The sequence below is a fragment of the Manduca sexta genome, chromosome 7 (genome assembly GCF_014839805.1).
Source record: "Manduca sexta isolate Smith_Timp_Sample1 chromosome 7, JHU_Msex_v1.0, whole genome shotgun sequence".
Taxonomy (NCBI): domain Eukaryota; kingdom Metazoa; phylum Arthropoda; class Insecta; order Lepidoptera; family Sphingidae; genus Manduca; species Manduca sexta.
In genome coordinates this window covers 2,963,951-3,178,801 of record NC_051121.1, presented here as the reverse complement: position 1 = coordinate 3,178,801, position 214,851 = coordinate 2,963,951, and the positions used below count along the sequence as shown (strand labels likewise).

The 214,851-nt window shown below is 39.8% G+C and overlaps 11 protein-coding genes across 16 annotated transcripts in view; 6 read left to right on the top strand and 5 right to left on the bottom strand.

Moving 5' to 3' along the window:
- Nucleotides 1-4,820: 4,820 nt before the first annotated feature.
- LOC115450576 (follicle-stimulating hormone receptor) lies at nt 4,821-54,972 on the top strand. Of its 2 annotated transcripts, none has more exons than XM_037447734.1 (17): nt 4,821-5,391; nt 13,405-13,476; nt 13,873-14,013; nt 20,690-20,833; nt 22,412-22,483; nt 32,110-32,181; nt 34,582-34,647; nt 34,722-34,865; nt 36,751-36,891; nt 40,164-40,229; nt 40,630-40,773; nt 46,728-46,799; nt 49,388-49,514; nt 51,206-51,404; nt 51,701-51,859; nt 51,996-52,190; nt 52,265-54,972. In XM_037447734.1, exons 1-17 carry the CDS (start codon nt 5,219-5,221, stop codon nt 53,677-53,679), a joined length of 3,402 nt encoding a protein of 1,133 aa, XP_037303631.1. In that variant the 5' UTR covers nt 4,821-5,218; the 3' UTR covers nt 53,680-54,972. The 2 variants fall into 2 exon arrangements, with proteins under 2 accessions (XP_037303631.1, XP_030034491.2); XM_030178631.2 differs by having other exon boundaries at nt 4,822-5,391; nt 34,579-34,647; nt 52,265-54,971.
- LOC115450577 (translation initiation factor IF-2) lies at nt 54,969-58,932 on the bottom strand. 3 transcript variants are annotated; one of them, XM_030178632.2, is made up of 3 exons: nt 58,522-58,932; nt 56,518-56,646; nt 54,969-55,814 (listed from the first exon to the last, which is right to left on the bottom strand). In XM_030178632.2, the coding sequence occupies exons 2-3, from the start codon at nt 56,629-56,631 to the stop codon at nt 55,524-55,526; spliced, it is 405 nt and encodes a 134-aa protein (XP_030034492.2). In that variant the 5' UTR covers nt 56,632-56,646; nt 58,522-58,932; the 3' UTR covers nt 54,969-55,523. The 3 variants fall into 3 exon arrangements, with proteins under 3 accessions (XP_030034492.2, XP_037303632.1, XP_037303633.1); XM_037447735.1 differs by lacking the exon at nt 58,522-58,932 and adding an exon at nt 57,464-58,510; XM_037447736.1 differs by lacking the exon at nt 58,522-58,932 and adding an exon at nt 57,474-58,510.
- A 552-nt stretch (nt 58,933-59,484) lies between these two features.
- LOC115450586 (thioredoxin-like protein 4A) lies at nt 59,485-62,458 on the top strand. Its single transcript, XM_030178642.2, has 3 exons — nt 59,485-59,699; nt 61,065-61,201; nt 61,862-62,458. The coding sequence occupies exons 1-3, from the start codon at nt 59,622-59,624 to the stop codon at nt 62,073-62,075; spliced, it is 429 nt and encodes a 142-aa protein (XP_030034502.1). The 5' UTR covers nt 59,485-59,621; the 3' UTR covers nt 62,076-62,458.
- Nucleotides 62,459-62,815: 357 nt separating this feature from the next.
- Nucleotides 62,816-84,930, bottom strand: LOC115450578 (transmembrane protein 131 homolog). Its single transcript, XM_037436308.1, has 21 exons — nt 84,703-84,930; nt 84,021-84,064; nt 82,555-82,800; nt 71,649-71,762; nt 71,082-71,380; nt 70,760-70,901; nt 69,752-69,829; nt 69,664-69,721; nt 69,391-69,483; nt 69,087-69,309; nt 68,671-68,806; nt 68,397-68,576; nt 68,116-68,319; nt 67,849-68,034; nt 67,642-67,745; nt 67,354-67,469; nt 66,276-66,612; nt 65,780-66,043; nt 65,596-65,704; nt 64,047-65,511; nt 62,816-63,910 (listed from the first exon to the last, which is right to left on the bottom strand). The coding sequence occupies exons 1-21, from the start codon at nt 84,794-84,796 to the stop codon at nt 63,519-63,521; spliced, it is 4,884 nt and encodes a 1,627-aa protein (XP_037292205.1). The 5' UTR covers nt 84,797-84,930; the 3' UTR covers nt 62,816-63,518.
- Nucleotides 84,931-85,209: 279 nt separating this feature from the next.
- LOC115450581 (protein cereblon) lies at nt 85,210-92,180 on the top strand. Of its 2 annotated transcripts, none has more exons than XM_030178637.2 (10): nt 85,210-85,386; nt 85,587-85,720; nt 86,173-86,372; nt 87,717-87,929; nt 88,154-88,258; nt 89,366-89,490; nt 89,667-89,806; nt 89,932-90,034; nt 90,245-90,389; nt 90,619-92,180. In XM_030178637.2, exons 1-10 carry the CDS (start codon nt 85,374-85,376, stop codon nt 90,722-90,724), a joined length of 1,284 nt encoding a protein of 427 aa, XP_030034497.1. In that variant the 5' UTR covers nt 85,210-85,373; the 3' UTR covers nt 90,725-92,180. The 2 variants fall into 2 exon arrangements, with proteins under 2 accessions (XP_030034497.1, XP_030034498.1); XM_030178638.2 differs by having other exon boundaries at nt 85,211-85,386; nt 85,605-85,720.
- Nucleotides 92,149-95,462, bottom strand: LOC115450579. The gene is made up of 4 exons (XM_030178635.2): nt 95,004-95,462; nt 94,184-94,314; nt 92,838-93,004; nt 92,149-92,506 (listed from the first exon to the last, which is right to left on the bottom strand). Exons 1-4 carry the CDS (start codon nt 95,328-95,330, stop codon nt 92,319-92,321), a joined length of 813 nt encoding a protein of 270 aa, XP_030034495.2. The 5' UTR covers nt 95,331-95,462; the 3' UTR covers nt 92,149-92,318.
- A 1,283-nt stretch (nt 95,463-96,745) lies between these two features.
- LOC115450587 (vacuolar protein sorting-associated protein 26C) lies at nt 96,746-98,938 on the bottom strand. The gene is made up of 7 exons (XM_030178643.2): nt 98,762-98,938; nt 98,535-98,678; nt 98,091-98,339; nt 97,677-97,835; nt 97,403-97,499; nt 97,199-97,324; nt 96,746-96,857 (listed from the first exon to the last, which is right to left on the bottom strand). The coding sequence occupies exons 1-7, from the start codon at nt 98,816-98,818 to the stop codon at nt 96,772-96,774; spliced, it is 918 nt and encodes a 305-aa protein (XP_030034503.1). The 5' UTR covers nt 98,819-98,938; the 3' UTR covers nt 96,746-96,771.
- A 479-nt stretch (nt 98,939-99,417) lies between these two features.
- Nucleotides 99,418-166,461, top strand: LOC115450580 (kinesin-like protein Klp68D). Of its 2 annotated transcripts, XM_037447583.1 has the most exons (10): nt 99,418-99,797; nt 117,399-117,488; nt 121,360-121,485; nt 130,992-131,264; nt 139,363-139,556; nt 161,643-161,807; nt 162,087-162,223; nt 162,538-162,711; nt 162,998-163,773; nt 163,859-166,461. In XM_037447583.1, exons 1-10 carry the CDS (start codon nt 99,693-99,695, stop codon nt 163,973-163,975), a joined length of 2,157 nt encoding a protein of 718 aa, XP_037303480.1. In that variant the 5' UTR covers nt 99,418-99,692; the 3' UTR covers nt 163,976-166,461. The 2 variants fall into 2 exon arrangements, with proteins under 2 accessions (XP_037303480.1, XP_037303481.1); XM_037447584.1 differs by lacking the exon at nt 117,399-117,488.
- Nucleotides 166,462-172,832: 6,371 nt separating this feature from the next.
- LOC115450584 lies at nt 172,833-176,681 on the top strand. The gene has a single exon (XM_030178639.2). The coding sequence runs from the start codon at nt 172,941-172,943 to the stop codon at nt 174,888-174,890; it is 1,950 nt and encodes a 649-aa protein (XP_030034499.1). The 5' UTR covers nt 172,833-172,940; the 3' UTR covers nt 174,891-176,681.
- On the bottom strand, nt 176,665-184,367 carry LOC115450585 (eukaryotic translation initiation factor 2D). The gene is made up of 12 exons (XM_030178641.1): nt 184,191-184,367; nt 183,853-184,111; nt 183,346-183,518; nt 182,869-183,013; nt 181,897-182,059; nt 181,287-181,413; nt 180,810-180,906; nt 180,197-180,423; nt 179,686-179,827; nt 179,212-179,364; nt 178,121-178,264; nt 176,665-176,955 (listed from the first exon to the last, which is right to left on the bottom strand). The coding sequence occupies exons 1-12, from the start codon at nt 184,244-184,246 to the stop codon at nt 176,863-176,865; spliced, it is 1,779 nt and encodes a 592-aa protein (XP_030034501.1). The 5' UTR covers nt 184,247-184,367; the 3' UTR covers nt 176,665-176,862.
- An 18,421-nt stretch (nt 184,368-202,788) lies between these two features.
- The window catches only part of LOC115455553 (GAS2-like protein 3), a 121,254-nt gene continuing 109,191 nt past the window's right edge, over nt 202,789-214,851 (top strand). Inside the window, exon 1 of the mRNA XM_037447564.1 lies at nt 202,789-203,080. The gene's annotated coding sequence lies outside the window, so the exon portion shown is untranslated. The remainder of the gene's footprint in view (nt 203,081-214,851) is intronic.

Below are 214,851 nucleotides of genomic sequence, written 5' to 3'. Positions count from 1 at the left end.
GCTAAGCGGTGTACTCCTAGCCGGATCCTTTGAATGCGCTGCAACTTCACGGGATCGAAACTCCTCAAATTCTATCTACTCCCACTACCCTGGCTGCAACCCAGCGCCTCCTCGACCACGGATAATTCCACGCGCCGGCTCATGTGCAAGGCCGAGGACGGGTGACTCGCCGGATAAGGAAGTGCACATTTTAGAGTGCTTTGAGCGGGATCCTCGGCAAAGCACGAAAATGGCGGCACGGGAATTTAATGTTAGTATTTGTGTGGAAAACATTAAATACCTACGGATTACACCCGTATCATTTCCGTCGCACGCACGCAATTGACGACAACGATGCACTGGTAATTAACATTACCGGATTATGGATTGGCCGCGGCGGCCCCGTGTCTTGAGCGGCGAGAAGCCCGGACCTAACACCCCTGGATTTTTTCTTGTGGTCGGAAATAAAAGGACTCGTTTATAGCCGGGAAGACAAAACATGTGACGAGTTACGTAGTGCGATAGTGGACGCCTTTAACCGAGGGAAAAGTGACTGAGACACATTGCGAAAGCTTAAATACTTACAATAACTTAAAACGTGCACGTTTGTGTATCGAACGCGGCGGACTCCCTTTCGGGCAGTTGCTTCGTTACAGGGAAGTGTAAATAGGTAATTTGTAAATAAATTGTTTAGGTATGTAAATTGATTATTTTGTAAATAGCTCCAATTTTTTAAATACGCCAGAAATACTCATAGTTCGTTCGCGCTGTTATTTTTTATTACTTAGACAATAAATGAAGTAGGTATTTTATCGGAAAGTAATGCTTAAATACTTAAACAATTGCGTTTGTTCCTCGTATCAGCTGATTCACGATGTGAAGTAGGTAGGTAGGTACATAACCTAAGTTGTGATCTGATATTATCCCAAATACAATCAATACCATCACCATCATTTAATTTAAAGGTGGTAGTGTACCAGTTTTTAAATTAAGGGACTCTAGAACCGCGCGCGCGTCTTATCGCTATTGGTAGGTATCAGCTGACACGCGTTGGTATTGTGCGTCGTTTCGAATGAATTGTCCTTTACGCCGCTACAGGCATATTTTTTCATATGTTTACATGGGTTAGGGCTAGGTTCCACAAGGACTCAAAATAAAAATTAAACTGCATTTTTCAAAATAAAGTTATTTAAATTATGTACTTATAATGAGTTTTTGGTATATGTGTGTAACTTTAATAAAAAAAAACTCCTTTTTTGAAGTCGGTTAAAAATATTGCGCGTCGACAATCATTGTATTTTTACTTTTTATGAGATTGGTTGATGATTGATATAGGTTATTTGTTATTTAGTAATATAAGAACATTCTTTCAGAGGTCATACATCGGGTCAAACATTTTACACCTTTCACTGTATATGTTTGTTAGTAGTAAACACAAACCTACTCTTTTTAATCGATTTGAAAGAAATTTAGCTCATAGATGGACTATGCAACAAGTATAGTTTAAATAGCAATTTTAATTTTGTTTTTAAATAACGTGACAAACCTACTGTACCTACTTAATTGCCGAAATAACGAAGTTACATTTCGCTATTTACCGAAATAATGAAATTTAATTGTTGCGTACATGTGTTTATGAATTAGAACATCACTAACAGCGCTTATTGGGATCAATGTACCATATTACGGTACATTAAAGCATATTTTACTTTGAAAGTCATCCACTTTAAAAAAAGTAGGAAGGTGATTGGAACGAATTACAAGGTAGATTTAGGATATTATTTTGCATCGTAGCCTTTAATTTACAGAAATAGTTGTTATTTTACAGCACGCACTTCGAAGTTGTCTCTAATTCTGTGCAAAAATTTTGCTCCTAACATAATTCTGGAATACGTTGCACGTAATGCCGTGTTACGTTGAAACATACGTTTTCTATATAAAAGCAAAAATAATTAAGTGTCTTCAAGTATATACTTAAATAGACTAAAACAAATTATAATTAATGACATAAAAATACAAATATATTAAGTATGTAGTTCCATCATTAATCAAATCAAATAAGAAAAATGTTTGTAATAAAAAGAAAACTGAAACTAGTGAACCGATTTTAATAATTATTTAACCACTAGAAAACTATGTTATTCGTAAGTAGCGATTGCCACTATTTTAATTCGAGCCACCGCAGTCATATTTTTGTACGGTTCCCGTAATAAATAACAGAAAAAATATATTATCTTGTATGTTTAACTCTCAAAAACTACAGCTCTGTAAATGATGCGGAAAAATTAACCGACCCCCCACCCCTCTTTTCATTATTTGTGAAATAAAAAAAACAGTAGAAACAAATGTTTATCCCTCTTTCTAAATTATACTCTGGGTATACCAGAATAAAAGACATGAGTGAAAAACTCGTGCACCTTATTACGGGAGTCAAAAAAACGAATTAAATTATTTTTTTTGTTTAAAAATTCTAAATAGTATTGAAAGTCATATAACCGTTATATGCATACCATCGACATAAATATGTATTTTTATGATTTTATAATATAAAATAACATTAATTTAATGGTGATTTCTAACAGAGTTTCGCCCACAGCGGCCAATCTCAACGGAGATCAGCCAAGTACGCAAGAGATATTATAGTGCACAAGTGTGTGCGCAATACACAGTCGCACTCTCTATTCCTTCACTCTTATAGTCCGGTGAGACGGCAATTCGATATGACCAGATTCAGACCAGAGATTCGGGGCAGGACCAATTGCTTTACGTGCTTTCCGAGGCACGGGCGTGTCATACCGCCAACTTCCTGACTCCGAGCTGCGACTGAGTAATTTTTAAGATGAAAAAACCCACTCACAATTATTTTAGCCCGACCCGGGATTCGAACCCAGGACCTCAGCGCAATAGTAGTGCTCGTACCGTGTTCAATTACAACCACGCCACCGAGGCAGTTAACAAATACATATTATGCCGTATTTACGTCACAATAATCCGCCTTCATTATTAAATGTATTGGTGTTCAATTTATAAATAAACTTAACACCAGTTAATAATAAATAAAAACATTTCGGACCGATTTGACAATACTACGCTATACGGTTCATCGCTTCAATTCTGTACACATTATGACGGTAATTATAAAAAATGTCAGTTTCTTTAAAAATATTCTTTGTAACAACTCGAATAAGCTATAAAACATTCTGTTGATAATTTCTGATCAATTATTTCACAAATTTATATTAAATGAACTTACCCATATCATATGAAATCCTTATGAAAATTGTACTGTCCCTTACGCTCACCGACAACCGAACCGTACAGAACCAGTGTAGTTGCGACTGACGCATTCCGAGGCTCCACACGGCGTTTAGAATTATTTATATTTGAAAATCGTGTTGTTTAGGTTATATTTAAACTATAGTTGATGTGGTATTATAAAAATCATGATTTTACTGGCGGTTTTCTTATTTTGCGATATAAATTAAAATGACATCTTTTTAAAATTTAAATGTTTAAAATAACTCAAAAACACTTAATAAACACAAATACTTTAAAAAAATGTATCACCGGCTCAATCAAAACAAACAACTGGTGTTGTAACCGGACTAATCGCAAATTATACTCAAAATTTGTACTGAAAATATACGAAAGTTTTCAAATAAAATACATATAATACATAAAAATAATTATTTTTATGTAAAGAGAATTATGTTAATTCTACAATCATCAAATATATATCAAAAATAAAAGATTATTAATTCGAATAAATAAAAATTTGTAGAATAAATGTTAAACTTTAGAACTCTAGACAATTTGAACACACTCGAAAGACTTGGCAACACTGTTTTTAAATGTTGGCTTTATTTCTAGTACCCATTGCTAAAGATATACTGAGGCGTAAAGCCTCGTTAAAGCCCACGAGAGTGATGGAACATATTTTGTGCGCGTTTTGTATTAAAAACGAAATGTGTGCATACTGATATGGTTTAGGTGGTGTATTAGTGTGTGTGTAGGTGCGCTCGAGGCGAACCGGCGCGGCGCGGTGCAGCCACACATAGCGCGGGAATTTTTATCTTTACCGTACTGACCGAGAAATTATAATTCTCGTTCCATAATCGAATGATTTAATGTAAATAATTTTAGGGCAAGCCAGGCTTTTGGGTTTCTATCGAAGAACCGCCACGGCTGTCACGGTGTATCGAATAACAAGAAATGTGACATCCATCAAAAATAAAAATAATATATGGTAAAATTTACATGAATGCAATAAAAAAAAACCAATAATATATAATGTGTTATTCGGAATTTATTGAATAATTTAACGTGGCACGAATTTGCTATCTATCTCTTTTCCGACTAGTCCCTTATTTAATGAATTTATATCGTAAGAAAGTTAGAAGTAAACGTATAATATTAATTACGGATCATACTATAAATAAGAAAAAACTGCCTTTTAATCTGAATTTAATTTTTATCCTATAAAGGCCGTAATTATATTTTACTTTACTTGCACACTATATTTGCACACAATCCCTCATTAAACTAATTTCCCCTTTTTACTTTACGTTCATCTAAATTTGGCCATGGATCTATAATACCTATGATACTTGCAGTTTAATTAAAGCATATAATGAGAAAAGTTCAGTAAAAAAAAAAACTTCAGTATCCGCTCACTGCTAGTGTCCGTAACCAAATGATCTGTGCAGTAACTGATTTATGGATAACAGAGGCGGACAGTTTACGGTGGCGGAGGGGCAGTCAAAGCTTGCAATAATTCCGCCAACAAGAATCGAGTGCATGCAATGTGCCGGCAGTGGTGTGGCGCGGTGCAGCGCGGCGGCTGTGGTGGCGGCGCGAGACAGGGAGGCGCCGCGAGAAGGGTCGTGGAGCGCGGCACGGCGCCACTCGCGTCACGCGGCCCACGGCGCGGCGCGAGCGGAGCGGCGGCGGCAGTCACTCGCGAGCTCCGCACCGAGTCGCACGTCTGTCGTTCGCCGCGACCGAGTGTGCGCCGACGATCGTCCGCCGCCGTCGGCATCTGTCGCTTGTTGTCGTCCAGTGTGGCGAGAGTGCGTCACCTCGCATCAGCCGGTGTCGGCGAGTGTGTGTATACTGTGGAAGTGCATTGTTTGGTTGGTGGTGTGAAGCCGGTGGTGCGGGACGGTGCTGTGTGATGGTCCGCGTTGCGATGCGGCCGCCGCTGTGGCGCAGCGTTCGCGGCAGGTGAAGTCGGGCGCGGATGGGGCGCGCGGCGCTGGCGCTGCTGGCGGCCGCGGCATTGGCGGTGGCAGCGGCGGCTGGCTGTGGCGGCGGCGTACCGGGCTGCACGTGCAGCGATGGTGGAGCGCAGCTCGAGTGCCGCGCCGCCGGTCTGCGCCGCCTGCCGCCGCTGCACGACCATCTGCTCTACCTGTAAGTACACACAGCTTGTGGCTTGGCAATGATGCTTTACTGGTAATAGAAGGACGCATCTTGTATGTCATAGTTTCTAGCCTTCAGCATTGAAGCATCAAACAATACAGCAGGCGTATGAGCATATCAATTAAGATCGCGTTGAAGTCTTTTGTATGCGCTCGCGCATCTTGTTGAACACACGCATGGAAAGTGATGCAAGCAACGCGGCGGGCTTGCTCGTACCCGAGTTACATCGTGGAATACACCCAGACATTGTTCGTATCATATCACATTTCGTATCACGTATTAATATCGCACAACGGATGCATCTGCAGAAGGAACGTTCGCTCGACTTACTGTGGTGACTCGTAACACAAACAAGCACGAAGATGCAGGGCGTATAACATAATTCTTGATACAGTCAAAATATATGTAAATCATTTTAATAAAATTATTTTACGGATATTATCGCGGTTATTTATATTATTATTTTCTCCCGACGTTTCGAAGACTTCGCAGCCTTCGTGGTCACGAGGCGGACAATCGCCAATTAAATCAAAAAAACAATGGAAAAATAATGAATTGAATGAAAATCTGCAATCAGTTTATTTAATATGATATTATGGTTATTTAGGCAATGAGACGGACGACTCCCGTGTACTCTGATCGTAGACATTACCGACTTTTTTGTTTGGTTAGAGCATCGAGTCTATAACTCCACCGTCTCTAGACGGATACGACGTCAGTAGGCTGTGGTGTAATGTGGTGTTAGTGTGACGTATGAAACATTTAGGAACAGTAATGTATGAATTTTGAAGGCACTACCTACTCTTTCTGTGCAGTAAGTGTTGTTTATATTCCTAATTTAATATAGTGTTTATGATTAGTTCATTGGTCGTTTTCAGCAGTGCTCACGGAGTCTATCCCACGACCACATTCTAAAAGCGCGGTGACAGATTACTGATCGCTGGGCACCGAAGCCTAGAAATATAAACGGAATACTAAATTTATCTTATTTCTAATTCATAATTATTATTATAAATGTCAAAGTTTGTGAAACTATCCGGAGGAGGCGAGCAACGCCTAGTGATAAATATTACTAAACTAGTTTTTTTGCAATTTGGCTATTTGTCCATAGTATTGTATTAACAACCTATAATAATAACTTTTTTTAGTTTGTTTTCCAACCTTGTGTAGCAGCAAAGTTTTTTGCAATTGAAACACACCCCAAGCCGGACGTGCTTCGGCGCCGAGTATTTTGCCTGCTTGTAGGTACTGCACATCAGTAGCGAAGGCTGAAAATTTTCAAAATGTAACACGAAGCAAAAAGCAAATGCCTCGGTTAACATATCGCGGCTATTTAACAGAAAACAAAAACGAAGACAAACATAAATAAACCTAAAAGGGAAGTCGGTAGTTATCGGGTAGTACGGATCCCCCTACATCTTCGTACACCAAAGTCCTATAGCAATTAACACTAACTACCAGACACACTGCGATATTTTTAGTTTTTTTTTTATAAATAAATATGTTACAATTTTATCAGATTTTAATGTATTATTAAAGATTTTAAAATAAATTGACCCTCTTAAATGACTCCGTCTTATTACAGTTTTGAACTGAATATTAAAAATCCACACAAAATCTGCTTAGTTTATAAAATTAAATGCCAAATTAGTTTGTTTACATTGTTTGGAACTTTAGAAAACGAATTTGCCTACAAACATAATAATATGAATTATTTACTTGCGACACAATTTGATAAAAAAAAACGATTTAGGTCAACTATCTTCTGCAGCTCCTATTTTAAGATAACATTATATAATATACAGTTCACGATAGTTATTGTTGTTGTGCGATTAACGCTGTGGATGGTATACGTAATGATTACATTGTTTAACTGTTTGCATAATATAATATGTATACGTATTAATGTTATGTATATAACGCCACACGGAAGCGTTTTGTCCGACTCACTGCAGCCGCACGACGCGGCGTGCCTGCTGCCGTGGTGATTCCGGCGCAGCGGGCGCGGTGCGGGTGCGGGCCGGTTCCCGATTTATCAGCAGGTATCGATCGCGCTGATAACGCGCCCCCGCGGAGACACCCACCACTCGGTCGGCCACTAGCTGTTGCCGCCAAGCAGCAGTGAACATTGTGCACTGTGCAGCCGCTGAGTGAACACGCGCACGTACGAGGAACTCTATACACCGTTACGATTCGGTTGCAACAAATTTGAACCGAACATAATTAATAATCATCATGCTTGTACGCATATCATGTTTTGCCGAGCGTAGTAAAATACATTAATTACTTTGTGTATATTTATACATTGCTATTTTTATAGCTAGTGTATACGCTTGCTACTAAGGGAGCGACCTGATCGTCTTGTCGTTTAAACAAAACTGTACATATTGGGTACGTCACAGTGCGCTCGGAGACACACACTGATATCAGAGTCGAAGGCTTCAATAACCCAGGGCAAGTGAGGTGCTGTGATTCTGAGGATTCAATACAATATTAATAAAGCGGCGCTCACTGAGTAAATATTCGGCAAGTGGCGATACGAATATACGTACGTACTTATTCTGATAGATTACACCGGTTTTACAGCACCTTTTGTATAAAACGCGACATGACGTAATATTATGACAATTGAGGATACTCGACGATTGCAGTTGGGTTCTCGTATTATTTCTCGGTGGGTGGTACCGGTGGGTCGCGGTGTAATGTGGCGTGCAGACTGGATCGTGATAAAACACAGCGCGTGCGTATGGTGTAGTGTGTCGCTGGCGCCGGCGCCGCGTGTGTGGCGCGAGTGTGTGTGCACCATTCACCGCGCCGCGAGTGCCGTGACGCGCACTCGCTGTGGGTCGAGGTCGCTCGCTGACACACCGCACCGTGCCGTGCAGCACGACCAACGCACACGGGAGGGGGAGTAGAGATGTTCTAAGTGTGGTGTGTGCATTACAACCGAGATGTTAATGTACTTGGAGTGCATTCACTGCATTCAACACGCGTTTGGCCGCTCGCCAACAAGCAAAGCTTGCCGGTGCACTCCAGGAGAGTTGATCCGAATCGCTTTGCGACATCTATTGATGCGATGGTGAATTTCAAAGACGTGCAAGTATCACATGCTTGTACGACTGCGTGACACAAGCTCGCTTCACCCAAAACAGCAGCAGCTTCATACGCACTTGACGGTCGGTTGGATAGTGACGCACCGATGAATGTGTCTTTTTATCGCATTGACTAATAAGTTAAACTTCTTTTTACAGCCGAAAGAGCCGCAGCTCCAAAATATATCAAGTACTGAGGGTTACGGTCTATTTCTAATAAGTAAATAAATGAACCAACCATCAACATGATACCTCTATTCGTTCCTGAGAAAAAAGGGTCTTGGCAGACACACAAATTAACAAACAGTATTTACGCTACAATATCCTTAAAACCGGAACACCGCTGCCTAATGACGCATAGATACCTAACCAGACGGCTCCGCCTGCGGGTTGCCAGCGTTCAGTCCGCTGGCACCCTCAGTGATAGCGGTAGGGCGCACCAAACCTTCATTGGGACTGCCGTGGTTGCTAAGGCGGGGAATCGCTTGTACACCGTTCGCAGGGTATCCCCGATGACAAACACGGCGGCTCCCAAAAAAAAAACAGCAGTCAGGTCCCCCCGAGGCACTTCTTGTGCGCTCGGTCTCCACACCGAATGCACGCCCACCGGGGTGACTTTCGTCACGGCTCCACCGGAACACAGTTAAGTGTGTATACTTCATGGTTGCCAATTCACATTAAGGCCTATAAAGGCTCGCAAACATTTCCTGCCTTTCCTCATCCTTCCCCCACATTTCCTTCCCAGCTAACCCCTCCCAACTTTCCTCCAGGTCTCTGCAGTCGTTAAGCCGGGGCATTCCAGTATCTCAGTTCCAGGTTTCCCCCGGAGTTGGCTGCCAGGTTCGATATCCAAAAATAAAAACAACAGTCGGGTATTTATATACCTTGTAGTGTAGTGTAGTAGTAGTGTTATCACTACTTAGTACAAAATAAAGTGTCGGTAAAGTTGTTACATAATGAACGATGAACACTGCAATGGTAATATTGTAATGTGCACTTTATGAAACACACCATAAAGGTCATGTTTCTTACCGGCCTCAGTCCACGGTTTCTGTACTGAAACAAATTATATTTTTACACGAGGGTACTCGCAAAGTACAGAGCACGCGAGCGCGCCGCGATATGTGTCGCGCCTGTCATCACCAGACACCAGTCCCGCAACACGTTGTACTTAAAGAGTTAAGACAAGTTGAATGCAGCGGCTGCGGAGCGACTGCCACAAACCTGTATACGGCTTACTAGGTAGGTATATCGTGAAATCCAAAAATTCTCCTAATGAAGCGGGTTTATTTATTACGGGGCAACGGCAAGCGCGTCTAGGTGTCGGCGCTAGTGAATTAATAAATGTAGCGGATGCGCCGTCACTATACAAATTTATGATATTAATTAAACAGCTGTTAATCTCAATATTCAGCAACATTAAGCGGCAAGACGTAGTAGTATGAATTAATTAACAGGTAGGCCCGCGTGGCTACCGCCGCCGCGCCGCTCCACACCGCCGCGACGCGCTGCACCCAGACCGCCACCCGTGTCCTCCCCTTTAACAAACTCCAAACAGCGTACTGCTCAACAGTGCAAACTGCACGTTCTATCGCCGGCGTTCCAAGTCTCAATTACATAATTCATAATTATTTTAGTATGTGGTTAGTCGAGACACCTCCTTGGTGTCTCGAATAACCACAATCAACACAGGACGACACGGACGCTCGTGTTGATTAGGCTATTTTTCTCCATTTAAACTACCTCAAACGGCGGCAGATCACCATTTAGGGGCACTATATCGCAATAGCGAATGACAAACAATCGCCATTTAGGCTCTCTCGAAAGAAAATGTGTTTTATATTACACTTCAAATCGAATAATCGAATCCAATGGCCTTTATATAAACTAGGTACTATTAGTACTCTCATTTACCCAACTTGGTATACAAAAACCGGCTGTCATGCATTTTCTTTCACTATACGTCGAAATAATCGCCGGCAGTTTATCGTCAAAAATACGAGAAAATTTAAGCGTGCTTGAATGGACCGAGAACGGGCGGCAAACCCTGTGGGGAGGGTGTGTGGGTCGAGGGGCGGCGGCGGCGGGGTGAGTCGGCGGCCACGTGTCAGCGACCGCGCCGATGATGGATGGCGCCAATAACGAGCCGCGCCGCACTCGTTACCGCCGCTACAGCGCAGCCACGCACAGAGGGCTCGCCGCGACACACGCTGACGCGCTGCCAACGCGCGGTCGCTCGCACTCCTTCGCGGGGTACCGCTAGGCACACTTCACTTGAAGGAAAATCTTCGACGTCCAACAATCATACGGTCAGTTGCGATTCAGAATACATATTTAAGATGAGACTTCGTGGTAGATGAGGCCTCCTGGAGCGTATTTTGATGTATGGCCTTTTAACACGTCTGTGTATGGCGCCGTGATCACCGCCTTAAGATTCGGGATTCCAATTCTGGCTCAGGTACTGATGTTGGGATTTTGCTCGGTATCAGCCCGGAGTCTGAAATTTGTGCCTGCTATGGCGATAATATTCGCCATCTAACTCATCATAGGCCGGAACACGCATGGTAAAAAGTTGGTACCCAGTTTGCACCTCTACCTTCCTTCGGGATTAAAGTCGTGATGTGTATATGTATGTATCTAAATATTATATCCTCGCAGTTCCTAATAAAATAACTTGCGATTGTCGAAGACGTATCGCTTCTGCAGTGCGAGGTGGCGGTGCGGTCACGTGCGCCGGCCGCAGGCCATTTACTACAGCAGTGAACACTCTCTCGCACTCGATTCATCACTGTTGAACTCGGAATTGCAAGGTAAACGGTTGTGATGCCGGGAGACGCATCGCCGCACCGCGTCTCGCCGAACACAAGCGACATCCGTAAACGTGCACACTAGGATCCCGTGTACTGTGAATAAGTCCTCAAAAGACGACACCATTACAGTACTACTTGTGACTCGGGACTAGTACAAGGTCCCATTCTTCGATTGGGCAACACTTTGTGTGCGTTCCGTGAGAAAATTGCCTGAAATTGAATCTCCCTTACTATCGTATTATGGTTGATGTCGGATTGGTGGTGCACAAAAAATGAGGGTGTGTAACAATTAGCACTTAAAGGAGCTCCTGCAAAAGTTTGTACGCTGTCTAGAGTCAGCAATGGCTTGGCTCCCGATTGCTGCTCAGTTTACACTTTACATCAAAACCACCTATTCTTACTGTAACCAATCTAAAGTCGCATTAGTCAGAGCCAAGCTACAATTCTACAGTACAGTTCCTCGAGCAGCTCCCAGCCGCCCTAACCCCCACTCCCCCGCTCCTCACCCCCACTGCTCGAGTGGAACATCCGAAATTGTGGAAATCACCAAGATGATGTTTGTGTATAATGAATAGTGAGCGTTTTAACCGACTTCAAAAAAAAGAGGAGGTTCTCAATTCGACTGTATTTTATCTATTTTTTTTTATGTTCTGTACCTCAGGACTTTTGACTCGGTGAACCGATTTAGATTTTTTTTTTATTTGTAGGCTGGTGCTTCCCGTGTGGTCCCATAAAAATTTTATCGTTAAATATCATCGTCCCATAAAAATGATGTCGTCAACGTGTACTGATTTTTAACTAACACAAAAAAATTTAAAAAAATAACTTAAAATTATACCGCCTTTAAAAACCTAATGTACCTACGGAAACAATGTTTAATTTGTATTAGGCACCGACTCCAAAATTGATAACCAGTATATAATAATGGTATGGTAATGTTCAATATTTTTTTGGTTTTAGTGGTGTTTTAGACACGAGCACACAAAACCACTAGCGGACAGAAGGCTCGACAGTAAAGACTGTGAAAGGGAATGTGTGTGTTTTGATAAATAAATATCTTTTTTGTTATAGATCAAGTGTTGATCGCGGCTTCGTCCGCGTGAGAACACTTTTCCGTTACAAAAGTCCCGGACACACTGTACGACGCCAGCACCACCAATAGGGGACCGGCCTAAGCTTGATTTTGTACATTATTCTATATGTAATGGTTAATAATACGAAAATGAAGCACTCCTGCGAAAACTGCATAAAAATTGGTTAAAAAATGAGCGAGTAATTCATATTTAAAATATTGTAATGTGCAGAAGAGGGCGCGATGTGGGGATATCGCTTCATCTCTTTTTTTCGCACGCGTCGTAATTCCCGATGACGTCACATGTGGGTATTTCGTCTCTTTTCTGTTTCTTGTTAATTACCCCTTCCGCCGAAATTCAAAGACTTGTAACTTGTTGATTTTTTACCGGATTTTAATAATTCCTTCTGTGTTATAATTTATATTATGTGTATATTTGATAAGAGTAAAAAACAAAAATGAGTCCGGTACCCTATTAAAAAATCATACTAAACACTTAAATTTTTTCCCACGGAAGCTAATTACCGGAATCAAAAGTATGTGTATATGTTATTCCAAGGCATGGTCTATGCGTAGGGTAAATTTCATCTAAATCCGTTCAGCTATTCCAGACTTTACTTCGAGCATACAAACATTTTTAAAAACTTTTTCATTTACAATATTATATTAGTAAGATCAATGTATGTAAAAAGTAATAGTAGTAATACTATATTGTTATATATTCATATACATTTCATGAAGCACTACAACATTTAAAAAGTGTTCAACACCACTGAGCCGTGACAGGCGGCGTGTAGCGCGCAGTGAAGCAAAACCCGCAGCTTGGATACGTTCAATGCACCGACACAAATGTTTGGGTGTTGTGCCAATTTTTACTTTTTATATAAGATAAGTTCGGAGATCGAAAGTTTAATGACATTCATAACAAACTCAAAACTCTTTTGTCTGAGTATACAGTTAAACATATACGTGTTAAAGACGTATCCGCTTAGGTTAGTTTTTAGTAAGTACATATTAATGATTGTTGCAGAGACGTGTCCAACAACAACATCAGCTCGTTGCCGCGCGACGCGCTGCGCCCCGCCGCCGCCCTGCGCGACCTGTGAGTACACCACCCTCCACTACCGCGCCACTGACACGCCACAGCCGCGCCACAGACGCGCTGTGAGCCGAGGGTGGAGTGTCGTCGTGGTGATTTACGAGCCCGCGCCCGGGGGAGGGCCGACGCCAGTGCTTTGCGGAAAACCCCCACAATTTGTTGAGCTCGCAACTTTAACAGCGTGCGGTTTATTTTGTCGCAAATAAAGAAATGTTACAAATAATATTCTGCTATTAGAAGGGTGATGTGACGTTGCACAAGCACTACACACAGACATTTTACTAATTACTAAGTAGGTACCGATAACACGATGCGCAAAGCGGATCCGGAAGATATCGTATGTATTGATTCAGGACTCTGAAACATATAAGTGATGTAGCGAGGGCCTATAATGTGCAGGAACCTGTCCTCGAATCGGCTGGAGTGGGTGCCGCGCGGTGCGCTGAGCGGCGCGGCGCTGGCGCGGCTGTGGCTGGACCGCTGCGCGCTGCGCCGCCTGCCCGCGCATGCGCTCGCCGACCTGCGACATCTCCACTACTTGTTAGTATATTTATGCAACATTACTACCCACAAAACTCAATAGAACCTTATCCTTTTAGTTAAGACGCATTTACTAGCTCCGCCTGTAACTATCTAAGTTAACATTATAAAGTGAAGATTTTACGAGCGTCCGCTGAAAGTTACCAACTTTTATGGCGTAACGCAAACAAATAACAAGTCGATCGGTTCCAGTCGTAGATAAAACTAACTGCAGCATGGGATAATAATTAGTAACCAAAATATACATAGTAACATGAGATTATAATTAACTAATAATTTGAGGACAAAAACAGGCTCGCAATATTGTTCAAACAAGGATATTCGATATAGGAAATAGAAGAGTTACAAACCCGTAACATGTTTTCGTAAAATATGTTTTATTTTATTAAACGAGTAGTTCTACTAATTAGTTCCAGGGACGAGTGTGTGTTGATCAGGAAGCATTGGTTGAGGACACGCGTTAACATGTTTCATTAGAATTGTTAATTTATAGGGCCGCGGACGGTGGCCGCGAGTCTTCCGGTAATTAACTGTCGAATCATCAGCAATAAAATGGACCACGAGCGCGGCGCGTGCGCACTGCGACAAACGCAAAATTCCACCGCGTGACACGTGAATATCCCCTCAGTCGTCGCCCAAAACAATTGTTACAAATACAACGTGTGCATATCACTATCGCAGTTCCATAAGAAATATGCGGTTTGCACATTGTGTCAGGTAGGATTATGCATGGTTTCACGTCGGTGACTTGGCAACTTGAACTTAGTATTCGGATATTCCCTGTAGCCGCCGCGACAACATCGCCTGTCGGCTGCCATCGACATTACAAGTATAATGTGTCCTGAGATCTGTAGCCCCAACGGGCCAACACTGTCGGGTCCGGCGGTATTGATACGGTAATGTGTATACCTAGTCTTGCCATAAATATTGTAATAAAGAAAAAAGAAAATTGTTAACTGCAAATAACATTTATTACTTTTACAGTGTGTCAGTTTAATACATAAATATAAAACAATTAAAAATATAAAAAGCTTATTCGAAGTGGTCTCCATTGGCTGCAATACAGTCCTTTAAACGATGAGGCCAGTTATCAATAGAAGCACGCACTCTTTCCATGGGAAAATTCTTCACTGCCAATCGTATAGATTGTTTTAGGGACTCCAAATTATCATGGCGTTTAGAGCAAGCTGTACTCTCTAAAACTGACCACAAATCATAATCCAGCGGATTAAGATCGGGACTAGACGACGGCCAGTCTTCAGCTCTGATGAAGTCCGAAACGTTCGATTCCAACCAAGACTGCGTGGACCGAGCTTTATGACCCGGCGCCGAGTCTTGCTGGAAGGACCATACTTGGTTATTGAACATGGTGATGTTAAGGGGCTTAACTACCTTCTCAAGAATGGTATCTTGATACACTTGTGCCGATGTTTTGATACCTTTTTCACAAAAATATGGCTCAGTCACTCCTTCATAGCTAACACCCCACCAAACCATCACTGAAGTCGGATAATGTCCACGTTGCACTCTGTCGACTAATTGGGAAGCTTCCTTAGAGCTTTGAGCATAAATACGGTCATTTTGTTTGTTAAAATGTTGCTCAATTGTAAAAATTTTCTCATCCGTAAACAAAATTTTTCTGTGACCTCCCTTTGCGTACCGCTTCAGTAGTTGTTTCGATTTTACCACCCTATTCTTCTTTAAATTATCAGTTAAGAAATGGCCAGTGCGTCTCTTATAGGCTGCAAGTCCTAAGTCATCTTTTAAAATACGCGACATGGTTCTAGGTGCTATCTTCATTTCCCGAGATAAAATCTTTTGCTTTCGGACAGGATTTCTTCGAATTCTTTCCCTTACTGCTTTGACCACCTTTTTCGTACGAACACTACGTGGACGGCCAGATCTTTTTCTGTCACAAACAGAGGAGGTCTCATTGTACCTATTAATAGCCCGGTACACAAACATTTTACTAATACCAAGTGTATGGAGAGTTTTAAAAATTGCATTTGGCTCCATACCTACTTTGTGTAATGCTATCACAGCGATTCGGTTCTCTTTATCACCCCACACCATTTTAATATCGCAAAATATTTTACAATGTATTGGCGCCAAAATGAGAAAACACAATGAACAATCGTATAAAAATGACAGATTCGAAATTCAAATGTAATATTTTTTTATAATTAAGTGTAACAGTATTTATGGCCAGACTAAGTATACTATATCTAAAGAGTTCCTCGTCGGCCACACTCACTACGGACCTAACGGACATCTGTATTAAATATCCGTGCAGTCAACAACCCGAGGCAAGGCGAGGAGCCGAAGCCCGTGACGTCACGCGCCGGACCCCGCACAAGGCGGGCCAGACAATTGTCTGGACACTATAAATTATAAGCAAATCTCCGCGGCCGACGCTAATGCCGCGCTCACATCGTGCGAGCTATCCTGCAAGTCCGCCTTATGAATGACTACTGTGCAATCACTCGCACTGTGTAACCAACACCAGGCATAGTGTGTGAGTTGACATGTAGATTATAACCGGGTATCATTATTTGCTCGCCTTTCGCTTTCTTTCCGTTATCAAGTTCGTTTCACAGTTTTTTCAAAGCATACATTTATGAACTCCGTGTGATTACCGAGAAGTAGCTGAACTTCTGGCGATATTCCATTGGCTCAACTCGTATAGCACTCTAACTAATTATTAATCCCCGTGCAATGTGGACGGGTCTCTCACTGCTACAACATTCTCCTCTCGCTGCGCCACTGTGCTGTGTGCACATTGGGCACAACATTATTTTATATATATTAGGATCGGTATTAGGATTGCTACATGGCATGGGGAAAACCCCAGTCGAGTCCGCTGAGGCAAACGTACGACCTCCTTCCTCCATTGGAGTCTGCAGACTGCGTATATGCAGTCCGTTTGTTGCTAGCAGCTGCCGTAACTCGGCGGCGGAGCGACCAAGGTCGGAGTCGTGAATTAGTTCAATCCATTAAAGTGGGTGCGTACTATGAACGTAATTATTTATCTTTATTAAATGTTGCGTAGAAATAGCTACATCTGCGACGATGCAGGTGTGCGCGGGTGTGCGACTGTATTGCAGGGAGTGGGGGGTGGCGGGGTGCGGGCGGCCTTCGCGCCCGCAGCCCGCGGCACTGCTCGCCAATGCAGACTACACGCTGCACGTTGCAGCGGCCGGCGAGCACAGCCACGTGCCATCTACATTAGTGCACTGTCCACACTACACGCGCATACATCTAACATTATGATAAATTGGTCTAAGATTGACAGAATAAACCCAAACATAGATCAAACTGAGCCTTTTAATGTTTGTACAGCAATAGACTGCTTCTGATCATATTTTTTTTTTTCAAATTCACCTCTGGGAATCGCGTTTAAACAGAGCCTCATATATTGCAGAAAGAAGCTAAAATAAATACTCACTCACCTAGTTTAAAAAATAACATTACGGCTGCTTTCTTTCCTGTACTATTAACTAGCATAAAGAAACTCGCGAATCCATGGGACGTCACCATCCGTATACTGGCCCCGTGTGAAACAGCTAGCTATAAATAATGTATATAAAAATCAAAATAACAGGAACTCGATGTTGGTGAGAGCGATTATAGCCCGACAAGGATGTCGTTTTTAAAACCTGAACAAGCATACATCGTCACACGCGCGCTTTATCAATGTGGCTCGCTGATCGCCGCTAGCAGAGTGTGACGCAACGCCGCCTGTGCACGCTGCGTGCGGTGGGCACTTAGTGTGACACCGAACACTCTCAGGAGGAAAACAAATATCTTTTATGTAGTACCCATGTGGCCACATTATCAAAATAAGGATAGGTTATAAAGACCTAGGAATTTGAACAGTGAAGACATGTTAAAGCATTGTTCACGAATACTTATTATACCGCGATAACATAGGTGCGTTGTCTTTAACTTTTGAGGTATGTACCTGTATAAGTTTGCGGGAGGGCGTCTCGGGTTCTTGCGATCCCACCGACGCGACAGCACGAAATGAAACGCAAATTCGCAATAATGGGCTCGGCTCTATGCTCGGTTTCAACCATTGCGGCACGGCGTAATCGTATGTAGACAATACCTGCAACGAAATCCAGCAATGAAATACTGTGAGCGAACGAACGTGTCCGCGAGCGTTTGAGTGCCTGTGAGCGGGAGGGGGCTGGTAAGGGGGGGGGGGGGGGGTCGTGCGACTGACGGGACGAGCACTTTCGCACGCCTCATTATTTTCGCATGTGCCGGTATAGGTGTGTGCGTGTGCGCACTGATGGACATTAGGCGATCGGCGGGGTCATCGACATAAACCATGGCTAATAGATTTTTTATCCATTTTTTATATTCAAGTATCTTTGAATAAAACGTTCAGTATAATACTATATGTATATTCGTGTTATAATTCTACTTGTCACTTAAATAACTTATGTTTCAATATATTGAAATATAGTATATAACAGTTCAACCAAACGGTTCCAATTTCCTAGGACGGAATGATGAGATTTTGAATGCTTACGTTAAATGACTTCAAACAACTTACATTAGACAGGCTCCCGGCGTCCTGGGCGTCGGTTTGAGATCCGCCACTTCTCCTTCGGAAGTGGGAACTATGCGAAGTATGCATTTTATCTCACTGGCTCATTATAGTCTATACACGTTGTACGCGCTGTAACTAAACTGAATTATTGCAGAATTTGCGTCTTTTTACATTATGCTGTACGTCAATTGTTAATCAACAATCTTCGACAGCACGATGATCTTATGTGCATTTGTTTTGTAGCAAAACAAATAAAGGCATAATATGACTACCACCGCCCACAGCCGCCTCCATCGACTGCCTCGATGGCGTAGTAGTAATTGTACGGTATGAGTACGACTACTGCACTGAGGTCTTGGGTTCGGATCCCGGGTCGGGCCAAAATAATTATGACTGGGTTTTTTTCATCTTAAAAAACATTACTAGGTCACAGCTCGGAGTCAGTAAGTTAGCGGTGTGATACCCCCGTGCCTCGAAAAGCACGTAAAGCTGCTGGTACTGCGAAGGATCCCTCTTCGGTCATGTCGGTTTGCCGTCTCACCGGACTATAAGAGTAAAGGAACAGAGAGCAGTGGCGAAGGGTGAAATTTTTCAAAAGGTAACCCGGTGTAAAAAAAATTGGCGTCAGTTAAGATATCGGGGCAATTTATCGGCAAACAAAAACTAAGACAACGGATTAGTCTTGATTCGAAATCAACAAACGTTGACATACAAACTAAATTACCTATTATGCGTAAATAATTAAAACATTCATAAAATCGAACAATAAACGAAGATAATTCTCGAACCATTAATCAAAATATAAGTACTTACCTATTAATTGGTTATAACAGCAACAAAAGTAAGTATTAAAATTATAACCTCACTACACTAAAAGTATCTGTTTATTTTCAAAATAAAACTATAAATGTAATAGAAATAGGTATCACGATCGCCAAACAGACCAACAGTTTAAGTCTACCTACATGATAAACTTATATAATTATCAATTTAAATTATAATCAAGAAAGGTTATTCGTTAACTTTTGATTGTATCGTGGTGCTACTTTTAATTCAGTATAATATCATATTTTATTATTTTCTTCCAACAAACATTTTGTGTATAAAATCAAAAACTTTCAGATCTTCTTCAAATATTTTACCATCTAAATACTAATATGTGAAATCACCGACTAATAATATACTTACGTAAAGGTAGACATTAAACTGATCACAGGTAGTTATTTCCATTATAATACACTTTTATTTTTAGTTTCTAAATAAACAAAGCGCTGGTAACTAAATATCACATAACTATCAAAAAATAAAATGAATATTATGACAATTTACAAACACCGCAACTTGGTAGCATAATAAATTATGACGTTTGAAGGACGTAAAAAGCGACAACTATACAAAGTCGGTTAACGTGAAGCCGAACTAGCTCGGGTTACCTTTTCCCATATCTTCCGCGCGATTTCGACAAACACTGGCATAGAAAGTCATAGAAAGTGCTGCCATCTATATTAAAAAACATACTACGACATAAAGCCGCTTGACAGCGGGTTACCTTTGCCTGTGGCGTCACAATTTCACTTAGGTAACGGAATTTCTGGGGAACTAAATACAAGGTGCGCCATCTAACGTCATTTAAAATAAGTAATTGATATCGATTAAATTAACAAACAACGGGCTAATGGCCGATAGATGTCATTATTAAGTTATCAATTATAATTAATAAGTTAAGCTATTATAATTATTGTCCATTGTCTGATATGTTGTAAATTTATATTTGTCTATTAAATATATTGTTTAGTATCACCTAAAACCTAAAAGGGAAGCCGGTGGGAATCGGCTTGTATGGACGCTTCGCCACTGACAGAGAGTGTACCTCTGTATTGCGTAAACCCTTGTGCTCTATAATATCTCCTGCGAACCTGGCTGATCTCCGTTGAGATCGGCCGCCGTGGCCGAAAATTCGACTAAGAAGATTTAATTTCATTCAACCGCCCACAGTACAAAGCGGATGTTCGTGGCGTAGCCCTCAGATTTTGAGAAGGATTAAGCATTTTGAAAATAGTAAGTATTGTTTGTGATGCAGGAAAGTGTCCAAGCTGTAAACTGGTTATGTTTCGACAGGTCGGCCGAGGACAATCTGATCGCAGAGGTGGAGGGCGAGGAGCTGGCGGGCGCGCGGGCGCTGCGCACGCTGCGGCTCGCACGCAATCTGCTGCGCGCCGTACCTGCGCGCGCGCTCGCACCGCTCGACCATCTGCAGACACTGTGAGTGCTGCCGCCACCTACCCCAGTACACTACACACACTCAGTGCGGTGGGCGCACCATGCATTCCATGAAGGAAGCGTCACACCTGCATCCTGTGAACTTTCCATCTCCCGCTTTGTTCCCTACTCAAAGATTTTTTTTGTGAATAAGTAGTCATATTACTAAAGTCGGAAATATTCTCATACGGCGCGGTAAAACACTGTATGTATATATCTTCTGCAACAAATGGTTCGTACCATATTATAAGAATTAGCATACAAGTCCTTTGATGCACCTACATTTTTTATCTAAAAACTAAATCTATCATCTAAACTCTTTTTGCAATATTAGATTGACTAGCTGCTTTAACTTATATTACTGTATAAGCACAGCTTATAGTTGTAATAGTAACATTTATGCTAAAATGGAGTGCGGTATCATGAATATATTGTTCGATGATCAGCGAACGTCGACTATAAATGAGCTATTAGCATTAAAGTGATGCAACCGCGCGCAGAGGACGCTCCCTTCTCCAGAAATTATATTGAGATAGGGTTTTTATAGCGTGCGACATACTTACCTGTCGCCGCTCTATTAATACGCGCCGCGTTGCGATGTGTGTGTTCGGCGGCATCGGTCGTGCGATCCGCTCCGTTTATATCACGAGATACTTCCGCGTGTCGCGCCTACGCGACGCCACGCGCATCTCTCGCTGAACCATACGTTGTGGTGCATTATCAGCTAACTCACTGCTGGACACCGTCTATAATAAGATAATTAAAACATAGACAGTACGCGCTGCACCGCACTAGATAAAATTTAAATTGTAAAGGCGCCAGTTGTGAGGGACTCCTAATAGCGAGTACTGTTCACATGATGGAACACCCGCTATAATAATTGGCTTCCGTTTGACGGATTCTTGTGTCATGCAGTATATGTCCAGTAAGACATTAGTATGTAATAATATTGTAGAGAGCATCGATCGACGCAGATCACTCCTTGGTCCTATGTAATACCTTTGCTATGTCAGAATAAAAACACAAGAGGTACCCCGCACTCCGGCAATATCCGACACATACATTTCAATCCCCCGAAATGCCTCATAATAGGACTGTATGAGTGTGCAGCTCTTATGATCTGACAACTGACTTCAGAAATTAGACGATATAAGTTTAATGTATGCATGTGATAAGTATCCGCTTGATGTCATCGCCAACATCGCCGCAATCCGCAGTCCGTACAGAAAAATTGTAAGATGTCATGTGTTCAAAATATCTACTTATTAAAAATACCTAATTTATATTCATGCTAATTTACCTTGTTTAAAATTATATAATTGATATTATTTCTACAAATAATAATTTTGCATAACAATTATTTGTGCTCATATCACCGATGACACTCGATAATATTTTTTATAAAAATTAAAATACAACCGGCAACACGAGAATGGTCGATGTTACGAGCGTTAGTCGAGGAACACAGTCAGTTCGGAAGGAATTGTAAAAGTATAACCTCTAATGACTAATATATTGAAATAAATTTGTATTTGGAACATGTCAGTGAGTCTTCTTTAAAGTTTTAACACGTGTGTGCAGGAACCTGGCGGGCAACCTGATCACGGAGCTGACGGAGTGGTCGCTGCCGCCGCTGCCCGCGCTGCACACGCTGTGAGTACCGCCGCTCTAATCTAACAGGGTGAATATTCATTCACATGCGTGTTTGCAATCGAATCGCTGCTGGCTACCTTACTATTCAAAATCGTTATCAGTGATATATCACGATATCTTGTAATCTCAAAAAGAATCTTGTAGGCAGAGATAAAAATTCCAAAAAGTCGGTTCCATTGCTCTGTGGGCCTACTGTGAAAACCTATTCCAATCTCAAGCTGTCGCGAATTACACAGCGGTTGTGCATTGCGCGGTGCACTCCGCCGTTTAGTAGGTACATTTAATTAAAACTTTAAAGTAGTACTCGCGTGAGTTGGCCGGGGGAGTGTGTAGCGGGAGGGCGAGCACTACACCGGGCGTCTCCCGGCACAGCTCTCTACACACACTAACCGTCACCAGACAGCTTCCACTGCGCGACGAGTGATCTGCATTAAACACGTGCTTTACTCGTTATAGCACCAACTCGCGTCTGTGAACTTTTTGTTTTCCTCTCTCAAACTAATAACAAATGTAGGTAGTGGATGTTACAAACAGCCGCACTAATACTGTTAAGGTCGGCACACACTACACTTGTAATTTAAAATATATTACCAACATAATTTTGAATAAAGATATCTTAAACGTACTACTTTTTTACCCGAATAGTTTTAATACCTCACAGTTTGCAGCCTTCATGGTCACGGGGGAGGGGTGGGGGGGCTGAAGTGTTGGTCGTCCGAACAGTCAAAGTTACAATATCTACCTACATTTTACAATTATACAAATATTCCATAAAAATATTTCTATAATTTTTTTTGATAGCTGTGCGGTGATAGGAACTAGGATATCTTTCGACACACTAACTTACATTTATACATTATAATATTCGTGTGAGATCAGGCACGAGAGGGGAGCATTGTTGAAGAGGTGTAGTGGAGCTCGATACACGTGTGTTACTGTAGCGTCAAGCATGCGGTGTGTATGTGTGCTGCTAGTCGGTCGGTATCTCTCGATCTCGGAATTACAACACGCTGCGCCGCGTGTGGAAAGTCTGGCGTTTAGTATGCGCTGGATGTAACAGCATTGTTTCACACTCCACAACGCAAATGTAAGTAAAGTTTGCGTATATTACTTACATTCAACGTTACCGCAAGTCTTAAATACCAGAGCTACAATATGCCTTACGTGACGGGTAGCATCACTGACAGTTCAGTCGGTACTCGGTACACCCAGTTGCAAGTACTCAACCATCTTCTTGACAGTGGCAGTAGCGACCGGTAGAACACAACTCTACCTGTTAGAAACAAAATGATATAAAAATACCTAGCGATATCACGTCGATCATATTAACCACAGAGGTGACATCGTCTAAGTACAAGAGAGCGAGTAGGTGCAGTAAGTGCTCGCCCGGAGAACAATATCGCTAATCAAATTGCCTGTGTCTCACTGAATTGTAGGTTTTAGGACACTTTACACTTTTGTTTAGTAGTAAAGCATATTTCTATGTATGTATAAGCCACCGACGCAATCTGATGTGATACCAGACACGCACACACGCGCTCGCGCGGCTCGGGGTCGGCGCGGCGACGCGGCGACGCGGCTCCGGAGCGCGTGCCAGCACTTCCTTCCGCACGCACCTTTGTACCTACTACCTACACATTTACATATTGTGTGCATAATAATATGTAATTATAATTATACGGACGTACATAAATAGATTTTCATAAATACACATATAATTGAATTTTTATAAAGCAACGGAGAAACGATTACTTTACTGTTTGTAAATGATTAGATGCTATGCCGGTTTTAAATGTTGTTTCAAATTATCTTACTAAACAAAAGTTTACAGTAAAACTGATAAGTATCGTTTTGTTGAGACAAAAGCCTGCCGAGACGACACTTTCCTGTTGTATATTTACTTGTCTGCAGATTGCGTATCTGTTCTATTGACAGATATTTCTGCCTCGGTATTCAGTACTCTCTGAACAGTACGCAGAGGGCCGCGAGGCGCGGACGCTGCACAGGAGCTGATGCAACGGCAATAAAATGTTACCTATATTGTACATCTTGTGACTTCCATAAGGGGCGGTAGCTTAAATAATTAGCTTCATGTTGCTGTTATCTTCTGTGTGTCGCAAGTGGCATGCGTGGGTTTCTGAGCAACAAATAGACACTCAAGTAATATCTAGGCATCCCTCTCCCAAGATACGCAAAGCCGTCCTTAATCCTAGAAGACCTAGAAGAGCCACCGCGGGACTGCTTGATACAGTGTAGGTTGTTTCATATCACTTCGTAGAACTCGGCGTTAGTTCGCAAAAACGGCGACTTCAGTATAGTCGACCAGTCACTACGAAAGCTAGTAAGGAAAGCAAGGGCGTCTCTAGTGCATACAGCTCACTGTGTTACATCTTTTCGTAACGTGTCATATGTTCTGAGTTTGTAAGCTAAAGCTCTCTAATAACTTTAGTTATGAACTTTAGTTATGAGAACTTCATTGTAGACCAATAGTTAATCCATGTTGTTTTAAATAGGAATAGTAAAAATTGGTAACCAGTATATTGGTAAAGTAAAATTATTTTTTGCTTTTTTGTGTTAGTATAAATCACTAAGTATACGTTGAGGACATCATAGTTGACAACATCATTTTAAGAGGTTTCTAATTAAGAACCTCCTCCTTTTTTTGAAGTCGGTCAAATAAAGCTAACCGGATGTTGAGCTGGACCGCAGTGTCACCCACTCACTGAAATGTTATTAATAACATTTCAGTGGTGTCAGCGTCATTAGTCATTACTAATGGAACTTTCGCAAGGTCCTTTGAAAAGATTCGATTTTTCAATTCTTAGTTACTTTAAAATTATAATTATTATGCCCCACATTGATCGTCAACCAAAGGCAGCTGCAAGTTAACAACGTGTGTCAAGAGTCAATGTCACCCACTTCAGCGTGGCGCCGCCCTGAGAGCCAAACATCATGGTTATTTTTATTATTGTCGGTGGTTATGAGCCGCGGGGATCGCTAAACATAAACTGAATCACATGCGCGTGCCCACCGATGCAATAATAAACATCAGCGTACCGAAGGATTTGAAAATTATTAAGTTACGAGTATTTTTTATCTTATATTCCGATACACAGGTAACTCAAGCGCAGTCAGCAGCCGAGACTGTAGAGTCTCCACTGCACCACTGGTCTGAGAGATGCCGATTCCTACACCCAACCCATTCCTGCACCGGTCACTAGCGGTCCTTTTAAACAGGCTTATATAAATGTTAAAACGGCACGGTAAAAGAAAATAATACATATTATATCAATATGAAATATCTGTATCTCCGATAATTTATTAGTGAGTATGAGTGAGTAGTAGCTGCTCCCGCGAGAGCTGTGCGCGCGTGTGTGTATGTGTGTGTGTGTGCGTGTGCGGGGGCCGCGCGGGTGTTATCATATCTTCCACGAATAGCACGCGATGTCAATAACTGCAGTTACATGTATGTATGCGCAATATAATGGACCCACGTACGTTCAGCGCCAGTTTATCAGATGAATCGCTGACTTCATGACGGTTTACTATCAGTACTTGGAGTGACAAGTTTCACAATTGAACTAGTGAAACTTTTATCATTAGCGTTCGCATTCAACTTGTTGGAACTGATAAAAATACTTATCATTTATTTTACTAACTGTAATTTTATTAGTCTCTCCGAGCTTTAGCTTATATTTTAAATTAATTATATCGAATACTATAATTAATTCTCAAAGCTCGAAATAAGTTTTAATTCAGGTTAGAATTATGGCCAGACGACGATTTGTAATTAGTAGTCGTCATCGTGCGCAGCGTCGGCATCACACGACACGACTGCCTCACGTTCCTGCTGGCAGTCGATCGCAGATCTACAGCTTGCAGCAACAGTCTGCAGGTTGAGTTTAAAGTAAAGCCATAAAGTCACTGGTCGTGGACGCGAATGCCGTGAGCTGTATTATCAGCTCTGCCGCGGGCCGCAGTTGTTGTTTCATTGTGACTCCATCCGACATGACTCAACTTTCTCATCGTATCAATGAGGTAGCGATTACATTGTCTATAAGGGGATATAATGTTAATACCGAATATTAGGGCGTTATTATTCAACATCCTGTTTGCTAAACGGTGCTAAATGTCATTTTTTTTATTATTTAAGAACAACATAATAATGTATCCTGCTAATATTATAAATGCGAAAATTTCTGAAGATGGATGTATGTATGTTTGTTTCCCTTTCACGAAAAAACTACTAAACGAATTTGGATGAAACTTGACAGTTATGTTGGTTATACATCAGAATAACAAATAGCCTAAAATTTATAATGATTTTGTGTAATTTGGTCATAGTATAACGATACAAATCAAGTAAGTCGGAAAAAAAAATCCCGGAAAACTCCTTCACGCGGGCGAAGCCGCGAGAAAAAGTTAGTAGTAATATTAAATCTTTACAATTCTGTTCATATTTCTAGTACACATTTTTTGTACCTACATGAGAGGTTTTAATGTGTTATGCCATGTTTAATAAATATACCATCTGGGCGGCAAGTCGGCAACATGAAAATGTCATTCATAAAATTTAGATATGTTTATATCCATTATTAATTACCCAATGTATTTGGATTTATCACTTTAAATAAACTCTATAGGCACGTAACTATATTAGGATCTTCTCTTCCATAACTAGGTAACGCAAGAGATATTTTATAACTTAATAAAAATATTGAAATAAACAGTTTTGCACACGAAATGATTATATTATGCACACAATGTGACCGAAGTGCAAAAAATCCAAGAACACACCGAGACCAATGCCGGCCCAGTTAATCACCGGTCGTCGACCCCGCCGCGCCGCCGCCCCGCGTCGCACGCCACCCCCGGGGCTCCCCACCGCTGCCGGCTCGCGAATGCCTGTGATCTCTCCGAGAGACAACCGAGCGCCAGGCGGCTCCCGACGACTTGTTTAGGTGTCGCGGACGCCCTCCGACCGCCGCCGGTCTATTTAAAACGACTACATGCTCCATACTGAGTGCCTGGTGCAGTACATTGGTGAGATTCCTGGTGTATCATCGAAGACGCTCCGGCGAGACGAGGCCGATGAAGAGTGGATGCGATACGCGCCACACCGCGGACAGATCGCAGAATCGCATAGCAACAAACATGTCATTCGGACGACCCCGTTCCACTTCCACTGCATGTCTGCTGTGTCATCAATATCAAATGCATTTAATTATACAACGAGGATGGGGGATGTATAACCTGTGGAGTGTCAAATGATGTCAGAATAGAAGTACTCGTACAATGGTGCAAAACATCTTGTGTTCGTCACTGAATTCTTTGACTCTTATTAATATACATTATAAAGCTTATTAAGTTCATGGTGTTATTATTATTCATAACATAATACACAAAATGCAAGTAGAGAGGCCACCGCCTACAACCCAGGACGCGGCATCGAATTTATAACACTCCCTTCAGGGTGACTGGGAATTTACAAATACTACGACATGCTATCTCAACTTAGTCATTGAAAAAAGTATAATCTACTTTGCACGTAGGGCCTGCTAAAGCGTTACCTTTAAAATAATAATTATTATGGTTTAATTGTACTAAAATTTATCCTAGTATGAGAGAGACTTATACCTAGCAAAGACTCTAGTTGTTGTAACTGATGACAATTAACTTTAAAATGTAATTCTATAAAAGGTAGGTACTACATAAATATTAAATTTATACGTTCATTTGTACCTACATATTATATAAACCAATACAGGAACAAACATCAGAACATCAACATTACTGTATCATAAGTACTAATAATATTTAAAAATTAAGTTCAGTAAAAGCTCACCATGGCTCCATAAGAGCCATGGTGACCGTGGAGACTGAAACAATGACGTCACTAATTATATATAACCGCGTTTGCGTCAGACTTCTCCTCGCGCACTCATTCGCGATACAATAGGATTGGGCTACAATTGGACAAACGGGCACACACTACCTTATATTTTAAAAAAATGCCACAAAAGTGCACACAGGCCAAGCACTAGCACTTCCTATGACATAAAATGTTTGTATGTCGTCAATTTACTGGGTAATGACTTCTAGGAACAATCTGATGCGTGCAGTTGTAAAGGTCATGTTCTGAGGTGAACAGCCAAAACCCATTAGCGATATAAGGCAAAACGCGCGATGCGCTGCGACTCCCATACGACGCCGCGGCCTACATTCGCATTGCAAAACCGCACGCGAGCCGACACTCCTTCAATAGAATTAATAAGCGTTACCAGTTGTAATGAGGCGCTGCGACCGGCTTTAAATGTTACTCTGGTGTACTTTCACACCAATGTTTAGAGGACAGCTCTCAGTGCCGGCGTCAACCATTTGCCTTGCCTCGCGCGTGTAGTCTTTCCAATACACTTGTAACCCGAACTACCGCGGGATTAGGTGTACTTATAACGGTAAGGTTTTTTTGGCGTCTGCTGCTGCACGGTGCATCTCAGGGTCACGTTCGTTCCCCATCACTACTGACAGGATATTCTATGGTAAAATTACGCTTTTATGAGTTACCTACACTCTCCCGTCAGTCAAGTGTCGTGCAATCGAGATTACTCTCTAACGAAAGCGACATCACCACTAATGTCAATGTAATTTATTATGACTGAAGGTCGAATAAACAGAGGTCGCTTGGTGCATGCTTCAGAAAATTTATATTCGTATAATGATTGTTAATTGCATAATAATTTATTCAACGTAATGGAGTCGCGTTCCACCCTCTACTCCACACGTTAGTCTTTTAAAGTAAATAATTTTGAAAGAAACAATGAATGCCCTCTGTTAAGCACGAGGAACGGACCGTACTTAACATGTTACACTGCGTTAGTCGAGCAGTCTAAATGCAAATGAGAGTACAGCGAGTGCAAATGAAAGTTGTCGACGCCTCGCACGGATCGCGGTGGCGCCTCGGGCTCGAGCCCCGGGGTTCGGGCATCGCTGGGCGTGATATCTCATTTAGCCTCCAACGGCCTTAACAGCACATATTTTATTGAAATAAACTTTTAAGCTGTCGCCTCGGGAGCCCTGCACCCCCCATCCAATCCCGCGGCCTCTCCTTCGCCATGTGCCCCCTCCCAGCCCGGCACGTGCCGCCGGACTCTGCAAGTTGCCAAATTGGCCGCACTCATTTATTCTGCACGAGACTATCGCTTATGTACTCGATGTCGCTATTTGAGCATTTCGTTTATTGCTCCAGATTACCATAACGCGGCGTCTCTCTCCATAATGGCCCTCGCCGGTGGGTTTACGAGCGCGGCTCGGCTGTCGAGTGCCGCGCAGTTATCGTTCACGAGGAGCGCGCCGCGGGCCACGGTACACACTACTCACTAGGCAACACTTGACACACAACATGTCGTACAACCGAAGCTGATATACCCGTGTAGAGTATTTAAATAGCGCGCGTTGTTCTACGACATTGATCGACATCAGTCGTTTGGCTAGTTATTGAATACGCCGTTTATAATCGCATGGAAATTAAATCTACGAATCCTTGGAATGCTCACACTCACACACAGCACCACTAGGTTTCTCTATTATTCTACATCGGTTTCCTGATAGCATATAAAAATTCCAAAGCGTTCATATTACCCGCCGCGTAAATTATGTAAGTGGAACAATTCGTTGAAAGATGCATCATCTGATTAACAACACATAACATTAATATTGTGTTACTTGAATTTCTGGGGATCGTTGTTTTTATATATGTATTTTTTATTCATGGGGATTCGTTTATAATTATCACGTCACATGCGTGTTGCATGTTGCGCGCTTTCGATAAATTAAATAAAGCACAATTTTGCAAATTAACATAATATCTTAATATTGAGAGGATAGTCTAAGCAAAGAAAAAGGTCACGCCATCTCCATCACAGTGCAAATTATAATATTACAGGCCTTTGCGTAAAGGTCACTTCATCTATTCACACCATTTTAATTATAAATAAGAAATTTTACAAATAAAATTACTACAGAAGTGAGGTTATAATCATTAATGCTAATAGATTTTATGACAAATTGTGCGCTAAGACAAATTGACAATCACACAAATTATACAATCCCACTCCAATAAAAGCCATCGCCGCGAGCTGGAGCGCCCGCTCGCGCCGTGTGATCGAGCCATTAGTTCAACTGGAGCATACTTGCCACAGGCTCGGGTGCGCCACATTTCGCCCGCGCTATATCAAACTTATAAGAGGCGATACCCTAGTTGAGAGTGGATCGGACGGCCGAGACTAATGTCGGAAGCTTCAGAACCCAAGTGTCCGACGATCTCCGACTTTTCTAAACCTCTCAACCTTTATTCTTTATAAATTATCACTTTCCTTAACAGTGAAGGAAAACATCGAGAGGAAACCTGTATTTTATATGCAAGAGAAGTTCTTTATAAGAATTTTGAGTGAATGTAAAGTCAGCCAATCCGCACTAGACCAGCGTGGCGGACTAATGCCCGGCAGTGGGGCAGAATATAATACAGGGCTGATATTATTATTATATCAAAATTTACTTAACCGAGTGCTTCTGGATGTTGTAACACTACCGAATTGTCGTACGCGGGTGCCGAGTGGGGGGGCGTTAGGGGAGTAACACCCGGAGCTTCCACAGAGCACTTAGCAATGTAACACATGAACTACGCAAGTATCTGTATGTTTTAGTTATTTGCCATCATAGTTGTTTAACTCGTAAGCTAAACTTTGAGGCGGGCGACCGAAACAGGGACATCCACTTTGTATAAAACTCTATCATATTTTGTATTTCGGATACGTATCCGCGACATCTGATCTGTATCGGTTCAGCATCTTTAATTTTCTACTTATATTGGACTTTTTTTACACATAGCGATTCTCGGGCTTGCTTTGGAACCACAGCTTTAGAATAATATACAATAGATATTGAAATCGTAGTTAGGGTCGCCAGCATGCCTTCCACAACGTAATCTGTTAGAGCAAGGTCGAAATAAACTTAGAAGAAATATTTAAAAAAAATCCACCACAATGTTAAATACGAGAAAATGGAATTTCATGTAAATTTTTTTTATGATAAATAAAAAAGTATCCCCAGACAATTTTATAAATGCAGGCAATTTTTAGAGCAAAGGCAGGTGCTTTAACACGTGAACCATAACAAATATTTGAAAAAAAGTCAGCCATTTGACAAACATTATATTTTTTTTTCGTGAAAGCCCAAACTTATAACTTTTCTTGGTTCTACAATATTAAGAAGGTGGTCTCTTTTTCATTTTGGATGTTTTTTAATCAATGTGAATTTAGTAAAAAAACAAAATTTTACAATTTTAACATATAGCTTTTTGTTCCTCTAAATTTGGCCGTGAGTGTATTTTCAATCGATAAACATTAAACATACGTTATTTACTTAAAAGTAAAAGCTAATGCTGTGTACACTTGAGCAGAAAGACGTTACGATTTTACATGACTATCAACTTAAATTTGAGAATATTATTCCATAAGCGCACACTATTCAGTTCCTGCTAATAAGCGAATATCCGAGTCCGCTGGTACTGCAACGGTGGTGGGTGATGGCGATTGGAGAGTGCAGTGACGTGGTGTTGTTGTTGACAGGGTGCTGAAGCGGAACCGGATCGCGCACGTCGAGGACCGCGCCTTCGTCAACACGCCCAACCTGCGAGTGCTGTGAGTACATACAAAGACAAGTGCAAATAAACGATACCTGAACACCAATAAAATCTGACATCTTTAAACACCGGTTTTAATACTAATTTGAAATAGTACTATTTATCAGAGATCATCCTGTTTTTTGGTCATCCGCAAAGTAAGCGACATAATCATTCGAAAATATTGCAAAATTACAAAGCTAGTCAATGACGATCCAATGTACGCAAATAATTTCGCGACACAGTGTTTTTAGAGTTTTTTTGGTCATTCTCTCCGAGCAACGCATCATAATATATAATAGTTAAGTGTAATATAACCAAAGATCCTAGGCAGTGGCGTAGCTAGGCGTGGGCGAAGTGGGCCCTTGATCATGGCCTCGCACTTAATGGGACCTGGCGAGGCCTCTTGCACACAGATTTCAAATCCCCATTTATTTATAAATTTAACAAAAAATCTTTCGATCGAAACAGATTTAGCTGCAAAAATAAATTAAAAACCAATATTAAAGGCGTTCTATGAAGCAAAAATCCGAAGAACATTACTTTTGTAAAAAAAGAGACTCAGCTTACGAAATAAAACCTTTTTCAAATCTATATGCTTTTCAATATTCACCCACCACAGATTTATATTTTTTTACTATCATAAATAGGTATGTCGTATCAAAGCACGTTCAGTAAGATAAATTTTAAATTTGGGTAGATCTTGGGAATTAAAGAAAAGGGGCCTCGCTAATACGACTTCGGCCACGTCTATATTACTCCACGCTACGCCACTGATTCTAGGCTTGTGAAGACTTCCAAACATCTTCTACATTGATATTAGAATGATTTTTATAAATAATTTCATGTCATAATTTCGCGATATTAAAGCTCCCACGAGATTTATTTTTAGCAGCGTTCATATACTAGTAGATTTCGTACAAATTCATATAATAATAATATGATATTATAATATTCAATGTAATAATAATATATTCGATCGCGGTATTCTTATATTGCACCAGGCCTTTTCAACTTAATCATTAGCAGTTCTGATTTCTTATGTTTACGCGAATGTTAGACATTGAAAATTAAACTAATTTTCGGATTCTATCGCGATCTTTTGTATTTTATGTGATATTGTAACTTTGATTACGACTTTACGGATGAACAACACCTCAGTTCCCCCCGTGACCATGAAGGCTGCAAAGTCTTCGAAACGTCGGGAGAAAAATAAAATACAAAAAACCGCGATAGAATCCGAAAATTAGTTTAATTTTCAACATTAGCAGTTCGTTATTGTCGCTTACATGACTCGTCCAGTTAATTACTGCGCTAGGTAGTGAACCGGTTACATGATGCGTCGCCGCGGACATGGGTTATGGTTTAAAAAAAATATTCTCAAAAAAGACAAGCAAAGTAAATTCCATGAAAATAATATTACAAAAATATAAACGCGTGTTCATACACAGTGGTCGACGTGCAATCGATAAAAAAAACCTTTGTATTTGTTTATTGTATGAACGAGCAGCTTTTTTTATTAACAAATAAAACTTGACCTCTCTGAAAAAAAAATCAATGATATAGCTTGATACCTGAGATTTAAAAATGTTAAGTGAGCTTAAACTTATTATGTTTGGTGGTATTTTATTGTAGAAGATCACGTCGGAACTCATGAATGCCTCTCGAGTCCCGATGCTCAACGAAATGTAGTTGAGGCGCGTCCGGTCTCGCTGTTTACGTACAGAAAAAGGTTAAGTGTGTTTTTACACGCCAATAAACCGGACAGTTTGTGTGCCTATCTAACGATATCTAAGGGCTGAGGACGTGCCACCCTCACCGTCGCCCGCTACCCTCCACCCTCCGCCCTCCGAGCCGATAAGGTCACAACAATTACACATAAAACTACAGTTATTTGCGTGTTTGCGTGGATCCACATCTCTATGGCGCGTATCTTTTGTATTTATTGTACGACGGCTGGATCTACTTCGAGGGTGGAGCGGCGTGGCTGCGGCGATACGGCGGTAGGTCCGCGATAGCCGAGGCACATAAACTAACCACTTTAATTAGTCGCGAGCTTTAACGGTGCCAAATTTATTATATTATCTACACCTCCCTCGGATTTTTATCCATATTCTCTGATATTTCTATCAATGATTTTATTGGACTTTGAAACATGTATCTGCACCTGGCATTCATGGCTCGCCCGTAACGATATGATGCAGGGGGGTTTTGAATTTCAAGCAGAGTCTGTACTACACAGACAAAATGGTAGACGGTACTAGCCTACCTTCAGTATGCACTACACTACACTTCCTTCAGCGTCTCGGCAACACGGCATAAATGATCAAAAACTGCGTGACGATCTGCACACTATACTCAATACAGCGCACACGCGCTGTGCCTCAGTGACTCAAGTCGGCGGTGTGTGTTGCAGTAGACTGGAGGAGAACCTGCTGACGCAGCTGCCGCCTGCCGTGCAGCTGCTGCCTTCGCTCGAGGATCTGTAAGTGTCGGGGATGAGGAAAAGGATCTGTTGAGTGAGAAATCTGGATTAAAGTGTGTGATGCGTGTGCCCAGGTCGGTGGCGAGCAACCGGGTGGAACAGGTGGAGTCAGGCGTGCTGCAGCCGTGCCGGCGTCTCACGCGGCTGGAGTTGCGCGCTAACCCGCTCACGAACGTGCACCCGCGTGCGCTTACACACCTGCCGCATCTCAGCACGCTGTGAGTGTACATTACATTATTACATACGACTCCCTAAACTTCAATCAAATTCAATTATTTAGAGTCCATTCACGTAGACGTTGTGCACAATGCTTTGGCATTATTGCGAGTTTTATGAGCCAACGCGCATCAAACTCTAGCCATAAATATGAGCCAGCGAGCGTAGATAGCGCAGCCTACCTACTGTTCAATAAAAATAAAAGTAAGTAGATAGGTTTAAGTATGATATGCTGGACAGCTCTAATATTACGTTGCTAGCAGTATTTTAGTATATTGTATGCGCGTATACGCCTTGCGCGGACGCCTGCGCTTCGTTCGTGCCCCGGCGATGCGTCACTTGTCAATGGATGATTGTCATCACTTCGTCATCAGCCTAAAGCTGTCCCTTGAAAAGCAAAAAAACAATTTCGTTTAATCTACAAAATACGAACAAAGAATATTTACTGGGCCAAAAGCAGAAATGGATTTATTTCTATGCTCCGGCGGCGAGAATCTATTACGGGGCCTTGAGCCGACTGATTTAGTTTACGATACACTTAATATAGCTGTACCTTTTCCGTTAGTAATTAGTTTTGCGTCACTCCATACGCATAAAAGAGAAATCTGTTTATCTGCAAAATTACTGTCTAATTTTGCAAACTGGCTTTCTTAACATGTTAACACACGTACTCACCTACGTAGTATAACTGTATTTATATATATGACATATATTTGTCGTTTGAGTTGTTATTACTATTTACAGTGCGATAGTACAATTAGTTTTTTTTCTGTTAGGAGCCAATCTAGTTCCGTAAAACGGGATCACCTGATGTTTAGTGAAACCACCGCCCTTGTTCAACTAACATATTAGGTACCGGAATTGTAGCTACGCGGAATAACAGACAATGATCTTCACAAATTTCTGTCATAATTTTCTCGGGCGGCTTGACGATGAAGGTCGCCGAAAGTTCGAAGGCTAGAGGAAAACAACGCGTCAAACGAAATATGCGAGTTCGATACGAAAGAGTGAGCGGCACGTCAGGTAAAAGTAGCTTGTCACATAAACTCCGCCACTCCGTCTGTTCTATATCTTAATGAGAGAATCCTGTCGGGAATAGAGCGCAGCCGCAAGCTGGTATTAATTGTTTTTGTCGGATGTACTCTCGTTCGGCAAGAGGACAGCCGGCGGCGTTGACGTCACGACGCGACCCGTGATATTCTGCCATAACCCCGCACCCTCCCCTGCTCTCTTACTGTTTGGGAGGGAGGCGGGGGCCGGAAATGAGCCGCGCGTCGGAAGCGGAGGCGAGTGGGGCGACGGATACACGGCCGCCGCCGGACGGACGCGCAGATCTGTGTCAACAGACAACAACACGCCGCGCGGTGACGCGACGCCTCTCGTATTATGTCTGGTCAGCCCTGTATTCAGTGGCCTCACGGATAAACCCGGGCCTCCTGACAAATGACAAAGCTTAAGCCTTAGCCAGATGTGGGTAGGTCAACCTCACATTACGCATAACCTCAAAATCATTCCCATGGGACGCTCAGGTATTTAGGTTGTCTTGTTATGTTTTCCATCACCTTAATAATATAGTCTGTTATAAATAACAATTAATTCTGACGTAACTTCAAATAGTCAGTAGTACGTGCATGGGGTCAACCTTAGGTCTTACATCTCAACAGTTTTTTTCAAGTTCAGGTTTAAGCTGTCAAATCATAGGATGAAACACACTTGCCAAAAAGTGGCTGCATTGGTTGCAACCAAGAGATTTGCAAGAGATTTGCAGATGAGGTAGGCAGAGGTGCACCTCTGCCTACCTCATCAGCGACAATACTGTGACGCGTAATTGTGTTTTTACTTATACTTAATAGTAATTAATATTGTTATATTGTATTGTGTGCGCAGAATATTGTCGGAGGCGCGGGGGCTGCGCTCGCTGCCGTCGCTGAACGGGTCAGTGCGCGTGCGCACACTTCGCGTGGATCGCGCGCGCCTCGCGCGGCTTCCGCCTGACTTGTGTCTGCACACGCCGCAACTACGATCACTGTCAGTACATTTCATAATATATTCCTATACATTTTTTTTTTTTAACGAAAGCACTCATGCTTGTTTTCAGGCAAAACAATATAGTAATCCAATTGTTGCCTCTTTTGTGTAGGTGCAAAGAACGGGCAATGTTAGTGACATCAGGATTCCCAAGTCCCTAATCATCTTTGCATACTTAATTGTTGATAACGCTATAGGATATGACCTTATTCATAAATAGTTTGATGTAAGGTCATTTGATTTTAGAATGACCGACACATAGCACGGAATAGATTGATAGATATTTATTGTTGCATTTATGAATAAGATGGTTAGTACAGTATGAACTGTTGACCGTGGTATGGACTATGGACATTGCCAGATGATAACGAGGTTATAGTGATCGGCAGTGAGCGAGTGTAGGCGCGCAGTCGCGTCCATCACGCCCAATACAAATGGAACATAGCGAGCCGCGGCTCTCGTCAAGAGCCGACTCAAGGCAATTCTACACTACACACGCACACACAAGTCGTGTATGTTTGCGGCGCACGCTAACACATGCGCGACTCGTGAGCTGCACTCGTAATGTTCATAATATTATATTTGCACTCGGTACAGGCTATAGAGTATAGTTGTACCGAAGCAGCTAATAAATAGTTATAATATTGACAATCTGTACGGTGCAGTGTGCACCCATATCAATGAGGACCCGATGTTATTTTATCTTACTAATATTATATATTCTGAAGTTCGTAAAAATGTTTGGATGTTTGTTAGAAGTAAACTCAGAGACGTTGAACGGATATAGATGAATTTTTGCACATACATTGACCATGTACTGCCTTAACACATAGACTATGTTTTATCACGGTAACATGCTCCTGCGGGATTTTGTTTCTCTGATTTTTTAAATAGATAGTCTGTACATATTGCGCTATGGATAGTTACAGGGATTTCGGAAGTTTTACATCATTAACTAATTATCAGGGTCTGGATTGGCAAAATATTACGATTAAATGTAAAAAATAAAAAATATTTATTCAATTTAAAATTAACAAGATTTTTATTAATTTAATGAAAAAAGTCATTCAGTCACTTATACAAAAATCATTAATTAGTAAATAACCTAAACATTAGTAATGTTTTGTCACGTTTTCTAATGTCGAATGTGTCCTAATCTATTTTGTACACAAACTTGAAGCTGTGATGTGAAGATGCTCTCAATCAGACGCTGAAGTGTTTCTTCGAGTATCGATTCCCAGCTTGCTTTTAGCACATTTATGAGCTGTTTTTCGTTGTGCACGGGTCGGTTTGTCTCTCGAACTTTTCTTTTCATTAGCTTCCATATGTGTTCTATTGGATTTAGGTCGGGACTATTTTCAGGCCATGGCAGCACTTCTATACCGGCTTCTTATTAACTTCGCTGGTAGCTCGGTATGAGCTCGAGCATTGTCGTGCATCGGCTTATATTCTGCACCAACTTGCTGTGCAAATGTCTCCACTCGGGGTCTTATGACCTACTCGATGATGATGTTGAGCTGTTATCGCACCTTCGCTCAAAATTACAAACTCGGTTATGCCTAAAAGGATAATGCCTCCCAACGCCATTACATTAGGTACCCCAAATCGCTCACTTTGTCATCTCCACACTGTTTAGCGACGATCGATGATTAAAAAAGTTTACTTTCCACTCATCTGAAAAAAGCAGTAGTCCTCAATCACTCTTGCTCCAGCCCAGATGCTGGCGTGCAAAAGTTAATTGGTTTGCACGATGAGCAGTTGTGAGTGGATTACATACTAATCATCTTCTGGAGAATTGTTGGTCTTCATGCACAAGACTTCTTATAGTTTGATCACTAGCACGAGTTCCAATTGTCTGGCGCAAACGGGTTTGCAAAGAGCGGGCGGTGACCTTACGCTCTCTACGTGCACTCAAACGTATGTATGTACCGGTCCTCGTGGGCATTGGTAATTCTATTCCTGTCTTCTAGTGACTCTACCAATCTCTTGAAATCAATTCCACGTATTTTGAATCGCTCTTCTTGAGAAACCCAGGTGTAGAGCAATCAAATCTTGTGGATGGCCTTATTTAAATAAATAAATTCACACTGTAAAATATCAAAAATAGACTGTCCATTGTGGAGTTCAAATGTTAAATGAATTTGATGTACCCAATAAAACAAGGAGAATTCAAGTGGTTACAAAAAACTAAAAATTATACCCACATAAAAATAAGTGCTAGTGGGATTGCTAGAAATATATTTATAACCGCTTGAGAGAACACAAACCTATAGATTTTAATATATTGTTATTCTATTGTCATAAATTATTAATATTATAAATCAGTCAACATATTGAAAAAAAAATATATATTTGGCAAAATTGGGGATTACCAAAACCTAAATTTTAGCTCACTCTCCGACATCATGAAACGTAGGTACCGCGCACCTGCGACTTCACGCACAATTTACATACAAAACCCACCCGAAGCCTCTCCTGACACGAGCCAGCGACCTTACGAGTTCTGCTTACTTTCATTAGGTGCCTAACGTTATCGTGACATGTGATTGATTTCTAAACCGATCGATACATTACACCTGGTTTATACCATTTTATGGAATGGAGGGTAACGCTCGGTAAAGTAAATAATCGATAAAGATAATTTGAGTGCGGATTCCGAAGTAGTTTACCGCATGACGTGTACTGCAATGACAAGCAGTGATCTGTTTTCCACAATTTACGCTCCAAATTGAACGAAGTTTTCATCGGCTCATTTATTTACACAATGGTTCAGTTATACCGTCGGAATGCGTAACCCCCCGTCCTCCTGCGCTCCAGCGCCTTGTATTTATGTATGTGCGCTAAATATCTTCCTCCCAATTCATCGTCATATTTCGCTGGGAACTCGCACCGCCCGTTACACTACCCGTCAGCAACACGCTGCAACACAAGCTGTTCTGTCATTCCATGCCGCGCCGACATACCGTCTCGCTGGCCGTAGCGCGATCAAGACAAAATAGAGTTTAAAAGCGGATGTATCCCGCGTGGCATACAGAATATTTCTATACCTATAAAGCGTGATAGTAGTCCACCACGTATAACCACGTAGTCGTATATCTAGAGTTTTGTCAGATCCTAGTCACCTTACCGCTGTTGATGTTAGATAATATTCATAGTAAGAAAAATAATATTCCACTCTTCCAGTCCCACTGGCGACGGTCACGATGTCCGCGAGGTTTGTGTGATTTGCGCTGGTCTGGTAATTTTGTTAATTAACGTGGCGCTTGTTGCAGGGAAGTGAAGTGGAACCATCTGGACCGCGTGCCTGACCTGCACGCCTGCTCCGAGCTGCGGCTGCTGTGAGTACCTCCCCAGCATACCTCGCGTTTGCTCGTCAAGGCGGTCCCTTTTGATTAAGTTTCGCAATAATACAATTTACTGTATTATTTGCTATAATAAGATTAAGAAAAGTAGTGTACCTATTTCCTCATTACCGCGTGCCGAAGTGACGCGTGCTGACAGACAACAGAAACAGAGAATAAAGCTGCGTATCCACTAATTGTAACTAAGACGTCACGTATTTTCACAAAAGCCGGCTGTACTATACACTTAGAGTCAATTTCTAAACACTCCGAACCATGACTAATTGTGTGAGGACGAGCCCATGTTCTAAAATTGTTAATCCCTCGAAAGAACCACACCTAATAACACTAGGAATGCATCGATGAAGCTTCCTCAGCTAAATGTGTGTGTCGACAGTGACCTATCCGGCAACGAAATTACGTCGTTGAGCGGCGCAGCGCTGCGCGGACTGGACCGACTGCGCGACTTGCTTCTGGCGCGAAACCGCCTGCGCCGCCTTACAGCCGACGCGTTCCTGCATACCCCCGACTTGCAGATGTTGTAAGTTAATGTTATACATAAATACTAACAAGATGGTATCTATCTACAATAATACAATTCCATATCATACAATCATTTACATTTTGATCGATCCTTTCATATAAACCCATTTGATCGGCGATCAGCTGACACGTTTTTCCTTATGGCTTGGAATTGTAAATGTGAGGGATCAGAGGCGTGTGGCAGAGGGTGGCGAGGGGTCGCGTGCGCTGTGCCGACGCCAGGATCAATGCATCGTCCCGGCCATACATATTAACGATGTAAGGCCTCATGAATATCGAAAGGAGCGCGCTCCAGGCTCGTCGAGCAGCACAGCACAGCGCCGCGCGCGACCTCCTTGCGGGGATAAAATGCTTTATTTGGGCTATACAATAACAATATCTGTTACTTTATTTAATGTCAGTTATCAATGTTTTTCAACAGAAGCATTATGTCCATCTACGAGCATGGTGTCGTGTACATTTAAATGTTCTACATTACGTTATCCCACAATACAAAAGATGTGCAGAAGACATTTCAATTGTTAGGTTTTTACTTCTTGCATTATAATAAATATGTATTTTTAAATATCGGTGCTATACCTACTACCAATCTAGCTGTTATTTAGGTTATTCCCCTGAGTTAAATTTTATCCGATAAGACTATTTTTTGTTAACCTTTCTGGTTCCGAGAAGCTCGCGCCGCGCCTGCCCCAGAACACACTCATCTGATCCCCTTCGAAGATCATCCATACATAATACCTTACAATACCTACTTTAGAACATGACGCAATATGCAATACCCTCAACTACTTGTAGCTACGTCAAAGTTCAAACTTATAAGTACCTACCTACATATCTACCTTCTATCCATCGATACTATTATAAAAAACTGAAGAGTTTGTTTGTTTGTTTGAACACAATAATCTTAGAAACTGACTCGAATTAATAAAATATTTTAGGTTTGGATAGCCCGTTCATCGAGAAAGGTTATATAACATCACGCTATGACCAATAGGAACGCAGCACTAATGAAAAATGTTGCTAAACTGGAAAAATGTATTGCTTTTCAGAGATTCCATTGGTTGCTCTGCATAAACGGTTGAAGTTACGTAACAATCATTTATGACGGAATTATTCATTTTAAAAAATTCTAACGATATATTATAAATCAAAGTCCAAGGCCGCATCTGTCTGCCTGTCTGAACGCGATAAACTCAAAACTATCCAACGCGTTTCGATGAAATTTGGTATGGAGATATTAGTAGTAGATTGTATGAAACCATGGGAAGAACACATGTATACTTTCTATCTTTATTGTTTATTTTATTTTAAAAATAGGTGTTAATATAAAGTTAAAGTAAATGACATCTAACTCATAAAAATATACATTATTAACACAAATCATATGTTTCCAGAAGTATGCAAATATACCTATACAGCTTACCATTTATAGGAATAATATATCTCTTTTTCTTGGCCGTATTCTTCCTTATTGAAGTTCGTGTCCCTGAAAGGCCCTCGTGGTTTTATGTATAAAATCTTTCCGTTTTGTTCTGTTTTCGGCTTCTTTTAAAGCAGCCCCAACAGACAATCCAGTGAGAGCAGTCACTTGATGTAACCAAAGGCTAGGTGTTCGAGGTTTTTTTCCTTCTTCTTTGCCCACAACAAATAACTTAACAAGGTTATCTGTCTGTCGGCGGGTCAGTATGTCCAAAATAACCAAGAATCATTTGGCAACAGATCTTTGATAGTCTAGCCCTTACGCGCAGTAAAGGATATTACAAAACAAAACATAAAACACAGTTGACCACAAGATAAGGCATATCCTGGGAAGCAAAAGCTAATAATAATGATTTCTTATGTTTACGCAAATGTAAGACATTTAAATTAAACTATTCTTCGGATTTTATCGCGGTTTTAATATTTTACTTTTCTCCCGACGTTTCGAAGACTTTGCAGCCTTCGTGGTCCCCTCCGTGACCATGACTTCAATAATTATTTGACCATGCTTTGTTTATTACACGAACATAAAACGACATTATTGATTTTCTCCCTTATATTTGACATACATTTACGTCCTCTTTTTTGTGTGGTCCAAAACTTTTACCTAGTTCGATAGAAATAGTGAATGCAGGCTTGGTACGATACCTTAATGGCAATATATGATTTTTTTTTTGCCATATTTTGGTCTTAGGGTTGTCTCTTTATCCCAACTGTGCAAAAACATATTATGATTTTTTTGTTGATGCTTTTATTTTTAAACATGTTTCAATTTACTCAAGGATTTTCGAATAGATAGATTTTAAAATTATATGGGCCATCAGTGGTCCGTTACCTGATCTCAACATAATTTTTTTGAAAGTTTTTGAAAAGTTGTCAAAAATTGCGAATTTGATAAGTTTTACAGCATATACTTGAGGACTCCAATTATGATACAGGGAATAGAAATAGGAAGCACATTAGCCACCACGCGTCAACCCCACTACAAACAAAGACTTTATGTCGCGGAGAGGGTATGTATAGTAACGCCACGCAATTTGTATTAATTATACGTTACATAGCCACACACATCGTGTGATAGCTATCGCTGTAGCGCAACGTTGCCAAACATATTGCGCGCCAAACATAATGTTATGAAAAGTAGGCTGAACAGCGAGCGCTCGTCAGCTGATTGCGAAGCGGGCGACAGCGCGTGGGCAGCGCCGCAGCGATCATTAGGGGCTATAACAAATGACTGCGGAACGAAAGAGGCTGCGGCGCTTTTGATCCCGATCCAGCCCCGACCGCGGCGGAACATTAATCATTCGTTTAATATTATTATGAGGACAGCAATAGTGGTGTTACGAGGTCGCACGCTGCGGTGCCTCGGTTTCGCACGGTTACTTACATGACGAGCGTTTCGCCGCGAGTCGCGACACTGAGCTGTCGCTGACTGCACTCGCGTCAACTGACTATTTATCTCAGGCTTTGGTCAAAGTACACTCATCCTAGCAGCGGCCATACTATTGACACTCAATTGAAATTATAGGATTGGAATCGAAAACTTCATAATCCTTCACGATTTAACTAGATCGCAGTAAAAATTAAAGAATATAATTGAAATTGCGTATTTACGATTTAAAGTAAATTTAAGCGATACTAAAATAGCTATTTAATCTATATATATAAAAATCAATTGCTGTTCGTTAGTCTCGCTAAAACTCGAGAACGGCTGAACCGATTTGGCTAATTTTGGTTTTGAATTATTTGTGGAAGTCCAGGGATGGATTAAACGGTGACGAACATAAATAATAAATAACGGAAAATACTAAAAACGACAATATAAGTTTTCAATACAAAATGTTCCTACCTGTCAAACATTTCATGTCTTTTTCTCTTTTTAGAAATAAAGAACTGTAACATATATATAGATGTATTCAGAAATAAGTCTGTTTCATAGTTGTATTATGAGGTCCGATTTCTTTGGTTTATTTTGTTCAAATACAAAACATTTCAGAAATAAATAAAGTGTAAAAGTGTCAGTGGGTTCTTAAAAATAGAAAATAAATAAATAAATTTCAAGACTATTATTAAAATCTATCATCAATTTGTCAGTGCGTGAGAACTTTATTTATCGTTATTGTCGCAAAATGCCACGGAGAAGATGACTTAGATAGTCGAAGTTAATCAAATGTACGACGAGCTACTTCACGTGCAAACCGTACTCTCGACTAGCGAGAGACAGATAATGATAACATACGTATTGTATGGCAAAATTGTGTTTCACAATAAATAACAATAATAAATGTATGTAGGTGATACGAAGTTCACCGGGTCATCTAGTCTATATATATAAAAATCAATTGCTGTTCGTTAGTCTCGCTAAAACTCGAGAACGGCTGAACCGATTTGGCTAATTTTGGTTTTGAATTATTTGTGGAAGTCCAGGGATGGATTAAACGGTGACGAACATAAATAATAAATAACGGAAAATACTAAAAACGACAATATAAGTTTTCAATACAAAATGTTCCTACCTGTGAAACATTTCATGTCTTTTCTCTTTTTAGAAATAAAGAACTGTAACATATATATAGGTGTATTCAGAAATAAGTCTGTTTCATAGTTGTAATATGAGGTCCGATTTCTTTGGTTTATTTTGTTCAAATACAAAACATTTCAGAAATAAATAAAGTGTAAAAGTGTTAGTTGGTTCTCAAAAATAGAAAATAAATAAAGAAATTTCAAGACTATAATTAAAATCTATCATCAATTGTTTAGTGCGCGAGAACTTTATTTATTGTTATTGTCGCAAAATGCCACGGAGATGACTTAGATCGTCGAAGTCAATCAAATGTGCGACGAGCTACCTCACGTGCAAGCCGTACTGGGGCCTTATTCTCTATCCCGCACGTTATTTTAACAGTGCGTAACAAGCACGTAACACAACGCATCATGTTAAGGACTATAGAAATTTGGCTTACAGAATACCATTCCACGCACATTTCTCGAAGATAACATGACACGGCCGCGTTACGCATTTATATCATACAGAATAAGGGCCCTGTTGACTAGCGAGAGACAGATAATGATAACGTACGTATTGGTATGGCAAAATTGCGTTCCACGATGAATAATAATAATAAATGTATGTAGGTGATACGAAGTTCACCGGGTCATCTAGTACGTAATAAATATTGATACTATTTTGTTTTATGGTTTTGATAAGGTGTAAGATGTGATTCATACTCGTGCAACGTTTTTGCCTTATTTCACGATTCGATACCCTCGTTCGATCCCTAGCCTCGTTTTTAACATTTCTATTACATTATATTATACTAGCTTTTTCTCGCGTCTTCGCCCGCGTGTAGAAGTTTTCCGGAAAAAAACATCCCGCTATATATTTTCCCGGGATAGAAAGTAGCCTATAACCTTCCCAGGGTCAACTATCTCCATACCTAACTGCATAAAAATCCGTTCAGTAAATTTAGGGAAAATCGATAACATACAGACAGACAGAAAAGGGGACTATGTTTTACAATATGTATAAGTTACAAAAAAAGACAAAGTTTATCTACTTAAAGCAATAAATGTATTTATTTTGATAAGAGTTTGATAAATATTTTAAAATGTGCATTATAAAAAAAGTATTCGATTTAATTCTAAGTATTTATGTCTCACTATTTTGGTAATAGTGACTTCCACATAAAAGGTAGATATATGCTGTTGCAGACTTACATTTAGAACTATTTAAGACAAACAATCCATCACACACACAGACAAAACAAATGGTACATCATCTTTATGTAACTTCAACGGTTTATGCCGCGTACGCCAAGAGAGCAATTATTTTTCCGAATTACTTGATATTTATTGTTATAGTGTGCAAAATCATTATAAATTGTAGCCTATGTGTTATTCTGGTGTATAACCAATATTACTGTCAAGTTTCATCCAAATCCGTTCAGTAGTTTTTTCGTAAAATTGGAATAAACATACATACATTCATACATCCATCCCCACAAACTTTCGCATTTATAATATTAGTAAGATATATGGAAATTAGCAACCTAAAAAATTTTTGGCGATATGATGTTTCCAAAAACTTCATAGTATTAACTATTAAGTGCGCTCCTAATATAGACGAGAATTTTTATTTAGACGCATAATTTTAACCAATGTGTCCAAATTGACACTTAGAGAGGAGTCGCGAGCAAAAGCTATATACATATAATATCCCACCATGTTTTCTTTCTTTTGTTTAATAAATGTCATCAACTAAGATCAATAACTAAATATTAACTTTAATAATTATTCTGGGGTTGTCAAGAAGAAATATATGATTATCTTCATATATACAAGATAATTAATGCCAATTAGTTGTGACGACTTGCGCGTCCGTCCACATTAATACTCTTATATTAGCGCAGGAACCTTGGCGGCTGGGTGCCATCAGAACTCCGGAGAGTGTCTCTAAAGTGTACCATGTTACAGGAACCTGGAGGAGAACCAGATCGAGCACATCGACATGGAGACGTTCGTGCCCATCTCCAAGCTCGAGGATCTGTGAGTCGCGCCACTCTTACTGCTAACACTATTAAACAAAGGCTGGTGGTTAGCGACACGCCTGTCCAATATTCACGACCACTATCTAGCTGTACTCACTAGAACTTCGCTATGAAAGACTGCATGGTATTGCACTACTATAAACTCCTAATGTCTAATATTTTTTTGGCTACAACAGCGACAATCGAACCCTGACCACTATGATTAGGTAATGTAAGTGTATCGCTTCGATCTATCAATGACGAGCACTTGGCAAAGTGTCAGCGACCACCTCATGTAATGTATTGTTATGTAATATTTATATGATATTTTATTATTGGTCTAACACAGCCGTGGTAATTTTAGGCAGTGATAAGAGCACGTATTTGTTATGTCCAGCTTAGTAGTGATCAATCACTGTCCACATAATATTACAAAAAGCGCGGTCCCACCGTGACCCCAGCCTCACGGGCGTAAATTAATAGCTCACAAGTGTACCAACTGTATAAATAAGTAATATCCTTTGTATCCATGAGTTAGTATAATGAGTAAAAGGAATTAGTTGTCGCCGTCTGCAGCGGATTTTCGTAGATTTCCAAATCCGACAAGGTCAAGGGCGTCGGGGACGGCCCTCGGGTCGCCCCCCCCCCCCCGCCACCCCGCGCACCACACCCCGCCCTAGCGCCGGATTAGATTAATTGTATTAAGGGATTCACACGCCACTTGGTAGGATTTTGACTCAAATATATATTTCCTAGTTTCTACTTACTTTATATTAAAAATAGTATTGTGCGAAATCTGACTTCAAAATAAATTGCTGCTTGTGAGGTAAAATCACCGATATTATTTAATTAACATAAACTGTGAAAATTGAGACAAGTTTAACTGTAACTTAGCTCTCATAGAGAAGCGTTTAAAAATGTTACGACTAGCCAAGATTCTATATAATTCAATTTTAAGTGTGCTCATGAAAATATAACTTTTAATTCTCTTGAAATATTCGTGTCATTAAGTACTAGGCTTATAATGATATACGAAGGTCACGTCACGAGCTTGGTAATCCAACGCCAATTACATCTTATAACAAATAGCCGGCCCCAATGTTGCTCAAATAAATAGCAGTAAGGAGAAACGTCCTCACCTAAAACTATTTATTATAAAGTAATGCGTGTCGCCCACGCCTCGCCCGCGCCGCCCGCGCCGCCCGCAACGACCGCACTTGCGCCGATGGTTAACCTTGCCTAGAGTAGAGAGTACGAGATTCAATCAGTCTTCCGTACCAATGCGACTATTTGAATCGGAGAGGGCGAAATCTTTCGGTATGTTTTGCTTCACTGGGCCTGCATGGCGCGAGTATAGATTCCACCACACGTAACATGCCTTCTCAACCGTACATCTACGGCTTCTATGTGAAACACATAGATAAATAACGAATAACTTACGACATAATCTATCTATAGTAATATTATAAAGAGGATAAGTTTGTTTATTTGTTTAATGGTTTGTTGGAGCTAATCTCTTGGAACTACTGAATCAAATTTGAAAATTATTTCATTATTAGGAAGCTACATTACTTCTAAGTACTAAATATTTATCTCAGAAGAGCTTTTTCACGCGAGCTGAGTCGCAGGCAAAGGTTAATGAACAATAAAAAAATGAACGTTTTAGCAAAGTTTTAAGTAATTTTAATATTTTAAATGATTTGAGAGGATACACGATACGTCCATACATACAAATAGATTACAATTTATCACTGTACTGCTTCAAGCATACTGGTTTTCAAGGTTGTTGAATAATGTCACTAGGTGTTTAGAGCCCTTGAGTGCGAGAGATTTCTCGGTAGGTATCGTAAATTAATTCTACAACCATTGTTTAAACACCATAATTACTTTCATCTTTTAAATATACCGGAGGCTCCGATAATTAGCTCTCTCGCCAGCAGTGCCGGGTAATACATTTACTACAACATTAACACTACGTTTCGAAAACACTTTTACTGTTTATGGCTTTTACTATTACTGATTATCCGAACGATTTGCAGGTCTATGTCATTCAAATGTATAAAAATAGTAGTAGTCGATCGAAACATCACTTAAAATAGTATTTATTTTATAATAACTTCAAACCTCAGATTTGATGAACAAAATATTGGCACCGGTAGGGCATCCGTGACTCACGGCTGGGGTCAGCGTTGCCCTAGTTAAAAACAACTCCAAATGCGTGAGCAGTTTAGATAATGTTGTGCCGCGCTCCCATAACATAGGAGCGATACGTGATGATTGCTGTAGAGTTTCGTGTGGAAAACCCGTAAGCTTAAAAAATATAACCATTATAAATTTGATTTAAGTGGTAAAACCACGTTGTTGTCAGTTTTGATTATTGGATATATTAGCCGACTTGACCGACGCGTCACAAATTATAATAACAGTAAATTACAATAGATTAGCGAAGATCCACATCCCCAACCTGCCCCAGTATCTATTGCCTAGGATTTTTTTCGGATTAAGAATATTCATAGATGGATCGGGTAACTGAATGTTTAACCACTTTATTGATTACTATAAAAGTGGTAATAAGGTAATTAAATTAAATGAAGATGACGTGTGCAGGAACTTGGGCAACAACGTGTTCCCGTGGTTGCCGGCGAGCGGGCTGCAGCGCCTGCTGCATCTCAAGGCGCACAACAACCTCCACCTGCGACACTTCCACCCGCCGGAGCTCTTCCCGCGGATACAGGTCAGCCGTCAAACACAACAACAACTTCAATATAATTCAAACTTAATTCATTTTTAACCTAATTCAATACATTCAATAGTTTCAATTATCCTAAAGATAATAAAAGGGGTATGTAATGGCAGCAAAACATTATACATGTGCAGTCAGAAAGTTTAGACGTAAATAACAAAGTATAAAGCTAGATTAGGTAACAAATACTATGTAGATCTCGAAGAAATACTATGTAGATCGAATTGTTGTTCAACAATTAATACTAAATTTATTTAGAAGACGATAATTTAATAAATTACAATATATATATATATATATATATATATATATATATATATATATATATATATATATATATATATAATAATAATAATAATAATAATAGTAAAATGATTAGACATTATTTTATGACATAAGTAGTATTATCATTTTTAGTCAAATGTGTTTTCAGTAACGGCAGCAGATAAGGCTATTTTTAATGCTGTTCTTTTGTTGTTAAACAAATCACAAAAATAAATAAACTACGACGGATCTGCTTGAACTTCATAAATTATAACTCAATGAAAGTGTGTGGAGGCGGATTCTATGTTAGCAGCAACTTAATGCATGATGACTATCTCCAGAGTGTATTATGGTTTATGCAAAGAAGAATAAATTTTTTAGTGATTATAGCGCCAGACTAGATACTGAATTAAAGAGGGGTCCGCCATCCGCGTTAGATTGTAGTAAAATGAAGAAAACCTATTCTCATATCGTTCAGACGGAGTTGCGGCGGCTTTGAACTGATCTTTAACCATTTTTATGTACGTATAAGGTAATGTAAGTAAAATGATACGCTTATAAAGTAAACAGGCGATCAGTCACCGTCACTCATTCACCGAACTTACGCGATCAATCAAATGTCAACAACGGTGTCTGGCGGCCCGGGGGGCGCTATAACTTTAACTTACAACTTATGTTTTATATTTATAGAGGTTTCCAACAGATTGAACATTTAAAACCTGTTTTGTTTTATAGAGAATTGCCTTCATACAAGTTACAACCGACATCTAATTCTCTTATCATTTTGATATATTTCCACGAAATGGCTAACGCCCGAATACTGATACTAAAATTTAATATGACGAAATTTTAAAGGCCGAAATATCCATGATTATTAATTATTTTTACGTTTTTCTTTCAACTGCGAGAACTAATCACTAACTAGACGTGAATTTAAATTCTTTACTTGCCAATACTTGTTTAGTTACCCAGATTAAAGCCGAAACAAAATGTATGAAAATGGACCTTGAGGTATCGCCTTAAGCAGGGTTTGTGAATACCGTTTGAATCAATAAGCGGACCTTAAACCTTCGTCGCCTTAAATTTAAGGTTAGGAAATAAGTGACGTTTCAGTATACCAATTTCAAAGATAACGAATGCTTAAATCCGTTAGGCCATCTTAAATATTTAAGTATCGTTTGTGTATTCGGGCGTAAGAAGGGTTAAATACCTGTTCCCAAAAGACTTCATTGTACGTTCATTGTACATAGCATGCTCAAACGGCGATCCTATGCGACGGCGTGAAGTTAGTCGCAGCGTAACAGGCCACCAGAGGAGATAAAAGAACGCAAATTCCTGAATACAGAAGTGTCCTCGCAGGTTATGTTATGCACATTCCTCACGCACAATGATATTTATTGTTATTTACCAATCTGCAGACGCTGGTGTTGTCGTATGCGTACCACTGCTGCGAGTTCCTGCCGCTAATGGAGGGCGTGAGCGGCGGCGGGGGCGGCGGGGGCGGCGGCGCGGAGGCGGAGAGCGCGGACGACGAGGGGCCCACCGACCTGGTCATAGTGCCGCCGCAGCACGTGGACGCCGCCGCCTGGGCCAACGCCACCGACGTCTGGGCGCACCGTCAGTATCTCTCACCGTTACATTACAGTTCAAACATTTACTCAATCTATTATCGCATGGTAACAGATGGTTATCAGGCGATGGCCGCATGCCGCATCTGTCTGCCTGTCTGAATGAAATAAACTCAAAAACTACTAAACAACTTTCGATGAAATATGGTAAGGAGATATTTTAAGAGACTGGGAAGTACGTAGACTACTTTCTATCCCGGGAAAATATATAGCGAGGACTTTTATTGCGAAAAAATCTTACAAGTCGCTAGCAAAAACTACAATGTCGTATTGCATTGTCGTCAGTGAACGTGTCAGCGCTGGGCGGCAGCCGCTGGCAGGCGATGTTGGAGAGCTGGGGTGCTGGAGGCACGGGGGGCACCTCCGCCGCCGACGACGAGCTGTGGCACGCCACCGACCTGCGCGTCGAGCCTCCGCGGCGCGTGCAGTGTCTGCCGCTGCCAGGTACGTGTCCGCCACCACTCACAAGTCGACAGGTAACCATTGTTTAACGAAATGGTTATTTAGCCAAATAGTTCCGCTAATGTTGCGCTATGCATAGACAAATATCGTAAGTCGTCGATAAGTATCGATGATTCAGGTCCGTTCCTTCCGTGCGTGGACCTGTTCGACTGGTGGACGCTGCGGTGCGGCGTGTGGGCTGTGTTCCTGCTGGCGCTGCTTGGCAACGGCACCGTCGTGTTCGTACTGGTGTGCAGCCGCAGCCGCATTGACGTTCCGCGCTTCCTCGTCACCAACCTCGCCGCTGCTGACTTCTTCATGGGCATCTATCTGGGTGAGTTGGTGCAGCGAGTGGTGGAACCCCGACTGCGAGATGCGACCGAGTTGATAATATGGTTTTGTTGGCAGGGTTCCTGGCAGTGGTAGACGCGGGCACGCTGGGCGAGTTTCGCGCACACGCAATCGCGTGGCAGATGTCGGGTGGCTGCCGGCTGGCGGGCTTCCTGGGCGTGCTCTCGTCGGAGCTGTCCGTGTACACGCTCGCCGTCATCACACTGGAGCGCAACTACGCGATCACGCACGCCATGCACCTCAACAAGCGGCTGTCGCTGCGGCACGCCGCGTTCGTCATGGCGGCCGGCTGGGCGTTCTCGCTGACAGCGGCCGCGCTGCCGCTCCTCGGCGTGTCCGACTACCGCAAGTTCGCAGTGTGTCTGCCCTTCGAGACAAGCACGCCGGTCGCGCTTGGCTACGTGGTGACGCTGCTCGCCATCAACGGCGTCGCATTCCTCGTGCTGCTCGGCTGCTACCTCAAGATGTACTGCGCCATCCGTGGCTCGCAAGCCTGGAATTCTAACGACTCGCGTATCGCGAAACGCATGGCGCTGCTCGTCTTTACTGACTTCCTCTGCTGGTCGCCGATAGCTTTCTTCGCTTTAACGGCCGCCTTCGGCGCGCAGCTGGTTTCCCTCGAAGAGGCGAAGGTGTTCACCGTGTTCGTGTTGCCGCTCAACTCGTGCTGCAATCCATTTCTTTACGCTATACTCACGAAGCAATTCAAAAAGGACTGCGCGCTCGTATGCAAGGCTATAGAGGAGTCGCGAGTCACGCGAGGCATCGGCCGCTGTCGGCACTCATCCAATTTTAGTAACAGACAAACGCCCGCGAACACGAACAGTCTCGCGGAGCGGTCCTCCCGCGGTCAGCACGGCGCTGCTTGCGCGTGCCGCCGCCTACTGCCGGCCGGGGGCGGCGGCGGCACCGTCGGCACGGGCGCGGCCGACGGACCCGCGCGGGAGCCCGCCAGTGGGGAGCGACTACTGCGTTGGTTGCGCGCATGCGGCCGCCGCTCGACGCCGGCCCCCGCGCCCGCGCCTCGCCAGCCCGCGGCGGCGCCGGCGCGCGCCGGTTCCGTATCATCGTCGGTGGAGTTCTCGTCGTCGCGGTCGGACTCATGGCGCACTTACGGCCGGCCCCCGCCACCGCCTCGCCGCGCTGCCTCGTGGCTAGTCGCGCGCAAAACATCGCAGGACTCGAATCTGTCGTCATCGCGCAACGACTCGTCCGGGTCGAACGCGACCGCGTCGACGGGCACGTGGCGCACGTCGCGGTCCGGCGGCAGCGCGTCGGCGGCGCCGGGCGCGGGGGTGGCGGGCGCGGGGCCGGGGGCGGGCGCGGGCCGGCCTCGCCTCACGCGCCAGCCGGCCGTGTCCGCGGACGAGCCGCCGCTGTCGCCGCCGGCGCTACCGGCGCCGCGCCACCTGCACACGATCCCCTCGGCGGCGGAGGCAGAGCTGCAGCAGGAGGAGCCGGAGTCGCGCTGAGGGAGGTGCCCGCCCCCCACGCAATCCATTCCTCGCGCCACCCGATCTAGCCCCCGCCGACGTCGCAATCCGAAGGAGTGTCTTATAGAGCCGTCCATTAGAATGCATTCGCCGTCAGTACACGACGATTCTGTTTCTCTCTCCGCATGGTTTAGGTGGCCGGCGACTACATTCGTCCGCAATTGCCCGCTCACTGCTGCCGTTCGTTACGTTTGAGCGTCAAATGTTGCGAGTACTTCGGGTACCTTTATTGACAAATAAATTAACAACTAAGTAATATAATATTGTACAGTATTAACACGTCCATGACGTCGGCACGCGTCGGTCACGTGGGTCATGTAAATGAAGTATTATGAAAAATAATTATTTATTTAGGAAAAATTTATAACGTTAATCTATAATTAAAAACATAATATAACAAACGACATGATGTATACTAGCGCGGCTCAGCCGACTGCGCGGATGTAGTGTACAATGACACCGACACTAGGTGAGCTAGCGAACTAGCTAATTGTAAGTGTAGTACTAGGTCGTTTCGTAGTATACGTTGGTAGGTTTTGTATGTGGACAAAGGTCCTAGACTCGTAGTGGAAGCCAGAGACGGCTTCAGAGTGCCAATTATAATGCGTATAAGTTAGTAAAATAATGTTCTCGCGAGCATTTCTAGTTCTGACGCGACGCCCGAGTGACCAGCTCCAAGCTTAGAGCAGTGACAATACACGATGCAGGACATATTATTATGCCGTCAAATACATGTGATGGCATCACGTGCAGTAAATGACTCTGCTAAATACAATTGCAAGCCTTCTCGGCTAGCATCGTGTAGGTATCCGGCGCATGTAGAGTCAACCAAAACAATTACGCCTGGCCTTAGTCTTTGTGTAGGGCACACGCCACACACGGGTATCAAGATCAACAAGACAGTGTGCAACGTCGGACGAACCGGGATAGTTTTGCAACAAACACGTTACAATTGTCAGGGGTGTATGTGGCGGGCGACATAAAATGAATACTATTATACGTCTGTGGATAATACTTATAAACAGTATAATATATACCTATAAAGAGCTCGTGCGTGCGCGCCACTCGCCGCGACGAATCAAACAATGCTCACGGGGCGCACCGGCGTCTTTGTTTGTTAAATATTTGTAATAATTTTATATTCTATTTGTACCTTAGTCTTAAGTGTACATACACATGTCTATTTATTGAAGTGCCCGAGTGTAGAGTGGATGAGAGTGCTATTTATTTTATATTACTGTATCCTTAATTAAACGAAACAATTCAACGATCGTGTGGACTCATTTAATTCAACATTATCCCAAACAATAAAATATAAATACAATAACATTAACCTGGTGAAAGCTTTGTGTAACGACAATTATACAAAACAGTAAAACTTCACCTGATCCTAATACTAGGCCCAAAACGCACACGGTACTTAGAGCATCCGTGATCCTTTGACCTTAATGGACACGAGTATTCTGTACACGACAATCACAATATAAATATGATAGTGGCTACAATAGAGCAATTAAGTAATTCGTAGTTGACTAGAGTGACGCGCGCCAAGTAAGTAATAGTATGATTATCTGTCACATCTAACTGTACACTCTGGGAGGGTTGCTCGACATAATATATTGACTGACGCTATTAAAGGGCATCAGTCAACATACAAGTCCCGCGCTTTAGCGTATCAAATGTTATCCGCTAGCACTACGTCGTATTGTCTACAACACTGATCGTCGGCGACTCCGAACGGAAAACAAATACTAAAGTTGACGTCAAAATGCAGTACTGCTGACTTGTGACTCGATTCCGTGCTTCCGTTTAGTACACCCGAGTCAGGTGTCGACGGGGCGGGCGCGACAGTCGGCGGGCTCGCTGCCGGCGCGCGCGAGCTCCGCGGGCGCGGCGGGGGGCGCGGGGGCGGCGGGCGGCGGCGAGTCCGGCTCGCGCTCGCGCAGTGCGTCGGGTCTCGCGCGCCGTCGTCGGAACTCGGCGAACTGACGGCCGAGCCGCTCCTCGAGCAGGTCGGGCCGGCGACGGCGCGCCTCGCCCGCCTCACCCCGCACCTCGCCCCGCGCCGCCGCGTGCTCCTCCAGCCGCACCTCCTCGTTCTCCTCGTCCACCTCCTGCCAGAACCAGATTTAGATGTCAATCAAATCTTCCATAGCGCCCATTAGCAACCACTGTATAGTATACAGACTCCAGTATTAGTACAAAAATAATCATTTTATATACTCGTACGTCTATTCAAAGTAGCGTTAAGGCGATACCTCAAGGTCCATTTTCATACATTTTGTTTCACCTTTAATCTGGGTAACTAAACAAGTATTGGCAAGTAAAGAATTTAAATTCACGTCTAGTTAGTGATTAGTTCTCGCAGTTGAAAGAAAAACGTAAAAATAATTAATAATCATGGATATTTCGGCCTTTAAAATTTCGTCATATTAAATAACCTTAATATAAATTACATATTGCGCATCGATGCTAACGCCGTTGTTTTTTTTTTTCTTCTAAGGACTAAACGTCGCGTCGTCAACACTATTGTAATATTTGTGAAAATATTATGATCCTACTAGATAGTTCCAAACTTCCTGCTATTATTATTATTGCTATATTCATTTGATATTACGTAGTAAAGACGCATTGCAATTTTTATAACCTTGACCTCGGTCTTCACGGATAGCTCGTCGTTGCCGAGGACTTGGGTGTCATGAGAGTGCTATCCTCATGTACACTGAGGATCTCTACTTATGTATTTCATGGGGTCTCATTTAGACGGTGAAAAAGGATGATATGAAAATAAGAGTAAGTATTGGGAAAAGTGGGTACCTTTATCTCAGCAAAGGTGACGGGTGTGGTGTGGTGCCTCTGGCGAGGATCGGCGCGGCGAAGGCGGCGACCGCGCGCCAGCGCCGACGCGGACGAAGGGTATACTGCGTCCATAGCCGTCACTGGAAACTAACGATACGATATAAGACTATCTGTGCACACATTTCCGTACAGAGATGTTGCGGAAATCTGCAATATCTACAATAATTCTGTCATCCGCATCTGCAATAATTAATGCGGAAATATGTCTGGTTTTTGGAGTTGCATATAATCCGATTTCTACTGACGCCTTAGGTAGATACTAACTGCACACTGTATTATGACGAACACTCACCAAGGTAACTCCCTCACTCACACACTTTACACAGCTCTACATACATTATAGGTACAAGCGTCTGGAAGCTACAGACTGACGTCACACACCTCACACCAGTACAGGGCAGCGAGCCATGACCCTCCTGTAGTAACACTAACGGGTAAACCGCCACTGACTAAAACAACGAGCGGAACAATGCACGGCGGTGGAAACTCGATCCGCACGTGATGTGGGTCGTCACCGGACTCACCGGCGCGAGTCCCGGCCGCAGGGCCGCTCTCCATATGCCTTACAGCAACTTTAAAAATTCTCAACTTGGTCACAGGATTATCTATAATTTACGCGACAGGGGGGTTCTTATTAAAATTAATATGAATATTATCAAGTAAGATTGACTCTACTGGAGCGTCAACACTAGACAGATCCCTCTGTTTCAGCTTACCTAATGTAATTAACTCGCACTCTTCACAACACTCACATACATCAATATGCCAGTTAACGTAATCTGCTTACTTCCCTCTAAGTGATCACAATGTAACTCATCTTCTCCTTGTACAATTTGTTTCAAAGAATACGGTAACATTTGGTGGATAATTCAGTTAATATTTTTTGCAGCCAATAACAATTTACCTTCACGTACTTGTGTTAGGATGTCAGTTCACTAGCTCTCGGGCATTGCGGTGAACCTGAGATGGGTAAGTTTCTAAGGTACTGCAGACGTCCTGTGTGTGCGAGTGCGCGGACGCACACCAGCGCCAGCGCCCCATATGCTGGATCACCGATAGATTCTCACACGAATAGATTCTCACAAAATGAATTATGCACGACCTAATTTAATTACACCGATGTGAAAATTCACACAGAACACAACGGCCGACCGGCGCTGCGGCCGCGTGACCGAAACTCTCACTCACTCACTCACTTCAAAAAATCTGAAACCAGTGAACAGAACGCGCCGCGCCGGTGCGGGCTCGAACCCGCGGCCACGTGTGGAGCCGGCGCGTCGTCGAGATCCGACTATCAACACGTTATTTTTTCACAAGAAATCTGTGTGTTTTGGTGTATGACCGCGTTCCAATGGCTATGTGCCAGCGAGAGCACTGCACCGCTCCTCCTCGGCCCCTTGTCTGCCCGCCGCCTGGCCTAGTGCGGCGCGGGGCGGCGTGTTTTTGTGGTGGTGCCCGCGCCGCCCACGTTGCCGACGAGACGCTACATTTTGCAGACTATACTACTGTCCATCGCAACTACACCAGCCGCTTGTAAACAAACTTATCCCCTGAACATTAGGTAAGAGCCTAAAATGCTTTCAGGCGTTTTGTATTTGTTCAAGACACATAATTAATACAAGGTGTAATACCTAAAAAAGTGTTGATCACGGTGGCGGATTGTGTAATGCGGTGCGCAGTAAATGTGCACGATACAGGATATTGTACAGCACGTACATGTATTAAGTATATAAATAGCTGGTGGGAGTGTTTAGATGAGCGAATACAAATGAGTTCAAGAACACAATAGTTTTGGCTTAAATTAGAATTTGACCTTAAAAAATGGATCGATCTTTACGCAGGAACCACTATGCTTACATTGAATTTCTGCAAACAATGATATTAATCTTGGCTAAGTACACGATGCGACTTGTCGAAATAAAGTATTAAACATTAAAACGATCGCGTTTATTGCATACCTACCAGCTGGTGGTTAAAAGATCATCATCGCCTGTAATAATTAGTTTGTCGACTTTTTATTATGAAAAAGATTCAACTGAATTTTTGAGTTAATATTAGTGTTGATGCTACCAAAGCTACAAGCACTGCACTGTGTGCTTCGGACCACAACAAAATATTACTTCGTGTCAACGCGCATTCGCCTCGCTTCGAGCACACAGTAATATCCACGGACAAAATCTACACGAAGCGAGTTGTGCGGGAACACTGTGTCACACCGTGCCTCCTAAATAACAGCGACGTGTGCCTTCGTTAACTCTGTGCATCAATTAACTGACTTGTTACTATTACTAAGTACGCCGCTCTGTATTACCGTATTTTTGAACTTTGAAAATTCATATCTACTCGGTGCCATTCTTAAAGTTTAATTTCATGCTAGAGTTCAAACTCTCATATAAAAACATCAAGTCTACACTATGTTTTAAAAATAATCTGTATCGATGCCGTAGGTACACGGTTTGTTTTTTTTTGCATTAATATGAAGAATAATTTAAAGTGAGTATAATAAAGTGTCAACAATATCCTAGATGGGAATAAACCGTATTGACAAGACAAAAAATATTCTTAACATCTGTACAAGTACATAGCTGATAATAATATCAATGATCATGGAATAGGTATAATAATAATATAATTATGTTTTGGTTTCAATACAATTGTACGGTTAGTGAATTACTGCAGGTAGCAAACGAAAATATTCATGTTCTTATATGTCGAGCAAATTTATGGCCCACGACAAGGGCGCAAACTTTTAAGTACATTTATCCGTATGAGTGATTATATTATTATTAAGTATAAAGTACATAAAAAAAATCAAAATAAAATGCCTACCTACCAAAGAGAATTATAATACTTAGATGCTCACAAAAATTAAATAAAAATGAATATCCGAAGAAGGGACATTTGACAGTGACGTTTTGCCATTTTAATGAGCAAACTTCACGTTTACTATTTGACAGTTGATGTCAGTTTACGTTTTGGCATGTTCCAAGTGAAAACATTGAGCTAGATTTTAAAGAAAATTATATTTTCCTCTATCTATTAAGACACACACGGTAGTCACCATGAGTTATATGCTGGGGCATCTTCACAATGGCTGGCAGGTAGACCAGGCCATACTCTCCGAGGAAGATCGCGTTGTGGTAAGTGTCACATTAAGAAATTTGTGGATCGTGGATGCGACATTCAAATATTTGTTTTCTTTATAATTTTGTAATTAATAAATATTTTTTTATGAATAAAAAACACAATAAATACGTTTAGCATTAAATTAAGTTTAGCCAATTTTTGCATTCCAAAGTTCTATACATTGGGGACATTTTGGGTATTACAATAAAAATGTTGAATTTGAAATTTTGTAACAATGACTCTTCAAATTTGAGTTGAAATATAGTGAATCTGCTGAAAACTCTTTAATTATTCACATGGACATCAAGTGGTTGAGTCGGGAAAATTCCTAGAGAGATTTCAAGAATTATTGCCCAAAATAATAGCTTTTATTGACACAAGATATGATGACACTGAGATGCCGAAAATGGGAAAATCTCTGATTTTGCATTTTTGGCAGACATTACAATTGCATAAAAATACTATTAACTTGGAGCTCGAAGGTAAAAAAAAACTATTATTAAGAAGATCCACTGAAAAGGAAGAATCTGAAACATTTTCCATCTTTGAAAGCAAGGATAATTAAGTAAAAATATTGGGAGTGTGAAGTCTACCAATCCGCACTGTGGCAGCATGGTGTACTAACGCCTAATCCCTCTCAGTAGTAGAGGAGGCCCGTGCCCAACAGTGGGATAGTGTATAATACAGGGCTGATATTATTATTATATTATTATCGCAATTGACTAACTATTAAAAACTGATTTCTAAATTTTATTTGCATTCATTGCCATTAGATTCTCCAACATCCCTACATACATATACTTATACCTGCATTACGAAACACACTTACTGCCTAGATGACAATCTCATGTCACATATAATCATAAAATTTTCCAGTTGCCCAGGAGTGGCACTAAGGTTATATCTGATCCTGGATGTGGACTCTACAATTATTGTCCTGATTGTCATTTCTGTCCAATTATGGATTAATGCCAAAAATACACACATTGGATAGAAACAAGTACTGCTGAACAGTAGCAGTGATTTATTGTTTATGCATTGATGTTTTTAGATATACATAAAATTTTCTAAAATAACTTTCAAAATAAAGATTATTAATAATAGTGAAATTAAATAATTTAACCCTTTTTGCATTAGTATGACTGGAGTGTGCGTCTTACGTCCTGCAATTATTATTTAGTACAACTTGGTATAATATTTAATTTCTTAATCTTAAATCTTATAAGTATTAAATATCTGAATGTTTGTGAAAGTGTTTGGATGTTAGAAGTAAAATTGTTGCAAGTCTAGTGATCAATTTTCATGAGCTCAGCGGGCTATGGGCATAGTTGCTTTAAAGTATTAATAATTAAGTTGAACTATTCCATTATTTATTGCAGGTGATTAGATTCGGACACGACTGGGACCCAACATGTATGAAAATGGATGAGGTGCTGTATAGCATTGCAGAGAAAGTCAAGAATTTTGCTGTTATCTACCTAGTGGACATCACTGAAGTTCCTGATTTCAACAAAATGTAATCATATACTATATTTTTTATACATAATAGATTTTAAAACAGGCCATTAAGAATAGTCGCCTTGTCAGCTGCAGCTACAATAAAACTCTTAGAAGATTATACATTACTTTTTAAAGATATTAAAATGTGTATTCACAGATTTCCAAACATGTTACAATCGTACCACTAGGTTTTTTAAGAAATTATGGAAAGTTTCCTAAGAAAGTTTTCTTATAGCTACAGCAACTAAGGTAGGTGCCATTGCTGCCCCATCTCAAAAATTCACGTGTATATGCCACAGAATGCAGATAAATATTAGTGAAATCATGTAACAGTAGAAATCACCATTGCCCCCGACCCCAGCTGGTCCATTGCCGAGCTTTAGTAAAAGTAATATTTAGAACAAATGAGTACGAGTTATCCTATTAGCGTTACCACTGATCATGCGAAATCTTAACCCTGCCACTTATTCTATGAGGCAGTGTGCAAACTCTGATGAAGATAGCCCATTCTTAATCAGTTGTTATAATGTGCTATATGGTTATAGGAAATCCAAAATAACGAAATCGTATAAAGAGCCAGCCATTGAAATGGTAATCCATTACCCATAGCTGGATATTGTTAAAAAACAAAAATATTATATTTATAGCAACCAATGAAAAATCACAATGTTTTCAGGTATGAGTTGTACGATCCATGCACTGTGATGTTCTTCTTCCGCAACAAGCACATAATGATCGACTTGGGCACCGGTAACAACAATAAGATCAACTGGCCGCTCGAGGACAAGCAGGAGATGATCGACATCATCGAGACCGTTTACCGCGGCGCCAGGAAGGGCCGCGGTCTCGTCGTCTCGCCCAAAGACTACTCCACAAAATACAGATATTAGTTTACTATTCGTTTGTTTGTGACTCATTTGAACTTTGAGATGTAAAGTGCTGTGGATAGGTCAAATTAATAAATAAGTTCGCTCAAGAATCGCTCACTACTCCATACTGACCCTGAGACCTCACCCCCGAGTCAAGGGTTTCTGTAATCTACCACAATTCAAACCAATATCTACGGAATGTACAATCCCCTGCCTTGAAGTGTTTATCTAACCGCGACGTCTATTGTTACTGCTGCACCTAATGCGCTTGTGAATACCATTTCAGAATATTTAACTTACTACACAATGAAAACATTGCTATTATTTAACAAATTGTTTACAAGAGCATTGTTTTAAATGTTCTCTGTAGTGATATTGTAATTATAGAATAAATATAATAATGAGATAGAATATATTTTTTTCTGTTTTGAATTGAAACCTTCATACCAATCCTTTACCTCATTTTTCAACACCCGAAAATCCTAGCATTCTTAATTATGTAATACTTATAATAAATATAACTTTATTTCGTGAAATGTCATGTTAGGCTTTATAAAATAAATCCTAACACATTTGATGATTTGTGTACAATGTCATGCGAATATTTGGAAACACAATACAGTGTATCACCTGATATTAGATCAAGAATGTCTTACTGTCCACACTTCATATTTATGACGAGAAAAGGAATGTTGGGAAAGGGGATAAGGTTTTCATCGTCTCTATTTTTTCAAGTTTTTAAACAAAATAAAACAGTTTGCCATCGTTTGAGAAAATTGTAATTCAGTCTTCGAAAGACAATCAAGTGGGGAACACCATGAGACGTGCTCGAGGCGACACAGTCGCGACTAGACGGCGCGCCGCAGCGCACTACAACCGACGCGTGACGCGTGACACGAGACGCGTGCACGCAGTGGGCGAACACGTTTACAACACATTCGCGTATTCCGTACGCGCTTCACAGATACTAATAATAAATAAAATCTGTGTCACAAATAATCAATGACAACGTACGGAGCGGGAAGTCATTTGTTCGCAGTACATTGTTCTATAGCGGAGGACGCGCAGGTCATGTCGCGGAGATACATCATGTCTAAACACACTTTAAATAATACAATGGCTACAAATATGTAGGAATCCATGTTAAAATCGAACGCAACCGATCTTCAAAAATAAAGTATTGAATTTCTCATATTCAGTTAATTTACCTTGTGTCAGGTATGTCGTAACAGATAAACGCAGCCGTTATTAATTCACTTATTATAATCTGTGAATTAGCCCCACGCTTCTGTTAAGCCCCATTGAGACAGGCGGTACTCCGCGACTTGACATCAGAACGACATTCACAATATTAACATAACATATCGGTTCAACATATTCGATAACAAATGTAAAACAATAACAGTATTCATCGAAAAGAAAGGGCCGGTCGTCAGTGATCAGTCATGAGACGTCCAATGTGGCTCAGTTGTTCCCGTGCGGGAGCTCCAGGTCCAAGTCGTCGTCGTCAAGCGCCAGTGAGGTCGGGGCGGTCGCAGGGGTCGGCGTGACTGCAGGGGCTGACGCCGGGGCCTGCGGCTGGGGCGGGCGCCAGTCCAACCCCGCCGGGCCCCAGATAGCCGCCAGCGAACAAAACGGATCGTACGCACGCGTGGGCTGCGGCGGCGCCGGCGGGAACCCGGGCGGCGGCCGCAGCGGCGCCTCGCGCGGGGAGCCCCACGGCCACGCCGCCGGCTCCAGCGCACCCCACACCGACCCCAGCGGACGGAACACGCCCGCGCCCACTGCACCCACGGCACCAACAGCACCCACCGCCTCCTCGCATCCTGCAACACGCGCGCCGGGACATCGAGACACTGTGTTAACAAACATTAACCAATAATGACATTGCAAAACAAAAATAAATAACATTATATTTCTTAAATAATATAGCGATTTTATGAGGACGACATCCAGGTTTTTAAAAACAAAACGGTCGACAGTGATACTCACCGAGGAATGCAGGAGGCACGCGGTCGGCGGACGGCGCCGGAGGCCACGCGTACTCGGGCTCGGGGCGCGGCAGGTGCGAAGGGTTCGGCTCGCCATTGAAGAAGAACAAAGAGTTGTCAGTGGCGGGCGCCGGGCGCGGCTCCGGGTCCGTGCGCCGCCGCACGTCCGAGCCGATGGGCGCCAGCGCGGGCGGAGTTGGCGCGGTCACCGGCGCGCCCGCCGCCACCACCGAACTCCACGTGGCGCCCCAGCGCACCGCCCCGCCGCGAGGCTCGGCGCCGCGCGGCGGGGAGCCCCGCGCGGGAGAGCAGGCGCTGCGCTCGGCGCGACGCTTGTTGCACTTGTCGCGGCGCGCGTGCGACTTGCCGGGCGGGCCGCGCGCACGCGTGCCCGAGTCGGTGTCGGCGCGCGTGCGCTCGGCGCGGCGCGGCGCGTCGCTCGGCTCGCGGCGTGCGCGCACTGCACGGGGCTGGTGTGGCGGGTGACGACCGCTAAGTTCTATCTTCGGACTCGAGTCCGGAGGCGGTTCGACGTCTATGGGTGTGCGTGCACGGTCATCGATCTCTTCCACATCGCGGTCTTCCGCGGGAGTGGACGAGGCGGAAGCGGAGGTGGAGCCGGTCGAATCAGCGTCCTCGTCGCCACTGCCCGGCGCGCGCTCCTCGGTCTCCGGGTCCGCTTCGTACCCGTCGGTGGCGCCGTGCGCGTCGGTCTCGACCGGCTCCGGTGGTTGTTCATGCGGTACGGGACCGTCGTTGTTTGCATCGATTCGACCGCCGTCCGCATCGGCGTCTTCACTAGAACGTGAATCTTCATCGTCCGCGGTGCGCAGCATTTCACTTCTCCACCGCTCGAATGCGCGTCGTTCGGCGTGCTGGTCGGTCGGAGGTGGTGGACGACGAGGCGTGCGCCGACGACGAGGCGGCGGGGGGCGGACTCGAGGCGGCGGGGGGGCGGGCGCGGGAGGCTCGTCGGCGAGCGCACGCAGGTCGAGTGGCGCGCGGGCGGCGGGCGCGGGTCGCGGAGGGCGCGCCCGTCGCAGCTCCCGCTCGGCGTCGACGGCGGCGGCGGCCAGCACCAGTGCCAGCGCGGCCAACGCCAGCAGCGTGCCGGCGGCTCGGAGCGCGGGCTCGAAGGGCGGGCGCGGCACGGCGGAGTGGCAGCGCGGCAGCAGCGCGGCCGGCGCCACCGCCACCAGCGAGAACTCTGCGAGCGCGGCGTCGGCGCGCAGGCTGAGCCGGCACGGCACGCGCGCCAGCGTGTAGTCGGCGCTGAAAGCGAGGTGCAGCGCGCGGGACTCGTTGGGCGCGAGCGCGAGCGGTGCGCAGGGCTGCAGTCGGAAGCCGCGCGCCTGGCAAGGCTGGCCCGCCAGCCGCCAGTCGCGCAGCCACACGGGCACGACGCCGGTGTTGCGCGCCATGACCGTGCGCACCACGGTGCCGCTCGTAGAGCCGCACTCCTTCACCTGCACAAAAATACGTTCCTTCTTCATTACAGAATCACATCAAGACGTGTCTTCCACAGTTCTGATGTGTGTTTCGATATATACCTCAAAAAGTAGCGGCGCATTGGTGCCCGGCCGACGGCCGCCGATTTCGAAGCTCGGGTAGGCTCCGCGCCCGAGTAACTGCACTCCCTCTAGTATAGTCAAATTGTTTCTGCACATAAAAACATCGGTAAGGCAATGTCCGGAAGTGACAATCAGCATATTGAATGAATAAGGCACTAATCACCTCAAGTATAAGTTTGTAGTCAACGCAGAAGGTTCCTTGGGTGAAAAAGTTATCTTGATTTCGATTTCCGCTTCAGGTTCCAGGATGAGCATCGGCATGACGTGATCGCTGACGTTGTGAGCCGCCTCCGCGTCGGCGACCTCCGGCACGCCCTCCCAGCGACGTGCCTCGCCACGTGTCACTCGCCATTCGGTCAATTTGAATGCATCACGTGACCACACGCATTTTTCATTTTTGCAGAATGAAGACTCCACAATACCGGTGCTGTAAAATAATAAAATTTTAAAGTTTCAAGACACAGAAACAATAATACGAGGTAGGGTTGTGATCGATAACGATTCGTGTATTCTTATGCGGTAAAATAATAAGAATAATCCCATGCCTTTAAACGTTTACAATACACATTTATTTCGTTCAGTTTTATTTTTTTTGTGTATTGTAAGATTCAGACATGACAATGGCAGTGCGGTGTGGGTGGTGAGTATTGTGTACTGACAGGTCGTTGTGTTTGTCGTGCAGCACGGGCTGCAGCAGCAGGCGGTGCGCGGAGGGGTTGCGCGTGCGCAGCGTGAGCGTCGCCGCCGCGCCCACCGCCGCCAGCGCCGCGCCGCCGCCCGGCTCCGCCAGCCGCGGCCAGCGCCACTGCGCGCTGCCCGTGACGGGGATCTGCACGACGTGCTCGGTGTGCACGTGCAGCGACACGTTGCGCGGCGCCAGCGGCACGAACAGCGCGCGCCGCGCCCGCGCCAGCGCCGCGTCGGCGCGCAGCGCGCCCGCCGCCGCCGCGCCCGCCGCCCCGCTCGCCGCGCCCCGCGACAGCCAGCGCGCGCCCTCTGCGGGAACCCGCGTCAGTTACCCTCCGCTATAAACTATCCCACAGCCACCACGAAAGTGTCAATATCCCCAGAGAATTGTATGACTACCGCCGCCCGCCCGTGAGGCTTTTTTTCCGGCATGAGTCTCGCTTTATAATATCCCGGGATAAATAGTAGCCTACAGCACTCAGGGCTAGTGTTAGCTATCTATTAGTTTAAAAATATCAGAATCTATTTAGTACTTCCTGAGAATAGCGCGTTCAAACAAACAAACCCTTCAGCTTTATTAGTATAGATATAGATATTCCAAGTGAAAATTTAATGAACTATTTTTACTTGCACTATGACCATATTTCGACGATATTTCTAATTAGACATAACCACTATATTAATATATCCTCCATTCCTATATGAAATTAATATTACTATTTTGACCGTCAATATGAGTTACAAATGTCTCAACCCAGGCTTTACTAAATTGCGACGTATTAAAAATCTAATATCTGATTCCAAGTACTAAAATATATTCATTATCGTGCAGCAAGAAACAATGGTTAATGAAACGTTGTTTATTACAGCAAAACACATAAAACATGACATATAAAGAAGATTAAACCTTAAAACAGTATAAAAATGTTTTTGCTGATCACAATGTATCTTTGAACTATTTCCTTTGATTTCTTCACTAGACAAGCCTGTACGGAATGTAATGTAATGTGTTCACTATTTGATATAATATCGTCTCGACCGTGTCCTCACCGGCGGTAGTGACGTCGAGCCCGGTGTAACAGTGCGGTTCACACAGCTTCTCCGGCATGAACAGTATCTCACCGACGGAGTGCCGGCCCGTCGTCACCTCCACGTTCGCCGCCGGTCTAACGCCCAGAAACAATATTATTAATGCATGCGATCTGCTCCTATAGTAAATAAATCAAGTCTGTGGTATGTTTTTGATACTAAATGGAAAACTGTTTTGAAGCTATATTCTCATGTTACATTAGTCAATGAACGTTTACTATAGATATAAAGAAAAAGCGGCACACTCACACGAATTTGATAGCCGGGTCGGGCGTCGGCTGCGTCACGTTAAGCACGCGCATACGCAGCGCCATAGTGCTCTCCAGCACCAGCGGCGCCGACGTCCACGCGTACTGTCAAACCAATCGACCACGTTAACGCACGTCGACATTAGTAGTACGAAGACAATGTTCAACTGTTGAGGTGGTGTGTGTATATATATAGCAGTGTACGCACCGGTGCGGCGGCGGGCAGGTGCAGCGGGTGCGCGCGCAGGCGGCCGGCGTGCGCGTGCAGGGTCAGCGCGTGCGTGCTGGCGGCGTGCGGCGAGCGCACCGTGGCGGCGCCGCGCACCGCGCCCGCGCGCGCCGGCGCCACCACCGTCAGCACCGCGCGCGCGCTCGCGCCGCCCTCCACGCACCGCTGCGGACACATCCACGACTGGTTACCGGACGCACTTCACAGCTCACGTACTGCGCTGATCGACCGCCTCGCGGGACTCACACAGGGATGGTCGGCCGGCACGGGTCGCAGGTGAGCGCACGCGGCGAGCGCTAGCTGCGCGCCGGGAAGCTCCACGCTGAGCTCGGTGACGCACAGCGGGGCGGGTCCGGGGTTGCGCACGCGCACGCCCACCCGCCGCGTCGACGACGTGCCCACCGCGCCGAGTCGCAGCTCGCCGTCCGACGAGTTTGGCCACTCCCACTCCTATAGATCATCGCACGCATGCTCACGGTTAAAATCATTTAAAATGTATTGTGTATGTTTGTGAAGCATGCACTTACCAGATGCAATCGTCCGCTGTAGAGCAGCAGCGGCACGGCGCAGTCGGTGAGGTTGGTGTGCACCGCGAGCCGCGCGTGCAGCTCGTGCGGCGCGAGCGCGGACCGCGGCGCGCGCGACTGCAGCCGCAGCACCGTCGCCGCCGCGCCCGCCGCCAGCGACAGCGGCGCCGATGAGATACACTGCCCGCACAAACAACGCATACAACATGCCACCGCTCACTTCAACGTGACACTAACAAATACTCTTGCGGAATAATCTGTGGGCGGTACTCACGTGGAAGTGTTCCAGCACTTCAGGCGGGCACAACGCGGCGGTGACATGCACCGGCACCGGAAACTCATTGCGCAGGCGCACTTCGCGCTCTATCAACGCATCCTCGCCCTCCTCCGCCTCCGACGCCGTCACCAAACTACAGGTATACATTTTTATGTGAGACATATGTCACAGTCTGGCCAAATTTAATCGATACCATTAAATAGCATAACATAACGCAGACCTTGACATAATATAGAAATTAAGCATATATTTTACTTGATATTGATATCAATAGTTAAAAATTGCAAATTATTATGCACCATAAAATTTTCAGAAGTGATGTATGTTAAAGTAAAGAAATAATTGGTGGTATCGCTTAAAAGTATTTGACCATGATGCGAGTGCGTAACGTTGGTGTGTGGGTGTGTACTGACTGCAGCGCGGGCGGGTCGGCGCGCAGCGTGCCGGGCAGCAGCCGCACCGCGTACCGCAGCGCCGCGCGCCCCACGCGCGCCCACCCCGCGCACCACGCCTCGCCGCCCGCCTCCGCCCCCGCCTCGCCGCTCGCCTCCGCACCCGCCTCGCCGCCCACCTCCGCACCCGCCTCCTCCGCCGACCCGCCTTGCTCTTGCAAGTACGCCGACCACATCTGCGCATCTGGAACCACACGCGAACAGTTCATATCCACACTCGGGATACACACAAACACTCTATTGTAGAGATAATATAGTCACGTACAGTCTAGAGTGAGCTCGGCCGCCTTGGTGAGGCGCTGGTGTGGCTCGAGCTGAGAACGGAGCAGCGTCAGGTACACGCCGTCTGACTTTACTCCTGCGCACAACACAACATTTTATATGCCACCTACATTTACAAACAACTTTTTAAAATACATTATGTTTTTAAGTAATTTATAAACCATAAATTCGTTATTCGATGGTCGATATATTTTTCGATGCTCAGTTAATTATTAGATGTTCAATATATAACTAGTCAGAGTGGATGTGTAGAGACCGTTGTGTGCGGGCGCGTCGGCGTGTCCGTTGGCGGCGCGGTCGGGCGCGTGCGCGGGCGCGTCGGGCGCGGGCGGCGGCGGCGGCGCCCAGCGCGCGCCCGCGCCGCAGCGCGCGCCCCACACGGCCGCGTCCACGCGCAGCGGCGCCGGCAGGCTGCTGCCCAACTGCAACACATCGTACATTCATTACGCAACACTTTAGGGGCGAGCCCGGCGACGCGTCGGTGTGTGACCGCTTAAATTTATTTGTCCCGCGATATTTAATTTTGCGATACACAACTACTAAGATATTAATTATTATTGCATGCTGAAAGGGGGCAATTATAATGTGCATGAAATGTTTAACTTCATTAACGTATTTCATTTGATAAGGATTAACATGCTATCCGTATAAGTAGCATACCAACTAGCGTATTATATGTGGCCGTGTTTTTTAACAGTAAAATGAGTACAGAAAGCTTTCCATATGAAATAGATATTTGCCAGCGGGGACTTTTCTGTAGATGTATAAAAAAGGAACAATTCCACTATACATTATTTTGTTTTTGGTATTACAAAGGACTTAGGCAACGTTTCCAATTAAAGTCCCAGTTAGTTTGAATTTTCCTGTCATCTTCAACAATCATAGTCATATTTCAATCAATTTACACAAATCATTAGTGAATTACGTATACACACAAACCATCCTCTTGAATCACTCCATCTATTGTTAAAAACCGTATCAAAATCCGTTCGGTACATTTTAAGTAGAGATGAAATACCAGATATCTAGCGTCTATTCGTGTTAGCGCCACTATCATGAATGGGTAAATGAATTTTAAGTGCTTAGATATCCGGCTAATCTGTCATCCTTTGCATCTCTAATTTTAAGTATATGGCTCTCAAATAGACAGACGCGGTGGGGATCTTTGTTTTATAATCTGTAGTGAGATCACCATGAAGGTTCATATGCTCAGTCACTTGGCATCAAAACTATCCGCGCGACGATACCCAGTATTAAATGGTACGTTTGTGACATCGGCTAGTCAATGATGCGGTGGCCTACAACGGGTATTAATGGTACTCCCAGAGTGATGAATGAAAATAATAGCTTACCTCTAGAGGGAAGGTATCGGGTGGGTCCTGCGAGCCGCGCACGCGCAGTGCGAGCTGCAGCGGCGCGAGGTACTCGCCCGCCGCCGCCGCGCGCGCCTCCACGCCCACCACCAGCCCGCCGCCCGTCATGTTCGCCTTGATCCTGCGGGCACACCCATCAATCACATACCCACGCCTTACCTTATTCCAGTACAGTATATTGTTCATTCAAATCGTAATAACAGGACTTTGGAGAAAAAAACATAAATAAATTAAAGATACTTATATAGATCTGGAGAAGGCAGGTGCAAATAATATCGTTATGCGAGTACGGTGTTGTCACCTGACGTAAGCGGTGAGCGGGTGGTGGTGATGGTGGTGGTGGTTGGGCTGCAGCCGCAGACGCACGATGGCGCGGCTGGAGTGCGGCGGCAGCGTCCAGCGGTCGCGCGGTGCCCACTCGCCGCCGTCGGGCAGCGCCAGGCCGAGCCACGCGCCCGACGAGTACACCTCGCTCACTTGCACCGTGTGCGCCGTGGGGTTGTGCATGCTGAGCAGCGGCTCCACGCTCGCGTTCAGCGGCACGCGCACGTCCACCAGCGGCCACACGCGCCACTCGCTCGCCACGCCTATCGCCGACACCTAGCGACACACACACACATAACACGCGAACCCACGTCCGACAACGGCTATGGGTGAGCCAATGTAGAGGAAATTTAGAGAACTGGGCCGCCGAGCACTTTAATAAGTCAAACGGAACGTTGGAAACCCTGTGAAGTTCCTTACGCCTCCCGGGGCTGGGCAACAATTAGTGTTTTTCCGAGAAATATCTGAGTTGCATGTTCCCAGTAGAAGATACATGAACGCGTGGCTCGTAATGCAGCAGCAGCTAGACTTCCAGAGTACTCACGGGGTACTTGTAGACGCCGAGCGAGGTGTGTATGTAGAGGTGCGCGGAGACGGGCCCCTCGCGCCGCCCCAGGTACACCACGCTGAAGGTCGTGTTAGCTTGCGGCGCCAGCGTCTGCACAACAACAAAACTCACTGATTATAGACTCTTTCTGTAAAAACCCTATGGATATGGGCATACAAACGCGTATCATATTGGGAAATTGCTCAGCTTAAATTATTCACAACATGCCCAATATACAGTTGTCCGTCCTTATCGTCGGGAACGGTATTCAACGCATGTATTTTCTCTCTACTGAATTAGTTAAACAACGCAATCTCCTACTGCCACATGGTCCACTCCTTCTCGTCTATTATGAGTATACACGTTACATACTATTGACATCACAAATCTCAAGAACAGAAGGGATCCTTTTATGATAAGTGATAGTTGTGTCATTGTGTTGTGCGACACGCGACTACACTCGCCCTCAGCTGACAGAAGACTCTCGCTACATGACTTCAGGTATACCGTACATGCATAACCTCGGCTTGAAAATAATAAACAATCGATGTATATAATTTCCTAAAGTAAACAGTAATGTAACAGTAATTATAGAGTGAAACAGTGTATGCAGCGGCCGAGCGGTCGCCTGATAACGACAAAGTATCGGCGACCTATTATTAGCAGCGCAGGAACAACGCTTCCACACAACATAATGGGCTTATAAATAATTTCTTACTTTAGAAGATTTTATTTTTATAGCAAAACGCTGGCAACCAAACAAGACGTGAGATACCGAATCGTATATGATCATTGCCACCCATAGAAAATACCCTTTAGTTTGTGGATCACATCGTACCTAGAACAAAGTTAGTAACCTGTATAAATTCCTGCGGAAGTGAAGCATAACCGTTAGGGACAGGGACAGTATTTTCAAGTGGCCAACAACCTTACTGCCCGTACGAAACACAGCCACAATTTGAAATATTATTACTTTGTCTTCGGATTGCCGCTTCAATGACTTCGGTGGAAAAGCCCTCGTCTACACAGCACTGCACCACCCCGGCGGTGACGGACTAGAGACTTTTACTGGCGGATATAGTTCGATTATTACGGAAGTTACTATTTGGCCTGATATACGAAGACAACGTAAAATTATGATGAACATGCACTGTACTTAGCAATCAAGTACTAAATTTATGACGAGTGATGCAGTCCCACGAAATATGTCAAAGACACATTACAAGTAAAAAAAAATCCTCAATGTAACAAAATATACTGATTACAATTATATAGTTATTGATCATGTTAGGACTTCCTTAAGGCAAGGAAGCGAAGCAGAAACCCCGCCCAGAGGAATGCCGAAAAGGAATGTCTACAACGTCAATTCAACGCATGTCATCAATACAGTGGCATTGTTATGTATTACCATCGTATTTTCAGTCGTTACTAAATATAGTTGCATACTATACTAAATATAGTCAAACATAATGTCACTATGTGTGTGACGTGTGGTGCGCGTCACGTGCCCGCTCGCGCTGTGACGCGGCGCGCGGTGCGGAGTGACCGCTGTCCGCGCCACACGGCTGGCACATCTTACACGGTATTCGGTAATAAAAGCAGCTTGGTGGAAGTACAGCGTTCATCACATATTAAGCATGTCCACTACGTAATTATCGTATATTATTGGTTAAATGGGCATCTCTACCCTGGAATAATGTAATAAATTCTGTCTTGTGAAAGTCCATCAAGCGGTCACCGATTTTATTTGTCTATTATAATTTATATAATTTATCATTTGAAATGCCATATTAAGATGATGAACCGGAACATGTCCTATTAAAAAGTTACAATGTCTCAGGAGTGCGCATAAATCCCACGCCGCGCCGCGCCATGGTGTCCGAGGTCAAGGTCGACAACGGACAATACATATAAGTCAGTAAGTCAGTAACGAGTAACAGCATAGCGTCGGGTGCGTGGACATGTCGCGTGACGTCACTGATGCGGCGCGCTCCGGCAGGCCAGAGCCGTGAGTGGTGATCGATTGCCGCCGCTGATAACTCTTAACTGATGACAATTATATAAACATGGTTTTCATTCTAATCATTATCAGCGAAAAGTTATTAACGATAATATTATGTTGATTATATTGAGATAAATACTACAGAAAAAAAATTAAGATAGTGTAGACGTAAATGATCAAACGAATTTCACAATTTCTTTTTATTAAACCAAAATACTAGCAAATGCGCGCTCAGTGATCACGGTGGAATAGAAACCGTGGGAATAATACAGAATTGTAGATTAATTCTAGTGTAGTTAATGTTTATGGAAAAGATTCCGATTCAACAGGCGAGCAAGATGCTAGTGTCGACAATTAGTTGCAATGTCAAAGACCCTTGGAAAGAGCAGGTCTTAGCGGTGCAGTAGTAAAGGCACTGATCGCGCGAAACTCAACAGCCGTGCGATTACTTCACATCGTTATGCAGCGCGTGCAGTTATTACATCACTCTGTACGACTCTGTGCTGCCGCCTGCCGCTTGCGGAGCCGGCGCTGGAGCGTCGCTGCGAGTGCGGGCCGTGACCGACATCTGCAACTGCGCCCGCGCCGCTCCGCACGCCCGTTAGTGTTAATGCCAGGGATTCGCGAGATCAGCCGGCTCGGTGGCGCGTTGACAGTTGACACGTCGCCGCGCAGCTTTCACGCACCGCAGCTCCGATCGGCGAGGTTCTTATCACGCTTACTCGACCATTAGCTATTTTTGCTTATAAAATTTCATTTTAAACCTCTTACTTATATTTATGTTCCTTTCTAAACATAAAACTTTTAACGGCAGACATTGATCAATGATGGCAATAGGGTATTTTTTATGTATTATTTTGTACATTATCCTATATGGAACAGCAATTAGTACGAAAATTGAGCACTTTTGTTTAAATTGCTTGAAAATTGGTGTAGAAATGAAGCTGTAATGCATATTTCAAATATTGCAATGTACAAAAGTAGGCGCGTAGTGAGGATATCACTCCGTTTCATTATTTCGCACGCATCATAATTCCGGATGACGTCACATGCGCGTATTGCGGCTCCTTTCTAGTTTCTTAACACTTACCTCTCCTACCGAAATGCAAAGGCTATAACTTGTTTTTTTTTATTAATCTTCCTGTGTTAGAATTTATATAAGATAAATCTATACATATTATAAAACAAACTCCTATTTTCTATCTGTATGTTATCGATTTTCGATAACATACAGATAGAAAATGGGAGTTTGTTTTGTGTTCGATTAACGGATTTTTGAAATTTGGTATGGCGATAGCTTAAGACCCTAGGAATTTTAAAGAAAAATATATAGCAGAACTTTTATCCCGGAAAACTGATACACGCGAGTGAAGCCGCGAGCAAAAGTTAGTATTTGATAAACGCAAACAAAAAACATGGGAGAACTATTGCTGTATTCAGATCGATTCCAAACATAACAAAATAGGTAATGCTATTCGTAGACAACTTTAAGCGATCCATCTACAAATTGCGATGAAGCTCTTTATATTAAATTTTGTTCAAATTTCGTTTCTATGTACTTATACACAAATTACAAATATGTATAAAATAAATTTTCCAGTCGAACGCCGATTATTGTGTTAAAAAATAGCATATTGTTTCTGAACCTCCCGGCTTGGGCCCACAGCCCGCACCGCCGCAGAGTAATGAGACGACTACACCGTTGTCTAATGACCTTGCATACAATACTAGCTACTTCTACGGACAAACTGCTTTAGTTCCAATCACTTACCACATTCCCAATAATGCAGATAGCGCCGGAGCCAGTTTTGAAACAAGGATTGCGACTCTATGAATATTAATAAAATAACCATACCCGAGGCCACTCATACAACTAGCCGAATCATTCAATAATACCTACTTTTATCGCGTTAACATAATATAAAGCATTTCTCAGCTTCAACTGAACGGCAATGTAAATGGGACACCGCAGATAATAACTAAAATTCCATTCAGTTTAAAACGTACTATATGTATATGTTAAATGTTTATTTTTTTGTTGTGTGTTGTTTTACAGTACAGGTGAGTGCGCGACGAACAGCTACCTCGCCTCATTGCGCCTGTAGTAGGCGCTACGCTTGTCGATAACCAGCATTAACACCACACTTTAAAATACAAAGTACTCGCCACCTCGTGGCTATAATTTAGATTTATAAGTCACAAAATGACCCTTGGCTCGGAATCCTTCAAATTGAAAAGCAGCAGTGCTCACTACGCGTTCATTTGCCTACCCCAAAAATACTTCCTATATTAAAATCAAACTAATATAAACTTTGTTTAGATTAAACGTATTAGAAAGGAAAGGGAATTCAACATTCTAATCTAGACAGATGCAGCGTGGCCAGGTGCGGCGTCAGATAAACACCAGATAAGCTCACAGCACCGGTGATGCAGTAAGTAATAAAACATGTCGAGAAGCGGCGTCAGTAACCCAGTTCCACAAATAGCGCGCGTTCGGAAGCGCAACATTTCCGCGTCGCAACACGGCCGCGACTCCCGCCGCCACCACATCACACCGCGCCACCGCGCCGACACATCGACACCACGGCGCGAGGACACGCCACCACAAAAATACTTTCCATTTCAATCAACCGCAAACAGTTTAATACCTACTTATTTATTAGATACATTTTTAATAGCAAAAGGTAGAAAAACAAGCTACGTCTTCAGATGACAGGTGATTTCCATTGCCCGAGAACCAGCTGTAGCCGTGGAATAGTAAATCGCTGACTCAATAGCATACCAGCAATTTATCATCGGATTTTAGTGCAACATTTGTGGAATATCTGGTTGAGTCGGGCCTCCGCGCTGGGCCACGATAATTCCGACTACACCAAATCGAAACTTAAAATCGTGGGAATGTGTGTAAACAATAATACTGTAGATTGATTTTGAAGCGATAGTTCAGCAAATTTTCCTTGCCTTCCCTTTCAACTGAGGCACGGTCTTCAGTGTCGTGTAAAGTAGCTGGCCATGACCGCGCCCTTTGCCGGCTGTGAACTCTATGGCTCGACCGATCAAAATTGTACACATCATTGTCTGTACTCTATATTGTACACGTGGGGATAGGAACTGTGCTCTGACTAGCCATTTTTAGGATAATAATATGACACAAATAAAATATGTAACTTTGAGGCGTCGCTGGCGAGGAGCTGTCCGCGGAACCATGCAGTGGTGTTTACTGGAGACTGGGATATAATGAGATATAGAGATACCCAATATACAATACTTTTATCCAATGCGTGCGGTTAAAACTATGTGTAAATTAATTCTGTTTATTCATTTATATGTATAATCCAACACGAACACCTGCCAAGGGACCGCCGTGATGTGTGCAATGTGTAAATGCCTGACATGTACGACGTATTGTATCAACACTGCAGACTGCAGAGTCCAATAGCGTTGTGTAACAATAGTGATGGTGAGAGGCGCGCGTAGGTTCCAGTTCATACAAGATGTTCGCGCGCGTATCGAGAGGCGCCGGCGCCACCGCAGCACCACGACGACTCACGCGCACGCCACTAATGGTAGAACCCTACTACAGTCCACATTAAGATACAGAACGAGGACAATGAATGTAAATTTATAATAAATCATGAAAAACTTTTTTACATTTTATAGGTCAAATTGATACTTCCTCATATATCATACCCATTGGAAAGAAATACCTTTACAGCAAAATCTACGACTATGTAATCTTTTGTACTTTAAATCAAATAATGTCACAAAACGGAGAGAGAGACGTTAGTCATGCAGTTCAGGATTAAAGGTTGTTTTGCGGTAGAGGAGCGGAGAGGGCTTATCGATGTTAGGTCTGTTACAGGTGTATTGTATTTGAAAATATTGTAAATGTGTCGGCTGCCAGGCTGCGGGCGGCGGGCACCCGGAACAGTAGTCTCTTGTCGCGGCGCGAAGTGAATGCGGCGCGACGACATTGAACTTATTGCCTATTGCCGATAACATTGTACACCTAACGCGACGCCAGTTACGTTATCTACACTATTTACACAAATATGTTTTTTATCACCTCATTGGGTTAGCGGCAGCGTACTTGAGCCGTGCACTATGAGTCATGTGATTCGCAATATTGTGAAACTTATTAAGCTTTATCAAGTAATGGATTGTTTCGTATACAGGACATCAACTAACAGATACTTATAGAGTAGCGAGTGCAGCTCTTATAACATCGCAACTATAATGCAGAAACAATTTAACCAAAGACTATAGACAATGATTGACGCAAACAGACAATTACAGCCTATTAACATTTTTATAAGGGCAATTATATGAATCTCTTTATTTAAACAAGGACTACACTGGTTTGTAATATCCAGTTGTTGAGGTTAAATAACGTAAATGCACTAATCAAAACAAGTCAGGACTCTAATGAAAACAAGTATGATTTGTAAACATCAGATGGCCAGTAACCAACTGATCGTGAGGGTGATGCGGTTTTTTGGTATAGTATAAGAACTGGGATATACCTCCAACTACAATCGCAGCGTCGGCGAGAATTGTAACTTCACCTCGATTTCTGATAACACAGGCCTAACATCCAGGTAGACGTGGACTAAATACATTACAGGCTATAATTTACAGCCCATATTGGCTATAGAAACAGAATTACTAAAAAACAAATATAGAAGGATTTTATGTATTAAAGTAACGGTTGTTCATAATATCCGTATGTGGGCTGTGGGTACTGCGTACGAACTGCAACATGACCGCATGCCAGATACCCCTCGCCAGGAGCACTGTGCGAGCTACCGGCCGACTCAACTGCAGCGCCGCCCGGCACCCGTCAGCTGCGAGATAAGTGACGCAAGCTCACACACATGCTAAGTCGCACGTCACCGCGGAACTTTACCATACGAACTATATTCGGACTGATAGCGCTAATTAAGCTTACAACGTATCACTGTTTACATGACTATTTATCTAAATTTTATAATTCTTGAAATCCTTTACATTATTGTACATAAATTACGGCGGAACACATTTGCAGCCTGTTCATGCGGATGGACCGGCTATACAAATTATAACAGCTTTGTTCGTGTTACAATTTCACGAGGCCTTAAATGAACTCCACGACATATCAAGATGTGGAAATTGTGGGTGATCAATAATGTACATTAATAATATTTTCGTTTTCTACTAAAAAGTGAGTGTAGTGTGTACGTAACTCGTTATCATACATCATCCGTTTGAATTACGCAAATCACACGCCTGTATTATGTATTTGTTTGAGTTCGTATATTGATAAATGTTATAATCATTCAAACCCAGCTAGTTGCGCGAAATACCGCCTTCTTGTGGAATATTTGCCGACAGCTAAAATGTTTACATCTCTGTTCGACAACGCACTTGACGTTAATTTCAGTGTATTCCGATCTGCAAATTGAACGTCGAGTGACCAGAGACGTTTCGCAAATTGATGACGGTCGCCGACTATGGAAGACGTTGTGAGGACATACTTATATTATTTATTGTGTAAATTTAGATTATGTGTACTGCATCCATGAGTGCTACTGTTTGTTTTATTTTAACATAATTATTCCTGGCAACCTCAGTGGTATACTCGAGCTTACCTCGAAACAAGCTACGATATTCGACTCTCTGGCCCCCATAATGCCAGTTGAATGACAGGTTTGTTACATACTTCAAAGAACTTTACTATCTTACAATTAGGAAATGATGTTTGTAAAATGGTGACCTGCACTCTCCGCAGGCAGCTTTGTCGAATTAATGAACGGAAAGAATCCAACCGATTGATACTAAATACCAATGAAATAAATAAAACTGACAATCAACGAGATAGACGGGGGCATCCTAATAATATTACTACTTCCCACTTCTTATTCCCATTCGCACACTCTCACTTTATCTGCAAGTGAACAGGCAAATGAGGTTCTCGCATAGCGTGCCGATCACAATAGCAGCCTGCCCATTACCTTACCTTTTGCTACAAAAATAAAATCAGCGACATCATTTTATTAAGAGCCTAAACTCGTAAAGAAAGCATGCAGTGTCGAGACGAAGGAGATAACATGTTGCAGTATGAATTACGAACTGCCAACCTGACAACGGGCTCTCAGAAACAACACAACAAGCATACAAGAAAAAAAATAATCAGCATACCAAATAGATCATTTATGCAGCAATTGCAAATTAGGTTGCGGGATCGGTTTCTTACAATAATATGTTGAGTTTAGTCACGCAGTCTAATTTTTTTTTTGGATTCCTTATTCGAAACAAGTAATTTTTCCGAGCTCAAAATATTAATCGCTATATGGCAATAAACCCGCTTCCGACAAAACGTGGAGGCACGAGTTGCTTCTCGGGAAATTTTTGTTTTAGGTAACAATATATGATTGGTGATTATGTTCACGTATAGCAGAATCAAAAATAGAAGTCTATTAATAATAATACATTTGCGTTGTACCACGCTTCGGTCATGGCCGCGGCAAATACGTCAACCAGTTGTTGGGACGAGTTTTGGGGCAAATAATATTTTTCAACAGCTTTAACAAATACACACCGAAAAAAATATGAGACTTGGTAATAGCCGTGTAATTTAAACAATACTGCATTTGTCAGTTGCCAGGTAACGACGACGATTCGCGAAGGCCGTGATGCTGTTCGTTGAAGCAGTTTCAGTACGGGTCGCGTAACACTTTGACATGGCCTAAAGAGTGGCGGCTATAGGTACAATATACCAAGTTGTACGCAAGGGAGCTCGTATTTAATAAGGCTCAGGTGCATAAGCCTATTAAAATGTGTTACTATTTAGTTTGTTATTAATACAATAAGTCGTGGTACATCGGTAGATAACATCCGCGACCCGTTCCACTGTGTTGCGCGGTGTGCGAGGGTGTTAGTGTTCAACGCCGTGACGTCACTGCTTGTTTACTTCGCATTATCTTTATTTATTACCTAATTATACACACTATGTGATACGCGAGATAACGTTTGCATGACAAACATGTTCGTAAGACATGAATTATAAATCTATTTGTGTTCAATGCTCGATTCTCAATCCTTTAATCGTGGGGTGTCCGGCACAGCAGAATATCACTTTCTCTATGGTGAATATGCTGTAGTAGAAGACAACTAAGGTATTTCAATGTCGACGTCCTATACTTGCACCAATTAACCATCAAGTCACGGTTCTTACGTTCAGGGTTGGAATTTGAAAAACCTCTATGTCGGATCTACGCAAGAACTGTGTTCTAGGACCGGTCGTGTACTGCCGTATAAACTGACTCGTCAATGCTGCTCACCATGCCGGTTGAGATTGAGATGACGCTAAAAGTTTCCAACACGAAGCCATCTGAAGTCTATACCAAAACCCGGAAGATACAGATTTTGTGGAAGTAACCAAGTAATGCCGGTTCAAAGCGGTGGGTCAATGAGTAACAAACCACTCGTACTGCAAGCTACATGTAAGGAAAATATACTTGAATGTGTTAAAATAAATGATGAGTAATAACGCGAGCGGCGGATTTGTCGGAAATAGCTCGTAAGAGCAGCAATCACTGCTCGGTGTCCTGTGGCTTTAACCGCACTTACAGATTGGGTGTATTTGTGGAGCTTCAAAACTTTGTAAATGCAAGTATTTTCTTACTAAATAAAGCAATATTCTCAATTTTAGGATAGACGCCTCGATTGAAATTGACAAGCACAGGACGTTCAGGGATCTTCAAACACAATCTTAAGGGAGCTTCCAACATGCTAGTTAATGGGAAAACTGAATGGAAACACGGGGTAAAAAAATTGCTACAACATATTATCGTCTCACATGAGATTATTTGTGCATCCTTCGGTCTGGTCTGGTCTTCGAGATGCCAGAACAGCAGCTATCGGACGTATATAAATTGAGAATATAGTGTAATATTAGACGCGATCCCTCGTGGTGGAGTTCCGAAGCTCGCAATGTAGTACCTAATGTCAATGAGCTGTAGGAATAATACCGCCATTTTGCTTCATTGACGAATCATAGAAGGCAACACAGTAAGGGAGTTTTCGTTAAAATCACAGCGCCTGGTTTAATAGCAATCTTTATAACTTAAATGCGCCACTCAATATCAATTGAAATGTCAAAAACCGCAACGTTATCACCTGTGTACTTATTGCTCTCGTCTTTATCGCGGTGAGTATAAACAAAGATAAAAAACGCAGCAGTCGCGCTCACAGTCCTGACCCACGCCAGAGCACCAGTCCTGCCACTTCGGTGTCAACTAAGTCGATCACAACACCCAGATTACAGACACAAAAAAAATATTTGCAGGGCTTTGGCCTGCGACCTCTCGCTTCTAGATACCTATCGAAGCCGCAGTACGGAGACTGTCAATAATAAGTATAAAAAAGTAAACAAAAATATGTATATTATGGTGACCCCAAAGCATATTTGCCTCTATACTGAAAAGTCACAGTGTTATCTCGGTGTATCTGTTATCAACGCGCGCGTCACCGTGTCTGTAATTATTGCTACAAGGGCCGTGGATAATATAATCGGATAATGCCGTGCCCGAATATCAACAGTTATATTTAAAGAGAGTGTCTGCTTGTTAGTCGAGTGGTACGGTCCCCGCACCGAGATCAATTCTGTGCTCTGAAAGGTCTGAAAGTTGCAAGTCTGATGACACAACACTTATATCTTACGCCATGTGCGGAACATATTACATCAACGCCTTGGAAATAAAAGGCTATGTATATAAATGTGATAAAAGATGTTGCTTCCTTCCTGTTACCAGTGAACTGCTTTCTGCCAACTATAGAATATCACGCATCAAACGTCCCCACTTGGTACCGCAGGCATTGGGGTCATAAATCACAATGCATACATATTAAGGTGATGCCAACCTTGGACTCGAAGAAGGAGGCGTGGAAGTCGGGCGTTGTGCCGGCGACGGAAGCGAGGTGCAGCGTGGCATTGGCGACATTGGTGAGCGTGACGGAGCGCGCGTGCGGCGCGGCGAGGGGCGCGCGCCCGAAGTGCAGCGCGGCCGGCGCCAGCGACACCCCCTCCGCCGCCGCGCGCCCGCGCCCGCCCCCCGCGCCGCTCGCGCCGCCACCCGCGCCCGCGCCACCACTCGACGAGCCCCACTCCTGCACGAAACCACCAACAAATATCCCCAATCAACATACAAGCAATGCACAAAAGTTTAACTGAATTTTGTCGACAACATGGGTATATAGGTAACAGAACCAATAAAATTCCTATACTTTAACTTAAGGGTAGCCACACTCACAATTCTTTTGACTTAAAGATATTCATGGATGTGTCAATCACTTATTTCTGTAAAAAAAGGAAATTTGTCAGCTCTAGTACTATGCTACACAATCAGGTGCAAGGCAGTTATTTGCTGAACTCATTAACCTACATCTAAAGTGATGTAAATTCTCAAAATTGAGCTGCCACCACCCACGGCACAATCTGTACAATCAACAGTATTATTATATCAATGCAGGTCACCTTCACCCAATCTGACAACCTTCATTACACTTAAAAACTTTACAATTAAATGATAATGTATTTGTGTTAACTTAGTGTTGTGTATCAGCTGACATTATCAGCAGTGTGGGTGTGTGAGGTGAGTGACCAGTAACCACACAACCACAAGTCTACAATGCTTACAACATGAGGAAATATATTACAATGAGTAATATTACTACTATGCCCCTGTTAGTGTGCAGTTATAAACTAATATGAATTCAATGTACCTAAATACTAGAGAGGCCATCATCATAATTAAGTTAGTTTACATGCTCTCAAATAGCCAATGTTAGACATATCCATTAAAAAATAAAATCCTAATGAGTTTGAAAGCTTTCTCCACTAATATGCTATATAACTATTGTAGCAGCAACATTTGTTTTTAGATTTTCAAAATAATCAGTAATTAAGTTTCTCAAGACCTAAAAATCTGTTGTGAATTGGCACTCTTGGCCAAATAAATACATATCATTGAGAGTTAGTAGTTAAAATCATAGTCTCCTAGAATGTGATTGTTCATTAGACATAGTAGGTGGACAAATAATAAATGAGTGAACTCTAGTTATATGTCAGGAGCTAGGGGTGCACTGAGGGAAGCCAATCCCCATTGCTCCAGTAACAATGTTTTTGGCTGCGAAATTGGTGACATTCTGAGATAAGATTTGTGGTAGATCAATATTTAGGTAAACTTATATAGATATGCACTTAGTTTATCTTTTGTAGCCACTCTTTTATTATTTTTAGCCAAATCAACTTTATCTTTCCTAAAGGAAGGCAATGATACCAATTTAAGCTTCTAGGTCACTAGTAAAGAATGCATAAAACAAATTACCTGGAATGTGATCCCCTCTATAAGAGAATCATGCACGGTCACACCTGCAAACAAACCATACCATTATGTTTGTTGGAGGAACCTCCATTGTGGGTTTTATAGATTTATCAGAATGACTACAGTTTGACAGATTTGTGTCTCACTACCCTTCACAACCTCACCTCTACTAAAAGTGACTATAATCTTTCATTTTCAACTGATATAAGAGAAGTAATATTAAATTGTGTCATCTACAAGCTATTTGTTATAAGAGATACATAACAAAAAGCTCAAGCTTATTGTATTTATAAGTCTGCTTGCAAACGGCGTGCACGTTGGACTCAATGTTTTGTTAGCAGGCGGGGGGTCAATTGTCAAAAAAAACGGCCGCCTGCGTACATCTGGTGCAGCTCGATGCGTGCGTGCGCGTTGTCCCCGCGCCGGCCCCGGCTGTGCTGCCTTTTCGCGACTTAAAACTAGATACACAGTGAAAGAAAAACGACAAACAAATCCGCCTCGTCCCCGATCTAAAATAACACCGCGCGGCGCACTGCCGCCTCGGGATCTACTTGCCAAGATATTGCTGCTATTCCACATTCCACCGCTTTTTTGTCGAAACATGACTTCTATTGCCAAAACATACCGGAATAACATGGTAATAATTACTAAGCAAGCCTGGTTATAGTTTTAAAATCGATTTTACCATGGCTCTTTCCCTGGGCTGACAGTTTTGTGTTCAGCGATATATCCAATAAAGTCAACACGAAAACGTAACACCACACAATTTTGTGATACATTTTGATATAAGTATTCGTAATCAGACACTGTTTATTCACATTTCTCAAGCACAATTCGATATTTCTATCATTTCAACTCACGAGACGTGCGTTCACGAAGTAATATATGACACAGATAAAAAAAAAAAATGTTAATACTTTGACATTTTTGTTGCGTTCGGATATTTGTCAGTTTTACAGTTTGATCAAAAATTGTTTGAATGCGGAAGCGTTTACGACTATCGTTTCAAAAGAAATTCAACGTTGCGATTAATATTTTTTTATATGTAATAAGCTATAAAATCTCAAATTTGTCCACTAATTTATAATTAATATAATTCAATCAATCAAATAATTAATATTATCATTGTTTAAAATTGATATAATTACTTTTAAAAAACGAATGTCAACATATATATCTGCTCTCAAGAAAGTTCTCTGTAACTAGCCGTGTAAACCTATCTAAACAAGGATCGCTAGAGAAGGGGTAATTTAATTTACCAAATATTTTTATTTTCCTAGTCTACATAAAACATATTGTGAAAAAGTGATAGAAAGGCACAAGATTTTGTTTCTGAGGTAGCTCCTGCGGAGAATCATGGATGACAACTGTGAGTAGAGCACAAAAATATTGCGAAGACCATATCGACTCTTGATATTCCATTTTGGCACACAAAAGATTGCGCATGTTACATTAACTATAACTTGCGTATATACAATAATTCAAATGAGCTTTTTTTTTAAATGTTGTTATAAATAACTGGATTGAATTGATTTCCTTTTACAAGAATTATAATTGAACGTTTGTTAGTTTTGTACGTAATTGCAGCCGAAAGCGACGGAGAACAGTATGAGGCAGCGGGTGGCGGTGACGTTCCCCTGGAAGACAACGACACCGACGAAGAAGAGCAACAGTTTGATATAGCGCTAGCCGCCTCTCATTCTGTAAGTATACAATACTCCCAATTATTGTACTGACTTATTCATTGTACAAATTATATGCAAAAAATCTTGTTAAAATTGCATACAGCCTTTTGGCTAAAAGAATTCTACACAAAATAACATTTATTTATGTAATAATTATAATGAATTCCCTATCACATCATGAGATGGAATATGCAAAACAAAAAGTGGGTATCTTGGTAGCACTTCTGCCTCAGGGGTGGAGATGTAATCTGTGTTTATATTTAATTTCATAAAATTCACTATTTTAAGATTTGTTGAAAGATTGTGCATCTTTATTATTCATAACATATTAACATATTAGACTATATAAACATATAAGTTTTTTTGTAATGGGCAATGTATGAGCAGTATTATAGTATGAGCAGATTGTAATGTTATTAATTAAAGTAAATATGTTGGCCATAGTGTTACATTAGAACTATTGTACACAGTACATGGGCCCAGGACTGGTGGCTGTGAGTGGCAGATCTGTGCTGGAGGCAGGATGGGAAGGCCGAGTGCCTGTGGTGGCACATCATGGGGCAGTGTTCCCGGGAGAGACGGTGCCCATGCTACTGCCCAATGCACATGACGCTGCGGTGCTCAGTAGAGCTATAAAGCAAGACAAGTTGTTTGGATTGTTGTGTCCTGAGTGAGTATCTATGTCTGTATATAGTATTATTATTGATATTATAATTCAACAGTTTTGAAGTGTAAATGGAAGACTTATGTAGAATACTATTTAGACTGCTTTTGTTAAGATGTTGTATTGCTTATGCACTACGAATTCGACTATCGTACTGAAGTCCTGGATTTGAATTTCGGGTCGCAAAAATAATTGTGACTGGGTTTTCCCTTGTTAGCCTTAGAAAGTATGTAGAGCTGGTCCTTTGCCTAATCTGTCTTCAGTCAAATTGGACTGCCGTCTCACTGAGTACTGATCAATGAGAGTTCAGGAACAGAAGATGTACCTGTGTACTGCACATGCACTTATGCACTAGAATCTCCAGCATACCTGGTTGAAGTCAGTTGAGATTACTCACTGTGGCGGAAATTCCGCTAGAAGGCATTTATCTTTTTCACCAAGAAATTATACTTTTTGTAGATCATTTTGTCCACAAAGACGTTCTTCACCATTTTTTATATGGAGGTATAGCGGGATTTGGGGGCTAATCCAAGCCTCAGTCGCGAGCCGCCAGCAGAATCCTTTGCGTTTTTCTTTTCTGTAACTTACGCAGTACCGCAATTTCTCCGACGCTATTGATCGTAGTGTGCGTATGCACTTATAGTGCTCTCCCATAGTGGGGCACGTCTTCGTGTATGAAATTGTATATCAAACTGTAAAAAATAATACAAAGTACATAATATGAAGAATAATAAATAATTAGCTACTAATGCGGCGCGACGTTAAAAGAGATAAAAGGTCACTCACTACACATATACTTTTATATTCTGACCCTTTTTTATTTTAATGAATGGTGATAATGCCCCACTCGCCCTACTGTAAATTACGACAACATCAGTCTCATTCCACTCCAGACCAGGGCCGTAGCAATGCCCTACCTTAAAATACTAATGCCCTACCTTAAAATAGTAATGCCCGACCTTAATAATTAACAAAATTGTACAGTACTACTGAATGAAAATATATAGAGCAGCGGTTTTTTTATTTTACGATTTGGAAGTTGGTCCCATAGTAAGAGTTATCTGTATTGATGGGTGAAATAACTCTCCTTCGAGATTTATGGGACTTTTGTCCCAATCTGAATATATTACGTTAACAATTACCTAAGAGTAAAAATTTTTTTTTTTTTTTGTTCACGTTAACGAGTGAAGGAAACCAAAAATCGATTGAGCAGATCAGATTTAGTAACATTTTTATTTCCGCCCTGCTTGTAATAACAGCTGCCCTACCTTAACTTCAAGTTTAGCTACGACCCTGCTCCAGGCGACATCTGGATGAGCATTAATGATTTTATTTCGACTGGTCGTCCAGTGAGAGCGGCACGCTGGTGTCGGGGTACGGCGTGCTGTGCGAGGTGTTCGAGGCGGGGCTGGGCTCGGGGTTGTCTGCGGGGCTCGGCGCGGCGCGCGGCGCGGAGCCGGAGCGCGAGCCGCCCGCCGCGCTCAGCTTCAAGGCGCGCGCCACGCACCGCTTTCGCTTCCTCAACATGCCCAAACACTCGGTGCCCATACATCTCTATGCTAGGTGAGTTAATCCACAGTTGACGCCACACTCGGCCACTGCTTTCGTTTGAACCTTTGAAACTGACAGTGGAAAACATTTTAGGACCTGAAATTCGTTTATATTCTGCACATCGGTTACATGCTACCTCCGTGGCGTGGCTTTTATTTTTCATAGTTTCTTAAGTACTGTAGGAAAACAATGACGAAACCTGTAAAGTGAACAATATGACACATGTGTGCGTGCAGGATGCGGTGCGTGGAGGTGGTGGTGTTGCCGGAGGTGTCGCCGGCGGCGCCGCTGGCGCGCGTGCGCCTCGCCGCGCTGGACTCACTGCGACACTCCAGCCCCGCGTCAGTACACACACTCACACACACGCGCGCATCACTTTTACTAATACATGTTCATCTAAAATTCATACTAAATCATACTGACATGATTTTGAGTAAAACAAAAAGTTATAACTCGACATCATACACAGACTTAAAAGATTTAAATCTTACTAGGAATATAACCTTCCACCTGACGGTTATTCTTGTTACACTCAATGTGATGTTCGTGCATCACACTTTTGCACATTCTGGAGAAAGAATTTGGATAAATTTTTATGACCACCTTCTACTTGACACCTAGCATCAGCTCCTCAAGAGTCCAATACCAGCCATATTGTGTTAGAACATCAACACTAAGGGCTGTATTAATAGATGCAACTTAATTGCGGTTTGGTATGATATCAGCTGAGACACTGTAAAATTAAAGTCAGCATAATATTAAGGCGATACCTCAAGGTCCATTTTCATACATTTTGTTTCGGCTTTAATCTGGGTAACTAAACAAGTATTGGCAAGTAAAGAATTTAAATTCACGTCTAGTTAGTGATTAGTTCTCGCAGTTGAAAGAAAAATGTAAAAATAATTAATAATCATGGATATTTCGGCCTTTAAAATTTAATATGACGAAATTTTAAAGGCTTTGCTGAGTTTTGTTTATTTAACACCGGCGTCTTGGCTATGCACAATCTCTTAAGGCGATACCTCAAGGTCCATTTTCATACATTTTGTTTCGGCTTTAATCTGGGTAACTAAACAAGTATTGGCAAGTAAAGAATTTAATATGACGAAATTTTAAAGGCAGAAATATCCATGATTATTAATTATTTTTACATTTTTCTTTCAACTGCGAGAACTAATCACTAACTAGACGTGAATTTAAATTCTTTACTTGCCAATACTTGTTTAGTTACCCAGATTAAAGGCGAAACAAAATGTATGAAAATGGACCTTGAGGTATCGCCTTAAATTAAATCTTCTTGTCTCTTAAATTCTCAAGTATACATTAAATATTTACTTGAGAGCCTACTCAAACATTAGTTTCATTTATTAATATGGCCCAAAGTGTTGTCCAACTTAGGGTTGAAACCACAAGGTCAAGTGAGAATGTCGACAAGGTGTCGTCCGCAGGCTGGACCGCCGACTGCGCGGGATGGACGCGGCGGTGACTCCGTGGCCGCTGTTCGTATACGAGATATTTGACTACGCGCGCATGCGACAGGTCATCAAAGACTACTTCAAGACCATCATGCTTGGTGAGTGTCACACACATATTGTACAAATTTAAATGTGTATTTTATTACACACTTGTACCACTGGAAAATGTAAACACTTCATTAAGTAACCCCTCTTATTAAATGACTAGGCATACAAATAATATTGGCCTTTTATACGATGTGATATATAACGTGTGGCCGTGTGCACCGCGCAGACAAGTTGCCGGAGGACCCGGTGTCGCTGTCGTTCTGGGTGGCGTCCAACCTGGCGCTGTCGGCGCGGGACCGGCTCGCGCTGTTCGTGGTGGACAACGCGCTGCTGCGCCTGCACATGGAGGTGCGCTTCATCAGCCGCGTGAGTACTGCGCATACTACTGCATTGGGCATATAGTCCATTAGTAACGGCCACTGTCTAGTTAATTGGAGCTGGCCAATTTTGAATGATTTTAGTTGGAATGTTTATTTTTGAAATATTTTCAGAAAAGCGTGTTGTGTTGTTCTTCGTGCATGGGCGAGATAGCGCGGAGGGAACACATCTTTGCCATGTCCAGTGAGGGCGTGCACTCCAATTATACCAATCTAGGTGAGAAATTAAACTCTATTGCTTTCATAATAAAGTAGTATATAATATAAAATCTACAATATGTAATTTGTTTCATTTATAGTGCTTGTTTATATTATAAAGTCAGAATTGTCATTAGGAATAAGTGTAACAATTTTACTATTTTGTACAACAATGAAAAATAAATCTTGAGAGACTGGACCCCAGAGTCATGTGATGTGTTGTCGCCAGGCGGCTACATGCACGACATCGTGACGGTGTCGCGCGCCGTCAACACGGAGCTGAACGGCTCGCCGTCCGCCGAGTACTCGTGGTTCCCCGGCTACACCTGGACCATCGCGCTGTGCCAGAGCTGCATGGCGCACGTCGGCTGGAGGTACACCACACACACTTCTACATACCCGACGTCCATTCACCAGAAACTATTACTTATTAAAACGCTCACTGTATGGGTTTTATCTTCATAGTGTTTTCAATAAATAATATTATACACCAATTTTATTAAGGAGTATTTATATTTTGCGTTTAGTTTGTTCATCATCCTCTGATTCTCAAATGAGCATATTACAAAATGAGTTTGTACTGAAGGGTGCGTTGTTGCGCAGGTTCGACGCGCTGAAGCGCAACCTGCGGCCGCAGCAGTTCTACGGCCTGTGTCGCAACTACGTGCAGCCGCGCACCGACCCCGACCCGCCCGACCGACACACGTGAACATGCGCACACACGCCGGTATACGGACTGACATCGGAACGGGGACACTATCTAGGCGGGTCATATATCTAGTAGAATTTTCCTATGTTTTAAATATTTATATTATATTTATAAGTCAGTTTTGCTCGAGTAATGGGAATGTAATCGGAGACTGACGCCTCTAAGGTGCACTCGTCATCCCGTACCCGCGCCTCTCATCATAATTTTAATTAATGTTTCCCCTATATCTTTATAGAGATCTCTCCAGTGCGTCTTCACGCGCTGTGAACTTTACAGTTGTGTTCCCGTAAATGAGCCAAGCATTTCACATCATGGTATATTTTTTCTCTATATTATAAATGTTGTACGTAATTCCCTTTGTGGTGAAGCGGTTGAGTAATATAAGTGTTGAGCGGGCAGGCCTTGGGATTTGTGACAAGTTATTTATAAGAACGGATGAACAGGGACTCTCAGACTGGTAGACGTGGAAGTGAGCGACACATTGGAAACCCGTAGTTTTAATCTTCAGTGTAGTGATCAATGGACGATGCGCCAATAGTGCTCATTGTCTTTTTCAAATTATTCTTGTACCTTGCTTCGTAATTTAAACAGAATAGTATTGTGTACTCTTAAAGAGGCCAAATACAGGCCAAAAATAATTTTTGGTGTTCATATTAGAGTTTTTTTTTACTCATCAGTAATTGTATTTACTTAAATATATTTTTAAACAGTGACTGTTTAGTGTAAAGTTTTATTTTATGCTCAAAAATTTATTAAATCACAATATAATTATTGTTTGAAGTTGACATATTTATATAGCATTCTAATGTTTTATGGTATATGCTTGCTGTTGTATTAATGTTTAGTGTGGCAACTTCATTAAAACATATACAGGTAAGATAACGCGGACACCGCCAAGGAATAAGCAAAGGCCCTACAGATCTCAAATTGTATCCATATATCATACAAACTCATTTGTTGTAGTTAAAATAATATAAAACAAATTAATTACAACTGTGTTCTATTCTACCCGCAAACATTTTGTGCACCTAAGATACCTCTCTCTCTTTCTCTCCCTCCAAATCCCCATTCCTTCAACTCATCATCAAGCTCTAGGTATCGTTGCCTTATTTATCCAGTGTCTGTGCCCACGAATCAGTTTACTAGTGTAGTAAAACATATTTAACTGTATCCCTAAATTAGATCGCCTATGTCTTGAGTATGTCAATCATGTTTCTATTACAAAGTATTGAATGCTAGTAGTCGATATGTCCGTGCAGTTAGAAACAACTCGTGGAGTCGCCACACTAGCTATTTGTTTTTAACAAATACTAAAATTACTTCTTTGTGTATAAAGCTAGTCGTCTGCAAGTTTGTTTTCTTGTCGGTGAATGTAAATAGATGTATGTACTATCATACCACTATCTGTTACCTAAAACTATAAATAAGTCAATAAAGTATATTGTTAAATACAAAACCGAATGTTTATTTTAATCTTTCCAAATCTTTGCCTCATAATTATAAAGCGCATGCTTTGTGACACTGTATTCTACATCAGGTGAGTTCGACTAATTGGTTGTTAGTAAATACAAATGCCAATGTCTCTTCAAGATATTCAAGTGTAGTCGTGCGCGGGCAGAGCAGGCGGAGCGCATGCGTGCGGCGCGGCGGGGGCGGGGGCGGGGGCGGGGGGAGCGGCGGGGGCGCGGCACGCGGGGGGGGCGCGGCACGCGGGGGGCGCCTGCTCCGCTTGAGGTGGCTTCGTCATTTGCTTCTTAGCCTTTTGCTTGCTTTGTTGCTTACCTATAAAGGAATATATTTATTAAAATTGACTGGAAGTTGGTCGCTAGCATTACTCCTAGTCACTCCTTGTTTATTATGAATTGCAGAGAATAGTTAGCATAGGAGTGAGAGATTGTCATGAGGCCATCTCCCGCAACTAGAACTAGTGTATATAACACTACAGCTAATTATTTTAAATTTTGTTGTATGCATTTTAATACCTGCCCTTATGTTTAAACGGCAAAGGTGTTAGTTAATATAGCTTTGTTAAGTAAATTCAATAACAAGATACTAAAAATGCTTAAAAACAAATTTATCGATACAATAGTTTTGGTATATTTTTTCTACTTACCAAAATTTTTACTTGGTACAACTTTATTCCTGAGTGTCTGTGGCAAGTCTTTATGTAGGATGGCGCGTAGAGTCGTTCGCGGCAGACGCAGCGCCAGAGCTCTGGCCCGCAGCGACAATGCCGGCGCGTTCCTCATGGACGCCGCCACTTCATCCATGCGGGATCTCCTGCAGTATTGAATAATTCGTAGATATTTAGAGATAAAAATAGTCTATGTCCTTTGTAGAGTCTCAAGCTATCTCCATTCCAAATTTTATCGAAATCCGTTGGGTAGTTTATGGGTTATCACAATCACAGGCAGACAGATGCGGCGGATAATATATATTCTTAGATCTTTTTAAGGGAAACAATTCCGTGATACATTTTTGTTACGTAAATTTAGGCGTATGCGCGACAGTACAAGAATGTTTCAATTCGAACCGGTAGTTCCTGAGATTAGTGCATACAAATGAACAAACTCTTCAGCTGTATTATTATAAATTTGTTAGATAACATTACTGAAGACTCAAATCAGTCAACATTTCCTTCAGTTCAGAGCAGTAGTAATTTCATGCTGTTACCAAAGACCCAAAAGGCTAATCTATACTCCATACTATGTTATAAGACTTGTGTTATTTTATGTTTGGGTCTCTGCATAAAGCAGTGCATAAGTGTGATGAAATATAGAATTTAAGTGACACTTGATGTTACCCATATTAATTTTAAATAATGATGTAACTGCCTGAATGGCTCAGTTAAATTTCATGGGCGGTACAGCACCACTGTGATGTCCTGGGTTTAAATCACATAACATTAGGCTTTTCTGCTCAGTTTCTGCCCAGAGTCTAGAACTTGTCTCCAATATGGCGATAAGCGCTTCTCCCCATTTCATGAGTCAGAATACATTTAGCAAGTGGGTGCCCTAATCGCACCTCTTCCTAGTCCATTGGGAAAAGTGTCATGTGTGTGCAGTTCCGGAATCAAAAGGTTGCGTGTTCATATCACGTCGGGGTCACCACTTTAGCGGTGTAAAGGTAGACACCGCTGTAGAGGAACAGATGGTTGCGTTCCTCTATAGAGGTGAAGATTTCCAGTCAGGCAGATGTTGCGCCTGACCGGCCGCGGCCCCTCCGACAGATCCTATTCGGAGGTGGTATATATGCTGCACGTCGCGCAAATTGTGCAAGCGCGATTCAGGATCGACGTCGCCATCTATTGTGTTTGCTGTGTGATATCACTGTAGTTGCGTCACTGCATCGATCCTCTTGCAGTTCCGGCGATGTTGACAAGATGGCGGTGTATGCATCGATTGTACCGCCACATGTGTTTGTTTTGTTTTGATGTTTGATACATTTGTAAGTTCATACCTGTTCACAGGACGACCAGGTCTCGGCGCGTCACAAACGCTGCCCGTAGAGAATAGCTTTCGCTCCCATACCAAGAGTGTGTTCTTAGCCGGTGGCTCTCGACCGAAACGTTGCTGGAACTCATGTCTGATCTGCACTAACAGAATTAATTTTGAAGACTAATCTTATAGTGTGATTATCATTATTACATTGACTGTGGTACCAAAATAATGAACTATGCACCAATGTATTAGCTAGATTTATCACAGTATGGTACCGCAAATAAAATTATTTAAAAACATTGTAATGTATACTATTATATAAAGCTGAAGAGTTTGTTTGAACCTGCTAATCTCAGCAATAACTGGTTTGAATTGAAAAAATGTTTTAGTGTTGAATAATTCGTTTATTGAGGACGACTATAGGCCATATAATATTACACTATGACCAGTAGGAGAAGAGCATCAATAAAAAATGTCTCAAAAACTGAGACAATTTATTATTTTTCAGGACTACAGTTGCATGTGCTGCATAAAAACCTAATATTACACAACAATCATGTATGACAGAATTGTTCTTAAATCTGTTATAGTGAGCCATCCTTAAAAGATAGTCACATATCTTTATAGGTTGGCTCACAATTACCTTTTTAATGTTAATCTAATATATTATAATAAAATTATAACAGGCCTGTATTAAAAAGCTATGAAATAATAAAATATTAGATACAAATTAATATGAATTAAATTATTACATTATTTTATTTCTAAGGCCATTCACCATTGTATTGAAGCATGTCAGTAGTTAGCAAATATTTATCATACCCGACGTAATATCTCACCTGACTGATACTGGTTTTTGTTCGTTTCCTTTCATGAATCCATACTGCCGCTACTAATCTTTCTTCAATGCTAAAACTAGATGTGTCAACATTTGTCTTCCTTGTTAGTTTCTTTTCACTGTTATTAGTTATTGTATTTTGACTCTGCTCTTCGGATCTTTTACAATTACTATCGTTGGGTAAGAGATTTATTAAATTTTGAGATATTGGTTCAAATTGATTATGAATAAGTGAATCTTTTGTTTGATCAACTAGTAATGCACAATGTTGATAATGCTGGCTTGGATGCTGATACATTGGCTCGCTTGAATAATGATAAATGTTCATTTTAACGGTAAGTTTCCATTCATAAAATGAACCTAAATACTACAAAATCATAACAAACAACTATCAAAGTTGAAAGATCAAACCAAACTGTCAAAGAAAGACAATTTTTAATTCCTTTTATAGGCGACCGGCTAAGGTCAAAGACCATGCTGCAAGTCATAAGTAAACAAAATACAAGTAATTGAAAAAATAATTTGAATACCTACATACAGCCCATTTACTTTTTAATGTACAGTGAAGGCAGGCCATACACGCTGCGACATCCTTACAGACCTTTTAATATTACTCCGTAAGACCGTGTTTAACAAGCTAAATTATTAAAAATTTGCATTATAATTATTAGTCAGTATGAGCATTCATGAAATGAATGAAGATACAAACAGTTTTAATTCTTAAATTAAATTTTCTTTTTTAAAACTATCTCTTTTTAGATTTCCGTACCTCAAAAGGAACCTTTATAGGATAATTTTTTTGTCCGCCTGACTATCTATCAAGACCCTTTTACTCAGAAACATAGATATTCAGTTGAAATTAATATCAAACAAAAAAAAACAAACTTGTAAGCCAACGTGATCTAAAGATATGAGCATTCATATTTTCAGATTTCACACAGGGGCCTTATTCTCTATCCCGCACGTTATTTTAACAGTGCGTAACAAGCACGTAACACAACGCATCATGTTTAGGACTATAGAAATTTGGCTTACAGAATACCATTCCACGCACATTTCTCGAAGATAACATGACACGGCCGCGTTACGCGTTTACACTATCATACAGAATAAGGGCCCAGGAATCAAAACAGTTACTACTACGGGTACTTTCCCGTTATATAGAATAAAAAAAATCTGAAAGTAACTATATTTTTGATAATATTTAAACGAAAAAATCTGAAAACCGTAAACATGTAGTTAAATACTTAGATACTTACGTACTACTTTGTACTCAACCCTTTGGAGCTCATGTCCAAATCGCACTTGCTGGTTTATTTGTGAAAATATATATTATATGAATTTAGAATTATGAAGAAACAGAATTATTGTTATGTAACATCATAAATAAATTATAAGTTATTATTATTTTGCTACCTTTTTACCTTATTATGTTTTAAAGAAGTTCTTATCTCACTCAATTTTGTTATTTATTTAATTACTGTTTTTTATTTAATTAATTTAATATTTACTGTTAGTGCTCACCTATCAAACAAATTATAGAAAACCTAATTATGTTTTATCTTTAAATTGTTTCTGGTATCCCAAGGTACAGGCCTAGCCTAGTTTGGGTACCCCTGGCAAATATGTTAATTTTTGTTTTTATAATAAGTTTATAATTTGTAACCATTGCAATTGTAAACAAATTCGGTTATTTACAATAAAATTATTATTATTTTATTTTTTATTATAAGAATACAAGGGTAGATTTAAATTATAATTTATTATAACTATCGGGTTCTTAAGAGTAATATAGGAAAGTTTTCAGTCACCAAGTAGTCGTCTTCGAAAATAACTGCAATATTTAACTCGAACTCTGTAAAGAACAATTCCATATTTAGTATAAAATATGAAAATAAAAAATCTGCAAGTCAATCTCTAAAATCACTGTGTACTGTACCAGAGTCCAGACTAAGTAGGATAATACCATATTACTTTAATGTTAGTGTATTTTACACTACATAATATACTATGTGGTCCGCTTCTATGGTCCATCCAGGAATATCAATTGATTATGATTTTCAGCCATTAGCAGTTTATTCATTTACTTTTATATAATTTATACTTTAAAGAATATAATAGTTCACAATTACTGACATTTATAATATTTGTAAATGTGAGTAATTGTGAACTAAACTAATAGTTTGAGATTTATACCAATTTTAAAATTGACTGTAGTGGTGGTAGGGCAAGTGAAGAGCCTTGGCAGCACCATGTACAGAGGGATGTGTCGCCCGCGGCAAACATCACCGTCGCCTATCTGGATGTTCTGGATTTCAGTGGCTGCAAAATGAAGATGTCCAGTATAAATAATAATAGAGTAATGGGCTTTCCATTAATGTTAGATTACAATATATTTACCATCTTTAGAGTAACCCTCAGCACAGCCACAGGTCTCCACCCGCACCAGCTGCAGCTCTATAGATTTGATGGGCACTGAACACTCATCCACTCGGATCTGTTGAGATTTTCAGTACCAAAATATAATATCGAATTTATGTATACTGACAGTGGACTTAACCTGAGAAACCTGTGTAATTCCTTATGTTAATATGTTGGAGTAATATATTTTGTGATGTTATTCAGTTTTTTAAATAAATTAAGTATCTTTATACTACATTATACTTCTACTTACTTTTCCTGTGATAGGTTTATCAAGCGGGCACACTGTAGTGTGGATTTCAGCATATATCTGGAACTGCGGCATTACCCCACGTGACAAACTCCCTCCACATGCCCGGATGGATGCAGGGGTGATCTCACATCTGACTGGCTTCAGAGGGGCAGGATCTTGCTAAAGAATATGTTACAATTTACCCAATTTATGAATTGTCCACATTATCAGTGAATATTTGAAATAAAGAGTATATGCAATTTTATAATAATAGTTTAGTGCTTATAGAGGAGAGTGACATTTGGCATTATTAAAATTCATTTAGAGGAGTCATAAATAACATTTATGTGTAATATATGTTACAAATATATTAAATTTAATTCTTGGAAATCAACCACACAACAATTGCTAGTTATTACTAAATTTGTTACTTACTTGCCTGTATTGTACAAAAAATTGGCAGCTTGTATACAGTGGCTTATTGAGAAAGGATCTCTTCATGCTGCACTTCAATGTGTACATGATGTTCACAAACACTCCATGATAGGTCTCTAGCAAGCCTGGATATCCTGGAGATATTGCCTGACGAGCCCGCAGTGGGATCTCAAATGGTATTTCCGTGATGCCCACTGGGATTTTGCCAGGAGGAGCTAGTTCTATCACTGTGTTGATTAAGTTCATTGGCTGTTCATACAAAGATGGAGTAATAATTAATTCAATTGTCTAGTAATTTTATATATATTCACATTGTCCATTCCACAATGACAATATACATAAAATGTTTCAAAAATGCCACATCGCGAGTGGGTTAAGGGCTGGTGAAAGAGGATATCTACTTATTCCTGTCGTATGCAATAATATTCCATTTTCATTGTATACCTTGATACTGTTGGAGAATGCTTCAAATATGCCCACATTTTTGGTGCTGAGTTGCAGATTGACGCAGCCCTCCATGTTTAGCGAGAGCCCCTCATGCTTTACATCGCTGTTAGTCTCCACCACCACCACCCCAGCTATTACTTCCTAGTATCAAAGAAACTTTTATGTTACTACCTGTTTATGCCCCGTACCTAATTTACGCAAAGATACACCGTTTTTACTCTTACCCCTTCATGGTATATTTTACTTGTTCTTTTAAGATTAATATTCAGCATTACAGACATCGTTTCATGTATTTACTAAACAATCAATGTAGTTTTATAAAACAGAAAACGTAAACAAATACTAATCTCGCTTTTCGTACACCGATTTCAATTGTCAAACTGATCTGTCAGTTGTCACGGTATGTCCTGGGTACTACCTCAGGGTACTACCTACTGATAAGAAATTTAATGCGTTTAATTGCATACTTTGTACCTAGATACAGTTTTATATCAATAAAAAATATTTGGATAAGTATAAGGTAAAAAGTACGCGATAGTTATTTATAGCAGAAATTAAATTAAAATTAAACAGTTACTAAAGAAAGAATTAAATAAAACTGGTGTCTTTTATATTTTATTATTGCAACTTCATATATTTTTGTGTCTAGATTAGTTTTCCCACTATGCATAATTTGACAGACTTGTGTTTAAGTTCTCTTTAAAATGCTATTAGTGTGTCACATTGAGTCATATAATTCTAAATTCTATTTCAATGCAATAGAGTCGACAATAAAAAATCTTCAAAATCTTTGTGTGTTACAACTGCGATGGGAGTGTGCACCGTCGAACGCACAAGCTGACCAATAAAAACACTCAGCGGGAAAATGAAGTTGAATCAAAGTCAGTTGAAAAGAAATGTCCGTTCGTGGCGGTTGGATACGATTTGTCTAATATTGACAATTTGCGATTTTTATTTATTTTGTTACGTTTGTTTATGTTTAAATCGTGTGATACAATTTTTAATAAATACCGGTGTTTATTGAAGTATTGTTGAATAAATATTTGTGTGAGTTCAAACGAAACAGGTGATGCCGACAAGGGCTCCCCGAATGGATCGATATCGGTGACTTTGAGTTCGGAGGAGGAATAAACGTCGAGCTGGGGGTGTCGGAACATGGAGAAGTCGGCTCGGCCGCGGACCGCGCTCAATGAGTGCGTCAAGGTGGTGGTGCGCTGCAGACCGCTCTCCCAGAAGGAGAAGAACGAGGGTTACGATGAGGTGAGGCGTCGCTGGCGCGGTGCGTTGTTTACGTTGGGCGGCGAGAGTTCGGGACCGTTGCGTCGCTATCTGACCTGATGGAATTTTCGGTGATCAGAATTCTGAATAGCATCGCTACTATTATTTAGGATCGTGATCGACCGTAGGAGAGCGTGATACTGTGTAGTGTGTTTTGTTTCGTAAAACTACTATATTATATGTACTTGGTTCCGTACCGTGAAGAAATGCGACAGTCGTGATTCACACGCGTGGGTAACGCATAACTTGCTAATGATGGGCGAGTGCACGCACTCCATTGATCGCGGTACCCGGCGGCACTCGGCGAGCCCGACCGCGGCTGTGCTGTAGTTGCACAATAGGCCCTCATTAGCAAATTAGGCGACTGAAGTGCACAATAGCTGTTGTTTCCAGACACCTGCCAATACAAAACATGGAACAACTACCTCCGTTACATAAATATTATCATATGTTCCTGACAGCCTTGACACTGTTAAAATATGTGATTTGTTCTACCAGAATGCAAATTAATTAATTTGCAAGGGTTTCATTTTTGTTTGTGTGTTTATAATTATTCATTATCAGATATGAAAAGAGAAGAATTGAATCAAAATATGTTAACAGGTCAGAGCTTAGGATTACATTTAGAAATCTTCTCAAATACTTAGTCTGGCCATAAATACTGTTACACTTAATTATAAAAAAATATTACATTTGAATTTCGAATCTGTCATTTTTATACGATTGTTCATTGTGTTTTCTCATTTTGGCGCCAATACATTGTAAAATATTTTGCGATATTAAAATGGTGTGGGGTGATAAAGAGAACCGAATCGCTGTGATAGCATTACACAAAGTAGGTATGGAGCCAAATGCAATTTTTAAAACTCTCCATACACTTGGTATTAGTAAAATGTTTGTGTACCGGGCTATTAATAGGTACAATGAGACCTCCTCTGTTTGTGACAGAAAAAGATCTGGCCGTCCACGTAGTGTTCGTACGAAAAAGGTGGTCAAAGCAGTAAGGGAAAGAATTCGAAGAAATCCTGTCCGAAAGCAAAAGATTTTATCTCGGGAAATGAAGATAGCACCTAGAACCATGTCGCGTATTTTAAAAGATGACTTAGGACTTGCAGCCTATAAGAGACGCACTGGCCATTTCTTAACTGATAATTTAAAGAAGAATAGGGTGGTAAAATCGAAACAACTACTGAAGCGGTACGCAAAGGGAGGTCACAGAAAAATTTTGTTTACGGATGAGAAAATTTTTACAATTGAGCAACATTTTAACAAACAAAATGACCGTATTTATGCTCAAAGCTCTAAGGAAGCTTCCCAATTAGTCGACAGAGTGCAACGTGGACATTATCCGACTTCAGTGATGGTTTGGTGGGGTGTTAGCTATGAAGGAGTGACTGAGCCATATTTTTGTGAAAAAGGTATCAAAACATCGGCACAAGTGTATCAAGATACCATTCTTGAGAAGGTAGTTAAGCCCCTTAACATCACCATGTTCAATAACCAAGTATGGTCCTTCCAGCAAGACTCGGCGCCGGGTCATAAAGCTCGGTCCACGCAGTCTTGGTTGGAATCGAACGTTTCGGACTTCATCAGAGCTGAAGACTGGCCGTCGTCTAGTCCCGATCTTAATCCGCTGGATTATGATTTGTGGTCAGTTTTAGAGAGTACAGCTTGCTCTAAACGCCATGATAATTTGGAGTCCCTAAAACAATCTATACGATTGGCAGTGAAGAATTTTCCCATGGAAAGAGTGCGTGCTTCTATTGATAACTGGCCTCATCGTTTAAAGGACTGTATTGCAGCCAATGGAGACCACTTCGAATAAGCTTTTTATATTTTTAATTGTTTTATATTTATGTATTAAACTGACACACTGTAAAAGTAATAAATGTTATTTGCAGTTAACAATTTTCTTTTTTCTTTATTACAATATTTATGGCAAGACTAGGTATTTTATATACTCTGTACTGTTTACAAGTCCATTACTAAAAATCAAATAAATTAGCCACTATTAAATAGTCACAGTGCAATATCCCTAAAAGCTTTAGACAATACACAAATAGTAAGTCTTCAATTGACTGTTAAAAAATACTGATTGTAAAGAATTTATTATAATTTTCTTCACATGTATATTGACATAAATTTATAAAACATATGCTACTTAATTTAATGCACAAAATATTTTTTAAAGAGGGTAGTGTAATGTTTTTTGTTCCTTGTGCATGTACTGTGTGTTAGTGTGAGTGTGGGGTGAGTGACCAGTCTAAATTTGAGATAATCTAGGCATTGTCTGGGTGTTATCAGTGTGCAACAAACAAATTAAATGATTGTGCTGATATCTAGGTTGATTCAATATTGTTTCATTACATGAAAACTACCATAATTTCATTATCAAGTTTGTATTGTGGCTTGTCAGCAGTAGCAGATATACATAGATTTAACACAGTTGGGTCGAAAAAGACTGAAATTCTGTTATATGATGTAACATTATATGAAATAAGCTAAGGAAAATATTGTTTTCTATATAATTTATTTTTATAGTTTAATTTTACAAATTAGGTTTTCTTAATATTTTCAAATGCCCAAGATCTTTATTTTTTTTCTGTCTGTTGTAAAATATTTTCTGCAGATGGAAACACAACCTTGTATTAGTATTTTATAGACTTGCATGATAAAATAATTACCCTTCCTTTTCAATTGATCAAAATATAAATATTATTAATGTAATATATAAAATCGTAAATACAACAGAGATCTCTTATTTAAACATGTTTTTAATATTTGGTACACTGGAAAATAGCGTTATTTGTAATATTTTTTTTCAACAATATAAATAAATGTATATAGGAGCATATTGAGGTCCCGCAAACAATTATGTTCATGCCTCGTGTTTGTGCCTTCCAAAACTTAATGTTCGTAATTCGCAGCAACCCAGTGTTAGTTAAGGTATAGTGCGCGGTTTCCATGGCAACGCGAGGGGAGCCCACGCTCGCCAACGTAGATATTGTATCTATATCTAGGTACACGTAAATTACATCAAACCTGTATTCAGTGTATTGTGACATAGTACAATGAACAGTGGACATAAACTTAGTTAAAAAATTTGTTACGGATTTTTGCAACGTGCCCCGCACAGCTGCAGGTGGGATAGCACGCGGAACCATATTTTTCTGTCTTTATACGTAATTTCTGTTGTGTAGTTTGTTACTTTGTTTATTGAAATTTCTACACGCGAGCGTTTTTATTAACTTTAATTTATACTTTGAATTACAATGTAAGGACATGTTAAAATACATAACTACTTGACAAATGATTGTATCTATGTCTACCGAAGGATAGAAAAAAAGATCATAGCCCTCAGCACTATTTTATTATTATCTGCAAGATGTTACAAGTACGTGGGTTCTTATATTAAATAAATCTATCGCATAAAACGAAAATTTGCTTTTAAAACCTGGGTTACATAAATCACTGCGCATGTAATTTTCGGCGTCATATAATGTTAGTTATGTCGCCGCACTTTTCGTTAATAAAGTTTTTACATATAAAAATATTGGAATTAGTGGCGTAAACTATACCGCAGTTAAGGTTCAACGCCAGATATTGTTGATGTGGACGGGGCTTTATGAGTGCAGGAGTACAATAAACTCAATGTCAATGCCAAAATGGTTATCCGCCGACTCTTGCGACCTTTGAATAGAGACGATTGCAGATCATAACTGCACTGTAGTCTTAGCTAAGACATGCATTCTAAAATTTTTGTTTCCGGAATTTCGGTGCAAATTTATTCATACTACAAATCTGGAGTTGATATAGTCAGCGGGGCCTATTCTGTCTACGAAGGCATATCCGTCCTTTGTCTGTCCTTTGATGAGAATGCTCGTAGGTATGCTCGCTCCTAATTGCAAAAAAAAGGACTTACCAACGTAGACGGAAGAGGGCCCCTTGTCTATACAATATAATATTGTAATAACCAATTAAAAGTACAGCAAGGGAAGGGGGTACGAAAAATTATGGACTTACAGCTTTCGAAAATTACGTACCCCCAAAAAAGAAATGTCAAAAAAGCCTATTTTTTATCTACGCACCGTTAGTATGTAACGTGGATATCTTAGAGTATAAAATTGTAAGTTTTCAATTATATATTAAGTTATACGAGCCTCTAGAGTGTATTGTTCTTTATGTTATTTGATTTATAATTTATAAATATAATACTAATATGCAGAGCGAAACAAAATGTTATTCCATCCTACATTTTATGGATTTGAAATGTTAATCGAACCACACATGTTTTCGACGATAGGATTTCCCATCATCCACGTCTCAGTCTCCTTCCTTAGGACTCTGGAGATCATGTGCAAAAATCCACACCACTAGAGCCTAGAACTACAGGTTTAGGTTTATCGGTAAATGCTGAGGTCCTTCCTAATAAACGCTGTATAATACGTCTGTCATAGAAACAAAAAGCTATGTCTGTTGCCCTCTGAATGAGTGTCATTTAACAACGCAAAACACTGAATAACTATCACAACGTGAGTGCGTAAGAGTTTTATTAAGTAGAAGATATTTCAGTGTCACCAAGGGGTAATGAACAGGGAGAATATTGTAGCGTGCGTGCGATGCTGAAAATATTAACTTAGTCATAACGAGCGGGTTTCATTGTATCCAGCCCTGGCGTCCACTCTGTACCGACCGTTACTCAACGCACTCAAATATAATTGTACAGTAATACGCCTGGATTTGCATGTCAATACAATTGAGTGGCAACGCTGGTGGAATAGGGAGTTACTGTACGCCAGGACTTTCAATGGAATCAATATTATTGAAAGAACTAACTGTATTTATTGTGTATTCATCTATCTATTCTTCTATCCTTCTATACAATTATATAAAGCTGAAGCCTTTGTTTGTTTGAACGCACTAATCTCAGGAATAACTGGTACGAATTCAAAAATTACTTTAGTATCGGATATCCCATTAATCGAGAAAGGTACGGCTATTAACATCACACTCTGATTAAGAGGATCCAAGCATCAATAAAAAATGTTGTAAAAACGGGCAAAATTTATTCTTTTTGCGAGCTTTTATTGCATACGCTGTGTAAACAGTTAAAGTTACGCAACAATCATGTATAGCGGAATTTTTCCACATAAAAAGTAAAAAAATATATATTATAAAATAAAGTCCCGCGCCACATCTCTGCCTAATTGAACGCGATAAATTTAAAACTTTGGATTCGGATACGGATAACGGATTTCGATGAAATTTAGATATATGGAGATACTTTAAGCCCCTGGGAAGGACATAGGTTATTTTTTATCCCAGGGAAAAATAAAGCGAGACTTTTATCTCGGAAAACTTTCACGCGGGCGAAGCCGCTAGCTAAAACTAGTCAAATAATAAGATATGCGCCCGGGAAGCTAAAGGGTTCCCTTTAGTTCTACATTCGCACAAATATTTGCAGATGCGTAGTTCTTGCTAAGGAATTAAATCCTTAAATCTCAGTTGCAGCTGCTTCCTCACACGCTCAATATCGGGAACTTTCAATGTGTCGATATTTCTAATGTACAAATAGTTTAAGTACCTTTGTTGCACCCCTAGACATCGCTACTGTAGGTAATTATTTTAATGTGTGAACTGTCGCCTGAATCAGCTATTCAGACTTCATTGTTAGCATTGTGAGTTGGTGTCGCCAGTCGATGGTCGACAGGCGTCAGATAAAAGCTGTTTCTTCTATGAATAATCAGAACGTCGCCGCCCGCCGCCGTGTCGTGCTTGACTCACCAATACAAACAATAATGTTGTTTGATAACAATCTAATCGACACATGCTATCCACTTTTGTTTCTGATAGAATTGTAGTTTTTCTAATTGCATTGTTAATTGTGTGTTGCTGTTTTTGTTGCGTTCGATTTGGACACGCTTAAACGAAATTAATCACGTATTTACCTTACTCGTTAAATAAATGGAAATGCTTATTAGCAACAGCCAGTTTATATTACAAAAAGACTTTATAAACCAGATAAAGATTTAATATGTATAGTGTATACACTCGAGCCCCTGTATTCTCTCCCCAGACTTGTCAATAATTTTTTTCTATGTCAGTGCTTCGAAGGGTTATTTTTCTTATAATTTAGCAATAAAGGGTCTATTATATCGACGTAAATCAGCCCCTTTAGTAATATAAAACGCATGAGTTTTTCATAAATTCGACCGTATAAACAATGCACATTGTAGTAAATGGTCACTCGCACACGCGGAAGCTGCGGTATCTCAATTTGCTTGTAAGTGTCGACTGACTCACGATATATTCTAAAGATAATAATGATAATGCAGGAACTGAAAATAGATGTCGAAAATATAACAATTGTTTGTTGTTGCCGCGGCAGTTAGGCCCGAATTCGTGATAGTTCGAGTGCCGAGCAGATCTTAGCGGGATAACAGATCTAGAGGTTTATGAGATCATATAAAAAGATAAACATTGCACTAAGATAACCACAATTGTGTGTACAAGAGTCCAGTTGTGGCGGACGTGTAGAGTAGCTACGCAGGTTGTCAATTACGTAGTTTTCTGTATGCTTCATAGCAGTCCAGCTGCTATCAGAGGCATGTTATTCGTTGTTTTATCAAAATTGATTTTTAATGATTAATTCGTAAGTCGAAACGGTATAGTGTTGTCGCATTTTCCTAAAACGTCTTATTTAAACGGTGCGTCATCAAAAATAAACGGAATGGCAATGAATTTTCGTAGGTCATATCACTTGTCAATACGAAACTCTAATATCTATCGTGATTTAATGAACCAATATTTCTTGCGGACACTAACTTTTACTATTAATGATGTGAAACAATCGCCCATCGTAAAAGTCTGTGTTAATAGGTGACGGTGGCCCTAAAGTTTAATTTCTCAAGCAGATCAATAGCTGAGCTTTGTTGCTCAACCGGTCCAGTTAATAAAGGCAATGTGTTTGGCTTTAATACCTAAGCCGTGTCGCGGGGCCAGTTGCTGCGACATTGCGCAGGAACAATGAGTCGATTGACTCGGCGCCTGCGTGCTGACCGCGGCCCGACAGGTTCCAAGACGTCGCGCCTGATGGTGACGCAAGCGGGAGCCTGTAAGCTGGCCGGCTCGGGTGACAAGGAGAAATGACGCGGGCGACATGCATCACACGACACGCGTCATCCAACCAGTTATCGAATAACATAGATAAAGACGTTCAATCGAGATGTGTTATGGATCATTTCACACGCGATACAAGACACATCTCATTGGGTATTCGGTACAACAAAAACCTGGTACATGGATATCCATCACCGGCGCGATGAGTCGAACAATGCTTGTAGGATGCGGGAGCGAGCGTGCGATTACGGCCATACCGTCGTTCTCTTAACACCATGTTGAGACATAGATCATCTGGCGCGCGCGGCACGCGGCCTTCTGTGTTGGCCTAGACACGCGAAAACTGCCCTGCGCCCACACGCGACTCCGTTTCACGATATTATTAAATTAACTTCTACAGTTTATACATATTACCGTACAATATTATTTAATATTATTGGAGACCATATCCAATTCTTTGATTGTGCATATATTAAAGGATAGAATGTATCTTTAAATTATAGTTAATCAATGGTCTTCGTTTCATTTAACGATAAAAGGTCATTCTACGAAGATCCGGATTGGGATGTGTGTCGCAATATTATTTGCCTTGCCTAAAAAAAAAAACATTATTATAAATACCCAACCAGATGTCGCGTCGTTTTGTTTGAACTCTTGGAAACTTAGCTTATCTTCTATTTAAGGCTGTGGTATATTCATCCACATAATATCGCTGTATTGGACTCTGATTTCTTTTCGGTTTTTGTTTCTGAAAGTACATTTGAGGAGATCTTGAATATTCATGATTGATCAGCTCGCTGTGCTTCAGGTTTGCCCCGACCCAACGCTATCAAGTAGATAAACACCCATAATTCTTTCATAATTAAAATTGATTAATAGCATGGAAAATAAAGATTATTATTGACATAATACCCTTTGTTTCTGTATCGTCGTTGGACTCTGTTATGATTAATGCGATGCTGTTAATAGCATTAACAGTTTAGTGGGTACTGACTCACTCGGGTTGATTGCTTGCCTCGTCTCGCGGTTGCAATGAGTCGTATATTTTGACTCGAAATAGAAACATTTTTTAAAATTCTGATACCTCTCATGCAGCTTGTTTATTTTCAAATAATTTTATTATCTACTCATGTGGTGCTTGCGAGTTTCACGCCTCGTCGTCTCGTCATTCTTATGAAGACTTGATTGAGAAAAGTCATTTGAAACCTCTTAGCCCCCTAATCGAAAACAATCAAGTCGATTAGCTTATTATTGTAACATTAAAACTATCTAAGAATAGGGCACCAATCAATATCTCTGACAGAACTCATCTTCCTCTTCTTGGCACACGCGCTAAATGGTGCTAGTGAAAACTTACTTATTCCAAATGAATCATTGTTGTGTACGATGATGGTCCAATTCCCTCTACGTTATACAGTGGATGCATAAAAAGAAGTCTCTTGCCCAGCAGTAAAATAGACAAGAATAAAGGCTAGGATGATTAGTAGACAATGAAATTCAGCGCAAAAATGTTGAAACTAATTAAAGAAATATTTTGTTAACAGACTGCGGTTGAAGTAATGTCTTTAATTTCGTAACGCTCACGGTTTGATTGCACCACGTGTTCTCGTACATCGTAAGAATGAGGACGGTACAAATATATTTGCACTGGAATCTTCACGAGTTTATATACCTGGCCTTGATATTGGGAAATAAAGCCTAATTCATTTGGAAAATTTAAGTAAACAATATATGTGTCACCTGAAAATTAACGTTCAATTTGCACGTGTCATTATGAAATAATAGTAGCAAAGTTTTACTGTGAGATTGGTTACTATGGCTCGAGCCGTTCCATTCGTGCGGTAGACGAAACTGTGCACAGTTTATCTTTAATACTTACAATTAAAGTCATTATAACTGAAACGAAATTTCAAACAAAATTAGTTCGTGTACATTTCAGTGAAACATTCATTACAAGTGAGTAATGTATTACATTGCGGACATGTCGAGTTAATAAAAACTCAGACACGGAAAATTTAATAGGCTCTGAAAAAACTGACATCGCGTCGGCCGCCCGTGTCTACGACGAATCTGCTCATTATTGATTTTTAGATACCTGTTTTTTTTTATCAAATACAAATTTGGTTGTCAAGTACGATCCTGTTTTTTGCGGAGCTGCGGTGAAACTTAGTTTCGTCAGTGCAATGTTTTGGATGCAATTCGGAAGCAAGAATGAAATCGACCTTGGTCTGCATGAGATTAGCGATGCTGTGCGTTGCGCAAGCAGCCCGGTGTTGTGTGATCATCCTACAGGCGTCCCTCCTAGTTTTTCCAGATTTTACCTAATTTGTAAATTGTAAGGCGTTCGGGGTAAGTCACGTCCGGGTAAAACTAGATATTTCTGAATCCTGGTAAACTTGATATTCTATTAATTTCCAAAAAAATTAAGAGAAATTTGTTTTTTTTATATGCATTACAAACTTTGTTCCTAGGCAAAATATTATTAATTTTTTCCAGTCTGTGTTGTTAGTGTCTACTTCTTTGTTCAGCATCGGTAATTAACGCGTGAAGGTAGGTCTATGCATCACGTTCTGCTCCGTTGCGACACGCAGTGTGTGGTGTGGATGCGGTCGCCAGTCGCTACTCTCCTGCAGGGTGCGGGATAGATATTTCGTGGTTGTTGAGTATCATTCAACACTTTCTGCGGTCAGTTTGTTTTTGTGTGTGGAACGCCTCGCCTAATCCCTTCAGTAACACCTAATTTAGGCTGCTGGCCGCTTCTCCTCGGTAAATAAACAATTGCACGATATCGAAAAATACCTTTTTTGATATCACTAAGTACCAATTCCATCCGTTCGTTCCGTCCATCGAGTGGCCAATTTGGTTGGCCAGTCTTTAATATGGTAAAATGATACTCATATTATGCTATGATAAAATGGAAACCACTACCATAAAATAAAATATTGTGCGGAATCAACACAAATAACATGGATATCTCGTACATCCATCCGATTATTTCCATAATGGACCAAACAACAATAAAAATTTACTTTGTACAAACAGACGCAGCTACGATATTTACCTATTCGCGATGATCGCAGTTATCAATACCCCTTATGGATATTGAATTATACAGATAATTGCGCGTGCGCATTGTGCCGTATCAGACACCACTCGTATCCTCTTATATGGGATATTGCCATATACGATACCCCGTTCATCAGTTACCTTGACTGATCACTCGCTGTACCTACTCCGCTAACACTCTGAAGTCAACAAATACTTGCCAATGCTTGTAATGTTTTTTCCTTATGATGTTAGGTAATTTTTGTCACCAACACAGATGCAAATTTATTATGAGTATCAGATTTGCGAGGGTCTTATAATCGAAATAAATTTTAATATGCAAACAATGTGGCACCTTCTTTTCCTTTTTCTGTAAAAAAGTGATACCCCTTCGGTCAGTCGAACTTTCGGTCCGTCGGCGGACTACACTTTGATAATTCTATCATTTATTTTTTATAGCGCCCAATCGGTGCTTGTTTACTGCATACGATGGGACATTAAAGGATTTATAATTGCACGGCCAGCGACCGGTTTCTCCGATTACGCATATAAGTAACAAGACACTTGTTTTAAATTGCATCACTTATAAATATAACAAACAAACAAGAATATTAACGTGGATCTTTCGTATGTAAATGTTCACGTAATTACATATTCAAGATGATAATAAAAATAGTAAGTAATAACAGTTTTCAATGTTAACACGCATAATTATAGTACACACTGTCGTAAAAAAAATATTTTATGCATCTGCCAGATCTAGTGTCGTTATAAATTTGCGTGACGTAGTGAACTGAAATAGTGTTAAAAATAATGACCCTGTATTTCCATATTTCGCTGGGCTTCCTCTGAGGAATTTCATTGATTGATTGACGAGTTAGTCTTTTTGTCCACCGTGCACTATGCAGGCCTAGTGCGGGTTGGTAAACATCACTTAGAAATTCTCATGGAGAACTCTCGCGACTGCAAGCTCTTGTTCCGATATTTTTTCTAAATGTACTATGTTGAAGATGGATTCTGTGAACTGCTATCGAACTTCGACCTTCACCCGTCCGACCTACTCCAACCAGGTCAAAGCTGTTGCTTTAATACTTGGAAGTCTTTGAATTCAAATGGTGCCTTCTGTTATGTGTGTTGCAGACGAGTTGATCATAAATTTCGTTGTCGTCTACCAGACAGATCGTATTTAAATCACCTTCAGAACTATTATGCTTACCTGTACATCAAACCTAGTTAGTATCTGACGGTTTACAGCTGACTCAAAGGAGTATATTCTTGCTTTAAGATGTTTCTAACGAGGTTGTTGGTTGTTGCGCAAGGCTAATTCCCTAAAATACTGTTGATAGTGCCGCCAGAAAAATAACTATTTAAAAATTTCCCGTGGGATTAAATTTCTTTACTTCCTTTACTTCCCGTCCGATTAAATTACCGCAATAAAAGTAGCCTACCTGTTAATCCGCGACATGTTCTACCCGTATGCCAAATATCATTCAGATTCTTTCAGCTGTTTCTGCTACTTCTAACAAACATCTAAACATTTTCACAAACTTTCCCATTTATAATATTAGTGAGGTTATAATTCAACCCCTATGTTTTCTGGCTAATGTTACAACACGTGTATTGACTAGGGGTCGCAATACCGGACCATTTTTCAAAACCGGTATTTTCGGTATTGACCTAAAATAAATTCCGGTATTCCGGTATTTTCGGTATTTCCGGTATTTGAAGAAATATTATAAAAATAGGAAATATACTTACATTTAAGTTAGTAATTAAATGTCAAATTTTAATGACAGCTTAGTAATTAGTTAAAGGCTGAATGAAAAGAGATTATTTTCGTAAGCCAACGTTCACGCCGTTCTGATTTCTGAGAGCTGGCTCAAATCTCACCTTCCTTCTACCCTTTACCCCCTCCCTGGTTTCATTTTGATTAGAAATGATCGAGTTGACAGGAGAGGGGGCGAAGTCGCTATATATTTACGTAGCGACCTGAAATATAAAACTGTAATATCTTCCTCTGCTTCTTATTCTGCTTATGCGAAATTTCTGTTTCTTGAGGTTTGGCTCAAGAGAGTGAAAACCTTACTAGGTGTTATTTACTGTCCCCCATCTCTTGATTACTTCTCCAGTCTGGAAACAGTTCTGGAATCTATAAGATCAGAATATGCTCATCACATCATCATGGGTGATTTAAATACTGATCTACTTGCCAGCCACTCTTCCCGATCTCGTAAACTCCTTACTGTCCTTGATTCTGATAAACTGCATGTCCTACCACTGCAAGCCACCCACCATAATATGGATGGTCACGACACTTGGCTTGACATTATCCTCACCTCTGCTCCTTCCCCTGTTTTCTCCCACGGTAAATTTTCCGCTCCTGGCTTCTCTCACCATGATCTCATCTACATGTCTTACGCCCTAAAACCTCCCAAATTCCTCTCTAAGATATTGCACTTGCGTAGTTTTGGTCTCATTGATGCGGATAAGCTGAAAGGAGACGCTGCTAACTTTAACTGGGATCACCTATTGGCAGCCACCTCTGTTGACGATAAAGTCGCAATTTTTATCCGCGCTGTCACTTCACTCTTTGATACCCATGCCCCTTTAAAGTAAATTAAATTAAAACGTCCTCCTGCACCATGGATTACACATGGGGTTAGGATGGCGATGAGACGAAGGGATCGGGCTTTTCGCCAATACAGAAGTTACCGTTCGGAGGAGAACTGGTGCCTTTTAAGGCTGCAAGGAATCAGATGGTACGTAATGCTAAACGCCGACACATTCTCAGTAATATTTCTTCTTCCTCGTCAGCCAGTATCTGGAGATTCCTCGGAACTCTGGGTATTGGCAAAGTTAAAAACATAGATCTCCACGGTGCGACTATTGGTTTGGATGACATTAATAAACATTTCACATCTGTTACCATGATTGATCCCCAAACTAGGCGTCGTACCATGGATTTCTTAGCGGGTCTATCCAGGCCTAACATTAATACTTTTCATTTTTCTTCTGTGCAATTGGGTGAAATTAGAAAAGTCATCCTGTCCATTAAATCCAGTGCCACTGGCTGTGACAACATCAGTCGTCGCATGATATTCCCATCCTGGACCAACTTCTACCAATCATGTCCCATATCATTAACGCCTCCCAGCACTGGTATCTTTCCGTCTTTGTGGCGGAAAACTATTGCTATCCCTCTTCCTAAAATCCCTAACCCATCACTTGCTAAGCATTTCCGTCCCATATCCATTCTTCCTTTTCTCTCGAAAGTGCTCGAGGCCTGTGCTCACAAGCAACTATCTGAGCATGTGCACCGAAACAACCTACTGTGCCAACTCCAATCTGGCTTCAGGCCTGGCCATAGCACTATTACTGCACTCCTCGAAGTGACTGGCGATATTAGAGCGGGCATGGAGGATTCCAAAGTCGTTGTTTTGGCTTTGGTTGATTTCTTCAACGCCTTCAATATAGTCAGTAACGACATTCTTCTTGCAAACCTCTCCCACCTTATGATCTCGCCCACGGCACTGAATTGGTTCTCGTCATATCTTCAGGGACGCCAACTGTTGGTGCGCCTAGACGATTCTTCGTCTAGCTGGCGCGATATAGACCGTGGCGTCCCTCAAGGCGGCATACTCTCCCCATTATTGTTCTCTATCTTCATAAACCTCTTAACACAAAATCTTCAATGTGCGTACCACCTGTATGCTGATGATTTGCAAATTTATTCTCAAGAGCAAGTCGATTGTGTGTCCGCAGCTAGCAGTAGATAGGATAAATACAGACAATTTCGGCCTTTCGGTAAACCTCGCGAAATTGCCATGAAATACCAGGCCTTTATTGTAGGCAGCTCAAGGCTTTTAAACAGGTTGTATTTTACATCTATTCCCCCTGTTATGTTTCTCAGCTTTGTTTATCTGACAGCTTGCTGTTTGTTTAGCTTTGTTAATCTGACAGCCAACTAGATTCAAGTTGTATCACAATATTAGCCAATCACAACGGCCCTACGTCTACGCACTGCGAAGGCTGCCATGCCGTCAGCACTGAGAAACAGACTTGTTATCACAGCAATGCTCCGTCCTTAGATAAATAACGTCTTTGAATAATGAGGATAGACTTTAAAGAACAAAAAATATTTCTAATAAGTTCTAATAAAAATAACAATTAACAGTTAACACCGCTATGACTAGAACAAAACAAAAGTAGCAATATAGCCATAAGCCATGTATTTTGCTCGCTCTTTATAGAATATACGCCTATACGAATGAATGAAATTGCAAGCAGCTTAAATTTTTGCGATTTAAAACTCGAGAAATTAATAATTATACACATATTTTGTACTAAATTTTATTTTTATAAAATACCGAAAATCCCGGTTTTTGTAAAATCAATACCGGTATTTTGAAGTTCTTAATTTGGTCCGGTATTCCGGTATTTTCGAAATCCGGGATACCGGTATGCGACCCCTAGTATTGACTGAAAGTGTGTGCGGGCGTGAGTGCGCGCGCGCAGCGGTGCATGAATCGCGCCGTTCCGTCCGATTGGCCCGTACGACTGCGCGAGTACTACGTCTACACGCGCTACGCACTCCTCGCGCAGACACCACGCGCGTCGCACGTCCAAGGTCCCGCGCTTTTGTAATGTTTTGTAATTACTTTTCATGGATGCACAGCGTTCTAGGCCACGCAGTTAGTTACCTGCTGAAATCACCAACTACTCAAAACAAATTATTAACAATTGTGTTAAACGAACAAAAGCAAAGGAAGTGATCGTGATTGTTGTTTATTGACATTTCAGACCTGCCTCAATTAACTTTTATGGATTTTAAGACCAATTTATAGTATAAATGGTCGATAAAAATCTGTTAATTGAAATTTGTTTTAAACAATCATTTTCTTTGTAGGTAGGGTACTTACCAAGAATTACCTACTTAGAATAAATATCTATTCGTTTCCTTCGGTTCGTTAATTTTATCCAATCATGCAATAGAAGTGTCATGCACTTAAAAGTATTTAGTTATCTTTGACCTTGTTTTATTTATATCTGATAATAAACTTAATGCAATTTTGCTTTTATTCTTAAGTGTAAGGCTTCTAATTCTAAATCTATCTCTTTGTTTGCTCGCTGTGTCTTAGTTTAGTTTTGATTTAAAATTTGTTTAATTGGGTCCCAGTTTCCACACAAACTGTTTAGCTTACTGAGTAAACAATGTTTACATCTGGTTTTTACCAATTTATTTATGACCATACATCCATCGCCTCAGACATTTATAGGTGTGTATTTTATAAAATTAGGACTACGCAATAATTTGAATTAAGAAATAAGTAGATGTCCATACAGCGCATCCACTATTAGTAGTTATATTCATGGAAGCAAAATTTATTATTTTCAAGAGTTCGATAACATTATGAATTGTAAGATAAATAATATTGTATTATCACAATAAATTAAAGTAAATTAATTGTTAGGCGAAATATATCGAAATCTAAAAAATATACTCTTTAGCCTATCACTTCTAAAAAAGGTTTAATGTTTAGAAACATCTGATAATATAATATGTATAATACTGCATGTAAAACTCCATTGATCCACCGATCAACTGGTCGGCTAGTATGTGACCTGTCGCTTATAAAACAATGGTTTTGAACTTGAATGCTATGCGTCCGCCGCCAGTTTACAAGTTTCGACTAATTTCGTGAGACCCGCGACAATGACCTCACGCGCGCAGTTTGGACACTGTGATGTCAGGTCGTAATTCTGACTTATAATTTAATCGCTTAATTGTTCCGTTTTGGTGTGAGAATTTTTTGCATTCAACCCGTGGGCAACATCCGCCACAAGAAATGTGTTTTAGTATACATTGTTTTAAAATAATTAACTTAATTGTTTTAACAATTTGTGATTTTTATAATAAATATATTATCATCTATTGTAATTGCAATGATAATAGTATTTGATTGACTATACTTAATTTGAAGCAGATTATATAATAGATAGATAATTATAATTTACAAAGAATATATTATATTAATCACAGAAAGATACAAACAAAAGTTTATAGAATTTGTAAGAAGGGGAAAGGAAACTGATTATTCGATCAATTCTTCTGTAATTTATGTGTTGTTTGTTCAAAGCGTATGAAATTCATAAATCAGTGTGCGACAGTAAAAGTTTCTAAACAAATAAAATCGCAATGAGAATAGTTGGCGAGTTGTCAAGGCTCAGGCAGGCACTATAAAAGTGGACTGGGGTGGACCAATATACGGAACACCATTATAAATTTATTTTGAGACAAGTACTTTTAGGAATAAAAAGGGGGAATCTTGGATGATATTTTAAATGTCAGGAGACCGGAACGACAAAGGTTAACGTGGCTCTACCAAAAACCCTAAGGTTACGAGTACATTCGTTCAGGAAAATTCTCATAATTTAGAAACTGAAGGGATAAATAGTGTAAAGCGATTGCATTTGACTTGTTTAGTAATAGTTGGTATTCTCTAGCTCTGGTGTGCGTTTGCTGTTACTTGCAGCGTGCGGTACGGCACGCGGTACTCACACTGGCTCATTACGCAATAGTACAAAAATGCGCAAATTTGTAACACACCACATTACTGCTTTTGTAATGTGCTCGCGGCAGATATTTGCGGAAGGCACAAACGTTATGTCAGTTACTCTACTAGACTCTACACTCTAGAAGGCTCATTTCTGTATTTGAGTCGAGCTACATGTTTGCGAAGCATAATTATTCTGGTATTTTACTCTCAATAGTCTGTAATTGTTAATTGATAACAATGTTTAATTATAGTTTAAGATGCAGAAGATGTAATCCACAAATTCGATTAAAATCATTGACTGTAGTATTTATTTTAACTTTATCTTAAAATAACTCCGAAAACTGTTGCAGGTATTTAATCTCACTTATCATAGTAAAATTAAATTATGGTTAAAGTTATAAGAGATTAGACAACTAAAAATTTAATATAAAATGCAGTCAAAATGACATTACATTTTATAACGTATAGTCCATTGCAGTACAAGTACGTAAAATTTAAATACGACTGTGGTCGACCTGACCCGATTGCAGTTCCTTTTCATGTTTTTTTAACCCTCTCGTTCCTACTGAAAGGGTTGTTTGATATCTTTACAACTTGGGTCCCAAAGGTCCAGCGCGGCGTGCAGCTCATTGCCGCGCCTTTGTTTTGCGGAAGAAGATAAGCGAAGTAAATTACACTGAGGAGAGAACTTACGGAAACCTGGACAATAAATATCAACATGTTTTTTTTTTGTTGTTTTGAAATGTTTGTTTTGTATTGTCCGGTGGTGTCTTTACGCTTCATATATTGTACGTTTATGATGTTTGTTTATATGTTAAGACCTTTATTGGCTGTGATGTACATGTGTGTCATTGTTTCATAGGTTAAGAAAGCTCGCCCTGAACAGAAATGGTACGAGCGCCTTTCGTCGAAAAACCCTGTGGACAATAAGAAGTTCGAGGGACCCCTACAGGTGTGACGCCTGCGGGCGAGGGGCAGGGGCCAGAGGGGGGGGGGAGGGATACTAACGAGGCTTATGCATTACAAACCATTCACACGGTGATGTTAGGGTTGCCATTCCTAAACCAATAGCTTGTACATTTGCGTCAAAGTAAAGTATTTGTTTTATATTGGAATCAGATTATTCGTGTTGCATTTTTTTTTACATTTCGTAGTATTTTTGTGTTAAGGAATTCCAAAATAAAGCTCTATACTTTATCTAACAGGTGGCGACCCTGTGTAATGTGCAAATAATGCCACGTACTACAAGAAATAACGTATGACGGAATTATATACAGAGATTAGGAATATTCGTCGAAGGTTATATTAGTATTTAAAGTTATAACTTTTAGCCTAAGTATCTGTCAAGTTCACAATAAGTCTGAAACAGTTGACTATATTCGCCATATTGCAAGTTTTTTAATCTTACCATCTACTGGCACGTTAGAAGTAGTCCTTATATTAATATTACAGAGCACCTATTTTCGTGCACGTTTATCTCTGTTTTCTATATTATTATTTTTTTTCTGTATACTTAACTGACGACTGGCATGTGATTTGCACAATACATTTCCTATTCACAATACTATTAAGGTAGCGAACGCTTCCGAAAAGCAATAATGTGGTGATGGTGGTTCTGGTAGCGGTGGTGGTCAAATAACTTATTGATTCGAGGAAACTGACGATAAATCAATACTAACGACATTACACACGCACACAACGATTCAGTAATGTTCTATTAATTACCAATACACATCGATGGCTCTGTGTGGCGCCGAAAGTGATCAACGGCCACGCTCGTGCTTTTGTTTCAAGCGTGAAGTTCGGGAAGGAGGAGGTAGGGGTCAGTTGGAACTTTGCCCTTCAACCCGTGCAGCATAAAGTTTGTTGTAGAATCTAATCTGACAGCAAGTGTCATGACAAAGGTCTTAAATTTGGAAATGTAAAGAAGCTTTAATTGCACGCAGTAACTAAACTAAAAAGCTGAGATGAAATCTCTTGTCTTGTGTGCGAAAAAATAAATGGCGTAGGTAAAAACAATATTATATAAAGACACTAAAACATGGCATAAATTCAAATGCAACACGATGCGGACGGACGCTGAATCTTGTTTATTTTGGCTGATTTTTATGTCGATGATGTAATATTATGTCATTGATGTAGAACCACTAGACAATAAAAAAATAATACAAATGTATTTTACGAACACATCAAATCGATTAGCTTTTTGTTATCAAAGTATTAAAGATAGTTTTTGTTTGTTGTAACGTCTAGTTGAATATTGCTCTCGTATACGTATCATTATTTGGACAGATGTGCCAATTAAAGTCCAATATATAAATTCAAGATTATATAATATGTATAAAGTCTAAAAATATAAACATATTTAGGATGAAATGTAAATATAACCAATAAAGTACGATCATTAATATTCAGATCAAATGTTATGCTTCTGCGGAATTTAGTTTTATGTAAGTCGGAGGCAGTAAACCTCCCTGGTGGGGGTGTGTTCCCCCCAGTGTGGACGGCGGGTCTGGTCTATAGACCCGCCAATACAGATTACGATCAACCCCTGACACAAAAGGGGAATTCCGCGACATAGATTAAAAGGTACAAAATATTTTCTGCGGTCTATGTAGATATGATGAGGATTCTCTTACATACAGTGGGTTTAAATTATTGATTGGGTACAAATTTGCTGATTACAATTAATATTACAGAGTCCTGTAAACAATAAAAACGTTCAACTATTTTGTAAGTTATGAAGATATCTCTTTAATCAATTTCATACACATAGTGATTCATTTTTTATGCAATAAGTAAAAGTAAGTAGTGAAATGTTAAGTTTATGAATAAATTTCAAGTAAGTAGTTATACTATCTTTTTTCTAGTATGACATTGTTTACGGAAGATGACAATGGTATCACACTTTGCTAATACACTTATAAATAAAACTTGTAAGTATTTGTAATGTGTTTTGTTAGTTTCCGCAAAAAGTGTGTAAACAGGTTATTAACACGATGCTAATGTGTTACAGCCATTCATACGCGCCATGCGCTCACTCACTGAGCAAAAAATATCCGTAACAAAACATTCAACAAATATTTAGATAACAATGTTAACAATAAACATTCATTAACATTAATTGTAGTTTACACAAAAATGCAGAATAAAATATTGTTAATGGTATCGTTTGGGATGCAAGATACTGTATTAGATTTAGTTTTAATTTTTTTTAATGACTCGTACTTAATAATTGTCGCAATATATGATGCTTAACATGTTGGGCAACATTGAAGAGGCGTGCGTGACACTACCAGTCAATAAATACTAGTCTACAAATAGGTACGCTTGATGTGAACCTGTGCGGTGCAGTGGACATGACACCGCGCTGTGCTCCAAATTTGCTCAACATGTTTGCGGTATTATGGCTTCACTAAGCCATTACAATACGAGGTTTAAGAAATCTAAGTAATAGTGACGCAATACAACCTCTACTAAATGTCTTGAAACCCTGTGTTTTTGTATAATTTACAGACCACATAATTAAAACACTCGACTAATAACAAAAAAACTATTTCTAATTTTTATTGTGTCCCTATTATTTACTTTTATAATAGACCTTTTCGAGATTAAATTTCGCCCTTCTTTTAAACAAGGTCTTTATAATAAACCACGTGATATGTGGGAGCTATTGCATCGTTTATCGGTGGGCAGGGTGCATTGCGGACTGCGCATTATTTGCTTAAACTACGAAACGTGTTCCATACTTTCACCCCGGCATTTATAAACAAATGTTCAAAGTCATGGACGTGACCTTGACAGCCACCTTGGACAGTCTCGAAGAGCCTTTGACTGAGTATGTGAACTGTAGAACAATGCCGTGAATAGAGATCAACATTACACCACCAATAGAATGATGTAACGCTCGTGAATGCTATTCATGTTTGTAAAAAAATCGCAAAGGTTTAAATACCTTATTGTCTCACTGGCTTGGAGTATTTTTCTATGAGGGTTTTATGCAGTGTAAATCAATTAACCCTTAAATTTATGTGTGTTTACAATGTCCACAAATAATATATAAAAATACTATAAGTAAACAAAATCAATAAGTATAGAATAGTTATACAGAATGGATTTTGACCCTTACTATTTGGCAAGCTCTTTAACGGGATAATAAAAGTGTTTAATGCAACTAGGTCAGGGATGATAGAAAATTCAGAACCCAGTTTAGAATGACTACAAACCTGCTGTTTTCGTTTGTAAGTTGTAAGTGCAACGTGATCTTAGTTAAACATCCACCAGCGTAAGACGTATTTCTTATCAGTCATAGCGGTTTTCTTCTCCATACTCCATTTAAAGGACTCAATATTACAGGCGACATGGAACACGTCTGTATAAATAATTCTTTAATAAAAATAATAAACATGTACAAAATGTGGTGATGTAATGTTGGTACCTATCCGTTTCCACGGTAGATCTGGTGACAAAGTATACATGTTATTGCAGGAAGAGATTTCAATATTCCTGCGCAAATAGAGTAAATGATCGGAAACTTTCAGTTAAATGGAAATATAATATTTAAATTACATAAGTATTATGTCATTTTTTTTAAAGACGACAACAATTATAATGTTTTTTCTATTTTACTAATAACTTAAAAACGGTTTTATTTAGGGTAGAACTTTTGAACCTTTCTGTAACACAGTAAAGTTTCTGTAACCTTTCTGTAGACACTAGAAATACTTGGTGGTGGATTTTATAAACACAGATGTAGGGCCACGTCCTGTGGTCTCCAGGCCCGCCTGCTGTCGAGTGGAGTGGTAATGGTGTTGTGTGCGCAGGTGGTGAAGGTGTGGCCGGAGCGCGGCGCGGTGCAGGTGTACAACCCCAAGGGGCAGGACAAGCTGTTCACGTACGACGCCGCATACGACTGCACCGCCGACACACAGACCATATACGATGAAATGGTGAGTACCCACTACTTGCTACTCTATTCTACTTTTCGTACCGCGTATGTATTCTTTTCCAATTTAATTTTGTTTCACATAGGTGCATAGACCGCAAGTCCTTGCGTACTTCCTCTTAAGACTAAATTAAAATACAAATGAATGGAGCATTTACATTGATTGTATTTAAAGTTTCCTGAATGGTTTTACTGGATTTCCTACTGTTTTACATTGTGTTGTGTTTTCCTACTGTTTTCGATTGTCCATCTCATTGTGAATCAAATACAATGAGATGGACAATCGAATTACATTGTATTAGATTACTATTCAGGGACTGCGCAAAGAATATGTAATGGACGCTGTACATTGCCGAGAATAAGTTTAATGTGTAGCGTCTTTATTAATAAATTACAGTATTTTATTGAAATATCTAACCAATTAGTACATTGCGTAACTTTGAAATGCATTATTTTATAATGACATTGTTACATCTGCATTCCAATTAACGGTGCCCGCAAATAGTTCAATACTACAGACACCTGTCCTCTATATTAATACACAAGTCGTGTTGCGGCCCTTTCAACTTAAATACTTTTGGGCCCTCAACCCCTAAATCCCAAACTACTATTTTGTAGATCATTCAAAGAAGTATATAGTTACAAGCATCCAAATAGAACCCATGACGTTACATATTCGAGTTTATTTCGACATCATCCGCTGTACCTCGAGACCTGTTAAAATTATAAATTAAACAATTATAAAGCGTTTAATTATCTACCCGCGTAGATATCTAATTGCCAAATCGTCATAAAGGATCATAGTTGTTTTAATTGGACTTGAATATCTCTTCTATGTGATCACACGTCCAACGAGATGTAAAAAGTTCTATCTCCGGTCGGCTCGACACGACGTGAGGAAAAAACAGATTAGCGGATATGCGCCGGTTTCAGTCGAGCAAGCCACTTGCGCAGAGTTACGCGGACATTACACGAGGTGAAATCTTTCGTCTCGCTGCGGGACCGCATTCCCAATCCCCCACCACCCCCTCTCTGCGCTGGTGGTATTATTGCCAAAAATATGCGAGCGAGTCACACGGCGACACGTGCGTCAGTTAGTATGAAAAACTCGAGGACGTCATCCGCGGATCCAGATGTACCGAGAAATGTTTGTTGATTATTTCCACAATGTTACCGATTTCTAAGTGTGTCGTTCTTCTGTGTCGCGATAATTGTGATTTATTTTTCTTAAGAAATCTCAACGTTACAAGATCTCAAGTTTCTCAAATGTTCAAGCTACAACATTTATTTAATTATATTATGATGTTTATTTGATTTCAATTTGATTATAAGAATTGGTGGTTTGTTTAATAGTCATTATTAACTTTTAATATGGTAGCAATAGCAAAATTATTTGTCTTAGTGGAAAATTCTTCCGCTGCTACCTCAAACTGTACATTTGCGAAACTTTTGTTATAAAGATGTGCATTTAATTCTTAGAAGTCTTTTTTCGGTCAAATCGCGAAACCAATTTAAAAATGTTTTGCCAAAGTGACATAATGACATACAGTTAATTTTCGTAACATCTGCATTGCGTTCCAGATCGCAAAGTATCCGAACCGCGGACATGTTTATTTGTATGACATGCGCACGAGCAGAACTTCCTATAGCCGGTGAATTTTTATGGCGAGCATAAAGTTTGTCGTTAATGTTCCGTCCACTTGGTGAACCAGTGGCAAAGTTTTTAAGTTTCGATATTGGTAACGGATAAAGACTAAGATTTAGTTTCGGTCCTACGATTTATTTTAAATTAGTGAAAGGTGTTATAATATTTTGTCAAAACTACGCCAAATCATAATACCATAAGTAGGAATTTGAGCATGTTACGCGTCCTTTAATATCTTAGAGTATAGGTCAAATATGGCAGTCCTCGTAATGTTTCTGCCTACCACTCCTTGGCGAAAGGTGAAATATCCCGAAAGGGAACCCGACACGACATATAGGTACTAATATGCAAATCATATCTAATGATAATCAAATTCTACATTTATTCTACATAAAGGAAAGCCGACAGGAATCAAGTTATATGGACCCTTCGCCACTGCTACCAGCCCTTACTTATTGATATCCAGAGACAGCCTCCATAATTCTTTGTTGACTGATGTCTCATTACGTAACTCTGTCATATTTAACTTCACTCCAATAAGTACTAATTGTCTGGTTGAAAACATGAGTGATGACATCCGTATGTCGTTGGAGCGGATACTAATTGCTAATGTGGTGCATAGTCTGCCGTGTTCAACAGGAACTGCTTTTATGACATGCGTTTATTACTAGTTGAAAAGGTACCGACGGCATTAAAATGATCGTCATTACGGTCAAAATTTGTCGAACGAAACCCTTTTTTACTACTGCACATAACCTAATTGTACCTAAAATTGTGTTAAAATGTACTTTAAAGATAACCTGGTTTATCGTACCCTCATTCCTTTTGTTAATTTAGAAGTGAATGCGCAAATTCTTCTGACTTTGTGGATGCTCGTAGTTAGATTAGATCACTCTATACTAGGACCCTAAAATTATTGTAAATTGGCATTTGAAAAAAAAAATTGTGTTTAAAAAATCTAGGTAGGTACTTACATAAGCGCAGCGCATTTACCTACTAATCGCCGTAAAAGGCAAATTCTCTTCCACAGTAAATCATACAATCGCCAGTCCAATTTGGGTGTCTGTTGACTCATAGCAGTAAAAACAACAGCGGTGGAAACCTTCAGCCGGCTCCAAGGTGAAGCGTTGAAAGTTAGTCGAGGACGTCGCGAGCACACGCCAGCGTAGCATAGCGTAGGATGTACAGGCCCGCTTCTTCCGCCTGTCTGTTTGTTTTTTAGTCGATGCAGGGTTATTTTTTATTGCTGACACATCAGCATACGCCTAAAATGGACGTTATTGCATAATTCATTTGTTTGATGAAGATTTTATAGTTGTGAGTAAGTCAATAGGAGTGGTAACTAAGAGTTAGCGTCCAGTGCGAGATGTTTATAGTCATTTAAGTTTTCTTGCATTCGAGTTGATGCGATTATGATGTAGATAAATAATCACTAATGATGTCCAATACTTACGAAAGTTGAGTAAATTATCCAAAGTCCCAAAGGAAGCATACAAAAGCAATATGCTTCTAACAAGACAGAAATTATAACTTATCCATTACGAAGTGTTTATCGTCCGTAGAGTACAAGGGCGTATCAATATTGGATTGAGTTTCATATCGCCGAGTGTATGGGTTCACTATATTTTACGCAGCCTTGGTCTATTTTAATAATAAATCTTCATAGCGATGTATGAGATATTGGCGAGAGTACAGGAAGAAATCATTACTAAAAATATCATTTGCGCACTACTCAGACGACAGAAATCTTTAGGCATCACACTTCTGCTAGGCAGAGGTTTTTTCTACTATTCATAGGGTTTAAGTCGTAGTCCACCACTCTGGCTTAGCGGCGGTGGATCGTCGCCGCACGCCAGATTTAAACATCGAAGCAGAGGGTAGAATTTACGGACCTTCAACACATAATATGCAAAGATTTGATAAATTATTTTACATCAATGGGAAGAATTATTACAACAATAATATTACAGAAAAGACCTAGAAGATATTATAATGACTGCGCCAACTAATTTATGAGTTAGAAAATGCACAGTTTTTAACGAAGTCACTTCACGATAAGTTTTTACTTATCGTTGTTTAGCCTTGATTAATGGCTTACCATTGTTTTACCATCGATCGAAACATCAGTAGCTAATGTGGGCTGACTATCATTGGCCCTGGTGCCATCATTAATATGGCATTGTGCTTACAATGACGCCTAATATCTGGAAGTTGGTTGGACTGATGAACATCAGTCGGTCGCAGTTTGCCGTACGCCCACACTCATGAGGGCTGCCATCAATTATGTGTCATCGGCGCGGTAATGACATGCTTTTGAACCTCCATGATTGCTGGAAAGGTCGTTATGATTGATAAAATTAACGATAAAATGCAAATAAAATAACACGAGACGTTGGTAGGTGTAGGTGTAAGACCTCGAGAAATTCGTGTTGACGTAAAATAGAGGGCAAAATATTATGAGATTTCAATTCGAGTCTTGGTCCTGTCTGGTCTTTCTAAATGACACTGACCATATTTTGTGTTACTGGTAGTAGAGACTTGGTAAGATAAATAAGAAAATAGACAAGAGAAATCTCGACTGATTGTTATGTGACATCAAGAAATAAAAGTGACTGTAGTTTAAGTTATGCATTACAAGGTAGCTGCTACAATTGACATACGACATAATAATAAATAATTCGTACACTATCAGGAATTACAGGCCATCGGTTGAGGTTATAAAATTAAGAATCTATTTCATACATCCAAACAAAATCAATAAAAAATGGCTTCAATAAGTCTGAACTGTGGCAACATCTATGTGATTAGGTCATTTTGAAGTCTTTTCTGCTTTGAAAGCGACACCGCTGATGTGACGTTATTATTCTATAGTATGCTCTTACGTCAGTAACTTTTGGCTAAATTATAGACGTGAATATATTGAATTTGTCGGAGTTCAAATTGGAAACCGTCCAAAATCTTCTAAGAGATTGAGGAAATTATTCAGCTTTATGAGACTTTCCACGTAAACACCAATATTAGCGTGTAATTAATTGGATTTAATTTATTGCCAGCACATATTGGAGGCACTTAGAAGTAACGATATTCTACCGAGAGTGAAACTGTATACGTCGACCAGAATTGAATTCAATTGCAGGTTCACTTTGACTTTTTGAGGTTACTTGCGTTTTATTGTATTTATTGATAACTATTATGTGTCGTTTTAATGTTTAACACTGTAAAACAACTGGCAAATTCGTACCTAAGAGTCCTTCATATTAAGTTTTAAAGCTGCGATGTTTAACAATTCGCTTTAGATTAGTTTAATAGATGCAAGACCTGAAGGCGTTTATTCGTAAAGTATAAAGATATAGCTAGAACCGATATTATTATTCTGTACTTATAATCTTGTAAGGAAACCAGTAAGTGCATGTAACGACGAACAAATTAATAGTGCGATGAAAATGTTGAAATGCTCAGATGAGGTGGGAGTTGCATAATTTAACCACATTTGACGAGTCTGAGTAATCCAATACGGAATGAAACAACCAAATATTTATAGGCTGAACTTCGTAGCTTTAGTGAAGAATATCTTTCTTATACTGTATGTGAACACTAGAGACTTTACGACTTCCATCCGGATAGAAAAGGCAATAAGCAAAGGGCCGTATTCAAATCTTGTAACAGAAAAAAGCAATTGCTGCAACGCGACGGCCTCATACGCTCTAAGGAATTGTTCGGTTTGTGCTCTACGTTTAGTACATAATACATATTATGTCGCAAAATTGATCAGTTTAGTAATGTTTTATTGCTTTTTCATCGAGCGAAGGAAATTGAAGTAACATGGATGTTTTTATTTATAGTTATTTTTCGCTACAGTGTAAATTTATCTAACCGCAGAGATTTTTTGAAGCACGGGTGTCGTGCGTAATATTGACTCAGGCAACGAGGAGGGTCCATGCCAGTAGGCCATCACACTGCTCTGTTTATTTGCGCTATTCCTGTTCAGATAAAACGACTGCGATGTAAAAGTGCTGCAATATGACGTCCACATGGCCTCCACGGGTTTATAGCTAATGTAGCTTTAATGCCGTAACGTCACCTCTCTACCGGACGCTCATTTGTTTATGTTTATCGGCTGTAACGTTTGAACACAATCATCAATCATTCATACAATAACGTTTACAATGTAGACAGATTGACGCAGACTTATACATACGGTCAAGCCCTTGCCACGAACTGGTGCTTAGATGTGCAGATAACTATCATACAGCTCGGTGAATTTGCATCTTCAACGATAGGTGCAACGAACAGATTTTTCCAATTATATGAAAAAGATATTCACCGATTACACGAGAGTTACAGCCTACAATTTAGTAGTGTGGTCTTCATTTCATTTGCAAATAACAAACCCAGTGGTCCGTGCGGAACGTGAGGTTTAGATGATAAACTAATTTGTGAAGCTGGTGTTTAATCCAATTACAAGATGCTCAGGTTAGCGGCTAAACCACATATATTTATGCCTGGAGAATTCTAGGTAATATTGCAGTGCGTTTTTTATAATCATTGATTGATATCCTGACAGTACAAAATGCGCTAATATAATATTTGCGGCTATAAAAATATGAACAAATCTTTTTATTACCTTCACTCATTTATTTAACGCATGCGCAAATAAAATCGTCTATTTGACCTCAGCATCATTTATAAAGTACATAGCAATTGTTCTTTCTAAATATAATTGTAGATATTTTACGCAACCCAATTAAAGTGAAGCAGTAGGGGGACGCCACCAGTGTTGTTCCCATTGCACTGCTTTTACTTTGCCAATATTATCTTGTAAGTATATGGCATCACTGATCCCGGGTTCAATATTCAATGTTTTTATTAACGTGATCTGCGATGTGTCGGCGACGAACTTTAGGTCTAGGCTTTGTATGACTGAAAACCTTGTCACTATAATTATTACTGGTATCTTAATATAATATAGTTCAATTATTTTTTTTATCTGTGAGAACGTTAGTTTCACTACGTCAAGATTGCTTTACCAAAGTTAATTTCGTTTGCGAGCCGTGTACGCGTGATTCCGACGTGATTGTTCAAGGAAAATATAACATTGTGTGCGCCTTCATTACGTTTTGTTCACATGTTTTATTGTATTTCACGAATTATTGCAGTCTTATAGGGTTGCTCATTGTTTCTTTTTACAATGATATAGTTTTCCTTTGTTATAATGATTATAAAAAAACGGCTATAGACCAGTTGGGTGTTGAACCGACTGCTGACACGAATGTCCGCAGGTTCAAGTCCCAAGTTTCAAGTCAAAAAAATATGTGCATATTCTTTGTTTTTTTTTGCTAGTTTTAACGATGAAGGAAAACATCATGAGGAAACCTGCATACCTGAGAAATTCTCTAAAGAAATTTTGGGGGTGTATGAAGTCTACCTATCCGCATTAGGCCAGTGTGGTGGACTAAGGCCTAAAACCTCTCAGTAGTAGAGTAGGCCTGTGCCGAGCAGTGGGACAGTATATTATAATACAGGGCTTATATTATTATATTATTATTATGATTGTAGTGCAGTACATACAACTTGATCAGAAAAAAACAATTACATTTTTTGATAGTTTTGTTGCGTTTCCGTTTCCATTCCAAATATATATCGTTATGTATAGTGTAAGTGTTATAGTCACTTACCATTACGTACTCTATAGACAGTGTGCCGGTGCTCTGTATTTAAACTAGCTCCGAGCAACATTTCAAGTTCGATGTTTTAATTACATGCTGAATTATGTAAAGATTTTTTGCGCACACTATTATCGTGTATATCTCCGCCGTGTTGCGCGCGTGGTGAATCGATTTGTTCAACAATATTTCGGGAATGTATGCTCAATGCCAGAAGCCGACAAAATTATTTTAATTGCGGTGTAGTAACACTATCATTATTTAGTTATGTTTTTTTTTTCAATATAAAAATTGTTAACCCTAACATTTGGCGTGTATGTATGTGTGCGCTGCGCATGTGTAGGACTACAATGCGCACGCGCAATGCAGTACCTACGTAACGTAGTAAGTCAAGGCTACGAGATGTGAAGCTTCACATGACGTCACGCGTATCACACTTCGACGCTTTCTATCATATTTATGATTCATAGCACATGTCTCGATATTGATCTAATTAATAGTTTGATTGATTGATATGCAAGTAATAAGAGTTAAGAAATATTTAGCCTTTATGACTGTTGGTTTTAGACTGCACAAATGTTACCGTTAGACTGTTTTTATTGCAAGTGGCCATTTGAGGGAGTCACCATATCGTAATTCGTAGCTGATCACCGTCATTCGTGCACATTAAACATCCACAAAGTCGGCACAACTGACCTGTAATTGAGAAATGGAATGACAATAAAGATAAACTGGGCCGAAGAAGAAGTAATTTATAATTTCTATTTACTAATCGGTACTTATAACGGCCACCTTATTCCTAATCAATCAAAATCTGTGAAGAGGCAAAGAAAGCTGAGACTTACTTACGTATTTATGAAAAACAAGATTATGGAGATTCTAAATTGCTTTGATTTGCATCGCACATCAAATATGCATTAGAAAAAGTTGATTTCATTATTTTTTGCAAGAGCAGTCCGAAGTTCAGTTGATTATCGAATAGTAGATTTAGAGGCACTCGGTCCAAGGTAGCCGGATATTGCATTTGGGGATGATATACTAGTGTCGATGTAAGCTCGATAGGTCGCGGTGATCTCATGTGCAGGCGAGTCTTCCGTGTAGCTCGTCGGGCGCCTGTAAGGTCTCTGTGCACACGCTTCAACCATCTCTAATATGATGTTAATGCATTTTTGCCCGATACCTCACGCTATATTCATTACTGAATGATTAAAGTGGTAGTTCAAGGTTTGCATTTTGTTTTATATCCGACAAATAATTATCAGTAGTAAAGTTTATAAATAAAGGCAATGAGTACATTATATGTCATCATCAGCTATTGCTGACTTAAAACATTTTTGTAAAAAATCGATTATTGATTTACTTAAACAAAATTCTTATTATTATTTTACTTGATATAGCTACATTTACTAAAGAACACATGCAATTGATGGCGGTTAATTAAAATCTTTATATTACTTTGCTTCAATATGGATTAAATTTAACCTATTTTTTCTTACAAAAACAAAGTTTTACAAAGATTCGAAACCAACCGAAGTCAGTTGGATCGCGAGGGTATTTACATTCGTGTGTAATAAAATATCATAATCTACGGTAAAATAGTTGTATATTGAACTGTAGTGACAGCATTAATCCAATCAGCACGGTTATTGTTCGTTTATCCACGGTGTTGTTCCGAGCTCGATACGCCTCGCGACCGCCGCGCATTGGCCACGGACCTGCGCCACTACGCGTCTACAGCCCGCGCGAGAAACGCGACACCATTCACAGCAATGATATATGAAACCTAATTGATGCAGTTAATATCAATAATTCTTATTTTCAAAAGAATGGAGAATACATGAATTATTTCGTGTATTCATCAATGGTCTCCGACTCACTATTCTTTGTACAGATTAGTAAAAAATATCCATTTTCGAAAAGGTTCACCAGCAATGTAAATAATAAAAAAATGGTATTATAATGATTGCTTATGTTTACACGCATGTTAGATATTAAAATTAAACTATTTTGTTTTCTATTTTATTCGTGGTCACGGGTTTACATCCCGTGACCATGAAGGCTGCAAAGTCTTCGAAACGTTGGGAGAAAATAAAAAAAAAACCGCGATAAAATCCGAAAATGGTATTCATTAAAGATGGCCATTCCCCTCATAGTTTTTTCCTATACCAACAAACAGTTTATAATAAATTTGTTGTGCTCCAGGTCCGGCCGCTGGTGGCGTCCGTGCTGGACGGGTTCAACGGATGCGTGTTCGCGTACGGACAGACGGGCACGGGCAAGACGCACACGATGGAGGGCACCGCCGACCACGAGGGCATCATCCCGCGCGCCTTCCGCCACATCTGGGCACACATCGAGAACGGCGCCTCGCCTGACGTCACGCATCTTGTCTCCTGTTCTTACGTCGAACTGTATCTGGAAGACGTCAGAGATCTGCTCTCCAAGGAGTGCAAGAAGCTCACTATTAGAGGACAGGTAAGATTTTATAATATGTATGTTTGTGTAATTTGAGATGTGGTACGGAAGAGAAGTTAGTTGAGAAGTTGTATTTGTCTAATCTGCTAATCATCTCAAGGGTATCTATGTACTGTAAAACCCTAAAGTCCGTATATGACATCCACAACTCGACAGTCTTTTTTGTGTCAAGTCAGGATTACGATTATAACGGACATATGAATAGAACGAACCAGAATAGATAGAACTGCCACTGATATGACTTTATTCATGTTTACAATACGCAATTATTTCTCGATACCTAATCTTGGGTTTTGTTGAGCTTGACCTTGGGAATTTATTTTAAGACTAAAGATTAGCTTGATGTTATATATTTTTAATTTATAGCATAAGCATAAGGCTAGTAAACGAGGAAATAGATAAGGTGGATATGATTGCTGTTCACCAATAATTACAACCTTTTTCTATTATATGCTACATGTGTTAAAAAGTAATGTTATATATGCTGTATAGTGTACTATAATTACAAAGCCTTATTTATGGAAATACGCACACGTTTAATCCCTTTCTTTAATTATCTTCGCTAGAAGATGTCATATCTTCTATTTCTTAAAGTTTTTTTATCATGGTGGTTTTTCGTTGAAATTGATCAAATTTCATTGCTTTGTTTATCTTAAAGCCAATACTCTGAGTGATAATCCACCTCGTAATAAGCCACTTGAGTAAACACATTTATGATGCGTTATTTCGATAACAGTTCCAAATCTTCCGCTTCCATCGATACTGCATTGCGCATGTATTACGACATCTTTGCAAATTCGATCAAGATAAATATGTAAATCAGATCAAAATATCTTTATTTAAATTGTCATAATATTAAATGTTTGAATTATAAACTAGCTATCATCGTTTCGGAGCGTTTTATCGCTGGAAAAAAGTGGTGGCCCACGAAACTCTATTGGCATCATGTTTTCCTATGGTAAAAAATATTCCTGTCTGTGTTCAATTCACACTGATGAATTATTATTTCAAACTCCAATAAAAGGAAAAAAAAGGCGTTTATCATAACGTGGAACATAACTGATAATAATCAAAAAGAATAATATACTAGTTCTTGTCTTCTTCCCGTCTCTGTAATCGTTGTTTAGTTTCCAAAGTCACGTAAACCTACGTCCGGTGTGACCTCAAGCATATGGTAAACAAGTGATAGCTGGTGAAGCTCCCACGAGCCCGTGACAGATGGTGCGACGGTCAACACTGATGCAAACCGCCGGTGTTTGCTTCCAACAGCCGTGTTTGCGACGTGACCTCGCACACGGTGTGTATTAACTCAATGACAATCGATTCACAATTACCTGATAATTAACACGTGTTTTCATACTTAAGGCCTTATATAGACGATCAGCGTATAAGATTTCAGCACTTCATATGCAGAGTGAGTTGAAAATGTTTGACTGATTAGTTATGCTTCTTTATTAGATGGTCAGGAAGGAAGGGACAGGCAATTTATTGGACTTCTGGCAATGTCACTGATTATACGAAACGCAACAGTAAAGCTACGAAATTAACTGGTATTCTGTGAAAAACTGCCACCAACATTCCAAACTAAAACACGTATTGATAGAAATGATAGGAACAAACTCAGTACCTGTACCGCGTAGTTCTATAAGTTTCTAATTGACGTCTTAATGAGGCATTATGTTACGTAACACAAATTGTGTATAATATAAATATTGTATGTTAAAAGTTAAATACATACCGTATATTAGGGTAATCATTATTAATGTTTTGTTCTAATAGTAACTTTGTTTCTCCTTCATATACATAAACAACGTCTCAGTAATCAAATAATCAATAATCGTACCGCTATGTGTCGTTGCTATTATCACCATTAACTCCACTATGTTAGTGAAGTTAGTAACAACCGATAAAACTCATATAGTTATTGCCTTCTAATGCGAATTTTGATTAGCCTTAGGATGTTTCACCTTTCTCTGTGTGAACATAATTTGATACATTGAAGGAAATCTAGTCAATCTCCGCGCATCAAAAGTGCTAGATTCGCGAAGATATCAATTCTTGCCACATGTTACGGACAATTTCGTGAAAAAGATTTCGTGAATACTAGGGATCAATGTAGCTTACTGTGATGTGTCGAGTCTCAGTCCTCTGATTTTGCCTTAACATTGTCCGTCGTAAAAGAAAATCCGAATATTTGATTAAATTTGCCAGTTTTATCGGTTCCTTTGTAATTTCTTTACCTTCGATCCGCTTCTTCTACCAGGAAATCGATGAGTTCAGTTGATTTACACGCAGATTCGTGTTGATAAGTTGTGTTATCGATAGTACGACGTGTCCTTCGGTTATCATAATTATTATTGCTCGCATGGCTTGAGATATGCGTCGAGCAGGCATCGCGTCGCTGCGTTGGTTGGTGTTGCTATATTAGGTTCATTAAACAGCGATACTGGGAAAAGTAGGAGTTCTCCTTAGTTTTCCACCTCTTCAGGTCGCCTATCATTTTTTTCGCCGTGTGTCGTATGCACCGCTTCTTATTCGTTAATACATATTTTTAATTTCCTTATATCATGGCTTATTTCATTGTTGATATGCTATGAACAGTGTTAATGAATAAAGTTGCTTCTATCACTATGCTCATTATCAGGTACAATATTGCAACAGGAAAGCCACGCTTAGAATCGAAATTATCTTTATATACCGACAGACTTTTTGAATGATTGCACTAACGTTACATAGCAAGTAGAAATAGCTATTTTGAGGTTCCCACTAAGATGCGGCCGGGAAACGCAGTGAAAAATAGGTTTTTCTGGCAAAGCGACATCTCTGGAAACATTTGTAGTGTTGTTCCTTCGAGTGCCGTTGGCGCTATCTGCTCATTACCTGCTGATAAACACTCGATAGCAGCTATCTAACGATAATTTGTATTAAATCACATGTCATCGTCAGAAATGACGAGTTGTAAAGTAGTCGAAAATGTTTTACGATAGTTGAACCCTAATGGATTCAATAATTTATACGTTGTTTGATATTTATATTGGATTGTTGAGAGCTAATTCCCAAAAAATTCATAGCTTTCGTAGCCACTAGTATATGTAGTCACTAGTAAGGGAAATATAATAAACTAAATATATGATACACTTTGTACTTAGCAGACCGGTGCACAGCAAGGCCTTGATTAAACTACAAGTGAAAATTCTGTATTGATTTTTACACAATGTTCATTCAGAAGCATGACCTGTCAAACGTTATAGCACCAACCCTGTCCCCGTTGGTTCACCAGTACAACGGTAAAATTACAGAGATTAAAACAATTTTAAAAACATGACGAGCACCTATCAATCTTGGAGTCTATATAGCTATACTACCTAGTAGTTAAACGGTTTGATTGAATGTGACGTTGTTCAGATCAAGAATTGCCCCGGAGCCAGTCCGTCTGCTTCTAAAGTTTGATCCTAAACACGAGTCGCGGAATCTGCTTATTGTTATCGGGTAAAGAGTAGAGCGGCGCTAGTTGGCGCTCCGCCAGCCTCATCGGATTTTTATTGTACATTAGAATGGACCAAATTACGTAAAACAGATAGCATTGTGCTTATTTTAGATACATCTAAACACTAAAACAAAGAATTTATTGAAAATATTTATCTAGTAATTTATTAGAAAACGAAAAGTTGGCTTTGTAACGTTAACATTGTGTAAAAGTATCTTACTTTAGTATGGAAGAACGGTTAATTTTTTATCAGCATAACGAGTGATAAAGCTTTTCAATGATCTGGATGAATCAATTGCAAGACGTCATTGACCTCGGACAGTGTTATGCCGTTTAACACACGGAGATTTTATCTTAGCCTGATCAATGATATAGCTCATAATAATGATAATGATGCCTAAGAATAGATATAGCTTAGGCTTTGATGTAAACTTTGAGCTCTAAAAGATATAAGTCTTCGATAGGTCGTTAGTGAAATCAGATTTTCTTACCGGACACTTAAACTGTTACTATGAAGGAATTCTTAAAACACTCTTTCATGTTTACGATCACTCGTTAGTAAAGTAAGGCCTTGGACAGTATTAGGATAGTACGATAATACCGGCCTAGTATTATTATTATAATATTATAATGTTGATTTTCATAGTCAACCGTGAGCACTTATCAGTTGGCATAGTTGCTAGTAAGCTTCTTCGTCTTTAAAAAAAATGCCCATCAATTGCATTGTTAAAAACATTTCTGCATAATAAAATTATTAAAATACAAATAATCTCATTAGGTATGACATTGACATACATAAACGTCTCCAACAGAACATAAAATAAAATGGCTAACACAATATATTTTATGATCTCATCGTCCTTATGGCTTTAACTCTTTAAATCGCTTGGTGAATTAGATTCGAGATGACACACGTGCTAATCTCACAACGGGACGGTAATTCTCTGACATGTTGCGTGAACTCTTTGAGTTTTAAGGACAAGGAATCATTTATTCGCCAAAATATAAAGGTTTGGACCCTAATTCATTGGGTCCTGCCATTTCAATCTCTTAGCTTTATTGTTTCACTGATCTTATTTGAATCAAGATACGCGTAAGCCGTCTGCCTGATGGTAAGGCTCCAGCTCATAAACAGTGGAAGTGGCAGTAGGAGTGTTGTTCACAAGTATAAATTACATGAACTACCGAAGTCTTCTGCCGCGACGAGAATTCTGAGTAGTGCGCTCATCAGCCTGAGACATTTCACGTTCAATTGTCAACTCTAATGCACAGACCCAAGACACATAGAGTTCTTTATGATAATTTAGATATTTCGTCTTTTTTGTACCACACAAACATCAATACAATGTAAATTATAAACTATCATATTGCCTAAATCTTCGTGTAATGTAATCATTACTCACTTACCGATTCTTTATTTCAAATACTCGTGGAATCCACATAGTTCATCATACAACATACAGGTCAATTTTCTAATTGTGTGCATTACTCGGAGCCTCGGAGGTGGTGAGTCGGGAGCTGAATCCTTGACCGGTATGTGGACGGCGCGGGCCGATCGCGGACATTGGGTCAAGGTTCCGTTCTAATAAAGGAGTTATTCAAATAGTAATAGAGATCGCTTTTGTTTGAAATTGATTTGATAGCGATATAAAATATAAAAGACACGCTGTAGACATATTTGTTCAGTACATTTGAGATAGTATTACCGTTTCAGAAAACCAACGATAAGTAATAGTTTGCTGTTAACGTTTATAATGTGATATTAGCAATGTACCAAATACTACGTCACGTCCCTAGACTAGATCACCGTAACATTTACTGGTGATAAATCTCGCATATGAGAGAGGTCGTCTGGGTAGGCACCACCATTATGTCTATTTCTATCGGCAAGCAATATTGCACAATGCACATGGACTCTTGTATTCCTATTTGAAGCGTAATTACTGGGCATTATGAAGCTTGACATCCTTCTAAGGGTGACGAACATGGCATGAAGTGCCACGTAGTACTACGTAATTTTAAGATCTGAATGATGCTACTATTGTAAACTGTTTATGGGCGGTCGTACCGCCTACCATCAGGCGAGCGGAATGCTTGTCCCGTTGTTCAATTGCAATCATATTTTTTTAAATAATTAAGTGACTCCACTCTTCTTAAGACTCCATAAAAATGTGTATCCTGTTGTGAGGATGGTAGATTGGATGAATAAAACTATCCCGATGATGAGTATAAACTTCTTTATTTATTGTAACTCAAATGATTAAATATAAAATAACATATGGTTCATACAATATTAATAATATGTAGATGGGGATAGACACTATACTATGTATTAAATGTTTCCCGGGCCGCGCCAGTTAATTCATTTCGTATACGAGCTTCTGGGCGGGAATTGCATATGGTAATTTTATCGTATCTGCATAAAAAAAGAAATACAAAATTGACTACACCATGGCTTTGCTATTTATAACTCTTTAATGAGATTTACTATGTGCTATAATGTTTATGCTATTATCAAGAGGTCGATAAGCTGTTGACGATCAAAAAGCTTGTCAGTGAAGACGTGGATTGATAGTCGCTTTCATTAGCGTAACACTAGGTACAGAACAGTCTAGAATGTCTAGAGTGTAGATAACATTTTTAACTAATGGAATGAGGACACGCCGCGCCGGGTTGCCAAAAATGCGTCACTCTAATTGCTAATGCGCACTAACCACACCTTTTCACATTGCTCCGTGGTAATAACTGTAGATTGTACTCCACTGTAATTAGCCTATTCAGGTAATAGGAGTAATGTGTAGGAATATGTTAACATTATGTAATAATGTTGTTTCTTTTGTTTATAATAGGTAAAAACAATAATATTAATTAAAATCGTAATAACATTAAATATTACAGATTACGAAATTTCAGGTATTCCTTAATTAAAATATATAATGTGACAATCATTAATCTTATAAAAATTGGGAATGGTAAATTATTACCTGCATAAAGTTAGCCATTTCATCCGCCCTCTACACTTTCACTTCCAGTTTTCTCTAAAGTATAGGCATTGGGACCGGCCACAAGATTGGCACTGCTTTATACATATACACATATTTCTGCCTCTGGTAAATGATTTCAGTTGTCAAAGAGCAATACGATGAATTAGCACATTTTTTGTCTATTTCAAATATAAAAATGCTAGTAATAGAAATACGGTGACATGCAGCTTTCTTGTGGTTATCTTATGACATGTAAGTAGTCATTACAAAAAAACTAGATTTTTTAATGTTAGACGCTATCAAAAACTTGATTGCTATGGACATAGACCTGATATATAAGTGTAAGCAAGCGTAGCACTTTCACAAACCACAAGCTGTAATGTAGAAACGGGAATACTCACTTGTTTAGTCTTTACTAAATGACTCGACTCTTCACGCCTTATATGTACATGAGTTTTCATGCTATATCAATACTATACAAGCTCCGGAAGTACAATTCTATGCTCCAATGTTCCACAGTGTAACTCGCCCGAAGAACAGCACTAATCATGGATATTATCAAGAGCAACAGTCGATCGAGAACATAGCAGTATTGTAGCTCGAACATCGTTCATTCGCTTTCCTAACTAGACTGTTGGTGACGTCGGATGCAAAAAGAGAACACCACATCGCTAGTCTCCCGTTTTGTTGTTACCTCAGTGTGTGGTGTGGGGTGGTGGGAGGTAGACGACCTTTTTCGAGGCTCTGCACCATTCACCCTTTAGCGTGGGCGACTAATAGCGATGAGTCTGGTCTAATTTGTTCCATGTTATTAGATAGACGCTGAGCGCAATTTTCCATAAGTTATAGCTATATATATATTACAACAATTCACACACTATTGATAGTTTTTTATTGCTGTATTTCCGATATTTATTTCACGATAGATTTCTAGCGACAGAAAGTAAGCTGATTGATAGTAATGGTAGAATCCTGGGTGAAATGTTTGTATACACGGTCTCTTCATTCGGCTTTATGTCTTCTGAAAAATACCATCTACACTAAGCTTGTTTATACACGTGTCTTCATCTACACACATGCTCGTATTTGCTATACGCATACACGTGTTCGGCTAGGGCCACTGTCCGTTCGCGTGTGGCAATTGGCACATGCGATTTGCGCCGGTGTACCACGCGGGTGGCACTCGTTGACATATTGCACGCGTACACCACGCTCGGATGGACACCCGTCTGGCGTCCACTAGCCTGGACGCACTGCGCCAGGTGTCATGAGTCATGGCTCGCAGCTTGAGAGGACACACAAGTAGTACGATATCGCCGGCTCTAGATGTAAATATACTAAATAGAGTCCTTGTATTGGAATGGTTGTAATAATTAAGCAATTGTCCTTTTCTAAATCCAAATTTTTCCTCTCAGACAGTTCTTGACAAACACAATTTCCAACGTTCTTGTTTAGGTTTTTTTATCGATGACAGACGTCATTATGCTGGTCTAACGCTCTAACACATTCCAGATATAGAATCAATGATTATAGTTTAATACGCCCTCTAGTACTTACTGAACTGTTTCATAGTTTAAAGGTTGACATGAAAACAGTTTTGATACATTTCCTGATTGTGTATGATCAGGAGCTGAATGGTTTCTACATCCCGGAGATGACGTCGGTGGTGTGCAAGTCCGCGGCGGAGATGGTGCGCGTGATGCGCGCGGGCAACAAGAACCGCGCGGCGGGCCGCACCGACATGAACGAGCACTCGTCGCGCTCGCACGCCGTGTTCCTCGTCACCGTCGAGACTGCACACCGACCTACCAATCGCATACGGTGAGTCTACACACACAACTGTCAACTGATTTAACATGGAAACACTAAACGCCTCTATACTATGCTAATGGGAAGATATCGAATATATTTTATATTGACGGATTATAATAAAACAAAATCCAACATTTAAATTCATTCGGATACTATACAAACAATATCTATACAAACTTACAAGTTAAGCTGAATAATTAAGGTAATTAACAAGTCTAGACATCATGGACTTTTCTCCGAATCCAGTAAGTTTATCCAACGCGTCATTAATGTTTTGATCGTATAAGTAATAAGATGTATTAAACTGCCACTTAAGATGAAAGTCTAAAGAGCTACATATTGATCTTGGGTATATTAATTATTTGAGCGGCTAAAGTATTACCTACAGGATAACTATGGCAGCTCAACTGGCACTGTCCCATTTTAGACTTTACAAATAGCAAAGACAGTAGGTAACAGTTTTGTTGTGTTTCCTGTGACCACATTTAATTATCTTAAAATGGACCATCTCACTGAGAATTCAATTTTTGTGCGTGTTGTGCGCAGCGATGTTCATGAAGCATTCGCGACTCGCGTTATACCTGGCTATCTTACCAATTAAAAAGAAACACTGTTTAATATTATACTTTAATTATAAAAATGTTTTTATGCTAACGTTATAAAGTTAAAAGATTTGATACAATTTATTATTATCCGTTCTGTTCGAGTAAAGGAAATTAGTTATAATGCCATGCGCAAAGCTTTGAAATCTATTTTGCAATAACAACACATGGTTGACATCATGCACCTTGAGACGTGATTTTAGTTTTTTTTACAAAGGACAGGTGTTCGCGTGCGGAACCTGTTCTCTATCGTGTACAACAACGAAACTACAATGTCTCGGACAAGCACGAGCTTACGTGATGCGCTTCTATTTATATTCATCGGTATTTTTTATTTGTATACGATAAAAACAGGATTATATATCAATTAAATATCAACATTACCTCATCGACTTGTTGGTCGATTGGGAGCGTACTTAAGATTGGCAAATCTGGAAAATCTTCCTAGGGTTAGGTAATATAAATTTGCGGGGTCTTTCGATTTGAATATTGCGGTAGGTTTGCTTGACCGGACTTCCTGCCAGTACTTGAACAAAATTGAGAGGTTCATGAGTGCACTCTCCCAACCATATTATTTCCTACAGATATACCTACGCACGAGAGAATTAAAGAATACTCAACAAACACACATTACGACTTTAATCCCCAAGGGGTAGGTAGAGGTATGCAACCAGGGCAACCGTTTTTCATCTAGTGTGTTCTACCCTATGATGTGATCTTTTCGCCATATTGAGCCCAAACCCCAGAGTCGGAGGTGAAACTGAGCAGAAACACCCAAAATCATTTTGCCGGACCTGGCATCTTAGAGTAGTGGTCGTATTGCACATGTAACTACTACGTCACAGAGGCAGTCATATTTTGTCCAAAGAACTTTGACTTATTAGTTTTGTCGCCATTCTCAATGCGAGGGCTAACCGTTTATTCGGGTAAGTCGCGTGTCCGAGTGGCCGCCCTTGGGCCGCGGCCCCGGGGCGGCGCCGCAGACTCGCCCGTAGACCGTCACGTCTGCTATCGATCTACCACCACTCACGACTTAAAATAGTGCGCCGGGATTTGCAAATATGATGAAATTAAAAATAGCTTCGAGACAAAAGGTCGTAAACGCGTTTATACCCTTTTTGTCTGTTCTGTTCTGAAATCGATGCTACTAATCGACTGGAAGCTTATTATAAAGGTTCTTTTGAATGTTTCGTGCATAGTACTTGGAAATTACCAAAACATTTCAATTCTTCTTGCAATTGTTAAGCAACAATGATGTACAATTTCAGGTGTTTACATAAAACTAGATGTTAACTTTCATTACGCGCGCGTCTAGATCGAGATCTCACGCCCGCTAATTATGATCTCTCTAATTAACGCACACCGTGTGCAGTACAAAAATACGTTCTAAAGGATTCATTGTACAGTGCGAGCAGACACTGACATCTATACAAAATATAATAACAGTAGAGTGTGTTACCAGGTATCAGAACTGTGTTAGTACAAGTCGCTCAACTCGCCTTACAATCGGTAATATTGTTAAAGACGTAAAAGGCACCTTATTTTCATCACCCTAATTCCCATCCCTGCCATAACATATATTTATTATATCTTTTATATTCGTGAGTTCTGTGGCATCCAGGATACCTGTGGATTTTTGTGTTTTTTAAGGCACACTATTAGTTATCGATAGTTTGCTTATTAGCTTCCTTTTGCAGTGTAGGCTGGCATATTTGATTCAATGGCGAGGTATAATCATCTCGTGCCAGTCAACACTCTATCTGTACGCTACTCCACTTACCATTAGGTGGAGTCACAGTGCCCTGTCCGTATAAAAAAAGTGCGAGCAGCTGCTATACAGCAACTGACCGTCGTCACTGGCCCGGTAGCTCGCACTCTGTACCCATAAATCTCGTTACTCACGCGTCGGACCGTTGCCCCCTCTTTGTTCAAATCAGTATTCGTCATGTTTCACAGAAAAACTGTAAGGGAACATTTGTTTCGGGCGCCGAGTGCGGGCGCCGCGCGGCAGCGGCGACGGACTTTATTAGACGGCTTTAGGAGATTGAAGATAAGGCACTGTTTATTGTCACCGTGTATAGGAATATATTCTAAAACTGTAGTAAAATGTGTGCATACCTTTTCACCTTTCGCTAATATAATAAAAGGTAACGGTTTGAAATTTAGAAAGGTTTTTTTTACATATTATCTGTTTGTGTATATGTAGTAATTTCGAAATTTCATAGCGTTAAAGGACATTAAATAACACCTTCGGAATACAGCGTCATTAGAAAATCAAACAAAATTTAACGCATATCTACCAAACATTTTGATATTAGAGTAGAAGTTTCATAAACATTACACTACAGCAGCACGGTATTGCTGAATCGTATTGAAATCAGGGGATATTGTATTAGTCGTGGTGACGGCGCTCCCGATCCGGGATATTGAATTAACAAACCGTAGAGCTGGTTGCTAGCTATAAAACATGGAGTAAGGGAGGATTTACGTTTAAGCCGTGGAACTTCGTGACCGTTCCTTATTTTGAAGACCCTTTATTGCATTAAGTTGTGTTACCATCCTATAATAATTACATATTCTAAATTTGCATTATCCTTGCCACTTTTGTATATTCTCGAATTGTCTTTGCATGTGTAGGTACAACTTCAATGATAGCTTAAGAATTTAAAATTCTAAATAGCTACGTTATTAGTTACGTGAGCTTATTAGTGTTTTCCTCGACTTTACAATATAACGAAACTCCAGAGTTGCATTTTATGAATTCCCTAATTATAAGATCCTTCTCGACTAGCGAATAGTCACCGGTCACTCGACCTTCCACACCAATAAAAACTATTTGAACATTTTCATATCTGCCACGCGTCGTTAACAGGAGGTGGGTGTCGCATTAGTGGTGGCACTAGTCGTCAGCTACTCGCGCCAGTAACGTGACACACTCTCCTACTCGCTGAAGGGTTATGTTTCATGTATTATCGCGTTACAAGTGGCACCGATTGTGATTTATCGCTACAAATGGAATATTACCGAGAATACGTCGATTTGGTCGAAGAGTTCTGGCTGGATTGGACTTGTGAAGAATTCATTGAGAGGTATCGTGTTATTATGTAACTAAGAAGAAATCTTGTTCGTCTTATATCTAGCCTAGTCCATAGTTTAAATATGTTAATGCCACCATATTTTATTATACACTTTCTTTTCTCAATGAATAAATAGCTCGGTTTGAAAGGGGGCTGATACAATCACACAAAAAAACTCTACCTAACCTCAGTATCAGAATGAAATTCTGGAATGTTTTCAGTAGAGTCCCATAAATTCTTCGCATTCAATAATTTACATGCACTATCATATTTCACAGCACTCTTTAATTCAATGAAGTCATACCATTCTAGGAATGCAGTCAAAAGTGACTAATATCCACAGTACGAATTTAGAACAATTTTGTTAAGATTAATTACTTTTAGGAAAATGTGAACTTTTGACTTCCTCGGTCACGTAGTTGTAATTGTACAACTACCGCGCGGAGATCCTGGATTCGAACCCCGGGTCGGGCCAAAATAATTGTGACTGGGTTTTTCTATCTCAAAATTTACTCAGTCGCAGTTGGGAGGCAGGAAGTTGGCGGTGTGATACCCCCGTGCCTCGGAAAGCACGTACAGCCGTAGATCCTGCGCCTGATCTCTCTCTGGTCACGACACACTACCTTCTCACCGATTTATGAGAGTGAAGGAACAGAGAGTGCACTTGTGTGTTGCGCACTATAATATCTCCTGCGTACTTGGCTGATCTCTTTGGTCAAGATTGGCCACCGTGGCCGAAATTCGGTTAGGAAGGAAATCAATCAATTGCCACAGACCTAACAAACAAACCAGTATTCACCATTATTTTTATCAAACTTTAAATTGTAAACACATCCACAATCGCGTTTGTAGCATGGTGACTTATTCGATTTTTCTTATCTTCTATAGGACGAGAAAATTACAGAATAATATAATTCATAACTTTAGCCTAAACTGGTGCAAAAGTCTTAGAATGAAGCAGCGATGCTGAAATAACGTACGCAAGCCGCCAACAAGTCTCGAGAATGTTCTGTATTTTGCAAACTTTGCAATACTTATCAAGTTCAGTGCTGACAAACGGGACAATACTTCAACAATGGCCAGTTTTATTGGAATTTTTGACACTAAGCGTTGTTTGTGAAAAAAACAAATTGTTCTGTCACAGCGAGGCCGGCTCAGCGCTCACATCACAATAGACAAGTTAGCGGATCGCGTACAGCCACTGTGCAAAAACCGCGCCGACGTCATCCACTGCCTTTATACTACCCGATTAACTACACCGACACGATGCCGACATATCGCCACCTAGTTTGTCCACTTAATATCGGCTGACTGACTGACGCACTATATGTAGAGTACAGACTACATAGTTCTTACAATGGCTTCGTATTATTTTATACGTATACTATTAAATTTGTCTATCTTTACTTCGATATTTGGTATCTAGCAGCGATGATCTGTTATGTGAAATAAATAGCAGCGGGCGTTCAATATTATTATAAGCTTACCTGTCCGATATCGAATCTTTATGATCGGTTAATGCAAAGCGCCCGGCTCGTAAAAACTGAACACAATCGCGAATCAATCAGCGTACCCGTTGCGCGCCGAATATGCTGCACACAACTAGTTGGTGCTGTTTCGCCTGCAACAACAGAACGATTCCCTCACGAATGCTGTACGTGGGCACATAGATTACATATCAATCCGTGGTGCAGTGGGATAAGAGGGTAGATGGAACAGCTTGCAAGTTGAAAACGAATGTAAGTGAAGAGTAACATCCGGGTAGCGACCAGCAACATAAATAAATCATAGATTTAAGAAAGTAGTTTCTGCTCATAAATAACTGTCAAAACTGCAATATATTCGTGAAAAATTCTGAGAACAAATACTTTAATAATATTATTTTAATACATAAACAGAAAAGCTACAAAATGCGGAAGAATACGGTACAGCAAACCCATAGTAATAAGCACCCTTTGTCAATTAATTTACCGATATAATTAATTAAAGAAAGACCTTAAGTGCCAATGAACACCTTGGGCGTCAGTCGGTGTTTAAAACAGCGTGTAATTTGCGGCGAGCGAGCGACCCGCGACACGGCGCGAGCGGCGCGCCCAGTGACCCGGCGCGGCGTCTCGCGGATTAACCCCGTTTACTACTCGCCGCTGAAATGTACTACACATGCTGAATGTAACGCTAGCATTCGGTCAAAGCAAGTGGGTTTGCGCAGAGTAGCGGTTGCGGATTGTGAGGATTTGGGTTCGATTATGAAATGAGTTGAAGATTGAAATTAGAGATACCTATTAAAATAAGCTCCGATCCTGTAATATAAAGGGTCAGATATAGATTTCGCAAAGTGTGAATGCATCAGTTGCGACTTGTCTAACTCTTTGAATTTTTGGAAGAGTTTACTTATGTATGTGCGCCGACGCAGGCTGTAATAACGTAGTGTGTCTACTGTCTCATAGTGTTTTCATAGCCTTGTAAATGCGTTAAGAAGCGATTTTTTTTCTCAATGGAAGATAACTTACACATCGTCACCAATATAGCAATAAATTTGTAAATATGTGCATCAATTCAAATGAAATATATATTAAGTTACTTATAAATTAAATAAATCCTAAATTCGGCGCATATAACGTAACTTTTCCAGTAATTAAAAATTATTTATTGTCGTTTATAGTCAAACCATTAAAATAAAAAGTATTCCATCTCTGCATTTGAATGTGTCCTCTAATTTATTTTTACGTATAAATATTCTGTATTTACATACAGCGCCGGTTCTCGTTGCATTTCTATCAAGAAATTAATTTATTGCACTTTTTATATAAATGTCAATGTGTACACGGTCAGCTAAATGTCAACTTATTTTAAATATATTTGAATAAGTAATATCACCCACGGATACCCAAAATGATCATTGTGATTCACTTCTGTCCACCCTCGTGAAGGTAACACTTCCGACTTTATTATACTATTAGTGGTAATAGATATTGCTGTTCCAGTGCCAGTATAAATTATATACTGTAAGCTTCGGAGGTCATTATAGGACATTATAGATGTCATTATAGATTATACGCTTCCTCCACGGAGACGCGCCTCTTTTTTAGCTAGTTGTCACGGAGTAAGGGGACTGATCCAAGCACTTTCCCCGACCCTTTGCATCGTAGTGTGCGTGTACATTTACAAATGCTCCTAACACACACTGTAAGCGTTTGGGAAAAGTAAGTCGCGTCCTAACGTAGTTCTACAGTTCGATATTCATTTCGGGACTAGGAAATACATTCTACGAAACTTGAAAGAGGTTGACTGCTGACGGCCGGGGATTAAAATTGTCTGCCTGTAGTAATAGACTAGTTGAACTCCTGACAACTTATCAACTTTGTATCGTTTAAGGTCCCATAGACATGTATATTATACCCTTAGAAATCATAAAATATAGTCGAACAGGATAATAACCTACATTCATAAACAATGCATAATAACATCCAGTAATTTGGGTGAAACCCTACAAACCTGTACTTATTGCACGTGTGACGCGCGCAGTCGGTCGTAGGGTTACCACTTGTTTGTACAATAATAATAGGTATATTAACTTTATGTTTAGATAACACACTAAAGATTTATATATAGTTATGCATGTTTTTAAATCTTTCGCATAATATTGTCATCGTTGCATCATTTGTCAGAACTTTGAAAGTCTTCATATCAGAATTAGGTTTCAGAGCTTTGGGCGCTCGTTTTTGATGAACATGTTATATAGACGTTATAACGATTAATACTGATCATGGACAACCCTACCCGTATGATGCAACTGCACCCTACCAAGAAAGGAGTTCTCGCGTCTCTCTCATGAGTAACTCGTACGCAACTCGCACGCGTGCGCTCTGACTCACGAGCCGCTGCTCTCGCCTAATATGAATATCATTTTCTTTTATTTTTGACAATGCCAACGGAACAGAGCAAACGTAGATAATATCTGAATAAGTTATTGTCGCTCAACGGAGGTGCGGTTTGTATGCAGCCAACGCGCAGTTTTTTAGGGTTCAGTATCTCAAAGTGAACCCTTATAGGATCACTTTATTGTCCGTCCGTCTGTAAAGTCTTACAACATGTAAAGTAAAATATCTTTAGTACCAAACGAATCTCATAATAGTATATTGATTTAGTGACAAATAAAAAACATGACAACCTACTATAAAAAGAGAACATTAAAAAGAAAATAAAACATTACATAAAGGAAAAAAATTGAAAATCGTACATGTACTTTAATAACAAGAAATGCGAATTTACTATTACAAATTTATAATTTTTGCGGTCGGTACCATAACCGTGTCTAAGAATCGAACGGTAAAGTTAGTTTGTCACGTTTGTACGGAACCCTCGATGCGCGAGCCCGACTTGCACTTGTTCAGTTGTTTAATATTTCTTGTATGATTATTGTTTTATAATGAAGTCAACAATGAAACACCCCTATATTCTTAGACTAAGGTACTGGGTACTTACTGGTTTAACAAGTTAGACATAAGGTTCTAATTGTTAAAAATGTTATTCTTTGTACTAGAACCAACCCAATGGGTGGGGGCGTGTACGCACGCTACCTGTACCAGAAGTATTGTACCGTGAAGGTTGTATGTTTGTCACGCGCCTTCAGCAGCCGCTTCACCATTCAGTGCACCCTACAGACACGCACTCATACAACACGAGAGCAATAATTCATGTGATAAAAACATGATAAACATTTACTTAACATATTTTATTTAAATACATCTAATAGTAATAAAATAACCTTGACACTTCAAGACTCCAAGCTGGAATATTTTTTTTTACTATCTCTTATTCCTATTGAGATTATCTTGCTACAGGGCCCCAAACTGACTAATAACGTCAACCTATCCGTCGTCTCTGCTGCCCTAGTAATTTGCAATACTAACCTTGTGGTATCCGACACAGTGCACATTTGGAGCACGGTGCGGGTCGCAGGTCTTTAACTCATTATGTCTGTTCAATCAATGTTCTTAAATCTAAGTATCCTAGACGTAAAAGGGCAGTTATGTAATTTTGTGAACCACTGCCTCTTCGAAATACTTTTACAATCCATCTTCCTAAAGTTAAGAAAAATATTGTGAAAATAGGCATAAATACATCAAAAACAGATAGCATCACAAGGCTACAGGTCGCCATTGAAGTATTGCGACTGGAACAGCCGCCACAGCACATTATCCTAACGAGCTGTTTATAACTTTTATTTGGGTCCTCAATTTGTTTTATTGGCGCCGTGACCTGCACAGTTCCGGTTTCCTGTTTATTATATTAGCAATATCATTAACAACCTTGAATTGTTTTGTGTTAATACTTCTATACTAAAGATGTTTATGACCATCGGTGAGCATTTTCGACCAGGTAAAACAATGTCTCATATCAAAGGGGATATAATTCTAGAAACCGTCCAGGGACGTAATGTCTCTCAAGTTTTTTTAGGACTAGTATTTTTTAGTACGAACACGGCAAACTGGTAAGTGGATTACAGTCCAGATAGATTTTCGACTGACGAGAAATGGTTACCCCTCGGCCATAAAATGTATTAATAGTTAGCGTTTTAGCTAGTATAAATTAAATGTATTATTTTGGCAAGATTGGTTTGTTCTCGTGACCAAAGTAAACAAATTTGTAAATAATATTTTTATAGATAAAATCAAAAGCTATTTACGATTGTATTGGAAATATTCATGGATTGGTAATCATTATAACACTGGGTTAAAAGGGGTTAAAAGGCAAGTGAAACTTGTTCGTTTAAGGTTCAAAGAAAGCGCACGCAGTGAATAATAGACGTTCCGTGCACCTCGTTAGAGGAGCGGCTGTGGCCGAGCATTTTATTTACAAATTCTATTTTAGCAAGACTTCCAATTAGGTACAGAATGCATTCAATTTCTTTAAACAGTTGTGCAATCGCTAATTTGTCAATGAGAGTGTGGTTTCGAACCTTGCGCCGAGACAAATTCACAAATGTGTCCCCCTATGTTTGTACCGGATCTGGGTGTTGTGAGAATCAAAGTTACTTACGAGACAAGATGTTAACATGTATGTTGTTATGGGGCCAAGATATGTAATTGTTTTGATATAATTTTCTAATCCATTAAATTTTCTACAAATATGTGAAGACGCTTCGTTTAATAATTTAGTCATCTTTTTCCTTCTTGTGGCACTTTCCTTCTCTGTAGAAGGTTATATGTCGACCTAGGTAATGTCTTGTCAAGATTTGACAGCGCATATCTCATAATCAACCTTACCGGGTAATGTCAAATTTCGTGTGTGTTACCTTATTGCCATTGCGAGTAATTTAAATACCCATCAGTCAACACATCGCTAAGTGCCTTGACTGTCCATTAGGGCACCTTGGAAAGCCAAATTGAAAACGTTTTAAGGCTTTTACTTTACAGCCAATTCTGTTGTGGCTAATTTTTATCTATACGAAATATAGCGTATGAAGCTGAGAGTTTGTTTGTTTGAACGCTATAATCTTAGGAATTACTAAACCTTTTTTAAATATTTCACTTTTTTGAATGCTATAGACTACTTTTTATCTCGGAAAAACAAATCACGCAGGTGGAGCCAAAGAAAAAGCTATGCATTATAAAGTAGCGCGACTAATTTGAAGGCGCCTATAGTCACGGCTCTTTGCTAACGTTACCTAGGTCTATGTTCCTAACTCTATATAAAAGGTCTTGAACATCAGGAGATTTTACAGGTGACTTTCAATAATACTCTAACAATAAGTAACTTTTTATGATATTTAATGAGCCAATATTGAACATCACAGCTGGACTATTTGTCAAGTTTGATGAGATCGTGTACAAACGTCTCGTGTCTGCAAATATTAACGAACCTTGATTTTGTTCGTCCGATTTGACATTGTTGTTGTTCAAATAGATATCATTGTATTTTCGTTGTACTACCTAGCCCCAACTTAACTCCCATTTTTTTTTAAATCGTTAGAAAACAAAATTAACAGCATAAGAAGACGTTCTGTGGATACGACGTGGCCTAGATCAGCACCTTCAGCTATTAGCACCTTCAAACAACAAAAACGTCTCGGTAATTTTATATAGATGTTTTAATACAGATTGGACTGGCTCGAACTTGACCAGAAACCATCGTCAGTGAAACAACAGCATAGACTTTTGCTGTGATTTGTGAGTGAACAACGGTTTAGCCCTAATTAATTTATCGATAAAATAATGCCTATCACGTCGCTTTAATAAAAAAATTCAAAACTAAATTATGCATCTCTAAATGTCCACTTTAATGTCGGCATAAACACATAAGTTATATAGACCGATGATATATGATAGCAATAAAACACATCGTATATTTACACCGACTTATAATAATCGCGTGATGTCGGCTCCGATAACTAGTATCGATATAATCACGATTATAATGTGTTCGTACGTGTACGAGCGGTAATGAGTCGGTATCGTTCAATCAAGGACAAGACGACGGTCATTTCAACCTCGAACAACAAGGACATTATCTGATCATCACATCAGACCCATTCATACACTACTAGCGATGCGCCCCGGCTGCGCGCGCGTGGTGCTGATTACAATCCATTGCCAGATGACTTCTGGTGGTCCGATTGCTACCAAACTTCACATAATCACCCGCTAGACTAATCTGAAGATTACCTAAATTTTTATTAAGATCGTTCTTATACGGACTCAATTTACACACACATATATATTTATGTTTTATATAGATTCTAAGCAGGCCTGTTTATTATTGAAGAGTGGTGTTATTTTGCAATGGTCTCATATTTGTGCCTTATCTTCCATTTGGACTTGTTGACTGCCACTTCTTGATCCTTCTTTTGTACACCTGCCAACTTTTAGTTTGACCTAGCGTCTAATATTCGGACTAATAAAGGTTATTAGTACATCGAAAACAATCCACTAAAGATTTATTTCAGCATTTAACGGATATTTTAAGACATAATATAATTAAACATTTCCATAGTTTCAATATATGACACAAAACGGATAGGGTCTCTTACAAACCTGTAACGACTCGGAAGTCATCCCTTAATACCATTATACTGGTAACGATTGTGCTTACTGGTTGAAATCTCGGTAAAGGGCGCGTCGAGTCCCCAGTTCCGGCTTAAATCAATTGGCAGCAGTTAACCCACGTCATGAACTTAATGAGTATATCACGCTGTACATAGCCGCTAGTCTGTTAAAGTACTGTTGTGATCCAGAGAGGATGGGACTGTAGTCATTGTAATATCTGGACATTGTAAACTAACATGGAGTTGCCGCATTTTGGGGATACATATTTGCTGTTTGTCCGTTTCTTCATTCATTTGACATAGCTTCTAATGGAAAATGATTTTTGTTTTTGAGATATCATGTCGCATTTAATACCGACTTCTCCTCCGAGGCCGTATCACTGAAAAAAAGTGGGAATCAAACACATAGTGATACTACATGGTTATAATGCGTCATCGTATTTTCAGCATCACCGATCGCATCGTAACAGGTACTGCAAATACATAGTTTTATTGCTGTAAAGTAAGCATAGCAAACCGAATGCAACCGTGACATGAGCGCGACATCGGTTTTAGCTAGGGTTGCCAATTTTTAGTACAACAAAAACATTAAGTTATTTAAAATCGAAGGCATAGCAAACAATATTTGATATTAAATACAGTGCTATAATATACAGGATCATTTTGACATTCGTTCATAAATGAAAGCAATTACTCAAACTTACCTCTAGTAGCACTCTGCCAAAAATCATCCATGAATAACGAATATATTCACCTAGAATCCCAGTTTTACTTTTCTATTTTTTTTAATCATTTTGTAATTTAGTGCGAATATACCTTGTGCGTGAGTGTATTACTGACTGAAAATGTGTTTCTGCCGCTACGACAAATTCTTTTACAGCAGTAGTAGTAGGATTAGATCGCGTAAAATTAAAGTTACTTTTTATTGGTATTTATTTTGGTCGTAACTTTATTTATAAACTTTTTTTTTTATTTTATAATTATGGTTTGAGTAGCTTATTGTAAAAGAATATAAGTATTTGTTTTCATTTAATAGCGCAGTATCAAAATCACATTATTATATAATCCTATCCCAATATTTCAGTTAAATTCTCCCAGAATTTTATGTTTATCATTTTTTATCATCAACAGAAGTTATTCTATGTTGGAGATACGGTCACCATTTTCAATAGATGCAATACCATCCATAGGCATCGGCACATCGATTTTGTCGCACTGAATATCAGACATTTATAGGACTAAATTAATAATTTAAAAACACTACTATTTGTGTTTAAAAAAAAATATTCGATAAAAACGCAACAATATTATATTTAACTCCACGGTTGGCAGCCCTAGCCGCAGACACTCATTGCTGTGCAAACACACTGTACACATAGCCCGCGCCGCGCCGCGCGTGTTCAAACATAGATGTTCCGTGTTTACCCACATCACATGCGCATCTCACTGCAGCCAGTGGGTCACTGGGTATACTGGGGAGTAAATTACTATGTCTGTAATGTCATTAAGCGGGGATAGCCTAGTTAATTATGGAACGGACTGCCGAAACGAATGTCCGCAGGTTCAAAACCCAAGGGCACACGCCTCTGACTTTTCTAAAGTTATGTGTGTATTCTTTGTGAATTATCGCTTGCTATAACGGTGAAGGAAAACATCGTGAGGAAACCTGCATACCTGAGAAGTTCTCTATAGAAATTTTGAGGGTGTGTGAAGTCTACCAATCCGCACTAGGCCAGCGTGGTGGACTGAGGCCTAATCCCTCTCAATAGTAGAGGAAGCCCGTGCCCAGTAATGGGACAGTATATAATACAGGGCTGATAATGATGGTGGATGATAAATGTCATTATTGGTACCGATTTAGAACCTAATTAATAAAAAATAAATAATAATTGATCGATCTTGAAATCTTTGGGGAAGGCCCATGTTTAGCACTGGACATCCTGGGGATGATGATGATGAAATAATAAGTGAGCGTAATATTTATGGTTTTGTGTGTTCGTTAGTTGTAGTCATTAACTGTCCACCAAGCTGACGGGAAATCAGAATTAGAATCCAAAATTTTCAATTCGTCTATGCCTAATAGTTAGCTATCCCACTAATGTACCCTTCAGTACAGGCGCCGTCTAGCTTCCAAAACTCTTCAAATAACCCTAAAATTCTATTCGGGTCGCACAGTTCGTTATCAATGACTGCTGAATGAATGAAACAATTAATAGGCAACGAGACTAAAGGAATTGCGTAATAGCATCTTGTGCGAATAATTCTTTCTCCAAAACTACTATAAACCAACAGGAACCATTGAAGTTTTATATTGACCTATAAAGCCAATTCGCCCTACTTCAAATCACTTACAATCAATACTTCAGCGTAGTATACAGTTTCACAGAGAAATGCAACCTTCAGCGACGCTCGCTCATTTCAAAACTGCGAAAATACACTAGGTCACATTAAATGAATTGATTTAACGAATAGGTCGTTGAAAAACGTTTATTTACAATGGAAGTAACAATTTAATTATTATGTATTAAATACATTTCTGCTCTTAAATACACGACTACGAGAAAGCATGAAGTGTCAATAATTCAGTCGTATTATGTTTCATGAATTTAAACTACATATATGTATAAGAATATAATAAATAAATTCCCTTATATACTCAAAAACAACGGACACAAGTCAGGCAGCCATTGCACTCGCATTTCGCCAATTACCCTTTATTTCATTAGGTGATAGCGCGCGTGTTATCAGGAACTATCGCGCCGCTATCAAACGTATTGATTTTAAACGTGTTACGTAACTGCGTGCGAAAATAGAAACGTTAATAAACGGTTTGTGTGTCCGTCCGTGTACAATGCAAACATTGTTTAACATCTTAAACATTGATTTGGAAACCGACGGCGCACGCAATACTCGCGTAAAAATGCTGTTACATAACATCATAGATTGTGACATAAAGGTGAATTAAAGAGGAAAATGTAGACGTGAAGACATCGGTGTTAAAGGTAATGCGTTCTCAAATAAAATATAAATGAAAGGTGGCCAAGATAGACGTTTGAGGGACTGGACTAAAAACTTTTGCTTATAAATCGTAACTCGCAAGTTGCAGAGGACCTTTTGACATACACCGGACAGGCCCGGGTGCAGTCTATTTCTTTCTGGGCAACTGACAAAACTGCGCGTTACAGACTTGAGGGTCAAATGATATCTTGACATGTTTTTCTTTTACGAAAAGAGAAGGCCGAGGAGACTTGACAGCCAAATTTGAACTTAAAACAGGTGTTAAATTTTAAGAATATAAATAAATTAGTCCGTGAAAGCGCGAATAATATTTAAATATATTTGAACGTCCAATTATCACGTTGTCGACGGTCAGTTTGCGCGCGTCCTCGCTGAAGGCCTGTGCTGACGCGCAAGCGATGCAGCGCAGCTTAATACAGAAAAGTCAAACGATTTGATTTTGCACTGTCAGTAACTTATTCTTGTGACTTACTCTCTATATAAGCACATCTTTGTATTCTTTGACCAATACAATAGCATGGCAAGGTGTACCAAAGAGCATAGCATTAATCCTATCCGCCCCAAAAGCGACAGCCTTTCATAAAAAGCTCCTATTTTCATCACAAAGCCGTAGTAAAGAATCATCACAAGGCCATTTACTCGTTTACCCTTTTAAATATTTAAATTTAAAAATTCTGTGTCGCGCTGTGCTATGTGTTCGGCGCGTAACACGCTCACTTTAGCACCTTACCGTAACAGCGCGGCGATAATTTGTAAACTCTTCCTGTGCCGTTTGTTGTCTGAAGGATGAGGGCAATTCGCGACCAACGTGTGAAACGTCTGTAAACTGCGCCGATACAGTATATCCGCACGCAATACAAATAATTACGAAAGTCATAAAATTATGAACAGCTATAAATTGTGAACAGTGAATACTACATGCGTCTCTAGTTACGTTTTTAGCAACTTGGTTATCCTACTAATGTGCGAAAGTGTTTTCTATAAAATGATGATACATTTTAGTAGCAGGCCCCCCAAATGCCTGTTTACCTACTTTTCTAACAAGGCAGGATTTTCCCGCTCTTAAATACTAGATACAACGCCGTCACTTGGCCGAATTTGTATCTGTTATATGATGTGATGAGAGAATGAGCTAATAAGGAGTTATAAAGAAGCCTCTTTAATAGTAAAAAAAAAAATATACCAAGTAAAATGTCACGCATATCTCATATACATATCTTAAACTAAAAGTATTCACTAATAACAGATACAGTATCTTGCAAGAAGACGTCATCACGTTGAATGCCCGTCGCGATGTGCAAATATTTATCCGCAATGTTTGCGATCAGCTGCAGCGACACAGCGCGGCGCGCCGCAGCGAGCGCTCGTCAGTCCCTCATTCACATCGCTTGTATGAACAGTGCGTGCTAGCATCAAAGGCTAGTCACTCGCCATTACTGTACGCGCTGTTTGTTCGCACTACCATGTTTTGTGACATGAAATTATTCATGATTTGCAACACGGCATTGTTTTCGGAAATAAAATTGTATTTATCTCAATTAGCAATTATATGGTAGTGATTCTACATACCTACTATAGAATCCTTGTTTGAATTGAAAATCTTGATGATTTTTATTTGATTATCTATAATAATAGTGTTGGTTTCATTCATGCCTCTCTCGCGTAACAGTAGCTACATAAGAAGCGCCCACGCCCCGCCCTGCGACACCTCACAGTACTCATGTGTAAGTACTTTCTCTGATGAGCTCGTGTCAATATTGGCAGCAAGCGAGCCTGCAAATCAGTGAAAGTTACTTAACACGTGCCCAACCTTACGCTAATACGCGAAAATACACATTAGTATGTTTTAACACGAGGGTGTTTTATTGTATTAAGTAATTTGTAAATTAATAAGCAAGGTTGTCACACGCGTGGAAGCTAATCAATAACAGGAAACTACGAACATCTGCTGATCATACAAACATTTGTGTTGGGCGCGATTCGGAAGTTGAGACTGCTACGTTTTCAGAGCCGGCTCCATTGCCCTGTTAACATGAAGGCTATCTTAATTACAAATGAAGGCTGACACTTATATGAGTTAGTTTTCATCGTACAAGCTGTAATATTGCACCGTGGACATAAACACTCGTAGGTAGCGCAAACACATAAACTCATATTTTATTTATTAATTAATTGCGACTTTTTATAGTACCAACAGTGTTGTTATCTAAATATAAACTTATTCTTTTATATTTTCTTAAAAACACAAAACCTGGCTAAATTATCCTCATACTTGCATACATAGTCACTTCATATATCGAGGAATACATGTAACAGAATGTCAGGCTTAATCAACATACAGTAACAACACAAACGCTAGACCTAATATAGTGACAGGAAGCGCCATCATAAACAACAATGCCTAACAATTAGTAGTCCGCGCCCGCCGCAGTAATTACAACGGACACGTGTAGTGTGTCGCGTGCCCGCGTGTGCACTCGCTCGGCGCCAAGCCTGCGCCACAAAACACCACACACTGGTTGTAACTCATATACACGGCTATATAGCTTTTGCTCGTTTAAGACGTACGTAATCCAGAAAACTTCTTGTTTTGTCCGTGTTGTTTTGTAAAACACAACTTAATCATAGCTATAGGAGACGTCCTATAGCTATGATTAAGTTGTGTTTTAACTACTAAGTGCGTCACAAAACAGCGCACCTTAGGCGCCAGTGGTCACCTACAGTGCAAATATGGAACTGCCTGTTGTTACCATGGAATAAATAAGTTGACAACTCGGACGCAGTGTTGACATAAAGCTTAGGCTCGGTGACGTCAGTAATATCGACACTACGTCACAAACAGCCTTGTTACTATTCCTCGATATACTGATGACCAAAACAACGTCTTTGGGCGAAATGGGACGTGAATTAAATGTCATAGAAACGCTAGAACAAATACAAATGTACATTAAGGCTGTCACTCGTTTTAGTTTTATTTATTTTGGTATAAATCAATGAAGAGACGCCGAGATTATTCATGTCACGCGTACAGCACTCTGCAGTCAATTATATTAGTATTCTAAAAGATGTGGTCGGTCAGTCTTAGCTCTCTTCAACTACGTAGAGCGTCATCTTTGTCATCCCCATGTAGGTCACGTTGTCCCAACCTTCCTGGTCCTCCTTATAGCTCGAACTGTAATAGCTATTTATTTCCTAATACGGTACACATACACAGCAGCACAACCACTCAGATCGAGCATCTCAGGTGTAACCATTTAGCCGGATGCACTATACACCACTAGACGAAGTTTTTGCCAGGCAGCGTTTCGTAGCGATCGATGGCAATAAGCAGCTCTCGGCGGTGCTCGAGCCTCGAGTCTCGACAGGTGGACGGGGTAAACTCAAGCGTCCTCGTGCTCGCGAGCGTGTCGACTGTCGACAACTAACCGCTTGTTAACTTTACGACAGTTTTATAGATGTTAGTATAAAATTGTTAAGTGCTGTCATTGCGGTCGTATGTTTAAAGGAAATCTCTTTAGTTGATGTTATTATTAAAGAACTTCAAAAAAAGGAGATTCAGTATTCGACCTGTATGTATGTACGGTATTTTTATATGTTAGTGGTTTTGTCAAAAACTGCTTATGAGATTTTTTAGATAGACTCCCCGTCTACCCGTTGTCCCTCACGTTTTGTCCACCACGGGTAGACAATAATACCCTTGACACTGTCGGTGCCCTTCGGTTGTGAAACTCTATCTGACCAAAACCCTAATTCTCGTTTAATATTTCTATTTATTATGATAAATAGTTGCCCTCCTTTTAGTAATACTGTAATTTTATCGACTATAATATAGTTCGTTAAACCGTTCAACCGCAAATTAAATCTTCACATTACGTCCTACACTAAGGTGTGGTATGTATTCGCACGTGTCTCGTTCGAGCTGATTGCACCTGCGTGTTTTATCACAACGCCCAGAGCACTTGTACTTTGTTTACTCCCATTCATAAAATTCGTCACGCGCCTGAAACACATAACCATTTTATCATCTTCAGCTATAAATTGAGTAGTACATACCTACATCCTTGTTAATTGTATTTTTTCATGATCTACAACCGCTACTGACCTTTTGGGTATGTGGTAGGCTACTTTTTATTCGAATGCACATATTTTGCAGGCAGAGTTGTAAGCAGAAGCTAGCGAGCTACATTAATATTACGAGTATGCGCTCCGCAGACACCTCGGCGTCGTTACGTGATGTCTATTATTATATTCGCGGGAATGACACCTGACCCATATCCATTTGATACGAGTAGAATTACTGAGGACTGTTCCCACGAGAAATAATAAAACATCGTCATCATAATTTAATATGTCTCTATACAATGATATTACATTCTTAATTAAGGCTCAGTGTGTGTTGTTAAGTGATTCTTTGAATAAGGAAGGTAGTTTGGTATATTAAAAAACGTTTGATTGATAACTGAACCCTATCCTAAGATTATAAGAATTACTTTGCAGCGTTACTTGGTCTCAATGCTGGCTGTATATTCAGCCTTCAGTGGATTCTACCGAAAGAGTTACTCGCGTATTTTATACGAACCTGGACGGTCGAACTTTGACGCATAGCACCTGTAAGGTCCTATAGCGCTAAAAGACGTTTAAAGTAAAATTAAAATGCAGTTTCTTTAAGATCTTATGCGTTAAGATTTCAAAAGTATTCGCCCCGTTCTGTGCATAAGAGGAGAAGGTTAGTAACACCGCGAGAAGGTGTCGCATGTCGGGAAATGACGCGGGCCAGCCCGTGACTCAGTCAGCACTCGCCTGCTGCAGTAGGCTTTATCGAACGCACCCGGCCACGTGTGCAGCTGACCACGTGCCGCGCCGCCTGCCGCCGCCTGCACCGCTGACCTAATTATATTATACAGCGAGTATGAATAGAATTGGAAAGAAAAGCCATTGTTGAACGTAATGAGTTTTATATTCTTAATTACATCAGTGACACAGAATATACTAGATTCAATGTCTGCAATATATTTTAGAGAAGTGTAAAATGTTTGCATTTCGTTTCAAAATCGTGTCGTCAATATTTCAACTAAACTGATTTTTAAAATTTGTAAATGCATCACCCCGCGCTCTTCTACCCTTTTTAATTATGTACGTAATCACCGTTTAAAACCGTAATTTCAATTCGCATTTGTAGGCAAATAATGAGATGTTAGACAACCGCAGTAAGTCACAGTCATTAACCGCGCCGTGGGCCCGCGACAGCTCCGCGGCGTGTGTCATCGGATTTAACTGTATCTGCTGACAATTATACGCCTCGCATGGGCGTACAGCTGTCCAGTAATGAGTAATTGCGCGATCCGAGACAGCCGGAGCGTGATGCCTTCAATCAGTTATTTGTCTTGAACGAGTGGTTTTTTTATCTTTTTTTTAAAATGGAATGATCAGCGATTTCGGCGCTCGCGTGGAGGTAAACGTTAGAATTGCCTAACATCTCTATAGACACATATTGAAGGAAATTCACATCACAAGGACACTCCCATACATACTTCAAAACGGACAAAACATGCCTTTCATACAGTTTTTTGGTTGCAGAAGAGTTATTGTCATTATCCGTGTTTCTTTATTACAGGCGCGGCTAAGTAATTCCACTGCTCCTAGTTGTAAGTGGAGTAGGATCCAGATACGGTGTTAACTGACGAAAAAATTTGCCTCGCCAGTCGACCTTATTCTGCAGGCTTGTTCCAAACTGTCTAGAATTCTGAGAGAAAACCGAGTAAGCCATGTGAAATATCAGCTGCATTACAAGCGTCCCCTGGGTCGCGCCGGCCGCCCCACATCTAATCCGGCCACTCCGCCGCCGCCCACACGCGCTCTACTCGGTTATTGTTATCGCGAGACGTGTAAAAACAATTGAACATCATTGTATATGTAATATGAAGTATGAACCGCTCATTATAACCACTCAGGTAGGGAGGCGACGACCTCTCGTGACACAATTAATGGATCTTGAAGAAACTATGTGAGACTAGGCAGTAGGTTTCATCAGGAGTGTGGGTAGGCACCACCGTTTACTGTAAAGCTGCAGACAATGACCATTTAGCAAGTACTGTTCTGCTTCATTTGGAAAGATATTGGATGCCAAGAAAATTAGTAAATATCATGACACTCAGCATCTACTGTCGCAGTTATGGAAATAGTGCTCTATTCTATTCAGTAACGTTCTGTACATCACTAAAATATCAGATGCTGAGACTTTTTTTTCGAAAACAATGCAATTAGGGAAGGACTTTTCATTAAATTGCTAGAACTCAAAAATACACTCTCCTCCTTAACTTCCTTCATTTTATACAACTTAGTCATATTGGTTCGCATATAAACTAAACTCAAAAGAAATCAATAACATAGATGTAGGTGACCGCGTGACATTCATTGGCTGAAATGACGCAGACTGCAATCAATAGTAACGCAGATACGCTCGTGATACATTTCCTTCACAACTGGCCATCCATTGCTCTGCGGCATCGGACACTTCCTCAATCAAGTAATAAACAAAACAGTGTCTCGTCTATTGTCGGTTTGAAATTTGAATCAGTGTGGAGGGCAGCGGCTCGGTGGGCCGTGTGAACCGCGAGAGGGAAGTAGTTAGCGCATCCGAGGGGGCTCGGCCGCGGCGGAGCACGGACCTCGGGGGCGCTGACCGATCACACAGGACTCCATATATCAATAGCGTCGTATGAGTATTAGACGTCGTGTGTTGTTAGGAACAATACCATATTACAGTAACATTGTAAACATATGAAGTGTATTACTATGTAAGGGATAATCATGGGAATCACTGAACCGATATTGAATTTTGTTTTACTGGTAGAAAGCTGCATTTGTTTTATGATTTTTATTCCGAGAAAAGACTTTTACGCGGCTTGAGCCACGAACAATAATTTGTTAATATTATAAACCCACGGTCGTATCCATGCAAATTTAATATCTTAATTTAATACTCAAAACTTGTAAGTGTAATGAACAGCGTCGCGACCGTCAGTAGGTAGTGTAACCGCGGCGGCCGACACCCGCCGCCGCCCTCCGAGCCCAGTCTAGACGAATAATTTCGCTTGAAGGGATTTGACCCTAGCGCTGCGCACTCAACGGATTTTACGCTGTTGTTCTTTTTGTTTCACCGCTCGCCGGATGTGTTGGGTTCACTTCGATTGCGCGGGATGAGACGGAATATTTATAACAGATTTACGCGCAATTCGCGTTAATAGAGTATGTATTGTCTTCATGAATATTAGGTAGACATAGAAAAAACAAATATCTGTTTATTTACCAATGTCTAATGTATTTGTTTACGATTGATGTTTTGTTTCAGCGTGGGCAAGCTGAACTTGGTCGACCTGGCGGGCAGCGAGCGGCAGGCGAAGACGAACGCGTCGGCGGAGCGGCTGCGGGAGGCGTCGCGCATCAACCAGGCGCTGTCCAGCCTCGGGAACGTCATCTCCGCGCTCGCAGAGAACAGTCCGCACGTGCCGTACAGGTAAACAGATAAGTAGTCAAGTATTAATAAGAAAGCATCAAGCCGTCTAGCAACATTTTAGGTACCTACAGACATTCCTGTTCCTTATTGTTTATATCTACTTGTTTGTCGTTTATAAATTAACATTCTACGATAGTTTCTTCAACGCGCGACAGATAATAGAAACGGTTACCTTTTGTGACATTGTATAATATGAGAGTACATGCGCGATGTCCCACATTTTTGAATCACTGCCTTTGTTGTAAGTCCTGTATGAGTGAATATGGCGCGTGTTCGCAGGGACTCGAAGCTGACGCGCATCCTGCAGGACTCGCTGGGCGGCAACAGTAAGACGATAATGATCGCGAACATCGGCCCCGCCTCCTACAACTACGACGAAACCATCACCACGCTGCGGTACGCGCACAGGGCTAAGGGTGAGCATGTAACATTATTACTCCAAGTAGGCAATAAAGGTTATATTCAATTAAATTTTACAAAACTATAAGTCTCGATTTAATTTCCGAAGCGGTAAATCGTGTTGACAAGATCCTAAGGCGATTCCTTAGCGACTCTAATGTGATAACTGATATGACACCTATCGCTGTATGGTCATGATTTGTATCCCCTAACAACTGTCTATTGTACAAATCACGTAATGGTTGGTAATCGATGTTAGCACTTAGCTAGTAGCCGCTAGATGAATATGGTGTCAATATACAGTATTGAGCTCTCTGTACCGACCCCGCAGCGATAAAGAACAAGCCGGTGCGCAACGAGGACCCGAAGGACGCGAAGCTGCGCGAGTACCAAGCCGAGATCGAGCGCCTGCGGGCCCTCATCGAGCAACGCAAGACCGCCTCACTCGACAAGAAGCCCAAGAAGCCGCCCAAGGTGAAGCCGCAGGCGCAGGATAATGTACTCGGTAAGGAACATTGCTCGCTGTTTATTGTAAGGCGCTGTAGTTGCTTTTCATTATAACTGCAGATACAAATTATGTTTATTATTTCTAATAGCGTACTATGTGAGTCATAATGCGTTTACTTCAATATTACTCAGCTGACTACTTTTGCTCTCACTTCTCTATCTGCTTGTATTTTTGCCTTATGAAAAATCTTTATTTAACCTGATTGAACAGCAACTTAGACATTAAACACATAATAATATAAAAATATTTTAATTTCTAATATTCTTTTTCCTCAAATTTCCAGTTGAAGAAGACACAGTTAGTATAGAGAATGAGAACATACTGGCGGAGTCGACGATAGAACAAGAGAAGAACAAGACTGAGGAGTTGGAGCAACAGATCAAGGCGTTAGAGGAGCGGCTGGTGCAGGGAGGCGGCGGCGGCGGCAAGGAACTCATCAACAACCTGAACGAGAGCCAGGTCATCCTAGAGCAGCGCCATATGGAGATCGCCGAGCGCAAGAAGCGCGAAGTGGAGATGCAGCAGCGCATCGAACTCGAGGAGGAGACCACCGCCAGCGTCACCAACACCTTCACCACGCTGCAGCAGGAGGTGGACCACAAGACGCAGCGGCTCAAGAAGTGCGTCTCCAAGTACCTGTGGCTGCGCGAGGAGATGGTGGAGCAGCGCGAGGCTCACGACGCGGAGAGGAGGGAGAGGGAGGCGCTGCAGGCCGCGCTCATCGCCGCGCTGCGCCGCCGCCTGCTGCTCGCCGACAGCCTCGTGCCCGACGCCGGCCGCCCCGCCGTGCTGCGCGCGCGCTACAGCGACGACAGCGACTCCTGGGAGCTGCGCCCCACGCACGCCGCGCCGCTCGCCACCCGCCCCCTCGCCGGCGGCTGTCGGCGCCGCCCCGCCTGCCTCGCCGCGCTGCAGCAGCGCCTGCCGCGCCAGCGCGCCGAGGACCTGCTCGACCTGGCGCCGCTGCCGCTGCCGCCCACCACGCGCACCTACACGCCGCCGCCGCCGCGACACGCGCCGCCCGCGCCCGCGCCGCCCGCGCATGCGCAGGTGCCGAAAGTAAGACAACGATAGTGATAACTCATTTAATTACAACATAAAATACCATCACGATCACTTAAACTATAAACACCACCTGTTACAGAGCGTACCCTCGGCCCTGAAGAAGGAGCACGTGGTGGAGTCGGTGGGACGCAAGTCTGCGCGCGCAGCCCCGCGCCCCACCACGGCGCACCGGCTCGGCACCGCCGGCGTGCGGTAGGCCGCCGCCACAGCGCTGCCGCGGACCGCCACTCGTGGCCACCGAGCCCCAGCTCGAGCTCCTGGTCATTCCAATCGTCGATCGATCACCATACAATTCCACTTCAACTGATATATTGTTCCCCAACCGTAAAGTACGGTGTTCTAAAGTTGCCCGATTTAAAGTTTGTCACAAACGAAGACAATTACTATTGTTTTGGTACGAGCAGCGTAAAAAGTGTAAAATGACTAACTTCGAACCGGCCAACTTAATAACAATATTGTACAATTGATTTAAAATTGTATGTACAAGTGACGTCACAACTCGGCTGGTCACATGTTAATAGTTTTATAATATAGTCACTGTGTGGCATTTGCCGCTACGCAAGTATGTACGTTATGCCTAGTGGATAAGGTTTTATTCACATTGACCGGCGCCCCAGACTGATGTTAGGTGCATTTGCGCAACTTCGAATATGGAACAATGTGAAATTGGATGCGCTTCGAAATCAACTTTATGTCTTCCGCATACGGTTGATTTATAAGACAAATGGGCGCGCTAAAAAATTATTCCATTTTCGAAATTTCTTGAATGCATTATAGATTTGAATCGTTGGGTTATAAAAAGATAGCGCCATCATCGACGCATCTCCTTAAACTCTGAAATGTGAACGCGATGTAGACACCGAAACGTCCCGAACCTGCCCGAAGTATAAAAAATAATGTAATGTAATTCTTAGTGGTTACTCGTATTATGATATTTTTGTACAATTTCGAATGATTTCAGTGGATGCTTGTAATGCTTTAGTTAAGGTTTGGTTATTCAACTGTGAACCGATCTGGCCGCGACGGACCGTTCGTTATCAGGACGTCCCAACACGTCAGTTGAACCGCAGAATCGATGACGTATAATCACGTTCAAATATTTATGCACCGATTTTTGTTCCTGATAGTGCACGTTCGTCTCCGGCCGGTCGTTGCACGGCTGCGGCCTAATCTGACGCGACTACGAGCGACGAGGACGTTTTGTGATTGGTCGAAAAGCGATAACCGACGGCGCGCGCATGTGCGTACAATAGTACGCACTGTATATACACTGTTCTGTGGGTTATTGCTTTTGTGTGAAAACATTGCTATAAACATTATTTGCTATAATATATTATTATTAATGTTATGTAATATAATATCACCTTCATGTACGGTAGGTTACACGTCCAGGGCTGCGGCTCCCGTGACCTACACAACAATATGTTAAATAGTGATGGACGGAGCTGCAGTATTGACACAGGTTGCACAACACACGATATTTTAATGATCGATGTTAACCTGTTTCTGAAAGCATGATTATTTTAATAAATTCGCACATACGCGGTTTTGGTATAATATATAATGCAGGAAGTCTAAATGCCATAATACAAAATCTCTAATTGTCGATGCTAAAATGTCTTGTGTGTTGCGACCATGAACAGGAGTGTCATTAGCAAGCACTGCGCCATGCGTAGAGTCACAAACGGCGTTACGTTGATCTCACACGTCTTACCCTAGTATTTGTACGGCAAAGACGCTTTGTATAATTTATTTTAGTTAATCGCGTAGACACTAGTGTACCCTGCGATACGCCGCGAGCGACGCGACACGACGCGAAACACTCCGAGCTAGGTTTTTATCCGAATTTCGGTTTTAGTCAATTTTAGGTTGTCATTTGTTTTGTATGCGATTTTATTTTACCGTTGTTGTTTTTGTGAAATTTTATTTTGTGCTTCGATATCTGAGTTCGTATTGGAGCAAGTGATATTAGGTAGTGTAATGTATTCGTGTATTAAATTATATGGTTAAATAATGATTTTCTAATGAATTCGTAGTATGTATATTGTATGTAGCGTAGTACGTACGCAACGAGATGAGCCGCGACCGCGTCGCAACACGATCCTGACGTTTTGTTCAAACGCGTTACCAAAGATGGAAACGGTCCATTCCACGAGATGAAGTCCATTGCTTTCGATATTACCATTGATCATGTTCCTTTACATGTTAAATTTCGATTTATTATAATATTATTATGTATTTCCAGACACGGTTTCTAGTCAATGATTCTTGTATACAAATATTGTAAATATTATTTTTTAGGTATCGGAAATTATATGATATAGAGTAGATAGGGCGCTAATGTTCGCACAACACAATGTACCGCGAGTCCGGAGCCGGAGCGTGCGCACGCGCAGCACTCGCGGGACCCGCTGCCGGCGCGCCGCGGCTCGTGTGACGTCACTCGACACTAGACACGAGCCGCGGCGTCGGCCACACATTCACGATTAATTGCAGAGAGATGAAGTTGTCAAGCAGTTCGTGCTACCATTTGTAACCGTTTCTGTGTACGTTCAGTATTTTATTAATTGGCTTTACAATTGTTTGGGAAAAGAAGAATCATGTGATATGTTATTTGGAAACCGCTAGTCAGCTGTGCCGCATACACGCTTATACTCACTAATAAAGTATTTGAAATTTTTATTTCGTTTTTATTTTCGTCCTTTTATCCATATAATTTAATTAAAAATAAATCCCAAAATTATGCCTTCTATCATATCAATACCAGAGTACAAGCTTGGTCGGAAAATGGAACAGAGTTCCATAGTGTGAGAAAAAAAATATAAGAATTTTGTAGTGTGTCAACTTTTTATTATATTTAATAATTTGAGTAGCAAAATAATCTTTACCTCCAACGTAGACTTTATCCCTTATAAATTTATAATTACGTTACGATAGTCTCAATATACGATATAGTGATATGTCATATTAGAAACTATGAGACCTATATCCCGAGCACGAATTTACCCGATTTCGTATAGTTACTAATAATAAATAGCTTTATTGCAACAAACGACACCGAAATAATAACATTAAGAAATGCTTAAACAATAATTGGCATATGAGTTAAGCATTTCAGTAATTGGCAGGAGTACCTAAACTAGGCTATGCCTGTATCTTGGGATACCTATAATGAGACAGTCAAAAACTCACGAGTAGCCGATAATGCAAAATGCAAACAAATAAAACCGTTATTCTAAAAAATAGTAAACGTATGTAATTGTTTCGACTAAGTAAATTTCGGTATGAAAATTTGAACAGCGCCCTGCTGAGCGTATTTGGAACTAAAATACGGCACCGTGAACCTTGTATGCGAGTAAATTACGAATAGTAAATCACGTAGGTAATCATAGCGACGGTAAATTTAAATGTATGGGAATAGGCAGTACAATATGTTTTATTGAGGTATAGGTATTGGCAAAAAAGAAATACGTAAACGTTAACATAATACAAATACTTACTATGCGATATTGCGTAAATACCTGATAAGTGGTAGGGATACTGGTTTTGGGTGTTCTGAAACCCAAACTCTTTATAAGCCGATGCAGTAAAGAAACGAATCTAAAATGGCGTCTTGTACTTGCATTGACAGATAGTACAGCTAGCACATAAAATTTCAGGTTTGTTTTTTTTAAATTAATAATATTTAATTAGCATTCAATCATAAAAATGTTTATTAATGAATATTATTTTATACTAATTTTTAATACTGCCTATGAGACGGTCCTTCACCGGGATCTTCAAATTGTAGGGGTTTTCTTCCTTCATTTCTTAATTTTCAACTAAACAAAACTCAACAACAAAAATAAACAAGTAACAATGATTAAATAAGAAAAATATATAACAACGAAATCATAACAAAAATCACTGAGCGCGTCGAGACAGCATAAAAGCAAATCAAGAGTGATTATTTTTCTGTCTACGTTATGCGCGTGAGTGCTCACTCACGCGCATAACGGCACTAGTGTACAAGCGAGAGGACAAGATAAGTGTCACCATTTTAGATTCGTTTCTTTAATGAACCAGGTTATACATACCAGGGATGTTATGGATATGAAATATCGGATATGGATACGGATATGGATATAGGAATAAAATTATATCGGTTTCGGATACGGTTATGGATATGTAATTATTTCGGATTATCCGGTAGTTTCGGATAGTTTCGGTTACGGATATTAAAGTAAAATAAAAATATGATATAATACAGTAGGGCGACGATTACTAACTATCGTTCGTCGTCATCGTCGATTATTAAGTATCGATGAACTAATTGGGCGACATGGGTGTTCGGAAAACCTCTGTGTTTTAATTTGAGATGAAGTTTCAGTGAAGTAGCGCCACCTCCTCTCCGTGAAAAGTTTTTATCACACTGTTTACATTTTGCAAAATCAATTTAGTACGTAACACAACACTTTTCCTTCATTTTACTAAATGAAGTACCTCCCTACTCCTAAATAAAAAAAAATACTATTTTTGTTAAGTATGTTATGATTAAAAATAATTTTAACAAAAAATTAAACCGCCTTCAAAAACCACTCAAAACCAAAAAATAATTTCATATTACAAGTATATGTTGGATACCAATTTTAGAGTCGGTGCCTAATTAAAATGGCTAGTTAGCTATATTTGTTGCATAGTCCATCTATGAGCTAAATTTCTTTCAAATCAATTAAAAGGAGTAGGTTTGCGTTTACTACTAACAAATATACACAGTGAAAGGTCAATACCAAGCACATGTATGGTGTTTCATCTTTTTATTTCCTCTTTTTTCGCGGCAGGGAGTGTAATGCAGCCACATTTGACCAGCTATAGGTAACAGGGGAAGAATTTGGGTAGTGTACAGTTCACAAATTTAAATATTTCCTTAATAGCTTCCATTTGCTGTGCTGCGGCGGTGTGTTTATCTCCGGTGACGATCTGACTTGTTGACTTTGTACGCTGGCAGCACATTGTTTTCGTATATTCGTTAATGTATTTATCTAGCTTAACTAGCAATTTTAATTAGGCACCGACTCCAAAATTGGTATCCAACATATACTTGTTATATGAAATTATTTTTTGGTTTTGAGTGGTTTTTGAAGGCGGTTTAATTTTTTGTTAAAATTACTTTTATTTTTTGCTTTTTTGTGTTAGTAAAAAATAGACCGTGTCGATGGCATAGTTGTGTTTCGCTCACGATACAACTATCGCGCTGAGGAGTTACACCTCTGAGTACCACTGAAAAGGGGCAAAGGTGTGATGCTATATATATGTATGTATGTAAAAAGTAGATTCAAGGAAACCTAACGCAAAAACACAACTGATATATTTAGCTCACAGTACAACTATCGCGCTGTGGTGTAACACCTCTGCCTACCCCTGAAAAGGGCAAAAGGTGTGATGCTATATATATGTATGTTCGTAAGAAGTAGAGACCAACACAAAAACACAATTAATGTATTTCGCACGCAGTACGACTATCGCGCTCAAATGTTACACCTCTGCCTACCCCTGAAAAGCGGAAAAGGTGTGATGCTATATATTATATGTATGTAAGAAGTAGATTCAAGCACACCTAACGCAGAAACACAACAGATATATTTCGGTCATACTTTAACTATCGCGCTGTGGTGTTACATCTCTGCCTACCCCTAAAAAGGGGAAAAGGTGTGATGCTATATACAGATATGTATGTACGTATGTACGAAGTAGAATTAACTAAACCCAACGCAAAAACACAACTAATGTATTTTGCTCGCAGTACGACAATCGCGCTGAAATGTTACACCTCTGTCTACCCCTGAAAAGGGGAAAAGGTGTGATGCTATATATATGTATGTAAGAAGTAGATTCAAGCAAACCTAACGCAAAAACACAACTGATATATTTGGCTCACAGTACAACTATCGCGCTGTGGTGTAACACCTTTGCCTACCCCTGAAAAGGGTAAAAGGTGTGATGCTACATATATGTATGTATGTAAGAAGTAGAGTTAACTAAACCCAACGCAAAAACACAACTAATGTGTTTCGCACGCAGTACAACTATCGCGATGAAATTATACGCCTCTGCCTACCCCTGACACGGGGAAAAGGTGTTATGCTATATGTATAAGTATGTGAGAAGTACAGTAAACCAAACTCAATGCAAAAACATAACTAAATACGTCACAGAAAAGCTAAATTCGCGACTTCGTTTTCTTGGACGACCAAATTTTTCTAGTTTTTTTAATTTTAAAACCAAACTACCAAAGCGATGTTGAAAAAAATTTTGTGGGACCAATCTGGAGAGAAATTCTTTCGAATAAAAAAAGAATTTTCCAAATCGGTTCATAAATGAGCGAGTTATGAGGTAACAAACATACAAAAAAAAAAAAAAATATTCACGTCGAATTGATAACCTCCTCATTTTTTTTGAAGTTGGTTAAAAATAACAAACAAACTATATAAGTAAAATTCACGTAGCACGTGAGCGGTGAAACAAAAATCTGTAGTAACATATTATCCGTAACTTATCCGAAACTTTTTTAACGGATACGGTTACGGTTACGGATATATTTTTATTTCGGATATCCGATAGTTTCGGTTACGGTTACGGAGCTCCATAACATCCCTGATACATACTATGCGAATCCTGAACCCTACTGAACCCGTGACATCTCTTGTTTCATAGCTACAAACACATAAGTAGTCCCTCCAAGTAACTGTAGTTGCCATACCAAAACTTTAGAAACATAATATTAAAATTGGCAACTCTAAAGTCGAATCGACATCGTCTAAGGAAAAGTAGGAAAAGTTTTTTCCACGGCATACATACCTATTTCTAAGAATAAATTATTTATGTGTGGTTTATATAAAAACTCAGAACAGTAAAAACATTAATTAATTACAAAATATATGACGTCTATGGACGTCGCACTGAAATAACTCTTATAATTGGATAATAATATAAGTAACGCAATATCTAACACCTGTGATCGGAATTACTTGCTATAATATGTAAATTACATACACTATAGGTAAAAAATTACACAACCAACGTTATGCGACGCGAAAAAATATATAAGTACGTCAGTATATTATGTCGAACTGTGAGGATTCTTAATCATGATAATAATTTAATATGAACGAAATTAGGATGTAGTGATTCAATAAACAAAAAAACAAATTGGATTTAAATATATTATGTACTACTGGTTTACATACTTTATTGTAGGCCACTTTAGAAAAAATGATATGTGACATTATTGTGTTCTCATTTTCATACTTACAATTATTATTAAAGAAAAATATATATTTATAGTCATAATATCTCACAATATTAGGTTAAGAGGTGTTTTTGTTATCTTAAAATTTAGAAGACAATTTTATATAATTATAACTAAAACTAAAATTAAGACCACGCGATATCTAGTTTCAAAACGTAAATCTAAACAGTAGGGTTTTAGAACGCATGTCTAGTGCTGCGCGTTGTTCGATAAGTTACGTCATAAATGTAAATTAATTAATGTGTTTAAATGTAACGTTTTTTCATTTAATTATTATCTATTTTGGTTACAATTAAAATATTTTTTTATTTTATGATAATCTCATTACCCAGTCTATAAAAAAAACAAAAATATATATACTAAAAATATATAATAAATATATATACCGCTCTAAGCTATAGAATTTATGTCAATAACTAGTTTTTATCAAACTCTCCAATAATTCAGAAGCATACATTTAAATGTTTAAGTTGATAAGGCTTTACTTATGAATAAATAAATGAATTATACTATACCATTAGGTGCTGCTAGCGATTTTGCCTGCGTGAAAAAACTTGCCCCTACTACAATAGACCCCAAATCATTTTAGGAATTCATAGCGTCACCTGCGAACACTAGCGCCACCTACTTAAAAAAATCCTTTATTTACTATCGGAGCAAATTACCGGGATAAAAATTTGCCTATGCCAGGACATGACCTACCTTTGAATCAAATTTCATCCAAATCTACTCAGCTGTTTCTGCATTTACTTCTAACAAACATTGAAACATTTACATAAACTTTTGATTTTAGAATATTATTAGCTAAGTAAGTATACAAGTCCTATGGTAGTAACAGTAACGGCTTTAGGTGTGGTTTGCGTACCGGGCAATTCCCCGGCGCCTTATAGGGGGCCTTGCAGAATCTTTTTTTAGCAGCTTATAAGCTTATTCGTATGTACATTATTTATTAAATTTTTCAAATTGTTTACGCTACAGTTGTGATAAATAAATAAACTTACATATTTACGTAATACGTAGTCCCAAAATACACTCTTTTTTATAGTTTTTTGGTCACTACCTCGTTTATAATTATTAATTAACCAGCAAGAAGATATGTAGTGGTTTCCTTCTCCGTTATCACCCATTAAGGACATGTAAAATAATTATAGCTAGGCTGTAAGAATTAAGATGAATATTTTTAAGTCATCTGACGTTAAGTGACCACCTTCGTAGATCGAAGTAGGAGGTAACGGGAAGGAGGTCGATGGCAGTAGCTTAGCTTGCAGTAATCTTAATATAATAAATTTAGCGTCCAATTAGCAATAGCGAACTGTAAAAGTAGATGGACTTTTTATAAAATAGCGGTACTATCTCAGCCTAAGTAATGTACTTATGCTATATGATATATTATGATAAGCTATGGGATCACTAATAAATATTAAAATAATGGAACATGGAATTGTGTTAGTTTTAAAATGATGAATTGTAGTTAAGTATAGTTTATTAGATATAGTTCCTATTTTTTATAGTAATTTATAAAAAAAAAAACAATTTAGATAATTACATATTTTTACAATATTATTATCACTATATAGCATTGCTACTATATTTAAATTTCGTTAATAAATTTAATTATTTTCATAGGAAATGATCAAATAATTATTTATATAAAAACGGGGTAGCATATGATTGAATGAAGAGAATATTTGTACTTGTCGCAATAAGCAATATCGATTAAAATAATCGTTACGTTAAGCGTGACATTTATCGAGAAAGGCGACGCTTCGCACAACCTTATTTTCGTAACCGTCGTCCAGATTTAAAATTTCATCGGCTTTGTTTCGGTTACAAAATGTGAAATTCTGCGAAAAATCACATAAAAACCGCAACTATGTCGGAAAAATTAAAGGATTATCAAGTTATAGATGTTTTCTGCGGCGGTACGTTCTATAAAGTAAGACACAAGGTCACCAGCAACATTTTCGCATGGAAGGCGTACGACTGCTCCGCGTATTCCGAAGAACAAATACAAAACGTCGTAGACGAAGTGAAAACAATAAGCACAGTGATATCGAGCAATTTACTACGTTACTACGACACCATACTTCACGCGCCGTCCAAGACATTGTACTTTGTCCTTGAATACAATTCGTGGCGCAGTGTGGAGGAATTGATCAAGGAATGCAAGGCCGCCGACAAACACATCGCGGAAGGGTTCATCTGGCACCTGCTGCTCGAGCTGGCACGCGTGTGCAAGGCGCTGGAGCCCGTCAGCGTGCGCGTACTGCAGAAATGTATCTCGACGGCGTCTATCTTTGTAAGCGACTCGGGCGAGGTACGCGTCAACTGTTTCGAGCTGACACGGGGGCCCAAGTCGCCGGATCTAATGCGGCAGCTCGGAGACGTGGCGCACACCGTTTGTTATCGGCCCGGCCTCAGCGACGACAAGATAAAAGAATTCTGCTACAGTGACGATCTCAGAGATGTCATCAGCTTCCTCACGGACAACAGAGAGTCTGGCCTGCGTCCCGACGTCGTGTTGTACCATCCTACCGTGCTGGCCAACTTAGAGACACAGTTGGGGCCCAAATGTTTGAGTGAAATACTTTTACCAGCGGAATACACTCACACAACCTCTGAAGTTAACAAATGTGACTCTGAAAAGGTTGTTGATCTCTGCAGAACTGTAGAACCATTACCCAGGACTATATTTAATGTAGTGGAGAGTCCTATTTACTGCAACATTAGTCCTAGGAAACCAGCGAGCATCCAGTATGCAGATTCACCCACAAGTAATGGATCTCTGTCTCCAACTCTAGCTGCCCTAGCTCTGGAGTTGCCTGGCTATGTTCCTCGCTGCAGAAAGCCCTACACTGATGTTGTGGATCAATACAACTGCCCACAAAGGGTTTCGGAGGACACTTTGAGTCAGCAGTGGATGTCTCGCCTTATAGCGCTGCGACAGCGCGAAGAGTCGCTCAACAAGAGAGAAAGGGACCTCATAGCCAAGGAGATAGTCAACAGTCCAAGCACAAAGATAATCCCAATAAATGACTCACAAGAGTTTGTGTCCAGCGAGCACAGCAATGGCATTACACTGCCCCAAATGATAACACAAGCTCAGGACGAGCGGCGGGAGTGTGCGCCGCGCCGCCGGCACCGCCGCGCCTCCTCTGTGCGCTCCCGGGGCAGGAGGAAGAGCTACGGGTATGAGGACTTGGATAGCTCCCTCTCAGCCGACGCTGGCGACGGCAGCATGATTATAACAGCTGCCAAATTCACCCAGGAGAACATGCCGCGCCGCAACATCTTCCCTGACGTATCCACCAAGAAAGTGCATTTTACATCTTCAAACCCCTTTGTGGAGAGTGATGAGAGTGTCACACTCACTTTCTATGAGCTGGACAACCTAAATGTGAGCAACAAACATCAACAGGAGCAGCATAATGTGGCTAAAGATATTGCAAAGTTCAAGTACTTAAACTTAGAGAAACTCGCCACTGAGAAAAGATCAGCAAGGGGCTGGAGCCACTCGTCTCCCTCCAAGCAAGCCAAGATAACTAAGAGCATATTTGGGGACATCACTAACAGCATCAGGAAGACACCTTCAAAGTCCAGCATAAGTTCTCAGTGCACAAACTCTTCGAGATATTCAGTGATGTCCAGGAGTGAGTGGAGTGTAGACTACAGCAAGGTAAGTGAGGGCAGTGTGTCTGACAGGACTAGGGCCAGCATGAGGCTGGCACAGACCCCCACTGCACCCCCTGACAAGAAGGGCAAGGCTCGGAAATCTTTGCTCAACTTTAAAACACCATTCAAATTTAGGGCATCTAGGAACTGAAACTGTCTAACTTCTCTACCATTGTTGTAGACAGACTACTTAAAAGTTTATTGTGAGTGTTTTATTAATTAGATTTTAAGCTATGAATGTGATCTCCATTCTTAATGATAAAGTTTGCAATATTTTATAGAAAATTAAGTTAGAATACATAAGAAAAGTAATAAACAGTGGTGCAATTGCCTGTAATGTTCATGTAACTCATATTCATTACATTACAATATCAACACAAGTAATTATCAGAGAAAACTTCTTCACCTAATCTCGTAAATTACATAAGTGAGGTTGTGTTTAACTTATTGACATTACAATATCTTTTGTAGTTATTCACACAAACAAGTATTTTATTTACACAAGTATTTTACAATTTCAGCTATTTTATATCAATTATAGAAGGTTTTTATTGAATTCAAGACATTTTGTTATCTCTATATAATAAGTAACTGCTTATACCCACTTTACAGTTTAGTACATTATGTTGTAATCATTTATTATAAAAGGTTGTGGTTTTATACTAGACTAGTTTAGTTTATACAATGCTTAGCTTCCATTCAGTTCCTCATAATAATTGGAACTTATCTGTGAAGTCCACATCACTAATAACATATTTAACCAGAATTAGGACTTTGGTAATGAAAATGCAGTATATAATGTAAATATATTCGAATTTGGTACATGTCCTACAATATAATTGCAAGAAGACTGAAGTCTAGTAAATCCCTTTTCAGATTGTTTCAGTAATTAAAAAGTTATGGGAACTCGGAAATGTTACATTTTATTTTGAGTAATGGCAAATTGATTGAAAGACTTAGCTCATATCTTGTCACATTTTACTTAAATACATAAATTAGCATTGATTATATATAAGATACATAGTATGGTTCAGTCTCTCCAGTGTTGTGGACTTCATTATATATTACTTATTTTTTTTTGTACATAAAATGAATACGGACATCAACCCACCCTAACATTAGAATAGTAGTATTAGAATAAAAACAAATTATTTGTATATTGGATCAAATTATATAAATGAATTATTTTTTATTACATAGTATTATGGCATTCATTTTTTTATGTATGACAAATCAAATGGCCCTAGGCACTATACTTAAGTATTTTATCTAGAACCTAGATACTGAGTTAACTACAAGATACATTGGTCTGTAAATGTTTGTAGTTCAACATATTAGTCTATCTGTCTTCCATGATGTAGCAGAAATACTATGCAATTCAAATGAGATAATAGTTGAGATTGCAAAGAATGTACACTGTAATAGGAGGAGTAATATTGTTAGATGTAAGATTACAAAAAAAAAAATTGATTTTGTCAAAATCAGAGTAGTGACTATGTGTTCTAATATAAGAATGAAGTGTATAGTACATAAAGTATTTTTCTACCATTTTTATTTTGTGACAAAATTTTACATTAGTACTCGTCCTGTGTTGTTGAATAAATAAGATATTCATAGTCATTAATTGAAGAACAATTGACTTATTATATATATTCTGGAAATTAATCACATGGTCATGTAACATATTTTGAATATTTGTGTGTCAGAATAAAGTTATATACAGGTTGCTAAATAAAACATCAGCCTGACAGTGACAAGTGACAGCTATCATGGAATTTGAGTTGCATGGTATATACTATATATATAGATGTAAGTTGATTTGTGATTTCTATTGATTGTGAGTTGCCATACATTAGTGTGTACATGTTTAGAGGCATTCATTTTTTGCTTAAAACTATGTGTAGGGATAATTAATAAGCTCAAAATAAATATAAAAACCTCAGAAGAGTTTTATTTAATTCACACTCACTTAGTTATCACTTCACAGATTTATCACTGCTAGACAGTTTCTAGAATATTCCATTTGCATTTCATGCACTTGTTCTTTACAAGTTATTGCTGTACTTCATCACTTTTAGCAATGCTTGTTATTCATCAATAGAAGGTTCTATGTCTACAAGTGCTTATTTCTTCTTTTTGAGGGCTTTATCTGCGCCTTCAACGAATTTCTTGGGTAGTCCATATTTTTCTATAAGTAACTTTGCTACGAAATGAGTCTGAAATTAACAAATTGAATTAATTTATTAAATGAAATTAATAAAATATTGATATGAGTATATGTTCTCTATGTGATAATGTAAGGCTGATAAAGATGGGAAGGAGAAAGATTTCGTTATTGACGCCCCCTCCCTCCCCCTTACCCCATGAATATATTATAGTTTATTGTATCTAATAACAAGTATATTTTGCACTTCATTGACAAACAAAATATAGCAAATATCATTTATTATTCTGTCATAATTATATTGACTGGAAATGTTAAGATTTTGAGGATATGGTAAAAACATTGGCTTACTTTGTGTGGTAGACATATTTAACCTATACATTTATTACGGGACATAAAATTTTGTCAAACTATCTTCCCGCTGTAAATTAAATAAGACTTGGTGAACCATTAATGATCTACTTAATACCTCTATGCCTTTAGGAATGTTTTGCTGTGTGTAAGTTCCAAACCTGTAGGTTTTGAGTCCTAGTTGTGTTTTATATTGCTATTCAATATACAAGTTACCTACAATTTTGTATTATCAGTGGAATAAACTGGTGAAATCATTTTATACAATTTAGTGCGCAAGCATGTTGGTGTTTTGATGGTGGATGGTGGGTCCAACAACATCTATTCATGAGCACTCAATGCTACAGAAATTGTGACAGGCGTTATTGAGGAAAGGAAATGATCTAAAAGTCTTTCTGAGGATTTAGCCTACATAAAATAAGACAGCTAAGATTTTTTTGTAACGCACTTTTACTTCTGTCATAAGTGACATCACAACAGTTGACTCAAAGCAAATGTGCCATATATCATAATTGATAACAAAATCACAATGGCTCCTTATACAGTCGTCTTTGTTACAATGAGTAGTGCTCAAATGTCTTGTATACACATATTAAGCCTTTAATCCCTGAAGGAATAGACAAAGGCACAAGAGTGCACTTACTTTCGACGAGTGCATTCCCATGTGATAGTGGGCGATCCTATTGCCATATCTGGCACTAATTTCAGACTCCAGGCTGATATTGAGCAGGTAAAAACGCTCAATCACTTATCGATCCGGGATTTGAACCTGGGACCACTGAGCGGTGTCCTACCGCGCGCGCAATACAGCTACGCCACCTTTGGTAGTATGGGTTATCAAGTACAGATGTATGATAATAGCATACCTGATCTCCCTGCAGCATGAGCTGGTCGGCACTGGCGCCGGGCGAGCGTGTGACGCCGCAGGACGCCGCCGCCGCCTGCTGGCACGCGCGGCTCAGCCCCGGCAGGCTGAACCCGAACGACTCCAGATTTGAAACTAGTGTCACCTGCGAGAAAAACAAACATCTATTTTATTCTGTTCAACTTTTTTGATTATCGTTAAGAATTCGTTGAAATTAATAACGCAATTCACATCATTTCAAATATGGGTCCCATAATTTTAGATCTAGTTTCATAAAAGATGAACATTTAAGTATGTTGAAAAAATGAAATGTTTTCAATTTAAACTAGTTTAGTTAGTTACTTTTTTCAATATCCACATTTCAATTATTTCAATTTAAACTAGTTTAGTTAGTTACTTTTTTCAATATCCACAATCGCAATGCGCACACTTTTTTTCTAACATTACATTCGCAGTGCGCGACAGCTTCAAGACCACAACTTTTAGTAAAAATAAATGTGCGTTTCTAAGTATCACTATACATATAGTGATGTTTCCATGATATTTATAGACTCTGCAACTGATATGATATTATGAAATATTCCACCTCATCTTATACCACTCTAAAGCACAGAGGGATCCACTTTTTCACATGTGAGAAAATCATTTCACTTAATTTTATTGCATGAACCAAACCTTTCGGTATGTTTAATATTAGGCCAATTGCGTAAGAACAACGTCAGTGTTGCAGATCTGATTACTTTTATTAGTGGTAGGTCGCCCATATGTGATAGTGCGCCCGGGTAGGTACTACCGCAATGTCTATTTCTGCTGCCAAGCTGCTAATTACACAACAGTGACTACACACTGTTGTGTTCCGGATTGAAGGACATTGTGGCTAGTGTAACTACTGGACATAATAAAACTTAATACGTCATGTGTCAGGATGGCGAGTGGAGTGGAATACCAAACAATCTTTGTAATTCAAGGTGTTGGATGGTGTTTCTACTGTTTATGGGCGGTTGTATCGCTTTGCATCAGGTGACGTGATGTGAAGACAACGTGGCAACAAACTTTGAAGTGAAAGTTTGGTAATGCCCCAAGCAACAGTACCTTCTTGTTTCCACTCCGGTTGACGACCTGCATTTTGATGGGCTCGAGTTTGGCCTTGGTGAGCTTGACGCTGCCGTCCGCGAACCGCATCTCAGTGCTCGCCGTCATCTTGTTCTGCACGCACGTCATCAGCTCGTCCCACTTCACGCTCTCCTGTGAGTAGGCCAGTGTTAGTTCTGGGTGATATGCATAGATGGCGTTGTTGAGTAAATTTATTGAAATTTAAATGTACCCTCAAAATAAATGTCCAAATATTTTTTTATTTATTTGTGTTTAATAAAAACATGATACTTTTTTATTATGTAAGGGAATTTAATAGTCTCGCTGTCAATGTACGAAATGCCTATTGAATTTTATCTGCCTGTTAGAAAACGAACAGGGGTTCAGGGAAGATAAGTTTTTGGCTACTCCGCTGATATTACCATTTTTTTTATCATTCTCTGTCTCTTTCAAATGCTTATTATTTTATAGAACCTGTTCTTGTTTGCCGACGATCTTAGCGAGCAGCGGGTCGAGTACGACTGCGCCTTTTGTTCGAGTACAGTTCAGGTTGTGCGCCTTCACGTATTCCGTCACCGTGCTCCGGATTTCTGACGAGGTCAGTGCTGTGCCTTTCCTGTAATATACGCGATTTGTAATGTTCGTATTCTCTTTTGAGGCAGCTACAGTTTGAATACATAATAACCACTAGAAAGAGAAAGAGCTAAGGTATAAGTAATAGGTGTGCAAGCAAACTGAATATTGGTTGAATGCGATGTGAGTATGTGAAGTATTCGGACTGAGGTTCTTTACAAAATATTAATAGTCCATTTACCATGATGGTTTAAGCTTGCGCTTTCGTTTTATCGGATGAAGTATAGACTAATCTAATAATTTTATTCTTCGTATCTAGCCTCGATTGTTCAATACCGATGCCTTCACAATAAATTTCTGTCTATATATTTTATATCAATACTAATTAGGAATAATATTGCAATGTACTAACTTGAGCGGTGCGAACAGGTCTACAAGCGCGGCGGTGAGACAGAAGAGCTCGCGCACGACGGGCGGCTCGTAGTCCGTGTCGTGCGGCGCGGGCTCCTTCCTCCTGTCGAGCAGCAGGTCCCGCAGGAGCGGCGGCACGCGGTGCTGGCGGACGGCGGGCGCGGCGAGGTTCAGCGCCACCACTGCCGACACGCCGCGCTCGATCTCACGCACTTCTAGTAACGCTTCCTGGGACGTTCAGTTTTTATTACAAATTAGGAAAAATATAAACAAGGGAAAGTAATCTCTTAATCTTATATTGAAATTGTATTTTGTACCATAGCCTCTGAGATGTGCACCTGTTGTATTTGAAGCACATAACATGTATAGTAAACAAGAATACGCATGTACTGCGAACACGGTTTGGTAACCGTGCGAGTATAAAACAAAAAGCAAGGATGGCTAGCTCGCTTATTTTGAATTCAACGTGAATATTATTACTTATTGTTAATTAGTTTTCTGTTTGTTCAAGTAACAAAGTCTTAGTCATTTCTAAATAGTAAAATAAATCAATGAACAGTAATTTTATTCAGTTACTTAATAATCTGTGAAACGATTATAATAAATTGCATTACCTCCTGCATTGCCTCCAAAAATTTACCCATTTTCTTGTATGATGATTTCTTAACGTCCAGTGTTTGGTCAGAAGGGCATAATGGCATCAAATGGTTCCTGAAATAACATATAATTTTTAGAAGTTTGTTAATATTAAACTTTATAAAGTTGAGGGGTTATGAATGTGAATGAATGAGCCTGCTCGATTGGTGTATTACCATGAACTCACAGGAAACCAACGAAACAAAAAGAGACAGTTGTTTATTGCATTTAGTACAGCAAGTAAGACTATCAAAGAAACAATAACCCGCCTTGACTTCCCCATTATTTTTCCTATAAGCATTGAAGCGCATTTTCGATTCTTCTGTAATAATATTATGGTGTGTACTGGCTATGGAGATCACTTAATAAAATGAGCCACTTCCTTCTCTACATGCGAAAGGTAAAAGACGTAGTGAAAATTACCTTTTATCAGTCTAGATAAAAAAATTACTCACTTGTAGAATAAGTTGGTTTTGAGTGGTAGTTCAATACTCTTGCCCTCCAGCTTAATGAACGAGAGCAGGCACCACTTCAACAATCCATCCATGTCTGTGGGGATGTCTAGCTCCGTCTGAGATTCATCTTGAATAATGGATATTTGTTTTGATTAAGCTATTGTATAGGTAATATTGTTACATGGGTGTTAACTAAGGGGTAGGTCTCCCGGTGACTGCCTCGGTGGCGAACTTGTATTGCCTACATGATATGTCTACCGCCATGAAGTCCCAGAATGGAATGAAGGGTTCGAATCTCGGCAAAAAATGGTTACGGCTTTTTCATGAAAATTACTCAGACGCAGCTCATATTGAGGAAGTTGACGGTGATATGCCCTCATGCCTAAAAGCATGTAAAGCAGTTAATCCTGTGCCTGATCTTTTTTTGGTCAAGTAGTCGAATTGCCGTCTCATTGGACTATCACAGTGAAGAAACATAGAGTGCCATATGCACCTGTGTATTAAAGATGCACCTGTGTTTTATAATATCTTCTGCATAGCTGACTAGCTTGTTCAGAATATTTGTGTGTATATTGATTTCTAATTACCTTGTTATTACTTAGTGTATTACCTGCAAGGACACTATCCTCCATGTCAACATCATTGGACGCCTCATCTGTGTTTGGTGCATCTACCTCGGTAATGAGTTGTGGTTCATTTGGCACCTGTGGTGGGGGCTGCGATTGCTTGCCTAGTGACGGCCATTCTTCCTTCACTGTTGGTTGGATGCTCATCTGGAAATACAATTTTTATTTAATACTCAATTAAACAATAGACTGGCTTCCTAGGATAGAATTAACTTAGCAAAATGTGGGTACACTAGTTATGTTTCTGTCTACCTCTTCAGGAATAAAAGGTAGTAGTGGATATATGTGTTTAATTATAATGAACTTAATATGTTAAAGATAATATTTTTAAAATCCGATATGCTTTGAAAATCACCTGATATTAAAGTGTACACATACTTATCAATAGAAAAGCAGATTGTCAACAATATGTAACATATTAATGTTAATGTTTTTTGCTTATACATTAGTATATGCAGCGGCGATAACCTAGTTGGGTGTGGAACGGACTGACAAGACGAATCTCTACAGGTTTAAATACCAAGGGCACACCTCTGAATTTTCTAAAATCATGTGTGTATTCTTTGTGTATTGTTGATCGCTTTAACAGTGAAGGAAAACATCGTGAGGAAACCTGCACATCTGAGAAGTTCTCTATAGGAATTTCGAAGGTGTGTGAAGTCTAACAATCCGCACTAGGCCAACATGGTGGGCTAAGGCCTCTCAGTAGTAGAGGAGGCCCGTGCTCAGCAGTGGGCAAGTATATAATACAGGGCTGATATTATTAATGTATATGATACATTAATTTTGCTCTTATAAATAGATTTTATTGCAGTCTTGTGCTTCTCATAACAATCGCAAATAATATTTACTAATAGCGTGTGACCATTTATTGAGTAAATTATTGATTAGCAAGAAATTGTACCATTTCCAATGAAGTAAAATAAGATGTATTAAGACTTGTACATATATCATACCTTTTCAACAGCACTGACAAGGCTGAGAGATATCTCCCCGCTGGCATATGATGGTGGTCCCAACTTTGGTCTCTCAATTTTGGAAAACTTTGGATCTTTGCACAGCTGATCTCCAAACACATGAAGTGTATCAAGACAGACACCACTGGAAATGTTAGACAAAAGCAATATCATGTAAGACATGTGTGCTTGTTAGGTTTTGATAGGATACCACAACTACAGCAGAAACTTATCTATTCCAAACATTCATTAAAACAATTTTAAGAATGGTGTATATGATTTGGTATAATATTATGGTAACAGAGGCTACTTTTTTTTTAATTAAAAATCTCACTACTTTTTTTATAATTTCGAAATAGCTCTTAAACAATATTGTCATAGCATTAATATAATACCAATTCCCAAAGATTGATACATACCCTATACACTATTGAAAAAGTATATAGAAATAACATTATTATGATCTGTAATACCCACGCTGCCCTGAGAAGCATGTCAGCACTGGACATAGTGACTCGTCCCACTACTGCAGCAGCAGAGTTGTCACTGGTGTGCACGGACACTATAGACCCTCGTTGGAAGAGGGGGAAGCCAATGCCACTGGCAGGGAGCACCACACCAGGGAGGTAGAGAGGAGCTCCACCTTGTATCTGAAAGGATAGAGAGTTAAAGTTAAAGACTAACTTGTTTGCATTTAGTAATTCCAGATTTAAATATTGGTAACAGTTACTACATAGAATAAAATTTCTGAAAGAAAAAAAAGAAATGAGTCATCAACTAATTATGATTCAGTGGATATTTAACTGATTGAATATCAAATGAAAAAACAATAAATACATTTCAAAAATATCTTAAAATTTATCCGACTTACAAAAATATGAACAAAACAGAAACATATCGTTATTCTTATCAATACCGCAAAATAACCTTTTAATATCAAAGGGTTTAACATTCAAATAAACATGTTAAGATCTGGCTATATACCTTGAATAAGACCGGAGAGTGTATAACAATGGCAGGAGCAAGTTCTGGTGCCTTCCACAGCGCGCAGACGGTCGGCACCATGCAGTCCGCCATCTCGATCATCGTCGGTGCGCCGTCCACCGCGTATACATTCACAGCCTCGCCGGAGTTCAGCGTCACTTTCATGCAGCTACAAGTCGACTTACTGGGCACCAACTCCTTCGCCTTCTCTTCCGAGATACTCGGGAACTCATTCTGTATCCTTTGTACCAAGTGCTTCCTACAGAATCAAAACCATAAAACTCAAAATTCAAGTTAGAAACACATTAAGAAAATGTTGTTGTAAAACGTGGCCGTACTTCTCAGAGTTCTTTAACGTGTTGTTAGATTTTAATTTATACGGTTTGGCAAACATCGTGGACGAGGTTTATGAGCAGGAGATGATGGAATTTATATCACTTTTCATGGAAAATCACTGTTTTCGTAGTTTGCGCGGTGTCCGGTGTGAGAATTTTGACAATTGTTATTGCTGTCACTTGTCATATTGACATTAGCAGTGGCAATAATTTTCAGCTGTTCGGAAATAATACTAAGATAGTCTAAAAAAATAAACAAGATATAGATATTAGTTACATAATAAATAGAATGTGGGAAAAATCGTCACGGACATGGGACAAGCACTCTATTAAGATACGATTTTAAAACAAAATACCTACAGAAAAGATTATTCTGCAGACGTTAGACACTTGTGGCGTCCATATGTATATCCACACACTCTTTATCTTTTTAACGTATTTGCTTTACGTGTTGTGTAAGGCGTTCATAAAAAAAAGACTTTTAAGTGGATTTTATGTGTAAGGCGTTCATAAAAAAAGACTTTAATGGGTATTTTTGTACATAAATTAAAATTAATAATCGCATAAATGTTAAAAAAAAATATGGCGATCCCCATGGTAATCTAAACACGTTGCGAGGGGAGTGTTGTCTACAACATTGAACATGCGACTGGTAGTGCAAGGCAACTGAGCTCTTACAAAATAATAAACGAAACTTACATGCCATTGAACTGTGCTTATTATATCGTTATATAACTTATAACATTTATACTAAGGGAATTTATAAAACTCCTAAACATTTATTTACGATGTAAGTACCTAAGTACCTACTCATTCCCCCATGCTTGAAATTAGATCCAAGACAACTGTTGGGTCCACAGCCTCTGGCTATTAAACAAAGGGGACTTTCATTTCAATTAATTTGTAAACCATGCCAAGTTTGGCTTGTTTCGCAGTACGCAGACGATTCGGCGACACACTGGTGACTGGCGGGTTGCGTGGCAATGCACCATCAAGAGAAACGATATCACGATACTCCTCCCCGAAGATTTATTGACGAATACTTACTTACCTACTCGTGCTGTGCTATTATTGTGCTGTTTGTACTGTAGTATGAGAATTTAAAAACAAAATGTGGTGAAAATATTTCTGAGATGCAATTTACGTGGAAGTTGGAATCTGTGGGTTGCATCGGAATTTATAATTGTATATGGTCAATTACTTAAAACTCAGACATGGTAGGTATCTACTATCTACTGCTAAAGGTAGATCTCCACGAGTTAGCGCCAAGTATTCTGACATAGAACAGCGAGCATCCGTTCTAGAAGGACTAGATTACCTTTATTATAGGTACCTACATTAAAATACAAATAAGTACTTCCTACCTCGCACTCGGTATTATATCCCTCAAATAGGGCAACCACCAATAAATATTAATATTTAACTGGATTCTGAAATTTGTACGCTATGGGTGGTTAAAGAATAACGTGTAGCAACCTACAGACTGCAGCTGTTTGTTGAAGCATTTTCGTCTGAGTTAAGTATTGAATACATTAATAAAGTTAGCGGTGTGTTGAAGTTCTATGATAAATTTAGTTTCCTTAAATAATAGATTTGCGATTTTCTAATAATAATAATTAGAGTATTTAGTTACCTTCAGACAACTCATTCTACTCTAAGTACATGTATGTGTACTAGTGATGTAACGAACATTCGCATTCGCATTCGCAAATATCCGCATATTTTTGGATATTCGCATTCGCATTCGCATTCGCAAAATTTCTGCGAATGTTTTGCGAATGTCAATATCAGAAAAAAAAATATTTGAAGATAATAGCAGACTGCCTCGGTGGCATAGTTCTACTGCATGTGCGGTACGGCAGCGCTGTAAGGTCCTGGGTTCGAATCCCGGATCGGGCAAAGTGATATTTGGGTTTTTCTGCTCAGTATCAGCCCGGAGTGTGAAATTTGTGCCCGACATGGCGATAGGCTCGCTCCTGTCACACTATTAGACGGAACACACTTGGCGAAAAGTGGGTGCCCTGGTTGCGCCTCTGCATACCCCTTCTGAGATAATATTCGTAATACTGTGTGTGTGTAATAGGTTAATAAAATCAAAATCTAAACTAAAACAATATTCTTCTACAATAAACTATAAATATAGTCTAAACAAACAAACAAAAAATTATAGACTCTCAAAGAAAAATACCTCTCTTTCCTAAAACAAACCAATTAATTAACTATTTTTACCATGTTTTTAAGTTAGTAATTAAACTTGAGTAGAGGAATATTAAAACTTTAAAAATAAACAAAATTATTTCGTTTACTTTAATAAAGCTTAAAAATGTAATTCTCATTAGAACTTGTAACACAATAGCAACTAAGAAATTAAAAGCAATTGAAAGAAACAAAAACAAATTCTTATATATTTTTTTTATCAGTCTTTACATAACTTTTTAATGTTTAGATAATTATCATCTTAGATAATAATAAAATTTAGATAATCATCATAGAAAATTGGCGCCAAATTTGAACAAAAACTGAACATTCGCATTCGCATTCGCAAATGTTCAAAAAATGACATTCGTTACATCACTAATGTGTACCGACAGTAGAGAATTTGCTAAATTGATTTACTAAGAAGACGCCTATGTATTACGCCTATAAATTTAATTTCACTAAGAACATTGTGTCCAATTAAAGTATGAAAATATCGCATGCCCAATATAGTGTCAAATATTCGTTCTACCTACAAATCGTACAACCGCAAAACTAATAGTGCCTACAAGAAGTAAGTTCTGAGGTTGGCAGCATTCACTTATCAAAACTCATCAAAACTCTGCCAAATGCCAACTTAATGAAAGCGAAAATACGAAAAAAAAAGAAAATACAATCAAATTATTCCATCGATTGCTTGGCATAAGTTCAAATATCGAAGCCCATTAAAAAATTGCAGCGGCAGAGGCAGCGGCGCGCTCTCCCGACTCCCGCAATGCAGACGGTCGCGCTCCCGTTTCGATCGAGTGGGGTTAGAGTGCATAATTTATATCGTTGACAATATACAGCAGTTTGACGGTAATTCGGGCTTTTGTGTTTATTTTATTATCGGGTCCCTACTCAGGGTTCCTGGAATGTGTTTGGGATTATTTCTTAATTTTTGAGTACATATGGTCGGCTAATTTGGTGCGATGGCGGTTTTTAACTGTTACCTACTTAGGTAACAGTTAAAAAATAATGCAATTTATGTTGTTTTTAAATTGCCATGAATCAATGTTTATACCGTGGGTGTCTAGCTGAATTTAAATGCAATAATCAAAATTCTATCTATAGCCTGTTAAATGATTTTTCGCTTGTGGATTATGGATATTGTCTCAGTATAAGTAGTGAATAATAAAAAATATTATTCATTGGTGATTCCAAAATTTGTATGAAATTATCATGGCGACATCGGCAAAAAAAGTCAAAACTCAAAAAAAGATTTTACACAAAAGGCAGAATTTGTCATTGAAACTTTTTTTATGTTTTGTACACTTTTTTGACAATGTTTTTCTACGTTCCCTACTAGTTAAATTTCTTTATTTAGCAGTAATTAAAAATATGTATAGGAACACTAACCAATTATGTATTTTCACCATACTGTATACTTAGCCCATTGCTGTTTATTATCTATGGCGGAAGTATGATTACGGTTAGATCAAACAAATTTGCGACTGACATATTTCACATTACACTTACATACATAATTACGTTCATTTTAATAATAATCCTAATTGGTTTAGATTCGGAGTTATGTAAATTCGTTTTAGAGTTTTGTAAAAACGGAAGTTCTTATGAAAATATTACGAACAATATGGAGTCAATGGAACGCGCCATCTAGCGACAGAATTATAAACGGCAACAAAATCAATGGCGATTTAGTTATCAAACTCCTTGTTGAAAAAACCAGTACTGAGGATAAACATGGGCTGCAGTCCAGAAAGTGTACATGATTGTCGGCGGACATGGGGTGAGTATAGCTTACATTATATTATTACCTATTTTATATTATTTCATGTCGACAAAACAAGGAATCCGGCGCGGCGTGGCTATGAAGTTATGGTCCTAAGTAGTTTTATTGTTGCGAATCAAATACTTAATATTTTCAATATGCATGCGTATCATACGAATAAGTACTAATTGTTATAAACACACTCTATTCAATATAACGGAGGTATCTATATAAGTACACCCATATGAGCTAGTGACGCAATGCAGATCCCGGACCACCGGTAGTGTGATTTTCAAAGCCCCGAGACAGTTCACCCCTTCATCCCACAACACCCAGACGGAACAAATATTTGGGGAGCAATATTTACCTAACCGCGGGTATTCCGATAGAGATTGCTCATTTTGCAGCCTAATCCGTTCGCGGCAACAGTGAAGTACTGGTTTGTTTATTGGGAATACTCAATAACAATGTTTGAATTCTAAACTACATTAATTCTGAAGTCTATTAAAACTTTATTCTGTTTTGATTTGTTTATATTTTAAGAAAAGATAAACACGCGAGTTTGTATCATGAGATATTTTATTAAAGATTTTGCTGCGAATTCGCCCGCGTGAATAAGTTTTTCTGGGATAAATATTTTCCCGGCGTAAAAAGGTGCCTATAGCATTCAGGAGTAATGTAGCTTCCTATAAGTAAAAAAAATAATTAAAATTGGCTTCGTAGTTCGAGATTAGCGCATACAAACACATAAAAATCATGTGTTTTCATGCGCTTAGATTTATACATATATTAGCATAGATATGTTTTACTTATAACTTTCCGCCTGATTTTTCTTATTTTTAATATTTTATTTATTTAGGTGTGATTGGCGTAAAATGCTTGAAAATTTAAGTAAATTTTTTGTTACGTATGTCCACACTAGAAAAGGCTGCTAATGTAAAGATTGCAGACTTTATAACTTCACTTCCATGATTTTGTTCAACACTTAGTCAGACAGGCGACAGGGCCTCTTGCGCAGCTCATTATTTACCACAGAAATCATCGAGGCTGATTTTTAAAGTAACATCTAAACTTATTTTGCTTAATATTTGTAATTAAAAAGGCGCCAATGCCGCGACGACCTACATCGTATCACATCGGGCAGATGTGTTCTAAGCAAGCCCTGGATATGCTTAGATTCGTGCTCATCCAGCGGTTCAGTCAACACGGCCGATGAGTCCCCACTTGACCGTATTCCCGGGCCCCTTGTGTCCCGTTATCGCAACATTTTCATAACGCCCTCCTTTGCCGGGAGCCTTACCGCTCAAAATACATGTAAATGAGTGCCGACTCCAGCCCCAGTTTACTCTGCTATGAATGCCGGTAAAATGTGAAGCTTTTAGGTGTTAAAAGAAACGTGCAGTGGGGATAGCAACACTTTGAATACAAATCTAGAACATTCATTAAAATGTATCGTTGGAATGTGAATTTACGGAATAAATTTAAATCTAACTAGTAAAAACTAGAGAAGTGTACCGTTAAATGACTAAACAGTTTTTTTTACTTTATGAACTGTCACGATTATCCAAGGTGACAAAAAATAATAACCAGCGACAATGCTAGGGCTAAAATGATTGACAGAGGGGTGAAACTTAAGTCTTCGTTTTGCATCGAAGGATAAAGTTTAAAAAGATAAAACAACAACATTTGTTTATTGCCAGAAGTCAGTTTTTTTATTTAGATACATAGGGTATGTGCCTGTACAAATTAAATAAAATAAAATGTAAAAGATCTCAGCTCTCGTTCAATAAGTGTGCGTTGCGTCGCTGTGTTCTTACTTTGATAAATCTAGCAAATTGCTTTGTAGCAGCGGGACATTAAATTTCTGTAAATTATTTAATATTTTTAATGCAAGTGTGGCAGAGGCCTGATAGCGTTATTGTGAAACGTCGGCTCAATTTTAGTAGATCGTTCTGCGTGAATGCTGAAGGGCCGTCATTGTGCCGTCGGATTGCCAATTTCACTAATGAGCTTTTCACTCACGGGATTTCGCTTTTTACTGGCATTTCGCCAGCTCTTCCGCCCTTATACAAATAGCTGAAGCGGTTCGTTTTTCTATTTCGTGAGCTTCTTTCGAATTTCTTTTTGTAAACTTTCCCCTTATTTTCATGGCGTGTTAAGCCACATGGGTTCAGTTGCTAGAGTATTATCAGGTTACGCGTTCTAAAATGTATTTTTAATTTATTTTTTAATATACTACGCATAGCATATATTAATCATCATTCCTTTTTCAGAATATATCTCATCGAATAACCATTTGCTGTATTGAATCATTTGAATGATTGAATGCTAATCTAATAGTAATACGCGTTACGGCAGGCGTACTAAGTGAGTAAACAAATCGCCCACGCTCCGCCCGCGCGTTCGGAGCCACTAATCATATAAATTGTAAATAATAATGACCATAACTCGACCCGTGTCCGCATCCGCGCCCACGTCGCGTGCGATTTACTCGCGCAGTGTGGAGCTTTGGTTGTGTATAGTCTAGAAGCCGGGAACCACAGGATTCTCAGGAAAAGCTGCGCGTAGTGGCTGTGTATGTGTGTAGGCATATTTGTAGTGTATGATAATTTGTACTATGCTATCCTATATACGCCGCGACTGTCTGAACGCGATTAACTCAAAAACTACCGAAAGTATTTGCATACGGTTTTCACCAATGGATGGAATAATTCAAGAGGTTATGTGTACAATTCATTAATGTTTTGTACGATAAAAAATATTGACATATATTATGCTTCGCTACTCGTGCGAACTCGGGGCGGGTCGCTATGAATTATTATAATTAATGAGACAATTTGTATTGTACTGACGAGATGAACAAATTTTTCAAACAATTTCAATCACCTGCAAATATAGCAACAGCCCCACCCAGAATTAATGTATGTTAAGTCAATAATTACAAAGAAAATAACCGCTTTGCTGTACACTGCTCTATATTATACTTCAGTCAGTCACTAGGTGCACTGTTCTTCACAGTGGTACATAAAAGTTGTAACCTACTATACTGTATACGAAAAAGCAACGTAGAGTAATTAAAATTTTAATCAATATTAAACAATGGAAATATGTTACATTTCTTATAATGTACTCGACTTTCGGATACAAAATATTTGTGTAATAATTTTAATTAACAACTTAAAAATAGGAATTACAAAAATAGCGCGGAAAAATAAGTAGGTAATATGTTAACGGACAAATAACTATTTCTGTTACCTTTGATCTTATTTGTTGTGATCGTCCATCTGGTGTTATAGAAGCTGTAATTAAAACTGCGTAGTAACATTGTACTAGCGTCAGTGAGCCCACCTACATGGCTCAAGTGATAATTACTTATTGATATCTAAGCATTAAATCATGCACTGGAGATAAATCGTTTTTACGAAGCTGTGTACAATAATGAATTGAAAATTACAAAGTAAACATGTTTCAAATCTCTAGCACAGAAAAAATAAACAAAAATACTAAGTATATATATTCATAAGAGAAACGATGGGCTATAATGCAAAACGTATTAATTAATATCTTTGGCTTTTACTCGAGCACTATTTTATCCTTAGCTAGCGTGATCGATGATATCCCGATATGTTCTATGGTCCTAATACAGCTTACCATCCTTATATTTTTGTAATACAAAATATACTACTTTCCTTTAGTTCTTTTATTATAAGATTTCACTATAAGTAGTGATATGTTGCAATTTAATCAAAGGATTTACAATTTACTATTTCATAAAACGATTTTATGAAAATTTTAAAATTAAGTGGCCCGTCAAGGATGCGTTTAACTTAGCAGAAAGGGCAAGCAAGCAGATAGTTAACCTGATTGTGATTACTCTTTTCCCATGAACATCTTCACCTCTGTACTACGCGTCATCTGATTTCCTTTTAACAAGTTGTACCTGGACAAATATTGTATCTATATCCATTATGTTTTTTTTCTCACCTGTCCTGCAGTGACGCATTTGTAACAATAGGCGTGCATAAAAACGATACACCGGCGGGGCGCACTCGGACGTCCGGCCGCGCCCGGACACCACCCTTGGGGAAGGTGCCTGGGGCGGACGCAGTGTAGGAACTTTTTTATGTATGCGGGTTATTAAATGGAGAAAGGTTATTAAATGGAGACAAATATTCTTGTAATGAAACTGCGAAAACCCTCTCTGATGTGAGTAAGGCTCCCGTTGTTTGAGATAATCAGGTAAACTGTCGACAATTAAGTAAACAACTTATTTATAAAAATAAATCAAATTTATTGGTTTCTGGGTAACAAATATACCATATCTAACTAAATATGTTACGTGTAAAATAATAAGCATGGCATGTTATCCTAAATTCTTACTCTTACTAAACAAGCTAAGAACCCTCTCCTCCTGCCTCCCTCTCAATCCTAGACTCATTATTTATATTATTTGGCAGCAAAGTTACTACGAATCACTTGTTGAGGAGGTAGTGGGCCCCCGTGGGTACCTTCTGAGTTCGTTTCACGGCATATTGGTGGCCGGCGCACCTGTTGCCGTAATTCCATTAATGCATGTCGTGCATATGCCGTACGACTGCCTCACCCCGCCTTCACTGTTTTTACACACGTTTGCCGAAATTGGGACATGGGAATGGGCAATTATCATTAGCGTTAGGGGTCGTTGTACCGAACTACGAATACAGGTAAGCTGTTATAAGAGGGAATTTCTGGATATTAATGTCAATGCCTTGTCAACAAATTAAGTGCATATACTTAGTCATGCAATATTGGATTCATGACCCCTAGGATGCAAGTGTTGTTTAGTGAATATTATACCAAAACCTATCTGTAACAAGACTTGAAACAAATATTCTGAGATGGCACTTGATTATTTTTCTTCGTTATTTGTTCGATGATTAGCAAACGTCAACTTGAGTAAAGACACGCTATGCTGTACTACATCCCGCGCTTATATTACTGGGCCTAATTAAAAAACATAAAACGAAATTACGGAAATAACCGCGAGAGTACCAAGTTCCTCCCCATACGAACAAAGTAAACAAACTAATTCGCCAAAACATTTCGACAAAATGATATCTTTTCTATCTCTAGCAATGCAGAATTCCCAATTTATCCCTGAACCCATACATATTTAATCAAGGATCTCGGTCCGCGCCGGAGTGTCGCAACACCACGCCTCTGATTGTAGGGGAGTGAGATCGCAAAGGCGCCGCCATGCGAGAAATATAAACTGTTTAGGCGATGTACACAGCCAGTTGCACCGTTGCTGACGACTGTAGAGTTTAAATTATTAAGAGAACGATACCTTAGCGGTGTGGGCTGTTATTGATATAAATTTGTTGTTTAGGTCTCAGGTTAATATTGTTATGTGTATTGTAGTTTCCTAGTTAATATTGTAATGTGTACGTAAACTGAAAAGACCAAACTTGTTTGACGGAAGTTGCATGTTTTTTTTTATATTCTGTATCCTAGCCTCGATATAATGCAAATAGAATTGTCAGATAAGGAGGTCGATCGCGAAAACTGTCAAATCCTTCCTGCAACATATTGTCAAAATCATGTGCGACACCACCTAAAAATGAAACATGAAAAAGGGGCGAAGATGATCTATAGGTACTAATTAATAGGCATGAACTATAGGTACCTATTAGGTACAATATAATAATTTATTTTAATTTCCAAATTCTAACAAGAATACATATAAGTACTTGTTTTGTCCCTATTTTAAACAGATTGTAAAGGATATTATAGGTAGGATTAAAACGGCACCGTGTGGTCGCCGCCTTATCTTGAATTATTTAAACCTGACCGTGAAGTATTGAATAATGTCAGCCGTGCTCATTTTCAATACTTTACGTATTATAATAATATTTCTTCGGTTTTATGCATTCCTGGTATTCACAACAATACACAATAATATATTTCTTCTTTTTATAATTTATCCTTGAAATTCATTGCATTCCTAGTGAAATTTAATGAATATTTTTTCGATCGGGTACACGATGTTCACTTTTTATTTTGAAATTAGATCTTTGCAATGGCATTGTCAATGTTTAATATTTCAATCGATTTGAATAGATACGCTTTAGTCTTCTATTACGTGTGGTATTTCGCTCAGTATATTTATGCTAAGTAGTTAGGAATCTATTATGGACATTGACTACATAATAAAACGTTATATCGATTGTCAATTTCACAATGAGAAAAAAATAATAGGCTCTCTGTTAAAGAATGTTAGCACGACCGCTGTATTACAATTTCAGAAGACACTGCCCGAGGAGTGGAGAGTTCTGGCATGCCTTACAGTGGCGAAGAGTCCATATAACCCGACTCCTGCCGGCTTCCCTTTATATAGAATTTATGTAGAATCTACTTATCATTAGAAAGATTTATAGACCGCATTTATGCTTATTAGTACCTATATGTTGTAATGGGTTCCTTTTCGGAAAATTTCACCTTTCGCCACTGATGCCTTATATCATTTAAATCCCTTGGGATCTTTGGTCGTCAGACTAACCTACGCTATGCGTATCTTGGAATATTATAATCTAGCAAGCGGTTCCCAAAGACATCTGAAATTAAAAGGATAAAAAAAATATTAGAATAAAAAAAAGATTTCCAAGTCGGTTCATAAATACCGAGTTCTCATATAACAAACATAAAAACAAATAGAAAATACGTGTCGAATTGATAAACACCTCCTTTTTTGAAGTCTGTTAATAATTTTAAACGTAAAATAGGAATATGTAAGAACTCCCGCAAAATAACTTATCATAGTGAATAGAGACGTGTATGTTATCTTGTTCGTCAATATTTGGTCTCGCCATATTAGCAGCTAAGCGGCCTATATGAACGCTTTTGTGCGCACTTATTTCGTTCAAATTTTGAAATAGATATTCTGTTCTAGCCTGCACCTTACAAGAGTAAGATATGCTGGTGGGAAGTATATGAGTGTCAGTACATGGGCATTGAAACTTAACAAATGACGTGTAATATCTCAGAGTGATGAGCGCAATGCACTGTCGTAGTTTGTTTTGTAATTCAAAGTTCGGGTGATGTTGGTATTGTTTATGGTTTTTTATACTAACACGGGAAATTGCACCTAATGATAAGTATAGTAGGCTATCGGTTGACTAGTGATAATCCTTCCTTAATAAATAACCCACCTATAAACATTATGTCGGCCTGTCTCAATTTTATGATAAGTCGTATCACTCACATCTAGAGTTCAGGTTCAGCTAATATCCTGTCTCAAACGAAAATCAAATTACGAAGGAAAATGGTAAAAGTTGGTATCCTGTAGGTACAATGTCTCCCCATCAATTCGATCAGTGTAAAGCCGCCTGTCCATTATACCCGCTGTAAAAGTTTACGGCTCCGATACACGAAACCACCCTGTTTGTTCAATAAAACCATCCCGACCGACTGTTATGTACAGCAGGGCGCTCCCAAAAAAAATATATTTATTTCCTGCTAATTCTTGCTCGCTTTGTCTGCGTTAGTCTTTTTCCGGTTAATTTTGTTAAAATATGAAATCCGCAATCTGATCTGTTTGCCAAATTTCATCCTTACCCATTCAGCGGTGTCTGCGTTTACTTCTAGCAAACATCTAGTTTATTTGATAGGTTGTAGGAACCTTTGTGTTATGTGATGACTACCATCTAGAAATACCCACTTCCCAAACCTATCATGAATACCTACTCTGCAAACCTTGGAAAGGAATAGGAATTTGGGAAGGTTTGGAGATATTCCGTCGTTGGGTGCTAAGTCTGGCGACCAGTTGATGTACAATGTACAATAACACTCTGGCTTGTTTTCACAATGTTTCCGCTCTCACGGTGTGTCGCGGTCCGACAGCGGCCGCGCGGTGTCGACCAGGGACGGTTGGAGGATGCATTCCGTTTGTCGTCGGTAGAGCAAACTTTTAAGCATTATATGGGATTCTAATAAAAAATACTCGCAGATAAATATTACATACAGAGCTATAAAGAGAGAACAACGAGTTATATACTCGTTTTTCAGCATACTACTTCTCATGATGCAGTTCTTCCACAAAAACTATTAAGGCCTAATCAAATTTTAAAGTGACCATATCAATATAACACATTATTATTTTTTTTAATAAATATTAGTAATCTTATTTCCGAATATCTTATTAATCCTAATTACTATTATTGTAAATGCGAAAATGTTTGGATATTCGTTAGAAGTAAACGCAGAGACAACTACTTAATTGGATTTGGATGACATTTTGGCAAACGGGAGTATGTCGCGGATTAACACACAGCCTTAACCACTTTCTATCCCCGTAACTCTCTCATGGGAGCTCTCATGGGAAATAATGGAATTATTTAATCTATTTTTTTAATGAATGTCGCTGGATTCACAATTTTAGCGACTTTTGTACCGGGAAACTCATTACACGCGTGAAGCCGCGAGCAGTGGCTCCGTTGATTATAAATAAAATAAATTATTACCACAGCCGTTTATGCCGTTTTATGGCATTTTTAGTGAGATCTTTCAAGCTAAATTCGTTTTCTTTTCATGACCAAAAGACTGGTATACTCTTTTTTTAATGTACTTATTTTTGAAAAAAAGCAACATGGTTTAATAATAAATATGTTAAAGCAATTTGTTGTATAATTGTTTTGTGTGTAGGTTTATGCAAAAATGTCCATGGCGGTTAATGAATGAATCGGTTTACTTATTCGTTTAATTACACATCCTACGCGACTTACAAACACTAACACGAAGCTGTGATCGATTAGCGCAGTTCATTTCATATGTCTGGTTTCCATGATTTATTTACACTAGTCATTGATTAAATCAAGTTTTCTGTGTATTTCACAACAGTACCTACTTTTTTTGCTGGAAAAATGCACAGCGGGACATTACAGGAAGAATCTCACGTTGTCTGCCCGTGCGAGAAAGACCCACTAAATAATAAGCCATGAGTGCGGTCCTGGTCGCGGGAGATGCAGTGCGTCATCCATTGTCGTCGGATAACTCTGTTGGTTTTGAGAGCCAGTCCGCGCATAATGTGCGATTATGATTAAGTCGGTAATTAGAGTGAAAACAACCGTGTGCCGCGTTTTATGGTACATTGTATCAAACTGTTTTCTTATTTCATTAACTCTGACGCAATTGTTTTGTATTATGAATTGGCAGAATTAAACTATGTATTACACTCTTGTAGGAGGGGTAGGCAGTGGCGAAACTTGTATCTATCGCTATGTCGGACACAAATTACAATCCGGACACTTGAGATTTCGAACAGAAAATTCACAAAATAAATTGGTTGAAAATCGAGTCTAGAACTAAGATGTTTTGGAAAACGTCATTGGTCTAGAACCTAAGGCTTAGTACATAGATGTCAAAATTAGGTAATTGGGATAAAATTAGAATTAAAAATAAGAAAATAGATCCCTAAAATCACGCGTTACAATAATCGATACCATTCACTCTCGGTTACTTAGAGGTCGTCTGTAGGTATGCGGCCGAAAGAGTCCTCTGGGGTCGCTAAGTGGGCGAACACAGACTACTTACTGACAGGGTCTAAGACGAACAGCGCGGTCTATTTTATAAAAACAAAGATAACCAAGGGTAGCAAGTAGGGGTCGCAAACCGGTATCCCGGATTTCGAAAATACCGGAATACCGGATCAAATTAAGAACTTCAAAATACCGGTATTGATTTTACAAATACCGGGATTTTCGGTATTTTATTTTTATAAAATTCAGTACAAAATGTGTGTATAATTATTAATTTCTCGAGTTTTAAATCGCAATAATTTAAGCTGCTTGCAATTTCATTCATTCGTATAGGTGTATACTCGTATTCTATAAAGAGCGAGCAAAATACATGGTTTATCGCTATATTGCTACTTTTGTTTTGTTCTAAGCATAGCGGTGTTAACTGTTAATTGTTATTTTTATTAGAACTTAAGTATTAGAAATATTTTTTGTTCTTTAAAGTCTATCCTAATTATTCATAGACGTTATTTATCTAAGGACGGAGCATTGCTGTGATAACAAGTCTGTTTCTTAGTGCTGACGCCATGGCAGCCTTCGCAGTGCGTAGACGTAGGGCCGCTGTGATTGGCTAATATTGTGATACAACTTGAATCTAGTTGGCTGTCAGATTAACAAAGCTGAACAAACAGCAAGCTGTCAGATAAACAAAGCTGAGAAACATACCAGGGGGAATAGATGTAAAATACAACCTGTTTAAAAGCCTTGAGCTGCCTACAATAATGGCATGGTATTTCATGGCAATTTCGCGGGGTTTACTGAAAGGCCAAAATTGTCCTTATTTATCCTATCTACAGCTGCGGATACACAATCGACTTGCTCCTGAGAATAAATTTGCAAGTCATCAGCATACAGATGGTACGCACATTGAAGATTTTGTGTTAAGAGGTTTATGAAAATAGAGAACAATAATGGGGAGATTATGCCGCCTTGAGGGACGCCACAGTCTATATCACACCAGCTAGACGTAGAATCGTCTAGGCGCACCAACTATTGGCGTCCCTGAAGATATGACGAGAACCAATTCAGTGCCGTGGGCGAGATCATAAGGTGGGAGAGGTTTGCAAGAAGAATGTCGTGATTGACTGTATTGAAGGCGTTGGAAAAATCAACCAAAGCCAAAACAGTGACATTGAAATCCTCCATGCCCGCCCTAATATCGCCAGTCACTTTGAGGAGTGCAGTAATAGTGCTATGGCCAGGCCTGAAGCCTGACTGGAGTGGGCACAGTAGGTTGTTTCGGTGCACATGCTCCGACAGTTGCTTGTGAGCACAGGTCTCGAGCACTTTCAAGAGAAAAGGAGAATGGATATGGGACGGAAATGCTTAGCAAGTGATGGGTTAGGGATTTTAGGAAGAGGGATAGCAATAGCCCTCCGCCACAAAGACGGAAAGATACCAGTGCTTAGGGAGGCTTTAATGATATGGGACATTATTGGTAGAATTTGGTCCAGGATAGGGATTATCATGCGACGACTGATGTTGTCACAGCCAGTGGCATTGGATTTAATGGACAGGATGACTTTTCTAATTTTACCCAACGGCACAGAAGAAAAATGAAAAGTATTAATGTTAGGCCTGGATAGACGCGCTAAGAAATCCATGGTACGACGCCTAGTTTGGTGATCAATCATGGTAATAGATGTGAAATGTTAATTAATGTCATCCAAACCAATAGTCGCACCATGGAGATCTATGTTTTTAACTTTGCCAATACCCAGAGTTCCGAGGAATCTCCAGATACTGGCTGGCGAGTAAGAAGAAATATTATTGAGAATATGTCGGCGTTTAGCATTACGTACCATCTGGTTACACCGATTCCTTGCAGTCTTAAAAAGGCACCAGTTCTCCTCCGAACGATCTCTTCTGTACTGGCGAAAAGCCCGATCCCTTCGTCTCATCGCCATCCTAACTCCATGTGTAATCCATGGTGCAGGAGGACGTTTTAATTTAATTTTCTTTAAAGGGGCATGGGTATCAAAGAGTGCAGTGACAGCGCGGTTAAAAATTGCGACTTTATCGTCAACAGAGGTGGCTGCCAATAGGTGATCCCAGTTAAAGTTAGCAGCGTCTCCTTTCAGCTTAACCGCATCAATGCGACCAAAACTACGCAAGTGCAATATCGTAGAGGGGAACTTGGGAGGTTTTAGGGAGTAAGGCATGTAGATGAGATCATGGTGAGTGAAGCCAGGAGCGGGAAATTGACCGTGGGAGAAAACAGGGGAAGGAGCAGAGGTGAGGATAATGTCAAGACAAGTGTCGAGACCATCCATATTATGGCGGGTGGCTTGCAGTGGTAGGACATGCAGTTTAGCAGAATCAAGGACAGTAAGGAGTTTACGAGATCCATGATGATCCACCCATGATGATGTGATGAGCATATTCTGATTATATAGATTCCAGAACTGTTTCCAGACTGGAGAAGTAAGCAAGAGATAGGGGACAGTAAATAACACCTAGTAAGGTTTTCACTCTCTTGACCCAAACCTCAAGAAACAGAAATTTCGCATAAGCAGATTAAGAAGCAGAGGAAGATATTACAGTTTTATATTTCAGGTCGCTACGTAAATATATAGCGACTCCGCCCCCTCTCCTGTCAACTCGATCATTTCTAATCAAAATGAAACCAGGGAGAGGGTAAAGGGTAGAAGGAAAGTGAGGTTTGAGCCAGCTCTCAGAAATCAGAACGGCATGAACGTTGGCTTACGAAAATAATCTTTTTTCATTCAGCCTTTAACTAACCACTAAGCTGTCATTAAAATTTTACATTTAATTACTAACTTAAATGTATATTTCCTATTTTTCTAATATCTTCAAATACCGGAAATACCGAAAATACCGGAATACCGGAATTTATTTTAGGTCAATACCGAAAATACCGGTTTTGAAAAATGGTCCGGTATTGCGACCCCTAGTAGCAAGCCATTATGATGATTGTGTTAACGTAACGCACCAACGCTCGTTCAACCGTCTTTTCATGACGTTTGCTTAGAGATATGTTTTCGACTTTATCGGGGATAATAATATTGATTAATGGGTAGAGACAACTCTTCTGTTCTAATAGATAAAAGGGATAAAAAGAGGCCAAAGGGCTCCGAGTTGTTTTTATGTGACTTAGAACTTTATCTGACGTAATGGTAATAAATCATAAGCCTTGAATGTTGAAATAATTAAGAAATAAAAGACAGCTGTCTTCATCCTTTCTAGAGATTTATATTTTTTTATATTGACAATTTTACGGTCTACATTTAACTGATTAGTTATCTACAAGACTACGTGCTTATGAACGTCATCTCAAAATCGTTACAATCTTTTTGGAGATAAGCGAAGAAAGACATACAAAATGCAGATTTATTCATTTATGTAATGTGTAGACTAGGTAGTATTTAGACGTGCCAGACACACTACACGTAAAGAATTGTATGAAGAAAATAGAAATGGCACCGCGACATCTGATAGAGAGATGATAATGTTGAATGATAATAAAAGATACAGTCGGACGCTACGAGCTGGCGCGCGCACATGATTATGACAACTATAGAAAGCAAATCTCATTTTATATTAAACCTGTGACGACTTTACGCGCGGAATTTTATTTGCAACTAGCTTTTGCTCGCGGCTCCGCTCGCGTTATAAAGTTTTTCAGGCTAAAGTTTTCCATTATAAAAGTAGTAGTTTCCCGGGAGCCTATGTTCTTCCCAGGGTCTCAAACTGTCTCCATACCAAATTTTATCTTAATACGTTGGGTAGTTTTTGAGTTTAAGACTTTCAGGCAAACGGATACAGCGGGGGACTTTGTTTTATAATATATTTTTTTTGAACTTTTTAAGAGGAATAATCCCGACACATACATCATTGTTGCATAACTTTAACCGTTTACGCAGCGCACGCAACGGAAGCTCTCAAAACGAATAAATTGTCCCCGTATTTGTAACATGTTTCATTACTGCTCCGCTCCTATTGGTCATAGCGTGATGATATACAGCCTATAGCACCCCACAAATAAAGGGCTATCCAACACAAAACGAATTTTTCAGTTCAAACTGGTAGTTCCTAAGATTAGCCATTACTGCTCCGCTCCTTTGGTCATAGCGTGATGATATATAACTTAGAGCACTCCACGAACAAAGGGCTATCCAACGCAAAAAGAATTTTTCAGTTTGGACCGGTAGTTCCAGAGATTAGCCATTGCTGCTCCGCTCCTATTGAGTATACCGTGATGATATATAGCCTATAGCAATCCACAAATAAAGGGCTATCCAACGCAAAAAGAATTTTTCAGTTTGGACCGATAGTTCCTAAGATTAGTAAACAAATATAATGAGAAAGCTTTGAACTGCTAAGCTATCGGGAGTTACACGTGTCATTGTGAGTCAACCATAAAAGATAGACATATGCTGTCGTGGGATATTTTTTACATAATTTTAAGGAGAACATTTCCGTCATACATGATTTCTATGTAGCTTTAACCATTAAGGTTGCACACGCGACGGAAGCTTAAAAAATGGAGTAACTTCTCCCGTTTTCCCAACATTTCCCTTCACTGCTCTGCTCCTATTAATTGTAGCGTGATGAAAAGTATACTATAACCAGCACAGGAGTATGAAAAATAATTGTACCAAGTTTCGTTAAAATCCGTCGAGTAGTTTTTGTTTCTATAACGGTTATACAGACAGACAGACAGACAGACAGACAAAAATTTTACTAATTGCATTTTTGGCATCAGTATCGATCCCTAATCACCCCCTGATAGTTATTTTGGAAATATATTTCATGTACAGAATTGACCTCTCTACAGATTTATTATAAGTATAGATGTTAACTGCTCATCGTCGTATTTTTTTTAATGACAGCAATTTCGTTTATTATAGATGGTAAAAGCTACATTGATATCGGTTTAGCCATTCTCGCATGTCAAAGGGAAATAAAATAAAAATATTCTTACTTACATAGGCAAGTTTATTTTTTTCGCATTCTCAACAATATTTTTTAATATAAAGTATGATTTTGTTTTTACTTAATGTAAAATTAAAAATTATTCCTAATTTCCAGGCTACCATGAAATAATAATATGGTACAAGGATAACAAATTAAAATCAGTTGAATTACGAGCGGCGAAGTTCGACAAATCCAAGCGTCGAAGGGTATTCCAGTTTGGAAGTCATATCGCACGGCAACGCCGGAGCGCGCGCACGTGTCACAGTGTCTCCGCGAACCCGCCGCGCGAACTACTTCGCGAAATATAGCAATTGTTTCGCTTAATAACAGTACGTAGACATTAATTAATATTTTGTGAGTGAGAGTTGATGACGTCTGGTCATTCTAGTGGAACTGCAGTTATGTGAGGTGGTTGCTCGGTACGAGAATATTTTTGGGTGAGTTTAATTTCTTTTACACGCGATGTATTAAAAAAATAAACTTTGATATCTTTTTCAATTAATGTAGGGTATAGGACCCGATTTCATTATCTTAACGATCCGAATAATGTGGAAGAAAGTTAACTACCTACCTACTTAATTGAATGCGGAATATTGTGTTTACATTATTCTCAATGTCGATGCATTTTTATAACGTTTAATAACAACGGTGTTTTTAATGTAGGGTATTTGAATTATTTTGTGACAGTAATATTCGACTTCAACGTGTTAAAATTGAAATTGGAAATATAGCTATTTGGCCTATAGGTTGGAATAAATGCAGTGCGTAGTACTGCGGGTATGTATTTAGTTGTTATATTTTATGCACTTATGTATAAGCTATAAAGATTATATTGCGATGAGCTGTGGTTACATACGATTTTCTTTTACTATTTCTATTAGGTATGTGATAATTCGGATCATTTTTTTTGGGGAACATTTCAATAAAGTTTTCTTTTAGGAAATTGATGTATTATTAGAAATTAATTTGAATTGCAGTAATTGAAAATATTAATTCAATTTGAATTAGGTAGTTTAGAGGTGAAGTCTTTATTTCCGAATACTAACTTGTGAAATATATTTCCATATATGCAATGTTTATATTATGCACCCCATGATGACGATAGCGGGCTAGTCTGTTCTATAAAAGACATAAATTCCAATATTGGACAGCCATTGATGACGGTTTTTGGAACGAACAAAACTAATTTGACTTCTTATAATCTATGATGTACCAGGGGAACATAGATTAAAATGTACTGTAAATGCACGTTACAGTCATCGTAATAGCAGTCCGGTAACGTTCATTGCACCGGCGTTGATAGCAGTGCCGTAATGTTAATCTATGTTTTTGTTTGGACGGCTGACCGTCAGCTGTCAGGTAAAAACCAGGTAACTTTAATGGCTCTGGAACTTTTCTATTGTTTACATTACAATTGAATTCATTGTTATTCTGCAAGGAAGGTTTGAAACGGCTACGGAGCAAAAATTATACTTCTTTTTTAGACGTGGTATTTTTTCCAAATTGCACTAAGTGTAAGTAAGCATTGTTGATTTCACTAAATTAGTCTTCAGACATATTTTATACTACAGGCAAGTTCCAATTCCCTCTTCAATAATCTTTGGTTAAAAAAAATTATAATATATTTTTGACTGCGTATAACAAACACATAAATTAATAACAAACACATTAATGAACACTAGAGAGGAAATAACAAAATTACCAAGCGAAAATATTGACAGGTCGTAAGTCGAAAAACACCCATACAAAAAACTATTACAATCCGAAAAGTAAGTAATTGAATCTGATATAAAGTTCAATTATTTTTTGGATTGTAGTGGTTTTTGGAAAGTTTTAATTTTGTTTTTTTATTAGTTATAAAACACATTTAATTTAAACCAATGTTAAATAATAAAAAAAAAAACATCCTTTTTTATTTGGAGGAGACCCCTGATGCATCTTATCACACCAATAAATAAATAAATCTTCGATATTCATGTTCAAAGAACAATGATTTTAATGTCAACCACGAAGGCTGCGAAGTTTTCGAATAGCAGGGAGAAAATTATAATATGGAAACCGCGATAAAATCAATCAAATTCGAGTAAACATAAGAAATCATTACGCTGAAGCTATAATAAATCGAAAACAAAAAATCATGAAAATCTTTTTTTTAATTATTTATGGGTGCCTGACCGAGTCTTAGAATTGTAATAAAATTAAATGGGACTATTTCAAGGATATTCTATGCTCCTTTTTCCGCATTTAGCCCGTAGTAGGGTGGGTCGTTGTGCGTGATTTCAAAGATATACAAAATCCAACGTAAAAAAAATATTTAAATTGAACCATGGAGCTAAAAATGATCGCTGAACAAATATACAAATTACGACAAATAGATTACATACCTCTTTCATTTGAAGTCGGTTAATAAATTAGTAGCAATCAGCCACAAAAATAAATTCAAAACTAGAAATCACTTACAGATGTTAAATTAAATTGATTTATTTTTGTTTGTGAAATAAAAATGCATTTTATTTTATTTTTGTGACGAAAAGAAGTATTGATAAGAACACAAAAGTGGACAGGCAATTTGAGATTTTGAATAGTTCAGTTATTTATGTGGGTAACTTGTACATAAAAGTTAATTAAATTCTTCAAACATTTTCGAATCCAGCTTCTACGGTTTCTTTCATAATCAAGTTGAAGATATTGTTACCCTTTCCTTTCCGTTAAGTACTTCGATACTTACCCCTTGTGTATTAGTTATTAGCGTCACTAATCAGTGCCTTAATTAATAACCGCTTTGTCATGTTGTTAGTCGTTACTTTATTATTTTTAAAGTGACAAAACACAGATTAGCATTTAAGCACATTTTTTTTAATGGAGGGTGGAAATAATATTTAAATTTTCACGATGATACACATTTATATTTAAAAATAAAAACGTTTCACTTATGGATTCTTCGATCTGTAGTTCGAAGTCTGTACCTCACCGGCCAGGCTCGACGAAATGCCAATGTTCTTTACACTAAAAAACGATGTACTTACAACCGATTTAAAAAAAAGATGGTGTTCAGTTAGTTGTAATTTTTGTTTGCCCGTTTAGCGAAAATGTTTATCCCGTGGTGCGATTTAAAAAAGTTCGTTTTTATTTTACCAGCCACTCCCTTATATTGAATTGAATGAACCGACGTAAATTGTCTTAAATTAAGTTGGTTTCCGAACTGAGTAAAACTTGAAAAGGTTGGCGGTACCAAAGAAAGAAAGAATGGCGCAATTAGCATATGTAAGTTTGCCGTACCTGGCATGAGAGGCGACAGAACTGCGTGGTTGCTAATTTTAGACTGGACATCCATACGAGCGTAGTCCTTGGATGGGGGGACAGTCACTACACTTTCTGTATTTAAATTGAGGAACATCTATTATGTTTTCTATTGTCTACATTTTTTAAACAGAATGACATAATGATTTAGTCTGATGTTCAGGTTTTGGCTCATAGGCAGTAAGTAGTAACATCTGCTGGATTTTGAATTACAGTAGATATTGCATGTGCATCGCTCTTGCTTCCCCAAAATGACAATGTGGTAAATCCCATGTTATTAAGCTGCTTATAATATCTTTTAATGCTTGAAGTTCTCATAACCGTTGATGTTTCATCCTCTACCAGTGACCATCCCGTGTCTAGGTTCGAAACCCGTTAACGGGTTGCCCTTAGCGGGGTCGCTTAATTTTCAAGAGTTCCGTGCGCTTAAAGCGTTCATCCAAAACTCCATTGTGTTTGTATAAGCAGGCCCTTGTCAGGCTACCACACGTTCTTAAAAAAAATAATTTAAAACGGACTTCCGGAAAAAAACTTTTAAAATTAGGCATTATAGTAAAATTAATTTATTTTATAATGAATTTTAAATATAACTCTGGTGACACATCGCTTTGTGTAATAAAAATAATATTGTATTTTATATTCTAATTTTAATCGATCAGCTTCTATTGGATATTTCCAATAGAATACCAAACTGTTACGAAATCCTAAATTCAAATACATGCAGTAGTTATTTATGCCACAGTTTGTAAAATTTATTCGTCCTTTATTACTCGGTGCATTCTTTAGCCGTTCTATTTTCACACTAATGATGCAATTAGTTGTGAATGATTGCATATCGCAGTGATTGGCGAATGTGACTTAATTATAATTGATATTTATTGTGGTGAATTGTTACTTAATGTTTTATACCTTTTATTGCATTTCTAAACACGTCATCAAGATCCTAATAAATAATTAACAATAATCTATAAATTACATTAATTGTATTCTAGGATTTATTTTTATGAGTGATTTCAATTTAGTAATGGGTAATATTAGTATGTGACTTCATTGTAAATAATAAAAGGGGAATTCTAGATGGTAAATCCTAAAGTAGATATGAGGCAGCTTCCGCTTTTATATGTCCTGAAATAGTTGATAACACGTTGTAACGTTACCAAATATACTAATATATTATACTCTGTTAACGTTACTATTGTCTTTCTAAATAGTCTGTGGTTATAATGCGAATGATTAACGCCCTCGCAATTAGAACTACCAATGAGCATCATCGTTGCAATGAATTGTCATTGCACTGACGTACGTCCGAATGGCGCCTGCATAAATAGGCGTGCAACGCGACCTCCCGCCTTTTTTAACTATTATCTTTGGCCGTGGCACTACATATTGTCACACACATCGTTGTTCCCGCTAGGGTTCTTCTTCTTCTTCTTCCTCACGGCGTGCCCTTTCCTCTACGGCGTGCCTGCTGTACGGTGCGGATCACGGTGCCGTAGCAGACAGACGGGAGAGCTGCCTCCCGACCACGTCCAGCTGCGCACCACCATCGTCGGGTGTGCTGACCCCGACCGACTGCCGGCGAGCTGCCGCCGGAGCCGACCACGTGCACACTACCAACGTCGCGGGAGCTGACCCCGACCACGTGCACACCCTGCTCACCCACGTGGCCTTCCAACTGCCCGGCGAGCTGCCGCCGGAGCCAGCCACGTGCAACATCTACGTGCCGTTCGCCTGGATCGGAGTTCCCCAGGTTCTTCTTCTTCTTTACGGCGTGCCTTCTATTATACGGCGTGCCTTCTTCCTCACGGCGTGCCCTTTCCTCTACGGCGTGCCTGCTTGTACGGTGCGGATCACGGTGCCGTAGCAGACAGACGGGAGAGCTGCCTCCCGACCACGTCCAGCTGCGCACCACCATCGTCGGGTGTGCTGACCCCGACCGACTGCCGGCGAGCTGCCGCCGGAGCCGACCACGTGCACACTACCAACGTCGCGGGAGCTGACCCCGACCACGTGCACACCCTGCTCACCCACGTGGCCTTCCAACTGCCCGGCGAGCTGCCGCCGGAGCCAGCCACGTGCAACATCTACGTGCCGTTCGCCTGGATCGGAGTTCCCCAGGCCAGTGACTCTTGTTGCATAACACCAGCAACCAGTACCGAGTGTAACGCGGAGGTGTGAAAATAAAGCTCGTACCACGTAATAACCCTGAGTTTTCAATTGTCTCTCCTAACTATCTGCGGGCAGGCAACTCAACCGCCGCAGTGGCGCCTAATTTAGTTATTACGTGGGTTTTTTGCATCTCCAAATTACTACTCGGTACTCCTCACAGTCAGGTTGCACAGTCTACTACTGTGTAAGCGAACGGTCACCACTAATTGCGAACAGGTGAGTCAGTTTTCTTTCCATAAGTGAAGTGTAAAAAAACGTGTTAAAGTGCTATAAATTTAATAATCATTCGTAAGTGCATTGTTCGCAATTTTTGTCTGACTACCCTCCAATTTTTTTTTCTCGTAATAATTTCTCAACTTTAATTTAACTTATTAGTTCTCATATATCCATTATTAATCTATTCAATTGCAATCTTTATAATGGCCACTCACCCAATTACTTTTTTTCTATTAAATAAAAACGAACTTAGCTATGAGGTTATGATCCGTGGTGAAGACCCGGGTACTACAGTATTGCAATTACGTAAACAGATTCATAAATTATCAATTTTATATCCATCCGATGATATTGATGAATCAGGAATAGATGTTAATATTGACTTAAATGGTTTAAATTTGTCCCTTGCAGAATTTAAATCCAAACTACTAAACCTAGAAACTAAATTTGATCAAAGTATTTTTAAACGCATTACTGCTTTGTCAAATCATATATATCATAGAATACGTAGAATTAAACCCTTAACTTCTGACGACAAAAAATCTTTACATTCCATTCTTAGTGATTACAATAATTTAGATAATAGACTCAATAAGTTAAACTCAAGTATAGATTCAAATTTACCCACATCTGCCGATAATATTCAAGTTGCACCTTATTTATGCGAGCGCATTCGTATGTCCGATTTTAGACTATTGAAATACGATGGTTCTACTTGTGTTAGGATATTGTTGCAAAAAGTCGAGGATTTTAAAACTTGTAGAAATATATCCTCTACGGATCTCTTAAAATGTGCTACCGAATTTTTTATGGTAATGCCTTACATTGGTTCCGTAATGTTAGGAATAAAATTAAAGATTGGGACCAATTGTCTAAATTGCTGATAGAGGATTTTGGTCAGTTCGATTACGACTATCGTTTAGTGTCAGAAATTCGCAATCGTACACAAGATGAATCTGAAAACATTACTATTTATTTATCTATAATGTCAGAACTTTTTTCTCGTCTTTCTAAAAAATTATCTGAATCTGAAAAATTAGAAATCTTACTACATAATATTCGGCCTTGTTATTCTAATGTTATTGCTTGTTCTACAATTTCCACTATCGAAGAACTTCGTTTGGTCTGTAAAACTTTTGAAAATGTACAATGTATGACTGCACAATATCACAAACCACCACCTATTACTAATAACACTTTAGCTCCCGATTTGGCATACAAAAATAAATATAATAAATACACTAATAACCAAATTAATAAATTTACACGATATCATAATTCTAATAAATCTAATAATTTTAATCAACAAACAAACACACAAACTAACCCTATATATACATCTACTAATCCAAGTAAACCGGTCGGCCGCTTATCGCCCGAGAACAAAAGCCACTCAGGTAGGAACTGTCCCCGCTGCCGCACTAATGACCATACGCTAGCAAATTGTAAACAAGACAGATTTCCGATTTGTTTTAAATGCGGTACTAAAGGTGTTATTTTTCCTAATTGTGTGAAGTGTCATTCTAATTCGAGTCCAAAAAACTTGTAACGCCAGATTGTTGTGATGTTATTACTTCTAAAAATAATAATTTCGATAAAGAAGACTGGGAACATTGGCTTTCCACTATTAAAATATTTTTTTCTACTTATAATATTACTTCAATCTGGGAACGTAAACCTGATAATGATTCACGTCCATATGTGAACGTAAAAATTGGTGAAATTTCTATTTGTGCTTTATTAGATTCTGGTTCTTCAGTGACTATACTGGGGAACAATTCACACAAATTATTGGTATCAGCCGGTTTTAAGTTGTGCCCACGCAATAGTGATACATACTTTGTTGCCGCGGGTGGTCAACGGTTGTATCCTATAGGTTTTATTAACATTCCAATTAGTTTTGAAAATAATTTTCACATTCTTAAAGCTTATGTGATACCTTCTGTGTCATCATATTTAATATTAGGTGTTGATTTTTGGTCGAAGTTTGAAATTTGTCCCAAATACTTAAAATCCATAACCATGGGTAATTCTGAAACTAGTAGCATTTCTTTTGTAAAGGATAACACCGCTAAATTGTTATCGTATGATGATTTAACTAAATCACAGCGTCTAAGCGCTGACAATACTATTGAACTATTTAATTCTATTTCTGCTGAAAAGCGAGGTCTAGGCAGAACACATCTCATCACACACCACATTGACACTGGCAACTCACCGCCAATACGACAGCGTTACTATAGACTTTCTCCAGAAAAACAACGTGTGTTATGTAATGAGTTGGATGAAATGTTAGCACTCGGTGTTGTAGAACCCTGTGAGAGTCCTTGGTGTTCACCTGTTTTACTAACGCCTAAAAAAGATGGAAAATTGAGATTTTGCTTGGACAGTCGTAAATTAAATTCAGTTACTAAAAAAGATGCTTATAAATTACCATATATGTCAGAAATTTTAGATAATTTGAGTAATGCTTGTTACTTAAGTTCTATTGATCTTTCGAAAGCGTTTTGGCAAATACCTATTGAGAAATGTGATCGCGATAAAACAGCATTTTATATACCATCTCGAGGTTCGTTTAGGTTCGTAACTACTCCTTTTGGTCTTACCAACGCGCCTGCTACTCAACAACGGCTAGTTGATATTTTATTTTATGGCCCTGAATTTGAGAATTCTGTTTTCGTTTTCTTAGATGATATAATTGTTGTGTCACCTAACTTTGATCACCATATGGCTATGCTTTTACGCGTCCATAATAAATTAAAATCTGCAAATTTGACTATTAACTTTACTAAATCAAATTTTTTCCGTACTGAACTTAAATATTTGGGTTATGTTGTTAATTCTAATGGTCTTCAAGTCGATCCTGGTAAAGTCGATGCCATTCTTAATTTCCCTGTACCTACCAATCCTAAGGAAGTTAAACGTTTTCTAGGCACTGCATCTTGGTATCGTAGGTTTGTTCCAAACTTTAGTTCTATTGCTGGTCCCCTCAATAAACTTACTTCTACAAGTAAGAAGGCTAAACCCTTCATTTGGTCTCTAGAGGCGGAAGAATCTTTCAATAAACTAAAGGATTGTCTAGTTCAAGCCCCAATATTGTCATGTCCCAATTATGATCTGCCTTTCGAAGTTCACACAGATGCTAGCGATTATGGTGTTGGTGCTTTGCTCACACAAACTATTGATGGCGTAGAACATCCTATTGCCTATATGAGTAAATCACTGTCCCCTCAGGAGCGTAATTACAGCATTACTGAACGCGAAGCTTTAGCAGTCGTAGTTGCTTTGGAACACTGGCGATGTTATCTTGAAACTGGTACAAAATTTACTGTCTACACAGATCACTCAGCTCTAAAATGGTTTCTAAACCTTAACAACCCTACTGGACGGCTTGCTCGCTGGGGTGTCCGTCTCTCTGCATTTTCATTTGATATCAAACATCGTAAAGGTTCTGATAATGTTATTCCTGATGCTTTGTCTCGTTCTTGTCCTATGCAGCTTAGTGCTATAGATACTTCCATAAATACTACAAATACAGCTGATGAATGGTACCTAAATATCTTTCACGGTTGTCAAAATTCTCCAACATCATTTCCTAATTACATTATAAAAAATAATCGTCTTTATCGTTATATGAAATCTAAATGTGTTCTAAATACTGAATTTGAATGGAAGGAAGTTGTACCTCAGGAACTTCGGTCATCTATTATTTCCGAAAACCATAGTAACCCTTTAGCTGGACATCTAGGTATTTTTAAAACATACAGAGAGGCGGCACAAAAATACTACTGGCCAGGAATGCATTCTAGTGTAGCCGATTTTGTCTCTTCTTGCGATATTTGTATTTCTCACAAACATCAAAACCACTCCACCTTGGGTGAAATGGGCAGACCTAAGTCATGTTCCAGACCATTTCAAATGCTAAGTATAGATCTCATTGGACCTCTACCTTGTACTAGAAAACAAAATTGTTATATCTTTGTAGTTACTTGTTGTTTTCCAAATATTGTCTACTTTTTCCATTAAAACGCTACCGCGGAAATTATTACAAAAATTCTAGAAGAAAATGTTTTCCTTGTACATGGCATTCCATCAACCATTCTTATGGATAATGGAAGGCAATTTATTAGCTCAACCTTGAAACATATGTTAGAAAAGTACAAAGTTCCAAACATACATTTTACACCTAAATATACTCCTCATGTAAACACTGTCGAACGCTACAACAAGACTATCATGACCGCTATTTCCACCTTTATTGAAAATGATCAGCGAGTATGGGATCTCTTGATTCCCTAAAATACAATTCGCGATTAACAACTCAGTTAATGAGGTTACTGGCTACACTCCCTCGTTTCTAGTGCATGGTCGTGAATTAGTCACTTGTGGTTCACACTACATAGACACTAACGTGGACCAGGACATTGTTTTTCATACCTCGAGATCATTATGCTGAAAACTTAGGCGTATTATCTAGTATATTTAACAAAGTTCAGTCTTTACTTTTGCAAGCGCATAAAAGGAATAGTGCTAACTATAACTTAAGGAAAAAACCTGCTGAATTTAATGTTGGTGATGTAGTATGGAGAACATTTTATCAAAGTGATAAAGATAAACATTTTAATAAAAACTTGCACCTAAATATATTAAATGTGTAATTGTTGCTAAAAATCACCTTTAGTTTATGATTTGGCTGATATGAACGGTAATCCACTTGGTACCTGGCATATCAAAGACTTGAAACTTACTAACTATAAATATTAAACTATACTTTTTTTTACAACTATATTATCTACCATTTAAAATATTATACTTTTATTTAAAATTTTAACTAACTAATTATACACTATTTCTATAACTTATACAAACATTTCACATTTTCACTTCACCACGATATCTGTGCGACATACATAGTATCTTGCCATTTTATAACATCTTCTACTTAGTATTTCGAATTTTGTAGTATGGTACAAATATTCTTTTGTTGTTTTAGGAGAGTCTTTGAATATTATAAAGTACTTTCTGGTCAACAGGGTCTCGATCAAATATTTTGATGCTAGACAGTTTGTTAGAGATGAATGTTAGGGGATGTAATGAAAGGATGAAATAACAAGAATGCTAGGTAGGCAGACGGATTTTACTTATATTTAGATATAAGTAAAACCCTGGTCTTTTCGGCGGGGTACTGTAACGTTACCAATTATACTAATATATATATACTCTGTTAACGTTACTATTGTCTTTCTAATTACTCTGTGGTTATAATGCGAATGATTAACGCCCTCGCAATTAGAACTACCAATGAGCATCATCGTTGCAATGATATGTCATTGCACTGACGTACGTCCGAATGGCGCCTGCATAAATAGGCGTGCAACGCGACCTCCGCCTTTGAACTATTATCTTTGGCCGTGGCACTACATATTGTCACACACATCGTTGTTTTCCCACTAGGGTTCTTCTTCTTCTTCTTCCTCACGGCACGTGCCCTTTCCTCTACGGCGTGCCTGCTGTACGGTGCGGATCACGGTGCCGTAGCAGACAGACGGAGAGCTGCCTCCCGACCACGTCCAGCTGCGCACCACCATCGTCGGGTGTGCTGACCCCGACCGACTGCCGGCGAGCTGCCGCCGGAGCCGACCACGTGCACACTACCAACGTCGCGGGAGCTGACCCCGACCACGTGCACACCCTGCTCACCCACGTGGCCTTCCAACTGCCCGGCGAGCTGCCGCCGGAGCCAGCCACGTGCAACATCTACGTGCCGTTCGCCTGGATCGGAGTTCCCCAGGCCAGTCTTCTTGTTGCATAACGAGCGTACCTTCTATTATAAAGCGTACCACGTAATAACCCTGAGGCGTCCACTTTCTCTACAGCGGGCCTGCTTCTACGGTGCGGATCACGGTGCCGTATGAACAGACGGGAGAGCTGCCTCCCGACCACGTCCAGCTGCGCACCACCATCGTCGGGGTGTGCTGACCCGACCGACTGCCGGCGAGCTGCCGCCGGGCGACCACGTGCACACTACCAAAAATCGCGGGCTGACCCCGACCACGTGCACACCCTGCTCACCCGTGGCCTTCCAACTGCCCGGCGAGCTGCCGCCGGAGGCAATACACGTGCAACATCTACGTGCCGTTCGCCTGGATCAGGTTCCCAGGCCAGTGACTCTTGTTGCACAACACCAGCAGCACCAGTACCGAGTGTAACGCGGAGGTGTGAAAATAAAGCTCGTACCACGTAATAACTGAGTTTTCAATTGTCTCTCTAACTATCTGTGGCAGGCTCTCAACCGCCGCAACGTATACGATACATGTCATCATAATAGTAATAATGTTTTATGATTGTGTCTTCGGATAAATATTACATAATATTATCTGGGTACATACATAGTTAAATGAAATCAGTCCGATAAGTATGTTTTCGGAAGTAAATTGAATATTGACAAGTTACGTGTCCTAGGGGCTAGGGCAGCAGAATCTTTGTGGCAGTTAATTGAATGTTTACGGTGGCCGGTGGCGGA

Coding starts and splice junctions, on each gene's coding strand:
- LOC115450579 (XM_030178635.2), bottom strand. CDS start 95,330: ATGAACATTTATCATTATTCAAGCGAGCCAATGTATCAGCATCCAAGC. Junction 94,315..95,003: donor CAAAAACCAGTATCAGTCAG/GTGAGATATTAC, acceptor CTGTTAGTGCAG/ATCAGACATGAGTTCCAGCA. Junction 92,507..92,837: donor TGTACCAAGTAAAAATTTTG/GTAAGTAGAAAA, acceptor ATTCCTTTATAG/GTAAGCAACAAAGCAAGCAA.
- LOC115450581 (XM_030178637.2), top strand. Junction 87,930..88,153: donor CCCATACATCTCTATGCTAG/GTGAGTTAATCC, acceptor GTGTGCGTGCAG/GATGCGGTGCGTGGAGGTGG. Junction 89,807..89,931: donor AGGTGCGCTTCATCAGCCGC/GTGAGTACTGCG, acceptor AAATATTTTCAG/AAAAGCGTGTTGTGTTGTTC.
- LOC115450578 (XM_037436308.1), bottom strand. CDS start 84,796: ATGTATCACAAAATTGTGTGGTGTTACGTTTTCGTGTTGACTTTATTG. Junction 67,746..67,848: donor ACCTGCCCGCCGCCGCACCG/GTGCGTACACTG, acceptor TTGGTTTGACAG/TACGCGTGGACGTCGGCGCC. Junction 67,470..67,641: donor GACCCGGCTATCAAATTCGT/GTGAGTGTGCCG, acceptor TCTGGGCGTTAG/ACCGGCGGCGAACGTGGAGG.
- LOC115450584 (XM_030178639.2), top strand. CDS start 172,941: ATGTCGGAAAAATTAAAGGATTATCAAGTTATAGATGTTTTCTGCGGC.
- LOC115450587 (XM_030178643.2), bottom strand. CDS start 98,818: ATGTCTGTAATGCTGAATATTAATCTTAAAAGAACAAGTAAAATATAC. Junction 97,325..97,402: donor TGAGGGTTACTCTAAAGATG/GTAAATATATTG, acceptor TTCATTTTGCAG/CCACTGAAATCCAGAACATC. Junction 96,858..97,198: donor TACAGTCAATTTTAAAATTG/GTATAAATCTCA, acceptor TGTTCTTTACAG/AGTTCGAGTTAAATATTGCA.
- LOC115450580 (XM_037447583.1), top strand. CDS start 99,693: ATGGAGAAGTCGGCTCGGCCGCGGACCGCGCTCAATGAGTGCGTCAAG. Junction 131,265..139,362: donor AGCTCACTATTAGAGGACAG/GTAAGATTTTAT, acceptor GTGTATGATCAG/GAGCTGAATGGTTTCTACAT. Junction 163,774..163,858: donor CGCATGCGCAGGTGCCGAAA/GTAAGACAACGA, acceptor CACCTGTTACAG/AGCGTACCCTCGGCCCTGAA.
- LOC115450577 (XM_030178632.2), bottom strand. CDS start 56,631: ATGGACGCAGTATACCCTTCGTCCGCGTCGGCGCTGGCGCGCGGTCGC. Junction 55,815..56,517: donor TCACCTTTGCTGAGATAAAG/GTACCCACTTTT, acceptor TGGTTCTGGCAG/GAGGTGGACGAGGAGAACGA.
- LOC115450585 (XM_030178641.1), bottom strand. CDS start 184,246: ATGTTTGCCAAACCGTATAAATTAAAATCTAACAACACGTTAAAGAAC. Junction 184,112..184,190: donor ACGTTAAAGAACTCTGAGAA/GTACGGCCACGT, acceptor TTGATTCTGTAG/GAAGCACTTGGTACAAAGGA. Junction 181,414..181,896: donor GGAGGATAGTGTCCTTGCAG/GTAATACACTAA, acceptor CCATTATTCAAG/ATGAATCTCAGACGGAGCTA.
- LOC115450586 (XM_030178642.2), top strand. CDS start 59,622: ATGAGTTATATGCTGGGGCATCTTCACAATGGCTGGCAGGTAGACCAG. Junction 59,700..61,064: donor CCGAGGAAGATCGCGTTGTG/GTAAGTGTCACA, acceptor TATTTATTGCAG/GTGATTAGATTCGGACACGA. Junction 61,202..61,861: donor GTTCCTGATTTCAACAAAAT/GTAATCATATAC, acceptor CAATGTTTTCAG/GTATGAGTTGTACGATCCAT.
- LOC115450576 (XM_030178631.2), top strand. CDS start 5,219: ATGGGGCGCGCGGCGCTGGCGCTGCTGGCGGCCGCGGCATTGGCGGTG. Junction 20,834..22,411: donor CTCGACCATCTGCAGACACT/GTGAGTGCTGCC, acceptor ACGTGTGTGCAG/GAACCTGGCGGGCAACCTGA. Junction 51,405..51,700: donor CACCGACGTCTGGGCGCACC/GTCAGTATCTCT, acceptor CATTGTCGTCAG/TGAACGTGTCAGCGCTGGGC.